Source organism: Serinus canaria, chromosome 1, assembly GCF_022539315.1.
Source record: "Serinus canaria isolate serCan28SL12 chromosome 1, serCan2020, whole genome shotgun sequence".
Taxonomy (NCBI): Eukaryota; Metazoa; Chordata; class Aves; order Passeriformes; family Fringillidae; genus Serinus; species Serinus canaria.
In genome coordinates this window covers 23,702,608-23,988,496 of record NC_066313.1, presented here as the reverse complement: position 1 = coordinate 23,988,496, position 285,889 = coordinate 23,702,608, and the positions used below count along the sequence as shown (strand labels likewise).

The 285,889-nt window shown below is 45.6% G+C and overlaps 4 protein-coding genes across 8 annotated transcripts; 2 read left to right on the top strand and 2 right to left on the bottom strand.

Annotated features, from left to right (window-relative positions):
* Nucleotides 1–39,490: 39,490 nt before the first annotated feature.
* ARHGAP31 (Rho GTPase activating protein 31) lies at nucleotides 39,491–100,127 on the top strand. The gene is made up of 12 exons (XM_009102566.4): nucleotides 39,491–40,497; nucleotides 75,929–76,031; nucleotides 76,519–76,663; nucleotides 81,177–81,259; nucleotides 81,876–81,983; nucleotides 83,638–83,783; nucleotides 85,078–85,276; nucleotides 87,035–87,159; nucleotides 89,563–89,622; nucleotides 90,464–91,084; nucleotides 91,410–91,720; nucleotides 92,608–100,127. The coding sequence occupies exons 1-12, from the start codon at nucleotides 40,398–40,400 to the stop codon at nucleotides 95,065–95,067; spliced, it is 4,461 nt and encodes a 1,486-aa protein (XP_009100814.1). The 5' UTR covers nucleotides 39,491–40,397; the 3' UTR covers nucleotides 95,068–100,127.
* Nucleotides 100,128–105,838: 5,711 nt separating this feature from the next.
* Nucleotides 105,839–117,569, bottom strand: UPK1B (uroplakin 1B). 2 transcript variants are annotated; one of them, XM_018908133.3, is made up of 8 exons: nucleotides 117,508–117,569; nucleotides 112,258–112,345; nucleotides 111,526–111,726; nucleotides 109,898–109,972; nucleotides 109,080–109,190; nucleotides 108,615–108,794; nucleotides 107,792–107,875; nucleotides 105,839–107,165 (listed from the first exon to the last, which is right to left on the bottom strand). In XM_018908133.3, exons 2-8 carry the CDS (start codon nucleotides 112,324–112,326, stop codon nucleotides 107,115–107,117), a joined length of 771 nt encoding a protein of 256 aa, XP_018763678.1. In that variant the 5' UTR covers nucleotides 112,327–112,345; nucleotides 117,508–117,569; the 3' UTR covers nucleotides 105,839–107,114. The 2 variants fall into 2 exon arrangements, with proteins under 2 accessions (XP_018763678.1, XP_009100812.1); XM_009102564.4 differs by lacking the exon at nucleotides 117,508–117,569 and adding an exon at nucleotides 115,461–115,547.
* A 12,338-nt stretch (nucleotides 117,570–129,907) lies between these two features.
* Nucleotides 129,908–132,582, bottom strand: TEX55 (testis expressed 55). Of its 3 annotated transcripts, none has more exons than XM_030234648.2 (4): nucleotides 132,457–132,582; nucleotides 131,101–131,550; nucleotides 130,762–130,824; nucleotides 129,908–130,106 (listed from the first exon to the last, which is right to left on the bottom strand). In XM_030234648.2, exons 2-4 carry the CDS (start codon nucleotides 131,266–131,268, stop codon nucleotides 130,053–130,055), a joined length of 285 nt encoding a protein of 94 aa, XP_030090508.1. In that variant the 5' UTR covers nucleotides 131,269–131,550; nucleotides 132,457–132,582; the 3' UTR covers nucleotides 129,908–130,052. The 3 variants fall into 3 exon arrangements, with proteins under 3 accessions (XP_030090508.1, XP_030090509.1, XP_030090507.1); XM_030234649.2 differs by lacking the exon at nucleotides 132,457–132,582 and adding an exon at nucleotides 132,362–132,451; XM_030234647.2 differs by lacking the exon at nucleotides 132,457–132,582 and adding an exon at nucleotides 132,221–132,367.
* A 1,206-nt stretch (nucleotides 132,583–133,788) lies between these two features.
* Nucleotides 133,789–271,200, top strand: IGSF11 (immunoglobulin superfamily member 11). 2 transcript variants are annotated; one of them, XM_050973829.1, is made up of 8 exons: nucleotides 133,789–134,006; nucleotides 138,610–138,733; nucleotides 265,389–265,552; nucleotides 266,735–266,942; nucleotides 267,744–267,899; nucleotides 268,928–269,050; nucleotides 269,282–269,432; nucleotides 270,040–271,200. In XM_050973829.1, the coding sequence occupies exons 2-8, from the start codon at nucleotides 138,625–138,627 to the stop codon at nucleotides 270,488–270,490; spliced, it is 1,362 nt and encodes a 453-aa protein (XP_050829786.1). In that variant the 5' UTR covers nucleotides 133,789–134,006; nucleotides 138,610–138,624; the 3' UTR covers nucleotides 270,491–271,200. The 2 variants fall into 2 exon arrangements, with proteins under 2 accessions (XP_050829786.1, XP_030090614.2); XM_030234754.2 differs by lacking the exons at nucleotides 133,789–134,006; nucleotides 138,610–138,733 and adding an exon at nucleotides 169,971–170,040.
* Nucleotides 271,201–285,889: the final 14,689 nt, after the last annotated feature.

The window sequence follows — 285,889 nt, the reverse complement described above, 5'->3', positions numbered from 1 at the left end:
AAGGTCTCAATAATTTTGTTTAAAGAATCCGTCAGCCCCCCTCGGTATCTTGGCCCCTCCCAGCAGTTTCTTTTTCATACGATTCTGTCTGGAAAGTCTCTAAAAAATCAAAATTTGCACTGGGAAAAATTCAGAGTATTAACTGCTGTTTACCTTTCCAAACATTCTCTAGATCTTAAACTCAGAGATTTATGGTCACTGTGGTCCAAACTACTTTCTGTGACATCATTCACCACCATTACCACTGTCTGTGAGCAGGAACAACATTGCTTTATCTCTGCAGTATTTTGTTGTTCCTAGGACATACCTGGGTTCCCCATTGCCCTCCCAGCAGATGTCTGGATGGTTGATATTCCCTGTGAGGATCAGGGCCTGCACTGAGGAGATTTCTGTTAACTGTTTTTAAAAAGCCTCAGTTACTTCCTCCTCTTGATCAAGGGTTTATGATGGAACCCCAATGCAACCTCCTCATGTTTCTTTCTTTGCTCCTGCCTGTCCTTCCTAAAGAACATCCATGACCTCCAGTTAAGAGTAACATCCTACCATGTCTCTGTGATCCCACATGATCCTTCCTTGCTCACTGCAATCTGGAAGATGGAGAGGAAGCTGGGTGAAAGAACACTCAGTCCCTTCATGTGACTTCCCTTTGGGTAAGAAACCTCTTGCACCATGTTGGTTCCCAGCTGTGTTCCCTTACCTTGTGGTCATCAGTACTATGGCACTCTGGTTCCTCCTCTGCTGCAGCCTGGAAAACTCTGTTGCCTGGTGTTACTGAGCAGAAGGAAGTGTTTTCTGAGGCATGACAGCAAAACAAAGCTAAAACAAACATAGAAAGATAGATACTGGGACGTTCAGATTCAGAAGGAGTATAGAAATAATAAATAGGCCTTAAGAATAAAACGTTTTACAGCCATAACCTGTTTTTCACTGCTGCCCTCTAAGGAGATGGGTATTTTACATCATGTGCTGTGACAGGGTGGTCTTGCTAAAAGCAAAATGATATGTGATGTGAGTGAGAGATTCATAGCACATTGGAGACTGGCTTGTCTTGCTTGTCTGGCTGAGCTTTGTGTGAAACTGATACGCTCTGATTATCTCTGATAATATGACCTGATGGCCAGAGGGAGCTCCACTACACAGCACTACAGCAGAAAGAGCTGTGCAAGGCTTGGTTAAACATTTCTGAGTAGGCTGAGAAATTCTGATGGAGTAGAGGGCTGCTTCCAGTCTTTCCTCCCCACAAGAAAAGCCATTTGAAGGTCTTTTGATCATCACTGGATGGAAAAATTAGTCAAGAGGATGAATCAGGCCCTAAGAAGAAATGTAAGCAGGTAAATGGAGCTCAGGTGATTTTTGTCCTACATTTTGTGTGCCCAGTGGGAGGTTGCACATGATTCAGCAGGACCTTCTCTGTTTGATGTATTGAATGGCAGACAGCCTAAAGCCTTCTGGACTTCAGTCCACAGCTAAACCCCAAACACTTCCATCACAGTTTGGAGATAAGAGAGAGAAGCGTAAGGAACAATCCCAGACAAAAAAAAAGCAAGGCAGGCTGTCTGACAAAACTAATCAGGCTGGCAATGAGGAAAAGCTTTATTGTCACTACCTGCGGCTGAAGATAAACTACAGGCAAAACGGCAAGAACTGTTTGAGCTGAGCAGGGAAGGAGGTGGTGAAGATTATGGGATGGAGCACTCCGAGGAGAATCTTTGAAGTTGATTTTCTATGTCTCTGGTCTGAATGAAATCTCATGAAGCTCTGAACTGCACTTCAGATGTGGGGGAAAAAAAACCACCCTTCTTTTTTTTTTTTAGGTAGAAACACACAGTTGGGGAGGGAACAGGGGGGATAGCTAGCCAGAAGAGGTAAGATCTTTAGCAAGTTTGTAAACACATTTGTACACAGGAAAGACAGCAATGCAGGGCAATGCATGATATCAAAAAGACATGCTTCTTCCCACAGAACAGTTCTCCAAGCGTGGGGCGAAGGAAGGAAGCAGCACAGCTCTTGGTGTCTGCAGCAAACAGAATCACTGCCTTTGCTGTCTCTTCGCAACACTCGGTGCTCCCCCGGTGCTTCCCTTTGAGGCACCACTACCCTCTGCTTCACTGAGGTGGCCTGCTACAGGTGCCAAGCAGAAGCAGGTACATGGCCATATGAGACCTTGCTAGCATGCATGGCTGATTGCCCTGGGGCTGGGATGCAAATGGAAATCTGCTTTGCCACCTTTGCAAGATTACACTGATGTCTGCACTCTCAGGGCCACAGGTGGCCTTCCAGCATCTCATGGATTTATTTCTGCAGCTCCAAGGGGAAGATATGACAGCCTAAAGGACGTGATCTCTTACAGAACTGACTACAGCAATGTTCAACCTCAGTGAACTTAGTCTGAAAACTAAATAGTCAAAGTGGGGATAACTATCAGCAGCTTTCTTTTCTACCTTCCCTGCTAAACACACACTGACTGGTTCAGGGAGTCAATGCTTAGAGTATCTTAAGGACACTGGGAAAATCAAAACCAAGTAGTTTCTAAAGCTGGAGTTGTAGGGGAAGTGCTGAATTACTAGCTTCAAAAAGCAAGACAATTTTAGGGGTAGAAGATCATTATCAGATGTCTATTTTTGAATTTTTGCTTATTACCATGTTCCCTGACCAATTTGCTGGGGAAAAAAAAGAAGCCAAAAATAAGAGAAGTAAATTAGATGGACGAATGTCAATGCACCTTTGAAAAGAAGCCCTGAGACCAGAGCCAATGTTGATAAGCTCTGACTTCAGGATACCATTTATAGCACAAATGTATATGACCAAAATAGGACTGGTCACAGTAGCAAAAAGAAGGACATGAAGAACTGTGTATTTTATATAAGGAAGAAAATTTGCCCTTGGGAGCCATGGTACAGTTCTGTAGAGAGGCTGCCTGGCACCAACACAGTTCTGCAGAGCTTTCAGCTCTGTGCTTGTTGCAGTGAGAGGCCAGCATCCTCCAGCTTGCTTAAATACACAGAGAGACAGGCGTACACACAGAGCAAGGTGCCACTCGGTTTCACAGTCCTGAGGTGAAAAGAGCCTCAAAAAGCCATAATAAAATGGTTAATCCTGGGGAGGATATAAACCATGCACATAGGGAGCACCTGTGGGTGTGCCCTGAGCAGAGCAAGGTGGGCAGGACCGTCACTCCATTGTGGCAATGGGCTTTTTCTTCCTCAAAAGTGTAATGGTTCTGCTGAGGGGCTGGTGGGTTAATTGTGCTGGCAGCCAGCCTGATAAAAGAAATTTAATTGCTCACAGGCTCCTGTGTAGCCAGCAGCAAGTGAGAGAGAGGAGGAAGTGCTAGCTTTGGGGTGGGAAAATGTTTGTGTTGCTTTAATGAGGAAATTAAAAATACTGGGATGCTATTCTGATTTATTATTGAGATAAAGCTGACCACCATTCCTCAGGAAAAAAATAATCCTCTGATTGCATGAAGCCAGATCTAACGCCAGAATCTGCCAAACACTACACACAAATGCACACCTAATTGTTCAATGATTTTTTGCTCGCAGTAGGAAGTTTAGATCCCTCCCATTTCCCCCTGGGCTACGTCCCTACTGTCAGCCCTAACTCGCACAGGAAAACAAGCTCAGCAAAGGGAATGGTTTGCCTGGGGGTCAGGCCGTGAGTCAGCCTCAGAGTTTAACCAGAGAAAGTGTGACTTTCCATATGCTTGCCCAGACCTCTGGCTGTACTTCCTCCCCAAACCTGTCCCCAGGCCCTGGGTGGGATTTCTCTGTCCAGTGCAGTGTGCAAAAGCAGAGAGGAGCTGGAGAGGGCCAGACATTTTGCTGACAGGACACTGCTTCACCTGAAGGATGCCAGAATTTCCCTTTTCCTGCATTGATCTTCTCCTGAATGACTTGGGAAAGATACTGCCATGGAGGAAATGTTGACTACCAGGCTGGCAGCCTCGATGCAAATGTCCAAAGCAGCCAGGTCTTGGTGGCATTAATCCTTTAAATGAAAGATTGTGGCAATAAATCTGTGTAAGGGGCGGTGAGGTCTGATGCATGAAGACAGTTTAAAACAACTAGAGATGTGTACTGTAGCTTGTCTGAACGATTCACACCTGCCAAGAGACACCCACACATTTTATTGTGCCTGTCAGTCTGCCCAAGCCCAGAAGGGAGGAAAAAAGCTGGTTTTCTTTTTCTCCTCAATACTCCTGTTACTGCCCTTCTGGGCATTGGTGGGGCAGGTAACCTGCCTGCTCCCACTGACCCATTTGCTGAGGTCTCTCTCGTGCTGAGATACTGTGTCCTGAAAAAAGGAAGCCAGGCTTTGAAAAGGGCCTCTGTGTTGGGTAGCAGACACTCAGTGAAGAGCCATTGTAGCAGGACTTCCCCGGGGCACAGTAGATGGAAATGTTGTCTTCAAGCGGCACACAAAGATCACAGCTTTTTATAGCTCTGACCTCTTCAGACCAAAACTCCAGGCCGGAGGAATGTTTTTTTCCCCAAGCTTCATGATTTGTGTCTGACTGCAGGTCCTGCAGCATTGATGCCTGTCTGAACACAAGCCATGTCTGTGGCATGAAGGACTGGTCTTCCCCAGTCTCACCTGTCTCCTGGAGCAGAAAAGGGAGTGAGGGCTTAAAAAGGGCATGTTCTTCCTCTGTCTCTCTTTTCTTATTTCCTTGCATCCCATCACCTTCTCTCAGGAAGAAGATGAGAGACAATTAGAGAATGCATCTACCTTTCCTCCCACCCCCCACTTCAAGCACAGAAAAATGCAATGAGAGCAAATTGTGCCCTGAGTTACCTTTACCAAGCCCTTTTAGGCTTGGGAAGGGAAATAGGCTGCTGCCACTGCCACCTTGAGATGCAGAGTTTCAGAAAGGAGGGAGAAGAGCTCAGCCAGGAGCTGTAGGAGTAGATCTGGAAGAATGAAGTTGCTCTGGAGATAAGGGTCCCCAGAACATCTGCAGAAAAGTCAAGGCTGCATACACACATTTTGGGGGTAACGTGAGAGAAAGTGCAAGCATCAACTGAATGAAGCTTAAAGGGGAAAGCTGGGAAATCTTCATCTTCAACAGGGTCCAAATCACTTTGGCTTTATGCATCTTGAAGCAATGAGTGTAAGGCCTTTTTTAATTCCCCCAGCCACATATGTGGCTGCAGACAGTGGGAGAATGTCTCTTTGCATATGCGTGTGTCTGTGAGAACGAGGGAGTCAAAAAATGCACAGTCATCTTCTTTGCTTGGTCTAAGGTATGTGGGAAGGCATCTGACTCAGCATTTGGGGTTAGGCACTCCACCAGAGAGAGAAGCAACACAAGGCAAAAGCTGGAAGACAACACAGCTGCAGGGAATCTTAATGTAAGTTTCATAAATACTGCTCCTCTGGTTCTCTGACTGACAGCAGGTTGTGCTCCATCTAAAATCAGGGCAGCTCAGAGAGGTCTGGCAGGAAGACAAGAAGGGGTGGTCCATCAGCCTGGCTTAGCACTGTATCATTTAAACAGAGCTCTGCCTTCATATCTTCCAGGGAGATTTCATGCAGCTGATTTAACATCCTAAATATGATATCAAATATTAATACAAAATATTGCCTCTACCTCAGGGACTCAGAAGCTGTTCTTGCCATAAACTCAAGGCTTTCATTAAACAGGCTGAGGCTGCAGCTGTATTGTTCTTATGGAAACAGATCACTTTTCCTGTGTCAGGGCACTGCTGTGATAGAGCTTTGAGAGAGGGAATATGAGAGGAAACAGTATGGAGCAAAAGAGATGATGGAAGAAGTGATACAGGGAACAGAAAATGGAAAGTATCAGCTGGGGAAAGAAGGATCAAAGACAGGAATGAAGGTGTAATGATGATGGGAAGGAGAAAAGAGGCAAAAGAATGGAAAAAATATGTGGCAATTATGTGGCAAAAGAAAGAGAAAAGCTTGTTTCTGATTCACAAGGCTAACACATGGTCCTGAGGGGATCACGGAACTACTCTGGAAATTCTGGGAAGCCACATATGATTAATAATTAGCTGCAAGAGGGAGTTGAATTATTTTCCTTTTGGCTTTTTCCATGCTTTTGCCTTTACTCAAGGAGACTGCAAGGAGAAGTTCACCAGATTGACCTTCAGGAGCCAGCCTCTGGGCTGGCAGCAGAAAAACAATACCTGGGCATTCATCCCTCAAACAGGAGGTGAGGTGCTGTGGTGGCCTCTGGCAAGTGGGCACTAGCACATGGTGTATCACTGCTGGGGATGCCTCATAAATGGGGCAATTCCTACCTCCTGTGGGCTGTGTGGCCAGCCTGGCTCGATGACTAAACCAGCCCCCAGCTGCTTTGGAAGTACTATCAGTGCTGTTTTGTCCTGTGTATTAAAGACCTTTCCTGGCTCTGTGGCTGCCTTTATTTGGTCCTGCTTTGTACAAATTCTTTCCCTGCTACACTACAGCACAATGCAATACCAGCAAATATTTTAGCAGAAGACAATCAAATGAGAGAAGTGAGTTCAACACTCTCCACAATGCTATGTCACAGGTGATCTTTTACTTGTGTTTTGCTGACTTTTAGGGATTGCTAATCAAACCTCTAAAGGCAACAATAAAGAAGACAGATGAAGAAGCAGCACAGTGTTAGGTTTCCCCCTTTAAGGTCCCCATCTGCTTCCCCAGTGGATGGTCAGTAGAGGGGAATAACACATTTGCAGGTAGCAGAAAAAGACCCTCTTTTCATTTTCCTGGAGATTAGATTTTTACAGTGTGGCTCATTCGACCAATTGAACGCAAATGCAGTTCCTGGGCCTGCCACGTTTCAGGCTAAAAGGAATCACAGTTTGATCAAAGAGTCTGACCTTTTGTGCACTGTGGGTCTTTCATATTCTTATTCCATTGCCACTATAATGGCAGGAAGAACTCGTGTTTCATGAAAGCATCTTTTTTTCAGATGAGTGTTTAGTCTTCATTTAAGAAGAGCAGGGGATGTGACGTCCACATCTTATGTCAGTGCTGTTTCCTGGCTGACCATCTTTGTTGAAATTCATGCTTTTCCTCCAGCCCAAATTTGTCCAGCTTTCAGTCAGTGGCTCCTGCACTATTTCTTTTCTGCTAGATTAGAGAGACCCCTTTAGTAGCTGGCATTTTCTCCCCATGAAGGTACTTGTAAATTGCAACCAAATCACTTCTTTGTCCTGGTTTTGATAAATGAAACAAACTCAATCCTGAGATCTCATAGAAAAGCACTTTCTCCAGATCTCTAAAGATTTTAGTTGCTGTTTGTTTTTCTCTTTGATTTTTCAGCATCCTTTAAAGGTGGACACCAGAGCTGAACACAGTATTCTCCACTTTGATGAATGAGGGGAGACCCCATTGCAATATACGGCTTCTGTGTGAGGGCAAGTGGAGGGACAGGCACTGATCTCTTATAGCTGGCAACCAGGACCTGAGGCAGCGGCCTGAATTTGTGTCAGGGGAGGTTTAGTTTGGATACTTGAAAAAGGTTCTTCCCCCAGGAGGTGGTTTGGCACTGAACAGGCTCCCCAGGGAAGCAGTCACAGCACCAAGCCTGGCAGAGCTCAAGAAGTGCTTGCACAGTGCTCTCAGGGACATGGTGTGACTCTTGGGGTGTCCTGTGTAGGGCAGGAGCCAGACTCCATAATCCTTGGGAGTCCCTTCCAACTCAGCATATCCTGTGATTCTGTAATACTCTCATGTAAACATAAAATAACCCCTCTACAACAGAGAAGTAAGAAACACTTATTTCTTCTGCATTGAAAACTCTTATTATCTCTCTTTGTTAAACAGTGGTACAAGATGATCATTGCTTGTCTGGCTTTGCCACTAGATCCTCTTCAGAGCTGACGTGTCACAAGACACTTGTGGTAGGAATAGCTTGTGCTCTTTCTTCTTAGGTTTTCATTGAACCATGTCAAAATGCATTTTGTCTGTAAGCATCCACTTACTATTGAATACAGTTCAGGGTCCATTATGGTTTTTTTCTCATATTTACTACTCTGCCAGACTTTATCTCTCTATAAACTTTACTGGCCGTGATTTTTTATTTACTTCCAGATCATTAGGCATCAGGCCCATTTCTGATTGTGGAGCTGTGTGAGACACCATCCCCATTTGAAGAGTTGTTCTTCCCAATAACTCTCTTTAAAGGCCTTACAGCTGTTTACTCTTAACCCATTTATGATGTGCTTTATGGATGTTGTAAAATCATCACAGGTCTGTTTTTAAATCAGAATATCATGCACTACTAAGTGAAGAGAAGTTTGTGTGGTTAACTTCTTCAGCTAAACTTTTAAGTCCAAGAAAATCACAACAGGTTTGACATGTTGATTGTCATTAATTATATTTGTGCTCATTACTTTGTCAGCAGTGGACATCTGGCCATCTGACCTACCACTGGAACTAGCTGCTTGCCTTTTTTGGCTACATTAACACAGCACTAGAATTCTCTCGGTCTTCTGAGATTTTGCCTCCATGCCAAGATTTGTTTACTGTAGATGACTGACTCTAATCAATAGGTGACACAGTGAACTCCTTTGGACTCTTGGGTAAAAGTCATTCGGATCTGGAAGCATTAAAATACCTAACCTTAGTGGGTGATGTTTAATAGCTTAAGACACTAATGGACTGGCAAGCACTTCTTCATCCTCTTAAAATGTTGCTGGGTTTTTTTTTTTTAAATACAGACCAGAAGCACTTAAGTCAGTCTCCTTTTTTCCAATGTATGAAAAAATATTACCTCCACTATTCCTGAACCCTGATAGAATTTATTATGTTCCTTAGACACTTAAAGTTCTTATTGTCCTTAACCTTACCATTTACTTGTTTTTAACTTATGATTAGTTTCCCTAATCAATTTTCTATATTCATGACTTCTAATTTGTATTGACTGTCATCTGTTTTCTGATACAGTATAACTCATTTGTCGTACATGTCTTCCCAGTTTCTGATTGCTGCTTTGACTTTGCAGTTGAATAAGGATGATGAGCTCTCAAGGCAAAGCATCCCTTTTGTTGATTGAAAAGATGTACTTTTTTTCTAGCAAACTTTTCTGTAAGACCTGCCAATTTTCATTTATCTTGCATGCCTAATTTTTCCCCATCGATTTCACTCGTATTTTTCTTCTGCTGTTGAGAAATTAGCTCTTTGCAACTGCCCTCTGTTTGCCCACATTTAATGTAATCATCTCACAGTCATTATCATCTGTAATTTTAGAAACCTTTAAACTCTGTCAGCCCCAGCATATATCCTTATAATCAAAGCTCGTTAAACCAGTGCTTTCATTTTTTCCCTTCTGCATTAGGTATGAAGAAGAGACAGGTGCTTAAAGAATAACTCACCTTATTTTCTGCTTTGATTTAGCACTCTGGAACATCCCTGTACCTGCATGCCTCCTGAGTTTTATTAGGGAACATATGCATTCAACATCCTTTGGTTCTGGATTATCAATAACTCTAAATCAAGTAATGACATCTTTAATGCAGACTGCTACCTCCACTTCTTTTTTCGGCTTACTCATTCCTAAACCGATTAAACCCATGGATTTCAACATTCCAGACATGTGAATTGTCCCACTAGGTTTCAGCAATGCCAATTATATCAATGAGAATTTCTAATCCTTTTTCTTGTTACAGAGTCTCTTTGCTCTGCAACATGAGCAGCTGAAACATTTCGTTCTCTCTGTGCTGCCATCTCAGTGCAGTTTGTCTGTGATGAGCGGAGTTCAATGTCACTTTTTCACTCCTGCACTCGTGGCTTGTCTCACAGGGTGTGGAGTATGTGATGTGGTGTCAGGATTGTATCAACATCCATGTTTTATAACAGTGCTAGAGGCTAACTTTTAAGATGGCTTGCTCTTTTGCCTATAAGGACCATAAAAATTACTGCATTGGAACTTGGCACCTGTCAAGTCTGTCTGTCTTCAGTAAGCTCACAATAACATATTTAATGCCAAGACATACTACATAAAGGAAGGAAAAGATGTCTTTGTTTGTCATATTTACAATAGCAGAGTTTTGTGGGAGTTAGTGGGAAAGGCACTTCTTGTGCTTTGGTCCAAAGATGATGAGATAGAGTCCAGGACACAGCTGGATCTGTGCAACTGTTCTGGAGGGAGGAAGTCCCTTAGATAGTAGCCATAAGGCAAGACAGAATATTTCTCTACCTGCTTTTCACCTAAATGTCTTTCTTGTCTCATTGCTCTCCCTCTAGCTAATTATCACAGGCCTTGTTGAAATGGGGCCAGTGGTGCTGGCCATGTCACATGCTCTGTTGTTTGTCAATAGCCTGGGAATCAGTGGCATCTCTCCATCTTCCCAAGGGTTTTCAGAGGGCAGGGTTTTGAGTTGTGCAGGCAGGAGCTTCCAAGGCAGATGAGCAACTGTCCATCATAACAGGATTCCTCATCTGCAGCCTCCCTGGGCCTGGGTTACAGGGACTGTTTGCTGAGCAGGGGACAGAAAGAGGGGAGAAAATCTTTGCAGCAGAGGACATCAAACATTTGCAATAAATGTGAGACTGGAGGTTTGGAAGTACTGATACTCATTCACATATAGACGGAGTGATAATATAGATGAAAATTTCTTTATAATCCCATGAAAAAAATCTTGTTTTCTATAAATGGCCTATCCCACAGGTATTGTGATCTCACTCATCAGTTTCAAATCCTTGGGATCACCAGGAAAGAGAAGTTGAACCAATTGACGAGTGGTTTCCCAGTCCATAGCAGGCTTGTTGGAGTCTCCAGGAGCAGGCCAAAGGGAGACAGACAACACTGGTTCTTCCTGAAGCAAGAAAAGCATCTACTCAACCAGCATCCTCTTCTGAAAGGGAAAGACTCTTGGGTTACACTCCAACAATGGCTGATGGGGAACCAACCCAAGCAAGGAAAAACATCTCTCCCTAGCAAAACACATACCTTTATCAGAAATTTGCTAGTGGTCCATACTTATCATTAGACTCTCAGCCACAATGTTTTATCACTAAGTGATAGAGATGCTATTTGCTCATACGCCTCAGCTTGAGCACAAACAAACAAACAGTAAACACCCACTAGGGCAATGAGAGGTTTATCTGGGAAATGCAGTGTGTAAAATGGCAATTACTCTGAAAACTGCTTCTGGTGTGTGTTCACAACACAACTTCTGTGCAAAAGCACCTGGGATATTATTGTCCAGCTTTCTGCAAACCAGAGTTTCCATTGCCATTGGACATGGGTCAGGATCTTATTCCTTTTCCCCAGCTAGAAAACATTTTCTCTGCCTGCCTTCATCTCTTCCCCTGCCACATTCAATACATTATGAGTGTCAAGTCACCAAGTGCCAGCACTGTGTCACTCCAGGCTAAGGAAAAGCCCAGGTGCCTGCTGCAATGCAAATCATTCAGGAGATGCTTGGTCACCTCTCTGCTGAATCAAGTGTTTAAAAGAGAATACATCACAGGAAGGGGAAAATCAGCTGTTCCCTCAGCCTTTCATCTGTGTCTGAATGATAAAATGGGAGAGGAGCTCAGTTCCATCTGGGCAGTTTTAATCGTGGCTGGATTGTCACCGGTGCTACAGGCGAAAGGGTTTAGCAGTAGTGTGGGTGAAGAGAAGCATATTTGTCACAACAGCTTAGGGCTCCTCTGTGCTTTCAGGGGGGTCTGGATTGAAACTCTGGGGTGATGAGGGGTGTTAGGTTGCTGTTAACCTTTCCTGGAACCCTAACATCCCAGTGAAGACTACAGACGAAAAAAATCACAGTACTGCATTGCAACGTGCCTTGATGGTGTTAAAAGAGCGCTCTTGGAAGGAGACGGCTCTAGACATGGGCACCAGAATTCCTAGTGCCTGAGCTCTGAGCAAAGCATGATTTACACCCCAAGCCTTCCTGTGCAAGTGTGCTCCATGCCTTCAGGTCTGAAGTGTCAGGATTTAGTCTACCAGTCTCTGAGATAATATGACAAATTTGCATCTTCAACCAGATCTCACAAATTTCACCAATTCCCCCAGCATGTAGCTCTGCTTCTTTCCATCACTAGCGGCTCTCTTTCTTCCAGCAGGAATAAGAAATTCATGGTAAATAAAAGAAATATCAGATAACACTAGTGTGTGTAAACTGTCCAATGGATCATATATTCAGCCTGCAGTGGGAAGAGCCAGGAGTATGACCAGAAGTTTAGCTTGCAATGGACAGAAAATCCTACATGCTTTTATAATGGACACACTACTATCCTGCTGCTACAATGTGCAGTGATTTGGGAACATCTGAATGCAAGAGTTTTCCAAGGTGATACAGTCCAGTCCCTGCTAACAACAGCAATTGTACCACAAGGCTTCCTGTAAACTGATCAAGAGTAGCCCCATGTGGGTTGACCCCTTTCTCCCTTGGACCCCGCATAAGGCCAAGGGCTATGAAAGACTTCAAAGCATTTAAACAAAGAGAAGATACTTGCCATAGTGGCAGAGAATGTTCAGTAGCTGAACATTGATACATTCAAGGGAATCATCTCACAGAGCTTTGAATGTTACAGGACCCAAATTAGCTGTCCCTAACAATCAGGTTATTGAAAACTTGTGCTTCATTCCAATGTTAATCCAAACCAAACAGATGGAGGAAAAGGAAGAGCAGTACAGCACTCCTATATGTGTTGGTAGAAATATTTATTGAAACTTATGTTTGTAAATGTAGAATTTTCATTCTGTGGTGGCTTGTGCTGCCTGAGAGTGGTTACAGCTGTTCCACAGGATGGTGAAGCTGAATGCTAAATGAGTGCTTTTTGTCTTTAAGTCTGTCTATAAAGCTCACAGTTTTAAAAGATGCTGTATTAAACACTAGTTATTATAATAGTGTACAGATGCAAAAATGCTCCAGGTCCAGAATTTTCACAGTGTTTGTGTTATTGGGAAGAGTTTCAAGAAATGCTAACCCTACTTTTGGTCTTCCATTTGCTGTTATATATTTCCCTAACCTTACTCTTCTTATGTGTATCTTCTTTAAACTAAGAGATCACATCCTTCTCAATCTTTCTTTAACAGGAGTGTCCCAAGCAGATAATCATTCATGTCACCCATCCCTGAGCTACTTCCATTTCTACTGCTACCACTTGAAGGCTGGTGACTAGGAATGAACACAATATTCCCCATGAAAGCACACTATTGATTTATTGAATGGCTTTATATTTTCAGTAATCTCTTTCACACACACTTTCTTCCTACTGATGCTGGAGGAGTAAATGGACAAAAAATGTCTCTCAAATGCACTAAAATGGAAAATCTCAAGTATAATCTCTTCTCCCCCCTGGAAAAGTAACATATCTGACACCCTCTGTGTTGCAGAAAGTACATATCCATCTTGGATTTTCAGAGAGATGAACTTTTGACTTTCAGTGTGACTTACAAGGAAGTTGGTATTTATTGTGTTACTGCCCATTTGCAAAGTACCTGAGAACTGGGATTCAGTTAGCTGAAAATGTGAATAGCTTTTGTTGGGCTGGGGTATGTTAAAGAAGGGAATGCTAAAGGACTTTTCTGTGCCAGTAACCATTTCTGAAAGTGGATTTTAGCAGTGGGCATCTGTAACTGTTTTAACAAAGTATTCTTCTTTCAATATAAAATGTATGGGTCATTCATAGCAGTTATAAATATGATAGCATAAAAATGTATAGCTAAACTGAATTCCTGAAATCCAGAATATTTACAGATGCTCTCAGACTAGGTAAGAAATTCCTCTTTTTCTTTATGGCTTTTGTTCTGAAATTTCCCCTATGAATATACCATACCCTGGAATGCAACACATTAGCAAAGTTTATCATACCTAAAAAAATCATTTTAAGAGGAGGCCCTCTTTTACACCATATCCTATGGAAAATAAATATCAAGAACTTTCAGGGAGTCAACAGTCACTCCTTCTGGCCACCCCTAGCCTGCACTTCTCAGCCATATCATGGATCCCTAATAGGCGCAGTTGGACTTTAAGAGTAAAGGAACATTTTCCTTGTGTCCCTAAAGCAGCAGTGTGGACACATTCACAGGCAGCTGTGGACTGAATGCTGGCAGCCTTCCTGCTGACTCCCAGGTTTTTCTGCTCCTGTAAGGACTTAAGGATGAAGGCTGTAGACGTTCAGGCACTTTGACTCCATCTATCTTGGCATATGCCAGTGTAGATAAAAGAGTGTATGGCCACGTGCTGGGGCTGTCTGCTAGAGCCAATTGACAAGAAATAAATTAAAAGCATAGCAGTTGCCATTATCACCAGGTGTCTCCTAGACACCCTCACTGACCAGGAGCCCTGTCTCACAGAATGTGTAATGAAACAGGCAGTAAGATGACTTTGCAGCCACCTTGCTGTCTGTTGTCCTCTCCAGAGTACAATACTGGAGATGCACAGTCACACTGCATGGTCCAAATGGCTCAGGAGTTAGCCCTGATAAAAACAGGCAGCTGTGTGAGTAATGACAAGTAATTTACTCTATTTTTGGCATTGAAAGTCAGCTGAAGTTATCATTATTGGTGTAGAACTAATCCAGTCCTGGAGAGCAACCTCAGTTTCCGTTATAGCCATGACTACAAACATGAACATGAGAAATTTGCAGAACTTTATTATTTAGTCATGACACCACTTTTGTTAGCAGGTCTCCTGTACATGAAGATCTTTCCTGTGTGCTTCTAACAAGCCCTGAGCCATTAGTATGGACTTGCAAGTACCAAGTATGAATCTTTAACTCTGAGTGTATCCAGGGGATTAAGAACAGTTGTGCCTCTGAATTTTAGCCAATGTGTGTTTGACATCAGCCTACCTATCAGCAGGCAGCACAGGTGCTTAACAGACAGGGATGTGAAAAATAACATCCAAGGAAGTTAGGGCTCCATGCAAACACCTCTGGATTAAGAGTTTGCTAGGCATGACACATTTCAAAGCAACGTGGAGAACTTCTCAGTCTGTTATTTGACCTTGCTCGTGTTTATCACCAAAGAATCTGAATGTTTAACAGTGAATGTACCCAAATCCTAGAGTAAGGCAACAGGGCTAGAGACAGCTCCTCTCCAAACAGCTCTCTTTTAGTATCACACTCTGCTGCTGTGACCTGAGATAGTGCTGTGGTGGGAGCATGAAGAGATAAACAGATGCATAAAATAGATTAAATGGCTCAGGATGAAAAGGTTCAGGTCACTAACCATTAGTTTGATGGGTCAAGTGCAGTCCCCATCCTTTTATGTTTCCAAGACCAGAACAGACAAAGCCCTGAGCAACTCAATCTGATCTCATAGCTGACTCTGCTTAGAGTGGGGGATCAGACCACATGATATCCTGAAGTCCTCCCTTTCAATCTGAATTCAACTGCTCTGTGATCCTGTTGCCAGGGTCCCAAATCAGTGTTCTGATGCCAGAGCTTCTTCAATCTGTCATGCTTTCTTAGCTTGACTCCAATCCTGCTATTAGTTTCACTCCTTGCAATGAACACTTTAAAAACCTGTATTCAATGAAGCCAAAGATCTTGAAAAAGAATATCAACAGGGAATCTGTGGCTGTGAAATTCACAGCCAGAGCTCTGACTAAAATTGATGAACAGTAGCTATAAACTACCACCAACTTTCCCCAAACACATTTATGCTTCATTAGAAATAGCAAAATATGGTGCCTGTTTTCCACTCATGACATCACCTTACAAATATGTAGCTTTCAATCTTTTTCAAAGTTTTCCCCCCCACCTTTGCTTTATTTAGGTATGATCACTGAATCAGAAATTCTGTTTCATTTCATGTGGACCATCTCTCATCAGTCATATTAAGCAATTTTATCCTATTTGATTTCTAATACAAAAATGTTTGTTTGTTTTAATACACCTTCCTCAGGCTAAACAAACAAAAAATTATTAGAGAAGAATCAAGTGCTTCTTTTATTCTGAAGAATTAAAATCTCTAAGGGAACAAGCATTTCTCAGGAGCATTTGTTGCTTTGAAAACTCAGTATTTGTTCAGGAAAAAAAAGGAAATAAAATAAAAGAAAGACAAGCCTTTGATGAATGTATTAGCAGTTCATTCTAACCAGGATAATAAATGAAATGCTCTCAAAGCAGAAAGAGCCCAATAGCCTCTTAAAACAGATAACTGCATGTGATAGCTTTTTATGGACTGATGAACTTGGCACGGAATGCTCCTACCCTGCTTCCTCAAGACACTTTCCCACCTCCAGCTGAAGGCTACTGTGCTATAGAAATCCCTACACCGTGGCAGGAATCTCTGTGAATGTCTGCAGTGCATATAGGGGCTATAAATAGTCTGAAATCAGGTTAATTGCCCATAATAGTGCCCTTCACTCTCTTTGTCAAGTTTATCCTTGCTGAAAGATGTAATCCTGACAACTGCTCAGGCTGGAATCCCCCATCTTCCACAGGAGAGTGGAATATTCTCCAAATGTAAGACTCCAGCAACTTTTCATGCCTTCTGACGAGTTTGGGTCTAAGGGGGACAACTGTGGTGACAGCTTTAACCTTGACCATTCCTCAAGAGCAGCAAGATAGGACTGTCCACAAGAGGCAGCCATTGGTAGCCACAGCTAGCCACTTATGGTTATTTTTGAGTATTTTAGGAGATTTGAGGTAATCACATTATTTCAAAGTCAGAAGCTTCACACATTTTTATGCGCATGCATTTTGGTGTATGTGTAACTTTGCAACTCTGTGAGCTCCTGGTAAAGCAACCAGGAGGAATTATTATCACAGAGGTGATCACAGCCCAGGTGGTGCTCTCATTGACCAGGCACAGTCCCACAGCACCAGGCAAGGTACTGATTGAGGCAGATTCCCCTGACAGCCCCAGGCAAGGCAAGGTGGTGAGTAAAGTCCAGGTTCCCATCAGGGAACAGACCAGCCTTTCTACAAGGTGGACCCAGTATACCTCCAGAAACAGAATGAATTAAACCAGGACAGCACTGAGCACAGGTACACAGGCAGCATAACCCAGGAGATTTATTGAAGCTCAGGTCTGGGCTAATGGGCAGAGGTAAGCCAGCCAGGGCACCTCAGGTCTGTTAGAGCCCTCAAGGCATGGCAGATAAAAAGTTGTAAATAAAGGGGAGCACCATTAAACAGAAAACATGAACACTGAACCACAGGGAGCTGGCTCAGAGCGTCTTGTGAAAAATTGCCTTAGGGCTCTGAGGGCTGTGTCTGAACTGATTATTCCAAGTTTTTTTTGGTGGTGGTTTGGTTTTTTTTTTTTTTTGTTTGTTTTGTTGTTGTTTTGTTTTTTGTTTGTTTGGGGTTTTTTTGGTGTAAAGAGTGTAAAGTATTTTCTTTTTGCATTGGGATACAGTCAGTAATACACAGACACAAAGGATACACATCACTCAGCAGAACAGATTCAACACAGTATGGCAAGAGATATTAAGGAGAAATCAGGGGGGGGTGAAAGGAATAGTTTAGCCTGTGCAAAACAACAGAACATGTGAAAACAACCACCACCACTGCCAATTGTTGTGTGTCAAGGTCTAAATGGATCACAGTCAGGAAGTAATTTCTTTCCAAAATATACATGAAAACATGAGGCGTGCCATCAGCATGTCATACATCTTAGAACACATCTCTGAGACCATTTTTTGGGAGAGTGTACTGTGATGAAGAGAGCTCCTCTAGCATGAAAACTTCTGCTATTCCTCTGGCTCCTTTGGATATGCCCCCAGGAGACGGGCCCTAGGAGCCTGAAGCACAAGGTGTGAGGATGAGGCAGCAATGGGGATTATAATAATCAGAAGGATCTTTATTTCTGTCTGGAGACATGATTAGTATTTGCTAACTTCTTTGGGCCAGTCCCTAGAAAAATGCGGCATACCACTGTCTCTGAGCTCTCTCTGCACACACTTCATGTGTTATTTGCACATGAGGAGGAGACTTAGACAGCAGATGCTGCAGAAAGGGAATCAGTGAATATTTATTCAGATTCTGCACAGCTGCTCATCTCCACTCCTCCCCCACTGTCTTTTGTTTCTTATTCATGAGGACGGGTCTGAGTGGGGTTCTGTCTGACATGTACAGCTGTGGCGGGGGGGTTTCTGCATTAGGCAGCAGAAATCTTGTAATTAAAAGCATTCTGACATGTAGTTCAAGAGCTGTAAAGCACAGCACATCAGTGAGGGAGCCACTTACACGGCCTGAATGGGAGAAGGGAGCAAACTGCAGACACCCCCCACTGAATGAAGTCTATTTGCATGAACCACTCATGAAATAATTACCAAGAGCAACAAAAAGTGAAGTCTGTTTGCTAATGATTCATGAGCTGGATAAAGGCTTGAATTAGTTGGATAATTTATTTGTAAAAATAATCTAGCCAGCTGTAATTAGAAGGCTGGATAGAGTGATCTAGAAAGAGGAGGAAATCATTCCCAACAGCACATGACCTTTCCAGAGGATATTACTGTTTTTGAACAGAAGCATTCCTAAGAGCCTGTGAGCTCGCCTGGGTGCAGGGTGGATCTGGTGGAGGCCTAAGAACCAGGATGCTCTTTTTGTAATTTTAAGTGTAGAGATCCTTTCCTTTCTTGGCTTTGGCCTATTTGAGTAGTTGGTACTATTCCCAGTGGCTTTTGGGTGTAGATCAAAGCATTGCTGAAATCACTTTCAAGTCAAGCAGAGAGCATTTGGAATTAGATCAGCAACTAGCTTCATTTTAAAAGAGTCAGAGATTTTCTGTTGAGAGAAAAAAGTCAGCTTGGTTTTTTTTTTTAAACATAGTAGGGCATTAACTTTCCTATAAGTTTCTCCAAATAGTTCAGGTCTTCTCCCCAGCCCCAGCTCTTACAGAGGCTGAGACAGGGATGCCCCTTGTGTGATGCACCATCCTCTGGGGACAGCACCCCTAACCCACGGCGAATATCTGCAGCACTGCCAAAGCCTTGAGCTCAAATGGCTCCTTGTCTGCCAGCTGGCCTGACCCTCACACCGGTGGCAGAGGCTGACAATTGTGCCTTGTCCTCGTCTTTGCTGCAGGGCTGTTCCCTTCTCTGCTGGGAGGGGAACATGGAGGTGAAAGAACTTGGCTGGGCAGCAGGAGGAGAGGAAAGGGGCCACAGGCAGGTAGGAAGCTCTTTCTGGGGTCATGCTACCAGGAGGAGTAACCCACCTACTGCTTTGTGCAGAGCATTGTCCTGTCATCCTCACGGAGAAACAAGCCAGCTTTTGCTATGGACCTTCCTCTCAGCCCTCACCTCCAGCCACACATGCATGCTGACAGCATCAAAATGGTGAGGCAGCCCCTTAGGAAATTATCTGCCTCCCCTGGGCCAGTGAGGAGTTCCTCTCTGACCTCAGTCTCCCTGCTTCAGCCTAGCAAGCTGTGTGACTGGACCCTCCTCTGTTCAAAAGGAAAATCCTCTGGACAGAAAACAAGCACTGGCTGACCTGCATCAGCAGTTCTGTCAAACTCACCTCTGCTGGTCTGTAATTTAATCATTCCTGTCTGCTGGCCTGACCCTGCAGGTTATTGTTGACCTGCTCGGAAGCCTTTGGAACAACACTTAAAGGGGCCTTTCCTTGAAATTTCCCTGCAAGGAAACGTTAAAGGGACTGTTGCAGCTCTCAATTGCACGAGGAAGCAACAAAAGAAAATATGCTAACCATGCCCTTGGTTTTCTAACAAAGGGCTCTTCAAAGTGTCCTCCCTCTAAACTATAAGCGTATTCCCTTACACAGAAGAGGTGACAAAACTCTCTTTCCTACTCATGGGGTGCTGCAGTTCAAGCCAAGCCCTTCCCAGCCTTCCAATTGCCAGAGTGAGCTCCATCCTCCTGCCAGGGAGGGCCAAGGCTCAGCTGGTGTCAACCAAAATCGGCTGAAAGCTTCATATAGGGGTTAAAAGGACCTCACATGGGGAGAAGTCTATTTTTAATTAGCTTTGTAAATTGGTGTAATCATTTTAATGATTTGGAGATTGCTCCTCTAAGGTATATCTGGGAGCTACAGTGGATTTTTTATCTCTCCCAAGGGAAAATCAGCAGCATCCAAAGAGATGCAAGTCCCTTAGATACTGAAAAGCAACTGTTTGTTGCTATCTATGTAACAGTCCTGTGCAGAGGGGTTTGAGAAAAGGGTGGGTGGGAAGGGTTTCCACCAGATCAAAATAAGGCTGTGAATCATCAGTGTCACACTGCTGTGAAAATGTGTAAGACCATACTGAGATGTATGGCTAGACTCCTGCAAAGAGCCCGGGCAGCAATCCTTCAGCACTGGTGATTGCTATGAGCTCATGCAGACAGCTGGCATCACACTTCAAAATGTTTGTGCATCAGCTGGGCAGAGCCTGGGAGGAGGGTGCCAGCAAAGGTCAGCGGTCGAGATAACAAGACATGTGAGAAAAGACAGAGAGTACTGCCTAAGCTAGAGAACATGACATTGCTTGAGGAGGGGAATGTCATGCAGTCTTCAACACATAAAAGGCCACTGCAAAAAGTATGGGATTTTTTTTCTTTCTTCATATTTTTGCTGGGGAAAGGAAATGTAATGAACTGCAGCAAGAGGAATTTAGGGCTACAGATGCGCTGAAGTAGATTGTCTTGGATGGGTGAGTTTCCATCATGGTAACATTAGATAGGTATCTGCTAGGAATGGCCCAGATATAGGTAATTCTCTTTTGGGCAGAAGATTGGTAAAATGAATGTTTGAGGTCCCTTTCAATCCATATTTTTTTACTAGTCTACATTCACTATGATAAAGCCTCCCACTAGTCACACACAGGGGGATAGAATTCTGAAACTGGAATGCAGGGATAAGGAATGGACATTTGTTCCAAAGGTTGCTGAGCCTTGAAAAGAGAATCAGAGAGTTTCCAAGTCAGAATACGGCATCAGAAAGGATTAATTTCATGCATTATAATGCCAAGCAGGATGCTGTCCACACATCATTAGGAGTCAAGGCTTTTAAGAGCTGCTCTACGCTGGCACAGAAAGCAAAGTTTGCCCCAGTGGCCTGTGTAAAAGCCATAAAAATGAAATTCTCCCTCATGCCCCCTTGCAATGCACTGGCTACCGAAGAAGATTTGTTTGTCACCCTCCAGCCCAGGTGATGGTCGCCTTCCAGCAGTGCTGCCAGAATGGCAGAAAGGTGCACAGAACACTTTGGGATGGAAGTTTCTCCCCACAGAGCCATATGGCCACAAGCAGATAACGCTGTGAGCAGCATTCATTAACAATTTCCAAATCTGCAGCAGCTGGAGCGTGGGATCATTTAAAACATGACTGATTTACTTCCTGCAGCCTTGAAAAGGAGGGATCGGTGGGAACCCAGACGCACAACGCATTTCTCTGAACTTATCAAACGAAGCCACATGCATCTCATTAGCATCACACACACACACACACACAAAGTTACCTCTTGGGGAGGGGACTGGAGAGGCTCACAGGACAGCTGCTCGATGGAGCATTGGCAGGAGACCAGGTATCCCAGTTGCTGGAGTGGCTCCAGAAATCGAGCAGAATGGAGAAAGTGGGAAGAATATTTATAATAATCCTGATGAAAACAAAGCGTTGAGCTACTATTTTATTTGAGCTGCAGCAAGAACAACCATAAAAGCTCTGAAGTAAGGACCATTCTTTAGGCAAAACTGTTCTGTGGAGGTTTGTAATGAGCTTCACTTACCTAAAAATAGCGTTTAAGTTAACACAGTGTACCCTTATTTGTGGGACAGTGATCCATCTTTGTGCCCACCAGATGTTACTTCATTAATTATTGAGAACAACATGGCATTTCTATAGCACTTCATAGCGTTAAGAGAGTTTTATAAATAGACAGATAAAAAATTAATCAATCAATTTTGTTAGACAATCAACTAGCATCCACCATTTTAGTCTGAGGTGACGCCAAGATTTTCCTTTTTTTCAAAACGTGCAAAAAGAGAAAGACTGAGCTTGCCAGAAAAAAGAGAGAAATGCTTCCAGCCTAAAAAATGCAAAATAATTTCTGAATGTTAAGCAATGGGGTTAAATGTTTAGAGCTTCCAAAAATTTTGGGCACTGGGATGGAATTCATCTCCCTCCCTTGATTGAATGCAGATGTTTGCTTCTAGGCTGATCATAGTGGACCTCCTTTATAGTCAGCAAAAAGAAATGAACCATGCCCTTCAAGAGCCTGTTAGTTGTGCCTGATTATAAAAAGAGATATTGTAGATGTCAAGGTCTGATGTAGGCATTGCACAGCTGGGGAAGACGAATCCTCCCCTGACATCTCCTTTGAAAATCTGTCAGAGAAAATATTTTGAGCTCCAGCCCTGGAGCTGTTGCAGTTTAGAGGATGCAGGATGGTGCCTCAGGGGAAGGATGGCCAGGCACATGGCGGGCACAGGTCCCAGCTAGCACAAGAATGGCACTTGCTCTGCAAAGGCATTGCATAAGGAGGGCACCGGCCAGAGGGCAGGGAAAGAAAGCCCTGCTCCTCCAGTGCCTCTGCGTGGGCTCTGCCTCTGAGCTGCACTGCTGCAAAGAACAAGTCTCTGAGAGCTGGGTTGTGAAGGAAGCTGCTGCCCAGGAATACATGGGCAGCTCTATGCTGGCTGCTTGCTTTGTGTTGAAGTTGTGGCGATGCTGGGGCTCCTGCTGGTTGCTGTAAGCACAGTGGGTCGTGGTCACTGGCTGCTGTGTACCCTGCCAGCCTGGCTCTGTGCCTTGCTTGGCCTCTGTGGGCTCAGAGGGACTGAGGCAGTAACAGGAATAGTCATTGCTGATAAATAGGAACAGTACTCAGAAAGAGATTGCAGAAATCCTTGCTCTGTTGTGTCTGCAAAAGGGCATCAGAGCTGCTGATACACTGCGATCTGTGGCTTCTTTCATCCATTTCTCCCCAGCAAATGAACTGGTGTTTGTTTAAATGTGCAGGAACGGGAGCAGAGAGAGCAAGGTGCTGAGGAACAAGAGAACAGAAAGCTGATCTTGTGCAGGGAATACAGCATGCCCTTAAGGCTGAGAGATTTGTGGTGTAAAACACCAGGATCAGGATCCCTTCTCTGCACAGCAGAAACCAGCACTCACCTGAGTTTTCAGAATTTCACCTTCCAGCTGACAGGGCTGCAGAACTGTTAGAAGAGACTTAATGGGAGGAGAAAAGGGAAGGAAGAACTCCCATGCAGAGGGACAAAAATACTATTTCTTCCTCCTGTTTTGAAGACCAAGACCACAACAGTTCTTACCTTGGGGACAGCAGCATACATCCCACCAGTATTTCATAAATTTCACAAAAGACTTTCCTTGTCATTTTGTTTTAACATAATGTACAGTCACAGCAAAATACAACAATGGGAAATGCAAATGGGAACAATACCATACAAAGCAAGAGCAGCACTGGTTATCATTATCAAGATCATACTAACAAGATAAGAAGATTCAACCTGTTGTGTGTTGGGAGACCAAAGACATGGCCATTGTCTTTTCAACTTTCTTCTATATAGGGCTTTTTTCTGTTCATCTGAGTTGCCACTCTCCAAAATATTCATGTGTTATTTAAAAGAAGTATATTAATGGAAACTTGTTAAGAGTACTTCTAATGGGTTAACATAGATTTATACACTCTCTAAAGAGTGCTTAAAAGTTTTGGAGTTTGTACTCCTGTGCAGCAGTCCTTAGTGGGATTTCACTGGCTGTTCCCAGGCTTGGAGATGGACATGCAGCTCCACAGGCTGATGGCAAAGATGGGATATGTAAGAAAAGGCTGCAAGCTCTTTTATGAAGTAATGGCCATATTTCTTTTGTTTTTCACTCTCTCCTTTCAAAAGAACTCCATATACTTTCACATTGATAGTAGTATCTTGATGATGAATGATCTTTCACCGTTCTTTTGATAGTCTTCCTTTAAACCTCTGTCACATTACACATGTGTAAGTTTATCAGCCACGAAATTTTCTTTCACAATCACCACCAACTAGAAAACACTAGAGATGCCACTGGCCAAACTCCTGTTTCTGCTGGATTTTCTCCTCTTTCTGTGGTTTCACCTGGTTTCTAGAAGAAACTGTACCCTGTTTGTCTTGTGCCACAAATGTTTGTGGCACCCTCCCAGCAGACAGGGACAATTCTTGTCCTGAGGAGCTCTTGACTGCAGTTAGGAGAAAAAAAATGCTTCTGTACCCTTATATATTTATATCTATATTTAAATGTATACAATGTATACACACGTTTTCTAATTAACATTTATTCTTTTTGTTTCAGCAGCTATACATAGGGGGTCAAATTGGTAAAATGTTACTAATTGTAGTAAATTATTACTAATCCCTGTATACATGTTAATCTAATGTTTCCAGGCAGACAGAGAAACTGCCTGGCCACTGTCTGCACAGGTGGCTTTTAGTGGGAAGGAGCAAATTTTGCAAGATCAAAGGAGCTGCTCCTTGCAATTCAAGCTGAGAAACTGGCCAAACTTTTGACAGCATGCAATTTCCCCACTAGATTTTGAGTATAGGTTAGGCTAAAAATCATGTTTCTGAAGAGATTATGATACTTCCCCATTCTGATTGTAGGAAATGTGGAGAAGAAAAAAAAAAAGTACATTTCAATTTTTTGTAACCCTCCAGGAGTGTTACTTAGGGCTGCTGCTTAAATCACCTGAATAACTTTGCTCTTCCCTATGTTTTCTTTTAATAAAGATGCTTCTATCGGTGCATCATTATTCAGTTCCCAGCAGCAGAACAGCTAAGAAGACTCTCCTGGTTGCAATCATTAATGGCACCAATCAAACCTGAAGCTGAAATACCCTAAATTTATTTAAATTCAGCCTCCTGCCAGACTTGAGAATTAACTATTTCCACATCTTCTGCTGTTTTACTTGCATTAAGACCTTCCTGCCATTGCATCACTGACTAAGGGATCATAAGCAAAGAGATCAAAACACAAATCTTAAAAGATGTTTCTTTTCTGGATGAAATGTGGCCTGGGTCTACTCTTAGCTGTTTTTCTGCCTTGGTCAAAAGTGAGTGCAGGATAAGAAGACGCAGCACACAAGCATATACCTCACCTTTGCTGATGCAGGACTGGGACCCTTGCACAGCCCTGGGATTATACCACGCGTTACCACTAGATGTCAAACTGGGTCCCAAATCCCTCAAATGCCTCCAGCGTCAAGGATGGAGGGCCCTGCGTGCTGCTTGCTCCTGCTGCACCAACCGTGTCAGAGCAGATTTTAATTTTATTTCAGACGAAAATGGTAGACAAGTGATTGAATTAAGGGGCTTTAGTTACTGCAGACGCAGGGATTTCTAAACGGGTACTTTGTCCAAAGAGGCAGGATCAGATGTTACTAACAGCTACGAACTATGATTTTGTTCAAAAATTAAATCTACCTGCTTGCACCGTTTATGAAAGAAAAAACTAATACAGATCCATAGGGGGAAAAGTTATTTTACCAGAAAGTGAGGCTATATTATTCCTTTGTGCCCTCTTGGCAAGTTTTAGTTGCTTTAAAACCTGAAAAGAAAAGCTGAGTCCTTACCTTAGGACTGTAGCTCTGGCAGCATTGGTACACAAAGGACAAAAATCATGATCAGCATTTGGATCAAGGATTCCCCTGCATGCAACAAAACCCACAAGAGCAGCTTATTCCTTCAAGCAGCCTAATCTGGAAGTGATGGAGGTGCTGCCTTGCAGATGAGCTGCACACTGAAGCCCCTCATGAAGAGTGTTAGCTACAAGCCCTGAGTTCCCTTCCTCAGCAGAGCCCTGTGGCGCTGTTACCCCTCACAGCTTTGGACTCCTACCTACCATAAGTTTGATTTCTCAGATGTGTGCTTCTTTTGTTACCTTCAGGATTAAATGACAGCTCTTTTACCATCCAGATAGGGTTGTTTCTCAACAGGAGGTGAAGAAATCCCCATCCAACTGAATGCTTTCTCCATGAAAGCTGTTACATAAAGGATGAGCTCTTGCCTTTACCATGTGTTGGAAAATACATTTGGTTAGGTGTAGGCTTCTGGAAGGACATGGCTTGGGCTCTTTTTAGCCTCACCAGCATCCTTCCTGTTTCTACCAAAAATAAACACAGCAAAGCTTTTCATCTTTAGCCCTTTTAAACTTTCTTGGCTTTGTCACAAGTTGTGTCACAGGATGTCCCACATCACCACAACACACCACATCACCATGGCATGACACGGGCTGAGATCAGCCGTGTGTGGGGAAGTTTCTGGGCCTCTCCTGCCTTCAGCTCCTTGTCATCATCTCCCACTGGATCAAGAATGATCAAGTTGACCGTGTGCAGAGCCTTCCTCCACAGCCTAGTCAGGAGGATTTAATCATTCGGCTCTGACCTTCTCATTTAGCAGTGGCACTTCTGAAAGCCATGAGGCACCCAAGCTGTCCCCTGGGTACAGCCTCAGCTCTTTCCCTGTCCATTTTCCACACACACTGGCATGCAAAGTTTAGTCATGGCCCATGTCCCTAACTGGTTCCTCCTCAATTCCCTCCTCCTGAGCTCCTCTTTTGTGGCTGGCAAGCTGGTGAGAGGCGCCGAGGCGCAGCTCTGTGAGTGAGGACAGAGGTCTGGTCCAGCCCGGCATGGTGGCTGTGTGCCTCCCGCCCAGGGAATGGAGGCTGTGGGACAGCCACAGGGCTGTGTGGGAAGGAAAGGCTGTCTGGCCCCAAGTCCTCATCCCAGGACACGGTGTCAAGGCCCAGAGCAGGTCTTGTCTGGCAGTCCTGCTTTCTACAAGGAGCAGCAGGTCTGGGAGAGGAGGGTCTCCTGGACACAACAGGCTGCAGAACAAGCATGGTTAAGGAAGCTGCTGGCTCTGGTTACCCGTTCCCAAAGCTGTCTCTCCAGCCAGAAAATTTCCTCTTGACACATGAGGAGGGCCTCCTCAGCAAGTGTGCTCTATCCAAACCAGCAAAGAAAGGGCCTTATGCCAACAAAACCAGGCCAAAACTATGCAATCAGACCTCCAGCATGTTTAAAAATATCTCTGGGTCCCTGTACATCCCACTTCTCCTGGCTCCCTTTCTGTTTCTCAGCGTGAGGAAGGAATCTCTAGCTAGCTGAGGTTTGGGATGTGGTTGAGATGTTTCAGTGGAAAAAGGGTGGAGCTCCTTTGTTTTCCTCTTTTTCCACAAAGTGCTCCGGCTCTTGGACAGTGCCTGTCCAAAGAAACCATGTTTCCCCTCCACCCCCTGCCTCTCCTTCCCTCACTCAGAAGGCAAACAAAGGAGCGGAGGGATGACAGGAGGAGCAGCAAGCCGGAGCTTTGCCCCTGAGCTCTCATCAGAGCAAGGTGTGGCCAGCACACCACAGCAGAGCCAGCCAGGAGAAGCACTTCCCTTCAAAGAGCCCTCCTTCCTACTACACCAACACCAGGACACCCTTTCGTGGGCTTTCCTTACTGTGGCACCCCACACTCACACAGTGTTAAAAGAAGGATCATTCTGGGGTTATCCCTGTGTCACTACCTGTCCACTTGCCTCCGGCAACCACACAACAGATTATTGGGGCAGGGATGGGGACATGGAGAACAGGAGGGTGCCCCAGGACAGCAAGGAAATGAAGTGGCTTTTAGCAGCTGGACAACATAATTTCTCTGTCATCATTGCTCTCTCTGAATTTCAGATCTGAGGCTGTCTCCTGTTCTGAATACAATAAAAAAGGTATTCCCCTTCACTGGCACGCAGTCTTACCCTTAAATCTTTCTCCCTTCAGCATCCTCCTTAAGTGAAGGATACAGGTCTAAAGCTTAGCAGCACCTGAATTAATAATGATGATCTTTTTACAATCAAGCATTAACATGAGCCTGTGCTCTTGATTTTTCTCAGGCCACGTGGTCTCACTCGTCTCAGCTGGCCCAAATGCCTGAAACCACAACTAGTCAAAGTTCACAGTCAGTCCATGGGCAAGAGGAAGAAACTGCAGAAAACTTGCCAGATAGCCTAAGATAATAAAGAATCCGAGGAAATTTCAATCTTCTCTGGGATACTCCAAAAGTAGAAAAAGAAGTGAGATTTGCTGAAAAAACAATTCAAGGCAAAATCATTCACTGAGGTTAGAAGCCAAATAAAAGGAGGGAGAAGGATCCAGAATGCTTTATGGTAATAGAAGGTATGATGGTATTGGCACAGGAGGAATGTACTTCCTAGGAGAGATGACAAAGAGGATCTGTCTCCTTATTGGCATTTTTCAGAAGCACAACAAGAGGTAAGACTCTAGAAGAAAAGTAGAAGCCATTTTTATCCACAACCTATAGATCTGGGGCCCCAGAGCTGAGCTGTCACATCTTATTTTTATATCCTACTCCCAGTGTGTGAGTGTTTTACCAAGATTTTTTTTTCCTCTCATTTCATATTTTCAGCAATTGCTATTGTTCTGCAGTCTCCAAACGGGCTCTGGGAAGCCAAGGATGGCACGAAAAGCTGAACTCTGGGAATCACTGTACCCGGAAAGGGCAGAGCAGGAGGACTCAGAGGGGTGACAGAGACTCCAAGGTCTCCTGGAAATGTGGTGCCTAACTGATATCAGCAAGAGCTGGGCTCAGGTGCTGTGGCATTTCACAGTGAGTTCAGAGAGTGTTCCCAACCCTCAGGTACCGAGTGGCTCTGCTTTCACATGCCTGTAATCAGCAGGAGCTAGTGTTAGCCTAGAGTCAACAGAAAAAATGATGTTTGTAATTTTTTTTTCCCTTTGTTTGGAGGCTGCTAAGCACATACTGAGTGTTGGGGGTGTCCACTGCTATCTACTTCTTCTCTGGCCATAAAGAAGGAGCAAAGCCAGCAAACATGTGAGAAATCATGTTACTTATTGCAAAGCTTAACCTGAAAAGAGATGATCTAGCTCATACTAATTTGTGGGTAGCCTAGATAGTTTAAAAGGGAGACGACTGTGAGTTGGCACAAATTGGGGTATCTTAGAAAAGCATTTGCAGTTTCCACATGACTGATATACGATTGTCTGAGATGGTGTGTTTTAAAAATATCAGATAGCAAAAAAAAGTATGATTGGTGTAATCTATTTTAATTACACTTCATATTTGTAATTATTTCTAAAACTCCATAAAAATTACCAGAAAACAAAACTAAACTGAACTAAAAAGGTTGCTTCCTGTTGGCTGGTAATTAAAACATCCTGATTTGAAACTAAAGATAGCCCTTCCTCTAAATTTGGTAATTTTTTGCTAGACTGGGCTCTCTGCACATGTAAATAGAACAATCTAATCACTCACTTTTATTCAAATCCACAATTTGCATTAACTTATGTTAGAAAATAGCAAATGGCTTTGCTTATTTATGTGATATTGGTTTTTTTTACTTTGACTTGTGTCAAGCTATTTTTAGATAAAAATTGGAATTCAATTAAGATGCAGAAAGACAGCATTTAAATTCTACTTTTTATTTGATAATGGAGCTACCCAATAGTTGTGCAGGACATAGAAGCTGATCACAATGATTTAGTAAGGCAAGGAAATAGTACCTGTAGGTGTGAATTTGTTCTTTTTGCTTCATATGTCTTAGAAGGTTTTAGAGCTAATAGATCTCAGCCTTTTCAGCCTCACTTATGGTGAGATGAAAGAAGAAAATCTAGTCTTGGTTTTCCAGCATGCTATGAACTTTGTAGTTCTGATGAAAGCAGTAGTTCTTGAATAAAAATAATAATAAATAATAAATAAACTTAAAAAAACCTCCCAGAACTTCCAGAAAAAGTCTGCAAATTGTAGGGAAAGGAGCTCTTGGACTTCAGCAGATTTTTCTATTTTTTTCACTGGTGACTTACCTCACATTGCTGGTGCCAGATTAAACCTTTAATACACAAAATTTCCCATTGATTTCTTAAACAGCTTCATTTTCTAAAAGGAAGGCCCATTTAATTTAAAAGCTAAAAACACAATTAAAAAACCCCAAACCCCCTATGACTGCACTCCTAGCAGTCCTCCCATTGCTCCTACTCATTTCACATCTGAACAGAATTTTCTGCAAGGGGCTCCTCCCAGAACAGGACCCATTCTGCAATCACTAAATGCAGGTATTTGTTGCATGTTCCTCAAACAATTTGCGCCACCTCAGCAGCCATTTCATTGCTACCCCTGAGCTTCTCAGGATGTTATTAATCCATGTTCTTCTGATTCTCCCTGCTGGCAACCTTTTCCATTTCATGTTCAGCTGGAGCTCAGGACTTCCTCCACCAGGCTGTGCTGCCACAGCAGGTCACAAAAGGACCCCAAGCACAAAATCTCCCTGGTAATTCAAGCGGTTGCCCAGCAGCTTTCTTATAGGTAAGGGGCTGCAGTGCTGTCTTGGAGAGTCAGAAAAGGATGTGGCTGCAGCCAATCCCTGTCACATCTCCTAAGCAACCACTGAAATAGATGAACAGTCTTTTCAAAATGGCATAATGATAAAGTGATTTGGCAAAATGCGAATATAATTTCCTGTTGACTGCTAAGGCTCCATAAATGATCTTTAGTCACTGAGCACAGAGGATCTGTGTTCTGCAATAAACAGCAGTATGAAATAACCTCCTTCTCTATTGCAACACAAACCAAGGTCACAGATTTCTTGTCCAGCCTGTGTGTACTACATCAGAGCTGCTACAGAGACAGGCTTTTTTTCTCAACTTGATATTCAAAATTTTCCAAGTTTTTTTGGCTCATATCTTTAAAATTTCTCTATGTACTAATAATTGCTGTAGCTTTTTTGGTAGCGATTTATCCTGAAATCTGAGAGTCTTACAAGAAACCCCCTGACACCAGGAGCTGGGAATTTATAGCAGTTGCTGTGTGACACTAATATTACAATCCAGAAAACCCAACCCATACTGGGTTTTCTAATAACTCCCTTACCTCCTATGACAAAGGCAATTCCCAATTGACTCAGTTTTATTGGAGGCCTTTGAGTTAACTCAAATTATCTTCTGTGGTATGTTGAAGTGCAACACTGTGGGGTCTTGCATGCTGTATCCTATAGACCCTGTCTGCTAGGGGTCAGTCTGAAATGCAGATGCATTTCTCTCCTTGGTGCATGAATTTCTCCCTTTTGCTGATTTACCTGTAAAACATGGATTGTAGCACTTGGGTAGTTCCCTGTACCCTCCACTCATACACAGTTTCTCCATGACACAGCTCTCCTACAAAGCCCATGAATCAGCATTGTGTGCCCATGGTCTCAAAATATTATTATCTACTTATTTTTGCCCCAGCTGCATTTTTCCTGACAGCATGAGTTCTCCTAAGCTGTTCTTAAAAGTTGGTTCCATTTTCAAGTTGGAAATACTTGGTATTGTTACAAAAAGATGCTATATAACTCAAACCATTGGATTTGTCCCAGCATCTCTTAAATTGGCCAGACAACTGTGTGTATGGGGTGATCAGTGGACTGGGAGTATGACACTGGCACTGGGGTCACATGCACTCCTGTCTTCCTCCTCACAAGAGATTTATACCCCTCTTCTTGGGCAGGACTAGCAGATGTCTGTGTGGTTTAGGCAGATACTTTTCTAGCTAGTCGTTCTCTCTCTAAATTTTACTATCATTCTGGTACTCAGCACCTTTTTACACTCTTGAAAATGTTGACAGCTTTTTTTTTCTTTTTTCTTTTTCTTTTTATTTTATTTTTTTTTTCCCAGGAAAACCTCTCTAGTGCTTATGGGTTTAAAGGAAGACCCAAACCTGATTCAGCTGAAGGATGTTCCTGGAATCTCCCTCAGGGATACACATGTCCTTTTCTGGCTAGAGATATTTTGGCTCAGAGGGCCAGAAGAAGCAGCAAAGGTAATGGAACAAATCCATTTTGGAAACAAATCTTTGATTTCCAGGTTCTCATCATTTGGGCTGCTGTTGATTAGGCAGACTTCTCAATCTTAAAAAATACATTAATTCTCTCTTCTCACTTTATGGCTTGTTTGTTTCTTTGTTCTCCCCCTCTTTCTTATTTTGGCTTCATTTATTTAAAACAAGCAGAAATAATCTTTTTCTTGCTCTGCACACCAGTAGGGCTGGGGCTGCTTTTTCTCTCCCCTTCCAGTGCTGCTGTAGCAGAGAACGGTGGCCAAACACCACAAGAGCCCAGAAAAGAACAATGGGGTGAGGGAGGAGGGCATCTGACCACACCTGTAACCCTACATGTACATGAGCAGCTCCTCCGACAATCAGGGCAGAGATAGCAAAAGCTTTCCAGGAACAACCTGCTGCTAAAATGCGCTCTGGCAGGAATACAGGATTAGGGGTGAGGGAGAACACAGAGCAGATCTGACACTGCTCCTTGCCATCCTGATCTGCTGTCTCTTGGCATTCCCCCGTGTCCTCTGACACCTCCTCAAAGACAGTCCCTGGGGCAGGGCCACAGCACAGAGCTCTCAGCAAGGGGAAAAAGCCCGTGGTGGAGGTTGGAGTGAAGAGGCACAATTGCTTCCCATTTCTCAGTACAGTGTGTTACAAGGGGCCTGTTGCAAGGCTTGGCCGCCTGACAGTTGGGTTTGCAAGAGCCTTGGCCCCTTTCCAAACAATTCTTTCAGGTCTCATTGTTTGGTAGGAAACAAACAAGGGGAACAGCACTGGGTGGGCACACCAGAAGAGGGTCTAAATATAGCAGGGCAGCACGAGGGAGCCAGGCTTCCTAGCCAAAGCTTACTCCAAAGATGACAAACCCGCTCTGCCAGTCTACAGAAAGGACACCAGTTCTGCTGTAGGCACCCCAGTTACACAGGAGAGGGCTCTCTAGATGTCCCTTGGCTAGCTACAACAATTCTACACTAGCCATAAAAGTTGAAAGCAGCCTGTTAAGCTGAGTAAGTAACTGCAAAGCACAAAGAGAATATAACCAGTTTTAGCCTGAAGACTTCTGAGTAGTTTCTGCTATAATTTACACCCAGTCTAACTTCAGCAGGAGTCAGGAAATAATCTGAGCTACAGATTTAGGCAATGAAGTGTCAGAATGAAGGCAAGGCAAGCCCTTTTGACCTGTGATGGAAAGAAGAGAAATTTGTGCCACCTTTGATTGGAGGTGTTGAGACTCAGTAGGATTCAAACTAAATAATTTTGCTGACAGCACTGCAGAGCTGGTGACATTTCTGAAAGCAAAGGAAAAGAGAAAACAAGTGTGCTAAAGAAGTTTAAAAACATCCTCCTTAGCTTGGCATATCCCCACAGAAAACACATCCCACTAGACCAGCCAGGGCACAGGTAAGGAAATGTCAAAGGAGAAATGTGGCTTTTCCTGAGGTAGTACATGGGGGGATTTAATTTTACACATCCTGAGCGAGGGGACACTCAGGCAGAAGGAATCTCCCCACAGAGATGATTTTCCTGCTCAGTACCTTCAGCATTTGAGAGCACAGTAGAAAGGCAAGTTGTTTTTCCACTTAACCCAGGGGCATGCCTGACCATGAAGAGAGATGTGGTGTGAGACAGGAAGAAAAAACATGAAGGAAGAGGGAATACGATCAGCCTTGCAGAGAAGACAATAGGAGATCATTTGTGCAGACCCACCAGAGCATTTCCTACAGGGATGTAGTTCAGCAAGCAGAAATAAGAAACAACAAATGTGCCAGAGCCTGCCACATGCAGGAACACCTGGCCTTGCCTGACGCAGCTGCCAGCACTCTCTACCCCTCACAGCTGCCAGCCCTCGTTAGAGGTGCCTGCAAAGAGAACTTTGTGTGGCTTTTGCAAACTTGTATTTCCTCTCTTCCCCCTTCCTGCCACCAGATCATGCTTTGCCCTGTTAGAGACAGAGAGAAGGGGTGAAGCAGCAGACTATCCCAGCTGAAGACCACCATCATAGCTGGTAATTCTTCATAGGAACTCATCCTTGTGCTGGATGTTCAGGCACAATAGAAGGAACCTTAGTTGAAAGCTTGTGCTAAAACAAGGTATAAGTCTCTCATACAAAAGATGATTCATGCAAGTGATCAAGAGAAGACCTCAGAATAAAAGAAGTCAGGTTTTAAGTGACCTTTAAAAATAGCACAGAACAGGCCAGCTTTTATCCCTAAAATTGTAAGTGTCCCCTGAGCTATTTGTTGGGGTCTTTATTTCCAACAACAACAACAAGATTATTATGAGACAGCCCTTATCTTCTACAGAAAGTGACCAAAATGGGTGATTGCTGGAGTGAACCCCTAAACCTACTTCTTTTCCCCCTTCCAGCTTAGTCCTTACAATATAGATTAATTCTCAGCCCTTAGCCTTGAATCACCATTAATATAATGCAAAGCTGCTGGTTTTATGCAGTCATGTTAACCCACAACTTCCTCCTCCTGTGGGAACGTGATTAGCAGAAAGGATGATAAGAGGGGTACATCTGAAAGTGGAAATACAGGCAGTGAAGTGGGGGCTGGTTCCAGTGTCCTCTGCGTGGTGGTGAGCTGGGCTAATCAGAAATTATGCATGTGGGGTTTTTTACAGAGTCCTACCAATGCTGTTGTTTAGAACTGAGGACAGGAGAGACGGAATAGTTTGTTTTCTTTCTTTTTTTATTATAGGCCTCTGGCTCAACAGATTTTTCATGACAGAACAGTGTTTGTAGGCTAAGGGCTGGGGAAACTGCCACTAAACCAGTGAGTTGCAAATGGAGGAAGAGATTGATACTTGAAACTCTCCTTCTATCTCTTAGGCTGGGGTAGTAAAGCTGCCAAAAAGTGACAAAGCAAGGGATGTCTGAAGGAACAGCTAGATAGATCTCCTCAGGATTTTCTTCCCCAATTGAGTTTTCTCAGCTCCTAGAGACTCCATCTGTGCTCGAAAATTCTGATTGTCACTTGTATTCACAGACTGGTAAGACATGAGAAGAAATGGCCTTATGGTTAAGACATTGCCCATGTTCACAGGTGTAGCTGATTGGGCTTTTTGCTGTGCTATGGAGTCACAATGTCTTTTTAAGCAAGTTTTTCCATTTTTTTTTGACCTCTTTGGTTAGCTGATCGGGTGGAAAAAAGCAGGCAAAAACATTTCCTGGTTTGGTGGGAATCCTTATGGTTGATATTTGCAGTGAGGCAATGTGTTAAAGGAATCACCCTCTGTGACACACTACCTTGCTTGTAGTCAGCATAAAGCTGCCAGCTGTCTCCTCAAAGTTTTTCAAAAATTTGCTGGAAGGATGCTCTCAGAAAGGCCTGTGTGACTTTGGAATGTCACCATGGTGGAAGTTTTGTGGTCTTCTGCCTCACCAAATGGGTCACCCTGCTGGGAAGATGCTGGGAGGAGGCTCAGACCATGCCTCTGAGTTGAAGGAGGCTTTTGCTAGCTGTGTGGCTTAGATAGATTTCTTCTCCCTGAATGTTTGTTTTACAATACTGTCATATATTACTGAGCTATCAATAGAGTATTACACAGGGAGACATAAAGCCTTTCTATAATGGTCTTCATGTTGTTTAAATAATGAACAGTTGGAGTCCCCAGTCAGGATTTAGAGATGCTCTGCGCTAGGTGCTGGACAAACACAGAATTAGGCAAATGTCATGGTTCAAACAAGTTTGTGCTCTGAGTTAGGGAATGGAGATGTGTTCCTCATCCTATTTCCTGTATCCAAGACATCTCTGAAAGGACTGTGAACAGTGAGAGAAGGCAATCTGGCTAAAAACATGGTTGCGTGTCTTGTAGCTGTGTTCTGTATGGTCAGTACAGAATTATCATTTATATCGGGATACTTAGAACCATGTAGGTTGGAAAAGACCTTTAAGATGGTTGAGTCCAAGAGTTAACTCAGCACTGCCAGGTCCAGCATCCAACCTCCTGCCCCTGGTTACACTGTCCTGTCATGGGCAGGCAGCCAGCAGCAAGGAGATTCAGTAGCATGTGTGGGGTGCCTCCTTCATTTGTTCCTGAGGTGTTGGGGTCTGAAAGTAGCTGACCAAACAGTTGCATTGGGCAGAGAGACACACAGAACTAGGTATGTCAGGGTGTGAGTCAAGAGGGTGGAAAGCAAAAAGGGAGCTGGGAGCTGAGGAGACAGGGGGGCTTGTGTGGCTGGGAATGGGTGGAAATAGGAACCAAGAATGGTAGGTGCCCTGTGACAAGGATCAACCCACAGTCTGTGGTCCAAAATGTACTCAGAGAAACAAAAGACTCCACACCAGCCTTCAGCTTCACAATACACTCCAGCTTTGGCCACAGAGATGGGAGTAGACAGGAAACTGCTCTGGAGAGGGGCAGGAGAGGAAAGAGAGTATGCTGAGGGGTGGGGAGGGAGGGTGAACTGGCGTGTCAGAGTCTAACAATGAACTGTCTGTGTCAGGAAAACAGACGTACTCGGCAGGGCTATTTTTAGGGGTTCAGATCTCCCCCTCTCTGAGTCTGCCTCCCCGCCCCGTGCTGAGTGGCGCCTGGCAGATCGGTGGAGATTTAAAGGCCACAGATAGGAAAGAGCTCAAACACAATGAAGGAAATGCAGCAGGGAGGGGAGAGATGGGTGCCCAGAAATAGCCTGTGCAACCCCTCAGCCACGGCCCCCAGCTCTTAGTGGAGGGGGAAGAAACACTTAGACAGACCTAATGGCCAGAGCTTCTTCCCCGGGCCCTCGGAGTGCTCCTGGTGTCACCAATAGCTTGTCTGTGAGAACAGAGAGAACTGTAAAGAACTGTAAAGTCATCATCCATGCTGTGCTCATTCACACACGAGGCTGGCTCACCGCATCCGTTCTCAGGCTGAAGGGCGGGTGAGGCACGGCAGATCAGCAGTGAAGCGGGCTGGGAAGGTGCCCCACCTTCCTGCGTGAGCCTGTGGCCCTCACTGACAGGGGAGCCTTTGTAACTGACTTAAAATCCTGACCCATGTTTATAAATCCTGACCCATGTTTATCTTGACTCAGTTCAAAAGGAAGGAATTAAAGTCATTGTCACAGCTTTCAGACTTGGGCTGTGGCACTGTGGGTCCCCTGGCCATCACACTTTGCATATGTTGGCAGAGATGAGGAAGGAATCTCTACAGAGAGATAGCTGCTATGAGAACCCTGATTTGGCTTGGTGTGGCTCCTATTCTACATTCACTTTTTTCTTTTTCTATTTTTTTTTAGGAGAGAGAGAATTTCCCCCTTCTTTTCTAGTTGTTTCAACCTCGAATTCTGTTTTGCTTTCCATACTTCTTGACTGAGAACTTTTCCTCTCCAGGTTTGCCCAATCTTCCCTGTGAAAGCTTTCACAGGAGGGACCCTGGCTCACTCCTTAGCCCTGCTCACTCAAGCTAGCTCAGAGCCCTGCCTCCTGCGTTGCGTAAGTCCAGATTTCATATTTTTTCCTCTCTGGAGAACATCGGCCCTTTCCCTCAGAAAAATCCCTTGGCTCAGCACTGATTTCAGGCTCCGATATGAAGTGCTTTATTTGTAAAGCCTCCCTTGTTTGGCTCCCACTCACCTTGCCTGACCTTCTCCTCCTCCTTCTCCTCCTCCTTCTCCTCCTCCTTCTTCCTCTCCTCCCCTTGGCCACAGGCTCTCTGGGCACTCCTGTAGCGACCTCCCCTCTGTCCCCTTGCTGAACCTTATCCTGGCATGGGAAGAGCCACCCCTGTAGCCCAGCCTGCCTGGCAAGAGCTGTCCTGGAGCTCCTCATGGTTTCTTTCTCTCATTGCAGCACACACCTCTTTCACCCAGCTTGCCATGCCATTTCCTTCCTCCAGCTCTCTTCCCTCCATGGGAATGAGGAGCTGGGCAGCAAATCTACAGCATCTGAAAGAGCTTCTGTGAATAAAGTGGGAATATTCCCTGTTTTCTTTCTAGCTTCTCTTCCCTCTACTTGTGCTTCAAATACTGTTTTTTCTTGTCATGGGGGTGGCAGTCTCTCTGCTTTCGCCCCCAGGGTATCATAGTGGCGATGGCTGCTGGTGTGTCCTGCAACCTGGTGCTGGACACTCAGGGTCCAGGGTCCTGGCTGGGATCAGGGCAGCAGACCACAGACACCAAATAACCAAGATGAGATGACAGCACCTAATTTCTGCAGTGTTCATCAGCCAGCAGGACCCACCACCATGGCTTCCAAAGATGGCACCAAGAAATGGTGCATCCGTCCTGTGTGGGGACTCGGCCGTGTGGGAAAGGGCTGGTGAGTGCAGCAGGACATGCCTCCTCCTTGAGGGGACTAGGACAGGGCTTCATCTTGCAGCCACCCAGACAGTGGGAGGATGGGCTGGCAAGGCATGCAGGTCTGAGCGTCCTGCTGTCTGCGCGAGCTGTGTGAAGCGAGCCCTTGGCAGGCAGGCAGGATGCGCCGTGGCACGCGAGGGCTTTGGCAGCGCGCCGGTGCGGGGAGGGATCCCATGCTCTGACTCAACATCAAGGTGCTGTGAGAAGCTCAGAATAAATTCAAGGAAGCTCTATGTGTTTCACGAGGACTGAGGGTTCCTGAGAACAACCACTGGTCTGGTGGTGAGAGCTGAGTTTTCCTCCTTAGCCTGCGAGGGGGAGCAGAAGGCAGGGAGGTGACAGGCCAGACATCTCTATGACACATTCTGCAAATCACTTTCCCCTCAACCCCACAGGCATCAAGCTGTAAAATGGGGATAATGATGTTAATTGCAGTGATAAACTGCACAATCAGAACTATAATTGGGCAAGGTCCCTCACCAAGTCCCTTGGTGTTTTGTCTTATGTGTGAAGTAGTAACATCCAACACTTCTAAAGGAAAAAAACTGTCACCGTACCAACAGAACCTGAACAGATTTTGGCAGAGGTCAGATCTCAGACAGAGGCTTGATTTTCCTGAAAAATTACTCTCAAGTGAGTGAGGTGGTGAGTTTGCAGAGGGGTTCCTCTGCCCTGAAAGAATGTAGAACAGAGGCTTGTGAAGGGAGGTGGGTTAAGGGCGTCCTTTGCCCAATTTCCTGGCCAGTTTTCCTCCAAACCAAAACTACCTTCCTTGTCTTAGGCCTGATTTTTAGTGAAAAGCTGTAATATTCTGTTTTTCATTTGTTTTTTTTTAACCCAGACCCATACAGCTACATTTGGCACAGAGTAAGTGGGGTCAGTGAAGCCTTAGGAGAGGTAATTTTGCCTCCCTGGGTATGCTGGTGGGCATACCTAGTCCTGTAAATAAATCTGAATTTCTGGGATAAAATGTGAAGTAAGCACAAGGAACTGCTCTAATGAGCTGACATCTGTGTGTACTGAAAACTGGACCAGAAAAGCGTTTGTGGGGTGATGGGACGATGACACAGACAAGGCTCAGGGCCTGAGGCAGACCTGTTCCATTTCCCTCCTTGCTGTACTGAGTCATTTCAGCTCCTTATCTAAATCCCTTTGTTGGTCAGGGGGACCCTTTTTTGGGAGCTGACTCGAAAGTATGTGAACTCAGATGCCCGGACAGCATCTGTTTCTGCTTGCCGGGGGGGAGGGAGCAGCAGGTTTCCCTCCTTCCCCCTCTCTTTAATTCCCCAACTCTCGGTCCCCTTCTTGCATTTCAGCTGCTCCAGCCTGCACCTCTGGAGAGGAAGGCAGATCCTGCAGTGACAGAGTCATGTTGGAGGGCAGGAAGGCGCCTCGCAGCGAAGGACTCGGCCAGCAGAGGCAGAGATTTATTGCAGAGGCTCCCGGTCTCCCCGCGGCTCGCCGGAGCCTGCCCGGCCCTTGCCGGGCTGCGGGCTGGTAGAGCAGGGAGCGCCCGGCCCGCCGGGGCTGCGGAGCCCCGCAGGGATTTCCTCCCGGGCAGTCCGCTATCTGCCGAGCGCTGGGGCAAATCTTCCTTCTTCCTGCCCCATCCTCACCCCTGTTCCCCCAACTCCTCTCCCCGCCTTCCCTCAGCCTCTCGCTCACACGCTCACACACACACACACACACGCACTTTACTGCCAAAAAGCGTCCTCCGCCCCCCTCCTCGGCTAACTTCCTTTCAGCATTTTTTTGAGCTGGATTATCCTAGGATTTGTAAAACGGGGGAAAGGAGAGAGGGACTGAGCGGGAGTCAGGACAGGAAGCTGGTTTCTCATTCCTCCAACTGTCCAAAGCAGGAGGAGGGGAAGGGGGGGGAGCCAAAGAGGAGCCTTGTGCAGACTCTTCCCCAGTCCCTTTTCATTAGTCCGTTTGAACTTCCAGTCTCCTCCGAAAGCCAAGAGGAGGACGACCTGGCTGGGACGCCTTCTGCTGGAAGTGGCGACAGCGCGACTGACGAAACCCAGAAGGTGGCTGTGGAGGGTCCCGGGATTGCGCTGAGGGAAAAGACGTGCCCCCACCATCTCCTGCCCCCAACTTGCCAGCCCTGATGCGGGCACCCATCCACCACCCACTTGCCTCTGATGAGAACCCTTCTGGGCTCAGGCTATGATCGCTGCTGCTGCGGGCTGCGGAGCCTCCTCTCGCCCTGACCTTCTTCTGCCACAGGAGCAGCCCAACATCTGGTGGGGATTAATGTTTACTTCTCTGGCTGGACGCTGTACGGGACCCCCGATGTTGCTCCCTGGGAGCGGGACACGGGCGGTGGTCTGAGGAGAAGAGCAAGGATTTTGTCGCCCAGCGTGAGGCCGGGGGGAGGGGGGCAAGTCAGGAGGGGGGTGAACCTCTTTTGGGACTAACCTCATGAAGAACAAGGGAGCCAAACAGAAACTCAAGAGGAAGGGAGCCGCGAGCGCGTTCGGCTGCGACCTGACGGAGTATCTCGAGAGCTCTGGGCAGGATGGTAAATGCTTCTTTATTCTCACTCTGGTTGCAGGAAAGCCAAGCGTGTGTCCCCCTGTTCTTACTGGCAGGACTGCAAACCAGACCTTTCCAAAAGCTAAGGGTTAGACAACCTGGAGCTGATTTATCCCCGGGAAGTGGAGTCATTGTCCCGTTACTCACAATGAATGAACGATCGGAAGATTGCTTTGGTGATGCATCTGCATGACCCTTGTATGAGTAGTGCTGTGTGTGTGGAAAGGACTGGGCTGGGGCTCTCGGGCTGCCTGAGTGTGTACAGAGACAGCCCGAAATCAGTCGAGGTGCCCTCTCCCATCTGCCTGGCAGTGGAGGGGAGTAAGAGGCTTTTAGCGAGTCAGGTTTGGAAATCTGAACTGTGCTCAGTGTTGCCTCCTCCAGGATTTCAAAATCCACCTTAAGTCCATGAGACTAGAATTTTGGAGGACTCTGGGGAGGAACTGGAGTCCAGTACAGTTCCCATGTTGTCCTTGGACTGCTGGATGGAGACAAGACAGAGACTGGGTTATGGGGTGGAGTACTGGGTTATGGATGTGTGGTGTAGGAGACATCTGAGCTGACACTTTCACCACCCTGCCTGTTGGCTTTCACTCCTTCTCCCCTTGACCTTCATGCGCCCAGGAATTGAATGAGAACACAGTAACTCAGACAAGAGGAAACTCCAATAAAATAAGGGGGTCCTGAGTTTGAAATGGTCAGTCCTGGATGAGAGAAGGAGCGGAATGTTTTTTCCTAAAGTGGGTTGAATGACAAGAGGAGTGGTTGTGAGTTTGGCCCACAGAAGGACCTGCAGTTTAGCAAGAGGAAAAAATGAATACGCCTGTTACCATCTGTGATGTTAGCATTATAATCCCGATTTAGCATTATGTTCCAATTTGAATTGACCAATTTTACCAATGTCAGGTTATTTCAAGGGAAAAAAAAAAAAGACTTCCAGCAGCAATGTCAGCTTTGTACAGGGAGAGCTGTACAATCAGGTCTTTCATTTGCTGATGAGCATGGCTGATGAAGTGCAGTGTGGAACCGCACTGGCAGAGGGATGGGCTACATAACAGGAGTACTTTCCATTGCACAGTGAAGAGGGCAGTAAATGCATCACTAAGATGAACTGTTATATATGTGAATTTATTTAGGTATGGGGGAAACCAGCCATTCAATTGCATTGTGGGCTGTCTGCAACAGGTACCAGATCTTTTAACTTATATAGTTCGTAACAGCAATTGAATTAAGTGTCAAAAAAAAGTAACAGACTCATTGAGCTGATGTCCCTTTGCCAGTGTAAGGTGCAGACAGATAAATTCCATTCAGTGCTACCATGGATCTCTGTGGTGGAGGAACTATTTACAGCTGTTTACAGGAGCACTGGAAAACAACACAGGGAAGGCGGGCACAGGCAGTATATTAGCTTGAAGCAGTAAGGGGAATTTTAAAGGCAAAAACATACTTATTGCAGTTGAAATTAGGCCAGACAAGCTAAATCTATTACCTAAAATCCCATCATTTTTTTGGTTGTGGTTTTTTTTTTTTAGTCTTTTTTTTTTAATAGTCTTTTGAGAGCAAGAAGGAAGGGCATTTCTCAAACCTCATTTGTGGCATGGTTCACACTTCCAATGTACTTATGTCTCCATGCTGAGGAGCAGTGGGGAGAATAGAAAGCTTTTTTCCTTTATGCAGTACTGCTGTTCGTTCAGTAGCACATCCCATTGCCCAGTGCTGTGGGATCCAAAAATGAAAGACTCAGTTGTTGTAGTAAGGGTGTAAGTTGGATTGAAAGTTCCAATTCACCAGGGCAAGGGGAGAAGAAATTGAAGTATTAGAGATATTAATTGTCTTGGTAGTAGGACTCTCAGGATAAATAGGAATGACCAAGAATGCTGAAGTGATGTCCTGGGGAAAAAAGGAAGGTTGAGATGTCACCAGGACATCACAAACTTGCACCTAAATTAAAAGAGCATTCAGGGTATGAAAGAGGGTTGATTTGGGGAGAGTTGAATTGTCCTGCTAAGAATTATTTCCAGTGAAAAGTCAGTGCTCCTGTAAGCAGCAGGTTTTATAGGGACATGAAGCTGTAGCTTTCTCTCTGCTTTGTTGTCTTCCCAGTGCTGTGTGTCTAACTGGTGGGATGCAGGCTCAGGTTGTTGCCTACTAAGAAGCAATGAAGTTCTAAGACTGTTCCTGGTACCTGAGAGTGGTGAGGAGCAGGAGAGCTCTTTGGCTGCTGTCCAGCAAACATTTTGTTGTGGGCCTTTCTGAAAGCAAGTTTTAAAGTGTATCCAGAAGGGTTAACTGGAAAAGGAGATGCTGTGGGCCCGGCAGGACGTGAGTCATATTGGCTGTGCTTTCCGTGCTCAGGTTTGCTTTAGGCCATCCTGCAGCGCTGTTGTGTGTGACTGGAGCTGCACAGGCAAGGAGAGGCTGAGACCTGCTCTGCTGGTGCTGGCCAGGGGAGCGCAGGGGATGGCCTGTGGCTAGTGAAGACGGTTCAATTTGGAATTTTCCCCTCGGGGTTAGTACATGACCTTTACAGTTAGGGGGTGCTGCACTACTTGTGCGATGCTTTGTGGAGGAGAGGCACAACTTAAGTCCCTACATGCTTGTGGTTGTTGATGAGCAGCTTGTGCTTTCTGTAAGGACCTTAGTTCCTGTGTTGTTGCAAAATTCCAGTGGAGAGAATTATATTCTGCTAAAGGTATCAGCATTTCCTCTCTTCCCATGTAACTCTTTAATGACTTGCTATGGTTCTCTTCAGAGACAGCCAAAGATCCTGCTGTCTCCCTTACCAGATCCATGTACCAAGCCTCTCTTAGAAAGAACTTTATGATAATACAATAAAAGCTGCAGCAGAACTACAAAGTATTTAAAAAAGATCAAATAGGAAGACTTTAGCAGGTACAGTGAAGCAGCTCAGGAGCCAAAAACATGATACAAAGCCTTTAGCCGTAAATTGATTCTTTCAGATCTGACACAGGTCAGTGGCGATGGGCAGATGTGGATGTCTGGTGGCTGGTTGGACACTCAGATGTGTTAAATTTACTGTGTTTCAAGTCAGTTCCTGTCAGTACCACATTTGACCCTACTTGGCCTTTTCCTGCTGGCAGTCTCTGCACAGACACTGGTCACACTTCTTATGGGGGCAGACTGCTATCAGTGCCCACAAGCCTTTAAAATCATGACTCAGGCCACAAAAACCACGACATAAAATTTGTGCTGGGCTCTTTGTCCACTTTTTGTTTTCCAAAACTTCAGTGTGCATCTGGGTTATGTTTTCAAGTCTTTCTTTGGTAAGAGGGCTAGAAACTTGGGGAAAAATAAACTTCTCTTCCTCCTCACCCTAATTATCAAACAATGGCTTAAGTAGCAGTGTGTGTGAGGACAAGCTCACATCCGACATAAAGGAATGATGGCTGGCAATACCAATGAGGAAAAGTTGTCTAATTCTACGTAGTCCCTCCTGTGTCACTTCCAGCACTGAGTCCACACTTGAAGGCAAGTGATCTTTTGGAACATAAAAGCTTCACTAGAAAGCAGTGTCCATGCCCAGACTTTGGGCATGGATAGGAGTCCATGCAGAAGGAAGTGAATACTAATGGCCCTCTACTAAAACTTTTTACTGTGCCAAACTTTATTGAGATGTATCAGTGTAATGGGGCTAACAGAAAATAGTCTTGAAGGATTAACATTAGAGTCATGTTCTGGCCTCTTGATAACCAGCTTGGTTTCCAGAGGAGAAAAATGCATTGTGCCTCTGCTGAAGTCAGTGGGAGTTGCACACCAGGCTCTCAGTTACTGTAATAACAACAGTGTAATTTTCTGGTGACGAATGGGCCAGAAGAGAAGACAAGACACAAGTTTGTGCACCATCTTTAGCTGGGGCAGGACACTCTGAACTGCTTAAGAAAACAGTCACAAAGAACAGTCTTGCTTCTGGTTATATCACAAAAGTATTGTTAAGAGGAGGCTATTGTAAGAGTCAAAGCTGTTAAAGTGAGAGGAGCTAAATCAAAAGGAATTTTAATATTCCTAGTGCTTATAACTGTGGGAAATTCAAGCTGGGATTTCAGGTACACAGCCTGGTACAACTTCCACTCTTTAAAATGGAAATGCACATGGCATCTACAAGAATTGGAGTGTGATGGTAAAAGATAATCCAGTCTTTTGTACAGGAACTGCTAGCAATCCAGACCTACCTTTGCTTCATATGCTTAGAGCCAGGTAGAACTTGGAAAAAGGCTGAATGTTTCCTGTGTTTTTTTGGTATGCTGGTGTCTAGATGTTGGGCTGAGAGGTGCTACCAGGTGTGCATAAAGCCAGATCTCAGACTTGATGCCTTGTTCTTATGGTGCAGGTCAGTTCTGTGTGTCTGAGATTCCCCTATTTGCTGGAGAGTTAATTCTGCTGCTGCTCTACCCCTCTGTGGTTTCTTCCACATCTGTTTCCTGCCTGATGTTGTCTGGTTGGGATGCAATGAGCTCAGCTTTTCCCCTCAGCCCCCTCCCACACTCCCCACAGCTCCCTCAATGGCTCTCACCCTGAGCCTGTAGCGCCCAAACCCCTTCCTATCTATTCATCCAATGCAGCTTATTGGCTTTGTCTGTTACTTGCTTTAGAAAAAGGGCTGCTTAGTTTGAGAAGTTTGGGAGCCACCAACTCCCTTGTTCTCCCCACTTGAGGGGAGAGAGAGCGAGGCCAGCCAGCAGCACTCCCTGAGGCTGGGGAGGGAAGAGGAGCTGTTGTCTTCAAATGTAGGCAGGGAGACATGTGAGGAAACCATTCCAAGTCCCTTGATTGTAGTATGGGAAAGCAGACAACAACGTGTCAGTGGCTGCTTCTGCCTGGTCACAACTGCATTTGAATAAAGAATATGGAAGCTTTTCATTTTGCATTAGTGGTCTCAAAAAGCCGGTGGCTCTGGCCAGCCCTGGCTCCACAAGCAGGTTCTTCAATGCACCTGAGAGGTGCAGTAGCAAAGACTTTGCTGTAGCACAGATGGGTAGTTCAGAGGGAAAGCAGTAACAATAATTCAGGAATAATGTGGTGGGTAGAAAGGAAAGGTGGGCTTGGATGCTGCTTGCTTGTTTTGGTGCAGCCCCTCAAGCACACTGTCCTCTGCACAGTGATTTTGCCATCATGGTTTTCACTGTGAAGCTGCCTTGCCCATACATGACTGGATAAAGAGACCTGTCACTCAGGAAAAAATTTTCTTGCTTCAAGAACAGACTCCCTTTTGAGTCAATCATTAAACCTGCTACACAGATGTGAAACAGCTTTTCTGGGTCCTGTGGCTTTCTTTCCACACCCTTGCATGTCTTTTGGGATAGGAGCATGCTGGGATGGGCATGAGGGTGCATGCAAGTCCATAGCACAAATAAGTGTGTGCCACACAAGGCTGCATTTGTGCTCACTTAGGACAATTTTTTAAGCTGTCTTTCCTGTAGTGATGTTTCAAAGTGAAGGCATGCCCATACTTTTGGGTAGGTGCTTTTGGTTAGTGATGTATGCAACAAGTCCTGGGAAAACTGCTGAAGAATCATTAAAGGCAAACTGGAGGAAAAAGATGAAGCTTTTATTTATTTTTTTTAAAGTCCCCATAGAAAAATGAAAATGCCACATGCTCATTTAATCTGCTGCAAAAGAATGAAGAGCTGCATTCATGCCTCTCTCAAAATTAGATGCTGTGGCACTGGGGATTTCTGTCTCAAGAACTGATCAAGCTGAAAAGAAACCTTTTTGTGGAGCCAAATTGCCTTCAATCTAGATCTCTTTCCTGACCTACCTTACTCTGTGACTGTGCAAACACTTGTCGCCATTCAAGGAAGGAAGTGGCAGGGGCTGGGAGGAGAACAGAACAAGAACAGCCTCTTGGGCTGGCTCAGAAATGCTTTAGTCCTCTTTTTTAGTGTGTGTGGTGTGCTGCTGGGGTCTGATCCACATTTTCTCAGGGCTGGTATGCTGGGAGGCCACATGGGCTGCACTCCATGGGGTCTATTCCTGGCACCAGTCATGCAGGCTGTGCGGATATTTAAGGCTGCATCCCCTCATCCTTGTGACAGGAGCAAGAGGGACAGTTGAACTCTGGAGTTTTGGGGGGAAAGAAGTGGGATTGTTATTGTACAGTGAAGGGGAGCTGTGGCAGCGGGGCCGGAGAGCTGAGTGCAGGTATTGGCAGGTGGAGGAGCTAGGCTGGGCTTTGAGGGGAAGGCAGCTCCTTGGCCTTCCAGTGTCTGCCAGAGCATGTCTAGTGGACAAGAGATGAGCAGCTTTGCTGCCAAAATGGATACTGTGGGGGAAATTATTAATAATGTAAATTCTTGCATTTTCTCCACGCTCTGTCACAAGTGGTGCATCACATTTTGAGTCCCAGATACCAGCCTCTATGGCAACAAGAGAGAGCAAAAAGACACTGGGAACAACAGGAACAGAAGCCATCTGCTTGCTTCTGTTACTTTGCTGTTCCTTCTTGTTTTGGATTATGTTTGTGTTACTTCCTCAATCTGTTTCTTGTTCCTGGGACCTTGATTTTTGTGTCTCTGTGGCACAGTGTTACTGTCGTTTAACATTCATGTTGCAAGCTCAGCTCCTTGTTCTGTGTTGACTTTCCATTGCTAGCACTGTGTGATTAGCAGAGAACTCTCGCCTGTTGCCTCCTGCTTTACATTTCCCTTACTGAGCACTGCAGGAGGCAGATGTGTGATTTGCATGCGCTGAGCCCCACTTTGATCCTGCCTTCTCCCCCACCCCCTGCAAAGAGCATGAATCAAATCCTGCCTGCAGATCTTAGGTTAGGACACCTATTTTGATTTAGCAAATGTTTTCTCCTTGTTGGTAGCAGCTGATTTCATCTGAACTTGGAAACCAAGGAGTAAGCACTCCACTGCTTGTGGTGTCCCAGCTCTCAAAGGTTCAGGGAAACAGCTGTACTGGATGAAACACTGGCAGTGCATGGGGTGGATGTACAACACAGACTGATCTAGCAAGTGATGAGCAAGTCTGGGAGGTCCCCATTGGTCAGGGGTGCTTGGGTCCCAAGCTTTGTAGGTCTGGTTCTAGTTTGGAGAGCTCAGAAAGCATCTGTAACTTGGGCTTTGTATGTATGACGCAGTTCTACAGCAGCAACATTGGCTGGCAGTCAGGGTTGTGCCAAAAATATATGTTCCAGTGTTTCTCCTTTAACAGTAATAAGGGAATGAGAACAGCCTGTCAGTAATGGTATAACCAGCCCTGCTCTGAACGGCCAGGGTGGGGTGGCTGTCAGATTGACTGCCCACATCATGGCTTGGACTGGATCTCTGTCTGGAGGGTGATTAAAGGATGGAGAGTTACCAGCATCTGCCTCCAGTCCAGCACCACCAACAGGGTGCCAGATACACTTAGAGCTCTGACATGGAAACCTACAGATATCTCATTGAAATGCAAAGGCTGCTAAATGGCTGCACTGCTGGTTATTTCAAGGGCAACTAGTGTTCCCAGCCGCCTACCAGTGGCTCCTTTCCATACATTCCCAGAGCCTCAAGCCTCAGCTGTCTTTTGCTCACATGCCAGAGCCTTCAGCTTCTCTGCTGATAACTTCAGTTATTGTGTTTTGCTTTGTCAACAACAACAAAAAACCCAAATCAAACCAACCAAACAAAAAAACCACAAAAAAAAACCACACCCAAAAACCCCAAAACAAAAAAATCTGCAGTATGTTTACAATGCACACAGACAAAGAACAGTGTAACATAAATTGAATTTATTGTTAAATGAAATTACATTGTGCAACAGTGCTGACTGTATTATTTTAACTTTCATACTTAATTCAATAAGTTTGACTCTGTTTTCCACATTTATCTGAAACCACAAGCAGACTTTCTGATCTTCTGCACCGGTGTGATTGCATATATCAGAGTATTTAACCATGGACTTAAGACCTACCCTTTTGTCAGATGTTGGGGCCTTTGCATACAAAGAAGTTAGAGACACCAATATTAACCTTCACCCTCACTCAAGTGCCAGATCCCTGCTACCCCTGTGTGTGAGAGCAAGGAGTTCAGTCCCTAATGCTACAAGTCTTGTGGCACATAAGTGCACAGGGAAGTGCCAGTCCTCTTCTGTTTCACTCCCCCTGTCTTGAACAGGACCCTGCAGCTGGATTAGATTCCCCATTTTCACCCAGGTGGGGGCCCTTTTGATTTTAACAGTGCCCCAAAAGGGGAAGAGCAAAACTCATGCTTTTTGCAGTTGCCTTCAGTTCCTCCAGCTACTTGCTGTATTCCCATTTGGGAGCAGCCGCCTGGCCTAGGCTCAAAGCAGCCTTCTTCCCTCCTGGTGTCACCAGCTGATGATGTGTGCCTCAGTTCCAGGCAATGTCAGGTTGGCTGCATGGCTGCCTCGAGTTAGGTGAGTTAATGTCCATGTAGGAAGAGCTACCTTAACAGCAGTAGAAAATGCACAGAATCACAGAATTACTGAGCAGGGACTTAATGAGATTAACCAGACCAAATCCTCTGCTCAAGCAGGGTCAGCTTGAGCCAGTTGCCCAAGACTGTGTCCAGTTGAATTTTGAATATCTCCACAGAATTTTGGATATAACCTCTGTGAGCAAACTGATCTAGCCTCAGACTACCATCAGAGTAAAGAAATATTGTGTTCAGATGGAGTTTCATGGTTTTTAATTTATGTAACTTGTATTGTCAATAGGCACAACTGAGAATAGGCTTGCTCCCTTTTCTTCATTCCCTTCCAGCAGGTCTTCATTCACAATTATAGATCCTTCCTGATCCTTCTGTTATACAGGATAAGATGATCCCTGCCTCTCCTCACATGAGAGATGCTCGAGTCCTTTAATCATCTCTGTGGCCCTGAGCTGAGCTTGCTCCAGTAAGTCCTTCTTGTGCTGTGGAGCCCAGAGCTGGACACAGGACTCCAGCTGTGGCCTCAGCAGTGCTGAGCAGAGGGGAAGGATCACTTCCCTCAACCTGCTAGCAACTCACCTCCTAACTCTTCTGATGTTCTTAGTAATCTATGCAGTTACTAGCAGAGATTTTCCTTGGTAAAGCAGTTTTGCTGGCAATTCAATCAATAAGTAATGTGCAATCAGGACATTGTAAAGGATCCTTTCTACCTTGCCTATGCCCTTTCTGCCCTGGTTAATACCCAAAAGGAATTGTCTTTTCATAAAGTGCCCCAATTCTTTAATGATTTCTGAAGTTTTGCTGCTGATCAGCCCAAATACATTAATTTATATAATACACTGCTGTGCTGCATCTTTTGAAAGCCATGCAGAGCTTTGGCTTAATAGCAAGTCTACAAAAAACGCTTTGAAGCAGCACACCTTTCTCAGGTGGTGTTTGTAAGAGCTCCCCCTCTCCCCCCCAAAAGCCACGGTGCACAGAACCAGGGCAGTGCCATTGACAAAGGCCAAGCTCCTTTCTGCCAAAGCATGTCCAGCAGACTGGAGAGTGAGAAACTTTGCTGCCAAAAAGGATACCATGGGGGAAAGTATTAATAATGCAAACCTTGCTTTTTCTCCACCCACTCTCACAAGTGAAGCATCACATTTCCAGTCCCAGATACCAGCCTCTATGGCAACGAGGGAGAGCAGAAAGGCACTGGGAACAAGGGGAGCAGAAGCTGTGTTACATCTACAGCACGGGGATCCAGCAAGGGGAGGGGAAACTCACATCCCTTTGCAGGATTCTCAGCTGTGTCTGCTGCTCTTAGAAATATGCCCTGAGCAGCTGACTTGGGTTCATAGCAATTCATCTCCAGCTCCTCACTGCCCTCTTCTACACTCAGGGCTCAGCTAACTAAATGCCTTTGGAAATGCTATTATCTCCTGTGCTCTCTGGGGCCAGGAGCAGCATGAAGATTGATCATCTGGAACAGGAGGCTTTGTTTAGTTCTATAAAGTACAGAAGAGTAAAAGAAAGAACAAAAAATAAGCACCAAACCCAAATGCAAAACTCACTTTAAATCTCATGCCCTTTATTTGCTCTCACCAATCTGGGAACATGAATGTATTTTGTCTTGTCATGTCATTAGATGCTATCACATGAGGAAATGGTTAGAAGAGATTTACCTCCACCTCTAGAACAGGGATTGAACATCCAAATGGCCAGGAGACATTCCTGATATGACTAAGCTCTGTAATTTATTTCCTGAAGAGCATCAGACAGGAGACCAGGCAGCTTCTCCAATACAAACTTCATTTAAAGGATGCCCTGGCTGGTTTTCACTAAGCACAGCAGAATTGATACTGCCTTTTTACCTGAAAGATGCTGAACATGCTCACAAATTTTCTATACACATGGGATGCAAGGCTGAGAATCCAGGCTGAATCTGTGCATGAACTCACCATCTATATTCACTGGCTCATCAAAAAATGCTGATTTGGCAGACAGAACACTGTGAGGAAGGGTGTGTGTGTGTGTGTGTGTGTGTGTGTATGTGTGTTTATCTGCAGCTGAATATTTCAGTTGGGATATTTTTGATACATTGGCATTCTGCATTTACCATCTCAGCAGTGAATGTGACTGTCAGTCCGGTCGCAGACAGGCAGCTTGGCAGCACAACAGAGCCATCCGGCATGTGGAAAACCCTTTGCTGCACATGCAACTAGTGCTGGTTTTTCCATTCCTCTCCCATTGTGGAGCTGCTGCTGGTGGTAGCAGTCGCACCTCAGGAGGTTCAGAGGTGTGATCAGGCAGGGTGAGCCTCCTTCTTGAGCCCTTGCATCTGTGCCTCAATTTGTGTGAAATAAATAAGCTGCCAGTGGGACTAAATTGTTTACTTTCTTTGTGCAAAATCAGAGAGGGAAACAGCTTCACCATTTTGCTCTTTCTGTTTTTATCTTCTCAGTGTGCTCCAATTGGTAGTGCATTTTCCTTACCCTTGTTCTGGCCAGGTAATTTCAGATACATGAGAGGCTAAATGAGAACAAACTCTCTTGTGAGATTTATTGCATCTTCTGCTTCTAATCCAGCCTGAAAAATAAAGCAACAGACTTCCTTCTGTAATCCTGTTCTCTCCATTCTAGTCCTGACTGGAAACCAGAAGTAGAACAAGGAGGAATGCAGAAAAAAAAAAAAAAGTCAAAACAAATGTCCTGGAATCTCTAAGAAGAGCATGGGGTTTGGCCTGAGGTAATGGCTCAGGGGTGCAGAGGGGGCGTGAAGGATTCTCCCTTCTCTCAAGTGTTTTCAATTCCCTCTACTAATCTGGTTTTCTTTACCTCCCCCTGTGCAACTCTCCCCATCTCTCTCCATTTTGATAACTTTATTGCCAGGATGGCAGTATGCACATGTTGCCAAAGTCAATACATCAAGCTCTGTGCCCAAGGCAGGCTTGGGAGCAGTAAATGAGAAGAGCTGGTTGGTCTTGATCCATTGAGTCCATCATTCTTCCCTCCTGGCTCGATAGTGACTTACATACCGCTGCCTAAGGTTCGCTGCGTGAAGCCACAAACCGGGGCTGAGACAGGAAATTCCGTTCCATATCCCAGTAACTTCAGTTTGGGGTCACCCTCCAGACTTGACAGAACCTAGATAAGGAATGGAATCCCCTGCAGCCCAATCTGTAGATCAGGTGGGTGTAGGTGACCCAGTGCCTGCTGCCCTCCTCGGGGTGGCAGGCAGAACACGGTGCTAGAGGCAGCCCTCATCGCTGCTCACAAACCTGCTTGAGGCGGGGAGGAGCCGATGTGACAGACACAAAGGAGGGCTGGGAGTCCTAATTAGTCCTAATTTCTGTCCTGCTAAAACACCCATCTGTCACTCTGCTGCAATAATGAGATTTGAGAAGATTAACTGGATACTTCTGAGGCCCCTCAGCACGGCAGCTCAGTAAGTGTGCCGCTGCTCAGCTTTAAGCCACGCTTGCAGCAATTACACTTCAAGCAGGTTTTTATGTCTGGTTAGTGCTTGCATGGGAGTGGCCCAAAAATATCTGCTACAGGAATGGGGTGGGTGATTCAGAAGATGGCAAGCGTAGAATCAGCTCTGTCAAGTTGCTGTCTAGGCATCATTTGGGGAAATGTTGCCATTTGGGCACATGGTAAAACAAGGACCCCGATATTTAAAAAAAATCCCCGGTTTGTCTTTTTCTTTCCTAGGGCATAGGGTCTCTTTTACAAATGCACATGCTGTGCTGTGTCTTTTCCTTTGCAGAAGCAACTTCTGCTTGAGCTAGGATTTGTTTTTTTATCCAGTGTCCTAAACTGTCACGTAGTGCTGTTCTGCCTGGCTCAACAGCTGCCACCTCCCAGCCTGGAGGTGGGTGGAGTGAGTCTTGTTTTTGCAGTTTGTGAAATATTCAGGATGTAAGGCACTCATTAAATTATTGATGTTAGCTCTTGGGCATTAAACAGATGTGAGTTGCAGCTCTGGATCCTAAGGGCTTTAGAGGCTTATCCCTGCCCTAATGATGGTTCCCTGTTTGGGATTTTCATGGATCTCTTACCACAGATTTGAGCTCACTGAAGGATGGTGCAAGGATTTAGCAGATGGACAAAGGGTGACTGCAAGCCTTTTCTTTGCAACACTATATACCTGTGAAGCAAATCTAATTGAGCTTTGGTAGAAAAAGGGGAAAGACACGTGCATGTTTTCTTTAGGAGAATGGGAAAAATTAGAAAAATGTGTTCCTGCCTCTTGACAGAACATGTTTGCAGGGTATGAAAAGATTTTGAATAGTTGTGATTCAAGGAACAGTGTAGGTGCACCTGACATCAATTCTTGTGCTTTAGGAAAGTTACTGTAGCTTGCAACATGCCTTATTCCGATCCCTTTCCCCAGTCCTGCCTCCTTGAAAAGTGACTGGCAGCAGAAATGCTGCTGACTTTACCTCGTGGTGACAGCAGGGTGGGGTTGGGACTTTGAGTGCAGCCCTGTCTCTGCAGTACCTTCAGCTCTTTGGCTGGGCTGTGGTGGTGGAAAACAGCACCATGGCTGATGTGGGACAAGGAATGGAAGGTTACAAACGTGGCACCATGAGCTGTTGGGATCTCTGGGCAACTCGGACGGCTGCTTGCTGGTTCCCAGGGAACCGACTGCAAACAAAACTCTGTGTATGGCAGGAAAATCTGCTCCCAGGTTTGACAGGGGTCCCGAGTTTGTGTTGGAATGTGAAGCGTTCAAGAGGCTTCTCCCTTCACCTCGGCTTTCCCACCCATTCTCCCCTCTGCTTTGGGGCGCTGTGGGGGCACAAAATCCTCCTGTTTGTTGTGGGGGAGAAGAAGGGTGAGGGCCATCCCTGACCCTCTGCTCCCCTCAGCAGTTTGCATGGCAATTAGCTCGTCCCTACCAGACAAGCCCACAGCCCAACAGAGCGACAATTCAGATGCTGAACAATGTCCAATTATCCCAGCCCTGGGAGCAAGAGGCCACTCCCTGACACGTGGGCTCCGTGTCCCTGGCCAGATGGCTCCTCAAACTCCCTTGGTTGGCCCAGTAACGCTGCCTGGGGAATTTGACACGTGTCAGCAGCTTGGGCTGAGTGCTTTTGCCAGCTACCAGCAGTGCAGTTGCCTGAAATATTGGGAAGAGCTCTGTGTGCACCCCGGCAGTGCCACCCACTCGGTGCCCTGTGCTAAGGCAGGGCTGGTGGCTACAAGGGAACATGGGTGTTCGTGTGTGGAGGGAGATTTTGCAGCCTCAGCTTGGCTACCTGTGTCCCTCATCCAGTCTGGTGACCTGCTGGAGACGTAAGCAGCTTAAAAGCACACCTTTTGCTTTTCTCTTTGCCTTCCAGCATTTGTGCACCAGTGAAGGCTGAATTGCTCAGATTGGAGTTTGAACTGCATGAAGGAGGTGGCAGCAGTCACATCCATGGCAAGCTCTGCTCCTGCCACCACCTGGCTCAATGAGAGACCTTAGTGAACCCCTTTTTCCACACTCTACCTCCCTCAGTGATTAAATTATGCTGGCATCACCTTCTTTTTGGTGCAAAGTTCCCAGTATTGTTGTTTTTAAATGGGAAGAGTCCTATCTGTTTTCATCACCCAGTACTGAAAAGTGGGCTCTTGCAGCTCTGGGGAGTTACACATTGGGTGACAGTGAGGGTAGGAAAGTATTGGACTCACCCAGCTTGCCTTTCTCAGCAGGTTCCATAGCAAGAGCCTCTGAGGGAGGTGTGAGGAGCACCAGGGTGGCATCACTTGCCCAGAGTGCTTCGTTCAGACTTGGTGAGGCTTCTGCCCCAGCACGTGACAATTTAGCTTTGAAGAGAACATGACAGCCACTTGCCATCTAATCTCTGGGGTTAGGAAATGGAAAAAACAATGCAGCATGGATCTGAAATAGCAGAAGAGATTACCCTAGCATGGAACTTGGCCAGGCTGGTTCTGCTAATCTTGCAAAAAAAAAAAAAAAAAAGGAAACCAAGCAGAAAAATAAAAAACGCTACAAAGAATTTCTGCAAGACTTTATTTTATAGTCTCTGATTTAGAAGGGAGAATATGCAATAACACAGCTTTCCCTTTGCACACCATGGGATGGGCTCATTACTGACTCATGGATAGGACTGGCCCTTACAAGTTGCCTGCAGCAACTTCAATTGATTCTGGTTTTGGGACAGGGCCCAACCTTAATTTATGGATAGAAGTTAATGATAATGCATCCAAAGAAACAGCTGGGAGGAAAGAAGTGTGGCAGAGAAATGGAAAAGGACACTGGAGGAAATGAATGGGAAAAGGGAATAAGGGCAAAAGTAGTATGGAGAAAAGCATATGAGGAAATTCCAACATTCTTGAAAGGGAGGAGGCAAAGGCTGGAAAAACTAGTCTGAGGGCAAAACTGACTGTCTTGGAACGAATGGAGACTGCTAATGAATGGTGGAAGAGAGAGGGCTGTAAGTGGGAAAAAAATTCAACATCATGGCAGCTTTGTTAGGAGGGGTGTTACAGAGGAAGAGACACTGTTCTGGGTACAGACAGCTGAAGGATAGAGAGGCACATGCTCAGGGTGTCTTGTTATCCATAACTCCTCTTCCGGATATTTACCCAAAAGCGAGACAGAGCAATTGGTAAAAGAATAATTTGTGACTTGTTTCAGCCCTTGGAACAAGCTTGGTTTTATGAAGTGCAAAGGAGATGCCATTGAGTTACTACATTGCAAGTGATGTTTTTTTTAATCAGCTAACTACATTTTTTCATTCCCCTTTTGGCGCCTAACTGAAGTTAAAATGAGCTTCAGTCTCTGACTAGTTCCAAAGACTATGGATGCGAACAAGAGCAGTCTTGCCTCGCTTGGATAAGCTCTCAATACTTAATGTTTAAATGTGCTCATCTTCATCACCTGCTGAAGGATGCAGCGCTTCAGCTTCCTCTGCTTTGGAAGCCTGTGCTACGAATCAAAACTTCTCTGATTTTACAGTGTCCAGCAAGGTCTTACTTTTAGATCATTCAGTTCATCCCCCTTTGTGACACACCTGTGCAAGAATATGAACTTAGCCTGGAGTTTTCTTCTCTCTGAAACAGGTCAGCCATATACTAAAATCAGGATACAGGTCATGGCCTGAAGTGTGTGGCTCAGCTGTGTTGGCTGTGGAGAGCTGTGAAGGCAAAGAGATGAAGGACTTGTACAGCAGTACTGTAGCTATCAAAATGTAAGGAAGTTTGATTAAGTATGATCTCAACGCCCTTTTCCTGCAACACCCCTTCTTGTGTTTGCAAAGTGTTTGTTAGTGTCTCAAAGCCCTTAGTACAGCAAGATCCAGGAGTCAGAAAGACAAAAGAAACACAGTCCAGAAACCCAATTCCTGGACATATGCCTTTGAGAAATGTAGTGAATTGAAGGATTTTTTTCTTTGGTTGCTTCCTCTTTCCTTGCTTCCTCCAGTCTTTGTTATTCCCAGCAACGACTTTATTTACTTATTTGCTTCTTCCCAAACCGCTGTACAGACGGGGGCTTCATCAGGGAGCACTTTAGCTGGAATGGGCAAAACAATGGGGCTTTAATCAGGGTGCCTCCAGCAGCCACTGCTGGCCAGAGGTTTCTCTGAATTCCCCACATGGAACAGTTGCCTCTTTCATGAAGTGCCTGTGGGATGAGCACAGGATTGCTACACCCAAAGCATTTTCATGCAGCCACAGCTCTCTGAAAGGAAACACTGCTGAGGACACCGCCTGCAACGCCCCAAGCTACTGGGGTGACCAGCATGAGAGAGTCTTTCTTACAGGCCTGGGCTGTGTTTGCCTTCCACATGCAATCTGTGAATAGCTCAAGTCTGGAAAGTGTTTAGGAAAGCATCTAACTTTTCTCTTAAAGGAGAAAAAAAAATAAAGGAGGGAAAAAGAAAAAGAGAACGTCAGGGATGAAGAAATAGTTTCCAGTGACTTGATGCAGTGTGGCCAAACTATTTGTAATAATTTCCTTTAAATTCCTTTTATATAGAAAGAATTAAATATGAAATAGTGAATCAGGAAGCAGTCATCCTGCCAGCCAGTGACATGTACAGAGAGATCAGAGCAAAGTGAGAAAGACACAGAACAGCAGGAGACTAACAAAAACCTTTTTTAGCTCTCTCTTTTTTCTTCCTCTTTTTGTTTAGTGTACACATTCATGTAGAACTAACATTTCTGACCCAAAAGAAGCTGCGGGAATCTCCTGCTGTTCCTTGTCTCTCCAATGGCAGCCCTAAACCTTCCTGTCTTGATGTGTCTCATCTGTCTGTGTTTCCTGATGGATGTTGCAATCCCCAGATGTTTGGATACCTGATTCATCTCAAAGAAGACTGTGAAACATTAGGTATTTTTAAATACCCAGCTTTATAATTGCTTTGTTTAACTTTGCAACATTCTGAACTCATATAAGGCAATAATAAAAATCACTGCTGTTTTCCTTCAAAGTTTTTTGCCCTTGCTGCTTCTAAATTTGTGTGCACACAATGGCTTTTGCCTTTGCACTAGCAAGGCTATAACATTCCTGTTTCTGGAATTCATGTTTTTCCAATGGCTTTTTCTCAAACCCTCTGTGAAGGTTCCTATCAGGAGTGCCCAGGCTTTTGTGTAAAGGAGGATGGACGTTACCCAAGTGCTACCAAACTGAAGTTAAGAAATTTCCCCAACAAAGCCTGAAGTCAGAAGAAACAGACCTTGTGCCTGTTGTCTGCAAAGGTCTACAGGCCCACAAAGCTGACTTGAGTTGCATCTGAGTTTTGCATATCTTAGAAGCCTGCTGGATTACACTCTGGAGCTCTCTGGAGCCTTTGCTGTGTCTCAGCCAAAGTGAGAGATGAAGATGCCTCTCTGAAGCCCTGTTCATTTATTGAACTTACTCTTCTCAGATTGCTCTGATCAGGGCTGAATTTGAAGTACAGGCGCCTGACTTCAATTTCCCTGAAATACAGGGTGTTCATCTCGGGATTTTTATCTGAGTCTGTCTCTCGCTTGGCTCCAAGGGAAAAGAGAATAAATACTACAGGCCAGGAGACTGCAGATGCAAAAAATTATAGGCTTTAAAATGTCACTAGCTGAGCGCATAATAGATATTCTTCGCATTTTATGATTAGCTGTTGTGTTCTGTTGGCCAGTGCTGCCTTCCTGATGTAATTTATAAAGGAGTCTCAGGTCAGGGTGAGGCAAGCCAGATTCAAAACTGGATTTCCTGAGAACGCCACTATCTTTTGCAACTTTTCCTTAGTTTTCTCTGAGCAGGACAAGCTCGCCTGTGTACACCTGACTGTGACTCCCACCCACTTTGCCATCTCCCCTTCCATTCCTAGTCCAATAGGACATCATCCACCCAAATAGCTCCTTGCATACTCCAAAGAAAACTGGTTTATGAACGAGGTTATGCAGCTGAACCAGGCCATCATACCCAGCATTTCAGATCAAGAGAAGTGCATTATGTGTAGGATTCATACAACCATCTCCCATCTCTGCCCAGAGCCGTCTTAGAAACTGGGATGATCCAAATGCTGTGTGTGAACACAGTCTCTACACGGGGCCATCTGTGCCTAGGGGACGATGGCACTGGTCTTTAGGACTCAGCAGCTGTATCTGCACTTCATGGATCTGTATTGATGTGTTTCCTTTCAACTCCTTTCATGAGCTGCTCTGGTGGGCCACAGGCACACCTGGCCTCACTGAATGTCCCCTGCCCGGCATCCTCTGGTGTATGAAGCTGTGGAGTAGAAGGGGCTGTGCAGAGCAGTGTGGCAAAGTTGGATGGAGCAGGGCTGTAGACGTCAAGGCATCCAGTTAGGAGCATAGCCCTTGTCTGTATGTTGTGCCATGAGCCTTCCCTAGCACGGGGCTCTCATCACTCCGTGTGTCCTTTCAAGCGCTCGGTACACCGGGTCTCTCGCAGTGAGACACTGGCAGTTTAAGGGATTTTCATGCTGTCAGAAAAAGAGTGCCTTCATTTTGTTACTGTGGCTCTGAAAGGTTTCTCCTGCACCTTGTAGCCCTGTGACTCCTTACCTCCATTTCAGCATGCTGTCTTTTACCACTGAGCTCCTCCAGAGGCACAGCCTGCATGGCATGGGGCCAGCCTCTGACTCCAGTGATACTAGCATAAATCTGGGATATTGCAGCCAACTGGTATGGAAGTACTCAGCTCTGAATATACAGAAAGTATTCCCAGCCATAAAGGGGTTTATGATTTAGGTTAGTGAAACAGCAGTTCAAAGGCAACTTCTGTGTGATGGGGGTACTTGCAAATCTCTCTCGTGGCAAAGTGTTTCTGCAACATTCACACTTTCCCTGTTACTACCAAAGTGAGCCATGAATTAATTCCAGGGAAGTCCAAGGAATGTACCAGAACTCAACTCATGCCAAGAATGAAAAAAAGAACCAAATTTTAGGTGGATTTGTCAACAGAAGGTAAACTGTTGTAATTTGCTGCATCTGACATTGAAGACAGTGGTGCCGTCAGCTCCAAGAGAAGTAGATTGTGTTGGCCTAGAACTCTTCTCACATTGCTGAGAAACTCTTGGTGACGCTGGATAAGGATCAGAGGAGTGCTCAAGTTGAAAGCTTTGATGACAGTGTCTGGATAGGAGGTTTTGGAGACCTGGAGACAAGGCATTGTCTGTTTTGAGTGCACTTGACACAGAATGACCTTCCTTGAATGAAACCAATCTTTTGTGAGACTTGCAGCAAAATTCCTCTTTGGCCAGGGTCCCTTTTTGCTGTAATTGAAGAAAATTGATGGATAATAAAGAATGGGGGAAAAGCATTGTGATAGGAAAAGATCAACTGAACCTGAGAGATGCAGAGCAGAGAGCAGGAAGAGCCTCAGCTCATTCCTAAATTGGATCACATCCTTACCGTAATGCTTCCCAGGAAAGTGCAGTCGAGCAGTGCTGCTTAGGCTTCTCAGGCTGAAGCCAAACATACTATCTTAGAACAACAAAATTTTGCAGCATATTGGTGGGCAAAGCGGAGAGAGAGCAGGACAAAAGCCCTGGAAGTCCTGAAGGTCCCCCTTGGTACAAACAGTTCAGGTGGGCTGAGGAGCAGTGCTAGGGCAGCCCTTATTGGGGAGTGCAGGCTAAAAGTGTTTCCAGTCATGGGGCAGAAAGAAATGGCCTGTGGTTGGTAGTTGCCTCAGTTTATTTTCCCCTTTCCTCCCAAGAACTCTGCCCTGGGATGCTGTGACAGCAGGCAGACTCATTTTACAGGCAGTTCCCTGAGGTCAGGCAGAGCCTGCTGGACTCAGCACAGACACTCCTGCAATCTTAGAGGGAGCAACATGGGTCAGGAAGGTCCCAGGTCATCTCAGAGCAGTCCTGGGGACATCTGGGGAAGTCTCTGGGGCAGGATATGCCTGGCCACCCTGTCCGTACCCTGACACATGTAACCTTGGATTTGAGAACAGTCATGAAATCTGAGTTCTGACAGCCCTGCAGTCAGTTGGCTCAGGAGGCACCAGTAATGCATATATTCGGACTCTTCCTCCAGACAGAGCAGGGAATATGTCTGAAGGGGTGGATATCCATCCCAATATCCAAGGAGAGCCCTGAGCCCCCAGCATGGTTTTCCTGTGTGCCTGGTAGCATCAGCAGCTGCTGGTTTGGAACAGTCTGCACATCCTTGTGCCAGGGCAGCTGGAGGTGGATTTGTTTTCTGTTGATTTCATGGCAGTGTTGCTGCTTCAGGCCACTGCTCTGGTGTGAGGAACAACAACATCCTAGAGGAGACATCCAGTGAACTGCTGACTGCTCCATGGCTGGCCAATCCGCATGGCCAGCGTGGGAAGCGGGCAGACCACCCTGACGGCACCAACAAAGCCATCATGTTTGCTGACATTTCAAGGGAACAGAGAAGAGAACAAGGGCTGGGAACAAAAGCTAGGAACAAAAGTCTTTGATGCAGTTTAGAGCTGCAGTTGGAAGATATGGGCCTGAATTGTAAACGCCAGATCCAAGTGCATTTTTGCTGGGGAGGGATTTTAAACCTCCATCCAGGTCCCAAAGGTGGGGCTTGAGTCTGAATTCCAGGGAAAGAAAATCATGCTGAAAACTGAGTGTGCTGTGAGATCAAAACGAAAGGTGAAAAAAGGAAAACGATGGGTAGCTGAGGAGATGGAGGAAGTCAGTAGACAAGGAATGCAAGAAGCGTGGGATAACTGATATGCAAACAGAAAGAGCATCTCTTGCAAGGAATTCAGGCCTCTCCTCACCCACCCCCCACCCCCAACCTCCCTTCCCCGAAATATTGCAGTTTCTCCCTAGATGACCCCTTGATACAATCCTGTGACTATTGTGGTATTCAGTTATGAGACAACCATTCAAGAGGGAAAAAAAAAAAAAGAAAAGAATTATAGAAGTGACACCAAGCCACAAAGCACAGGACCAATTCCAAACATTCCCAGGAACAGGGCTACTGAAGTCTGGTCTTTTGGCACCGGCTGACTTCTAGGACAAAAAACCTAAAAGGTTTCTCTGACCATCTGATCAGTGATCTCTGATTCAAATCTCCTGAGGTTTCAGCCTGTGTGTTCAGGTTTAGGATAGGACTTTGGTTAGGGAAATTCTTTCTGGTTTGGTGGAAGCTTGGGGGAAAATTGATCCTCTTCCAGAAAAACACATTTGTGTGAAATTTTCAACGAAGCTTTCTGGGTCAGTGATTCTGACAAACCAGTTGCAATTTCTGCAGGCTTTACCAACTTCTGAATTTTTGAAGGTAAGTTTCTGTTTGCCAGGAGTTGAGATACAAGAAAACTGTCTCTTAACCTTAGATCTTCCACTATCACAGTGCATGATTCAGGCTGCCAAATAATTTCTGTTTCTCCTGTTTGCACCTATGGGATGAGAATGATCCTTATCCTCTGTTAATTCATGACTCCTTGCTGAGGGCTTAGATTTTTGCTGACATAAGCAAAGCACATTTTGTGAGACTGTGCTGAGGTTTTATCCTCACAATGGGGGACGTGACATACAAGCAAGATTTCAAATGAGAGGGTTCTGTGTCCTGAGGGTTGAAAAGCAAACCAAAGGACACTCACCTCCTTTTTTCTCATTCATTGACAAGAAACACATGCAATATTCTGGGCTTCAGCTTGCAAGGAACAGTGCTGCCATCCTCAGAAGTGTACAGGGAGGAGCAAACACTAGGCAGGTGTTGATGATATCACTCAATGTCCATTAGAACTGGTTCCTGTTTTGCACTGTACTGTACTCTACTCCATCTTCCCCTACGAGAAGACTTCCTTTCATCCAGAACTGGAATAAAAAAGGAGAAACTACCCCTAAATAAAAATTCTCCAAAAGGTTTAATTAAGTTAAAAATAACAATTAAGGAGTAAATATATTTCACCTTCTAGAAACAGTGTATCTGAGTGTTTGGTTGAAAAATTGAACAGAATCCATGCACTCTGGTGAAACATTTTGATTTTGTGAAACGCACAATTTCCTACTGGAAAATCTTTCAGCTGGATGATTTTCAAGTGGCCTTTCTTCCCACATGCTTTAGTATCCAATTTAAACTCCAGCTGCTGGTTGTGGTCGTCCCTTGCTGTAGTGAGTGCTGGCACTTTTGCTTTCCTTTAACACAGCAAACTCTTCCAGGGAATCTTTCTGTGGCTCAAAAGGCATCACCTGATAATGACATGGGAAGGCTGGTGAGATGGTTTTGTCTTTGTCTCAGTGGCCAGTGCAGAACCATTCCGTTCAGAGTCATCTCCTGACGGACTTTGAATATCCAGGAAGCCTGCCTCCCACCCTGTCCCTGAGAAGGCAATCCTACAAAATGCTGAGTCTCAGGGCTAGGAGGTTTTCCCTACTCAGTAATATCCTCACACAATTGCAAGCCCTTGATGACCCTGAAGCAGCTCTTTCCCTGGATGTTGTGCCTCCCCTGTGCAGACCACTGCTGCTTCATTTCTCTCCGGGTCACTGGGCCAGCTGTGCCTCTCTACCACCAGCACTTTGTTCTCCCTCGCCAGTTGATCCCTGCAGGTCATTCTCCTTTTCTCTTCCTCCTCCCCATATTCCGCACGTATCCTGTTTTCCTTGTAACTGTAGCCACACTGCAGGGCTGAAAGACTCAAGGATTTTTCCATTAATAATCCCCACGCCCTTTTCCTGGTCGGTACACTGTTTAAGAGGGATTGAGGTAATTCATTCAGGAACAGCAGGCGGTACTCAGAGCGGGGAGAGGGCGACAGGAAGATGTGGGCTCGGTGGGGTCTGTGTGTCCTGTGCCACCCTCCAGCCAAGGGCGGTTTTGCTCCCGCAGCAGCTCCTGGTGCCCCATCCCACTGTGGTGTGTGAGCACTGGCACAGCTCCAGCCATGCAGGGCACACCCTCCGTGCCTGGGAATGCTTGCTCCAGTGTCAGCACTGCGAATTTCAGCAGCCCTGGCCAGCTCCTGCTGGGAGAATGTAGGTGGGCTTTTTTTCCTTTGCATCTTACACCCTCACCAGCCTTTAAGATTTTGCAACTGCACCTTGAGTAAGAATTTCTTCTGGTGAGGAAAACTAAGCCCCAGTTCACTCTCTTGCAGCTCTGCTGGCTCTGCCAGACTTGGGGCTGCATCTGCTGTTGACTATAGTTGTGTGCAGCTGGAATAATTTTGTTGGGCTGTGTGGTAAATTATGGACAGAAATTGCAGGTATAGTCCTTTGCTTAGTTACTGCAGTGTCACCAGACTAGACCACAGATAGGAAACAAAGGAGAAAATCATATTATAAGAATGTATTTTATTGACATACACCTGTGACTCATCCCAGAGGACCATTAGGAGCACTAGTTCTAGACAGTCTGCTAAGGAACAGGTCCTATTCTGGTTAATGCTGTGTGCTCCTTAGTGAACACCATCCCCACCCCGCCTGTTTGGCTATATCACATCCATAAAGGGGTGGGGATGTGATATAGAAAATGCTGGGGGGCTCCATTTCCCCAGTCAAGGGAAATCCTTTCCTGCTGGGGTGCGTGTCCTAAGGGGACCCAACTCCTTGCTCTGTGAGGGAAGCCTTGGGACCCTTGTGGCTGAAATCCTGTGAAGGGCAGGCAGCACTGTTACCCTCTGGCTGTGCTCCTCACCTTCTGCCCTGCTGTGTGTCCCTGTAGCCTCTGGCTCCATGACTGTTTCTTACACTGTGGAGCAAATTGCAGACTTCCAGGTGGGAGATGGGACAAGCCCATTGGCTTCTCTAGTGGGACGATGCAAACCTTGAATACCATGGGCTGGGGGAGGCCTGAAATGACGTCTGGCTAGGTTTCCTCTTCTCTGCTGTGGCAGTGACACACACAATGGCAGTCTGTGGAGCTGAAGTGATTCAGCTTGCTGTGAGCTGTGTTCTGCACATTCGTCACCCATTTTCTCCACTGCTGATGAAACAGCACTGGCAGTGTTAGTGATTCCTCCATTTGGGAGAATAAAAAGGAAGGCAGTAGTCTGGTGTAAAGGTCTTGGCATTTCCCACAGCTTATGACAGCGCTGCTGGAACACAGGGGCTGTGGCTGTAGCTATTCTATTGTGAGCCTACATTCCTTAGCAGTGGGAAATCGGCAGCTGTAATTAGTCTCTGATGGTCTCTGCTAATAAGTGATTTTCTGCTACTTGCAAAATACCAGCATCCCTAAGACATAACCGTATTGTTTTGACCTCTTATCTCTTCTCCCTCCTCCTCATTGAGAGGGACCCCAGATGTTCTCCAAGACTGGAAAAAAAGCCATCCACCACTGCTCCTCCCTATTACATCTCTTTCTCCAGTACTATTTTTTTTTTCCTGGCCACTGGGTAGGAAAATGGTTCCTGCTAGTCTTCATGGAAAAGGACACAGATGCCGTCAGGAAGCCCATTTGCTTTAGGAGGAAGAGGAGCCTGACATCAACAGGAAGAGCTGTGCAGCAGAGCTGCTCCTGCCTCTGAGAGAGGGGGGCCTTGAAAACAATGTCAGCTCGCAGTTTAGGACTGGCCAGCAGGAAACGCATGCACCCTGGTGTTTGCTGTGCAGAGGAAATGATAAGCACTACCTGCCCTCACTTGGAGCACAGATAGCATGGGGGGAAAAACGTGGGGGAGGGGAAACTTGTTTTTCTTCATACTGCTTCAGAGCCTGCTCTGTGCAAAATGGAAAACAAAATAAAGTGTGAAATATGGAATATATCAGGAATCTGTTGGAGGGCTTGGAAACCAAGGAACACAATTGCCAAGTGATTAGATTTACTGCTTTAGTAACTGCTTCATATTGGGTTTTTTTCCTATTGTTAGCACTGAGAATGACCCTTAGTTTGATAACCCATGGCATGCATATTTATGGAGAGGTGAAGGGAGCAAGAGGCTTGTATCCCCTGTGGAACTGGGAGGATTTTTTTTGTGCAGAAAGACATGGGGACAGTTCTACCACTGGGAGCAGAAAGGCCTTGGGAGTACAAAGAAGAGTGTTGTGTAGATGGAGATCTTTCCTGACTCGTCCTTACTAGGTGAGGGGTTGGAAGTCTTCTTGAGAAGTACGGAGACACCATCATGTTGAATATTTTATTCAGCTTTATTTCTTTTCCTCTTTTACTAGTGTCTTTAAAAGCAACATTGTGCCTCCTTTCATCACAGACCATCTGACAGAATTATTTTCTATTTCTGATGCCCTTCCATCTCTGGCAGGCAGTTGCAGAGGTCCAGTCCCTGCAGCTTAGCCTTGGAGAAACCATTCCTTGTCCTCTGAGTGCATCTCTATAGTTGTGTGCTGACCTCCTGAGGTGTAGGTGGACAGACACAAAGAGCATGGCAGGAAACATTCTAAACAATCCTAGCCCAGCTCAGCCTCTAGAAGGCTGGGAGGCATTGTGACACCATCTGCAAATGTTGTTCTGCCTCCTTTGCTGTCCTTGCTGATTCTCTCAGGCTCTGGAGAGTGAGCAAACTGCCCTCTTGCAACATATGTGAGCACTGATGTGCCACAAGGCTGGCAGATGGAGCAGCGCTGTGCTCCCTGCTGTTTCTGCAAGAAGCCCTGAAGGAGCAGCACCACATGCAGATGTTTGAGCCAGGCTGCTCAGCAGCTTTTTCTTGAGTTCTTTACCCTCCCTGGTGTCTGGAAAGGAAAACAAAATCCTTGTGAAGATGGCTGTAAGAATACACTTTGGAGTATTCTGCAGCCTCCGAAGATGAAAAGGTGTGGCCAGTATGACCCCTATCCCACGGGCTGCCCTTCTTAATTAAACTGCTGAGTGAAACCAGTCCACTGAGACTGGTTCTGGACTTGCTGATGCAGATGTCCATGCATGCCTGAGGAACAGTCCTCCAGACCAACAGCTTTCCTTGGCTGTGAGTGAGTGCTTCACCCAGCAAAGCCTTCAGCAGCAGCAAGCAGGGCAACGCTACAACAAGCAAGAGGACCAGCATGTCTTGATGTGTCCCCCATGACACTGGCCTAGCATGACTCTCACATCTTTTCACTTTGTTAGGCTTTGATTGACAACTCAATGAAACCCATCTGTTTCTCTAAGAAGAATTTCCTGGTGATGCACATGAAACCTCACACAGGCACACAAGTGCATACATACACTGAAATAGTTTATGTGTAAAAATACATTCATTTGTGTGTGTGTATGTATGTATATGCACTTATGTGCTGATATATGCACTGATTTTTGTGTAGAGTTATGTGTGTCTGATCAAATGCTGCTTCTGGCAGAATTTTCCCCATGTTTTTCAGACACAGAAGCTGAGCCCACAGACTGCTGTGATTGTATACCCAGGGCACTACTTAGGTTGGGTAGAACAGCACCTTGTTTCACCAGAAAAGCATCAGCAATCCGAGTTACCCACAGCTTAATCCTCTTCAAAGAAATACTGACCTGTTTTCAGCCTCCTCTGAGCAGGGTTGGGGGGAGCATTTCTAGGTGACCTTCCATTGCCAGCAGAAGTCTTAATTCTCCACTCTGTGCTGAAACTCACACCATCATTTTGTGCTCCTGTAAAGCTGGTGAAAATGCTTCTATCATTTGTATACCTCCTTTGCTAGTATTTGCATGTCACAGTAAAAGGTGAGAGGGTTTAGAACAAATTGATCCTATTTTCTTTTGTGGAAGATACTGAGGAGTCCAATGGGATTTTTTTGTATGAGTGTGTTTCTTTGGGTCAGGCCCAGGTAACCTGACAATGAAAACACTCAGTCTAAATATGTGCTCAGCAACTAAGCAAAGATGGAATGGATTTGATGCTGCTTGGCTACAAATTATAATGCTTGATTATTGCTAGTGCCTTTGCATGTTTGTTTTCAATCAGACTGACATCAAAAAGCTGTATTTACTTTTTTGCAAAAGTCTGTTTTCGTTTGCCTTTCACTTCTCATTTGCAGATGTTATGGGTTTGCATTCAGGCTCCTCATCTGTCTGCCTGAGATATGTAATGATCCTCAGTGATTTTTCCTGCTCTTTGCCCTAAGTTGTTGACTGTCTGTAAAACAGCCCATTTGGAATAACCTCTGGAAATTGCTGTACCGCTCTTGACTAGGAGAGCCCTAGAGGCAAGATCAGGGGGAGGCCTGAGTGAAAGAACATTGCTGCATAACCTAGTGTCAGTCTGCATCAGTCCATCAGTGTGGCAGAGGGCAAAAGAAAAAGAAGGGAGAAGATATAAGTAAGTTCTGTGAGACTCAACTGTGCCATTTTTCTTCCACACGAGAGCTTGGTCCAGGACCAGCTTCTCTGTTAGTTTGTACCTTGCTACTGAACGATACCCTGGGCTCTCAGTGGGGTGATGCTCTCCCTTTTACACCCCTGAGCTCATTGGACTGCCATCCTGAGTTAGCTGGCACAGCTGGATGTGTGCTTTAAAGCTTGGAAGTGGCTGTCATGTCTGCTTGTGAATGTGTGGCAAGCATGGAAGGAAAACCATGAGTGGTGGTGGACCTCCATCCTCTCCTTGCACATTTGAAGGAAAATTGCACATTCCAGAAATTTCCTGGAAAAGAACAGCAGAGAGAACTGCAGAGCAGCCCACTTTGCTGCAGCATGGGTGTTCATGAGATAACAGCCCAGTTCCTTGCTTCATCCTGTCTCTTCTGCAGCCTTCCAAGAGCATTTATTTGGGAATTAGTTGCTTTGTCACCTTTGTTGCTTTGTCACCATGCCATCACTACAAAAGTGAAGTAGGGATCTGTTGGGCAGTGAGAGATCATTACAGAGCAGCACAGAAACTGCAGGCAGATTCCATGTCCTCTAGAGATTGCTACAGATTTCAGTGTGTATGGAGATAGTGTTTGTGAAGGACATAGTACAAAGGACTTCAAAACTGTTTAACTAGTTACTGGTATTTTTCAGGTGCAGATCAAGACCTAAGCACTCAGAATTTCCTTCTATCAGCCTCAAAAGTCTGTATTATAAAGAGAAACCTGGAATCCCTATTGCCTAGCACACTAGAGTCCAAGTAGAAAAGGACTAAGGGACAAACTAACACTGACACTCAGGTAGGGAGCATTGATCCCCTTGAATTGCTGCTCTCCTGATTCTGGAATCCTATGAATCCCATGTAGGAATCTCAAAGTGTCAAGGGAAATTTTGGGTTTTACATCCTTACAGTCAAAAAGCATGTATTAAACCTTACAAGTTGCCTCCAGAGTAATTTTGGGATTGTAAGAAAATGAGCTGGTCTACATCAGGTGGCAGGCCCAGGTAAAAGATGCGCTTGATTTTAAACTTTCTTCTGAAGCTCTTTTAAATGAAAACATGTAGATCAAAATCTGGTTAGAGGAGGAAGAAACTTATGGAGTCCATATAATTTTGTTGCTTTGTTGCCAGCAGTTAAGTGGGTTAGCATTGATTACTTGGATTTCCATGCTTAAGAGGAGAGCAGAAGAAGAAAAGAAAGCATGATGCAGAAAACATACCATGAGCTTGTTTATCAATCTGGATGAAAGACAGCAGGCTCTCAAGAGATTTCAGATGAAGCCTACATTACTGGCTTTCCATCCCATCACCCAACACTTACCTGGGCTCTTCCCTGGCAGGTTGCTTCTCCCAGCTCCCTTGAGCTGCAGCATCGGCATTGCCCTTCTCCTGCACTCCATCAGCTGGTGCAGCATTTGGATTTGTTAGTGGTTTTAGTACTTGTCACTGGAATCGAGGTCCATGGCAGAATTCCTGTCTTACATCTTGCTTATCATCACAGTATCTAGGCATTTACCAAGACAGAGGTCAATTCATTACATGCAGCTCCAAAACTATTCTGATGCTTTCTATACTTACACCCGAGTCCATTCCCAGACACAGCATAAATTGTCCAGTTACTCCCATCTCCAGAATTATTTATCCTGATTGCTTGTGATGTGGTAAACGAAATGCTGTACAATATCCACCCTAATCTGTTGTGGATCAGGGTTGTTAGGATTTGAATGGTTAGCTGAGGACGTGCACAGCTCATTGACCTGCTATGCTGAACCTGAGCCACTGTTTTCCAAGGTGATTGTACCACAGAGTCATAAAAGTTAGGAGTGGAGATATCCTGTTCTGTTATCTGGTCCTTTTTTTGCAGGAAATTCTCAGCAGGATGTTTTCCTAACAAAACTATCCTAGTGTTTAGTACAACCTCTTTTAAAAGTGCCTGCGTGACAGAATTTGCCAGCTCTGTCAAGGTAAAGTCACACTTCAGAGGGGCACAGTGACCGCCAGGGCTGAGAGTCAGCATTCTGTGGCTGCTTTGGCAGGGCTTTCTCTTAGGTTTTCTTTGATGTGTGTGCTGTCTTGAGCTGGCTGGGTCTGCCAAGGGCTTTTTCATTCCTGCTTCTAACATCACAGTTGTCAGATCTGCTCTGGAAAATCAGGTGTTCCTACATGTCTTATTCAGATATGTTAGATGTAAGCTGGGCATAATATCAATGTGTGAAAAAAAAATCCTTGATGGTGATGCCATTGGCTTCACTCAAACTCACAGCTGAGCCGGCAGGTTGTGTTGAAATGCGTGTGCTTGAAATCAGAAGGCCACATCCCAAAGAGCACTCAGTGCTTCCACTTCCCACGCAGGCCATGGAGGGTGATGGCTCACAGCATCTGACAGATTTGAGATCTGTTTTTCCTACATTTTTGCCCACCAAATCACAACTGTGATGGGACAGTGCTTTCATGGCAGGGAATAGCACTCTTGTGATAACCTTTGTGACTCTGCAGGGCCATTTCTCACAGAAGCAGAGGGGAAAAAACACATGAAGTGTGTGACTTACAGTGAATAAATTGTGCTGTCCATGTGGACAGGATCACCTTGGTGCCAACCATTCATCCTTTTAAACTGTTTTTATGGCAGCTAAAGGAGAAAAGCCAAGGTGAATTGTAACAAGTTGGTTTGTTTTTAAGCCTGTTTGGTGCTGTTTACTGTCTCATGCTGTTCAAATACAGGTGTGGGTGTGTGTATGGAGGGGTTGTGTCACCTTAGCCACAGCTAACAGACAAATTCAACACTGGAATTTGAGAGTGAAACAGGTTTTGGATTTTTTTTTTTTTTGATTCTGTAAAATGAATTTATTGCAGGTGAAAAGTATGCACAGACATCCTGGAAACCTCTGTCCTTGTAGCATTGATGTCCTGACAGGGCAAACCATCCCCTTTCCCAGCTCTGCCAATTTCATCTCTGAGCAGGAGAGACCCTCTGTGTGGATTTTGGATGCTGTGGTCCCTTCCATTCCTGGCTGCTGCTGGCAAGGAAACAGTGGAAGGCAAAGGAAATGCTACGTGGTGGGAAGGCAGGATTTATCCTTAGCTGCCACTGGTTAGGGCAGTGCACTGGGAGAAAATCTGGTGTTGTGACTGATGTGCTGCACCAGGGCTCAGGTGAGCTGCAGAGAGGAGAGCACAGCTTGATCCGCTCTCAAGTCTGTTTCTCAACCAACCTTATGCCTAGTGAAAAATGTCAGAAAAAAAAAAAATACAGTGAATCAGCTTTAAAACTCGTGATTTACAGTAGAAAGTCAGGAAATGCAGAAAAATATCATATCGGACATACTGATGGTCAAGTATGTTGCCATTTGTACAGTGTTGTTCCTTTCCTGTGATTAGGAGGCCAACTGAATATATTAGTTTGTTCTGTTTCATTATTATTTTGTGCAAAATAACAACTCTCGCTTAGTACAGACTGAAACATTTTTTAAAAGGAAGTATTTCCTATTTTAGTCATTTAAATTGAAACAGGAGACTTTTGACCTTTATTGTCGTGGTATTGACATAGCATGATAGGATGCATGCACTACTATTGATGGTAATTGAAGAAAATTAAAAAAAATACAAAACCAAAATGATGAAATAAAAATGTCTACAACATTTTTTTTTTATGGTGCAGGATTCTTACTGGGGAGAAACGAAAAAAAATCCAAACTATTTCCTGCAAGTCAAAAATCAAAAAGTTGGTGTTCCAGGTGAAATGAAAGGTCTGCATTTATCCTCCCAATAGCTGAACTAAAATTAAAATAAAATTAGAGAGGACATAAAACCTCCACCCTGTGGCAGAAACCAGCTACCAAGGAGGCCCTGAGCATGTCTGTCACCAGTGCTTATCCTTACTAGGAGTAAGAAAGAGAAAATAACAGAAAGATAAGGTGGAAAATTTTTCTGATAAATATTTTCTGAGAAAATAATAGAAGGGTAAAGTAGAAAATTCAGTGTGCTGCTATTCAGTCCAGTTCAGTGCAGTGTACCCTGAGCACATGGCCCAGTCCAGGTTAGCTGACTTACTGTCTAACTGAGCACTATTCACACTGACTGGGTAGGGTGTCTGACTCAGCAACCTTCTCCCTGGGTCCCTCTGTACCCCATAGACACTCAGAGTTTCTTCTGGAAGGTGGCACTGAAAGCCACAGGATATTGCCTGCATCTCCTGCTGGACCAGCATCTCCTTTGCTCTTTGCTGGCTTTGGTGGGAGGCCAGGAGGGCATCCTCCCACTGGACACTCCCTCTTTTCTTAGTGGCCTCTCCAGCTTGGGCTGCTTGGGGATCCAAAATGCTCAGTCCAGTGCCAGATGGAGCCTTTGTCAGGCTGGCAAAGAATGGGCACCTTGCTTGCTGGTGGGGAGGTTTGGTGGGTGGCAGCACCATGGCTGGGAAGGGACGGGAGAAGGGAGAGCCAGCAGTGCTGGAGGTGGGAATTTCAGTGCCCACTGCTGCCACTGGAAGCTGGGAGCATCAGAAGGAGGAGAAGTGGTGCCTGACCCAGCCAGAGTGGCAGACAAGTGTAAAGGAGGTGGCATGAGCTGTTGTCTTGGCAAAGACCCTGGTGAAGGTGCACGTCTGTGTCCGCTGAACTTGGAGGTGATACCCAGTGAGAGTGGAACGAGTTACTGCGACTGTCCTTCTGGTTTATTTTTGTCTAGGGGAAGAGAAGTATTGTCTTTTGTGTGCAGTGTGTTTATAACTCAATTTCCCCTCTGACTGATGCCTTGCTCCACGCTCTCTTGTCCTCTTCCATCTGGTTTCTATTGTAGTTTTAAACGAGGACAGTTTGGCTGTTTGGCAGAACAAGCAGGGTCTGTGTGACACCAGCTGCCCCTTCCAGCTCCTAAGCCTCCTAAGCCTCCAGCACTGTGTTAATTATAGGAGTGTCAAGATTGGATTCCCTGCCCCCCATGTCCTTTCTGTGCCTGCATGTACAGCCCCTACTAAATCCCCATCCATGTCTGATCTTCCTTTGGGAAGCCCTGTGATTTACATGCCCTGTGACTCTGATAGAGACCTGTTGTAAAGCACATGCCAGAGCCTGTACCTTCCTGCAGTCAGGGTTGATCCCAGCCTCAGTTCATCAGGAGCCATGAAAGAAATAATCCTGCCAGCCCAGAAACTCCTGGAAGTGGAAGAGAGGTGCTCACTGCTGCTCTAACCTCACCACCCCCAAAAGCCCAAAAGGCTAAGCTTTGTAGGAGATCAGAGCTGCTCAGGAATGTCAGAGATACAGGTCCTGCTCAAAGAAAACATTTATTATGCTCCAGTTCCATACAAGTGCTGCATTTAGGGGCTTGGTTTGCAGGAAGTCAATGTAGTCCCTTCACCTCCAGGGATCTGAGGTCAAAGTCTGTAATTTTCAGTTGCACGTGAAAAGTGTCCTCCTTGGGATTTTTTTTGACATCAAAAAACTGCCACAAATTTTGGTGTAACCGACTGTTTCTCTTCCTATGATCCAAAGACCTGGTATGGCCCGAAATCCTCTACATGATGAGTGAAGGGCACTGGCAGAGATATGTGGGAAGCCCAGGGTTGGAAAAGCAAGGAAAAATGCAGGGCTGCAGTTAGAGATACTGGCAGAGCTCAGTGTATGTTGCCTATTTGCAATCTAAAGGTTGTCTCTGCTGTGCAGTTTCCACCCACTTTTAAAAATGGGTTGAATTTTATACATTTGCTACAGATTGTTCCCCTCAGGCCCGTGTTTTTTGCTTACCAGTCCTCAACAGACGGATCTAGCCTTCTCTTCTTCTATACAGGGGATTTGCTTACCTGCCTGAGGCCTCTTGACCTAATTTACTCCAAGGAAACTTAGAACTCAGCCAAAAAATGGTGTGATTTAATAGGTCTTACTTTCAAGAGGTCAAATTAGTCACAACAAACATCACTATCTGCATTTTTAGTTGGTTTTCTTATTCTTAATGCTGAGGTTTTAAAAAGTATCTAATAAAGCATGCTTTGTGTATGTACCCCATTTTTTGGCAGCCAGGCACCATCATATGAGGCTTGTCTCCATGAAAGACTGTTAACCTTCAGACAAACCTTGTCATGTGCCTGTTGTGATCAAATATGTTTTCTGTTCAATTAATTCTTTTTTTGGGCTGCACGGAGTTCAATGGTTTCTATTCCCTCACCCAGGCAGATCTGAGGTGGACATGGATCTGCCTAACTTTTATTTTTGCTGGTTACGTGTCATTTATTCCAAGACCCCTACCAAGAAGGAAATTTTAATATGCCATGTATGCATAGCTTTTACCATAAAGATGTTAAAGCCTGATTTTCCAGAAATGGAAATGAGGCCTGAAGTAATTTGTCTTTCTCTTGTTTTTAGCATTCTCATCATCATATGATCTGAGTTCCCTACTGCAGTTGCAGATAATCAGGACTTAGAGATAGGAAGGTCCTCTTTTTTCGATGTGTCACTTGGACTTTTCTTGGAAAAGTTATTAAAGAAATTTAGTGCTTCTTTTTTTTTGCTCTGTCTCCTTCCACACCATTCAGCCCTCATAGCAAGTAGGTGTTGCATGCACTGAAAGGAATGCTTCCCAGGTTCTTTCCTTTCTGGAAGGCTCTGATGCACCTTTCCCTGCAAAGGCCATGAGGAGAGAATACCATAGCTCTGTGACTGTTGTGGACAAAGCTTTCACTCTGTAGACTTCAGCTGTTCTCTTTGCAATTCCATGGTTTAATGAACACTGTTGTAGGCTTAGGGCCTCTGCCCTGAGCTCCACCCAGCAGCTTGAGGGTCTTGAAAGTCAGCACAAAGGGCTTTGAGTGTGACACACCATGACCAACGTACCCATGTTATGAGTGCCTGACCAAAAAACTATGAAGTCAGTTTTTCCCTGTTGTTTTGGAGAAGTTCCTTTGGCTGAGAAGAATTAGTCTGTTTGGACCATTCAGGCTTCCAAGGAATCACTGGGACTTGGTGCACGCCTGTGTTTGGGCTGGCCAAAAGACAAGAGAAGGGACACACGAAAGGACTTCTTCTTTACTTCCCTCAGCAAGTCAGGAGGCGGAAGGGCAGCACTTCCCTGACTGACTGGCTCAGTAGCAGTGTGTCCCTGAGGTGGGTGCAAGCTTGGAGCCCTTCTCACCAGAGCCTGTGCCCTGCAGTGCTTGGCAGGGACAGGTCCACCCATACTGGCTCTGGCCTCAGTGGCTCCCATGAGAAAGAATAAAGTAACAAAACACACTGTTTTTTTCAGGCTGTTGTTGGAGGGCTGTCTTTGGATGCCATCTGATGAATCACATGTTAATATGCCATTATAGTCCTGACCTTTGAGCAGAAGGACTCAGGGAAAGTCCAGCCAGAGGCATTGTCTCCGGGGTGTCACAAAGATGCAGTAATTGCTATGCCTGGCTTTCCAGTCAAATCTATGGCTTAGCTGGTTTCTCTCCCTACAGCTTTTGAAATGTGCAGTGCAGCAGAGTCAGCATTACAGCAGGGAACTTTTGACTTGTGCCTTTACCGACTTGTGCCTATGGCTGTGTGAAGCATTGCATTAAATACACAGTAGTTTCTAGCACCTAATAAGGAAGGGCTTTCTTACTGTTATTGTTATAGCTTGGGTTGTTATAGTACTGGGGACAGGGAGCCTTGATCTGACCAAGAGAATGGGGGCTTCTTATACCTATGTAATGGGGAGAAAAATAAACATATACTTTGGGTCCAAGTCTGGATGTAAATGTTGTGCCTCAGGCTCCTCTCAGCTTTAAGACTGGTTAAGTCTTTGTCTAGTTATGCTGATGGAGTTCTTCTGAAGCCAATGTCAGGTTTTGTCAGTGTGCAGATCTAGTCAATATTTGAACTTTATCCCCCCTCAGTGGGATTTATGAGCACTAAACTGTCGGTATGTAGGCTTATATGGAAGTGTGAATGCTTCTCTGATTTTTATCCAAGCCAATGAGACCTTTTGGCACAATTCAGCAAGGCTGGAGCTCTATACTGAGGAGGGTGGAGGTTCCCAGGACCTCAAGATTTACCACATGCTTTCAATTAGAATGAAAGAGCTTATTTTATTTTATTTTGGAATAAAAAGGAAGAGAGGGAAACCCTACCTTTCTTTCTGCTATGTTACTGTGACTTCAGGGTCAGTCATTGTCACACGTCAATGAGCATTGCATGGCACAACCACAGCATATCCTCACGGCCACTTTGCAGGGGCTATTTTTGATTTGCCCTCTATTTCTTTCATTGCTGTACCCTTCCCTGCATCCACAGAGATGGATGTTCCCTGAATGTGGATGTTCCCTGTTGTTTTTTCATGGAGCTGTCTCCTCTGTGGTGACTTGTGGGAGCTGTCAGTGTGTATTCACTGGGCATCTTGCTTTGCTTTCCTCTCGTAGTCCCTTATGTGCTGAAGAGCTGTGCGGAGTTCATTGAGACTCATGGCATCGTGGATGGGATCTACCGGCTCTCAGGAGTGACATCCAACATACAGAAACTGAGGTAAGGGCAATGTCTGGGAGTGTCAGAGGGATTCAGGGACATTGCTCAGCACCTTTTTGGTGCTAGTCCCTCAGGTACAGACCGTGGCCAACAGAGCTCCACACTGATGCAGAAGATAAACTGTCTTTGAAGTTGCTAACAGGGGAAGACAACGTTTTAGGGATTAGCCCAAAAACCTCTGTCTCCATCTGCATCTATTAGTGGAAAAGGCAAGGAGGGTCTCAGTGCAAGTACTGAGTTACTCTCTCTCACTTTGGGACAAAGTAATCTCTTTTATCTGTTTGAGATCCACTCCCTGAGTAAGGGATAAGGGAGACTGATAGAAACCTCAGGGACTTGAACTTGGGACACAAATAGGGCCAACCTGAAGAGACATCTCTGCTTTCCCATTTGTTTTTTCTCTAGCTGTAAATGAGTAGTTAGGGTGGAGTACTGGCCTGCTACACCTCTCATTCACCCATATTGTTGTGCTTCCATTTTGTTTCAGACAAGAGTTTGTTTCTGACCAATGCCCAGATTTGACAAGGGAAGTTTACCTCCAGGACATCCACTGTGTGGGGTCACTCTGCAAGCTGTACTTCAGGGAACTGCCCAACCCTCTCCTCACTTATGAGCTCTACAAGAAATTCACGGTAAGACCCTTGGCTGTTCTTGTTCTTCTCCAGCAGCGTGGATGTGCTGCAGATTCCTCCTTGACAGCTGTTTGGGATTCACTCCAATGTCCTGGCTTCTGGTGCATCTATCCATATAAACACTTCTCAGTGCTCTTCCCTTCGCATCTCATGTTGGCTCTCTTCCCCTGTCCTTGTTTCTTTTCACCATTTCATGTTTATTTCTCTCAGTTTGTCTGCTGTTTCCTCCCCTTCATCTTGCTCATTTTTTTACTGCGTTGCTTCCCTGCTGCCTCTTTTTTCCCCATTGTGCACCTCCTTCCAGCACTAATTCTCTTTCTTTTCCTCATTACTGTCCATCACTGAGTCTTCTGGCTCATCTGGGCTTGTGATCATAATCACAGGGGTGAGGTTTCCTCATCCCTGTCCCTCCAACTGTCCCTGACACCTGCACAAACTGATTGCCCAGCCCATGTGTAAAGCATCAACTTTTCTGCATCTGTCACATTTTTCATACTGTTTGTAGGGCTGCAGACGAGGATACTGGTTATGCCAGATACGGCATATCAGGTCCATCATGATCACATTATAAATACAAATGGCAGAGGAAGGTGGCAACTGGCCAAGCAGAAATCTTTAACTATGTTTAAAGAGATTACAATTCAAAGAGTAGTTACTTGATTCTGGAAAACAGCCATAGATTATACGTGGATACAGTTGGAGCTTAGGAGCAGACTGCGGGGGAGCAGAAATATAAGACCACAAAGCCTGAATTTTTAAGAGACTTGGCTAATTTTTGTGACAGATAATATTTTATTAAAAGGTGGCACAGCAAGCTACGCTTGTTATTAAAGCTGTGTGTTTCTTAGCACTCTAAATCTACTTTCAGTTTTTTATGACACCAGCAAATTTACATTCCATCATTGAGGCTGAAATCTTGCGTGCTGAAGGTATGCACTTTCAGCTAAAAGAATTTACCAACTTCTTAAGATAACTGGTGTGGGGGATGGGAAAGATTGTTTTCTCAGTGTTAGAAACATCCGTCCTTTGTTAAGAATTTCTGTCATCCTGCTCTTTCCCATTTGCTGGGAGGAGGAGGCGACAGCAATTGCCAAAAATGTCAGATGTTGCAGAGAAGAGGTTCTGCAAAATCAGGTGCTGCTGTCCGAGTTGCCTCTGTCCCAAATCAAGCACTTCCAAGTGACACTGCTGTGGCACAGGAGGCACTGGGAGAGATCCATGGGGTCCTCACGAGGAGATGCTCTCCAAAGTCTCCCTGTTGCCTGTTTTGGAAAGAGGTGTCAGTGCAAGGGCTGCTTGCTGTGGGGCAAAGTCAGATGGGCCAGCCAAGCAGGAATTTGCTGTAAGAAGTCAGGTAGCCGTTAGGGACATGACTCTGCTGGGATTTTGGGGTGGGAGAGGCTCGCTGTGCTGCCTGACAGCCATGCAGTAATGTTAGGTGTCTTGCTGTTCCAAATTTTAAGTAAGATTAGTCTTTGTTTCAAGGTGATGTATAGTCAAATCTTTAGGAAAATCCTGAGCAGATTTGAAAAATTGACCTGTATCCTCAGGATATAAGGATTTTGAGGATATGGGATAGGATTGCTAGAGACAGTCAGGATGAATAGGATCTTGAAAATGCAGGGTATCATTCAGCCATTCACTGTAACTGATGAGTCTCATTCTTGTTGGAGCCATTTGGCCGGAGTCTTCCTGGCTATCACTACTGATTTATGGAAGAAAAAATGCTCTAAAGGAAACATTAAGATTTAGATGGAAACTTCTTTTAGGAAAGAATGTTTGCTGAAAAGTGAAGTTTTGGGATGATGACTTGCAGATTTTCAGTAGATACATTCGGTAAATAGCTTTATTCAAAAACAAAAGGGCAAACATTTCTGTAACTGTCTGAGTGTTTCTTTTACAAGTACTTTCTAAAGGAAATGTTTCAATGTTACATCAACACATCTAACTTACATAACATGTCTTTCAGAAAAGGGTTAAATAGCTCCAAATTTTAATTATAATTTCTGTAACTAATGTTTGAGTGTGATGCTTTTGGTCAACCTCGAACAGTTGTTTTCTAAGATCTTACGCCAGCTTCCCAAAATGTTATCACTTTGGGTTGACCTAAAAGGGTGTTTTTTTGAAAATCTCTGGCTTTTCAGTTTTTCCACTTAGCCACAAAATCCATTATTCATGTAAGCCTGCTCAGTAGGGATTTATAATTGGTAACCCAGCTGACAGGAAGCACAGTCAGATACTAGGAGGAAAGAAAGAAAAAAAGACCAATTCCCTAAGGAGCAGAAAACCCACTAGGAGCGTGTGTGTGCATGGGGTGTCTGAACAGGGAACAGTGGCAGCTGTACCTCAGCAGAGGAGTGCTGGTAGGAATGAAGAACACATGCTAATCCCAGCCTGACTGAGCCAGAGATGGCTCTGAGCTGGGATAGACTGCACTTTGAGTCACCACAGTGATTCAGAGATTTCTGTCTAAGGAAAGTCAAATTCTTAATGACTAGGGAAGGGTTGTCCTCTTGGCCATCACTATGTCAAGTTCACAGGTGTAACATCCTGGTCATGACCTCACTGGCTATAAATTTTTGCTAAATGATTGCCATCTTGTGTCCTAGTGATGGATGGTTGTTTCTCAGGACAGGTTGACTCTGCTTGGCTTGTTCTAGCCTGGGCATAGAGGCACCAGCTCTAGGAGGCGAAGCTTACCTTCCCTCTCTGGATTTTATTCCACTCGTTAACAAGGGCTCATGAATTGTGGACTCCCAGAATCACTAGCGGAGTTTAAAAAAAATCTTAAATGGCATAAATTCATACAGTGATGAACAGATGAGCAAGAAATTGAATTATTGGTTCTTCCTTGAATTCTGTATTCTGCTGCTGTAATCTGCAGTTTTGGAGGGCTCCTCAGGTCTGAAAGCACAGCTCGTGTGGGTCAGACATGTGGCTTGGAGGACTGAACAGGTCATGACCTCAGAGAAGCTGGTATTCACTTGCTGTCCAATCATTAGGTCTTTGAGACCTGGAAGGTTGGCTATGAGAACGAAAATATGCACCAGGTTAGAAAATATTGTGTACAATCTAGTTGAAATCTAATGATTTAGGTGCACCAGTTAAAGTTTTTATTTCTCTCAGTCTCCATTTTTGGACAAGGCTATTCAACTGGAAACATTGTGTTAAGATTACAAGAGCTCTTATGCTTCAGATTTCTGGGTAGTTTTTTTTGTTGGTTTTTTTAAGGCACCATAGACACTTGTAAAATCACTAGAAGGAGTTAAATGCCTTTAATTTGGGCAAGCCAAATCTCATATATACCTAACTAGTGAGCTCACTTGTTTTGATCTGCCATCACTTCTCTGGCCTGGAAAGTGGCAGTGTTTGGTTAGCTGATGGTTGCAGATGAGAAGTGATCTGCAGGGAAGAGGGCAGTGACAAAACCAGCATCGTCACGGGGGGTGCTGTCGTGGCTGCTGCAGGAAGATGCTTCTCTAGCGGTGGCTGGTAATTTCAGGTTCATGATGTTTAAGCGATGGGTGGCTTGGGAAGGGCTGCTTCCTTCCTTTCCTCCCCTGGCAGAGCTGACATCTGTCTGGAGGCAAAGCTTGTGATGGCTGTGTGGGTCACAACATCTTGCTTTGAACTTGCTCCAACCTCCAGCAGCAGTCGGGTGGGTAGGAGGAGGTTCCCAGACAGCCATGCACTGTTTGGACTGGCTGGTGGCTTGTCCTCCCCCAGCAGAAATATTGAAAGGGAATAGCTGAACAGATGAATGCCAATGCAGTGAACTCCTAGGAATGCTGAAAAAAGCTTCTCATGGCTCTCTGAGCTCTTGGTCTGTAGAGATTTGCTCAAGACTGAGATGTATAACTTTGATTCTGTCCAACCCTGAGTATAAGAATTTATTAATCTGCTGGGCAGGGATTCTGCTACAGGTTCTTCCATCAGGAAAGATGCAAGCCCACAAAAATAATCCCCTCAGCTATGTCATTATGACAGTCAAAATATTGTTTATTCTGAAGAATACAGAACATGTATATCCAAGGTATTCTCATAACACAGCTTGAAAAACATGTTTTAACAGGTTATATTTGGGGGGGTGTCATTGCTTTTTGCTTTTTTCCATTATTTTCACTTCTCTCTTTCTCCTCTCTTTTTATTTTATCCATCATTACCCAAGTTAAAAAAAGTGAAAAGAACCAAAAAAATACCCCATGAAAAGCAAAACAAAACAAACCAACACAAGCCAAAAACCCCCCTGTAGTTTGTAAATGAAGGTCTAAGTCCTTGATTGCCCCTCTCCCATAAATACTGACCACCATGTCTGAATGTATGGACATGGAATAACAGTGCAGGAAATCTCTGCTGTGCTGGGGACACAAAGAAACTTCTTCTTCCAATAGCTCTGTAGGGTAACCAGAGAGCATTTCCTCTGAGACAGGGTGTCTCTTGTGACCCTTCTTATCCCTCTTCCTTTTCCCCTGAGGCCATTGCCAGGGTGTACTGTATCCTTGTGTCCCTGCAGGAAGCAGTGTCACGCTTCCCCGAGGATGAGCAGCTGGCACGAATTCAAAATGTCATCCAGGAGCTCCCACCATCACATTACAGGTAAGATTGTGTCCACAGAGGTGCTGATGATCAGCATGGTGACCTCACCCTCATCAGGGAATAGTGCCTGAAATAGCTCTAGGATTCATTTCCAGAAATCAATTTCCAAAAGCTGACTCACCATTTCCAAATCTAGCAACACTTTATCTGGCATTTAAATATTATTGAATAAACCTTTGTTAGAGACAGAACAAGGTGTCCCTGCTGCAGTCTTACCATCCTCCTTCCCCAAGTATGACCACTGTGGCACCCCTGGCAGTGTCCTGGGTATGGTAAGAAGATGATCTGCTGGAGGTGCTTGAGCAAGAGCTAAGAGTTCGGCCTTTGCATCATCCCATTCCCACTTCCACCCATCTCCTGTGTTCTTTGCTCCCATCATGCTAAGGATACTTTGGTTCATGTCCCACCCTTGGCCACCCCAGCTGGAGCTCAGCTGTCCAGGTATTCACTGCCATCCCATGCAGATGCTGGTGCTGTGTCTCCTCTGCCCCATGGGCTCTGCTGTGGCATTGCAGACACCTGGGGAGGGGACAGGGCTGGCTCTGAGCCCCCTGTGCCAGCAGGCAGGCACTGGAAACGTGACACATTTTTCTTTCTTTGTGTGAAACCACTGCAGAACGTTGGAATACCTGATCAAGCACCTGACTCACCTGGCCTCCTTCAGCAACATGACCAACATGCACACCAGAAACCTGGCCTTGGTGTGGGCTCCAAACCTCCTCAGGTACACTAGATGTTCCTCTAATCCAGAGCAGCATGCTGAGTTCCAAGGGCAGTGGCAGCATCTGAGCTTAATGACCTGAGGGAAATGCAAAGACAGGGAAAAGCTGAGCAACTAGAGAGTGTAGCAGAGTAAACAGCTTTTCTTCCAGGTTGAATAATCTAAGGTTTTACTGTCAGTGTCCAAGGAAGCTTGTGGGTTTGTGTGTTTCTTATTAAAAAAAGTTGTTATTTGCAATGTTGAGCAGAGATTTAGAAACGGGGACTTAACTCATCACTTGGGAATGTTAATTTTTGATGGTGCCAGTGCTTCTGCAGCAGGGCAGTGAGAGACAGCAAAGATCAGAAGGGAGAAAAACAGGGCAATGATACTAGAGACCTGTTCCCAGATCTGCTTGTGCAAAATTGAGATGAGCTTGCTGGGCTTGAAATGGCAGCCAGTGTCAGATCTCAAGACCACCAGCTAGTTTTTCGTGTTTGTTGTGCCTGGCACTCTGCTGTGAAGAAGCCTGGATTAGATGCAGGCAGGGGTTTGGCTGCTATGTTGTAGAGCTAAGCAGAACAAGGAAAAAGAGCATATGGAAAAAAAAAAAACCTTTTGTATCTTGTCAAAATTCCCTTTCCATCCATCCAATACCCCTGCATTTAGATGAATGAACTATGCAAGGAGAGTCCAGGACTGCATTTGGGCAGGAGAGGGGTGATGGCAGAGCCATCAGGGTAGCCCTGGGCTGGCAGGAAATGTTGGCTAGAGAGGTACAGGCCTCGAAAGCATGCTCTAAAAAGTTATCTCACCCTTCTGAATCCCAAAAATGGCAGAGCAGGTTCTGAAAATGAATCAAATGTTGACTCTATTGAATATCATAAATTGGGACTTTACGACTGAGACAACTGAGACATTTTCATTCTAACATCTGTCCTTGTTAAAAAAAAAAAAAAAAAAAAAAAGAGGTCTGGTTTTCCTTTGCAGTCTTTCATAAGTACAAGTTCCAAGGAGGAAAAGAAAGGAGCAAGCAATGCAACTGCAGTCTCCTCAGAGGGTTATCCTCTTGGCAATGCCCCAAGCTGTTATCTAACACACCAGTCATTAACTTTTCAAAGGATCCATTGCCCAAAGATAATTTCTTCAGCAACACTTTAGCATGTCAAGATAAAGAATATTCCTTTGCTGAGAGCAAGATTGAGAATGTAGGAGCATAGCGGGGGGCAGAGAAGAAACTATTGGGGCACACAGCGAAGTATTGCAGAAATTGGCATGCGGGAGACCTGAGCAGGGTCTAAGGGACTTCATTGAGTAGGGATCTATAAGCAGCCTTTGAAGGCTCCCAGCCTTGAAATAGCTAAAATGGGAAAAAGGGAGAAGAATGGAACTTGAGAGTCACGGTTGTACCTGCTGAAAAATGTAAAAGCCATGTAGGGAAAATAGCACATTCAGGAAAGGAAGCAGCAGAGATGGCAAAGAAATCAAAGAAAATAATTTTTAAAAGAGTGAAAAGACAAAGAAGGGATGAGGGCCTGTGAGGGAAGGTGAGGAAAGGGTAGAGCCAGAGTGGGGAAATCATCCCAGTTGCCTTGCTTGCAGGAAGAAATCTGGTCTGTCCTTGCCAGGGGCTGTGTGTGGCAATGCTCACTACTGGTACCCCTCTTTCCTCGTGCAGGTCAAAGGAGATTGAGGCAGTTGGCTGCAATGGGGATGCAGCTTTCCTGGAGGTGCGAGTGCAGCAGTTGGTGATCGAGTTCATCCTGAACCACGTGGATCAGATCTTCAACAACAACAGGAAAGCCAGCTCTGCAGAGAACATTGGTAGCAACCTCCCTGAGCCACTTCCCGTGTCACTTGCTATGTCATTCAGCTCTCCTTCAACTAACATTACAGGCACAGCAACCCTTGCTATCACCACAGACTTCCCCAAAGACACCTTGAGCCCAATATCTCATTACTCTTGTCTTCTTCATCCCTATCTTCAACATTTTCATTTTCAATACAAGCCTCCTTTAGTGTTTTCTCAGGTTGCCTTATGTCTCATCTTCTGCATGATCTCCTGTGGCTTAACCCTTTCCCCAAAAGGAAGACCACCTGATTGATTCTCAGTATTGGTCTAAGCTTTCTCTCTGAGCCATCAGCCGCAGTCTCAGCTCTTCTGTCAGATTCCCCCAGTTACAATTCCTCATACCAACAATACCTGCCCTGCAGCCACTATTTCCACCCAAGTCAGAGGTCACACTCCCAGGCACTCCTGGGAAAAAAATTAATCTTGCGCTCCAAAGACTTACAGCTTGTTCCTGAGGCCATTTTACAAATGAGATGTATTTTTTTTTCTGGGACATCAATAGTATTCAGAGGTGCTGATTTTGCTGTTTAGTGATGGTTTTGTTGGCAAAGACTGGGAAGTGAGAAGGCATGGATCCACAGTGACCTCACAGAATTGTAGATATATGCACTTTCCCATTTTACAATCTCAAAAGACTTCTGATACTTTCAGTACTCAGGCAGTATCCACCCTTCTGCTTTGCAGCCCTTTGTCAGCTCATTCTTAACCTTAACAGGGCTTTGCCCCTGCCCCCATAAACAGACACTTTGGACTATCAGTGAGACTGCTTTCTGTGGCCCTGAAATAGATTAAAAAGTTCAACTAATGCTGGGTTTTAGAACAATTCCCTGTCCTGCAACAAGACAAGGAGAAAGGCGTGGAAGTGAGAGAAAGAACTAGGCACCAAATTGGGATCAGGGACTGAACCACTCCAAAATCGGGGGAGGGTGGGGGTGAGATGGAGGAAGGGAGTGAGGGAGGAGTAAGGGGAATGTGTGAATCCTGGTGGTTTTCAGAGACACCTCCTTCATACAGAAGTGTCTGCAGCAGAGGAAGCAAATCCACACAACACAGCCTTTGGCTGGCAAGCGTAGCCCCTGCTGGGAATGTACTCAGATGGATAAGGTTGCTGGGGAGCTGAAAGGCTTATCTGACAAAAAGCCTTTCTCCCTGCACGTGCCACTTCTTTCCCCCCTCCACAGGAGGTGTTCCAGTCAAATAAAGTCATGAAGCTCTTGCTCTCCTCTCTCCTCACCCCAAGCTGGAATGTATTTTCTTGTTTTTCAGAGAGTGCATCAGTTGTGAAAAGTCTGACCCTCCCCTCAGCCTCCCTGCCAATGAAACTGGTGAGCCTGGAAGAGGCCCAGGCACGGAGTCTGTCTACATCCCATCCTGCTCGGAAGGAGAGGAGAGAGAACAGCTTGCCTGAAATCATGCCTGTAATTGGGTCCCTCTTCCACACAGTTGTTGACCTTCCTGACAGCAAGTAAGTGCCAAGAGGAGTGTAAAGCACAAACAAAAAAGTGCAGGTTCCCCAGCGGGATTGGGAATGATCCTTCTGTTAATGGGATACCCCCACACCTGCACTCGTCTGAATCTACTGCCACTACAAAAGTAAATTCAGTGTCCTCAAAAGAGGCTGAGCTGCTCCTGAGAAGCGTTTCAGATGCTGGGTTCATAGCTCCACTAGGTTTCTTCTCTCCATCGGGGCAGAACCTCACAGACTTCCTGCAGGAGGAATGAATTGCCTTTGCATCCTTGTGTCAGCTCAGAAGTTGGCTAAACACGGGATGAGCGTGGAGCAGGTTGGGGCATAGCTCGTCTACGAGTTCCACCTGCTGGTGGCCAGTCCAGGGCATGCCTGGTGCCACTGACCTGCACCAGATTCTTCATTCTCCTGGTTCCTCTGAATTAGAGCCAAGCAGGAAGGCTCATTTTCACTCCCAGCATGGAGAGATATTTACATAGTGGCACCTATGCCATCTATGTCTATGCCAGGAGAAGAGTCTGAATTCAGCTGAGGTTGCTGCAGTTGTTGGCACAGCTGCCCAGAATAAGTATTTATCTATTGGTCTATCTAACTGTTAATATATGGCCACTCTACTGCCTGATTCAGATAGATTATAGCCTCTGCAGCAGGAGGCTCATTAATCTACTGACCCAGAAAGCACCAGAACAAAGATATTTATTGGCACTTGATACATTAAAGCAAAAAAGAGTCATCTAGCAGAATATTGGCAAGAAGATAACCAGCTTAAGACAAAAATATGTTTGTCCCTCAAGAGTGTCTTCTCCTTTCTCATTTGAAAAGTCCTATCCCCAAATATTAATCCCCTTTGTAGAACTGATTTGTACTTCTCTGTGTATTGATCAGAAAGAAAAGCAGAAATATGGGGATAGAAAGCCCAATGTGGAGAGCAGGACAGGGAGCTAAGAGAATTCTTGCTCTGAAAGATGGGGAGATTGAAGGAGGAGTCAGAATGAGAATGAAGGAAGTGAAAAAGATCTTCACAAAGAAATATGTATACAAGGAAAAAATTGCAAGAAGCCTCTTTCTGCAAAAGCTGGGATTTCCAAAGAGACTCAGGGAACTGGTGTCCCACTTCCTCTGAGGGTTATGAGAAATTGATTTAATTCCCTTAAACCTCCTCCTGTTTGGTTAGTACATTGTACTTGCACATGCATATATAACACCTGTGATTAAATTAAGGTTGGCCTGAGAAGCATTAATAGCTAGTTTTCATCAAGGAATCCCTTTTTTTTTTTTGCCTCAAGACATGGTCTTTAAAGCATAGCTTTGTGCACTGAGAAATGGTACCAGTTCCATCAGTTCCCTGGAATTTATCATACATTGTGTCATTAAAACCTGTTAAAAAGGCAATTTTTCTTTGCTTTATTGCAGCCTTGAAAACCACTCTTTTCTGGAGCCAAGCATGGTTGATTGTTCAATCACTGTTGCTGTAGCATGATGCCAGAACCAACTATCTGAAGGCTTAGGTGTCTTTCCATCCATGAAATAGTTAAATCAGCAGTACAGATAAATCATTTACAGAGTGATTGATGCCTATGCAGCCAACAAGGGCTGGTTGTATAGCTAACCTTTGCATGCTTTAGGGTTAAAAGAGGTGTGAGAAGAAAAAAAGGGAAAGTGTTGAAGGGAGACAGCTCAGAGGCCTTTGGAGGGTATTAAAAAGGCAAAAGTCTCTAAAGTTTGGTGACCATCTGAGCCTTTTTTTCTTTCCAGGAGGAAATTATCCACCAAGTCCAAGAAATGGAAGTCAATATTTAATCTGGGCCGTTCTGGCTCAGAATCTAAGTCTAAACTGAGTCGAAATGGGAGTGTCTTTGTAAGGGCACAGAAGCTCTCTGGTAAGAACACACTTTACAGCTCAATGTTTCTCTCTGAGGCTTTCTCCTGTGCTGTTGGTAGCATGGCACAGCCTGTATCCACTTGCCACTAATGTCATAGACTTGAGATAGTTTAATGGGGTCGTGCTTGTTGCCTGTTTCTTGCACATCTCATCCTCCTGTGATGGCAAGAAACACCTTCCAGGAGGATTGGACAGACAGTTACAGTAAATATTGCATTTTGGTACCTGATAAATGGGCTCCTGTTGTCCAGCTGTCAAGTCTGGGGACTAGGAAATGTTATGTAGGTTTGGATTAGTCCACTGTTCCAGCCCAGCCAGTCTCTGTCTCCCGAGGCTCATTACATAGCACTGGGTGAATGGCTGTCTTTCTAGGCTGTCCTTCCAGGCTGTCCTTCCACTAAAGGACTTTAAAGAACCAACTGCATTCAGTGTCTTTGTGAAAAATGAGACACCAGGAGAGCCTTCAGCTCTGGCTCTCAGCACTTTGAGGGAAGCCATTGCTTTTGCAGAATTTACAAGAGAGAAGCTGTGTTTTCTTCTGGCTGTAATCCCAAGTTCTAACCTCTCCTGGGCTGCAATCTCTTAAACACTCTGCTTCCTAGAAAATCACATGGCAGTGCCAGTTCCCAGTGTTAAGAAATGATGACTCAAGCTCTAAAAATCATGAACTTGACTCAAAAGTAATCATAATCTTAAAAAGAAAGCATTCCCTTTAAAATTTGAATAAAGAAATGTTTTGGGTTTATATGTTCCAGATTTTTTTTAGTATCTCCAAGCCAAGGAATTGTTTTCTATAGGGAGATGAAAGTGGATTTTTTCTTTATATAATCTCATGACTTCAGGAGCTGGTGTTTGGAGGACCACTGCCTAAGATTGTAAGACTTGAAATAAAACTTAATATTGGCAACATTAGCTACACCACATAGAAGAGAGGCTGTGTTCAGATCAGAAATGAGTGTGAAGCCAAATGCTGGACCCAGCTCTTTTTGGACCCCTGCCTTCCCCACATTTTGCATGTACAGATGGCCTCACACAGTGTGGCCATGACAGACTTCAAAATAGCTCTCTATCCTATTTTGATCATGGGATCACCTTGTCACTTTGATAAGGAATACTCTGTGCCAAAATAGCGCTAACCCAAGGAGGCCCAGGAATGATGGCAGCCCCAGTGATTGTGGAGGCTGAACCTTGTTCCAAGGACTGTACTGAGTGACAGGGGGCTGGAGATTTTCACCAGCAGGACACACAAATGCACAGCCTTGTGCAGAGTTTTCAGCACTGAAGCAGTGCCTTCCTGTGCTGCTGTGTTACATTTTTCAGTGCTCTCTGCTTACAGCTTAATGTGAGGGAACAGATGAAGTTGCTGCTGAAACTCAGCACATGCTTTAGCACAGCTTGAGTCTGTGCACACAAATCTGTAAGTCACATAAAATATGGCTTACACAGCTCCCCAGCTTGAATTCTGTTCCTCCTGGAAAACAGAAACAGTGCTCAAGACATCACGTCTTATGAAGGTAAAAAGTGGCCAGGACTCCATATACATGTAAAAAGTAGCTGGAGTTTCTCCTATGCTCATGTGAGAGTCAGAGCCAAAAGCCTCAATTATATAAACAAATGAAGTCCAACAAGCCTGCTGACTTTCTGCTTTACCTACTTTGTGCAACTCTGTAAACAGCAAACTTTACTCTCTGACATTTTCCAGATCTCCTTGGACCCTTTTTGAGCTGCCAGAGACTAACTTGTCTTCCTTGCCAGCTACATTTCCCCACCTCCCTTCCTTTTTCAGAGCAGTAACAGCCACAAGCTTCCAAACCCTCTCAGGAACAGACCTGTAGAGTGTATAGTAACAAATAACAGCTTGTTTCTGGACAAGCAAGTCCAGTGAGGATGGCCAGCAAAATAGGTTGTCCACTGCCCTCAGAAATTTCCCAGAGTTCTTGCTGGAGGCAGGGTATGCTCACATCAGCAAAAGAGTCGGGAGTGCAACATAAAAATAACCCAACATTTGCTATCAGGAATGAGAGGTGATAAGGCATTTATGTCAATTTAGTTAAAAAGTCCCCCACAACCAATAGCCTGACTAAGTCGGGGAGGGGAGTGGCACATGACAGCTTTAGGGATGCTTGACTGCTTCAGAGCGGAGGTGGTGTCTGGCTGGGTTAAGTATAGCTCTCCACATGTCCAGCAGGTGCAAAGCTGTTGTTAGCACTAGCAGATCCCCAGCTGTGTGGACAAGTGTTGTGGGTAATAAGCCATGTGGTACATACATGAGGGAATGCTTGGAAATGGAAAATGTCTGCGTGGCATGCCTGTCTATATGTATGCAGCCTTTGATCTTTATGGGCTGAAGCCTGCAAAGCCACAGGATCTGATACCTGCTCCTAAAACTCTTTTTCCACAGAAAAAGCAACTATCCGGCCTGCAAAGAGCATGGACTCGTTGTGCTCCCTGCCAGTGGAAGGTGAGACATCCATAGCCTGCCTGTACTGGAAGGGGGAAGGATTGCAGCTCTGCATTTTCAGCAGCATGGATCACAGAATCACAGAACAGTTTGGGCTGAAAGGGACTTTAGAAATCTCCTAGTTCCAAAACCCCTGCCACAGGCAGAGACACCTTCCACTATGCCAGGTGGTACCAGCACTTGAGCAAGCCTTGAACACTTCCAGGGATGGGGTATCCACAGCCTCTGTGGACAGCCTGTTCCAGTGTCTCACCACCCTCAATGGATGAGCAGTCTGTGTCTCTCTCACCAGTTGTGTACCTTCGTGTACTTATGCCACGGCTGCTGATGGGCATCCCCACCTCTGTGTGTGTGCATTTTTGACTCTTTTCTGTGTTGTTTATCTCAGTGCATCCACCTGAGAGTTATCTCTGTGTTTAGCTGCACCTTTATTGGCAGTTGGACTGCTTTGATTTCTTTCTTGGTTATTCTGGGCACAAAGATCCCATTTGTAGGTGAAAAAAGCTTACAAAAAGGTGACAAAGCCAGGTGTGTGCATTGTGGGCACTATGTGACAGCCTTAGACTTGGCTGCATCTGATGAGAAAGGGTGTCTAATAAAAGTCTGAGCTGATCTCCACTGGAGAGCATTCAGCCCTGTGCTGCCTGCCTGTTTTGAAGGAAGCCCTAGGCTAGAGCATAGAAAGCCTTCAGTGCCACTTGGCTTCAAATGTCTGGCGAAATCTGAGTGTTCACCAGGGTAGGACTCATCCCTGGAGGGATTGAGGAGGGCTCCTCACAGAGGAAGTTTGTTTGCTAGTTCTTTGCTTCCCACTGACTCGCTCCTCTGTTCCCGTCTCTAGGGGAGGATGACAAAAGCAGGTTCAAACGGTCAGTGACCACTGGAGGCTTCTTTGTTCCCACCAAGATACGGACGGGAGGCACGGGCAGCTCATACGACCTCAGCAAGGAGAATGAGTGGGAGCGGGAAGGATCTGCCATGGGGGCCAAAGGAAGTTCAGAGCTGGGTGGGGAGAGAGGTCTTCCCCGGACACCGCAGGTGAAGTCACCCCCCGAGCAGCTGAAGGTTTTCCGGGTAGCAGAGGATGCTGAAAATGAGCAGACTTCAACCAAAGGAGTTCTCATGTTCTACACCTCTGAAACAGCCACCAAGTCAGGCTTCCCAAGCAGCCTCTTTCCCTTGGAGGCCTCTCCTTATCACCAGAGGAAAGCCCTGAACATCTCGGAGCCATTTGCTGTCTCTGTCCCGCTGAGGGTATCGGCAGTCATCAGCACCAACAGCACACCTTGTCGCCTGCCTGCCAAGGAGAAGCATTCCCTTTCCAGTCTAGAGGAGCTGTCCTCTCTGGTGGAGAGCACGAGCCCCTCTGCTCTGGAGCCAGGGACCCACACAAGGACAGAGCAGGCAGCGGAGCGCAAGGAGAAACAGCCGGGGCCAACTCTGCCATTGGCAGCATCCAGAGGTAAGTTGTGTTAAGGAGTGGAGTATGGATCCTCAGCTGGGCTGCTGGAAGTGCCCTGCACCTTGGTGGTGTGGAGGTTTCTCCAGCTTGAGCTTGTGGCAGGAAAGAAACTAACCTATAGCAGGGTGGGTGTTGACTTGATAGCAGGTCAGGGTGGTGCTTGTTGCAGCCTGGGGAGGTGGGTGACCTCCCAGAAACATCTGGTTGTGCCTGGAGGGAGCTCTCTAGCTTTGTTAGCTGGTGTTGGCTCTTGGCAGCACTGCTTTGTCCCAGGGCACAAGTTTTCAGTCTCAAGTAGTTACATGCATTTGTGTTTCTGATCTAGGCTCTCATCCTGAGGAGCTGGTGGCAGCTGGGAAACCTGAGTCCCTAGAAACACCACAGCCAGCAGCAGAAAATCGGGAGACATGTGGGCAAAGCAGCTGCACAAGCAGCACCAGCGGCCCCCAGCAGTCCTCAGAGCAGAGTCCCACCTTGGAACAAACACCAGCTCTGGAGTTCCATAAGGGACCACTCCCAGCAGACAAAGCAGAGCAAGGACAGCTCAAGATGAAGGATGTCTCCTCAGAAGGCAGCTGTGACCAGCAGGAGGTTGAGATGGCTAAGACAGAGGAAGGATCACGTCTAAGAGATGTGGTAAGGAAGAAGGGATGAGAAAGGTGGGGGACCGTGTTGTGGTGGTGACTGGGAGGTTGTTTTAAGTTTCATTGTGTGTCTGTAGTTGTGAAAACTCAATCTGTAACTTTGGCCAAGCAGCACCAATAATTGACCATGTACTGATTCATTTCACTTCTGTGAAATCTCCATGTGGTGATTTACCTTTACGTAACTACCTACTGTCCCCTTTTGGTCATCTTTTCCTGTAACTGTAGAATTTCAGTCTGTATCATCTGTCTGCTCTGAGACTCTCCAGATGTGAGACTGTCTGGATGTCTGAACATTTTGACCCGTGGTCTCTGAATTCCCCTTCTATTTTTGCTGTCCCATTTGTCGTGGACAGCCTGAACAGTCCTTTTTACTCCCATTCTCTACACACAATTTTATTTTTTAAATTCTTACTATTTTTTGCCTCCTCTGTATCTCTAGCAAAGTCTTTTCACCAAGTTTCTTACAGCGATACTCATCTCTGGACAGCTATTTAAAGATCTGTTGGCATATCTCCTTGAATAGATTATTCATTTGAGTTTGTGTGCAGTTTAGGAATGCATTTTCTCTGGTAAGGCCAAGCGAGCCTGAATGGGAATTGCTGAGAAATGGGCTGGAACATTCCAGCTTCTCATTCAGCTCACTATTTCAGTGTCTGTCCAGGCCTCCTTTTGGCTGCACCTCAGACCTTCTCCTCCATAAACCCACTTGTTTATAGAAGTGTTTTCTTCCTTGAACTGGTAGCAGTCTGTGTGTCTGTGTTTCTGTACCCCTGAGCCTGCTCATCCAGAAGCCTGGCTATTCTAGGAAGGCTGTTTGGGGAAAATGGAGGGGTATTTACTGGGAAGTTGTGAGCTCCCATTTTTTCTGTTTTTCAGACTGAGGAGGACCCGGCGAATGCCCTTCTAGAACCGCTGTGGCCAGAGATACAGCAGGAACTGAAAATCATTGAACCTGAAGAGGAGCTCCTGCTGTTGCCAGCAGCTGTTCCCAAGACAAGTCCAATATCTGAATCCTCCTTTTCAGAACAAACAGATAGTCTTTGCTCTGGCCCAGGGCAGAGCCCAACACTCGCTGAGCAGAAAGCTGAGAGCAGAGCACCACAGATAAATCAGGTGCCTCTATCTGGTGCCAGTGGCATGGAGCAACAAGACAGCCTCCCCAGCTGCCAGTCTGATGCAGTTGCACAGCAGAGTGGTGCCTCAGCCCTACCTAAACTGGGCACTCTTCCCACAGGCTCAGCCACTCCAAAGAACCACCAGTCAATGGGGGAGAGCAGGAGTGAATGTCTCTCTCCTACCCCGGACTGGAAGCTTCATGGTCAATCAGAACTTAGTGAGATTGCCACTACTGATGGATTATCTTGTTCCAAAGGAGCATGTCCAGAATCAGGGAAAGAAAAAGATGGCACTTACCAGCTCCAGAGGGAAAAGGATAGTCTTACCAGAGTCCAGACTGAGAGGGAGAAACATGAGATAATGACTGCTGACGAAAGGGACACATTCTCCTCCAAGGCACTGAGTGGAGCTGGAATCCAGGAGATGAAGGAAGGCAATGCTGTTAGCAGAACCCAGGATGCTGCTGACCAGGATGAGGAGGATGCCTGGACAGATAATGTGCAGAGCTTGGAACTTGTGGAGCCTTGGGAGGATCACCAGTGGGTTACAAGCCCTCTCCATTCCCCCACCTTTAAGGACATTCAGGAGAAGACGACCCAGGAGTTTCACCCACAGAGGCAGAGAGCAGAGACAAGCCTCTCTCTGAGGCCACGCTTCAGCCGCAGCCTCTCCCTGGACAGCAAAGACACAGTGCTGAGTCTGTGGACCACCCCCTTCTCTTTCATAGATGCCACTGACCAGCAGCAGCCCTGCAGTGACATTCTGCATTCAGTGACTTGTGAGCTGTCCAAAACACAACCCATGTCCCCCTCTACTTTGGGCAAAGCAATGCAAGATGAGTACGGCCCCAGTCCTCCAGAAGAGCCTTCAAAACCTGAGTATCCCCCTATCAGGGAGAAAGCACCAGCTGAGAAAGCAGGACCCTCCAGAGTCCCTCTTTTGGAGACAGAGGGAAAGAAGGTGCATGTGAGCAAAGAAAACCCTTGGAGCCCAAAGCTTGAGTCGTCTTTGCCGTACCAAAATAGCCCAGGCAGTTCTTCACAGACTAAGAACACAAAGGAGGAATTATCCATCTCTCAGGACACTGCCCTGGGAGGAGAGACTGTCACCAAAGCATTGTGTTCTGCTGCTGAGTCACAGCTGAGTAATAAAGGTGAAGAAACACCTCGCAAAGTGAAGACCAGGCCTTCATCCCTCAACTTGGATTCACTCCTCCCAGCCCCAGATTTCTTCACATTTGAGAGCCTGTCCATGCCATCTGCCCCTGGGAGCCTCCTGTATGGGCAGAAGGAGGTAAAAAGCAGTGATTCTGTCCCATCTCTGCCGACACACTGCCCTGCTGCCACTAGGGCTGTTCCCTGGGGGTCTCGTTTCAATGCCCCCGTGGATCTAGACTTGGATTACCTGGCAGTGGCCCACGCCACCACCGGCCGTCGTAACTCTGCCCCCGTCAGCGTGTCAGCAGTCAGGACCTCCTTCATGATAAAGATGTGCCAGGCTAGAGCAGTGCCCGTGATACCGCCCAAGATTCAGTACACCCAGATCCCCCAGCCCCTGCAGGCTCAGAATGCTGCTCCAGCTGCTGAGAAAAAGGAATCAGAAGCCAAGCAGGCCATCAGGCCAGCTCCACGGGTGGCATGGAGCCACCTGGAGACCCCCAAGAGCCCGCTGACGGAGAAGAAAGCCAAAGCAGAGAAAGAAAACAGTGACCCTGCTCAAAAGGATTCAGCCTGCCTTTGGCATGGCAGCCTGGGCTCTCCACTGGAGCCATCTCAGTCCAGTCACCACCCTGCTCTGGATGCCCCTGTTCTGCGCCGGAAGCGCACCTCTGGCGGGGAGGCAGCTGGAGATAACCCACAGTCTTCAAAGATAGAGAGGCCATCAGGGTTCTCCAAACCCTCCTACAGATCCAGGCCTGGGAGGCCCCAGAGTCTGATTCTCTTCAGTCCCCCTTTCCCCATCATGGACCACCCCACGTCCTCAGCAGACTCCAGGGTATTGCTGTCACCCATCAGGAGCCCCACGCAGAGCACCTCTCTGAGCCCCATCTGCGGCGATCTGTCCGACCCCGCGCGGACAGCACCTGAGGGGGTGACGCTGCGCAACAAAATGACCATCCCCAAGAATGGCCAGAGACTGGAGACCTCCACCAGCTGCTTCTACCAGCCCCAGAGGCGCTCTGTGATTCTGGATGGACGAAGTGGGAGGCAGATTGAGTAGCAGCTGCTCCTCCTATTCCTTCTCTGTGATGGTTGGAATGGGAGTGTCCAAGACCAACTCTGTTGCCATTTTGCTGTTGTTAAAACTATTCTGTGCAAGATGAACTTGAATCCTTTATGGCTTCCTGCAAAGCTTTTGCTATGGAAGGTCATGGTATCTTTGTCTTGCTTTTCATTCTGCTTGTTGCTCCTGCCTAGTCCCTCACTGTCTGTGCTTTTTTATGGTAAGCCAGTCCCAGGGAATTGCATTTCTCACACCTGTTCTCTAACAAGCCCTGTGAAAGTCTCATCCTCCCTATGGAAAAAAGGAAAGGTAAATCTCTGTATAATTACAATATAGAGCTGAGAAGAAACATTGTTACTGCAGCTCAGGGTGCAGGGGCACAACATCTGCTGAGAAGGTTAAATCCAGATGTTTGGGAACTCCTACCATTGTTTCCCAGACACCGATGAAGGACTTTTTGATTTACACAGTGTAAATAGTGCAGGAGACTGGGGTAAGAGGAGCTGAAGAGGAAGGTTAAGCTGGCATGACCAAATCATACAGGGCGTGAGGCAGCCAAGGATGTTCCAGTGATAAACATACAACCTCAAGATGCTGCCTCCAGCTCTCTCCTTCCATCAGAGATGTGCTCTTTCCAGCCTGTGCAAGGGCTGGAATGAAAGCAGCTGGACAGGAAATGCCTAGCTGTTCTTTCAGTCTTCCAGGTCTTGCTCACGAGTTTTGTGGGCTCTGTCTGTCCTTCCCTGGCACACAAGATGGGTGTGGCTGAGGAATGAGTGAGCAGCTGGCTGCCCAGCAGTACAGACCCCTCAGGCTGAAAGCAGTGAAAGCCAAGGCAAGGTCACACCAAAGGCCAGTATCAACCATTTCATCACGGCTTAAAGCCAGATGACACCTCTGCAGCTGTCTCCAGCTGAGCTCCACACTGCCAACAGCAGACAAAAGCAAGAGGATCTTCTTATCTCCACGTCCTTGGGCTATTGCCCTCTTGCACCCTGTCTGACATATCTTTGACCCTTGGCCTTTCATTGCCACTGTGTGGCCTGTCCCCAGGTCCCCAGGTGCTTCTTCTCCATTTAAATTTCCTCTCCTATGATTTTACACTGTTTCTTTGAGGGTGTGGCTGGTTGCCACCTCCCTGGACCTCAGTGCTTTCAGATTGATTAAGAGTATGGTAAAGAGGATGATTTGTGGGACTGCAGAACAGATCATGAACAAGTCCTGAGAGAGGAATTTGAAGTGAATTAAACTCTCTCCTGAAGGAAACATTAACGTTACAGGCAAATATGTGTTCAGATATGCAACAGCTGCCAAGGGAATAGAATTAAAGCTTCCTTTATAAAGCCTCTAACTCTGCATTCACCACAGGTTCATCTATTGCCTGATCTATGACTGTGGGCGATGGCAAAGTCAGGTACAGCCTGTACTGTCTCTGCAATTTAAGTGTCACTGGTGCCTAGAGAGGAGATGGGAACACAGGTGTTGCTGCCAGCACTGAGATTGTCCCTGTAATGTGCTTGCAGGGGCCATCATTCCTGGAGATGTCTGAGTCTGCAGGCCCTCAGGTGGCTGTGATGGGCTGTAGTTTAGGCAGTAAACTCTTAGGAAGTGCAATAGCCACCACAATGAGTGTCGGCCAGAATTTCCCAAAAGACATGTGTTTAGGGCTTTCTTTTGTGAAGTACTGGCAATTTCCAGTGGTTAGTAGACTCAGCCCATGAGCTGCTAGTCTGTACAGACTGCGTCACTTTATTAGTGCCATTGTGGTTGGAGGGCCTGGAGCCCCCCATGCAGTGCTTTGTCTGAACCCTTTGATTGCAAAAGGAGAGATATGCCAGAGTATTTTTGAGAAGTTATGGGCCCACAAACACAAGGAATATATTTTCAGCAGAATTTTCTCCTTCCATTTCCAAAGGGAATGTGAAAAACAAGAGGGCTTTTCCTTGTCACGAGCCGCAGTCTTTGATCCTCCCCACTGCACTCTTTATTTGTGTACAGCACCACATGGGAACAGAGCAGAGAACTAAGTCTGTGCTGTCAGTTTTGTTGAGGGAAATTATTAAACCAGATGAGAGCCTGGAGTTCTTGTTTGGGTCCATGTTCTTTCACAGGCAGCAGCCTATGCTTTATCTGGGCAAGCTGTGGACAGCAAGCCCAGAATATGCAGTTTCATGACAATTGTATTATTCTACTCCCAGACCATAATATGCCTGTGCAGCCTCTTATTAAAACTAGGGAGTTTCCAGTCCTTCATGCTCCTCATGATTAGCACAGCTCCACACTGCATGTACAGGTCACTGCCTCTTGAGAAAGCTTTTAATCACCATGGCGGGGTTACTGACAAAGGGAAGGTGTGATACGAGGTATTTGGTAAGGCTTTAGAGGAAGTAAAAGTTGTGGAAACGATGCCCAGGTTTTTTGGCATCAACAAAGGAGTTTACTTTGGACAAGGACTTACAGTCTCTCAGGTCCTAGAAGTTTTGACTGCCAAGGCAGCTGGAAGGGAGCTAGAGAAGCTCACAAAGTAATGCATCAGAAGGAAAAGAAAATGTGATGAAACTTTGGCATGTTACAACCATTTTTTCACCTCCTTATTCTCATATAAGCTGATCTATGAACAAGAAATGAGGTCTGGCAATTTGTATATAATACACTGTCTCAACTCTTAACAGCATTCCAGTCAGTAATAGCGCTTTTGGCATAAGTGGTGAAACTCCTGCAAGGGAAAATTATTAGAAATCTTTACTTGATATTAAAGATCAGCCTCAAGCAAGATCTGTATCCAGACTATACTTTTAAGGATATTTCAGAATTTGAACTTAGGTCTGGGTGCTGGATTTTAATTAAGCAAAGATGCTGCAATGATATCTCTATTTTGAAGCTTGATCCCACTGCTTATCTACAATTTCATCTCCAGCTGATGTATCCGCAGCACTTTAAATATAGCCCCATGTCCTGCAAAGGTGAAAGCATGTTCTTAGTTGCAAGGTGCCCTGTTGTCCTCAGCTGCAGATTCAGCCTTCTGCAGAGTCTGTAAAGCTTGATGATGGACCCAAGCTGATATGGTACCTGCAGTCAGCTTGAAGGACCAGAGTCTGGGAGTTGGACAGAGCCAGAAGACAGATGCCACCTCCCATTGAATGGTCCTGGCTGGGTGGCAGGAGCTTCCTGAGATCCAGCTTTACCAAGCTATCCCCAGTGTCAATTTCAGGGTCAGACCTGGTCTCTTTAAGAAAGGATTTTCTTATTTCTTGCATTTTTTCTCCTTGGTTTTGGGTTTGTTTTTTAATTGTTTTTGTTTGTTTGTTTGGGGGCTTTGTTTCTGTTTTCCCTTTGTTTATCTGTGAAGCATTATGAAGAAGGATAGATTGGATTTATGGGAGATGAGTCTGGCCCAGGTGAGCAAAGCTGGTTTTTCTTGGTATTATTGAAAGGACCTTCCTAAACAGACTGGCTCATCATCTGCAGCTCCACAAGGACCACTTCAGAGACACTGCAGTAAATTTCAATTCTCCTGAGACAATGAAAAGCAAAGTCTGTTGCCCAGTTTGCAGATGGTCCCAGTATCAGACATGACAAAATATCACCAGCATGTGTTGCTTGTGGGCTTTTACAAGTGGAAGAAGAATGGGTAAATTTCACCTATTCTGCCCATGTAGTCAGAGGGTTGGTGCAGATTCTCTTAAACTAGCTCAGAGTGAAATGGCTGAGCTGGCAAAGGTGAGAATCCCTGATGGAAAGAAGGGACATGGAAAATGTTAGCTTGTGTAGGAGCTGCCTCACTGGCAGGAGAGCAAACAGAAATGAAGGTTATATTTTACCTTACAAACCCCACTCCTCTGGGCTGTCCATCTCATGCTATCATTGTAGAAAGACTGAAGTACTTATTTTTTCACCTTTAGAGCTTCAGAGGAACTTAAGTCTTTATTAGAGAGCATCTGTGAAGTCTGCAATATTTTCCCTCATCCAGCACCCAAATGGTGCAATCAAAATATATTTTTTCTTTCTTTATGGATTCTGAAAAACCTGTACTGTACTGGTGAATATTTTAAAATTTTATATATATATATATATATATATATATACCTATATATATATATATATATATATATAAAAGATCATTCTATGTAAATGTATTTTAAAAAGGAAGTGTAATTAACATGAAGGAATTGCCTAAATAGTATTTTACACATCTGTGAAACTTGGGCTGATGCGTGGAACTGCTTTCTGCTGCACATTTGCAGCACTGAGAGTGTGAGACCTAGTGGCTTTTTGCCCACAGAGTAGCTAATTATTTCTGGTTAATCTGTGGTGGGCAGAAGGCCTGAATGTGCCTTCCTGAGAAGGATCTTGTCCTGGAAAAGGAGGGACAAGACCAGGGGAGACCAGAGTTCAAGGGCTGATTTAGCTTTCCACCAGGCCTTGAAAATGCAGACAATCTACTGAAGCATATTCAACCCTTCAGGCATGCCCAGGTTTTGCAGTTGTTCTTTTTGCTTCTCTCCATCTCTGGAAATAAAAGAATAAAAATTTCTAGGGATGTGGAAGAAGCTGCAGCTGGTCGCTCTTTTGTTTAACCTTTGCTTGCTCCTAACTGATGTAAAGGCTTGGTGATAACTAATTCTGCTCCAAGCAAGGAATGGAAAACTTCCCACTGAGTTCAACTGGAGATGGAGTAGGACTTTACCAGCCCCAGAAAGGAAGGATGGCAGAAGGCAAGAACTTTCTGAGGGTTCCATACAGCAGTCCAGACCTTGGATCTTGCGCTTGCAGGCAGTAGTCCCCTTTGAATATTATTTGCTGCCAGGTCAAGAGAAGGGCTGGAAGCTGGACACTATGAAGAGGACTGTCTCCATCCCACTGGCCCTGGTTTTGTGATTATTTTTTCTGCTAGCTCTGATGAACTGCAGTTTTGTTAAGCTTTTTTCTCTGTGTGGACTTGCCTGCCTCTGTGCGTGATTGTTAAAAAAAAAAAAAGAAAGAAAACAACAGCCACAAAAGAAAGATGTTTTGCCAGGTCTCAGCCATGAGATTAAACTGGAGTTTTTATAAAAACACATCTGTGCCCTAGTGATGTTGTGGAACATTTGTTTTTTTTTTCTGAATTTGGTTTATGAATACAGTGCAAATACTTTTTTCATCCTCTGACACGGAGTTTGAGCCCCTCTTTAGTTTTGTGAGTGGCCAGGGCACTGATCTGTGTTTGTGTGGGCTTTGATGGTGGGGACTGAAGGTTAGGCCCTGGCCACACACTTTTCTGATTGGAGGTTGTGGGAGCTGCAGTTGCTCTGCAGGTCTGAAAATTAAGTGAGGGCTTGGAGATTTCTGTGAAATTACTGTTATCTGAAATGCTTTACAATTTTCAAGGGTAAAAGAATCTTTTCTCTTACCATTGCTAGTTCTACCAGGCTGAAGTTTCAGTGATGTGCAACCATGTCCTCATATTTAGCACATCTCCTGCACAATTCTGCCTTGCCTGTGATAATGCAGAGCAACACAGAGTAGAGTATGAAAAAACTTTGTGATCCCAGTTCTTGTACAGCAGAAGTCAGGCTGGAACAGAAGTTACTATGAAGGCTGCTGATGCATCATGTATGCACTTCTGTTGAAGTGTCTTTGTAAAGGACAAGCAAGAACTTTAACAAATTATTAATTTAGTTCCCTGGCTCTCATCTGAGCTGTAGCATGGAAGTTAATTTTGTTATTATTCCCTTATTACATTCTGGGATCAAAGAGGGGGAAAAAAAAAGGGGTGTTTTGTGCTTGTAGCCTCAGTGGATGTATCTGCAGTGCAGCTTGATCACTGTTCTCCCTAAAAGGCAGATGAATCATCAGGTTAAATGAAATATTTTTTTTCCTACTCAGCAGCTGAACTCAGGGCTTGACTCCCTTTCCTACCTCCTTCATGACTTCAGTTTCCCTTTAGGAAAATGCCTGGGTTGTGCTTCCTGCTTACCATGGCAACTGGCATACAAATGGAGAGAGAAAACCATGTTTGTTGAACTCTGGAATTGTTGTTAGCCAGAGCCAATTATTAGTGCTGTATGAGAACCAGTATTTTCCCATTCTTTGTGCCACAGAGTCTCGCAATGACTTGGCCATAAGGCAAGGGGAGAACCTCAGACTGCCCCACAGCATTCCCATGGTTACAAAAATTAGGCCAAAGGGACACTGCAGACCTGCTCCTGCTGCATTGGCACTGTGCCCTAAATCAGGGTGCTCAAACACACAGCAGTGCTTGAACACTCTTTCAGCCAGTTTGTTTTGCCTGCCTGACTCAGGGCAGTACCCTGTGTAGGTTGTATTGGAAGCCTCAGCTATGACATTTTGGATACTTTCAGCTAAGCCAAAACCAGGATTAAGCAAGTTTCCAACCTGGCTGTTAACCAGGAATCAACCTTAGCCAGCACCAAGGAGTATTTGACACTGGTGTCTCGTACAACACCATTGCAACACAGGAGTTCAGCAGCTTTGGCAGCAGGACATCCCACTGGTATCCCACTGGTATCCCACTGGATGGGGCTAAAGGTCAGCTGGCAGCAAAGGCGAGGCAGGCAGTGCAGGGAAGGGAGGCTGGCACAAGGCACCACCACCAACAAAAAGAACAGAATTATAACAGCCAAGACAGAGAAATGAACTCAGATTTCTGAGTTCATTTTCCATCTGGACAGGATAAATTATTCAAAGAACGTGCCTCACCACAAGGGTAAAGGATGAACAGTTTCAGTGCTGAGGATTAGAAATGAACGGGATCTGCAAAGCTCAGATCTGCCCGTGTCCTGATGCCCCCAGAAGTTAGACACAGCGTGAGTGTTAAAACTTGAATGTTTGCCCCACTCCATAATTAAACATATTTTTGTATGCCTTTTTAGCAGACTGCAGTGTGAGATGAGCTACATTTTGCAAACCTAGACAACTCCTAGAAATTATGTTTGCAATTTGGGACCAGATCCATCTTAAAATATGACCTGTTTTCTTCCATAGTACATCTGCTGCAGAAGGTACATTTCTCTGTCATTTAAATTCCTTATCTGAAAAGACCAGGAATTATTTGAATTCAGTGAGAGGAAATGACTTCAAAAAAAACTTTGTAGCTGCTTAAGAAAGAACCACAAGGCACACAAACATGGGAACAACCAGAACTGGAGAAAGGAGAATAACACACATGATGATTATTCAACAGAGGAAGTTTCTAGATAAGTAAAACCCAAAAAGGAAAAAAAAACCCCAACACCCAACAGCCATGAGATTAAGTTGAACCAGTCTGAAAATATCAGGTAACATTTTCTTTTCCTCTTTCTTCACAGGGATCAGGAAGAAGAAATCAGAAAAAATAGTGGCAACAAACTGCTTTACTTTTTTTTTTTTTTTTTTTTTTTTTTTTTTTTTTTTTTCCGCTGTGAGATAATTTATTTTAAGTATCAAGGATCAGACAGTATGAAAGGACTAGGCTGGTTATTTACAGGGTGACTTGGATTTACAGTCTCCAGCCTCTGTGCCAGCCACAGTACCCTGATAAAGGTGAGCATTGCTTTGGGAAAAATGGAGAAGCCCAGCATTGGCTCACAGTGAGCAACAGCCCTGGGTAGCCAGAGCAGCTCACTGCTCATCACTTGTCTCTCTTGCAGGGCTTATCTCTGCTGGTGATCGTGCAAGAACTGCACATGACCTTGCCTGTGATGTAATTTCACCTCAGAAGCAAGTCAGAAACACCCTCACCTTTTTTCCTGTTGAGGATCAAGCCTCAGTAGTCATAATCCACTCCTCCCAAAGCAGGATCTCCTAAAGATGCCTGAGATTGCAGGGAGAGCTCTCGCAGGAGGTTCCCAGCATACCACACGTTGCAGGGGATTTCCCCAGTTGCCAAGGAGGGCAGGGCTGCCAAGGGTTGGGAGGAGGAGGATTCATTTAGGAGCTAGTTTTAGGTCATTGGTTCCAATGAACATTTGCTTGGCATGAGTCCCTGTTGTGAGGAATGTGAAAAACTAAGATGCCAGGGCAGTGAGCAGGAAAGGGAATAAATCACCCTCGTCAGAAGGTACAGAACACCCCTGTCAGCCTGGTTCCTAGTTTTCCCAGTGAGGTGGGTAGCCAGAGGTAAGTATGGCACAAAATGGCCACTGTAAGTCATATATTAACCAGCAAGGTAAAGCCTGAAAGGGTCTGTGCAAAGAGGTCTCATGCAGAAGAAGGGAGGGGAAAGGAGGAAGGGGCAGGAAAACTCGTTGGAAAAATGAGGATTCAGGCACAAAATACACAAAGGCAGCCCCACAATGCCCCGTTGCCTGAAGGAACAGACACTTTCAGTACTGCCAGAAACAAACATTCAGCAGTTTGAAAAACACCAGGTTACCTTTCTGTGTGTGTGGGAGGGCAGCAGCCGAGGATGTGGGATTCTTTTGGGATTGGAGGACACGGCAGTCCCTCAGCTATGTACAGAGGGTGCTTCTCAGTGAGACTCTTGATTTCTCAGAGCTGGGAGTATTGCAGTAATCTAATAATCTAAAAATACATTTGGTAGCTCCATGAGAGAATTGAAGTGTGCTTTTGTTGCCACGAGAGAACTGTGAATATTCACACCTGTAGAGAATAATTACACAGAGCAAATCTGCAAACAAACCAAATGATTTTCACCTGCAGCAATTTTTTTTCTTCATCCTGTCTTAGCAGGATGTCTTAGTCCAGCAGTTCTCATGCACACATACATACTGTCTGCCCTGGAGACCACATACATCCATGCCTTCAGGAAGCAATCTAAACATCTGAGAATGACCAGGATTTCTTTACAAGTCTCAGCTGACACCTAAGCCTGGTCACCACCATTTCTGTCACAGACTCCATCCCTTCCTCACCCTTTCCCTGGCACCTCAGGTAATTTCAGAGGCTGGAATTAACCTTCAGCAGCACAGCTTTCTCTGATTTTTCAGCAGGATTTTTCATGGCCCTGATCAACATCATCCCGTCATCAGTCCAATCCTCTCCTTCCCCCATAGTTCAGGCAGATAAAACTGGGTTTTTCTGGATGCACTGTGGCATGTTTGGCACTTCTGCACAGATCCACCATTGCCTGGTTTACTCGGTCACAGCTTTTATTTTTTAGTACACAAATCATAAAGTGCAATGGGAGGGAAAGGCTTAGGAAGCAGAAAGCAAATTTGAAGAACCCAAACTGAATTGACTTGAGCTGCCATTTTTGTAATAGGTCAATGGTATCATTTGCAACTGGCTGGAGCAGTTAATACTGCAATAGTCTATTTAAAGTATTTCCAGTTTTTCTTCTCCTTCAAAATCCTACAGCATTTTCCTCTATATTAAATGCAGTGCTGTAATCATACCAGACTTGGATGGAGCAGAAAGGTCTGAAGCAAAACACCAGAGGAGGAAAATAATATTTGATCTTACCTGCTTCTGTGGTCCTACAGTTTTCTCCAGGCAGAATATCCAGTGACATCCATATTCAGAAGGCCTTACTGGCCTCTAGAAAGTCCCACAGCCAGTTGTTTCACCCATTTGCAGAGCTGCTTGAGTTTCAGAAAAAAAACTCAAGCAAGAGGCCCTTATGCAGGAGGGCAGCTATCCATGACCAAGAGTTATTGGAGGCGTTTGGCAGAGCAAGGACAGAGTCTCTGTGTCTGCTGTGTCCTTCCTGCTCCATTTTTCTCCTCTCTGCTGTTGCACTTGGCAGGAATTTGCAGTTTCTGGCCAGTAGCAGGGAACCTAGTCTTTGCCACTGCTCCCTAACTTTGGCAAATGCTGACTCTCTTTAGATTTCTTTACATTTAGGTTTTACTGTTGTTCTCAGCAGCATAAACATAAAAATACCCAGCCCTACTGATGCCTTGTGAAGGCTGACCTAGAACAGAGGCTAGATGGAGTTAAAAAATAAAGTAGGTATTTATTAAAAGACCTCAATGGATGCACCTTGAGTAGTACAGGATTTAGCCAGGGCTACACCCAAGACGAACCCAAAATGGTCACAAAAATGTACGACCGGTCACGGGGTCTCTCACTTTTATAAGTTCTGGTCCATCTGCATATTGGAGTTAATTGTCCAACTATAGCTATAGGTTATGAAGTACCATCCTTCTTTTTTCCTCTCTTCAGTCCACTGTTGTTTATGCTCTTGGGCCTGAAATTTGGGTTGGTTGTCCTCGGTCCCAAGCTAGGAAAGGAATTGTTTTGTCTAGCTATTCTGTGAAGAGAGCTTACCAGCCCTTAATATGAAGCTCAGAACCACACACTAAAGCAGTACAGAATCAGAAAAATATGAAAGCTAAAACCAAAGGCATCACTACCACCAAACCTCCTCCTCACCCCCTCGAAAACCAAACCTTAACCACTGACATACGTGGTCAATCCATGACTGAAGTCTCACAACAGAAGTGCTGAAGACTTATTTCCTTGTGGAATTTCTCAGAGTCCAGAGTCTCCAAGACAGCCACCACACCACTGAAGCAGGGGAATGGCTGATCTGTGAGGACTGTCAGTTCTGAAGGCACAGTCATACAGAAAACTCCTTCTGTGTTGCAGGGACATAACCTTTCTTCCTCATCTCTTCACCCTTCTATCTGCCTCCTCCTCTCCCTCAGCACTCTGGCAAGGAACTCTTTGGCTGCTGAGTTTCTGTGGCACACTGCAATCTTGATGCTTTAGCAAGATCTCTGTTACAGGATGTTAAAGCCTCTCATTGTCCTGCCCCACATGTCCCAGACACAGACCTTTATTATTTTCCCTTCCCAAAGACACAATCTTGAACAAGAGAAAAAAATTCACTTCCATTTCTTTTTAATTAGTATTTTGGTGAATGTACAAAACCAAAGAATCAAGGAGGATGGCAAGCATCAGGACATGAAGCAGTACATCTTTGGAAGAGGCTTCACCTTAAAACACTTCACAGAGGAGCACAATTCTCACAATACTTTTAACTACTGAAGTGTTCACTAGGAAAGGCACCAGCTCAGTCTGGGCCAAAGTAAGCAGCCTTTATTGAACTGAGTGAAAGCTGCAAGTGCTGATGCAAGGACTGGGTTTGGTTCAATTAGGTCCTTGCTTGCATTTTTTCACAAGAGTTACTCACTGCCTTTATTTGCCATTTGTCCTACCTGATCCAGGGATGTGGGAGGGGAATGACATAGGGGGTGTAAAAATTTATACACAGGGAGCCAAAGCAAGAAGCACAATAAACCAGGAGCATGGGACAGCCACATTTGCAAATGCAACTACAGCAGAGAACCTCTGTATTCTGCACAGATTCTAGCTCCTAGGTGTATGAAATCTTGTGCAAAGTAGGTAACAGCTTTTTTGAAGGAGTTGCTTGTTAGCAGCTGGAGCTTTTCCTGGACTGGCCCATCTGAAGGTAGGAGCACATACAGTAGTTTCATCAGTGACAGGAGGTAGGCTTGCATATAGGCAGCATATTGCTGAGGAGTGAGCTAGCCTTTTATTGGGCTTGACTAGCAACAGACTTTCTATCTGTGTCATGTTTTTATTGCTGACACACTTAAATGCTCAGAGAATTTGCCTTTTATAAAGGCAAGGGTGACAGAGACCAGCAAGAGAAGTTGATCAGTAGAATATAACAGAGAGGTCTGCAGTCTTTTCCCTTGCAGCATCTGTCCTTATTGGTCACAGGAGGGTAGTTTTGTTCACATAGCCCTTGCTGGAGCATTATAATTTAAATTCAAATTAATTTTAGAGAGACATTTTTCTGGACCAAGTTTAAATGAACATTTTCTTTTCTGATGTCATCAGAGAACAAAGCAGATCACTTTTTTCCCCTCATCTTATGCTCCAGGATTTCTTGCACAGTGAAAGAAGGATTGTGCTTCATGCAGGAGGCACTAAGGCTGCAGAACAAGGGGCAAAGCAGGGACAAGAAGATTCTTTCCTGCAGTCATCAGTTCTTTGTGTCAAGTTTTTGGAGGGGCAAAAGTATATATGAGAGAGGTAGTGGGAAAACTTCAAATCCTCCATGGCCAGTGGAGAATGGAGTGGGAGACAAACAAATGCACTTTCACATGGCTCTTCAGGACAGCACCAGGCCTTCAGTATTCAATTCCACTCCAGTAGAACATGGTGCCAAGGAGGACGCAGAACTGAAATGACAACACTATTAAGTTTCTATGCCCCCCATTTCCTGCTCTCCACTCCTCCCCCAGCCCCATTCAGTCCTACTGGCAACAGAGAGTGACAGAAATTCTCAAAAAGCAATGCCTGTTCAGGCAGAGGATCTTAAAGTTTTTTATCTGCACAGAAACTATATAGTAAAGAAAGAAGATATGTGCAGTATAACTATTTGACTATATCATTCTTCTCACTGGGGATAATCTGTCATGAATCTGCCGAACCCTGAGAACTGAATACACTCATATAAAATCTTCAAACTACAAGCTCAATTATCTATCATGATGATCCAACACCCTTCACAAAGAAGCAACTGCAAGCTGTGTTTGCTGTGTTGTATTGCTGCGATGGCAGCAGGTAGCAGCAGGCCATGGCAGGCTGGCAGGCCATCTAATTCCTCACCTCTGGAAGCCAGAATGGAGGGGAACTTGTAAATGTAGCCCTTAGTGGAGCAGGCTACAGGCAGATTTGTGATGAATGAATGACGATAATCTATGGACATTTTAAATGCCTCAGTTCTGTCATTCGCCTCCACCCAACTGGGTGTGGAATAGCAAGAGAAGAGAAGAGGAAATAAAGGCAAATATTAAGTACTTACAGTCCAGCAGAGGATGGCAAAGCCAAACCAGGCAACACCCCAGGTATGTGCATTCACTGGCCCAGAAATAGCATCGTAACAGCCCTGAAAGACAACCCGCAATGACTCAACACCAGCAATGAGCCTGCACTGCAAGGTGACAAACTTATCCACCCCCGAGAGAGACTGAGGTGGCATGGTGGCATGCTCCTCTCCTACTGCAATTTGGGTAGCTCAGAGTGTCTCAAAAAACCAAGCCAGAGCTACACTGCTTATTGACAACTTGCAGATAACCCACCTGTTTCTGGCTCCAAATACAAAGTAGACCCATCTCAAACACTTCAAGGACAACTTGTTGTGCCATCCACTTGCCAAGTACACTTAGATAACCAAACACAGTTGACACAGAATTGACCTCCATAATCAAGAAGCATCAAGAAAACTTGGAAGCTTGAATGCCTTCTAGAAATGCAAGCTAGTGCAGAAGCTGATGCTCATGACCCGGCAACCTAGTGAATAGGACATAATGGTCTACTGAAAAGTTATTCCTTGTGGAGGAGTACTGCTGATTTGCCTACTCATATTGTATACTCTCATCTTTGGGCTAAGTTTGATTCTTACCAGTGGCTTGGGAGTTTTCTCTCCCCAACAGGAAAGATTTTATCCTAAAAAAAATTCCTGTCCTGTTCAGCAACATGGCCAGGGCTCTACAGGCATTTCTTCTCTTCCAGAAAGCTTCTGAACACCTGTAGCTTACAGTGAAGGAGAAAGGCTATTCATGGTCTCTTTCCCTTCCAGCCAGGCACTGATGTATGCTAACTGGAAAAAGCAGAGATGGTCTTACATTACTGTTATAGTAGCCAGACACTCCAAGTTTGCAGCCATCAAGGTTGACAGGGCTCCCTTGTGCATCCAACACGCAGCACATCCGTGGCCAGGGGTAGTCGGCGTCGCTGTGCGTGAGGCGGAAGGCAGACGTGTAGTCCTGCCAGTCGGAGGGGCCATTGACCCCACAGCAGTGGTTCTGCAGGGACACAGAAGGGAAGGGTCTCTGTGGGCCCAGGTCACAGCCCTGCACATGTCAGGACTCTGGGTAGGCATTAATCACAGACTTATGGAGCAGATTTTTGAAGTGCCTGCCTTTGACAGTCTGCTGTCTGATAAACGAGCTTAAGAGGGAGTGTGCCAGAACTTTCTTTTAAGGTTCAAGGCAGATGCCACCCTCTTTATTATCCAGCAGCCCCAAGGAGGACTTGGAATTCCAGGCTTGCAGAGCATTTAGTAATTAGTGACTTTTCAGTGTTATTACCTGACGCATGAGTTCATCCCATGTCTTTGTGACCTCATTGTCACTGTTTTTGTTTGGGTCTGACTTCTGATATCTCTCCAGCATTTGCTTCAGGAAGAGGTTTGGAGTCAGCTACAGAAAAAAAAAAAACCCAGAGAAAAATGCAGAAACTATGTAAATAAGTGGCCATGTAAAGGAAATGCAGAGTTATGTGGGGAGGGTTTGTTTTCTTGTTTCAGAGTCCTGCTGGAGAACAGGAATGTTGCTTCTCCTCTGGTTTTACACATGAGAATAAAGAGCAGCATTTGAGGAGCAGGAGCAACAAAGATCTCAAGCAGACACTACTAGATGTATATCACAAGAGCTGTGCAAGAGCTATGGATTGCATTTGGTATGTTGGAACTAAAGCACCACAAATAATTTCCCTCCCCGCAGTATCTCCAATAATCCATGTAATCTGTCCCTCACTGGTAACACTGCCTGGGGCAACGCTGAAGATTTTCTTCTCTGTGTATGATGCATTAATCAGTCAGTAGCTGAAAGACTAAACACTCTATTGATGATTCAACTAACCCACGCTATTATTTCCTTAACTACAAGGTATTAAATGTTTTAAACTGTTAAAAATAACAGAACTGTGTTCGAAACAACAAAGCCATTTCTTTGATTAGAATAATGATGTTGGAGTTTTTCCTTGTGGAGTTGTCTTCCACTCAGCAGTGGTCCTGTGAGTTTACACTGTATCATCATATTTACTATGCTGAACAGGGTGACTGTGTGCCCTAGAACTTGTGTTTCCCAGCAAAGTTAAAAGAATACATGAGAAAAGAAATACTCACTGAGTCTTGGTGGGTCGCTGCTGTGATGCAAGAAGCCATTTCAAATGCAAAAGTGATCAGCATCAGAATGATGTACTGTGGGAGAAAGAGAGCAGAATTAGTTCTTGGAGAAACAGTTCAGCAGTTTTTTCAGGATTAAGCCGGAAACCCTGCTTGATGCAAAGGTGGCCAGGCTATCACATTCCCTCTCACCCAGCCTGAATGTTCTCGAAGCCCTTCCCAGTGCTTATTCCGATTTGCAATCTGCTTTCTTGAAGGTGAATGACTGGAATTGTTCTCCATCTCACAGACAAGATTTCATCAGAACTTTATGGCACTAAGACTACCCTGCTTCCATGGAAAATACTTTGTCCTTTTCTTTGTTGCATCTCATTGGTAACCTATGTTTGTGTCATGTGTCCTCCTTTCACTTCCACTTACCAGCTCTAAGCTTTCCAGCAGGAAGCTGTTCACTCCTAGCAGGAGAGATTGTACTTTGGAGAAAGGGAAGGTGCAGCTTAGGGCATCATTCAGATCCCCCTGATTTTTCATCATAGATTTCCTCAACACTCCTACATTGTGAGCAAAGATCTTTCATGAAAACAGATTACAAGTGTCACCTCTCATAGTCTCTTTCACTCTTTCGTTTCCCTTTCCAGCATAATCCCTTTGACAGTTTCCATATTTTCTTTGGAGTTCTCATGTATCTGTTCCTCCTCCTGCATTTATAATGTTCTTCTCTGATTAAAAGCATTTTTTTTCTACTTACCTCAGCTTCTGTCCCTTGTACCCTCTCATATATCCTAAACCAGGGCCTTGGGTTTCAGCCAAGTCACCAAAATTCAGAGTTAAGGGAATTCTGTCTCCTTAGCTGTTTTCTGGCATATTCTCTGGCTCAAGAGTTCAGATCTCTGAGTGCCTTTTGTCTAAAACAGATACCCTGCAACCCCACAGTAATCCACAAGAGAGCTCATTTCAGGGTTTTCATCTCTACCCTTCGTTAATGCAAACACCAATTAAGTTTTGCCGCTGCCATACTAAATGACTAAGTAAGACATTGTGCAGAGATTTGTCCACATCTTAACATTGTCTTTGGCTTATCCAAAGCTCTGTTCCCACCCCTGTAATTTCTGCCTGCCTGCTGATATCTTATGTTCTTCATTGCACCCGTATTTGGTATCCTGACACTTAGTAATACCTTGAACAGAAGTCATTACTTACCAGCTCCTAAACTGAATAGTGCATGACAGCTGAAAAGCAGTAAGGGGTGGGGAAAAACAAGGATCTAAAAGCTATATTTGATATAGCTTTTAGCTATATCACATATAGCTTTTGTGATATCACAAGCTATATGTGATTGCACAAGTGCTCCTGCATTGCTTCAGGGCAAGGTCAGGGTCAAGCCAGTCCAACCTTCACTGTGGCTATCTCCATGTATTCCCTCAGCCTGAATCTGAAGCTTCTTGGGCATGAGTCTTCACAGGAGTCACCTCCTGGGACACCAAAACCATGATCAAAAAGAACCTTTGGCTCCTCATCAGTATAAAAGCTGTCTTTGCTCATTGGTTGTTTCCCAAGGTGACCAGGGACACCAAGGCAGCATTTGTTCAGTTTGGCACCAATAAGAAGGTAAATTTTGCTACACTTACCACCAACAGCAAGGTCCTGCTGGCCCTAACGACTCCAATGATGCCAAGGATAGACAGGGCAAAGAGTGCAAGGCCGACAAAGATGCCAATCCAGGCAGCAGCGTGGATGTCTCTGTTTTCTGTGGCTTTCAGCAGAGGGTAGGGACCATCAGAATTAGACACAACGTAGATACACTCTGCTGTCAGGGCAATGCCGCACAGCTGGGAAGCACAAGAAACCCATCAGTTCAAGGTTCCCCAAAGAAACAGCAGACAGAAACAGGTGTAGATTTCCTTTAATTCAGCTTCCTGCCAAGTGGGAGCTACCCAAATCCCTCTGCCCAGCTCTACAATCTCTTGTATTGGAACTTCACAGAAGAATTGCAGGCAAATCTCACCCAGCCTTGATCTGAGAGGTCAGGCCTAGGACTTGAGAATATTAAGAAAGAATGAACAGAATCATTCCATTACTATATAGAGGGAGGCGGCTGGAAAAATGTTGGTCTGCTCCTGCTGATCAGGACCAGCCAGTTCTAAGGCTTTTTCCCCAGCACCCATCTTGGTACTGTGGATCTGCCCCTGCTGTCCCTTTCCCACCCAACCGATCATTAGGACAGCTCTCCTTATCCTCTTCTCTCATGCTTTACTGGACCATGTATGTGTGGACTTCACAAGTGAAGAGGGAGAACTGCTGTTTTAAGAAGTGTCATACCAGAAGGAAGCCTCCACCCATACTTGTTCTACTTCACTTACCCCAATGACCACATTCCCAAAGACTAACAGACCCTGCAAGATGTGTACGCAATCATCACTTTTCGCCATCTTTAATTCTTCATGCAACCTAGAAAACAACAAATACAGTCTTCAATTAAATCACCGGTACAAAACACTTCAATCAGAAACACAAATTATCCTGAGGAGAAGGACAGACAGAACTTGCCAGCCTGTCTGTACACCTCCCATCGCTTGCTTTATAGTAGTTTCAGAGGAGACCTCCCTTGGTGTTAATCTGCTAACTCAAACTCTCCCTGATATTTGAGCTACAGAAGACTGGGACCACTTTGGGGACAGCTGGTGTCTTCAGCTCCCTTTTGATGAGGATATTCATCCTAACAACAGCACTCACAACAACCTCCGCTCATAGTGTGTCATTTCTACCTGGCCAGAAACTCCAGCTGCATCTGGATGCAGAGGGGACAAGTTCAGCACCCTCACTTCACCCCTATTCCTAGCCTGGGCCATTTTGACCAGCACCACCATGGGACTGAACTGGTAACCACAGTGGTCTGGCTGTATCCCACACACACCTACAGCACAGGGCTTTGCTACAAGCTACCCCACCTCCCACCCATGCTGGGAATGGGAGCTGAGTCCCCCAAGTCAGGTGTGAGGGAGGAAGAGGAAGGGAGGGGCAGCTCAGGTTGCAGCTGGCTCCTGGGAGCCAGGCCAAGAAGCATTCCCACTGAATTCTTGAGAGTGCTTATATCCTGCAGTCTAGAGTCAGGTGCCCTGCATCAAATTCATCCCCTTCCAGAGAGAGCTGCACAAAGGTAACATGGTGTGAGACCTCTTGGAGAAAGAAGCTCAGACACCAGAGCCCACCAAGTTTTTCTTTCAAAGGGATGTGTGTATGGAGAGGGTAAGGGGAAAAACCCCAACCCTCAGACAACTGCATTACCAAGTGGTTAAGAAAATATAAACCAGAAAAGAAAGGCTGCAGTGAGCCCAGCTTGAGCAGACAACAGCAAAAACTGCTTTAATGTCCTTCTTCTACCTGAGTACTTGCACTTGTGCCTCTCTTTCGCTGGGGCCACTGACTTCCTGATTCTACAAGGAAGATGTTGGGAAATATGAACAGACAAAGCTGTCAATGAAGGGGAGCTTTCTGAGGAACAGAACATTGTGAGATGTCTCTAAAAATGCCACCTCCTGCCTCCTCAGCAGCTGCCCTTTTTGGGCCATGCAGGACCTCCAACAGTGACAGGTGAAAACCAAGCACTTTGTACCACTCTCTCTGCAGTGGTTTGAGGGTTAGGCATGCAGACATCTCCAGAGCTCTCACCATTATATCGGCAGTGCTAAGTATTTTTGTATGATAGCATGTGTAGGAATTTTTTAATAATATGTGGCCATTATTTTTAAGTTGAGAAGATTTTTTAATCCCAGCCTGGTCTGGAGGCCAGACCCAGTATACATGAAACTGTGTAGCTCTGTATTTGAAAATGGCAGGCTTGTGAGGTCAACCTGGATCTCGGTCCCTGCCAAACTTCCTGACAAGCCAGGGTGTCCGGGGGCTGTCTTGCAGGTAAAATCTGAGTCTGAGCAATGTTCAGCCATGTGTTCTGTACTACAACACTGCAAAGTCTGCCAAACCTAAGATGAATCCTGGTATCCTGCTCATCTGAGAGCTGGAGAGACCACTGCCTGGCTCATGGACCTGTGTGCTGCAAACTCCAGAGATGTTAAAAAACCCTGTAGTTATTGCCATCTAAGGGACATGGCAAGCCAGGCAGCAATCCAAAAAGCAAGGAACTCTTTCCTGCTTGAACACAGGCACTTGAACTCTGACTGCTACATGGAAAAGTGCTCCAGTTGCATTTTATAAAGCAAGGTTGAATGTGTTACCCTGTTCAGTGTAACAACAGCACTGACACCTTGTACATGGGCTGTCCATCCAGCCCAAGCTCTTGCCTCTCCCCAAGCTGTCTTTCTTCTCCTCCGTGGCAGGCAGAACCTGGCTCACTCCTGTCTCCCCTTGGGCAGATATTATTGCAGATACATTAGCTGGAGAAAGCAAGCCCTTTCTCTAGGGCTGAGCCCACCTCCAGTGGGCTACTATGGTTGTGAGGAAAGCTGGACAGTCACCACCATAGGTATCAGCTGGAAAATGGCAAGTTTCCAGACAACCTAAGGTTCTCCCATACCTTAATGAAGTTCAATGGGATTGCAGAGCAGGGGGAAGCAGGGAGACCAGGAAGAGGAAAAGGGAATGAAAAAAGGATGTACTCTAGACATAAAAAACCCCACTGTTGCCGTGTTTCTATGAATTATCCCTCTGCCTCCAAGTGATAGGTGCCAAAAGAGCTCATTTCTTTGTGTCCACTTTATTAGCCTGTGCCACATGGGTCAACCCCTTGTCTGACCCCTTCTCTCTTGCAGGTGGTCCAGTATCACCATCAGCAATGAGAGACCAGGCAGGTGCTCCAAGGCCATGACATCAGCTGGGCAGCCAGAGAGCCAATCTTCCATCATGTCCCAGAGGAGAAGCCATGGGAGATAGGGAGCTTTCCACTGCTCCTCATGCCTCAGAGGTGAGCTGCATTTAGCAAGAGCGAATTGCACAGCACTAGGCACAGGTGCATGACTGCAGAGGCATGAGGCAAACTTGGCTGGTATGCCTGAGGGAGGCTGTGCACAGAGGCACCTCACAGGCACCCCAGCATGTGACAGTGGTGGGCAGCCCTCCACCAAGCCCCAGAGACACAGCTGCCAGCAGCCTCTGCCCGCAGACACAAATGCATTTGGAGGTAGAGAAGCCTTCTTCCTGGACTTGTTAAAATTAGTTTTATGACCCAAATGCAGTTTCCTGGGGCTTCAAGGAAACCCCTGAGGAAACTGGAGCTTCAGCTGCAACCTTTATCCAGAACTTCGACTAAGAAGGCAGCCAGGTCCTGGAATTTCAACCTTGACCTGGTGTTCCTCAGCACATCCTAGAAACCTTGCAATTTAGGTGTGACCTATCTAGGTCTGAGGTACTCAATTATCACTGCCACACACTTTGCTCCATGCTCTAAGCAGCTTTGGAAAGGTGTCTGTTGCTCTCATTGTACCAAAAACCCTGTGTCCCTTCTGAGGCACATACTTCTTACTCTTCCTGGCACTCTGGTCACAAACAGTACAACTGGTTGTAACTTCTCCCCTCTCCTCTCTCCTCACACCCCCAAAACACTCCTTACCCTCATGGAGGTCCTGTCGAGCCTGCCAGAGCCCAGGAGAAGTGGTAGCCTTGCCTCCCCCTGGTACCCCACAAGCTGCAGAAAATCTATTATTGCCACGCCCTTGAAGCTTTCTTGAACCCACCCTCACTTCCTTTTCTCTCTGAGACCATCAGCCCATCTGTAGGAAACAAAAGGGAAGTTCCTTTCTGCAGAGGCTGGCTTCTGCCCTTATGTTTTAGGTGATAACCTCATGTAGGCTTTGAAAGGAGACTCTTCTGGCAGCAATTCCTGGATTCAAATGGGATTTAGGGTCTGTTGTTCCCTCATACACATTGCTCTGGTCAATCTTTTGAAGCCTCCACACCCTGTTTCTATAGGCTGAGACGGGATTTCAGTGGCCTTACAGATAAATTCCCCCTTCTTAGCCTAGCTCTACTCCATCTCTAGCCAGAAAACCAATGGATAAGAATTCATGTGGCACTGCCCAACACAGAACCAGGTGGCATTTTGATTGCCTTGCATTTTGTGCTAGTTGTCAAGCACTGTGACAAAGGGACATCCCAAAACATCCCTGTGAGCATCGTTGGTTTCGCACCCCACTCCTGGAGATTTCTCAGCATGGTGGTGGGGCTTGCATGGTGGGGCTTCACATCACCCCTTGCTACCTCCCTTTCCCTCAGCGTCCCTGCTCAGGGCGTTGCCTTCTCATGCCCTGGTGCAAGGAGGCAGAGACAAAGGATGGGTTTGTTCTGTGACTCACAGGCTCTTGCCACCTTGGCTGAAGGGCTCTGCGCCACTCGAGCGCAGCTGAGCAAACCCGGCTGCTCAGCAGCAGAGTCCTGGTCCCTGCCCGCACAGCCCTGCGGGGCAGAAGCCTGGGCACCACCCCTCCTGTCCAAGCCCAGCTGGAGAGCATGTCTCCACAGGCAGGAGCAAGATGCCCGGGCTAGCCCTGGGGTGCTGATGGAGGGAAGTCATCCAGGTGGAACCGATGAGGTGCTGTGCCAAGGCCAGTGCCAGTGCCATGGGAATCCTCCGTGAGCCACAGACCTGCCCACACCCAGACAGCCTGTGGAACCCGATGCATCAGCAATAAACTTACGTTTGGGGTTTTTTTAAAATAGGTTATGATGGAAAATTTATCCCCTAAGGGGCTTAAAAAGAAGGAATTTTCCAAGTGCTTGGGACACCTTGAGAATTACACAGTTTTTAAGAGGAAGTAATTTAATATGTTAATGATGAATCGCTTGAACTCCACTGTAAGAAGCTGAATGTTTTACAAATGTCAGTTCATCCTTTGTTTACTTATTTTAAAGCAAACATCTCCAGTGGACACAAGCTCATGCACTCCTCCTGCCCTGCTGGACTTTCCCCAGTGCTTCACCTCTGACAGAAAACTGCTTGTGTGCTAGGAATCAACCATGCTCAGAAATGGAAGAGGCAGACAACTATTTTGTGCTACCAGAGGAGAAAAATAAAACAAAAACATAGCTCAGCATCAAGCAGGGGTCACAGACTAATTAAGTTTCCTTTCAAAGAGATTGCTATGAAATGAAGCCTGTGTGAACAGTGGTGTGGCTGGTAAATCATCATCAAGCATAATTACCTTGTAAGTAGAGCTGGAAGGTAGGTTTTTCCTCTCTTCTTTATTAATTCAGCACAGCCAAAACAAGCAGGTTTTTTTTTACTTTCCTATTTTCACAAGTGAGGGGGAACTACAAGATTCGTCTTCCTCTACAAGAATTTTCCCTTTTTTTTTTTCTTTTAACACTCAAATTTTCAACAGATTTAATTTCTCCATTCCCTTCTCCCCAGTCTTTAGGAGAAAAAAATATGAAACAAATTAAAAGAGCCATAGGGAAGACAGCCTGAGGTAACAAAAATAAAATATTTAATAATTTCATGCAGTTAACCTTATCCAGGTACCAGACTCCCACATACCAAACACAGTCCAGGGACTAAAATAAAAACACATTAAACATAAGAGCTGTCTTTTCTCCTAATAGACACTTCTGGCTCACATGCCTCTTTAAGAGGAAGACCATGACCAAAGCAAGGCACTCACCGCTCTCTTCTCGTGATGCTTCCACAGAAATCCCAACCCACCTGCAAAGCTGAAAAGGCCTTTTTCTCCCACCTCCGCTGCCCTTTAAAGAGCCCAGTATGCTGAGGAGCGTGCTGTGTGATTGGTGGGGTGCCCATCACATGAGGAAAACTTTTTTTTCTAGCCAAACCTGTTCCCCAGTCCTCCTGGGACCGAAGGGTGTCTCTGTGATTCTTAGATCATATCGGAATGTTGTTGTGCTGAAAACACAAAGCTTTAAAGAATTTCTATTCTTATACTCTCAAAAGGGTGGATGAGTGAGTCACTCATACGAGGCACTTGAACTTTAAAGAGGATGGGCAAGTTGGAAGGACGTAAATATACAAGGATTGCTGGGTCACTGTTTGAACGTAGATATACAAAAAATGCACTGAATAGAAAAATTAAGTAAATTAATTTAAATGTTTTCATTTAATTATGTAGTACAGGAAAGATCCAGTTGTTTGGGTTGGATCCATTTTTGTTTCATTCAGCTTGGGATTTTTTTGGAAACAGAAGTGTAAGTGTTGGCTACTCTGCAGGACACTGTGGATGACCGGAAAAGTGGGGAGAATATTTTATTTCCTTGGGCACTCTGGATTTTTCATGTAGTCAGTCCTATTAAGACAGAGCAAAATAAAAAAAAAGATATATGTATTAATTGGCCTGTGATGAACTGAGAACAGCTAAGGCTGAGGAACACAACAGAAAAGGAATGTCTCTCACCTTCCCATCTCACCCTCATTCCAGCACAAGTTTGCCAAAAGTCAAGATTCACATTACTGGTGCCTTGAACATGTCTCTGGCAAAAGCACAGGTGGTTGTACTTGCTGTTCTTCATCTGCTGATGCGAAAACCAGCCAAATAAATAACAGGCTTGGGAAGGGTAATGGGAGTTCCATGATGTTAGAGCTCCTCACAAGTCAAAAAACAAGCAGGGAAATAACATGTTTATGTCCTATCGGTGGCCATCCTGGCAAATATTTTGTGTGAAATTAGTGAGCAATGGTTCTGAAGTCTTATGGATGCCTTGGTACTTGTAGACAACTGAAGAGAGATCCTGTTCTCCCATGAGGTGTGTGTGAGATTTAATCCTGAAGAAAGGACAGTACTTTGGCATATCCAGTTCCATGAGGTACCACAGCCATAAGCAAAAGGCAACACAGCCATTGCAGCCAGCCTGATCTAGTAGAAAGGTGCAAGAAAATTGTCCCTCTGGTCCTCAAGAATACAGAAACAGATTTGTCTAGACTTAAATGACTCAGACCTCCTTGCCCAGTAATTTTGCTCCCTACAACCCATGCAGTCTATTTTGGTGCAGTTGCCACCCCATATTTTGGCAATGCTGGTGGGACCAGGTGTTTCACACCAGCTGGTGTCCTGAGCTCTAGGAAGGCATACTCCCATCATTGTTGTTAGACACTGAGAGCAGCTGACAAGGGAGAAAGCAGTGCATCCATCTCCTGAGCATCACAGTTGGCCTGATCTTGAGGCAGTGATTAGACAAAAGCCTGCCATGGTAAAACACTCCATCACATCTCAGCTGGGAGGAGAAGAGGTTGCAACTGTGGAAATAGTGTCTTGGGAAAACAAGATGAGGAAAGAGAGGAGAGGGAAGGGGAAGCTGGCAGTGAAGTTCATAGTCTTGCCAATCACCAGCACTGAAAATAGCTGCTGGAAAAGAACCCAGGTGCAGCTGAGCTCTCCTGCAGCTCTGTAGCCCTGTCCAGGACACTGCAAAAAGCTGTTAGAGTGAATCCTTGTTTGGGCTGGAAGAGTGGGTTAGGCTGGACTGGGTGGTGGCCACCCTTCAGCTGCCATCAGCATTTGGCTCTCATAGTTTGTTAATCTGGTATAGAATCTGGGTAAGAATATTTTTTATGATCTCTGGAGAGAAATTTGATATAGGAAAGGAGAGGCTTGGGATGGGTGTTTTGTTTGTTTCTTTGAACTTCTTCTGGTGTATGCCAACAAGGTCAGACTATGAGTTTACATGAATGCCTGTACAGAGCAGAGGGTCAGATGGAGACCTTGTCTGGGGAAGGACCACAGTGGGGCTGACAAGCCAGGGCTGGGAAGCCCCCGTTCCCACAGGGGAACCTCCAGTGGGGTGCCTGCAGCTGTTTTAGCCTCCCCTGTAGGACTGTCTCTGTGCTGGCCTACTTCAGATGGACCAACACTTCTATACAGCCAGACCCACGCACTTGTGCAAGCTCTTGCACTTGGGAAAGCTCCAGACTGCTGAGTGGCACACCCTGCACAGAACCATTCGTATGTATGTGCACAGGTACAAAGCCAAACATGTGTGTGCCTTGTGTATCCAGCCACACGTGTGCATGTGTGTGCACACCTCTGCTGCCAGTAAGTTAAAGGCAAAGTGGGACTTGGGAGTGAAGACATGCTGCCATTTGGGGTTTCACCTGCAGGGATGGTCAGATGCTAAGACCACTGCCTGGTCTATTTTCAGATGGAGGTGGAAAATGGATTTCTCAGGAGATCTATCACTTGGTTATTGTAACATGCTCAGTGGGTGACAGGGCAAAGTTAGAACATGCCTGTCACAAAGTATGCTGTGTTTATTCAAAATTGGTATGGAAGGCATGCTAGAGGATGCCCAAAGCTGCTGAGACGGTGTTGTGGTTAGTTCCAGTGTGTTAGTTCCACTCTTCACCTCCAAGAATACTATCCCGCCTTCCCGAATCCTTTGAATTTCTTCTCTTCATAGCATGGAAATAATGATTTAAGGCTGAGATAATATGAGAGGGAGGAATTAGAGAGGGAGCAAGCACACAGAGAGGAAAAGGAGCTTGTGGTCAAAGTAGCAGACTCCCAGGAGTCATCTCTGTGACCCCCTCATGCCAATGTCATGCCAGAGCCACTGCCATCCGTGAGCAGGAGGCTCCTGACTGCATTTGCAGTGTTGCACAGCAAGATCAAAGCTCATGGCTGAGGGACCGGGCTTGGGAAATCCCTTGTCCCTACCAATGTGGTTTCAGTGTTGGCCAAGCCCGTGCTCCCATGCACAGGCTCAGCTCGACACACACTGTCTGTTTGTCCCAGGGAGGGGACTTCTTTAATGATTGTCCCTCCCGTATACGGTGACAAGTTCATGGCAGCACTGCTGGGAGTAAAGCCAAGCATCCCTGTTAAAGCATGCTGCAGTGGGGCTGCCCATGAGTGGAGGAGCTCTTTCCTGGTAGAGTCCCAACCTCATCAGCTGGGTCAGCAACCTCCTCCTTGAGGGCACTGCTCCCAGTAGCCCCAGCCCCAATTCCTGCCACCCAGCTTTGCTTCTGCATTCCCAGGAGGGCTGTGAACAGCTGCTTCCCAGTCCGCAGTTTGACCTTCCTTCCCTGGGCCAGATTTGAATTTGAGGCTCGTGTCTGCCACCCAAGCCCTCCACGTGCCATGGCTGGGAGCCAGCTCCTTCTCGGAGTAGAAGGGAATTCCTAATGGCTGCCTCCTCTCCCAGCTCAGTGCATCCGCACAGGAGGTGAGGATGCAGGCGGTGGGGGACAGATGTCCATGGTGCCTCTTGGGTTTGCAGCTGGCCTGGCCTCCTGCCAGCCTTGCATCCCGCCTCCCCAGCTGAGTTGTGTCTTTTGCTACAGCTGCCTCCCCCTTTTGGCAACATTTTTGGCCTTTTTTGCCACTTCTATACCTCACAACCTCAAGAGAGAGGAATAACTGTGGGGTGCAGAGAATAAATAAGGGAACACCACCTAGTGAGATCAGGGGAGAGCAACTCTGTCTCTGAAATTGTTTACCAAACAGTGCTGAGTGTGGGGAGACAAATGGCATACCATGAGCAACAGCCATGGGCTAATTATAGTGGGTTAGGATAAACCACCAGGCCACTGGGCTGGCCACCCCAGCTAAACCTGCAAACATATAGGCTGAAAAGCAGAACTGTAGAACTGTATATATATATATATATATATATATATATGTATGTATATTTGGTATGATGTGGAATGCAGTCAGTAACTTCTGTCTGAAACCCAGCTACCTTGGGGAACAGTGTTACAGAGAAGACTGATACAAGCACCTTTGTGATGCTGGCAATCCTGGGGTTTTGCACTTAGCAATGAATATGGCATTGCACTCTTCTTAGGAATGAAGAGTGCTTATAGGGCACACTCTCAAGGACTGAAGTTTTTTAATATTTTGGGTTAGGAGAGGGATGCACCTTATCTTTCCAATTTTGTAGGGTAGCTTTATTCATGAGCTTGTAACCACATCTGTATTTTGGTATCATTAAAACTTGCAATTTTGGGTAGTTGCGTAAAGCCCAAGCTATTGCAATCATGAGATTGCACAAAAATTTGTACTTTCAGCCTTTTAGAAGAGAATGTTTCTCCTGAATGTGAGCAAGCAGAAAGGACAAACAACTTGGAGAAAGCTGCTCTGTCTGATAAAGTACTGAGGTCAGGCAGGGAACTGCTTCCCCAAGGAGGTTTGGGCTAGTATTCATAATGATATTTACATGTGTGGGTAAAGGCAATAACAAATTAAATCTCAGTACTCCACTGCTAACAATCAGACCAGCTGCTCTTGCTCCCCTCCTCAGTGGTCTCAACCCAAAAGCATAGAGAAGTAGTGGATTCTTGTAAAGATTAATCTTTATTGGCTGCTACTACTGTTAATGAAAGAGACCCTCAGGGTGCCTTCTTGCACTCACTGAGAGAGACTTGGGCTCTAAATCTCACCCTAAGTATGTCTCTTACTGTGCTGACTATGAAGGGAATTTGTAGCAGAGTCTCAACACATGCCCAAGGCCAATTTCTGCAGAGGAAAATCCAGACCAAAGGATCTGCATCTTAGAGCTGCTGATCTCACCCAGGTCTTTCAGCAACCCACAGGTCACATTTTTGTACACACAAGAACCAGAAGATAAAATAAGCATGGAGGAGCATGGGAGAGTGCAGAGGTCAAGCTCTGCCTTGACTTCCCACCACCAGCAGGAGTTTCTCCTGGCAGGGAAGGGGAGCCAAGCCCAAGAGTGACGCTCCACAGCCAACACCCTTGAGGGCATAAAGGGGCTGGTAAAAGGGACATCATGTTCTCTTGCATCTCATCTTCAGATGAGGGCAGGCCAGCCCACTCTGAAGAGGAGCCTGGCCACAGGCAACCATAGAATCACAGAATCATAGAGTGGTTTGAGTTGGAAGGGACCTTAAAGATCATCTAGTTCTGACCCTCCTGTCCTGGGCATGGATGCCACTCACTAGATTAAGTTGCTCAGAGCTCCATCCACCCTGGCCTTGAATACTTCCAGGATGGAGCATCCACAATTTCTTTGGGCGACTTGTTCCAGTGCCTCACCACCCTCTGAGTAAAGAATTTTTTTCCTAACATGTAATCTAAACCTGCCCTCTTTCAGTTTCATGCTATTGCTTCTTGTCCTATCACTACCTGCTCGTATAAAAAGTCCATCTCCCTCCTTTTTACAAGTCCCTCGTACTGGAAGGCTACAATGAGGTTTCCCCTAAGCCCTCTCTTCTCCAAGCAGAACAACCTCACCTCTGGCAGCCTGTCTTCATAGTGGAGGAGCTCACAGGGAAGGCTCATAGGAGGATAGAAATCTCATTGTGCCTTGGCAAATGATTGCCTGGGATTTGCAGAGATCTTTGGCAGGAGAAAAGACTTTTGAGAAGGCAGAAATTTTCTGCTTGTCTTTCAGATAGCTTCTTAAAAGGCTGTCCAGGGAAGATCTGCTAGGCAGTGTGTCTGCATTGCTCCTGGTTATGAAACCTGGCCTCTGAAAGGCTGCATATGTCAGTGTCAATACAGCCATTAGGATGCAATCCCGCTCCCAAACAACATTGGCACTATGATGGTCCTTTATTACTGTTGGTTCAGTTGAGTTTCCCCTAACAGACTGGGAACAAGCTGTTCTGTCTGGATCTAGGGACTGCCTTGTTCTTGCTGATGGTTAAAATCCTCTCCTTCAAAATCCCCTCTGTCAGTCATGAGCCACAACATGCTTCAAAGAAGTGATCTTGTTTGGGAACATTTACTGCTTGTTTGCAAGGGGCCGAAGAAACTTGTTCACATTGATTCCAGCTTATTATTGAAGAGTGTTTGGGGATACCTCATTCCTCCCTAACCCACTGCTTGCCTCCTCTGCATTAGCTGCATCTGATGCAGGAGGCCACAAAGGGCCAGCAGTGGAGCACTGCCATCTACATATGGTTGCCTGTCAGTACCCAGTTTCCAACACACTTGCTGCAAGCATATGTCTCATTTATCTCAGCATTTCCACCATCCACCTTGCCAGAGGGCTGGAGCACCCAGCAGAAAGAAGGACGACAGTCAATTAAAGCTGCATCACAACAGTCTTGGCAGCGGGAGGAATGGGAGTAGCAGAGGGGTGTTGGCTGGTGCAACACCGTGATGGAAATCACTGGCACCCGCCTCGGGCGAGTTTATGCCGCTCCCGGGGTGACAGCGTCTGCCTTGGAAAGGGTGTGGTTGATGTCTCACACCAACTCATTGCTTTAACAGAACTGTAGGCACTGTCCACAATTCTTCCACTGAAACTCTTTCAAGGTTCCAGTACCTAACGGGAAACTTCCCTGAGAAATCTGTGAGATTCAGACCCTGCCATGCATCTGGGAGTCTGACTCAGCCAAGCCTGTACCGAGCTGCACCTGGGTTTCAGTTTCAGGTGGACGACGGATGAGCTTGTGCTTTAGGCCATCTGGCTCTTCTATACAAATTTTTTTTTGCCTCTTCTTGTAGCTACTCCATGGGATGTAAACTCATGCCTCTGAATAGCCTTTAGCAAAGGCTCAGCCGGTCTGTGCTGCCCTCTCATGGGCACACATAGGCAAGGTTACGTTTTAGTCTGGTTTTTATTTTTTTTTAGTTCAAGATGCTTTTAACCTGCTACCCCAACACCGTTTTTCCACACGTGATTTCTGTAAAGCCAGGAAAGCTTAGAACAACTACTAAGAGGTCTGTGGAAGCTAACTAGGATAAGTTAGCTCAGCTTCTACCTTTGTTCATTTGGGCTTTGTTCTTCATTTACAAAGATTTAATCATCTAACAGGGCAAAACATAAGGAGCTGCTGCTAAACTTCCATATGTGCTCCTATCTGCCAAGGCAAACATATATTTTCATCATGACATCACACCATGGTCAAGGAGTCCCTCAAGATGGCTCTCTTACACTACCAAGGATTCAGACTACAGGGCCAAAAGCTGGGTTCTGCAATGGGCAGTGCTTGCTTTCAATACTGTGAGGTTTCAGCAAACTGGCAGTGCTGTCCTTCGCTGAATCTCCTTGCAAGGAGGCAGGATACTGTGCTAGACCCAAGGGTATACTTATATATATATTGTATAAACAATAGTGGGATTGAGCTGGCATTGATCTGCTCTTCAGAGGGACTGTCATGTTCATGATGTTTATGTAAATTTGAGACACTGTTAAAAACCTTTGAGTCTCTGACCATTTGCCTGCATGCAATACAGCCTTCCCCCTAATGTCTACTCACCTGTCTAAACTCCAAAAGTTCCTCAAGGTGGAAAGTGATTTTGTTCAAAGGCTGGTATGACCTGTTTTTTTCCATTAACAAACAACTGCAGTATTACACATCCTTTATTTACCCATTTCCTGTTTTATGCTAGAAGTTAAGCTGAGGAACAGGAAGGAGGAAGGAAAGAGGTCACCTCTTTTCCTTACCAACTCCCTAACCTTAACATGGATCCTGCCTCCCAGTTAATAATTTTTAAAGTTGGACCACATGATTCTAAATAAGGCATTTGCCTTAAAGACTTTTAAGTTTATAGTGAAGTTTCCACGGCAAGTGTAAACTGAGAGTTGCACTCCCTTAGCTACAATGCTTCCCTTTTAAATTTGAGAACTGCACTAGATAGCTGTGCACCTTCATAACTCTGGCTCTGTGCAGCTGTATGTTCCTCCACCTCTTGCCTCTTTAATGACAATGAAAAAGATGCTCATTTTGGTCTCAAAGTAACAATGTCACAAAGAAAATGAGTCCATGTCATTGTTTATTTCTTTCCTGGTATTATTTCAGTGCAGTTTAGGACATGACACCAGCAGTTTCTCCTCTTTTCTTCCCTGGAAGATAGTTTACGCCAGACTCCTGGATGAATAAGCCACAGAGATGTCCTTCCTAGTGCTTGAGAACAATAGGGTCTGTGACAAAGGAGGGTGAGCTATTCCCATCTGTGAGAGGAGTTGCATGGGGAATAGAGATAATAGCCTTGAGGAAGAAGAGCCACTCCATTCAGTCATACCAGGAATTTCTAAAACAGATGAACTACTGGTGTGTCCACAGTCAGTTTCCACAGTTGAATTATATATACAGAAATTTCTTGCATCTGCTTTGCCTAAATTCATCTGTTCTGCAGTGACATTCCAGCCCACCGCCTTTCTCCAGGAGATGATGAATGACTACTAATCCAACCCATGTCTCTTCAACAACTCAAAGTTCTTCTTTTCATTATTGTAAGTCAAACTGTGGCCATGAGCTTTTGGTGATGCTGCTACATCAGTATTTCCCATAAGGACAGTCCCCAAAAAAGGAATGCAGCCATGGATAATAATTCCTGACCTTAAGAAATGTTTCTTCATTTTCTCCTGCACTTCAACTGGATGAAAGAATGGTCAAGAGAAGCTTTCTCTGGAATACAACCTGGAGACATGTCAGACAGGGTTTGATCAATTTGCCTCAGTATATTTCCTTTCCAAGCACTTCCACATTCTCCAGTCTTCAGCTGGAGCTCTCTTTAGCTAAGCTCTTTGTTGGATTTTACCCAGAGGTTATTTTCTTCCATTTCAGACATGAAAGCAGTTGCTACTGCCTACCATGAGTTCCACAAGATTGTGAAACTTTGAAATCAATGGCATTTAAGTAGCTTAAAGTTGGTGTAATATAGCAGTGATTCATATCCAGTGAGTCACAATGAAATGTCTCATGCTGTAAGCAGCTGCCCATTGAAGGGAGATCTTGCCTATGCCCTCCGCCTAAGAACCAGAGTAGAGACTGTGTGAACTTTTCAAAGGATTTTTAATCAGCTGTTACAACTTTTTTTTCCCCATTGGTTAGAAGCAGTACACAGGAACTTCAGTATTGCTTGGGGCAGCTGAGTCTTTTCAAGTTCCACATAGAGATGGCAGAAAAAAGAAACTGATGTTTTGGTCCAAGAAACCAATTTTACAGGGACTACACTTTCCTCCTGATTGGCTGCTCTGTGTCCTGCCTCCAGAGGAGCACAAGGTTCACAACAGTCTGGGCACCATAAGACCATGCCATTTGGCAGATTAACTGGGTGTTGCACCTCTGTGCCTGTCCATGAATGTACAAAAAAAAATCTCTTCCTTGAAAATAATGTGTTTTCCCAGTACTCAGCTCATACTGCAGAGGAATCATCCTTGGGAACTACAAACTACCTCCAACTTCCATACCTTCCCACTTCATGATTTATCCATTGGAAGTACACAGAGATACACAGGTGTGGTAAAAACCCCAAACCACCCTTTCTTAAAGAATGCACTTCAGTGCACAGCCATTTCCCTTGTGGAGAGGAGAAAGAGCAAACAGCAGATGTTAGTCACGTTGCTTAGCACTCTGGAGGGCATTCAAATGTGCTGTGACTAGTGTGCTGTAAGGACTTATATGGAAGAGTTTCGGTTACACACGAGGAACTGCTAATTCCTTCTGAGCACTCAAGGCAAGAAATTTAATGACAGTTTAATGTCATGTTGATAAATGTCCACTTACAAAGAAGAAATTAGGATCCAATGCTTTTGGAAAGAAATTGTAGAAAAGGGACAGTCACTCTGGAATTAAGACTACAGTAGAAGTTTCCATTTTAAATCTAATTTTTCTTCTTTTCTTCACCACAGAAAAGCCTTCTTATACACAAACAGCAGTGCCTTAATGTGAAGTAGATTTTTTTCTAGACCTACAGTGTATTTCTCAGAATAATTTTGAAGCAGCTCAAAAAATACAGCTGTGTGACACTACCTTAAACACTGTAATCTGCAAACATTCCGGAGGATGCTTTTTTGTTTTCATAAAACTAAGTTTGATCATCTGAGAAGCTTGAGGTGAAGGAAGTGACATTTCTCGTTAGCTCATGGTAAGCACCCCAAGATTTCTGATCTAAGTCCTTGCTCAGAGATGATATACCTATCCCTGCCCCGCCCTCCCCCCCAATTCTGTATGCTGAAGGATTTTCCTTGGCTCACTACCTTCCCCAGCGTCATGCCACCTATACATGCCAACTCCAGGCCCACAGAGCTTGTCCTGGGTACAGCCTCATTCATCTCTAGACAACTGCTTCTCAAAGGAGAAGTACCTCTCCTTAATAGAAAGAACAGAAAACACTCTTTCTCTTTTCTGAGAAATAGACAAGACAGATGCTCACTCTTACGTGTACCGGGGGGAATTCCTGCTGCCACACAGCAACTTTGTTAGCATGAGATGAGGTGGCCAGGGCACCAAAGGAAAATTGGTGGCCCTGAGATTACTGAGGAACACTGGGTACAGCCTCTCTTGCAAAACTTCTGTCACCTGTAAGAAGACTGCTTTCCAGCTCAGTTCAACCTACCTGAGGGAGGAATTAGGGATCTTCCCTTGCATAACTCCCTTAATGCTGAAATCAAGTTGAAGGCATATGCTTATAGTCTGAGAACATATTACAGGTCAAAAGCTTTTTGTAAGCAAAAGACAATAACAAACTGCAATACCCAAATGACAGGCAGGAAATACACAGTGAAGGCTGTACCCCAAGGCAGCCTAATCCTGCTCTATAACAAAATTCAAAGACATGTCAGCTTCTCCATCTCCTGGGACAATGTGCTGACAAATGACCATAGAGATGAGAAAGCTTCAAACACTATCTTCATCTTCCATGCATTTTCTGTTCCACAGAGATACATTAGGACAGGGCATATATGCATTGTTTTTCAGCCTGATACATTTTTGGTCAAGGATTTGTAAGTAGATCAATCTCAGATTCTCAGTGTCAGATTTTTCCAGTTGCAGGAGATAAGTAGGGATTTCAAAAGCATCTCACTGCTGCAGTGGGACCTAGATGTCTAAGACTACATTAAAACTCTCATAAAACCAATGAAGATTTAATCTGAATCTTGAGCCATCTTTAGGCCCACAATAACCTTGAAACCCTTCCCTATGAATGACAGGGGTGCTTACCTGTTTTCAGTCTTGAAACACATGAGTTAACTGATCCTTTCTGAGAAACTCAGAAAGGAAACTCATCTCACACATGGAATTTGTATGCCAAATATTTCCCCTCTGTTTTTCCCAGATTTTTGGTGTCCAAGCTGTGTTGTGTAGAATCACACAACCCAATCATCATACATTATTTTTTTAAAAATAGATAGATGGAAGTTTTTATGGTGCTCTCTTCATAGCCATAGAAACAGTCATTTGGGAATACACCACCATTCATCAGGAAATTAGAGCACTTGCCTAAAAAAGAGAAAAGCCTGTAGTGACATAAAAGCTCTTTCTGGCATCTATTGCATATAAGACAATCTATTAAGCCAAAATAACAGTATGCTCTGTTGCACATTTCCAATAATTGTCAGACAAGAGACAAGAAAGAAAAATGTTTTTTTTTTTACAGTGTAGAAGTAGACACTTGGATAGTATGAAAATTAGGATTGTGTTTCAGAAATCAAACACAGTTCAAATGATGTGCTTGCGAAATGTACCTTGACTCTTAATTCTCTGGGCTACCAGTGCTTGGTTTTTGTTTGTTTGCTTTTATTCACCTCCGACATTCCTGAGTGACAGTGTCTCCTGGAAGCATAAAGGGTGTGTGCAACTGTTGCTTTACTGTTCTGGTTATATACCCTACTTACAATGATACAGGCAGGGCCACCCCAAAAAGCAGAGTGATCAGTGTTCAGCAGGGGTGATTAAAGGTGAGACAGCTGTATCCAGTGTGTGGAAGAGGCAGAGAGACAACTTCTTGCATTAGAGGAGCTCTGGGGGCAGTGGGAAAGCCCAGACACAAACTATCAAAGTACAAGATTGGTGCTGCTGCACAACTGGACACAGTAAGCCATCGATACAGCATGAGAAAAGAAGGCTGTGGGTTGTCCAAGGCTGCTTTTTAACTCTGCTTGCTTTTGTCCTTGCCTTGTCTGAGCTGTGAGGTTTCTCTGCACAGAGAGGCAGAGTGTGGATTGGCCTCAATATGAGATTTATGCATTTATATGCCTAGAAGTTCAGCAGACCGGCCTCCTCCAGACGTGCCATATGTGCATGCAGATCCATGCACACTTAGATCTCAGTCTGTGATTCCAAACCAAAACTTAGCTGCAGGATTTAAACCCAAGGGGAAGCACAAGCATACAAAACAGAGAAACCAGGCAAGAGACAGACAGCAGATCTTTTCCAAGTTATTGCTAAGGACTACATGGTGCTGTGAAGGCATGGTGTGGCAATACCACAACAGCAAGGTCAATGGGGGCCAAAAGGAGTGCACAAGCCCTCTTCTAGAAACATCTATGCATCTTCGTTCTATTCCGATAGTTTCTCTGGTTCTGCTTGCCTGGCATTTATCATAGACTGCACCTGGGCAAAAGAAAAAGAGTCATTTGGGAGCTTATTTGCTTTCACACTGATGCCCAGAACTGACCCTGCCGTTCCTCTGGAGGTTTTGTGCTTAGTGCACCATGAACCCAGCAGCAAACCTCAAAGATGGTGCCTCTCTTGACTGACTAGGGGGTAATGAAGGCACTCTTTTCCTCCATCTGCATTCTTTCTTCTAACCTCCTCCTCCTCCCAAGAAGCAATCCATACTTCTAACTCACTCCCAAACTATTGTCTCACTTCACTGACTTTGAGTTACCTGTCTTTCAATACCCTTCAGGATCAGCAGAGACAGCTCTCTTGAATAGGGAGGTGTGGGCAGAAAAAGTGCTCCCTCCCAGTTTGGGATAGAGGCAGCTAGAGAAGGGTAACAGAGATCTCTGTCATTAAGCTTCCCTAACCTCTCAGGTAACTCCAGGGCACATTGACCCCATTCTTCCCCCACCCTCCCATACCATTCCTTCCTCTCAGAGCACACATGATCCCTTGCACCCCAGGCACTCTGCTGCTGCCTGTGCTTTTCTTCCTCCCAAGACAGCAGACACACAGTCAGGGAAGCAGTCCTGGGCTGACCATGACTCTGGTGCGCTTAGCAAAGCTGACCCTGTCCCCACAGAGGCCCAGCAAGGCACCCTACCTCCAGCAATATGAACTCCAAGGGGTCATCAGGCTTATGGATCAGCAGTTTTTCTGTGATATCCTGAGACAGAGAAAAACAGGAGGAAAGAATTATTGATCCTTGGATAGATGGGTGCCTGCACTTCCTGTTCCAATGCCATCTGCATTTTAAAAAGCAAGAATCTCTTCAGACACCAAAGATGATCTAGGGTCCTTTTCTACTGCTTTTTCTTAAGTCTATACTTAAGACAGCACAGGACAAGGAGGGGTCTGGGGAAGGGATAATTTGGTTCAAGATAACTTTAAGCCAAGCTCCTCATGTAAGCCTCTGGAAGGAGATGAGAAATATGTATTTCACCTGAAATATCTGTAGAATTTTATGTTCCTCCACATAATTCATGGCAACTTGATAGGGGTCTCCAAAATCCTCTGGATTCTCCAATGATTCAAATGTAATCTCTGCTGCTGACAACACAGCCTCAACGGTGTTACTGGATCCGTCCTGTGTGGATTCAGAGGTGTGCATCTTGACTTTGAAACCTGGAAGTTCACCCACAGGTGATCTGATCTCAGGTGAGTTTTCCCTGGATGCAGACTATACAATGAGCAGGAAATGGTGCTCAGAACGTGGTGGCTTCTTGGCAGCCAGCTGGGCTGCAGATACTGGCAATTCCACTACAGATGGCTGGGCTGCAGACGCTGGTGCTTCCACGCCAAGTAAGTCATCCAGTGATGGTGGGGATTCAACTACAGGTGTGTGGTCCTCAGATTCCTCCACTTCAGATTCTGAATGGTGATTGAACCCTTGCTACAATATTTAGCAGATAAAGAACAAGAGCATTTTAAACATCTAGGTCCACTGACTAGACACAGCATATTACTCCATCTTCTGCAAATATGCTGTAGCCACACTTAAAGCATGCACTAACATGTTTTATTTCTGTGACTGGCCCCACCTGCATCATTCTGCATGATCATAGGAACTCTACTTAATCTCCGGCCCAAGCCTTCAGAACTGAACTATGCAGCAGTTGTATCTGTGCCTGATCCTCACTGACTAGTTTTCCTAGGGTGACTCTGAGTGCATATTCTAGGTAGCTTTGTGTCTATGGAAGTCCCTTGGATGGATCCCAGACCCGACCCATGACCTTTCTTTGCCTGTGACTGTTGGTGACCCCTCTTAAGTGCACACTGCCTGCACTGTGGCTGCCCTCAGCTCCTGCCTCATTCCCTGCTTGGTGCAGCTCCAGGTTTGCTACATGACAGCAGCAGCTGAAATTTGTGCAGGCTTTGCCCATCTACCCCTGGAGCAGCTGGCCGTGGACTGTGCTGTGTCCATGCCCCACACTCCCATCCCTAGACCTGTCTGCTGGCAGTCTTGCCCTGTTTCTTTCTCCCATCCCGAGCCCCGGTTTCTGCAATGTCGCCTGAAGCGGGGTGCTGGGTGAGGACGGAGGGGGAGCAGGAGCTGCGCTCACCCTCCTGGAAGTAGGAGGGAGGGTGCTGTTCCTGTCGACAACGGGGTTCGCTTCGTGCAGAAGGGAGGCGGTGGGAGGCCGGGCCGGGCAGTTCAGCCCGGGAAGCGGAGAGAGCGGTTCGCGGCCGGGACTCGCCCTCACCTGCCCCCGGCTCTGCAGGGAAGGGCAGAGGGCGAGGCGGGGCGGTGCAGCCAGGGAAGCGGGGGGAGCAGTTCCCGGCCGCGGCTCGCCCTCACCTGCCCCCGGCTCTGCAGGGAAGGGCAGGGGGCGCTTCGCCCCCCCGCCTGCGCCGGCTCTTTCTGCCGCTCGCCGCTCGCCGTAGCCGGGGGAGAGGTGGGTGGGCGCGGGAAGCCGCGGCGGTTGCCGGGGTAACCGCCGTCACGTGCCTCGGCGCGCGGGGCGGCTGGCGTCACGCGGGCGGTGAGTGCCGCGCGGCCATCTTGGGTGAGGGCGGAATAGCAGGGCCGGGGGGCGGCAATCCCGGATTCAGGAGTCCAGCCGGTGACCGAGAGACACCATGGCAGCTGGACCATGGCAGGAAGTGCTATGTCCAGTCTTTGCTTAATCATTTCCAGGGACGGTGGCTTCCCTAACTCCCTGGGCAGCCCATTCCAGTGTCTAATCATGTTTTCTGTGAAGAAATTCTTCCTGATGTCCAGCCTAAACCTCCCCTGGCACAGCTTAAGACTGTGTCCTCTTGTCCTACCGCTGGTTGCCTGGCAGAAGAGACCAACCCCCACCTGGCTACGATCTGTTTACAGGTGGTTGTAGAGAGTGATAAGTTCCCCCTGAGCCTCCTTTCCTCCAGGCTGAGCATCCCCCAGCTGCTCTTTGTAGGATTTGTGCTCCAAACCCTTCACCAGCTCCACTGGCTTCTCTGGACCCCAGCACCTCATGTCTTGTAGTGAAGGGGCTCAGAAATGGGCTCGATTCAGAAGAGACAGGATTTGAGGAGTGGTCTCCTGAGTGCTGAGTACAAGGGGACAATCACTGCCCTGGTCCTGCTGCTCCCACAATTCCTGATACAGGCCAGGATGTCAATGGTGGTGGTGCCTGGCCCGGGCCCTCATCCTTGCTCTGGTTCTGGTTTTGGTTCTAGTTCTGGTCTCAGTCCTGGAAAAGGACATGTCAAATAGCTTGTACAGGAAAGCAGGGAAGCAAGAGGTAGGGTAGTAGAGTGCTGAGAGAAATATTTCCATGTACAGTGATGAGAGAAGTACTTTCTCATGTCCTCAGTTTTACACAAATGCAGACAGTTTGTGTTCTGTGTGATGAACTTCGTCAGAAAAAGCAAATAAACAGACTGCCAGTTTTCCCCAAAGAGGAGATGAAAGGAGAAAGATAAAAGCTCTGCTCTGTTACCACAGTAACCAGCTTCTGACATATTCTGGTTCATGCTCCAGTCTGACAAGAGCTGGGTTTGAAAAAACTGGCTGTAAATGCCATGGGGGCTTATGGGGATGAGAGGAGGGGAGATACAGGACTTCAAAAGGTGTTCTAAACTTACAGATGTCACTTCCATTCAGAGCAGTTCACTTTGTGTGTGTTTTTCAGGTTATGCCATTGGCCTTTTCAGAGAAACAGCTGCCTCACTGCTCCAGTGCCTGGTTCATGACAGTACTGTCCATATCCTCCGCCACGCTGACCGCTCAAATCATCTTGCACTGGAGCAATGCTGTTTGCACTCATGGGATACCAGGTCATTCCCTCTCTGATCCTTTCTTGCATCTCCCATTTCTCCATGTGACAGTGATGCTTCCAGACAGCATGGGACTGCCGGCTTTTTGTAAGTGCTGATACAAATTTATCTGAAGGAGGCATCTTGATATTAATTGTGTATTAGGGTGGTTGTGTGCTGAGCCATCCCAGAGTTGTGTTCTCCACGGCATGACTCCCTGCAGGACTTCTCCCATGAGTTTCTCCTCTCTGTCCTCTACTGGACAGTTCTCAGCTGCCTGCTGGCTTCAAATAGTGTCGTGCTGTGGGTAAATCTCGAGCCCCATGTGTTCCTTTCATCTGTGCCTCATTGGTAAACAGCAGATCTCTCCATTTCCGACCCCACTGCCTACTGCAGGGATCTGGCTGCTGGGTCTGGAAAGCTAGGATTTTGAACAGGGAAGTAAGATGAATGACTCTATTAAATAAACATCACTGCTCTGTTTATTCTTTCAAAAGAACAGATTAAAAAAAACAGAAGATGCATTTTAAATGCATTAAAAATTCTGAGCAAAATAATGCCTTAAATACAATGCTCATGTAAGATAAATCACATGGGTTTTTTTTCTACACAGGCACATGGAAAGCAAAAGCATATTATTATATCATTATTTATATGGCACCATATGCTAAGTCTGGAACTTAAAGACTTTGAAATAAATAAGAAAACACCAGCTGCAGATTAGCAATACACTCCTTTATTGGGAGTCACTGTGTAACTGTGGCTATCATTCCTGCTGTTAAGTTAAAACTTAAATAAATTGTCAGAGAAATAAGATAGCCATTAGAGATTCAGTGTCTGTCTCCTGGGGACGCTTTTTCTAACAGCTGTAACAAAGACGTGCTGCTGGTTTTGTCCTATCTCTGTAGTAACTCACTGCATTTGTCCCTGCAGTATCACACAGTTGTTCAGCAGAGATGGTTGAGCTGCTCACTATAAATAATGTTGGTTAACAATGCAGCCCCTTTTGGGTTAATAAATTACGCTCAAACCACTCTTGAGCCTCTTTGATTGGTTTCTTGCAAGTCTGCAGTGGAGAGTTGGAAGAAATCACTTTCCACAGTCTGTTTGCTTTGAATATTTCTTCTTATTTTATTGAGCTGTAAATATACGTGTATAATAGCCAAATCCTGAAAGTGCCTATCTCAAATTCTGGTCGCCTCATCTACTACTTGAAAATCGTAATGAGATGCATGGGATGAAACAGATCAGCAAATTTAAATGTCATTGCTTAAAGGGGCAGAGGGCCTCAGTCAGCACCATGCTGGGAGATTTGATCCTCTCCTTTGTGCGGGATTTGCTGTCCGAAGCTGGGGGTTCCCCCAGGCTGAGGTTGCTGGCCTGAGCAGGGAGCTCACCTGCCACATGATCCATGAGCTGTGGCAGCCCAGTTGTTACCCACAGCCAGGGCCTCATTGTTCTCTGTACACTGCAGCCCCAAAACTCTCTGACCTGTGCTTTTGCACAGGTGTGGCCAGACATAGTTAAAGCCTTCCTGACCACTGGTGAACAAAGAGCAGCTTTATGTCATGGAACAATGATCAAAAAAACCCCCCAGGCTGTGAGGCAGGGGCTTGGGGTCCTTGGAGAGACATCTCTGCTCATCTGTGTCCTGACCGGTGACTCTGTGGGCATCATGAGGCTGCCCTGCAGGTTGGTTCCTTACCTCAATGGTGGGTTAATTGTTCTACTCTCGATCCAGAGGGTTTTGAGAAAAAAAAACAGGCTGGGAGGAGAGCAGGTGTTAGTGCAAGAGAGTGGAGAAAGCCAGCTCCTGCATGAGGTAGAGGGCTGGGGTGCAAGGGGAAGAGAGGTGTCTGGGGCTGCGGATTTGCATCCAGAATGCTCCTGTACCAGCAAACCTTGATGTGGGTGTACTTCTGGCAGCTATGTTGAAGAGGATACACCTGTACCCAGGTGTCTGCGCTTGTACAGGTGGCTCTGTTTGTGTGCTGGCAAATGCATCTCTTCCCCCAGCACTTCCTGCAGCTCGGACTCTGCCCGGATTTCCCAGCAGAGAGCAGCAGAGCTTCGTAGCTGCTCACAGGGCCTCGGAGTGCGGCAGCCTCCGGGACCTTCTGGCAGCGCTTGCCTCCGCAAAGCACAGCAGTAAACCTTCGCTGAGCTCGCAGGCATGTCAGGCACTGCTTTGCCCACACCAAGAGCATTGGTTTGGGCAAACAGAAGACACATGCTCTCAATAGCGAAGATTCGGGGCTTTCCTGAAAACCAAGATATTTGCAGAAATCAGTGAGACCTTTCTTGAAGGGCTGTTTTCCAAATTGTCTTTCTGCTCAAAGTTTCCTGAAAGGGAGTGCCTCAAGTATGGCTTCAGAAAGTGGGGGCAACAGGATAAGCAAATCTCTTTTATAGATGACCAGCACGGACTAGGTAACCCCTCAAGGTCTCCTTCAGGCCAGTCTTCAGCAGTGGAGGAAAGAGATGTGTTATTAGCTTCTGTGTTTGGAAATATTTGCTTTGGGAACCTATTTAGCCTACCTTAGATTTAACCCTTTCTGTTAAAAATCAAGTTTCAGCTGACTATTTTTCCCTCATTTGTAATGTTACCAGGATCATTACTGGAGATAAAGATGAATGAAAAAAGTGAGATAGCTTCTTTGCCAAGGTGTCAAAACGAATTAATCTGTGTCTAATTTAGATAACATTCTCAAGGAAATCAGGACTTATTTCCCTGTTTGGAAGTTTTCCTGCTGTTCCTATGGCAGTTAAATAAGTCAAATTTGGGATTGTATTAGAAGCTCCTCAGCAGTATTAACTGGGACTGGTTTTGTCATTCCTTAATTATCCCATTCTAGTTCCTGAAACTATTATGGTTTTATACGTTCTCTTAAAAAATAATCACAGACCTTCTGCGAGGCCCAGTCCTTGTAAGGCAGAGGGCTTAAGTTTGGTCTCACCATCACATGGCATGAGAGAGAGGGTATGCTGTGTTCTGGCTGAAGTCCACAGTGAGCCTACATCCAATCCTGTCTCCATCAGTAAAGCCCCAGAAGGAAGGAAGGGTCCAGACATGAAGTTCAGCTGGGGGAGTGGTGCCTGTGGAGGGTGCTGGGTGTAAGGACAGCAGCTGGGTACTGGGAAGACTCCAGTTTTCCTTTTTGCTCCATCCTGCCAACTCTGCCTCATTGCTGTGCTCCTCTCTGCTGTGAACCGATTCCTGGCATTGGAACAGGGAGGCAGGCATGATACGGAACGGGATTTTGGAAGGCAAATATATCACGCAGTCACAGCAAGACCCTGGATAACCCTGTCAGTAGGTCCCTCTTGAAAAAGCTGTAATCCACAGATGGTTGTGAAGGGCTTTCTGCATTCCTCAAAGCCTTGTGGCCACAGTGCCCTCTTCACTCTCCCTTCTGCACACCCCTTTATTAGGCTTGTGTGCCAAGCTAATTTAAAATGTGATGCAGACCGTCTCAGCCCTGGGGTCACTCAGGTGGCCTCTACAGCCTCCCACCACTCACCCTAGGTAGGAACTGTCCTTCTTTATTTGTGCAAATGATACTTTGTCTCTGAATCGTAGCTGTACATGGGAAAGGTGCAATTAGCTGCTGCAAGGAGCCAGGCCTGTCTGCCTTCCCTTGTTTAACAGAGGCTTTAATTAAAGACCCCCTGATGCTGGAAAGGCACATTAATTATTCATCTGAAAACATTTACATAGAGTCCCCCGTTTCCCTTCTTCAATAAATTATCAGCTTCACATCTCCATAATTCATCGAAATGACTAAAAATACATTGTCTCAGCCTCCATCACCTCCCTTTTCACTTTGTCTATTCCAACTGTGATGGGTTCAGTATCTTAATGTGAAGGTCTCCTACTGCTCTTAAGTAAAAAGGGAGGATGGAATACAAGGGGGAGAGGGAGAGGGAAAGATTTGTCCCCTGATGGGAGTCATGCAGATGGCAGTAATTTTTGGTTTTTTTCTTTCCCACAAAACTGGCATGATCCTGAGGTTTGAAGAAGCTCATTGACTATTTCTAATAAGGAAAAATTCACTGAGAGGAGAAGAAAATATGTTTCCAGTGGCAGAAGAAGTCTGGGTTTAGATGTTTTCTATGCTCAGATGTAGACAGCTTGTGTGATCCGTAGCCTAGCAGTTAATCTCCCTAGATCATCTCTGTACCTCACCTGTAGACCAGGCTAGCAGTTCCCTCTCTCCCTGGTAGAGGGATGGTGTTTTACTAATTATAAACTGTTCTAATATAGCTGTGTGAAAGAGAAAAAAAACAGATAAGGTTAGGCAGAGGGAGAAGTATTGCAGCAACTCACAACAAAGATGTCACTCCAGGCACAACTGAGGGTAAATTCACTGCAAATGGTTTTCTTCAATGCATTTCACTTTGTGATGAAGGGAACCATCACATGAGAGAGGAAGAAACCAGTCCTCTGAGGGCTTGTTTACATGGGAGTTAAGACAAATTAGTTTGAGGTGTGAGGTAATGTGCAGAAGTTGAATTGCATTTAACTTCTGAGTGGGGGCTCTGATACAGAAAGAAAATGGCCATGGTTCACTGTGGTGACAATTAAACAAAAGGAAAGCAAAGGTCGCTTTATTTCCATATATCCATGCAGGGCTTAACATGTGAAATGAGTGCACAGGAAAGCACATCTTTGGTAATTTATTTTAACTTTCATGAATGTTCTAATCTGCAGGGATTGGAGAAGTGCATGCTCCATGTGGCTCTGAATAACTGCTTTTCCTGGAAAACCTGGAGCCTACAGAAATCAGACCAGATGTGCTCTCCTGGGAGCAGGGGGAGCCAGATGCTGCAAACAGGTGATCTTCTAGGATGACGGGTGGAAGGGGCAAGATGAATACTGGCAAGTTTCTTGGGATGTGGTCAAAGAGGGCAGTAGATAATGAACCAGAAAAGAAATGTTGTCTTTGGAGGACTTGACTCACTTACCTTTAAAAGTTCAATGTTTTCAGAGGGAAATAAAAAGGTTTATTTTTGGCCCTGAGCACATACAGGGGCTAAATCTGAGACTAAAAATGGGGTGGAGCTGATTACTAAGAGAGTGATATGGTTATATGGTTATACTTTATTGACTTCTGTGGGGTTTTTTTCTTTCTCTTGCCCTTGTGGCTGTTTTAGATGGGCTGTCTTGGCTCAGCAGTGAATAACATGGTGACAAAAACCTTGTCTGATCATGAGGCTGTGTCTAAATCTTGGGCACTGCAAACTTAGAGCTGAGAGACTAAAAGCCCTTCCTGCATTCAATACATTGATTAAGTTTACTAAGATAGAAATATCATCTATTGCTTACCAATTGCATTATAGTTCAGATTATTTTATTTAGGGACCTGAATTAGCATTCTTCTGGACGTAAGACAATCATGTTTTTGCAGGCAATAGTTAAAAGCTCCCATCCTTTTCTTCCATCTAAACAAATTGGATTAAAGTTTTCTGTAGTGAAGTTTTCTAGCACTTATATTATCTATGGAGACCCCTTAAAAATTGTCCAGGCAATGGCTTTCATCCAAATGTATCTAAGTTTCAGTCTTGAGATACCTCACTCGCGATCCAGCCTTTTCTGTTAAATTTGTATTGGCCTTAACATGCTTTGAAGTAATAATCAGTGCTGTGTCTCCAGGGGGATAGGGCAATATGTAATTGGCTTAAACAGAAGGAAGATCTCGTTAGACATTAAGAAGCCTTTACTAATGGTACAGTAATTAAGCACAGGAATAAATGGCTTGAGGACTTCTGCCTGTAGAGAAGTTTGGATGAACACATTGAATCTTGTCTTCTCCCACAAGGAAAGCAGAGATCATTCTTTGCAGTTTCTTTCAACTGTGTTGTCTATGATTCTGCAAATGTCCACAAAGTTTTCTTGCCAAAAGTGGCAATAGCAGCATTTTCATTGCCACCGCATTGCCATTGAAAATGCTGCCCCATCAGTGCCCCAGCGGAAGAACAAACTGAAATAACAGAATGCCAATGAGAGCATCCTTTCTTTCCAAGCTGGCAGGAGCAAGCCATTCTGGAAGGTGATGTACATCTCCCATAACCCATGCTCCAGCTTCCTTGGTTGAGCCAAATTGTCTTCCCTGCTTGTCAAATGGGAGAAGTGTTAACACTGTAATTAGAAACATTAAAGCAATCAAAATGAGCATACAGGCATAATTAAGGCACGATTGGTTTATGTCCCCTGCAGGCATTCTTTTAGAATAAATGACTTTTTGGCTTAATTTAAGCCTCTTCCAATACATCACTAAAACAAAGGGGCAAAGGAGTTTCTATCCATATATTCACCAGTAAAACTACTTAGTTTTCAACCTCATAACCTAGTTTATACTGGTAAAATTTCTCTGCACTGCTAAATAGAGGGTATTGCTGAATAAAGAGCTTAGCTTGAGAAGAATGATTTGGGTCTGGACAACAAGAATCAAAGAGGAGCAAGAGAGACTGCACTGGCTCTGGATCAAGTCCTCCATAAAAGAGAAGTTAGCTGTGCTGTGCCAGTTGGGCATGATGTTATGAAAGTGCCATTTTTCCTGAGAAGGAAAGGTACACAGAATAATTAAGAAGGCCGGTAGAGTTTTTTCCAACCTGGGTGGGTGAATAAAGGAGAGCTGAAGATCAGGAACATTGGATGAGTATGGAGAAGTCACAACTCTTCTCTGTAAGTCTCGAGTGGTCTTGCGCTATGAAAGAAGTTGAGCCCCACTTACAGCGCTCACTGGGTTAAGCCTTGGAGAAGTAGATGTTCAGCTCTGACTTGCTGAGGCTGAGCTGACTGCAGAAGAAAGTAGCCACAACTTTAATTGAGAAAGATGTGCCCAGCACTGTGTGCATGTATATGTGGTGTGATTTGGGTGCTGACAAAGGAACGCAATTGGCACTCATTAGAAAAGTTCTGCCCCTTGGTTCCTTATTCTGCCACAGGAATGCTTTTTCTTGTGATCCTGGTAATTGTAATGGCAATTCAGCCTGAGAAAAGGGACTCAGGTTACCCAGGGGTCAAGGCAGAGTTGCTTGCACAGAGTGGCTTAGTATAGAATGGTAATATACACATCCAAATGTGTGAATATTTTCTGTCCTGGCTGCCTTCACTTCACAGAAAGGTTGAGTGATTGGAGAACTGGCATGTGGACTTTATTTGAGGCTGATGTTAACTTTCCCACTGGTGGGAGGTTACAGGGCCTACTGAATATTCCTAAAGGTCTGGGAAGAATATTCAAATTTGACCATCTCTGCAGGGATTTGATCTTACAAAATGTTCTCAGAAATGTCTTCCTTCTATCTCTCTTCCCTGTTTTAATGAATTTTGGGTCTTTGATTTGTCCTCTAATAAGATCCCATGCAAACCCTCAGTCTGTCTGGTATAGGTGAGAAACATAACAGAGCCAGCTAATGGTGGTGCAGATGGAAGGACATTTTCTTTGAGGACTTGCCTTCCTGACAGGGTTAACGTGTTAGCATTGTGGGTCACTGTCCCACTCATGGCTATTCCAGACTCAGCTGTTTGCCCATGAGCCAGAAGGGTGACAGCTCCACAGTTGGCATCTCCCACCACTGGTTCCTGGACTTGGCTGCTGTGAGCTGCAGGCTAAATTCATCACGTGTTCCTTCATGCAGGTAACATGACAAGCAACAGGTACTGCAGGATACTGCTGCAGCTTCCTGGTCCTAGTACTACCCTCACAGATAGCGAGTGGCATCCATCAGGTTCTAATTGTTCTTGTGCTGGGCAGCTGACAAGAGATGGCAGCGTTAGCCCCAGAGGTAAATAACAGACTCTGAATCTGAGTTTCATTGTAGTTCTTTGTGCTAAAATCGAGCCATGGTAAGAGTCAATGGGTGTACCCTTCCTCCCCAAAACTGACTAAGCAAGAGGTTCAGAGATGTAAGGGGAATTTTTTGGCTCATATTTCAGCACCCACATGAAGAACTGTGGAAATGATGTTTGTCTTTTCTCACTCTAGCTCTGGCTAAGACCTCTGCAGTCACAGAATGACTGGAGCAAGTAGCTCCCTTATCCCAAAGCCTTGCCCTGTTACTGCTTCCCTTGCTTTCTTGGCTTAGGCTGCCAGGGTTAGGATTGCTGAAGTTCCTGGATAGGGAAAGAAGCACAAGAGAACATTTATGCTGGAGATTCTTCTGCAGCACCTCTGCAGAGGGGCACAATTGCCAGTCTTCTACCTTACTTTTTTTGTCCCTGTCCCCAGTGAGTGTTGCCACAGCTGACATGCCATCTGTACAGAGCAGACTGATGGCCCTTTCCCTTGCCCTCTGCCCTCTGCAGAGGCAAGGGGCTGGCAACTGGCTGCAACAGACGGGCAGAAGGACAAGGTAAACGTCACAGGCAGCACCAAGAAAATCCATCTGAAACCTTGCTCCATATGGGGAAGTACAGTTCCAGCTGTTCAGCCTTCGGAGTAAGCTGGCTCTGAAGCTGCTGCTACCCTGGCTGTAATGCTAGGCAAGCACAGCCCCATCAGAACTGGTGAATAGGGGGAAAGCAGCAGGGGTAGCAACATCACGCTGGTACAAGGAATCTCGTGATGCTATTGCTCCCCATGATTATGCTGTTAACAGCCAAGCAGGGTGGAGTTTAATGAGCAAAGGTAGATGAGAAAAGGAAAACAACTGAGACAAACGATGTTTAAATGTGATAGCTCATTAAACAAAAGCTCTCTGCTATGTTTCTTTCCTTGGTAGCAACAAAAGGGACAATGGCCATAAGTAAAAGGCAACCCACTGACAACAGGAAGGATTTATAGAAAGCAACACACTTAATTTAGCTGCTCCAGCACGAATGAGCAGAGATATTTGGCATCAAGTAACTCAAGTGAAGGATTTTGCAATGTCTTTGTATGAGACAGAGTGCTCTTTTCTGCCCAAACCATAGGAGCTTCTTGCTATTTGAATATCAAGGACAAGTCCTGCTTTTCTTCATATCTGAATTCTTGTTGTCTTCAGCAGAGTTTTGCAGTGCAGAATTCGGTGCAGTGTGAGCTGGGGGGGACCTCATATTAATGTGTTAACCATCTTGTCCGGCCTGGCTTAACGATGCCTGCCTGTGTGGCCTTGGTCCTGACCAGATACTGTAGCTTTTACTGAGCTGTAGGCCTTCACAGATTTTGGGAAGTTAGGCTTATCAATTCTCCTTCAGAAGATAGCAACAGCTTCTCTAGTGTACTTCTTGACAGGTGTAAAACCACTTCCCAAAGCCTCTGTGGGGTAGAGGCTCCACACCCTCACAACTGAGCAACTATTCCAGTGTTTCATTGTCATAATCCACCTTGTCAGTATATTGCCCTCTCCAGCCAGGATATGGAGGACAGACTATTTCCTCCTTCTTTGGCAAAGCCTGACTATCGATTGTTGTCTCGTTCACAGGGGTTCCAGGATGAGGGAAGAGACGAGAAAGTTGACTCCATGTTTCAGAAGGCTTGGTTTATTATTATATGATAGATAATATATTAAAACTATACTAAAAGAATAGAAGAAAGGATCTCACTACAAGGCTAAGCTAAGAATAGAAAAGGAATTGAAAACAAAGGTCTTCTCCCAGACCGAGACCGGCCGGACAGGTGAACTGTGATTGGCTCTTAATTGAAAACAGCATGAGGAGGCCAATCAGAGATTTCCCCTGTTGCATTCCACAGCAGTAGATAAGAATTGTTTACAGTTTGTTCCTGAGGCCTCTCAGTTTCTCAGGAGGGGAGAAATCCTAAGGAAAGGATTTTTCATAAAACATGTCGGTGACAATCGATTGTGTGGTAGATTGCCTTTCAGCTTTCCAACAGCATGTGAGAAAAGATCTCCATAATGTTCATCTGTCTTACAAGGCAAATGGCCTCTCTACATTTGTATAAATCATAGAACTGTGTGTAATTTTCTGCCTGAAGAAAAAGATACAGTCTATCTTACTTAAGCTCCTGTTGTGTTATTTATGAGACTGGTGAAGGCAATAGTCTTCAGGCATGAAATACCTGAACCCCCAAGAGTTCCCACCATTAAGCTCTTGACCTGAGAAGCTGGCCCTGCAATCCATCCAAGAGGGGAAATGGGTCCCTGGACTTCTTTGCCAAAAGAAGTCCAGGGACCCATGGACTTGTGTGTCAGGAATGAGAAAGACCAAGTACATGATCCCTTCTGATATTAGAATATCTTGGATAGCAAGAGAATGATATCTATACTGTTCTTTACTTGTTTTCTGCATGGGCAACTCAGCCTTATCAGAGATAACATTGTCCAGTACTGGAAATATAGTCATTTGGATGCTGTAGAAAGTGTGCTGCTAGGTCTCTCCATAACAAAAAACAACAACTTCAGAGCAGATACAGAGAGATGAGATTTAAACCTCCACTATTCACTAGCCTTTTTGAAGGTCATGTGCCAAGGAACTAACACAGATTCTAGTATTCCTGGTGAAATGGTGGTGCACAACAGCAATGGTTTTGTTGGTTATGTTCTGCACATGGCTGCACTGACATCGTAAACCTCAATAAAACAGATAACTTCGTTCTGTCTGATAGAACAGAAGGTCTTATGTCTCCAAATGTCATTTGATCCCAGAGGGGTTGAACTGATTTGAAAGCAGCTTTCATCAACACCCTCTCTTGTTGTAGTTTGTTTTTATATTTGTAATACTTTGAAGTAGTTTTGTTTTTTGTATCCCTGTAGTTTTCCCAAATAGTTTATCCCAGCTAGTACTCCCTTCCCTCTAGCTATGGAATTCCTCTCCCTTGATGAGGTCATTCCCAAATCCCCACCCTGGCTCTCTGTCAATCACCCAGCATCCCATCCCCTTCATCTAGAAGCTTTGGTTCAAGACGTCAAGCGATAAGCCAGAGGCCAGGGGTTAGCCCCCCGAGACTTGTTTTATACGCTGTCCCAAGTGTCTATCCCTTAGTGCCCATCCCTTTGGGTCATTTATTGGTTGGTAAAATGTTGTCTACTTTTGGTTTCCTCCTCCCTTTGTATGTAACCTTGGCACAACTCCCCGGGGTTCTCAGCAGGAGGACCCCTGAGGTGCAGGAGCTCCCCAGAGTTCTGAATAAAACCTTGGATTAACCCCTGCTGAGAGTTGGCCCCTTTTTTCTACTGACATCTCTAGTGTCTCCTCTGCTGCAAAGGCATCTGGCCTAGCTGCCCTCAGCACCCTTGGGGCACGAGAAAGTGTCTCCCCACAGTCGGACGTGTTGTGCCGACTCGGGTCTGGCCGGGGGTTCCTGAGAAGGCTCTCAGGGAGACAGAGACTCTCTCTGTTCCAGGTGAGGAGCTTGCACCAATGGAACTACCTATTCACAAATCTCGTGGGAAGGCAGCCAGCAAAATGCAGTGTCCGTACAGAAAGTGCTTATTGGTTCCGAGATGGCAGCTCTGTGGACAGGAGAAATGCTGCTGAGAGAATTTATCTACAGTGAAGAGTTGAAGCATTCGGTTCTCACTTCCGTACCACTGCATCTCCTACTTAGTGAAAGTCAAAATGTTGCAGTTGAGCAGCATCTCATTTTGTGCATAGAAATCAATGATCTGATTGATTGCCCTCAGACTGGTTTTTGTTCAAAATTGCTGAAGCCCCGTTTCATGGATGATATGAGTCAGAGAAATTAAAGTCTCACTGATAATGATGTTATAAGGCAATCTGAGTCTGCAAAAGAATAAACTACATATTTGATATCAGGGCATGTTTTGTTTGCAATTGACACTTCGAAGGCAGATACCTAAGGCTAGAGCAAGCTACAGGAAAAGCAGACTACAACAATAAGGCAAGGCCAACTGAATATGCAGTGACTGAAGCATGTTTCACCTTTGAATCTGGCAGTGAATGAATTTCCAAAACTTCTTACTGATAGCAAGATTTACCTCCAACTGCATTGCTAAAGTGCAGGTATGTGGAAAGCTCTGACACTGCAGAGATCAGCAGAGCTCCAGTCAGTGCAGGTGGTGAGGTGGTGGATTGGAGAGTTCTGCTGCTCTTGTTAGACACAGTAGACACAGCTGATGGGTTGAATGGCTCTCCAGAATCTGCAGCCTGCATTGACTCCTTTTCTGTTGACTGAAAGCAGACATTTGGCCCCAAGGTCACATGCAGGTACCCTCAGTCCAGACAGCCACATCTCACACTGTCTGTGAGTACACACAGTTTTTCTCACTCCTGAGCTGCAAACCTCACCTTGGTGTGCACTATGTCAGTCAATAACAAAAGCAAGCAGCTGGAAAAGGTGGTTGCCAATGAATAATCTCAATTTCCCTGGGAATAATATCAGCTTAGTGTTTAAGACAAGTCCTTCCACCTTATTTCACACCATAAGAATGTAGAAAGTATTTGGAAACTGAGTCTTGAGTCGGAATGTCTTCTGAAGGGTATTTTCACAAAACATTCAATCCCAGAAGTCAAGAATGTGTAAATGTATATTTAAATGTCTTCTCCCTTGCAAAAGGGAAACCTTTTGCTCACCCTGTCTTTCTTATAAGTGACTTCTTCTCTGACTTTGCTCTGATGGATCTCCTAGAGTTTTCTTATTTCTTTCCAGGTGGTCTCTCTCCAGTTTCACATCGACTGATGACCACATTTTCTTCCTGTGTCTGTTGAAGGCAATGACCACTATATCTGCTCCAAAACAGCTCCCCATGGACAGATCCAGGGAGCTTCTCATGACAAAGAGCAATTTGATGTTCATACACAATATGCTGGCATGTTAACCCACCAAGGATGACCAGAAGAAATGGTACCTGACCTTCTTCATAAATTTCCTCAAGTGCCTGGTGGGTAGCAGAACATGCTCTTGCCAATGACCTCTGAGATTGCAGTATAAAATTAACCTAATGCAGCTAAAAAACAACTGGAGGGGAAGGATGTATTTTATGTCAATTCAGTCAAAAAGTCCTCAGAATTAGTTGCCTGAAGTGTTTGGGAAAGCTGACAAAGTATAATAGCACAGAGACTATTTTCTTCCTTCTTAGCAAAGACAGCATTAATCGTCTGGGCTTAATATAGCCTTCCACATGCCAACTGGGTGCAAAATTATGGCTGGTATTAGAAAACCACTTACCATGTGGACAGGCTTAAAGTGCAATAAGCTGTGGGGTGTGGATGCAGATGGAGTATGCCTAAGGACAAACAGTGACCTTGAGAATTGTATGCCATGTCTCTGGAGATATAGTGCCTCTTCATTATGAGCCCTGACAGACGTGGAGCTCTTCATCAGTGGTGGGGCAGGGAAGGACTTAGATTTGAAGCCAGGCTAGAATTTTGCAGTCCAGGTATATCTAGAGATGTCTGGCTGTGAGAGATTTACTGGAAAGGGTTGTATACACCCTTATAATAACTGTATTCATAATGTATAGGCCATGATACATCAAGAGTGCTTCAGAGAGAGAATCCACTGCTTTGGATGTTTGCAAGAACAGCATATTTAGAATGTACCCAGCCTGACTTGATTGGTGTACCTTCTACCAAATAGTTTTCCTTATTTTGATAGAAAAGGAGCAGAAGTATGGCTGAGTATCTCATCTGAGACTTTGTCTTAGCACTTGAAGAATGCAGAGTATGTAAAATAAGGTCAAACCCTTTAACACCCTGCATTGTAACATCTGTACAACACAGCTTAGAGATTGTTGTTCTGGTATTACTACCTAGTAAAGTGGGCTCAATGGTGCAGTGCTTATATAACACTCTTTTTACTGTGCATGAATTGTGTCTCAATCCTGTTTTTCTCACAGTAGATCTTCTTGATAGTTATTAATAAACAATTTCAACTAATAAGTTTCAGGTCTTGCAATGCATTCTTCATTGTTCTATCTGTAGTTGGCCTCCTTGGTTATGCAGCAGTCTCTCTTGGTGGTCTCTGATGAGGAAATTAATTTTAAGAGCATGATAATAAATATACTGACATTAAAATCTTTTGGACAAATGTAAATCTTTGCTAAAATTAGAAGACATTCAGCACAGTATTTCTGCAGTTATCCAGACACTGACATACAACATCACACACACTGAGTCGAGCAGAAGGCTGATTCATGGATCAGGATTTTTGATAATCAACCAACACTAGTATTTAGGTAATTATGTCTGTAAAGGATGTTATGACATCTGTATCTTACATGTAGTGCCAGTTACCGAGACAGCTTCTTTTTATAACTAAAATATACCTTTCCTGCCTGAAAACATTATGATAATTGTGGGAATGTCTCTTATTACCGAGCCACCTACCACTAGATGAAAATGACAGAGCTCAGCTTGTGTGAATTAATGCTGAAAGCACAGAGGAGACTAGCTATGGCTCCTCATCTGACTACTGGAAGCCTGAAAGGTGTGGCAGCAGGGCTGGAACTGAAAAAAGCAATTAAAAAGAAGGGGAAGTGAGAACATCCCAGCATTTCCAAGTGTCATCTTCTCTTGTTAGTAGGCAAGATGACTGCCACTGAGACCCACTAAGCTGAGGGGCTGATCCATGTCTCACCTTCCAGCTGGAACAGGGGCCCCCAGGAAATGGCTGCATATTGTGCCACTGCTTTGCTATTGCATCTATTCAGAGGTAGGAGTATCCTTTACTGCTGTACACTCCGGTGCAAACCCCTCTCATGGCCACAGCCAGGAAGGGAGAGTTGACTTCACAAAAAGCAGCTGCTGTGCCCTTAATGTCTTGTGGTGCTGTTACCAGATGTGTTGGTTTTTAGTTATACTGGGGATCCATTTTCCTTCCCAGCCTGAAACTGGGAAGCATAGCTGTGCTCCTCACTGCTAGGCCACCATTTGGGCTGTGAATGGAAGGTCAGTCCTGTCTCCAGACCACAGGCACACACTGATCTCTGACTTTCTCACTGGCAATCTTCCAACAAACTCTGCCCCATGTTCAGATTTGGGGAGAAGTAGCCTTAATTGTGTGCCAGACCTCTGATGCACACCTTGCAAAATCTTCTGGGGTCTGTCTGAATGACTGAATAACCAGGCCCAAGGTTCTTGCTCTGAGCTGGAGTCCTGTAGCTGTGCTGGTGTTCATCTGAACCAGCGGTTCAAGGTGCTCACTGTGCTTCTTCCACTGGACGATACCTCACCATTCCTGCTTTCTTCTCCCTTTCCCTTCTATCCCCATGGCAGGAAAGACTCCTTGGCTGTTAGGTGGGGGTAGGTCACAGCAGATGTGTGTTCTCCTTTGAGACTTGCCCCCTGCTTGGCTTAATTAATCCTGACACATTGCAGTTGCTGTTACAGAAGAAACGTCAAGAGAAATTAGACCAGCTGGTAGCATGAAAACTGGGGAAGCGTGGTGCCTCACTTTCCTGGATAAATCTGATTTGCTTGCTGGCAGGGGCTGTGGGGGACTGGATGGCTGTGAGCAGAAAAGTCTGACCTGTGTCACCTGCTCGTGACACAGTTGCCTTGCACCAAGATCCAGCAAATGGACAACAAGGACCTGTTCCCCAAACAAGCCAAGCAGAGGATCTAACCTGCAGCAAGTGGCATGGCTGGGCTTTCATGAGAACTAGGACAGCCCTGGGATTTGGCTTGGCTTAGGGTCCTGGTTACCTGAAGCGTAAGGTTGTGAGGACCTCTGGGGCCTTCTTGAGCTCCTCAGGGAGGAGACAGGCACTACTGAGTTTACTGAGATGCTTCTTTATCTTCTTTTTTTTTTTTTTTTTTTTTGTCTATGAGCACCTTTAGCAGCTGTTTCTCACCATTTCCTTCACCTTTATTTGCTTGAATGTTTTCATATACCACAGTCAATTTTGTGGGATTTATCAGCAGCTTTCATGCTTTTTTTTTTCCTTAAAGCAAGCAACCTTCATATTTTGATGTTTCATTAGACCATCTGAGCTCTTTCCTTTCTGCAGTAATCTGATTTAATAAAGTGACAAGCCGGTCTAATAATACACAGTGCAGCTGCACAATGTGGATGCATTGTGAGTGTGTATTTCCCACATATGAACATCTTCTCCTCTGTGCTCTCCTGTGAAACATCAGTTTGTAGGTGTGCAGATGCCATGAACATGGAATAGAATTGCACTAGCAGAGAGCTGGCTTTAACGCTTAAATATGGCCCAAAGTTCAGGAGCATTTTTGTGCTGTCTTGGGGAGGCATGCAAGTAAAATTTCACCTCTGCTTGATGACTGGCAAAAAATTCTCTTTGTTCTACCAGACAGGCACTTACTTGCAAAGGGCATGTTACTCATATTTAAATATTAAGAACAAGACCTTGCCATAGCACGGTATCTCTAGCTTGAGTAGCTCAAAAGTAAGTTTAGCTTCTGGTAGGATAAAAGGGATCTTTTCTCCTGTTTTGAACACATAGATTGCGCGTCCTGTTGTGGTGTTGAAGATCTCGCTCCTGATTTCTGCACTGGGCTTAGTGCAGGAGTGCTCCTCTGGGACTCCTCTGGCAAGTGGATCATGAGCTGTGCTGCACCAAGAAGCAGAGAAGAGACAAGGAATTCAGAGAGAAGAAAAGAGAGGAGGAAAAAGAAGGATGGTTTTGGGAGGGCCATGCCACTCCTTAAGCGACAAAGGCCTGCCTGCAGCAGATGTTTTGGTAGCTATGATGGCACCATCAGGTTCTTTGCACTGCCCCAGCAGTTCCAAGCTCAGTGGCTGGTCTAGGCACAGGGTTACCCAGGCCAGGAGGTTTTAGGAAGCAGCAAGACAGTCATGGTCTCTTGCCCACTATCCCTGTTTGTGCAAAAGAAAGCTGAGCTATTGTTGGCTAAAGCTTTCTCTTGAGCTAAAAGTGGCTACTGGGGATATTTCTCCTCAGAGACACCTTCGGCTCGCAAGCAGTTACTATTAAGCACTCGAGATAGGCCCATGCAAAGCGGAACTCAGTTTACCTCTAGCAGAAAAGTCCAGGCGATAGTGAAGAGAAAGAGAGTGTGTTCTGCCGGAGGGTTAAATCCAGAGTTTATTCCAAGGTATTACAGTTCCGAATCTCAGTACTGCTCCGAACAGACAGCGACCGCATGGCTCCAACGCCTTTTAAGCTCACAGGAAGGTGGGGGGGGAGGACAGGTGAGCCACCAACCAGGTGGGAGGGGGAGGGTCTCAGGGAACAATGACATCTGGACAGGCCAATGACCGCAGGCCTGAAGGGCATCTTTTGAACTTCTGCCAATCTCATGATGCCCTTCCTGAAATGTAGATTTTGATACAGCAATCCGGAACTGGGCAGGGGACAAGCAAGGAGGAAGTAGTCACAGCTGAGGGGAAGAACCTAGCTTTACACCACAACAGTTGGCCAGTGACAGCCCCTCTGATCTGCAGCAATTGGTGCATCATGGTTGCTGTGTGTCCACCAAAGCTCAGCTGACCCCTGAGAGAACAGTGCTATGGTCTTGTGCATTGTGTCCCTCATCCCCATCCTACTCCATATTCCTCAAAAGGTCACATCTTTGCTTGTTCTTTCTCTCTTGTGGTCAGGGAAAAGAGGGATGTTGTGTTGTGCTGTGCAAGACTTGGCTTTTGGAAACAAGCCCTTCTCTCTCACTTTCTGCTTGATCTGAAGCTTACAGCACATATCCAATGTGTAAGAGGGCAAAGGGAATGGTATTTGGGGGCTATGAGAAGCATGGCTCAGATATCAATCCCCGTCCCCATGTCTATTAATTTTTCCTTTGCTATACCGCCTTCACGAGGTCCTAGTCAAGAGTCCTAGAGATTACTGGATTGAATGTAACCAGGCTGCATAAAATGCTTGCTGTCTGTCTAACAGCAGGTCTTCCTGCCCTCTGGGTGGTGAGTTTCCAGTGAATTTATAGAAGGCCAGAACCCAGTAGGCATCACTGCTCCATGGGTCCTAGCATCCATTTCCTTTTTGGAAGAGCTTAAGGAGCTATGAGCATGGGAAGCAGCCTTCCAGCCCTGTGTGGAGAGGGGTGTGTATTTGCATGGTGCTGATCATGCTGCATGAGGGGGGAATGCACTTCTGCCATGTATAGGCCACTGCCTGACCTGGGGCTGTCTCATGCTGAGAAAGGTGCACACATGAAGGCTGCTCTGGTATTTTTTTCCACAAATCTCATGTATTTCATTGACCAAAACTGCCCACAAATTAGAAAGGGATGGCCAGTTTAAGTCATTTTAATACAAGCACACAAAGTCCCATGGTGCTGAAAGGATGGCTGTCCCAACTTACAGTCATTGCTGCCCTGTTGGAAGTTGCCTGGAAGTTGCCAGCCCTGCACAATCTCCTGGGGAAGCTGTTCAAGTTTCCCTCCCTCATCCAAGTTGTGCAAAAACCTCAAGCTTAGCTCACATCAGCCATTCGAATAGCTTTAAGTAATGTGTTGAACCCGTAGATTTCATTTGGGAGGTTCCTGTGGACTGCTCTTCCAGCAGTGCTGTGCAAGCTCCATCCCTGCAGGGGCTGGGAGAGGACACTGAGGTACATCTGCTCTTCCACTGGCATGGTTGAACCTGAGGGAAGGACTCTTCATTGCCTGAGGCCTTTCTCACTCACAGCCTTACCCTGGTTTAGTTAAAACAACACAATCCTCTCCCTGATCTCTCTCATGTTAGTCTAAAAGTGTTTTACATCTGCTTTTTAATTCATAATTTCCTTACAGACTTAACTTGGATCATCATAAGCTTTTCTCAATCCTGTGGAGTACAAGTGAAGTCAGGAGTGGCTTCAACTAAATGCGTATTGCACCAGCACAATTTTATGTGTAGGCAAGCTCTGCTCAACATGACTGAGGACATGTGAATATTCACAGCCATTAAAGTCAAAATAAATACAGTGTGGGTGACCTAATAGATTCAAACAGTCAATGCAGTAGCAGGAACTGCTGTCAGTCTCCATGAACAGAGGAAGATGAAGTTCCTTAAAAGAAATAAAAAAGTATATTCACTCTGCATTATTCACCCAACCATAGCTTCTCAGGGAAACCAAGCTGTTCATCTCTGTAATGGGAGAAAGCAAAGCAAAAAGTACAAGAGAAATGGAAACAAAGTATTTTTTCATGTTTTAGCTACTGGGACTAAGCTATTAAACACATTTGCTCAGATGGAAGGATGTGAGGTTTGAAGCCCTCAGGCAGGAGCAGTGGTACACAAAGATACCTCTGGGGCTTTTCACTTTGTTCTGAAAGGTGCTCCAAGGATGGTTTTCACTGGACCCACATGAAGGAAGGAGAGATTCCCCTCACACTGTTTCCTGTAGAACTGCAGATAGTCGGAATGGAAGGATTGGTACCTAGCTGTGTTGGGAGGGAAGACTTACTGGTGGTTCTGCTGTCCTCATACTCTGTTCTTGAATAAACCACTAGAAGTTAACTATAATTAGTGTCTCAACAAATTACAAAAAGGTTTGGGGACCTGCTCCTTTGGGCACTTAAGTAAACCTGGACCTTATTAGACATCTTTTAGAAAGTCAGCAAAGTCTTTGCACATTTACTTCAATGTTATTAATTTACAAGGGCTACTCAATTAAGAGAGTCCACCAACTTGTAAAACTTTACTTATTTACGCTGCTTCTTGGTGAAGGATTTTCTCAGAATGTGATGATGATAAGCTTAGGCATTACAAATCCTCTTGCTGCTTTTGTCAACAGGCAGCCTGAGAGCATTAATCAGAGAGATGCACGCTTCCCAGCAGTGGCTTTGCTCCAGCTCCCTGCCGTTTCCCTGCTACAGGGTACGGCCCTGTGGGGCACCAGCTTCCCTCTGAGTCTGGAGGAGCTCTGCACACTGGCATTAGCTTTTACCAGGGCTGGGGACCCCATTTGAAAGGCAGCAGGAAATTGGGATGCTTATCATGCCCCTTTTTAGGCAGCAGGCAAGACGAGGCTGTGTTTGCCTCAAAAGCAAAGCACCCTCCCCAAAGTGTGCATTTTGGCTCAAGGCAATTTTCTCGCACCATGAGTGTCTCCAGTGCATGAAGCTTCATCAGGGCAAGATGTGGGGTACACTTGGGCTTCAAAGCATGCTTCAAACCACTTTTCAAACAAGTGAAAAATTGCAATTCAACCCTCTGCTGCAGAGAAGGGAAATGGGAGTGCAGGGTGAAGAGGACTGGGAATATTGTGACCTCCAAGCCCTCCAGATCACCTTTAGGGATGTCCCAAATGCTCCTTGTTTGTCTAGGAGCCTCCAAGTCATTTCAGGCCAAGTCAGTCACGCAGTTCTGTGGTGCTCACACAGCAAATGTGGTAGGTAAATGCTGCTGCTACTCCTGGGAGGTGCTTGTATACATTAATGGTATGAGGAACTTGGCACGATTTCTGCCCTGCCCCAGCCCAGGGTGTTAATTTTCCCTCTGTCACTGCTGCAAGTGAGATTTAACAAGGATGATTTTCTCATTCCCGATGGTTACTAAGATTTTGCTCTGGGCACTTGGTGAATCCCCATGTCCCTGCGCAGCCACTGTGGGTGCACAAAGTGTGAAGTTTGTCCCAGTCTGCCATTTGTCCCTGGCAGACTGGGACAAATCCTTCCTCCATTATGGATGCATTGAGATGGTGCTGGGGAGGGTGAATCAGTCAACTAGCTGCTATGGGCAAGAAAGCCACTGTCACAGGCAGTGAGAAAAAAGGGTAGCATCCCTGTGCCTGAACAGGCAGATATTAGACACATGGAGAGTTTGACACAGGTTGTGTAGCAGTGAAACACTGTACATTTTGACCCTTTGTCCAGTGTCTTCCTCTCTGGCTATTTGGACTTCTTTCTGTATTATTCAGAGCATTATGCTGTGTATTGACATTTCCCTTCTTTGAAAGCTGCAGGGAGAGGATTACCCACTGCTTTCCTACATGAAAAATGCCAATAATGAAACTGAATGCAGTGTGTTCTTCCTTCACTAGGAGCTGCAAGGCATTACAAGCATGTCATAAGCATGGTGGTACCCTTTGCTGCCCTGAAAGGGTTTGCTTCTTGAAGCAAATTGATTTCCCCTCTGAGTCAGCATGAAAGCAAAGTTTTTCAGCTCTGACTATTCTACAGGTGCTTGTGCAAAATCTAATGAATGTGTTAATGTGCAATGCAAGGATGTTGCTAGGAAACTTGTGAGAGCTAAATGAGGAAATGCTGTTAATAGAGGCAAGTGGCAGGGCCTCAAAGTTTTCCTTTGCAGTCCTGCTGATGGTTATTATTATATAAACAGGGCCAGTTGGGGCACTCTGTTGGGTCATCCTCTGGTGACATCAGGTCTGCTTAAAAACCAGTAAAAGTAAATTAAAAAAAAGGCTTGACTCTTATGGGTTTTGATGTTCTTCCATCCCAGATAAGCTTTACTACACTATCTACTTCTTAAAAGGGTGGATAAGTGCCTGCTGTTGCAATGCACTGATGAGAACTTTGCCCTGCCTTGTTTCACTGTGCCTATTTGACAGTCACTGGTGACCGATCTGAACCAGCCTGTGCAGATCTACCTAAGCCCCAAATTGGGGCAGTGCTTTCCCAGTCAGCCTGAAAAGTTTTGTGAGCTCTAGAGCACTGAGGGAAGTGATTTTTGTCTCTAGCTTTGTCTGTCTCCAGTGGGCCTCTTGGAGTTTAATTCAGCTCGAAGATCATATTGAATGAGATATTTTCTTCCCTTCTTTGTGGTCTTAAAATGCCTATAGAGCCCAATGGATGCAAAGTTAGCAGTGACTGCTAATATCTTATGTTTGTGAGAGACCAAGAAACTTTTGGCTCGAGTTGTCTTTGGGCATACTTTAATGACCTTCCCAAGTTAAGCCCTCTTGCCTTTCCCTCCTAATGGCACATTGTTTCTGTAACAAGTGTTGATGTTCATGTCATTACTAACCCTAAGAAACAGCCCATTTTGCTTCTTCTGAAGGTTAGGGAGTGCTGAGCTTGTTTTCTTTTGGAGAAACATTAAACTGTGTATGTTATGTTCTTTCCAACTGAGGAAGTTTGGGCTGGCAATCCTGGCTTCCTTCCAGCTGAAGCTGTGACATTCTGCTGCTTTAGCTTTTCTTCCAGCCTCTTCAGTTCATAATACTTCTATTCATGTCATCACTTGTTGAATTAATTTTTATCCTTTTTTTTTTTCCAGAAACAGATAGGGGAAAAAACCAAACCAGCTAAAGAAAGTTACAAAATTCCAGCAGCAAAGGTTTTCTTTGGATGTAACTACTTGTTCTCTCATCTAAGAGTGAACTGCAGGTGCCAGCTGTCAGCTGGAAAGACTTTTCTGTGGTGTGATGTGGGGATGGGAGCAAGTTGCATGCCAGGTAAGCTTTGTTTTGGAATGAATTGACAAGGGAGTTTTTCCTAATGTGTCCTGAAGTACAAGTTGTTTATGTGGCTCATCTTGAAGAAGCCCCGATAGCCTTTTAGCCCACTACATGCCAACTGCTGGGAAAAAAAAAACCCAATCCTGGAATAATGTTGTGAATTAAAAATGTTGTTTGGAAAAATTCTTCCTCCTTGCCTCCCTAGTGTTCAGATCCAAAGATTTTTTTTTTTTTTAATCTGGAAGGCTTTGCAAAAGATTATCTGATATATTTTTTTCATCTCTTAGTGATCTAATAAAAATTAATTCCTTTCCTTAGAAACGTTGTCTCAGCTACAGCCTAAAGAATTCACAACTACAACAATACTACTACTGTGAACAAAGTTGCCTCCATTTCAATGAATCCAACTATGTAGAATTCAAAGGGAATTATCTGTGCAACCATTTAAAAATTACTCAAATGCATTTCTATGCAGAGAAGTCATAGCATTAAAATCTCGAGTCTTTTCAGGACATGTGTCCCCTTTGTGCAGCTGGGAACTGCCCTTCCCTAATAGCATGAGGCTCCTATTTCTATCCCTTCAAAACCACCAGGCATTAAAGATGAGAGGGTTTTTGTTGTACAGGGTTTTTATGCCTAGAAAAGCATCACTTGCCCAAGGCTGAATCTGAATCTTGTCTGTCCTGAGTGGGGATAGTTTGGGGAGAAATGCCTTTGAAACTGATGAGTTATTTGTAACACTAGAATTCATTTGGTGAAGACGAATTAATGGGTAGAGTACAGCTGAGCTGGTGAAAGGTACATGATTAATTCAGTTTTGACAAGACTGTATAATTTATAGCCTGGATCACACCTTCAGTTAGGCATATCACATTCTTTATTTCTACAACTGTAGAGCCTAGGAATACCAAACCTGAATGTCAGCCATAGTGTGCTCGGTGCTACACACAAACAGAAGTACAGAAATAAAGGTACAATGTGAAAGAGAAAGAGCACACCTGAATAATATTGAGACTATTTTGGGAGGCAGTCCTGCTCACCAGTGAAATATTGAACTATTGAAGCTTTCATGCCTAATGACTATTTCCATAAATGTCCCAGTTTCTGTCTTTGCACCCATTCCTTCGTGGAGGCCAAGATTGATTCCAAGGAGAAATAAGCTGAGAGGGCAGGACAAGCATTGCAAAGGCAGATGTCTAGTGGTGCTGTAGATGATGTGGGGTTTGGATGCCAGGGTTACCAGAGTTTTGCTTATGAGGGATGTGTGGGCTCCTGCCTTCTGGTGAGCTAAAACTGTAAGACAGAACGATAGAAGAGAAAGGGAATTTGCCTGTAAAGGAAGGGGTCTCTCCCAGGCAGGAACAGGTTAATATGCCTTGTTGTAGACATGACCCAAGTAATAAGGAAAGCTAGGTAGGCTGGAGCTTTTGGCTCCTGCAAAGACAGTAGCTGCCCTTGCTGTGGGCTCATCTCTCAACATCAAACAGGGGAAGGTAAAAAGCATGCTCAAAATGGACTCCAGCCCCTTCACACAGTGGGCCAGGACCCCCTGCCAATGTCTCTGAAGTGGATGTCAGTCAAAACCCCATGTTGCTATTGTGGCACTGAAGATCTTACTATCCTACCTGTAGGGCTTGCAAGGCTGTTGTAGGAGCTCTGCTCTGCACCTCTGGCACACCTTGGGGCTGCTGCTCACTGCTCACAAGCTCCCCTTGTTAGTGATTTCAGAAGTATCACTGCATAAATCAATATGCAGGAAACTAACTTAGCATCTCTGCCAGGTGTCTGTTTTCCTGTAGCCTTCCCCAGTATTTCAGACTGGATTGGTAATGAGCAGAGAGCTATATTTGTGTGGAAGTGAGATGCCAGCTCCTTAAGGATTCATTTATTGGGCTGCAGGCCAAGGACTATTTTGGCCCTTGATTGCGTGTTGCTTGCTGCATTTACTTAATCAAACGGGGAAGCTTTTAAACTTTCAATCCAAAAACATGAATACATTATTGTACAGTCCTCTGATTTCCTTACTAGCAGCGTGTCAGTAATGAAAATGGGACTAAGAAGGAAAGAATCAACAGTGTAATTTGTCTGGGCCGCTCTGGGATCCAGGTATGGATAAAGACTGTGTTCTTGTCTTTTTTACAACATCAAAATCCATTTTATGAGATGCCTTAGAAAAATCTGGTTTGTAGCTGTTTGATATCCTAGAGAAATCTAGCTGCTTTTTTTGTCTTTTGGAAGAGGGATTCATCCTTGGAGATGACACCTCCTGGAAATCATTATAGAAAATAGTATCCGTGGTAACTGGAGCTGATATTTCTATACGCAGAAGAAATCTATGCCATCTTAAACTGGGAGTTGATTGGGTGGGGGAGGATAACTTCAGAAAAAAAGCTGCTTTAAAGCACCAGAGAGAGGATCAGGAGGCCATGTGGGGTGCTCAAATGTAACTTTACAAACCAGTAAATGCAACTTTACACACAAGTGTAAGCCCAGCCACCAAATTCAGTAGTACCTGCATCATCTTTCAAATGCAGGTATGTCGAAAGAACCTCTTTTGGACCTTTCCTGTCCTACAGGCACTTTAAGTTGTTAAACTATGTTTATGCAGATGCTACTGTGAGAACATTTGCTTTGGTTAGCATGCCCTGTTAGCAGAATGAGCTTGCTGTCATCCTCTGCTGATTAAATCAGATTAAGCTGAAGTACTGGTGCTGGGATGTAGAGGCCTTGATCCATTACCACAAGAAAACAAGGAGAAGCTCAGGAAGCTGGGCTTCTTCATCCTGGAGGAGATATGGGAACAGACACCTGTCTTCCAATATATATGTGAAAGTAATAAAGAATATGGAGGTAGACTGAGGACAGATAGTGGAGAAGTGCTGAGAAGTTTTGGAGTTTGTGTCCATGTAGATTTTAAAGAATTGACTGGTCAGAGCTCCAATCAACCCAGTCTGAATTAAATTTTGACCCTACTGAAATTGTTAATTTGCTAATTATTTTTTGAAGTGAGGGGTATTTGTTTTGGTGGGGGTTTTTTTGGCTTTTTTTTGATTACTTTGCTAAACTTAGTTGACTCATAGACAACACTATTCCTTCAAAGCTCTAAGGAAAAAAATCTCTCAAAATTTTTCAGTATTTGAGAAGCTCAAATGTAGAAGCTGAACGGAATATCTTGACAAAAAGATGCAATGTGGGGAGAAAACAGTTTTGGTAGAATTTTGAAAAACTTGGTTGAGGTCTATGCTTACTTTCAGATGTGTCTAGGCAAAGCGAAGAACCCTGGGAATATCAACTAGGAGTCTTCAGAATTATTTCATATTCATATTCTAGTCGCTCCCAAGGGCCTACTGGTAATGGAGCCCCCCATAGGTTGGTCCACATGCCTTTGAAGAAAAAAGTGAATTTTTTATTAAGGGCTTAATTTAGCTAAATTGAGTTGAATCTGTGCTACCACACTAAAAATTCCAATTGGTTTCCTAAAAGTCTGATCCTCTGTAGCCCTCTAGCTGGGTTGGAAGTGCTACGTGTTTCCCCAGCAGGACAGGCTCTCTCTGGCTGACCAACCCTGTGTGGAGAGGGGTGTGCTACTACTTTGTATCTTTTTGGGAGCCCCTGTTTTCAAAAAGACAAACTCAGATGAGGTAATGTGCTCCCTGTTCCTTGTATTGATACAGTAGAGGGAAATGCAGGAATGCTGTGATAATAAAAAATAAAAAGATAACAGAGGCCTTGAAAGAAGGGACAGCGGATGTAGCACAGAGAAGAGGAATTGGAGTGATGACAAAAGAGGTGCAGGATACCAATGTGGACATCAGCTCTACAAAGAGCTCACTAATGATCAGATATAGAAATGGGGACATGAGAGCTGAACAAAACAAGTATTAAAAAAGAAGGAAAAAAGTTCAATATATGTAAGAATTCTCCATGTGTAAAAAATCTAGATGCAGTGTGGACTTGCAGGCCAAAGAAAGAGGAGTGAAATAAATATAAAATGTTGCTAAAAAATGTATAAACTCTGTTCCATACAAATCTTAGGTGGAAGAGGAAGAATATATCAGCATTATGTTCTTCCCTGCAAAGAGAAAAATTGGATGTTTGCCAGGAAGCGTGGAACCTGATTTCAACTGTATTATTACTCTGATTTTTTCCAGATAATAGTTTTTATTTTTTTTCATCTAATAATTAGGTTTAGGTAAATAATATTTCTTAATTAGACTGTTATGATTTCAATTGTACTAACAGTAAATTCCTAGGTTTGTATATAATTCGTTTCTTTATTGTCTGTAAGAAAGGATTTGAGTGTAACTGTGCCACTCAGCAGAATCACAGAATCCTTTAGGTTGGACTTCCAAGATCATTGAGTCCAACCTTATCAACTAAACCACGGTGCAAAGTGCCATATCCAATTTTTTCTAAAACACCTCTGGAGTGGTGAGTCCACCACTTCCCTGGGCAGCCCATTCTGATGCTTGACAATCCTTTCTCCATTGCTTCTCCCTGTGAAAGGGACATCTTCCTGATGTCCAACCTGAACCTCCTCTGCGACAGCTTAAGGCTGTGTCCTCTCCTGGCACTGGTTGCCTGAGAGAAGAGGCTGCCCTACCTGGCTACAGCCTTCTTTCTGGGAGTTCACCCCCTGAGCCTCCTTTTCTCCAGGCTAAACAGCCTCTCCTCCCTCAGCCACTCCTCAAAGCACTCACTCTCCAGACCCTTCCCCAGCTCTGTTGCCCTTCTCTGGGCACTCTCCAGCACCTCAGTGTCCTTCTTGCAGTGAGGGGCTCAGAACTGGGCACAGCACTCAAGGTGCAGCATCACCAGTGCCAAGCACAGGGGTACAATCACAGCTGTGGTCCTGCTGGCCACACTGTTTGCTGACACAGGCCAGGATGCCTTTGGCCTTCTGGATCACTTGGGCAGATGTTGGTTCATGTGCAGCCACTGTTGACCAGCACCCCCAGGTCCTTTTCCACCAGGCAGCTTTCCAGCCTCTCTTCCTCTTGCCTGTAGTGCTGCCTGGGGTTGCTATGACCAATGTGCATGACCTGGCACTTGACCTTGTGAGCAGGTGAGTGATAGCCATGAAAAAATAAAAAAGAAACAATGAATGAAAGAAGGAATAACTTCCTTAGGCCTCCACCATGAGACATTCTCCTGCTCTTCCAACTTGCAGCATTCCATAAGACCAAGCTCCTCTCGTGATGTTTTCTGGAGAAGCCAGCAAGTGAGAGATACCACAGACTGCTGCCAACCATGAGTCAATTTGCACTAGGGAAAATTTTCCTCTAAAGAAGGCATCAAGCAGACTTCTAAGTTACTGCCTCTTCCAGTCCAGTCCTGAACTCAGTGATGCATCTTTACTTCCCTTCTCTTAATGTGAGAGGGACGCTGTTATGATTCCTGGAGACTTAATTTCTCCATGTAGGAGCTATGCTCAGTCTTGGCTGTACTGCAGCAACAGCTACAAAACCCAGAAATATTTTTGTCAGTGTGACCTCTTCTGTCCCAGACCATTTTGCTAAAATAAGCAAAAAGAAAGGCAACTGGTGTAATGTGTTTTGTACTGCTGAGCAAGGCACCTTGCTGAGACTGCTGCTCTCATTTCTCATACTGTAACCGTCTACGTTGAAAGCAGTCATTGCCATTCACCTTTAGGAGTTTAATTTGCATAATCATTTTTTCTTGCAGGGCTTCAGAATTGGCTGATCTGGACTCTCCACTTCAAAATATCTTAACTGTGCTTTTCAATATGCACACAATGGTGTGAGCTAGAACAAAACGATCTTGTTTTGTTACCATAGAGACACCCAGGGTCTAGGAAGGGTTCCTGCTTGAAATCGTACTGTTAAAGGGACAAGGGCTGTTAAAATTTGATGAAGGGCTTAATCCTTGACCAGGCACTGGTATAAATCAGTGCCACCAGGGTGAAATGAACTGGCAGTCCCAATGCAGTTCTTTACAGACAAAACCCTCCAGTCCAACTGGCCCAAAAGGGGCTGTTGTCTTGGTAGACTCAGAGAAAAAAAAAAAAATTAAAAATAAAAGAGATGGAGAGAGCAGGGGAAAGGTCTGGGAAATTAACTTGGAAATGTTGAATCACTTTATGCTTTTCCTTCATTTTCCCTCCTTTTGTTTTGATTTGAGTTTTAATTAAAAGGCTTTCCTTTGCACTTAGACAACTCAACTTTGCTTTTTAAGCATACATTTTTTAAGCACCACTAAATGAAGGCAGGCATGAGGGAAGGTGCTGGGCTGACAACTCTGCTCTGGAGACTGAAGTCCTGCATTCACAATTAAAGGCAAGTGGTTGGACTATAGCTGCATTCCTGTGTCGTCCTGGAGAAAACAAGATGTGGACTGAGAGGACACTACCTTCCATGACCCTGTTGAGTTTTTAGTGCTGGTGCTGTAGTTGCCAGTTATAATGACCATTTTGTGCAGTGTAGGGAGAAGAAAATGCCTTGCTATGTACATAAAGGAAAGCAGAAGTTGGTTGTGAGTAGACTCAGCAAAAAACCTTCCGGCATTTTTGTTTACTTGGGACCACAGTGTCTGGGCTGCTTATGTCAGTATCAAAATGGTGCTTAAGAGCCCTATTTGCCAACTTACTTAAAAACTTCAGTGCAAAATGGAGAGAGACTCTTTACTCTGACCCATGTTAGTTAATTGGTGTTGACCCTGGAGTTAAAATCCCCAAATGAGCATTAGAAAGAACATTGGTGAACACGTCTTGAAAATTCCACTTTTGTCATTGTCTGGCAGTGGTGGGAGGTGCAGATCTGCCTTATGTTATACATGGAGCTATTTTCTAACTCTCCTACAGTGCCTGTTGATTCAGTTCCATAAGACATCCTGGCTCTTAAGTCTGGTGAGGGCAGAGTTTAATCCTTCCTCCTGTCCTTAAGTCAGCTCTGATGACTTCTTCCTCTGGCTTAAATTCTGGCTCTGATGGACTCAGCTGAGGACTGTTTCATTATGTAGAGAATGGTAGGGTCTCTAGGAGAAGAGAAGTTCTGCTCTCTGTCTTTTTGCTGTGAAACAAATCCTTGCTGGCCCAGGCAAACGTGAATTATATACACTCTGCCTTACATAGGCATCCATGTCATATTGTGCCAATGCAGGATGCTCAGCAGAGCTAAATTTGTGCACATCTAGGACGCTATTAACCCTTCAGGTGCTCTATACTCTCAATAAATACTGCGTGATCCATGGCTAGCACTAGGCTACAGCAAGAAATGCTATCAATTAAAGCTTGGGAACTTGCATTCCTGTCAGCCATGATTTAGAGAATGTTCTAGAGTTCTTGCAGGACAGGTGAAAGGAAGATCAGCTGGCATGGGCTCTGAGAAGCTTCCCAGCAGCCTAGCAAATGCTGCAACAAGGAGAGATTTGAGTCTGAAGTGGAGCAGGGGAAATCAGAAATGTTAGCCAGCAGATCATGTCAAAGCGCAAGCTTAGTTTTGTTCTGATACTACTTCATTCTTATGTTGCTTCTAAACAGAAGACTACATTTGCTGCCACGTGGCTGACGAGATTTTGTAGGAGTCACCCTTGGGATGCCGTTGGCTCTCTGCGTTGAAGGATTAAGTCAGACTCAGAAGGTGCTGAACATTTGTCCCACGAAAACACCCAGGAGGGGGTTGGGGTGTATTTAACAGCCATTTCAGTGTGGTGGTAATAAGTACCATCATGCTTTATAGGGGAGAATCCCTGCCCAAACTGACTTTTGGGCCAGTGTCATGTATCCCCCTCTTCATTACATAGGTCACCTGTCTCATCCATGGGTACATTGCACTGTGGATACCAAAGATCTGAACTCTCTCCTCCATCAGTCCAAGAGAGATGCTTTGCTCAGCTGCAGAGTAACATAGACACTGCTGTGGTCCCTGAGCCAAGCAACCATCTGGAACTGGAAACAGCCCTGAAGGTGTTAGAGAGATACTTACACTGCTCTATGAGCTTGGTGTTTGCTGCATGTGGATCTTCCTGTCCTGTTCTCTCCAAACTGTTCCTGTATATCCCAAGGGCTTTCACTACTACGTGAAATATCTCTGGCCTTTGTGGGTAACTTTGTGGATTAAAAGTTATTTTTGCAAGTTATGGATATAGGCGCCATTAGTGATATCAAAATTAAGAGAAGTGGCCATATGTCCACTGGCACAAGGATCTGAACCTCTTGTGTTTCTGAATTCCTTATCCATTTCCAGTCCTCATTGGAAAAGCAAGTAAGTGGCTGAAAAAACATTATGTGTGGTTACTAGTTGCTAATAAACAGAGAGTTAAGAAATGCAGAAAACTGCAAATCTTTTATTATACCAGCAGATGTAATAAGGAAAAAAAAACAGACTAGTTTTCAACCATGGAAGCTCTTCTTCAGGTCAATGTACCCAAAAGCATGTTGGTATTTTCAGCTACATCAGCTGGTCTAGTAAAAGTTATTGCTTCTCATTGAAGTTATTGCCCCTCACATATCTTTAGACCATCACAGCCACAGCAACACTGCTACTAAACAAGATTCTCAAAGACCCATTTTGTATCTCTACTGCAGGAATACATCCACGTGAGTCCTAACTTTAGTGTATTTCTTCTCAATTTTGTCATCTATTTATTTTCTGTCACAGCTGTGTGTAATAAATTGCAGCAGTTCTGAGGAAAAAAAAGGAAGAGTGATTGATTTCCATTTTCTGGGCTTTATGGGGTATGCTACTTAGAAGACTTGTCATTACCACCATTTGCTGGTGTTTAGTGGAAGATTTAATTCACCTACTGTAATGATTTGGGGAAATGTGTCGATGTACAATTTAGAAAGTTGTTATGTAAATGGCAGCATTATGAAATGCTTTTATGTGGATGCAGCATCCCCTGTTTCCTATGAGGGGTGACAGTGTGTGTCTGAGAGGGTACAATGGACAGTTGTTAACCACAGCAAGAACAGCGTGTCCAAAGAAAGATTTAGTCAGAGCCTTGGGGACCAATTTGTTTCAAACATGTCAGCATGGGCAGGATTTGGGGGAGTGAGTGAGAGATGAAGGATTTCAAGATGTTAAATTAAAAGTTTTAGTTTTGTAGACACCAGAACACTGAGGGACTTTGGGCAGGAGAAGAGGGGAGAGAAGACAATTTTGTAGCTGAGGAGGTTTGCTTTTACTGTGGGATCAGCCAAGGAAAACTCAGGAGATGTAAAAATATGCAGAGAATTGGTTAGATTATTGATTATCTCAAAGTGCATTGGGATATTCCAGGATAGTTAGAAATTGCTTGAATGGGGTGCATAGAAATTTATTTATTCCCCATACTAGTGTGGAAGGGAGCACCTTGCAGTGCACTAAGCAAAATCAGCATGTCACAGTTACTACAGGCCTGGGATGAAGAAACCAGCCAGACCAGCATGGCCATGAGGGTACAAAGATCTGGGGGAAGCAGTGCCTCAGCCCAGCTCCAGGCAATTGTGCTATGTGGCTCCCTGCCCATGAAATGGGGACAGCAGAGAGAGATGGCTCTTGACCTGTGGGTCAAAGTAGTCTTGGTCAAAGAAGCAATGCAATGGCCTACTTCAGTGCTGAGAAGTTTGAAAGCACACCTAATCCACCCAGGTTTCCATGGACACATCCGCTCCTGCCATCTGGCATCGAAGGAGTGTGGAAATTTGCTTGTTGTTTCAGGGCTGGTTTCCCTCAGATATTCCTGAGGTCTCACTACGTGGCTGACATGCAAGCATAGGCCGTTGCTGTGCCAGGGATCAGGTTATCCTGACCAACACATGGACAGGGCTCGCCCAAAAGCCTATGCTAGCTATGCATTGGATTCATAGCACCCGCACTGGAGTGCACCTGGTGCTGGATGGTGAGGGCACATCTCCCTCCTGATGCTCCTGCTTGTTCCACTATGCAGGCTTTCAAAAGCACAAACCTTTACACTTGGGACAATAACCAGTTCTGTGGCCAGTAGAAAAAAAACCAAACTGTGATAGATGAGTGGACAGGGTTATCACTGTTTTTCTTCTATTTAGTGACCTCTGTTTCGTATACACAGGTGTTCAGCAAAATAAATCCAGGGTTTTGTTTGAATTAGTTTTATTGAAAAGGTACAGACATAGTTAATTTGGTATATATTTGAAGGGCTGTCATATTTCTTCTCAGATAGGATTAAAACAGTTCAATCTGCAAACTCTATTTCATCTGTCAAAGGGAGATAACCAGCTCCACAGACTGAAGTTATTAATGATCAACTGAGTGAATTTTATCCATCTTTTTGTATCTTGGAAGGACACCTCACTGCAGCTGATTTTGATCAATTTGTAAGCAATGTCACCTTCAATAAATTCCCATCTGACAATAGATAACCCAGTAACAAGCTGGGAGATGGCAATGGTGATGTAAGACCTGGCATCTATTGCATCCCTTGAACCCAACTGCATCCCCACTGGATTTTTAGAACCATGTTAAGGCAAAAGGGGAAAAAAAAAGTAGCATCATCCTGGAAAAAAGCTTTCTTTTCAAATTTGACTCACAAAGATGTTTTTCATTGAGACATGAGAATTACATTAGTTATCATAATTCTTTCAAAAGAAAAAGGTGGGAGTGGTTTCTTTCTTTCTTTTATTCTTTTTCTTTTTTTTTTTTTTTTTTTTCTATCCTTGCCCAGCCTAGCACACACAAGCTTGGAAGTATCTTAGCCCTTCAGTTAAAGGATCCTGTGTGTGTTCTTCTGAGCAATGTACCACAACTGAGTCCTGCAGTGGTTATCTGCCAGAATCTGATTCCTGGGATATGTCAAAGCACATCTCCTCTGTCCATGATGTACTATTCCATGGATGCCGAGGAATAGGTATAGACACTCACTGGTGGGAAAATAGACTGCTAGAGCAGCAAATATCTCTGCTCATAGCTCTAGTGTCCAACCGGCTGGAGTGTGCTGCACTCACTGGATAAATGGTTGGCATAAGCCTAATATTTTGGGGAAGGCTCAAGGACAGCTAAAGAGTTCCAGGAACAGTATCTCCTCAGCCACGTCCTTTCTGTACAATCTGCAACCTATTTTTGGAAGTGGTGATAAGGTGAAGAGGGAGCCAGAGTGAGAGGACTGACTGGTGCATCTGAAGATTATTATTCCCTGTGGCTGCTCCATCCTTCTGGAGTGTGGCCACAAATTGTTCTTGCAGTTGCTGCAAGAAGCAGCAAAAGTCACTTGCTGTGTCACTGGGGTTTGTAGGTATGGTACAGTATCTGCTGTGGTGACCAGATCGGAAAGCTGATTAAAATGCTCCCTGATCCTAGCAGCTTGCATCAGGAGGGAATCATTTGGGTCCATTTTGGGCAGAAATGCTTTCTCTCTCCACCAGGCTCTCAATTCACATTATGCTCACTGCACTTTTTAGGAAGCACATTAATTCATTTACTGTAGAGGGTGAACTGATCTTTGCTGTTTACCTGCCAGCTGATGAACAGCAGGATGCAAGGAACAGTCCAAAGTGAGCTGGGATGGCATTTGCTAAATGCAATGTGTCCTTATACTAAAAAACACACTTATTTCCATTAGGTCAAGATAGCTTCCAAGTCTTGGCAGATCAGGAAGGCAGTGCGGCAGTCCTAGGGAGAATATGCAATTTTTCTTGTTTTCACTTCATTTGTCTTTTCATCTTTTCATTCTTGGAAGTGATCTGCAGGAGTAAGGGCAGTGGCAGGCCACTGTGCCAAATGTGCCCTTGACTTTGCTGAAGGAGGTTATGTTTGGCAAGAAATGTTCATGGGCCTTCATTGTAAGTGAACGTGTGGGCATACTCATTGTATTCCTCAAGGTGGCCACTGTGTGTATGCACAAGGATGGAGGTTTCCTGGAACTGCTTCTGATCATAAAATCATCATTTTCCTTTGTCCTTTTGCTTGGTGAACAATGCAGCAAGTCAACTGGAGAAAAGAGAAGCAGTCTGAGAGAGTCTGAGAAAACTTCAATTCCCATATTGCCACAGAATGAGGGGAACAGCTGGGCTATGACTCTCCCTTCGATGCTTTTCTGAAGTGTTATGCTTCAGCTGCTTGAGCCTTTGCCAAGAGCTGGCTCTTTAATGGAGCAAAACCCTCTTTAATCTGTCTGCCCATGGCAGGGCTGGGGTGGAGGGTGCTTTGCAGGAGTGCTAGAGCTGTCAGAACACCTGTATCGTCAGGTTTGATGTTGGAGAACATGCAGCAGGCACCAGACCAACCTGAAAAGAGACCAGAGGGTACATTCCCTGAGTCACCATGTGATGCCTTCTTACCTCTCTGAGCCACCACTTGCTGAATGAAATCCCAGCCCATGTGGCAGAGAGCAGTTTTGCTGCCTGATAAGGATAGGTCAACCATTGGTCCTTGTAAACAGAGTTAGTAGTTTTATTTCAGAACCAAGATAACTGGTAAACCTGGACTGCTGGGGTGACATTTTTACCTAGTCCTCTGACAGACGTTTGCCAAAGCTTGATGCTGTCCAAGGCAGAGCATAACCTAGGCTAAACAAGGCTGGTGAGATGGTAGTTAGCTTTCCACATACTGTTGTTATGGGGCACCAGCTTGCTTTTTTTTTCATGGTTCTTAAAGTAATTTCTGTTTTTCTACCCCTTGCCATCTTCACTCCTGGGTGCAGCCCTCCCCCACCCCTCTTCACAGGGGTTGTGCACCCATGTAAAGGGTCAGAGCACCTTTTGAGGCAACTGAGGAGGCAGAAACCTGAACAGTGCTGAGCAATAGGGTAGTCTGGGCAGGGGGATGCTCCCAGGGACTGTGACTAGGAAGGAGGTGGGGCAGAAGCATGAGAAGATGGATTCGCTGCCTGCAGGATGCAAAGGCTGCATAGCTGTGCTTTGGTGGGGAGGAAACGTTGAGTGGGGGAATTAAGCAATTAGACATTTGACAGGATTGTTAGAGAGTTTTCCTTGTCAAACTGCTTATTTTCACAAAGCAAAGCTACCGTGATCAGACTTGGACAGGGAGCTGGCTGTGCACAAAGAGTCATTCTGTGCAAGCTTTCTGCTTGATCCTTTCCCCAGAAGATCATCCTAGATTCATAAAGGGCTCCTTTTCTCATTTTCTACCCTCTACATACACACTTGATGTGTGCTGATTTTCAACTGATTAATTTTTCTGCGCAGCTTTAAGAACTGTGCTGACTTAAGCTTGTGACACAACTTGTTGGCGATTCCTGCGTTACCCGGTATTGCAGTTCCCCAACTCCAAGAACCGCCTCACACCCTTTGGAGATACCTTGGTCGGTTTTACAGGAGTGCGGAATGCTCGTGTTTCCCAGGCTCCTGCATGGCGGAGTTAGGGTGGTTCATACCTTTGCAGCGTTTATACCGTGCGCTGCAGCGATGACCGGTCCCACGCGGACCATCCCAAATATTTTGTTGCGTGCTGCCGCTGTCGTCTTCAATACAGCTGTAGGCAGGCTCCGGAAAGAAGAAGCCCCCACGCTGCCGCGATGATACGGAGAAGCGGTGGGGGTGCAGTCTCCAGCCCTGCGCTGGACCGCACCTCCTCACCCTGGCCCGTGTAGCATCCCTACGGATGCAGCGGCGCCGGGTTGGCGGGGAAGGGGAGGAGGGGGAACCCCCAATTTGCGCGGAGAGAGGAGGAGGGTGGTGGGACGTGCCGCTGCGCGCCGGGACGGTGCCGCGCGGGGGGTGACAGCCGCAGCCCGGCGGGTTGCGGGGGCGGCTCGGGGCCGCCAGGCTGCGCTCTCGGTCCGGCCGCCGCGCCTGCCGCCCTCCCCGGGCGACCGGGGCTTGGGGCACGGCGGAGCCTCGCCGCGAGCGGGCGGTCCCGGGACGGCGGCGGCACCACCGGCGGCGGCACCTGCGGCGGCGGGGAAAGGCAGGGCTCGGCGGCCCGCTCCGCGCCCCTCGCCCGGCCCGGCATGACGCGGCGGCGCCCCGGCGGCGGCGGGAGGTGGGTGCCGGCAGCCCTGGCCGCGCTCCTGGCCCTGAGAGGTGAGTGCTGCACGGGCGGAGCGGGGCGCGGCACCCGCGCACGGGGCATCGCCCTGCGGCCGCGGGGTCGCCGCCGCCGATGCCACGGCGGTGCCCCGCGCGTGGGGAAGTTTTGATTGCGGTCCCGCCGGGGATGCTCGGGAATGCGGCGGCGGGCGAGTGCTTTTGCGGGCAGACGTGTGGAAGGAGCGCTGCTCTGCTCGGCTCCTTCTGCTGCCTCCGCCGCACCATCCTTCCTACTATTCTTATATATACATATTTTATTTAATCTATTTTTTACGGCGCCGTAAAACTTGCTTAAAACTGGGCTTCACGTTAGGCTCAGTTGTCTGGGCCTAGCCCCTTGGTAAGCTCACCTGTGTGGAAAACTCTGGTCTGTCCCTCAGGCCCCGAGGCAGCAGGGAACTTTCCGCAGAGATGGTGACAGGCTGCTCGGAGCCCCCTGTGTCCCCCCCATCCTCTCCTCTGCCTCCTCCTTCCAGGCACACCGCGCACCGCTTCAGCTCTAAGATACGTGCCTGCCCCCGGGGACGTGGGGACTCCAGCACTTCCCGCCCCCTGTAGCCCTTCCGAAATAAGGTGTGTTCCCTGGTCTCTGTGCGGACAGGAAACAAATTGCATATGACAGATGCTACTCACATCACTTAGTGCATTGCCGGGGAGCACCAGGAGGTGCTGCATTAAGGGCAGCAGAAGAAACTACCAAGTGCAAGATGTTCAGGCTCATCTGTTGATCAGGTGGCAATGCCTCCTTTCAAGTAATGCTAAACTTTAGGGCAGCCTGCTCGGTTATGGTTTACAGAGGTCCACATGGCAATTTTCTTAAGGTCTGGCCTTTAATGCAGACACTCGGTAAGCAGTTTTGCAGAGCTCATCTCAGCAGTAAGCAGCCCACAGCTTTGAGAGAGCTGGGCCACCTTCACTGCTGGAAACTGGGAAACTTGCTGCAAGAGGTCCCTGAGACAGCAGGAGGACATAATGACATGATGGGATCTCCCATGAGAAGACCAGAGATGTTTCAGCAAGGTCTAGATGAAACCTCCTCTCAGTCGGGATCTGGGGGGAGTCTGCTGCTTGGGTGGCTATGCTGGGCTGTCACTGTCCTGTGAATCCCCTCTACCCAGGACTTGGTTAGAAACAAGTCTTGTGATGGATAAATGAACTTTTCACAAATGCCTCAGCCTCAAATGTACCCTGCATTCCTGTCCTCAGAAAATGTTTGGGAGTCTGAGTCTCATGCATTAACTGGAAATTGCACCTGCTGACTTCAAAGAGATGAATTACAGAAAAAAAAAAAAAAAAAGTTTACTAGCATTAAGTTGAAAGAAATAATCTCAGCTTTCATACTTCACACTATTGATTTGCTTTTTGTCCTTTTCCCAATTTGGAAAGCAAGTTCAATTATTTTCAGGTCCTCGATGCTACAGGTTTTTTGGCCTGCAGATATTGCAGAGGTATAAATGTCTATGGAGTTACTGGACTTGCTCCAGTTAAAGGCATATAAGTGGTGAAGTCCTTCTGCTGATGTGATATCACTGCAAAAACATACAGCAGTAATCAGATATAAGGTTAAAATTGAAGGGATATCTAATCATCCTTTTAAGCATTGACTCAATAGTCACTTTTTTTTTTTTTTTTTTTTTGTTGAGGGCACACGGGGACAGTGACATTGGGCAGAATTAGGTGTGAAAACACACTTTTCCATGAAATAGTTATCTGCAATAGTGTAATGGTTTTTCTTGCAATTTCTTTTAAGACTTCATGGTTACCTGAATGAAACACCTATGTCTCAAGCTTGGCTTTTTTTCATTTTGTCTTAGGAAAATCTTTAGAAGATGGTAGTAGATGAAAATAGCTGTGGTACACAGTTATTTTTGTGGTACACAGCATGGCCATATTTTTCAGTGGTTCTTGAGTTTGAAAAGAAAACACTCTAAGGGATAAGGAACAGACATACTCCCAGGAAAGCTGAAATTAAATTAGGAGAGTTTTTTCTAAACAACATTTGCAGAAGATTAGTAAGTGTGTTTCTGCTCTGGGCTTCCAAGTATGGTTAGGAAGACTGATTTTTAATTATTTTTTCCCCTTTTTGAGATTTTGACTGGTTTAGAAGATAGAAGAAAAATGAGGGGTCATGTGCAAAGTGAGTCCTAAATTTAAAGTAAGATTTAAAAGAAGAAGGATCTGAAACTGTGAGAGTGTTTAATCAGGCAAAATACTTAATGCCAAGAAAATGAAAGTTGTTGGGGAGAAAAAAGACCTTGGAGGTCACTTCATCATGCTCACACTTTATACCTACAATAAAATAAAATTAGACTTCATAGTGATATTTAGGTCAATTATTATAGAGCCATTTTCTTATGTTGTTTTGCAATTTGTAGAATAACAATTATTCTTTGTAACTGGTGCTAGTTGCCCATTTTCTGGGCCTATTATATCCATGTTTAATGTCTTGGGCCAAGGACAGCATCTATGTTTTCCCTCTAAAACATTATTAAGCGTAATAATTTTTTGTGGAAATAATATTTTCCCAGGAGAAATCTAGGGAAAGATAGGAGGGAATTCTCTTTAGAGCTTTGAAACCAAACCTGGGATTGCTAATCAATCCTCCATGTCTCCAGAAATAGCATCCTGCAAATTGTCAAATGTGGTAGAAATCACACATTGGGTACAGTCAGAGTGCAGAACTGACGTGTTTTTTTGACTGCATGGTGTTTGGATCCTGTGACACAGAACTGCAACAGGTGAGATTTCAGTGTGTTACAGTCCGCTGCAGATGTACCTTGCAAGACAGGGGGGTGAGGGTGCCTGGCTGTGGTGGATTAATGCAACAGCAGGTCTACAACTCCTCACATGACTTTCTGGAGTCGCCCTCCTGTCGGTCTGAGGTTTTCACAGCTGAAGCTCTTTTGGCCTTGCAGCACCCTTGTCCTACCCACCCATGTTTCCCAGGCCTGCACCAGGTCCTCAGCCCTAGAAAGGGAGTACTGTGTCAGTCCCTTGCCCTTCCATGCTTTTGCAGTTTTTTTTTTGGAACAGATTGCCATTTGTGTCAAGCTGTGTGGTTTTGTGACGTGTAGATAAATCATTTTGCTCGCGACCTGACCTTGGTCCCCAGCGGTAGGCACAGATGCATTAACCACTTCTTTTTGAAGTGGGCATCATTCCCTTATTTTGGAAACCAATTCTTTATCTCTGTTTCTTCAGTATTGCCTAAACTGCAATTTTCTTTTTATAAGATGCTGTTCTCAAGGGATCTCAGAGTGCCTCAGGAGCAGCTATATTTAGTTGCGCAGTAGTAATATGGATATACAAAGTATGGTATAAACAACTCTTTAACTTAGGAAACTTAGGAATTATTTTTCCTGCCTTCTTGGCAGAGTAGTGTTTTTATTCTTGTACCAATAGTACAGATGGAGAAAGCAAGACTCAGAGACCTCGTGACCCACTGAAGGTCAGTGGATGCTGGTAGTAGTCTTGAGTGTCTTGGAACAAACTGTAACCACAGGAGGATGCTTAAATTTATGCAGCAGGTTAAGCAATAATGTAATGGTCCTCTTTAGGGATGTTCACTACTAAATTGTGGTGAATCATCTATATTTAGCAGGATGTTACTATCATCGTGCTTTTTAAGTAAAGTGCTTTTAACACAGTTTATTTCAAGGAGAAGTGCATGCACTGAAAAATCTGTTCTTTGTAGTTTCCTCCTTGTGGAGCATTAATGCTGCCTTCCCTTTTGTAAGTGTTCAGAGAAAAATTTAGCTCCTGGTTGTTTAACAGACAGCAGTGTAGCAAAGACAGTTCTCTGGTTATTACTACCTTGTGTTTGCACAGTTATTTATGAACATTACCTAATTGAGAGTCTCCAAACTTACTTTGTGAGGGCAGTCAGTTTGATTTACAGCATGGAAAACTGATGTGTGCAGAGATGAAATTATTTTCTTGCTGTCAGGTAGGACATTTGCCCAGCCTCTCCTTTATAGAAGTCACAATTACAGGGCTTCTGGTCATATGCCTCCCTGATTTATTCTTGCAACTGTTTCATACCTTGTGCACCAGGGAGAAAGCACAACATTTTTAACTGTACTGAGTGAACTTTTGAGGGTTTTTTTGGGTTTTTTTGTGTTTTTTTTTTTCTTAGAAGTTTTCATCTCTTTGGCTTTGGAGGTCACTTGTGTCCTGGCTTCTGCCTTTTTTTTCACTGCTTGAGCTGCACTGCTCTATTTTATCAGGATGAGGAATCTGGCTTCATTCTAAATGGAAGTGGAAGTCAAATGCTTTGATGGTTTTGAAAGGAAATTTTTGAGAGAAATTCCAGTGCCTTAGGACACTGATATTTTGTCTCCTTGTGAAGTTGTATTGTTATAATACAAGGAAGTACCCTAAGCTAAAAGATATTTTGATGTGAAAAGTCAAAATTTTTCATACCAAAGATGCTTAAATTGGAGGTTTCTGTATTTTTGATTTTTTTTCCTCCCTGTTTTTCTTTTGAAACACAGTTATGATTTTACAAAAAATCCCATGTTTGATAAGTTTTGGTTTAGTGGAAGTAACTTCAGTAAAGCTTTAGTAGTTGCTGCTTTTTTATTTTTACAGGGCATTTAAAAAGAACAGAGATAAAAAAACAACTTGCAGCAATTGGTAGTACCTGTGCACAGTCTTTGCCCATTATTTTTGCCATCTTGACACATGTATGCAAACACCATGTACACGTGCACTGCTTTTGTCCTTTCCTTATTCATTGTGCTGTAGAGCATTGTACTGAAAAAGTCAAGTTTCTATTTGAGAAATACAGCAAATATTTGTTAATATTTGTTTCTCCTTCTGGAACAGTCACTGGAGAAATCAGAACAGGACTAGCAGGTTGAGCTCAGTCTCTTATTATTTGTGCATGTGCAGAGCCACAGCTCTCCTCCTGGCAGCATAGCAGTATATTTGCATCTCTGCATGAAGCTAATTTCAAGTGTAATTTTGGTATTATGCTGATCAGATTGCTTATTTAGGGACAAAAACTTGTGCAGTTATTTTCCCATACTCTCATGAGTCAACCTAGCTATGAGAACATGAGCTTCTGCTTCACAAGCATCAGCAGGACAAAGCCAATATCTGAACTCCACTTACTCCAGTTACCTCTGGGTTTTGATTTTACCAGGAATGCTGAAGCCAGGAGTGTTGCTTGTGGGGAGGCAATGACGTGCTGTTTACAATCTGTGGTGCATTTCTGCAGCAGCCTGTCTAAGCAGTCCTGGGCCAGGTCAGCCCGCTGATCTCTGCTGCCATGGCCAAATCGGGATGCTCCAATGGGAGCCAAAACCTCCTCAGTGAGCAACTGGTGCCAAACATTTAGCGTAGAGGAGCCTGGTGTCATGTCTGTGCTACAGGTTGCCCTAGGAGTAGGCTGGTGTGTGCATTGCTCTGGACTTCAATGCCGACAAAATACAATTTTCTCTTAATTTTAGGGCTTGAGCACACTCCACTTCCATAAAATGAATTAAGTCATGTGTATTCCTTCTACCATTGCAGAGTGAGTAAAGCATCCATCTCTTCCCCTTCCTCAGGCAAACCCAAGCACTTGCAAAGCAGCAGATGTAAAACTTCCCCCTTGCCAGGGGCCAGGGTGAGCTGGGCTGAGCGAGTCCCCTGGTGCTGTGTCCTCAGCTGGTGTCCAGCAGGGTGGGTGTGCAATGGCCCAGGACACACCAACCCCTCAGCCCCCTGAGCAGAGGGGCTGCGGTGGGCAGCAGGCTCAGCTCTCCCTCTGCCTGGCACATTAACAGCTCTGCCAGGAGCAAGTGGGTTGGCACACCCTCTCTGCAGGCCCACTGGGGGGATTACTTCCTAATCCCCACTAATTAGACGTTGGCTAGTGCCTGGGAGCATGAGGGTATAGTGATGTTATGCTTTTTTCATTCTACTTTTTGGGGGTTTTTTCATTCTACCTGATGTATCTCTGGATGTTCCCAGTATCCTTATAAATGCATGGACCTCTGTGATTTCTGCTGAGCTCTTGACTTGACTATAACATGGGCTAATCATTCCTAGTAGTTAATTATTGTCTGTGCTTAGAAGAAGTAGAAAAAGTAAAAACAGAAAAGGAAAATGGCAATATTTACCTTCTGTCTGGTCATGTTTCCTACTCTTCAGTTATGCTGAACAACCTTTCTTTTTTTCTCTTGAAAAAACAAACAAACGCAGAAAGCCCACAAGCAAGCAAAACTCACAGAGATGTACCTGTTTCACTTCTTCATTCCCATTTGATAATTTCTTTCTATTTAACTCATCTCCAAGTTAAATTGTCCCAATTTTAACAGTGTTTGACCATTAAGTGTTTTGACTGGTGAATGACGAAACCTTTCTCTGCCTTCTGCATTTTCAAATGTGCCATGCAGAAGTAACCACAGCAATTCCAGCTGAGGGTGCACTTTCAGTGTTCATGGTGGCATTAGAATACTTCCAGCATCCTTCTTTTTGGCCTCTGCCTTTAGACACCCTGACAGCTTGCTTGCTTCTTTGACCACCATTGTATGTTGAACAGATGTTTTCATTGAGCCGTTCACAGTGATACCAAGATATTTTTCTCAAGCGATTACATTTGAATTAGAGCCCCATGGTATATGAGTAGTTCAGATTATTCTCTCAAGTTCTTATTACTGTCTGTTTGGTAATGTTGAATTTCATCCTGCATTATGCTGCCCACTTGCTCAGCTTTGTCAGATCCCTTGGAAGTCTCTCTCAATCTTCTTTTGTCTCAGCCAGCCCAAATCACTTTGCCAGCTTCCTGTATCTTTTCCAGATATTAAGGAATAGATTAAACCACCCCAGAACTGGTTAGAAACCTGGGGGTAATCCCTTGTAATCAGGGCCAGAGCGAGGGCAGGGGGAGAGGGGCTCCCATGCCTCTGAGCCTGGGCACTGAGGAGTGGGGCAGCAGCTCCGGACTCTGCCTGACCTCAGCTGGCCTGACCCCCCCTGGGGGCAAGGCAAGGGGAGGAATTCCCATGCCAGGCAAGCAGGGGACAGGTCTGGCACTGGTCTGGCATCCTGCCCAGAACAGTTTAGCAGGTGCACTTTGAAGTGACAGAAAATTAATTACTTAGGACTGTCCTTTTCCTTCCAAAATTAGAGTGGATTGCAGGGCCACAAGTTCCCCTGAGCAGAGATCCAGCTGGTTTGTCCCTTACTGTGTACTTTTATGGGCTTAGGGTACTGGGCTGGTTTAACCAACCCGGCTGACACTTCCAGGTTAGCCTGTAGCCTCCCTTATGTTTAAAAGCACACCAACTTCAAGAACCACCTCACCTAGCAAGAGTTTGCTGGTCTTTGCTAGTTACAGCCACTTGAGAAATTTCTTTCTTTGAGTGATCTGCGCTTCTGGACTTGTCTCTTAAATGTACTGAAGTGACTGGGTTTTATCTTTTGCAGTTGGCCTTCAGTTTTGTTTTCAGTCCTGCCTACCATTTTATGAGGCAACTGTTTAGACTGAATCACTTCTTGTTTCTGTTGTTTGGCCGTACAATGTGTTCTCTTGCTTCTCAGCAGTTTTTTGTTTAGAGCACCGAGTACCTTCTCAGTGACGATGCTGAGATTGCTTCAACACACCACCATACAGTGTAGCAATTTTGGGTCCACTTCTTTTTGAGTTAGGCTGTTTTGACCCTTTCTGCTTCTAAATGTTTTTTCTAACATGTAGGAGGCACAATGCAAAATTCAGCTACTCTTTTTCTCACAGGGATGTTAAATTTGATTGTGTAGCAGTCACTGTTACTTTGTATCTTTAGATCAGTTGCAGGATTTTCGCTTCTAAGTGTGCTGGGACAGGCTGTTCCAAGTCCTACCTACACTCTTTTAGACGCTGCAGAATTGTAGCCTGCTGTGACTCTTAGCTAATTCCTGCACATGTTGCTGAAGTCACTATTTTTTCTGTTTTCTTTGAATCTGTTCCTTTGCTCTCACTCCACACCGTGCAGCAGATATTCTTACCTGATCAGGAGGCCATTGGAAAATACAGGTTGCTTTAGCGAGTTGTTTTTCAGTTACCTTTTCTCTCTCTTCAGCCTTGGCTATGTAGATGAGATTTGTGTATCACCCATCCTGCAGTTTGATGTCTCTGCCTCTTTACCCACACTGGATTTCTAGGCAGGGCAAGAGTATGTGATGAATTCTGCAGCTGTGGGCACACAGACTGCAAGGCATGTTGGACACTGTGTTGGTTGGTATGGCTGTAAAAAGAGGTTGTTGCATCATGTTGTAGGGACTGGTTCACTGCATCAAACCCAAAGTGCTTCTTGGAATTTTTGCTCCAGCTCCATGCCACCTGCTCCCATGTGGTCTATCAGCATTAGCTGCACTCTGGAATGTTTGGTTTGGAGGTGATATCTCAGCAAATGCAGCCCTGCATCTTGGTTAAAGGGTCTCTGGGAGCTCCTGCAAGGAGTGCATCACTCACTCTGCTGCCTCTCACCACCTGTGCCAGTGAAGGGGGCCTAGAGCTCCCCATGACCCTTGGGGAAGGAGACAGGGATGGGTGGAAGATGGGTTGCTTTAGTGAAGCAGAGGGTGATGGAGGGCTTCTGCAGGGCACTGCTGATCTTATGTGATTTTTGGGCTGCTTTTCCATAACTAACTGTGGGGTTGATCTTCACTGTTTGATGGGGTTTGTTGTCTGAACATCTCCACGGGTTGTGGAGCTGCTCATGTGCAGACCTGCCTGGCTTTCTGCTGGGTGAGCTAGTGACTCGGAGAGGCTGGGAGGACCTTGGCTACTTGGCAGAGGGACAGAATGGCCTCAGTCTGTCTGCAGAATCGTCATGTCCTTGGCTTGTCAAGGGCAGCCCTTCCTTTTTGCCCCTGAAACAGCTGCTGCGCCCTGGGCCCTTATTATGGGACTCATCCGCAATCAGCGCCTCCCTCTGCTGTGCTGGAAATGCCTTGGACAGGGAGAGCAGCCTTGTGCATCTCAGCTGCACGGAGTTGCAGCAAGGCTGTGCTTCACTTGTTCTTTGGGGAATGCTCTGTGCTAGCTCTACTGTAGCTTTTCTGCATAGTTTCATCCTTCTTGCTGCTCTCGCCCTTATTCCCAGTGGCTGTTTTGCCTTTTTTATGCTTTTTTCTTTTCTTTTTTTTTTTTTTTTTTTTGCAAGACTTCATTTTAGCTGCCACATTGACAGCAGATCTGTTTATGCACAGAATAGGTACAGCACAGGCAGGCTTCCCCCACCCCTTTCGTCCCCATCCTCCAGCCCCCCTGCACTACGTGCCCCGTCCCCCACAGCTTCACCCTCGCTGGGAGCTCCAGCCCTGAGCCAGAGGGCTCACAGCGAGGGCACCGCTGCAGGTGAAGGGGGGGAGCTGAGGCATCCCACCGCCACCGGCTTGTGTTGCATCCTAATTGCAAATAGCCCTTCCGGCGTCAGCAGTTTGTGGGAATAATTGACAGGAGGTGCCGGCGAGGTGCTGAGTCAGAGCGAGGTGTGCTTGCCAAGTCACTGCAGCAGAAGGAGTCCGATCGCCTCGTGTGGAGGGAAGCCAATGGACGGTGGGTTTCCTAGCTGCCTTTTGGGCCTCTTTCTTTCCTTTCTCTGAGGCTGCAATCCAGCAGCAGTGATGCTATGCATGTAGGGGAAAAACCAGGGGATCGGGGGAGCTCTTTATTTTTTGCTTTTTCCCTTTTTTTTTTTGGCTGAGAGCACTGGGATTAGGGGATGTGGGCTCCATTCCCACCTGCTGCCACTGGGTTTCTGTGCTGTCATTTCTGTGCTCCGAGCAAGCAGAAGGGGTAGAGAACACATGTTGGGGGATAGTGTCGAGAGAGTGGCCCTAGTACAGATTGATGTCTCCTGGGAGAGGAAAAGCAGCATGTGACATCCTCAGCTGGGCAAGGGGGATAGCTATGCAAGCCGAAAAAGCTGCAAAATAAAATTACTAAAAAGGTGTTCTGTCCTGTCCTTCCTGAGGGTTGTTTCTGCTGCAGTGTCCTACCATTTATTTAGGGATTTGAAATTACTCGTTTGACATGAAGGAAAATGAGTGCTTGTCCTGTACACATCTAGCACCTGATGGACATCCAGGTCAGGCTCGTGAGGGCTTTGTCATTTATTCCTGACCTTCTTGAATATGGCTAACATCAATGTTTATACCACAGCTGAATCTGTCCCAGTGGTTTGGATTCTTTCTTTTTTCTTGCTTCAGGGTGACTTCAGTTGTCTTTGTCTTTCTCCCTCTCTGTAGCACAGGGTACCTTTTTCCTACCTTGGACAAAAGTCAGTATTTCTTTCACAGTGATCTAAATATATGTCTGCTGTGTGCTGCCTTTGTAGGGAGAGCATACTATTTTTGCTTTTAGTAACCACTTTGTGGAAAGAGATGCATGAAGACAGAGGCCCATGTATTTTTCAGAACCCTTCCTATCTATGCTGCTCTCTGCCCACCCACTTTTTTAATGCTAATCCTTGTATAATCTTTCTCTTCACTGACTCAGGTAACAGCCATGTTATCTAGATCACCATGCAGCTGATGGGGAAAACTGAGGCCCTGAGAAGGGAAGTGCCTTTGCCATGGTCATGCAGGACTCTCATGGCCAACCTGGGGTTGGAGCCTGCATGTCCGGACTGCCAGCCAATGCCTTCTCCACTGGGCAATACTGCATGGCCACTGATTTATTCAGTGGCCTGCTGGATACTTTTCATCCTGAGTTTTTGTCCTGAGTTTCATCCTGAGCCAAAATACAGTGGCTCATGGATGGTTATTGATTTTGAGTCTTTAGAGAAAATATGCAGTGACTAAATCAAATACAGTTCTTCCCTCATCCTTGTCTTGACCACCTTCATGGTGAATATTTTGCATGGGAGCCCCAGAGGGGTGGCCCTGGGGTCACAGGTGAGGGGACTGTGTGTGCAGGGTATCTGTCCTCCTCGCCTCCAGCTTGCTGCCTGTTCACATGCTGGGTGCACTGGTGGCAATCTTAAACAATCTGTGCCTTGAGGACACTTGGGAGGAAATCTTTCCCAACTGGGTTCTGCTGCAGGATCAGCCAGGGCTAATCAGGATCAGATCAGGGCTGGTTTGGGAGGCCCAGGATGGTCTGAGCCATGACTGTCCTGCCTTCAAGTTGGGTTTCTGTGTGGGTTTTTGCCCTGCACAGTGGAGATGTGCTAGCCAGAGCACACTCCTATAGAGAAGAGTGAGTCTGGTCCTCAGGCATTGTGAAATACTTTCGTCATTGCTTAAGGGAACCTTGGTCTCCATCGGGTCTAATGCAGCCCTTCTTCCTTATCCACTCTCTATCCATGGTGTGGCTTCACCCTGAAAATAGAAGAAAATAGAACATTGTCTGTTACAATTGGGATTTTATAAGATACCTATGAGAATTAAGCACACAATTCCCTCAGGTTCTTTTTAAACAGCCTAGCTGATGTGAATTTATGTTGGCAATAAGCAAGGGTGGAAGCAGTCCTGTCAGCAGAGCCGCAGCTATTCTCCCTGTGTTTGATGTAGAAACTGCTGTGGTAAAGCTTATTTAGCTTTGAGGTCTGTGTGTCAGGACCTGCCACTGGAGCCTTTGAGAGGTCTCTGGTGTGAGAGGACCCCATGCTCTTGCCTCCTCTGGGGGTCTTTTCAAGCACTCAGAAGGTCTGTGGAAGTACCAGTGTGTAATTAACACTGTGTGTAGGGCTGCTGGGCTGGGCTGGGCTGGACAAACGCACCTGACATCCACTGGGCCAAGGACTGAGCCTGATATGAGCCAGGCAGGACGATGAAACTCTGCCCAACCAACTCTTCTTTCCTTTCCAAGGGATAAAAACGTGCATGGATGGTAAGGAGCAGCATTTAATTGCAACTCACTGCAATAGAATTTGTTTAGGAGATAATTGAGAGATTCTTCTGACAACTGCAAGAATCTTTTTTGATTCTCTTTCTCCATAGCCAAAGAATGACAATTTGTATCAGTTTTCCACAAATGGAGAAATTCAGAGACAATCATTGTAGTTTTAATTAAAAATAAACAGTTATGATATAAAATAATAAAACAACTGCTGAAGATCAAACAAGTTGTGGAATATAGCTGTCACTTGAACAAATCAGGATACAAACAAGAAGAAAAAGCTGCCTTCATCCTTGGTTACAAGTGAGAATCCTTTCTGGGATTTTGTTTTCGTGGCTAAAATTAATTTCATAGTGTAATTTAGGTTTCTTTTTGGAATTTGTTCCTCCGGCCATATAGCCAGGGCAAAGCTGGCAGCTTCTCTTGCAGCTGCAGGAGGGGAAAAGTGATTCAGGTGGGGCTGCTGCTGACCCTGTGATCCAGTGCTGGCCAGAGGGTCCCAGAAGGCCACTGTTGTCTCCTGCCAGTGATCTGCTTCCAGCTTCTCGTCACCCCTTTCACCTTTATGAAAATGTTCACTGTGTGACTTGTTGGACACAAAGGACTGTCCACCTCTCATTGTGAATTTATGTGAAATGGGCCCCAGTTGTGGAAATCTCATTAAATTAGCAAACTGTGTAAGGCTTCCATTCATTTTGGCTTCGTTCAGAGTACAGCTTGGATTATTCTCTCAGATTTGAAGAGTTATTCAGCCTTGGAGCTCAAAATCAACTTAGAGGCTAAAATCAGACTAGGTCTCCTTAGCTTAGCTTTGAAAACAGAAACGTATTACACTCGCAGTCCATTAAAGCCAAAAGGCTGTCTTAATGCATGTGTGTATATATATAATATATAATAATGCACATATAACTGTACAGTCAAAATAAAGCAGCCCTGGGAAATGCATAAGTTCATGATGCCTTGTTATGTATCCTGTATCATTTATGGCACGAATCCTGTATCTTTTATGGCATGAATTTTATAGTCTAAGTGGTAGTAAGATTAGGGGTAGGTGAATAATTTATAGCAAATAATTTATTTAATGAATTCCTCTTCCATTTCTATTTGAAAATTGTTTGTGAACATCCTGCGGTTTCTTTGCATTTTACTTATTTGAAATTACTTACTGAATAGCTTCTACAAATAATATTTGGCATGCCACATGCTCATAAGAAGGTTTTTGTTTTTTTTTAACAGTTTCCTAAGAGGGAGAGCAGCATTTCAGCTCCAGGTTTGGTTGCTCAGCAATGATACAAAGTGAAAGTTCATGCCATAGTATTTCACTATCCTGACAGCTCAAACTAATTGCTAGAATTAAGCAGTTTCTGAAATGTATCAAGAATTAGCTATTAATTTTTAATAATTTTTCAGACTGTTTGTGGGAATAGGCAAGCTCAAAATTCACTTTTGCCAGTGAGTGCTAAAATTGCTCAAAATGTGTTACTTCCTTGTACATTTACGTCACTAAATTAGAATAGTTGCAGAAATGAACAGAATGCTCTAAGGTCCACAGTCAGCAGTGTGCTGTGCATATGCCTGACTTCAGGCATATTCCTGAGTAGATTCGTAAGTGGTAGGATGGCAAATTATGAACTTCAGCATATGTTTAAGTGGTTTTCTGAATTAGGGACCAAAATAGAGAACAAAGCAAATTTATCTTTAATGAAAGTGAACATACAAGAGAATTCTGTTTCCTCATCTGCAATTACAGGGCACTGCATCTTTCAGATGGAGAGTGTGGGGGAGTGATGATATAAATGTTGAATTAAGTTGCAGTATTTCTAATTTCATCCAATACAAGGCAGTTTATCTGAAGTTTCTCATACATGTCACTGTGCTTTTTTCCCCCTTAAAAATTGCAAGAAATAGCATAAAGAATTGAAAAACAAACAAACAAACAAAACCTCAGCCATTAGTTTCAGTTATTATATGTATCTTCATCTTTTAAGATTTCTCAGATTTCAGAATATTTTCCATGTATTTTTATTGGCTTATCATCCCTCTAAGAAAAAAATTAATTTGGAAATATTGAATAATTCTTGACAAAAGTAATGCAAATACTGCATTACAGAAAGAAGAACTTTTTCTGGTTCTGCATGAAATAGATGTGAGTTACTTTAGCATCTTAATTAAAGAACAGTTGCATCCATGTCAGCTGCTGAAGGTCTACATTTTTGTGTGCAACTTTTGTGCACATTATGGAAAGCAGCTTCTGAGGCTGCATGAGACACCCTTCAGCTCTGTAACACAGGTGATGCTTCGTTGGCCAATCTGAAGGCACAGTTAAACAGTTTTTTTTGGGTCTGTGAACCAGTGAGACCTCGTACTCTTCCTGTTTGTGTCTTTGGCTGTGGGGTCTCTTATGTGTAGTAGAGGGTGGAGCGTGGCAGTGAGTATCTAATGTTCTGAACCTTATGAAAAGAAAATTAACATGTTTAAGGCCTTTGTTCTTCTGTCAGAGGAGGGCTGGGTGCAGGGGCTTTGTGTCCCAAGGGAACTAATGCTTCTGGGCCACAGGGCCCATGGTCTGACTGAGTTGAAGTTGCTAGCAGAAGAGCACAGACAGTTCAGAAGAGGGTGGTCTGGGAAGCTGAGAAGAGAAACAGCCATCTCTGGGTGGTCGATGATGTGTGGGATGCAACTGCAGAAACAGGCAGTCAGTTTTGGGTGAGGAAGAGCTATTGTCCCTGCTGACTTGCAAGAGCTAAAATGACCCCCTTGGACCAGAGAGTCAGAGGAGTAAAGTGTTGTTCCTCATGCCAGTGATCAGAAATGCACCCGAGCCATGCTGTGCACCAAACCCCCAGATAGGACCTACCATGAAGACAAGCCTGCCAAATGTGGTCATCGATGTCCATCGGTGCTTGTATGCAAGGAACTTGCACCCATGAGAGGAGGGCTGCTTCCAAAGAGAGGGTTTCTGGACCTCTGTACACACTGATTGCCATTTAGGTGATGGTCTAGATCCCAGTCTTGTACACATGGAAATCAGTGGGAGAGTTTCAGCTTCATGTGGTTGGGAAGGTGAGGGAATGTTTGTCAGGCATCAGAAAGGAGATAGATCTGGACTAGGACTGTGCTGCAGGGAGGACTGGGGAGTGCCTGGGCTGTACATTCCCTGATCTATATTCCTATTTATTGATCCATGCTCCTCACCCACCTGTCCTCCTCTATGTACTGTACTGTGATTCCAGCCCCAGGGCTGGAGAAGATCCTGTTGGAAGAGCTGGCAATGAAATTCTGAATATTGCACCAAGTCTTCTCTTACTAAGGCTTTCAGAACACTAATCACATGAAATATATCCAAACTTATTGCTCATCCCTGGCACTTTTTATGACCTCAGTGATGAATGTTAAAACATTGAAACATTGAAATTAAAAAGCAGTCACCTGTACCAAACAAGGCAAACAACAAAAGGTCCCAACAATCTGCCACATGCCCCAACACACTGCAGGGATGCCTTTAGCAACAAAAGAAGTAGCACTGCATTAGTTTTACAAGGGCAATGATGCTATACCCCACAAGGGCAGTAGCACTCGTGTCTATGACAGGAACAGCATCAAGAGACTTCTTGAAGTAATTGCATCCTCAGTATTTTGGGACCAGAGCTTGGCCAGCTCAGGAAGGTGGGAGATCAAAGGCCACTTCTGAATTTAGCTCACTTTCATAGAGCCTTGGGACAAAAATGGCAGAAGAGGTTGGTTTGAGAAGAAGTGTGGCTATGTCTCCATCCAGTGGCTAGTGCTAATGATGATGAGGTGTCATCCCATAGAAGTTTAGTTTTATATGGGCGATCTCCCAAAAGAAACATGCGGCAGATGCGATGCTGCCTTCTTAAAGCTGACTTTTACAGAGGTCTAAGAAGTGTCTCGTCTTGTGCCTTTCTGTGTTGTTCTGTCTTCAGTGTTATAAACATAGACTTATTATTAGTATCAATAAAAATATAATATAATAATAAGAACAACAATAATTATTATTATTTACTATTTTACATTCCTGTGGGAAAGCCCCTGGTTATGCCAAGTGGTTCTGCTGTGACTCCAGTGGGATGGTGCACAATTGCAGACCTAAATGGCTGTGGCCATACATCATGCTCTCCGTGTCTCTCTCACAGTCAGCCAGGACAAGTCAAAACAGGCAAAAGCAAAGAAAACAGACAAATTTCCGCATCCATAGCAGCTGGAGTGAACGCCAAACAGATGGGCTCTTCCACCCCGATTATCCTAACCTCCTAAATATAGAAATACAGGCTTTTTTTTCCTCCCTTCTTTTCTATTTTTTTATAAATTTAAATTACCCGAGGGGGTGGTGTTAGCTCACGCTAGGGCAGTGCTAACGAGTGCAAATAGAAGTCATCTGCTGACAGAGTCAGATCGTGGCTTCTGCTCATGACTATCCCCCCACCCTGCCCACACACATTTTTTTTCCATTGGAAGTGTGGGGAATGATAGGGGCTGAAGCAGTCCTGTCTATGGGGTGGGGGAATATGAACGTGTGCATGAAGAGGCTTTTATTTCAAATTCTGTCAGTACTTATGCAAATACACAGAGTAAATAAGCACCAAAGAATATGGTTAAGAACTATACATCCTTGCCTCTTCCTGCAGATGGTTTGGTGAGTAGATGGGGTAGCAGTACTTCAAGTCACTGGAGGAGTTCACAGCTATTTTGGTTATCATTGTGCAAGCACACTGATAGATATGGGGTAGAAAGGTGCAGGATCTGCTTTTTTATCATGTACCAACTTGTGTTTTTTTGCAGCATGCAGAGAGATTGGAGGGATGTCTTCCGGCAGCAGGCTGGTTGTGCCTGAACAACCTCATCCTTTTTATTCTGCAGTAGTTGACATCAGCAAAGCAGCAACAGGGCAGTGCTTTTTGTGATTTTTTTGGACTTCTTTTGCTGTACCGAGGACTTGGATAGGAAAATTCAGATTTTTTTTTTTTTTTTCCAGTGGGGAAACACACCACCTCACCAATGCTGTGTTTTCCATTCATCTTTCAGATTCCTTTTGCTCTTTCTTGCCCCAGGGGCTGCATTTTGTACCTGTTATCAGGCTTTTGCTCCCTGACCAGTCTTGGAGAGCAGGTGGCAGGAGGAGGTGCTGCCTGTACAACATAGCAGAGGAGTGTGAGGCTGTGTCTGATCCTTGCCCTGTTCTACACTTGCATGGTGAAGAGTGCACACACCTGAATCTCGCTTTCTCCACCTCTAGGAAGGGAATGAATGACAAGGGCTTTTTTCTGGATGTTTCAGGATGCAGTCAGAGAAAAGCATTGTATTGGTGCTGTATTACTGCTATCACTGTAACCATGAGCCAAGATACATAATGAGGATAAAGGTTAGGAGAAAAACTGCCCTGACTCAGGGCCCAGCCAAGCAGAACTGCAATGTTTTTCCCTTGTCATTATGTACAAGGGTGTGTGGTGCTCTGTGGATGTATCTGTGCTACCATCAGTGCAGATATACAAATAGACCGTGTGTAAGACTTCAGAGACTCTGTGGAGAGGTTCTTTATCTTATGGGCTGCTCTCCATGTAAGGCTAGCACATAGTTTATTAAAGCTCCTAGGGCTCATTTTGCTTGTGTGCTCATGCTCTCCTGCAGAACTCAAACAGTTGCAACCTTCACCCCAGGTGCCAGAGTGCCATACGTACCTTTAGGTACTGTAGGATTTGCATCATCTTTGGAGGTTTGCCACATACAGGAGAGGTCAACAGCTTTAAGGGGAGGCTGGCGGGGAAAGCATGGAGTTTGTACCATTGAAGAAGTTCTCTAAGAATAAGTTCATTCAGCAGCTGACAGGGTGACAGAACTGCAGGATATCCTTCCTTGGGGCAGAAGGATGAAGCTGGTGATTTCCTGACGTTGCAGTGCAGGGGGTTGTTACCCCATGTCTCTTCAGGATAGAGTGCTTCTCTTGTTACACTGAGGTCATGCAGAGTGGCTTGTCTGGAGTGTGAAGCATGCAGGTGCTACAGATACTGGGTAGTGAGGCAAAAGCAAATAAATACACCTGGAAGCTTCCCCTGGAAATGGTTTGTTTTAACATGATGGCAATCATTCTACTGATAATAAGCCCAGCTGAGGCTGTGCTCAATATTTGCACTGTGTCCCCTAGAGCCTGGGTCAGAAAAGGGCTTTGCAGCCTAGATGCAGTGGCGGACCTGTGTTAGCTTCCACGCCTTTGCTTAGGGCTCAGGATAAGCTCTTGCAGATACTGCATATAGGGGATCACAGTGAGAGGCACCTAATTGGCTTTGCAGCAGAGGAGCTTTGGCTGGGTTTCTTCACTCTGATTCACGAGTGGCTCTATCAAACCTGGCGGGCACAGCACAGGGTCACTCGAGCGTCTCCGTGCTGTGCACTTGAGTACTCCTGAGCAGCAGCAGCTCAGGGGTGCAGGCACACCCATGCTGGCCCTGCACACTGCTTGGCAGAGCTGCCTCGCTCGGGCTTCCAGCCCTGCACACTGGCTCTGTCCCTCGCAGTGGCTGTGCCCCGTGCATGCTGCTGGAGCCAGGCTGTGCTAACCCTGACAGAGCCACCACCGTATTTCTGCACCCAGGGCATGGGTGACCCACAGCTAGCTTGGATCCTCTCTAGGAACTCAAACAGCATTTTTAGGATTTGAAAATATAATGGTACTGCAATCCGAGGCTTGTTGTGCTGCTTGTGTTTAAGGATGCCTGCTTATTTTTAGTTATGTTTTCCACCTTTTCTTGCCTCAGTTTCACTCTTGATAAATGTTGGTAAAAGTACCCCTGGTTGCAGTTGTTGCCCCCTGAGCAGCTGTAATTTTCAAGATTGTTATCCTGTCTTTGCTTTGAGTTACTTTATTATTTTGCGAGGTTTGAAAGAGATTGCCTGAAACTTTCCTATCCCTGGATTCTAGCTTAGACTGGCTTTGCATGGAAAATTTACCCTCCTTTCTCCTATTTTTGAGAATAAGTTTGGGGGAGGAATGGGTTTCTGCAAGTATGAAAGGGGAAATGTTTCTTTTGAATGCTTTGCCTTTCCACCATGTTGTGTAGCCAGGACTTGAAATGCAGCAGAAGGGTGATCTGTGTGCTTTTTGTCACCTTTGAGACAATCCACATGAATTAGGTTAGATAAAGAGCCTTTGAAAAATCAAATGTGATTGTCCATGTGCTCAGCAGAGGCAACACAGAATTCATTGAGGGAAAAGCCTCAGAGTTTTCACCCCTTGTAGCTTCTTTGTGTGAACTGGGACAAATCCAGAGCCCCCCTGCAGATGCCATCAGCTGTCACTAGGAGCAGGGAATGCACCCACATTTCCCTTACCTGCTTGGGAGACTTCCTTTGTCAGACTTGGAGGTGGTGGAGAAGAAAGCCACCTTCCTCATGTCCAAGGGGAGAGGGAGCTGGTCAGGGAGGTGACCAAGGCAGGGGTGCCTGCAGACTGAGGAGCATGGTGAGAATGGGAATGCACTGAAGGGGTGGGGGGAAAGCAGATCCATATGGGACTGAATGGAGAAGGACTCCCTTGGAGTGAGTCACATTAATGGGCTGCCCCCCCAAGCCTTTTCTGCTTCAGAAAATCACCTCTCCCAGCTTCTCCTGGGGAAGACAACAGTCACCCAGAGGGATTGGAACTGGGAGCCTTTATGAGGGATCCTTTGGCCTGATGAGGCTCAGAGGAGAGCAGGGCAGGATGAGTCTGGGCCTGGCTGTGTGACATTCCAGAGGAATTGAAAAACTAGAAGAAATGAGCACCCTGAAAACTTCCCTAGGGACTCAGCAATTCTATCTTCAGTCTGGGATTTGAGGGTATACCACAAATATAACCAACAGTCACACATTTATTGTAAAGCCAGTAAACCATATGATTAAGTATAGTCTCAGTTTCTTTCTATCCTGGAGGTTGAAAGAATCAGGGAGAAGCAAAAGTAAGTGATTTATTTATTTGTTTGTTTGTTTTAGTACATAATCAGCTATATTTTAGCAGTGCCAGTGGATTGGCGGCTGTTGCTGTTGCTTTTCTGGCAGCATCTGGGCTGAATACCTGAGCTGTGTTGATACTTGAGTGATTAGACAGTTTGTTTATAAACTGCCTTGATGGAGGCTGGTACTTACACCGCAGAGGTTAAACAGGAGGTGAATTAACATAATATGAAGGTAATAATGATTAATAATTGCTACATTAGTTACAAGAAGCAGCAATGGATTTTTAAAATCGGGATAGTTTAAATTGCTGTGAAGTAGATTGCCACTTTCATCCTTTCCCTTCAGGAATATTACATTTTTGAAATGGCTCCTGTCCCTTCTGTGCTGAGACACTGCTTACCTTGGCTGGGGTCAAAAGATGCTTTTGGGGCAATAGTGCTCTTCCCTGCTTCTGTTATTGTTCAAAAGAGTGGAAGCTGAGGACAATAAACAATCTCTTGCCTGGATGCCGTGTGTATTTTGTAGCAGCTGTTTAACCCAGCCTTTTGCATGGAAATGACTCAAAGAACCTGAACTTGGGCCCCCAACCTACAGTAACTTAGCAGGCTTTTGCTCAGAATCCATAATTCAGAGACAAGATAGACGGTGTATTTCAGGGTTTGGGCAGAGTGCCACCAGTACAGCATGAGGGAGAGAGAAGTTCCCAGAGCACCTTCCTCCTGCCTCTCACAGTACCTGGGGCTGCAGCAGGGGTATTGGAGGAGAGGGGTGAAGCCGATCAAACAGGGCTCCAGTAGCAGTTGATGCCATGGCACTATCCCTTCCTTCCCACTTGTACTTCTCCATTGTAGAGAAAAGACACCAAGGCCTTTCAAACATATGCTGAGATCACCACGCTTTGTCAGCTCCAGTGAGCTGGATCCTGCTGCTCAGTGGGGTCTGTAAATAGTCTTTACTGTGCAGGAAAGCTGTGGGGGCTGCTTGCTCCTAAATCTTCTTACAGGCAGGTCAGTTGCATCGGTATTTGGGAGATGTCTATTTACTGCATGGCATTCCTTGGAGAAAGGAGGAAAATTTTCTGTTTAGCTTTCCTGGTTTCTTGGTGTCAGATTTTGACAAGACATGGCACCCTGTGGTCAAGGTTACTGACCACATCGAGAGCAGGTGCTGGCAGACTGTCTCTCAAATGGAAAGGGATTTTTTTCATTAAATCATTCACCAAGTGACTGTGAATTAAGAGTGAATTATTTTCAAATGGATCATGAATTGAGAGTAAATAATTTTTTAAATGGTGTGCTGTGAAGCAATCACAGATAGTAAAAGGGCTAGTATGGATACCAGGCATTGCCTGGAGATAATTGAAATTATCATTGCTTTCTCCTACAAGAATCAATGGCAGCAAGAGATCCTCCTCTCCTTTCCTGTCCTCTGATCTCCATGTGCTTTACTTGCGTGTAAGTAGCTATTGAATATATGGCTGGTGTGGCTCTTAATTCCTTGTGGAATACACAGCTGGAGAGAGTGTTCTCTGCAAAATACATTAGTCTCTCCCAGTATGGAAGCTTATCTTTTTAACCAAAGCAACCTCCCTACCACATCAGTGAGCCTTGAAAAGATGTACTTCTGTTCTGTCTGTCCATGACATTTTATACATTTTTTTAAAATGATTTAGATAAAGACTTTCTTACCTACTAGTGGAGTTGGAGACTGATAGACTTCTGGGAAAATGAAGCTTCCCTGTGTTTGTCCAAAGTTCTACTTCCAAGAATGTTCCTGTTGTCCATTAGATAACTAAGAAACAGAATGAATGAGAAACATAGTGGGCGATTACTTACTAAAGTGGAACTAAAGTGGAGGGAGAAGGTGGGCAGGACAAACATGTTTTATTTGTTTCTTTAATCCTTGCTTTTTACACTTCCATTTTAAATATCTGCCCTGTGGATGACCTAGGCAGTTCCTAGTGAGCCCAATTAAAAACCAGAGCTCAGTGTATAATTTCTTTTTTCTTGTGGCCTGTGATCTTGTCCTGTGATAATTGAGCTTTGGAGTAAGTCCCAGTGAATAACACTGAAACTCCAACCACAAAGACAAAAAACAACACCAAACCCCAACTTTTTTTGTTTGCTCATGACCAAATAGGAATATGCCAGCTAAAGGTCACTTTTAGGTTCTGTCTTTTTCCAGTGCCCTGTCTGGACAAGTCATGCATTGGAAAGGGATGTCATCAAGACTGGGGAGAAGAAATTTCCCTTCCTGGTCAACCCTGACCCAGGATGGAGACTGGGATGAAGACAGAGAAGTTGACCTGAGATGTTGGGCTCTGTAGGACAGCTGCTGTCTCCCAGGCTCTTGTTGGAGTTGTTCACCCTGGAGAAGAAAGGGCTCCAGGGGGACCTTAGAGCACTTTCTAGTACCTGAAGTGGGCTACAAGAGATCTGGGAAAGGATTTTTTACAAGGGTGTGTAGTGATAGGATAAAAGGTAATGGCTTCAAACTGAAAGAGAGTAGGTTGAGATTAGATACTAGGAAGCAATTCTGTACTGTGATCATGGAGAGGCACTGGCCCAGGTTGACCAGAGTTGTTGTGGATGCCCCATCCCTGGAAGTGTTCAAGGCCAGGTTGGATGGGACTAGACCAGGAGCAACCTGGTCTAGTGGAAAGTGTCCCTGCCCGTGGCAGGGGAGCTGAAATTAGATGATCTTTAATATCCCTTCCAAACCAAACCATTCTATGATTCTACCTAGAATTAATTTTGACTGATAGCAGCATAGAGTAATACAAGCACAGCTGTGAAAATAAAGCCACAGGTTGGCTTGTAGAATTTCCTGTGATTGAAGTCATAATGTCTCCTCTTAATTAATTTAATTCTGGTTTAATTAATTGAGGGTTTGCCTTGATTTATTCGGTTGCTGAATTGCTCACTCAGATGGCTTGTGTGAAGAGCTGCTGCATTTCCTTGCAGACCGGAAAGTTGTGTTATAATGTAAAAATCAAACAAACACAAATTCCTGATGATATTATCTCCCTCATCTCACCTTGTTCCACTCCTCCACCCAGGGAAAAATAATTGAAGAGGAAGGAATGGATCCACAAGTTCTAATGCTTAAAGAAGAGCAAGACATTTCTTGGAACTTGATAACCATTTTTGCATTCAGTTATCAGCGTGTCTCTGTGCCAGTCTGCTACAAGACCATGGGCACAAGGCCTTATTCCTTGCAGCAGCGATTCTTCCATGTGTACTGTGGCTCATTAGAGTTTGGGATGTGGTTTTGGGATCATTAGCATGTTAGATGCCCAGCCTTATTGCATGTGCTTCTCACGGGGCACTCACCAGCAAAGGGTTTTGTTCTCACTTGTTCTCCCCCTTCCAGCATCCACTTGTGCTGTGTATGTGCCAGAGAGCGTCTCCCCCCTCCTCCATCATTTTCCCAATCCAAAGTCTCCCAGGGATCTTCTTGTTGTTTGTGAGGAGCCAGCAACCCTCCTCCTCCTCCTCCTCCTCCTCCTCCCGGCTGGGAGCAAGGCCCTGATTTCCATTTGAATAGCAGCCTTTCTGCCGAGGCTTCCCCACCGCCCCGGCGAACGAACAAGGAGCCCACTGTTCCCGGACGGCATGTTCAGCCAGCCCTGACGGCCCCGCTGTCCTCAATGCGGCTTTTCAGCCCCTCCGCTGAAGCCCGGGCGGGTGGGGAACAGGCTCCCGGCCCTGGGCAACATGCCACTCATTTTAAGCAGTCCCAGCCTGTTCCCACTTCTGCCTTTATGGTCTAGCAGAGGCTTGTTTGAGTTGCAGCTGGTTTTCGTGTGGCACCGAGGTAATAAAAAAAGGGAGGGATAAATCAGACTGGAGTGGTAGCCAGGGATAGGATGAGATGGGATCCTTTGCCAAAGGCTTGAAGGATGAGCGGGTTTGTGTATGGGGGTGAGCCCGTATCCTGGCCAGGGCTTCTCTCTCCTTAGTTCACGCTGATGCCTCAGGTCAAAGCTGACCTGTGCCTTGCTCCTGAAGTTCCCTTCTAAAAACCACATCCCACCATGCAGCAAACTCTCTGGATTGGCTTTTGTTTCCAGACATGAGGGTGCACCTCCCCAACTCCAAGGTTCAGGGTAAAGGCAGGACAGAGGAGCAACATCTGACCTGCCCTGGGACTGCCAAGAGTGGGCAAAGCCCCTGCCCCATCCCATCACTCGGAGCCCTTGTCAGGGCTGTCTCCACAGTGAAGTGGTTGCGGGTTTTTTTTTTTTTTTTTTAGTTTTTGGCTAATTTTTGTTGAGTTTTCCTTCTAGATGATGCTGGTGCAGGTGTCATGATGGATTCCGCCCTCCACCATGGGGAAGCTCCACTTCCCAGCAAGGTGTGGAATAACTTGCCCACTTCTCCTGCTGCTTTTAGCATCCGGGAGCCCTTGTTGGCATGAGAAACCCCAACTGGCAATCCATGAAGGAGCTCCAAACACTGAGAGGTCCCAGGCTGACTGTGGGTGCTGCTTTTGTGAATCAGTTTTTGGTTTTTGGTTGTTTTTTCCTCTGTGGGCAGAGGTAAGGGATTCCAGGTTTGTTTGTGTTCTTCCCCAGATAGTGTCACACTGATGACATTTAAATTCAGTGGAGCAGGCACAGAAGGGGCAGCAGCAGAGCAGGCTTCCCTCTCTGCTGCTGTAGGAAGAGCCAGCTGGAGCGTGGGGACAGTGATGAGGCCAGGCAGACCTCTGCCAAGGCTGGCAGCAAACAAAGCCCACTAAAACTGGTTACAATGTGTTAAATTACTAGTTCACAGCAGACATGAAGGAGAAACCTTTCTCTTCTGTGTGTATGGGTAAATTGCTCAGAAGCAAAGGTAATCATTGCTTCTGGTAACATAAATTTTAATGTAGCTGCACCCTCTTTAGCTTTTTTGGTTCTTCCACTGAGTACTGTTCATTTGTTGCTTGAGTGCTGAGTTCCTGCAGTTCTGGTTTCCCTTTTTTGAAGAAGACCTTGGTTCTAGTGAGCTACACCCCTCTGCAGCACACAAATGATGGAGCATATGCAGGGTTCTGGAGGTCTGGGGGCCTTCACCCCCTCAGCTTCCATCCCATCCCGGCAGCCCGATAGGACTGATGGTGCAAGAGTGGCACTGAATCCTCCAAGCAGTGTGGGGCTCATTCAGGTTAGTGGTGGAGGCTTGGAGCAGGTCAGAGACTGTTTCTCTGCTGCCAGCAGAAGCACTGGAAATCCAGCATTCCCTGCTCCCTGAGCTCTGGGGTTTGGTGTGAAGTATGGTGCCTTTATTTTCAACTTTTGGGAAGATTTATTTGTAATATAAAAGGATGGAAATTACTCTGGAAAGTCAGTCACAGCTTCTTTTTTAGAAGAGCACTTCTTACTCTTTGCCATGAAGAAGAAAAAGGGATAGAAAAAACAAACTGATTAAAAAAAAATGTTTCCAGGTTTCTGTTAGTGGCAGCATGTGCTGAGGCAGCTCAGCACTTGGTGCTCCTTGAGGCTATAGGGGCTGGAGTGCTCTTATGCTCAGCACTTCAGCTGGCAGCCTCCACAAACTTCCCTAGGGGGTACCACGGATGCTCAGAGCTCAGCAGGATAAGACCTTATATTAATATTACCAAATGATGAAGCACATGGCGCCCAGAAAAAAATAAGTTTGAGTCCCACTGGAATTCTTGGACTCCTGTGACAGTTTTGAGTGTGGAAAATTCAGGCAAGTTTTAACACAGCCAACAAATTGTTGAAGTCTTTCTGGGGTGTATGGATCCTGCATGAGGGGGCCTTCTTACCAGATAGCTTTTGAATGCTGCACTCCCTGTTACAGAGTTTGCTCTGCTGCAGCTTCTAGAACTTGTTCAGAGTGAGCAGCTCCAGTTATGTGTAGGAGATAATATGTAACTGAGCTGATATTTTTTCTTTCTTTTATTTTTTATTTTTTTACTCAGTGGAATTTCTTGGGAACTCAAGAAGAGAAAAATACAGATGCCTGTGTTACTGTAATATAAATGTCACAGATGAATAGGTTTCTAAATTGTGACATTTAGGAAATAATATCTTGTCTTTTTTGCACTTGGAGAAGACTATAATTTCAGTGTGAATATTTCTTTGTGTTTTTGTTTTTTTAAATTATTTTTAGAAGACTGTTTTGCTGGGTATTGAGAATATAAAACCCTTAGATGATGTTGCTATGAGAACCTTCAGCATTTCATTTCCAGATTAGGAGTCTTTAGCTATGAGACTGTCATGATAGTTCAGCTCAGCTTGTTGCATTTAGTTTTATGAATGCATCTCCACAAGGTTATCACCTGGGTGACTTGGGTGACTCTCAATTAAGTAAAAGGAAATGCAGAAGTTACCCCCCAAGACAACACAAACCCAACGGTTTCTCTAAATAGAAACCCCTCTAAATTCAGCTATAAATATGGTTCTGGAAACAGCTCAGTGTTTTCTCTTGACAGCTGCATTCTGAATTTACACTTCCTCTGCTGGGAAGGGAGTATCTCTTCATACTCATCTCTGTGCAGTTCAGCAGGGCACATTCTCTAAGAAAAGAAACCCTTCCCAAGATGAGCAGACTCTTTAGCTGCATGGTGATACTTGGGTACTTTGACTCAAGGTTATTTACTTTTCCTTCCTTTAAATTTTTTTAAAAATTACTATTTTTGTGACATTGGCATCCAGTTTGCTCCATTCCCTGGGGCTTAGGGTTTTTTTTTTTTGTCTTTTACATCCATAAGGGAGCAGAGCTCTGGGAGCTGTTTGTTGTGCCTCTTTTACTTTACCGCACGACCTGCAGTGACTACCATTGAGAGTAGGCGGTGAGGGAGAACAGTTTATGCCTGCTAGAGTTTGGTAGCCGTGTGCTGCTTCTTTCAGATCCAGGTATGTTTGAACAGCCAGGGAAGGAGAGGTGGGTTCCACTGGCACAGCAGGTGTATTTGTCCATCACATCCAGGACTCTGGCAACAGATGCTGCAGGCTAGCTTCCAGCTCATTCTGCCTGCCATGCTGGATGGGGGTGCTGGGAAGCTCCAGTGGACTGGCACTTCTAAGTCTGCATCAGTGAAGTAAATTTTTCCATCAGAAGCCATTTCTTTCCCCACAGCACCTTCCTGCCTCTCTTGCAGGGAAGATGCTGTGGCAGCAGCCACTGCTGCATCTCAGTAAGTCTGTGCAGACAACTGGCAGCAAGTCACAGAGAAATTGCCTCCTTTCTGCGGGGGTTTAATTAGGCAGTGAAATACATTAGCAGAGAGGGCATATTACCATGCCACAGGGTGGGCATCAGTCCAGCTGGGCACAAAAGGGCAGGAGCCACAGGGTGTGCAGAGAGACTGAGACTTGCAAAGGCTGAATGAAGCACAACATTTGAAGTGGTGCACCTCCAGTGAGTGAGGTCACAGGCTGCACCACCAGAACTGTGCTGGACCTCTAGAGATGTGTGTGAGTGCTCTGGAATCCTCTTAGAGCTAGATGTGGTGCAGGCAGTGTGTGTGCTGCTGCGTGAACTTGTGTGGTGGTCCTGCTGTCCTATGAGGTCAAGCTGTGTTTTAACAGTGTGTGAGGAAATGTGGTATTTGAAAGGTTGCTTTGATGCTCTGAGTGGGCTTCGTGTTGCCTTCTGAGCCTGTGCTGGAAGACTGCTAAACATTGTGTCATCTGTCCTTGAAATTGCCTCATGAACAAAGCAGTGGGGATACTGCTAGGCAGGAAGGGCGGACATTGGTTGAGCTATTGCCTTCTGTTTCAGGAGGAATTTTCCTGCTCTTTCCTTTGCCATTCCTCACAAGGGTCAAAACTGGATGACAAAATAGGAAATGGATCCTCTCCAAAAAGTGCCATCCTCAAAACCACTAGCGATTGGAAGGGAGTGTGCATAAACTTAGAGTGTGCAGCAAAGTGCCTGGTCTGGTTTGTTCTGTGCCTGAAGGCCAAGAAAGCAGCTCTGAATGAAATTGTATACAAGAGCACAGACGTGTGTGCACACACACAAACACAGACCTCTGCATTTGCCAGTAAAAGTGCAGTAACTGCACTCTGCATATGAAAGATCATGTCTGTGCTAAAGGTCCATCATCCAGGGGGAGTTGTGCTGTCACGAGCTACAAAGGAGAGAATCATTGATATATACATTGCTGGAAAACCTGAAAGGTTGCAGAAGCAGAACTAACTGTGCTGTTTAGGCTTCTTTTTTGCATTTTTATTTATTAAAATGCTCTAGATGCAGAGTAGCCCTTCTCATTATTTATAACTGTCGCTGCTGCCTTGAAATGAAACTGCTGGCACTTTGATAAATGTGGTGAAAGCTTGTCTGTTGTCCCTGCCACTTCTCTAAAGTGCCTCCTGCATCCTCTGCTGAATTGCTGTTTCATCAGTTTGGACAGCAGTGTTCCTCAGCAAATTGCAGTAAAAGTCTAGTTGCATCATCCCATGCTAATGGAAATGGAGCAGGAGGGAGTGAGCCTGTGCCATGAGCATCCTGTAAGTGCTAGGCAGAGCAGGAACAGGAAGAAGAAGACAGCCCTGCTGAGCCCCACTTGCTTCTCCATCCTGGTGAGTTTGGTGGGATAAAGGCTCTCGTTCAGGGTTGTTGTGAGCATGTTTTTCTTTTGCCTTGTGCTGACAGCTGGGTTGTCATTCCTGGTTGAATTGCCTGTGCCCAAGGGCAAAAATGAAGTTGTTCCGGCCTCAGCCCCTCCTTCCCATCATCTCAATGGCCATGGTGTCAGGACAGTCAACTGGTGGGCTGTACTGGGGCTGTCCTGATCGCTGAGTGCAGGGAGCTTTTAAAAAGCTTGAAGAATGCAAATCCCCTGAGATCAGAGAAGGCTGAAATGTTGACATTGAAAAATCTGGTGACCAAAACAAAGAGAGAAAGTTTGTTTTAAACAACCAACCAACAAAGAAACTAATGAACATCAACAAAGGAGGAGCCTCTCAAAACCTTGACTTGTCCTTTGAGCACAAGGACTTGCTCTTAGATCATCTTGCTAAGCAGAAGCTGCACTGGTGCTGAAGCAAGCCTGTCAGGATGATCAGGCAATGGAAAGCTTGTCCTGCAAGGGGAGATTAGAAGAGCTTGGACTGCTTAGCCTGAGGAAAATGGTAGGGGGAGTATGAGAGTGCTCTGTGAATATGTTAGCAGGTAAACAGTGTGAAAAGAAAAGAGTTTTAAAGGCTAAGGGAAGGTGTTTGCAACAGTACAGGCTCCAATAAATCAATTGTGGTAATCTAGTCCAGGAATTAAACCACAGTTTAATTCTGTTAGGTGGGGGAAGTTTGGAGCACAGCTTCCAAATCAAACAACAGGAACAAAACTCCCAGACAAGCTTTAAGAGGAGACTTGATCTGTCTGTGAAGGGGATTGTATTAAGAGGGACAGGCTCTGTGTGCCAGTAAATTCTGTTCTATGCTGCTTCCTGTATTTCTAGTCCCAGATTAACTCTTTGGGCTTTTGTATGAGAAGTGCATAAATAGAAATCATAGATTAAACTGAGTGGTTTGCAACTTCAAACTAATTTGTTTGGGGTGTGTGTTTTTTTGTTTTGGTGTTGTTTTTTTGTGGGGTTTTTTTTTTTTTTTTTGTTTTTTTTTCCCCCATCCTTAAGGGTGTCCTTTTGACCCGAACATGCCACAGCAGCATTTCACCCAGTGCCCAGGTTTCCCCTTCCTTGTCCTCAAGCCGTCTCACTTTTGTGCAAGCTGTTTCCACCAATGCATAGCACAGCTCAGCACTTTTGGGGCCTGAAAGCTATTTACCAGCTAAGAGGGCAAGAGTACAAAACTATTTTCAGCTCTGTGACCCACCTCGGCCAATTGGATTGTGTCTGGTAATCCTATTGGGTGGAGATGGGTTCACGTAACCTGAAATAGTTTCTGCTCTTTGCCTTCACCTCCGGCTCCAGTGCCTACACAGCAACAGGGCTGGGGTGCCTGTGCTGTAAGACCTGACCTCCAGAAGGGAGAAGGGTAGTGAAAGAGCTTGGGCTGAAGCTGCTTTCAAGGAGGTTGTCCCTTTTTCCCCATTGGTGTCCTGTGGGGTGCTGCTCCTGTGCCATGGTGTGAGGCTGCTCTCCACCCCTTTGGAATCTGGCATGGATGTGTCTGACTTCTTATTACAGCCCAGGCATGAGTCTTGGCTTGTCCCTTTGGTGAGGAACAGTGTTTTGGATTTCCACTGCAGCACTTTCATTTTTGCCTGCACTCCAACCTCCTAATAGGCATGTGTAGCCTGGAATGGGCAGGAAGGAATTAGGTCAGATGAAGAAAAGGACATCAGTATTCTTACACATTTCACTTCAAATGTGTGAAGTATTTCAAAGTAATGAAAAATCTATTGCCCAAATTAGGCCAAGAATAGATATTGCTATTTAGCCCAAACTTTCCAGGCAGGATTTGAGGCTCTAGGGCTTTTATTGGTGCTGCAACTAAACAGTGAACTTTCAGGATCCTTTTTTACCCCAGTTTTACTTTGAGGAAAGAATTGTGAATTACACTGTCTACTTTACCCCTTTAGCTTTGTACCTTGTTGCCACTTTTAGCCCTGTTTGACAGGAGTCTCCAAAATACTGCATTTGCTAGAAGTCATCAAATCATACAGCCAGATTAAGAAAGGAAACCCTACTGAGGGAGAGGAGGTCTATAATGTGGATTTAGGCAGAGTATTAGGCATAAGAATATCCAAGCCAACAGGCTGCAGGAATCTAGGCTTCAGTGCTGCTACTCAGGGATTCTTTGAGTATTTGGGATGGGGGTGGGCGTGTAAAGCTGAATATCTCTGAGCTTGTACAGGACTACAGAGCAGGAATGTTGCCGAGTTTTGTGGCTACCAGTTATAGCTCAGCTCAGCTGAGGCACTTTCTGGCCTTGGTTACTGCAACTTTCATCCCTTTGATTGATGGAGAGTACCAGGCACACTTAGCTGGGCTCACGTGCCTGCCTCCTCCCTCATCAAAAAGGAACAACTGTGGGCTAATCCCCTGGGCAGCCCCAATGGCAGTGAGAGGTTCTGTGCCCTCTCTTGAGGGGTAAGATGAGATGCTCCCTCTGGCACAGCTCCCACAGGTGCTGCTCAGCCATACCATGGAGCAGTGCTGCTTCTGGCTTGTGCCTGTGCTCATCAAAGCTATCCCCCTTATTTCAAGGAATAAAACTTGGAATAGCAGAGGCATGTTCTCTGGAGGAGTGGGAGGAATAGGAAGGCTGTCTGAGGATAAGGTGCAGTCTGGTATGAGAATCACAGAATATTCTGAGTTGGAAGGGACCCACAAGGATCATCAAGTCCAGCTCTTAAGTGAATGACCCATACAGGGATTGAATCCACAGCCTTGGCATTCTGGGGTTGTTTTAGCATCAGGCTCTAACCAACAGAGCTGAACTCAAGTAATTTTCCTAGCAAAAGCATAAACTGGAGGTTGTGGTGTGTTACTAAACCCAGTGTCAGCTCAGGCATGGGGCTTTTGTTGCCATGGGTGCTGGACCAGGCTGAGCCTGACTCCCAATGCTGTGTGTGGTGAGCCTTTGTCTGTCCTGTGATGCAGCAAAACAGTTGGCAAGTGTTGTCAGAGACCAGTGTATGCAGTGCTTTGCACTGCTTTTGACAGTGTTTTTCATCATGGGCCATTGCAGATGCTGAGTTAAGCCTGGCAGCAAACCCAGGAGGTGGGCCAAGTGTGCTACAAGCTAGGGCAGGCTGGGGGAGCATGTGGAGTCACCCTTGTGAAGTCACAGGATGGGCAGAGCAGGGGCAGACTCCTGGCAGTTTCCCTTTCTTTGCAGCATTCAGACTCAGCATTTATGGCACGATGTTTTGATCACTCCAACCTGCAGCTTCTCCCTCACCTGCCCTCCTAGCCTGTGCAGCAGCAGCTGCTGCATGGGAATGAATTGCTTTTCCTGCTACACAAATATCCAGCACTGCAAAACTAGTCTGGAGTTTCTCCCTTTCCCCCCCATCCTTGTATCCTGTTCCTCTGTCTTTTCAGGGATCATGTGAGTTCTCCCAGAGATATTCAGCAGTGACATGTGGTTTATTGTTGCTTCTTTCTTCTGCCTTCTCACAAAGTAAAACCTTTTTCTTTTTTCAGTGTTGGCTCAGCAAGGGCATTGGATTTGGATCCAGCATGAAGATGAGCAGCCAGCATAAAACCTGGGCGAGTTTTTGGAGTAAATAATACACCCAATTCATCTCACTGTGTCATTTGCACTAGATGTCTTGGAAACCAGAGCCTCAGTTGGACAGGCAAGCCTGCTCCAACTGGAATTGAAAGGATCCTTCCAGTCTGAGTGCTGGCATCCCTAGAGGGATTTCCTTCTAGGCTTTCTCAGTTTACCTGGACAATAGTCATAAGCTTAGCCTTTCTTGCACATGCTTTAATCTCATGTTTCAGACTGTCTGTTAGTCATCCGTAGGGTCAGGAGGGCATTTCTCTCTCTGATCAGTATGACAGATCTGCTGCAATCTGGTGGGGTTTTTCTTCCTTCTCAGTACTTTAGGGCACGTTTTACTTTTTCAAATTTCTGGGCACTTTTGTCTAAAAAGCTCCTGCTGATGGTGAAGGCAGAACATTGCAGGGTGTCAGTGGAGTGCTTTGTGTGCATTCCTGTCCATGGGCACTCTGCAGTTAAAGCTCAGCAGCACCGGACACCAAGAGGAGGGTAAAGTTTCTCTTTGTTGGACCTTTTCATATCAAAATGCCCATTGCCAGACCGCCAGAAATTACATGGTGTTTCCACTCCTTCCTTCCTAGAGACTGGGATGCAATTCATCCAAGGACTGGCAGGGTTCTCACAGTCTGTGGTGGGAATCCAGCTTCCTTGGGGATTGCCACCAAGTTTTCCTGCAACCTACTCCAAATGTAGCCTGTGTCCTCAAGCAGCTCAGATCTAAGGGCTGCTGTCCTCCCCCTCCCTCCCTCCCTCTCTCTTCCCCCCGTGAATTTTGTCATTCACCTTATTTAGTTCAGAATTGCAGCAGTCAGGGTATTAAAAAAAAAACAAAACAAAAATCTATCAATAATATGTGTTTAGAAACAAGCCTCCAGGGTGTTTAATTAAACCAAATGTGATGGGAGGCAGCCAAAAGGCATGTGTGGTGTGTGTGTGTGCATAGACAGCTGGCCATGGGGGAGCAGCACGTGTGTACGTGTGGGTGAGAGAGGGAATAAAAGATCTGGTTAAATGGATCCTTTCTAGCTGAGCTCCAAATATAATGTTCTTAAGTGAGGCACCCATGAGAAAACAACAATCCTCTCATGAAATACTGGAGAAGCTCGTGCCAGGAAAAGGTCAGCAGCCCAGCTCTTCAGGGCTAGCACAGCTGTAGGCTGGGGTGGCTGAGAGTTTTGGTGGGGAAGAGCCATCCCAGCTAGCCCTCTCCTGGGCACAGGGGCTGGATTTTCCTGCTAGAATCAAGCTGAAAGGCTGATGGCTCTCACCTAGTTTGAAAGAGACAAAAGGCAGGCTAGGAGAGTGATCTGTGGGCTTTTCTTTTACCTAGGCTTTGGTTGCTGACAGGAAGTGGAAAGAGGAATAAAAACAAAGCTATGAGTATCAAATCCTATTTTGTCCCTGGCATCCCTAAAATCTATACCTCTTTCCTTCATGAGCTATTTACCACCTGGATATCATAAGGACCTGATTTTATTTTCTTCTTCAGTTACTTTGGAAGACACAGAGAAACCTAGGTGTACTGGGGGAAGTAATTCTGACCTACTAGACCTGCCTTTTCTTTTTAAATCAGTTTCATAGAATCATCTACACATTGTGTATAATTTTTTTCAGCTTGTGTTCTCTATTTGCCAAAAATATTTAGCTTCTTCCCTTTCACAGCCCTGCAGAGTCCCTCCTCATTTGCCTGCCTCTGCTGTCCCAGAAAAGGGAGGCAGAGGACCCTGGTGCCTGGTAGCTTTCCCTGGTGAGGAGGTGGGAGCCCTGAGGGAGAGCTGCCCTTTTCTGGGGAGCTGAGGGTGTAAATGGGCCGTGTGCCTGCAGAGCTCAGTGCTGGCTGCAGTGGGACCCGCAGCGAGCAGCTCTCCTTGCCAGTGGTACAGGGTGTGGGTGCCACAGCTGTGTGCAAAGCCAGCATCATTCTCCTGTGCCTGATGCCCACTTAAAAACAAGGGGGAGCAGAAAAAGGGGTTTTGTTTTCCAGCTGAAATAGCTTCAACAAGTCATGGGCCCAGTCCCTGTCAATGCAGCTGTTGTGTGCGGCCCTGGGATGAGTGAGTGGGTCTGTTGTGCTTGTGCCCAGTCGGCCGTCAGGCCCACAGGGGCTCCTCTGAGCTGGGGGCTGGTGAAAGCCAGAGGATGTGATGGTGGGAAAGGATTGCCACAAGAATGGTGATTTGCCATCCATTGCAAATAACCTTGCAGCTGAGAGATTTGCTGAGTGTGAGGTGTAGCTGTGGCTGCTGCTGAGCTTTCAGCCATAGGAGAGCAGTGAGCCCTCATGCTAGCTGAAATAAGGGGAATATTGCATCAAGGTGTTACCTAATGATGGTGGCTTGGTCGTCTATAGAGCCTGCAGGCCTGTGCCTTCTCTGAAATAAAGGCTGGTGAAAAGAATTAGGGTGGAAAGGCCCATTAGTCCACCTGCAGGCAAGAGCAGTGCAGCCTGTAACTTTACATTAATGACTTCCAGCTGCACTTTTGCTGTCAGGTTGGCAACTGCACCGCCCTTCTCTGGCTTCCCAGTGAGCTCTAGACTGCCTTGATGTGTGTGGAGCCATTGAATGTGTTGAGTTGTAAGGGAGGGTGGCTGATCTGTCGAGCTCCTGGTTCAAGCTGCTCCTCCACAATGCCATTTCTGTGCCACAGCAGGTAATGCAGGCTCTTATCGGCTCTAATTAATGCTCCTGGCAGTGGTGACAAGTGGCCCACAGAAGTGTGAATCTAGTTTAAGGAGACTAAGAAGCCAAAGGAAAAAAAAAAAAGAAAGAAAGCCTTCTAATCTGATCCACTCTGCTCAGGCCAAGAGATAAGCAAAATGATCAAGCAAGGAAGAGAAACAACTTCTGGCTACTAGATTTTGCATGCCTATCCAGGCCAAGTGCTGAGGGTAACTATTAAATGATTGTAGCACACTGAACATCAATCTTGTAACAAGCTTGGATAATACCCTCTGGTGAATTAACAAGGACTGCTGATATCTAAGTGCTTTTCAGCTGTGTGTTGCCAGGAGTAAGTCTCAATTCTGGGGGGCCTGAGTCTCTCCTCAATCTGAGTTTAATTCCCTCCCATCTGCTGTCTGCATTTCCCGACGATCCTCGCCCAAGTAGGGCACAGCGTGTGTTTTGAGGGGAGTGGGGACATGCTGGGCTCTCCGTGGGCTGACATTTCCCAGTCAGAGAATTTCTGCTGTGTGGGGGTATCCAGGGTCTGCTGTGGTCTTTGTGTCCCTGCATGAACAACTGGGTGCTGCCTCAGCTGAAGTGTCCTGGGCGCCTCCACTGAGGTGGCTCTGCTGGTAGAGCAAAACCGTTCAAGCTTGTGCAGTCTGGAGCAGGGGACAAAGGCGTCTCATTCCCACCATTGCTGGGAAAAATGGGGATAATTATCTCATTATTCCTGCAGCCTCCACAGCTCCCAAAGAACGAGTAACTGGTGTGCAACAATGCCTGTGCTGTAAATAACGCCCTCAGCGCATTCCACTGAAGCAGAAGACGAAGGTATAAAGCGCTGTCTGCCCTCAGACCACGCTCACATTCAGCAGTGGGACCTCGGTCCACTGAGCTTTAAGTTTTGGGTTGTTGTTTGGTTGTTGGTTTTTTGTTTTGTTTTGATTTTTTTGGAACTGGGGCAGGGAGCTCTGTGTGGGCTTTCTAATGTTTTATTTATTAAATCAAGGGCGTGGGTGCATGTTCAGTTTGTGATGGTTGGAGTTGTGCAAGAAGCCTGTGTCACCCTTGTCCCGGATGTGACTGGCATCTTCACTCAGTGGGCAGGAAAGAGGACTTGTGCCCTGGCTATGCCAGTGCAAATCTGGGAGTGCCACTTATTCCTCCTGGATCTGTCAAAATGAATTTTCCTCTTTTGGCATCCAAAGTGTCCCTGAGATCCTTGTTTGGAAGGAGGCAAGACTAGGAGTTAGGAATAAGAGAGGTTTTGCCAAGGTTCATGCAGCCTGCAGAGATCCAAGAGCAGAACTGGATGCCATGACTCAGGTTTATTTGCTTTGCCTTGTTTAAAAGGTGTCCCATAAAAAGAAATAGATGCTGCCATCAGGAGCAGAGGAGTTTCTTTTGTCAGACTTCTGCATGTTTCATTGATCCATTGCTGGTTTGTGGAGGTTACTGCAGTGCTGCTGATGCCTGTGCCACTATCTGTGGGTGCCTGAAATCTCCTGGAGTATATTTGTTTTTTTTCTCTACTTGTTACTCACATGAGAAATATCAGGAAGCTGTCTCCTAGGTTTTCCTGGAGTGTTCCTGGAAAACGGAAAAAGCGTATCATTAAGTTTCTTCATCCTTGTCTGAAAATTGCACTGGCTTTCAGGAAAGGAGCTATTTTGCATAGCATTTGTCAGGCAACTGGTTTAATTAAGTATTCACATAAAGCATAAGGTGAGTTTTCAATGTTTCTTTCAGTTTCCTTGCTCAAGCTTCTATTCTGGTGATTGTGATGTGACACTGGAGATGTCTTTGGCAAAAATTAAGAAGCTGACATCTAATGTTCCTAATGTGTCTTAAAAATAACTAAAAGAGCAGGTGTAAAAAAACCCCCATCCATACATTAATTTTCACTTAGGCCTCAGACTATTGCCAACCCACAAAAACAAAAATCCAAAGACCTAAGAATCCTTCTCCTGCAGCCCTGCTGGGAACAAGACTGGTGTTGGTTGGCACATGAGCTTTCTCTGTGCCACCACTGTGCCTCAGCAGGGCAGAGCGAGGCGGGTGTGGGTGCTCTTTGCAGAGGGGAGAGCAGAGCCAGCTGCAGGGAGCCAAGGCAGCCCTCATCACTTTGTCCCAGGCACTGATGTTGACTTGCTACAAAATTTGAGCACCTCCTTTTTGAGCAGATGAAACTGGGAAGGGTGACTGTTGCTAGTAGTGAAAGGAGGCAGTGTGTGAATTGGTGGGGGTTGTGCTTGTGCCTCTGTGAAGTGCTGGATGGACGTAAAATGTCTTTATTCCCTGTCTGGTCCCAAACCAAAAACCCTGTGAGGCTGTGCAGAGGAGGGATCCCTCTTCCTTGCAGGCCATCTGCAATCCTTCCTGCCAGCAGCCTCTGCTGCTCCCACACTGAGCCAGCAACTCAGTGGTATGTTGGGGCTGGCTGGCTCTAGGCAAGTGGTGGCTTACACAGTGGCTGGAGCTTTCTGAAATCCTGCACCTAGCCTCGGCAAGGACAGGCTGTAGCCAAGCAATCAGGACTTCTCCATCTTTGCCACACCATCTGTCTTCTTCAACTTTCTGTAATCTTTCAGCTGCTGGATTAGAAATTATCACTATGCAGTGCTGGGCTGAATCCAAAGCAGGGTTCCTCCTTCAAGTGATTGAGGAGAGGAAAGCCTTGCTGAAACGTGGTGTATCTTCCCTCCCCCTCAGGGCCTTCAGGATCACACCTGCCCATCTTGAAGCATCCTGGAATGGTAGAGCTAGATTTATGCTTTGTGTCTTGATATTTTCCCATGCCATGTGCAGGGGTAGAGGGGATAGCACTCATGATTTAGCAGGACAAGTGCTGGGAGAGGAACACAACTGCTAATTTCTCCTCTCATCTGGCCTTTGCTAAATAACATGCTTGACAGTGGTGCACATGTGGAAGAAGTTCTGAGTCCTGCAGTTGCTCATTATCAGTCTTTCTGGAATCACAGGAGAAATTGATCTTTCCTCTGTGTTTTTACAAGCCCACATATTTTGAGGAGTGAGACAAAACCCTTCCTTTCCATGTACTGTTTCTAACATCCATGTTATCAGTGTTGCATTGTCAGATGCCTCCTTGAATCTTAAAATATTTTGCCTCTTCTTTCAGCACCAAAGGCATTCTTTCAACAGGGGACACAAAATGGGGTGGTAAGGCTCAGTATGGAGTGATGCTGCTGGTGTCACCCAGACACTGGAGCAGGCTTAGTGCCTGTGTGCCACAAATGCATCCAGGACTCTGGAACACAATAAGGCAGCTTTCCTGCTCCTACCCCACTGTTGATACTGCCAGTTTTAGCAGAGTGAGTGCTGCTAGCTTTTTCTTGAGGTTTCCCAGTTGTATCTTGTATCTGGAAGAGTATTTAGGAACCTGTGGTTTAAGCACCTGTCAGTGTCACTGAGGGTATCTCAGACATCTGCCTACCTACAGAAGTGCTGACATGCCAAGGGGCACAGCACATGCCCAGGGTCCCTCAGCGTGGAGAAGTCAGTGTGCTGGCTGGGATGGTGGGGAAGGAGGCAGTGAGCTGTCCCAGTTGGAGCACCCAGGGAGATGCCTGGTTCCTCATGCCAGTCATAAGCCAACAGTATTGTATAAAAGGCTGGTGCAGCTGGTTATAGGCATTATTTTAGAATGTGTTTTATTAACGTTGAAATTTGAACCAGAAGAGGAACAGCTTAGTTGGTTATGCAGTACCAGAAGGAATAGGGAGCCATTAAAATGCATCTGGGTGAACAAAGCAGGGTGCACACAGAGGCAGCACATCTCAGCAGTGAGAAAGGGGTCCTTTGGTAGCAATTATTTTTCTGACAGAAGCTGCACTTTTGTTGCTGCTCTGTGAGGTGCAGTGCAGAGAGGATGACTGCCTGGAGGGTGCTGCTGGAAAGTGAAGCTGTGTGCAGTTTCCTCAGGGAAGCAGCAGTTCCTTTTGTGAACCACTGCTCTGTGTGTGCCTGTGTAAATGGTGCTGAGTTGCCACTTAGTGTCATATGTCCCTGCCTCCCAAAAGAACCTGCACTATGGAAAGGGAACAGAGAGGGGAAAGGAAAGATGAGAAGCAGGGGATTTACAGGCTCACAGGGAGGTGATGGGGACAATGCCTACATGAGATACTGCAGGCAGAAGTAAGTTCACTTGACCTTCTTCTATCTGAGCCTGTGGATGAAAGCCAGTGCTGGTCTGAAAGCCATGAGATTGCTTCAGTGCAGGACTGGGTATAGGCTCATGCTCATTGCATCTCAGCATGCCAACCACAGCTGTGCAGCTTCATCCTGGCTGAATCCAAAGCACTGCTCCTTCTTCAAGTGATTCTGCCTGCAATACTCTGGGTAAATATACCTGTGGTGTTGCAGGTGCCAACTTCTGCTTATAACCCTCCCCTTTTCCTGAAGTGCAGCTCACCTGGAGCCCACCAAGTGTGTGTTTAAGGGAAGGCTACTCAGGCTGTCCCCTAAATGAATAAAATGGCTCTAATGTGCACCAGCTGGTCCCATCACCTTCGGATGTAATTGTTTAATGTACATGTTGTACATCAGCTTAGCAACTTGACAGTTGTGCTGTGGCTCAACCAGGAATCCCAAATATCACAGTGCATCATTGCAGCATGACTGTTTGTCTTGAACTGCACCTTTAAAAAGAGCAGTTAGGCTGCAGATCCCAGTTTCTGTTTCTCTGCAAGGTTGAATGTTCTCATGCTGTGGACACCTTTGCTGTCCCAGCAGATGGCCGGCAGAGTGTCAGTGTTTGGGAAATCACTTGCTACACTGGTTGGAGGATTAAGTTCAGAAGGGGTGGGTTTGCCCTGAGGAATGATCCCCAGAATTGCTGATTTGGAGAGTCCCTTCTATACACTGCAGTTGTTTGCACACAAACCTATCATCTATTCTCCTCCTGGGATTTGCTGTTTATATGGAGGAGAACAAATAATTGTTCTCCTCCATATAAACAGCAAATCTTCTGCTGTTTCAATGGAAGGTTGATTCTTCTGCAATTTCAATGGAAGGCAGGGAGCTTTTAAGCAGGCAGAACAGCTACTGGCGCTCCTGTCTCTCTGCTGAAGAAATGGGCTGACTGCTAAGAGAGATGTGAGATGTCACAGTTCCTTTTCATCCAAGGGATGAAAAACACTGTACAGGCATTTAAGCTTTACAAAATCTCCCTGCAAGGTGTAGGAGGAATTTTTTTATAGATGGAGAAACTGAGACAAAATGCCTCGCTGCTGCTAGATCCATTCATTACTGAAAGAATTGAGGACAGAAGTTGGGACACCTATTCATAGCACTGACCACAAGGTCCTCCCTCCCTGTCACCTTGGGAGGGACACAGCCCATGCAGCAGTGCTCCTGGGAGGGCTTTCAGTGTCTACTTTGGTCAGGAGACTCCTTTGCAGATGTGTCTCCTCCATTCTTGCAATGACATTGTCTCTGACCTGTATTTTTTACAGATATTTTGTTTCACCACCCCATTTCTAGTATGTCAGCTTGCAAGACCCATCTTTAAGTGCTTCCCATTCCCTATCCCTCCCTGCTTTCAACCTATGCCAGTGCACTGCTCACTGGAATCACAAAAACTCTCACCTTGTGTGGGCTTTTTGTTTTCCTGCTTGTGGTTCTGTGCTCCCCTTTCCGCATGGCCCTGCCAGCTATGGCACAAACAAAACCTCTCTGTGGGGGAAGGGAGCCGGCTGGGAATGCCCATCCTCTCGGGGACACGTCTGATCCTGCATGTTGTGAATGAGAGATGCTACTCTGTCCTCCCTTCCTCTTCCCTGCAGTGAGCTGACCATCTGCTTACCTTAATGGACTAGAGATTAGCCTGGGGGTTAAGTTATCAACATAATTAACCTAGATTTCTCCTCTACGGCTGAGGCAATTTTTGCTTATCTGCTGCTCAGGTGATGTTGTGAAATTCAGACGGCTCTCGAGGAACAACAGAAACTGGAGCAAGTGGAGGGGAAGACTTTCAAAGTTTGAAATTACTCTGAAGCCCCCAAGGCACAGAGATGAGAGATGATGAAGCTTGTGCAGGATCACGTATGGTCTCAGCTATGAGAACGGTATTGAAGAGAAGTCTAATATATTATTAATACTGCCTGTTCCTTGCATGGAGGGCTTTTCAGGTCTGTGTCTCAAACCAGGCAAGACTTACTACCTCTGTTTATGGAAATTTGTTCCTGGAACACATGCAGAAAGCTAACAAATTGAAAATATTACATCCCTGTGTTTCTGTCCAGGTGACTTTTGTGGGACACTTCCCAGCCTGTGGGACACTTCCCAGCCTGTGCTCAGTGGTTCAGGCTGACAGGCTATTGTTCCATACTGTAATCATGTATCACCAGAAACTCTTTTCATTCTGGCTCAGGATGCTAGAGCTAATGTGACTTTACAGCCACGTGTGGGTGGCTTTTATGCTACATTTCCTTGACAGTAAAAGATTGCAGTTGCCACTTCAGAGCATCGCTAGCTGCCTCTCCTGCCCTAGATTCAGGCTGTGTTTGTGGATAGTGCTATCGGACTTATGCTCAGGCAGCCTCCCTTTGCGGGGCCCCAAGTTTCAAAGGGCACCAAGTCCCTCCACACTCCCCCGGGGTTCTTCTGCCTGTGGCCACGGCATTCAGGCCATGTGCCCTGGCACTTGGATTCAGCTGGCCGTGGGTGGGGATCCCCTTGCAGAGGCTGGGTGTATGGGAGCGCTGGCTGACCCATCCCCGCGGGCACTTCCCGTGCCGAAGGACATGCCACTCGAACGATCATTGTAATTACCGCCCTGGAAGCTTTTAATCCCTTGGTTAAATAAAACCAACAAATGATAGTGGGAGTAGGAAACCGCAGCCGGCTGGAGGACAGCCCCGCCAGGAGCAATGAGATGTGTGAATGGAGGAACACCCGCGTCCTGCCAGAGACACCTAATCTTCCTAATGGTGAAATTAGCATGCAGCTTTGGTCAGATCCCACCCGCACCTCGGCGCTCAGCTGCACACATCTCATTGGCACAGAGGCAGGCAAGCTAGAAGGAGTTCAAAGAATAACAGCGACGATTAGGGTGCTGGAGGGGAGCCCAGGTATGAAGAAAGATTAAAGCAACTGATTGTGTTTATAATGGAAAATTGGTGATTAAGGGGGAAACCTAACTGTCTTCCTGTAATTTGAAGGGTGTGAACTTGAGGTAGAGGAGCTGATCAGAAGGGTAGCAGGAGGTATACAAGTAGGAGGGATGTAATACAGCTCAGGGAAAGAAATGTAGGTAGAATATCAAGAGAACTCCTAATTACATTTTTTGGTAATGAGTGACAATGGTAAGGATACAATTTTTTGGAATGCATTTATACAGACAGAAAAATGCTGGAAGAGAGACCCTCTAGTAGTAAACTATCCTGTAACAGCAAGGGCTGGACTGCCTGAGTCCATGCATGCTTTGTTCCTTTCTCCACATCTTTTTTGTTCTTTACAAATATATATAACTAGGAGGAAACAAACAGCACTTGCACTTGTGATTTTCAGTGGAGACATGTTGCAAATGTTACATTTTCCAGTAACACTTTACCCCACACTGTCAGTGTAAAATCTGTCTGCTGTCAAAATGCAGTGGGGTGTCAGTCCTCATGTCTCTGTGATAAGGTCTGGGAAGGATTTGGAGGACATTAGCAGCACCCAACGCCCCCAGACTCTGCTTAGAGCAGCTGTCCTCAGTGAAATGGGGGGAGCCCTAGTGGTGCTGAATTGTTTGGAGATAGAAAAGCCTCAGACCATGCCTGTATTGATTTTGTATGCAGTGCTTGGTACAGCGAATCAGTGTGCCCATCATGCTGTTGGGCTTGTGCTCTGCCTTTCAGGTAAGGCCTAAAATTGGCAGACCTGTCTGTTTGGGTGGCAGAGACCAGTCACATTGTAGGGACTGGTCTCTGCCACCCAACCCTTATCTTGGCTGTGAAAGATTTGAGTTTCCTTATGAGGGGTTTGCAAACCCTGTCTGGGCTCTTGGAAGCATTAGAGCACCTGTAGTTGGAAATGTTGCTGAGAATGGGTTCCCATTGCAAGCATCTCACCTCAATGATCTCCACAATAATGTGTTTACCAAGTTTGCAGCTACCCATGCTATCTGTAATGCCCAGAAATTCCTCACCTTGTACCTGATCTGTTCTCCTGCTCCTCCCTGCCTTTCTCTCCAAACCTGCAGGATGATCCCCTAACTGTGTTCCTGTTTTTCACACCAGCTGCCCAAAGGCTGTGACACCAGGTACTAGCATGGCAAAAGCTGACAGAGTGCCCGTGCTCTACCATGGTTCTTACCTGGGGCAGCTGCTCCCCATCTTCATCATCCTAACACAGAGTGACTCGGCTCCACTGCCCCTGCAGTAACCTGCCTTGCCATAAATTGGAGACCTTTACACTGAAGGTTTGCCTCCAACATCTTTTTTTTAGCTTGCCTTGTATAATTCTCTGCTCTGTGACTGCTTGCAGACAACGCTGCAGGTTTTATTTCCAAAGCAGGCAGCATTATAATTAAGAGGTCCCAAAATGAACTCAGCCTTTCAATAACTGAGCATAATAAAATGAGCTCCTAACAAGACTGACAGGAGAGCAGTCAAGCTGTTTCAGCATCCATGTAGACATTTTACCTGACAGAATAATAGCCAGTTTCTTTCAGCTGTTAAATTCACCTTCTCTGTTAGGGTCTGTCAGCTGCTGTCACCTCAGGAACCACCAACAAAGGGGTGCATCCTTGTCTTTCTGGGGAGGTAACAGCACCAACTAAGACGTAGAAGCTTTCAGCCTGGAAAATTTCCAAACAGCTCTAGAGAGGAGAATCCTGCCACTGGCAGGCACTGACTGAATAATCAGATAATGGCAACCAATGGCAACTGCAGGACTGATCCTTTACCTCCTCCTCCCCACAGGCAGGCAACTCTGAACAGCTATGGTCTATGACAGCATGTAGAAAATCAGAGTCTGTAGCATTATGTTGACATTGACAACCAAATTTTGAGACCTGGTGTCTTGAGAAACAGATCTTTCTCTCAGGCAGACTTGTATCAGCTGTTTCACAGCCAATACACACTTGCTACACACCAAAACGTTTGCTGACTTGCAGCTAGGCTGGTGTGCTGGGAGACTCCATCTCTGTGTTATGGCCCACTTCTGGTACTGCCTGGTCCTAATTTGCTTCAGGAGATGCAATTGAGCTGCTGGTCCTGGCTCCAGCAATGCTCAATGAACCTCTCAATCTACTGGCATGGAGCTGGGTCCTGTTACTGGGTCTTGTCTTCCTTGTCTGACATAGTCTAGTAAAAAGCTGCTTGATTGTCATCATGTCATTGTCATCCTGTGTCTGTGAGAGAAGGCAGGTGATTGCCTAAAGAGCAAAGGATCCTGGAACCCTGAAAAAGCCTGGACTTCTTGCCCAGGCAAAGGTAAAGATGTTTCCTTGAAGGCATTTCCAAACCCACAAGACCTTGTGGGACAGTGTGGGTACAGAATGAGAGTAGCCTTTCCCCTCTGTGTGCAATCCCTTTTTAACTCAGGGAGCCTGCTTTGGTGAGGCTGCTCAGGGTGGCCACACAGTGCTGAGGATGTGTCTGCCAGCAGGGAGCAACCCTGGACTGAGTCTGCACACCAGGGAACAGAGCTGTGCACAGAGACAGTTCTTCTTTTCACCTGCTCTCTGCCAGGAGATGAGGCAGCTCCTTGCCTGGGTCCTTCTTGCAGGGAGCAGGTTGGTGGCTGGTGTCGTGCTGGAGGAGGTGGCAGCCCTGGCAGGGACTGTGGGGCCAGGGTGGAGAGCTGTGTTGTAGGACAGTGCACTTGTGCAAGCGGCTGTCAGTCTCCTGGCATCTCCAGAGAGCTTGACAGCTGGGAACACAATGCAGACAAGGCTTATGTGAAAGGAAGTGACAGCAAGGAAATGGAAACCTCTGGAAGCATACCAGAGAGTGAAACCTCGTCATAATATATCCCCAGGCCAGATCAGAATTACTTCAATGCAATGATTCATTATTTTTTTCCTCTGCTTTTCTCTCAGCAAGGAGATGCTACAGATTTTGACTGGTATTGCTGAGTATGTAAAATATCATGTTGTACAATTCAAGGAGATGCTGGCCAAATAAAATATGAGTCCTGCACAGAAAAGCTAGTTTAAATGTGAGTTTTCAGGAGCCTTGGCTTTCTGGAATCATAGTAGTTTAGAGTTTGCTTTATTTTGCAAAAGGAACCCAAATACTTTGAAGTTTCTGCTGGTCTACCACAAAGTCCAGGAAGAAGTTTTCCCTAGCATCTCCTCCCATTTAAGTTTATATTTGTTGTTGGAGGGGTCTGTCTCTTGTATTTTCACCAGATTTCAGACTGTCTTTGGTGTAACAAGGTAGGATGAAGTCCTCTTTTATTATAGCCTGGATGCCATGGGGATGTGATACACCATGTGGTGACCATCTCTCTTTTCCTTTTTACTATACTGACAGAAAAACAGCATCTGGTATTGGTTTTCACTTTCTCCTGAGAGGGAAGAGATAGGAGTAATATCACAGTGGATATGTATGCTGGTGCCACAGCTGTCATTAGGAACCTTTTGGGGCCAGTGGGCATCCCTGACTGGTGGTCATGTCATGACTGGGGATCAACATTTGCCCACAGTGGAGCTATGATGGCCAAACAGCTTATTTCTCCTCTGCATCATGGTCTATATAAATCTTGTAAAGCAGAAGGTGGTTGTGATCATTTATCATTTGATGAGCTTCAGCTTGGTGTCTGGCAGATACTAATGGAGAAAATGTTGTCATCCAAACCCAAGCAGCCTTCAGCTGGAGTTAAATTGCAGCACTGCTGAAGAGCTACAGATTTGAGATAGAAAATAATACCAGGTGGGCAGATTATTAAAATACAATGCAGACAATACCTGGAGGGTAAATATATTCAGCTTTGAGATGACAGTGAAATCTGAGGAGTGTTTTGACAGTGGAGAAGGCTGGTATACATGTGCCTTCACAGTAAGGACCCCTGGTTACACAGCTGGAGAGCTGATATCTTTATTTCAGCAACTTGTTTTCCATCATAGAGGAGGGCTACTTGTGCCTGATAACTCACAGGCAACCTGGATGCTTTTGCTGTGTTTCACAGTAGGCTTCCTGCAGCATCCCAGGAACCAGAAAAATCTTGCTGCAAAAATGTGTGCTTTGAGAGGTATTGCAGAGGCTGGCTTAAACCAGCCCTGGGCTGCATGGCTTGCCCTGGGTTCCTGTGAACCACCACGTGGCTGTGACCACAAGCAACAGCAGTCCTGCCCACCCCTAATTCCAGAGGAGCAGTGTCACAGCCTCTCTGGATACAGGTGACTTCTCTTTCTGCTCAGGTGTGCTTTCTTCCCCACCTTGTGCACGGGCTCAGCTCACCCTGGCACCCTCTTGCCCCATGAATCATGCAAGCTTTTCACTGTCTGTCCTGCACACACTTCAGTTGTTTGTTCTGCCATACCTTTACTTACTGGCTGGCCAGGGAAGACACATTCATGCCAATAAAACTGATAAATTGCCAAAGAAGGTGAGATACAGTTTTAGTAACTGGCGTAACAGTGAATTTGCTGACCTGGCACAAGGAGGGGAAAGGGAAAGGCTTGTGAATTAATTACAGTGCTGAAGCAGTGCTGAGGAGAGCCTGGCTATCTGCTGGAAGTGGTTCAGTTACTTGGCTGAAGGCAGAGTCCAACTGCTGCACACCTGAGGAGGCTGCAAATGCACAAGGTTGAGAGTCAGGGCTGCTCAAGCAGTGGGCCTGGGTGCTGTAAGCTGCATTGAGACCATCTGCAACACTCTGCCCCCCATCCATGACTTGCCACTGCTTCCTCTGTACTGGCATTTTAAATCACCCTCCAGCTTAGAGAGCTGCACAATTTCTGGGGCTGATGTGAAGGCAGCATAACAAGGTGTGGGCAAAGTCGGGACATCAGCAAAGCATGCTCCAGTCTGCTTTGAGTCCTCTTCCATACCAAATCCTGATTCTAGCTCTGCCACTGACGTGGGCAAAGACGGATCACCTCTCCATGCTGTGGGCAGAGAGAGAAAAAATGCTGTTGTGGTCAGTATTGCTCACTGTATCCCCAGATGATTTCCAGTAGTCTGGAAAAGTCTGGTGCTTGCCTTGTTCTGCAAAGCTAAAGCTGTCTCTGGAGTGCCCCAGATGTGCTGTGGTCCCTTGTCCCACTTGCAGGGCTGGAGGAAGATGAAGATCAAGCATTCATCTCCCAGCACTGCTGCTTTCTCTTCTGCCCTTCATCCCAGGCACCAGCTTGAGGAAAACTAATAGGTAAGTGACTGTGATGGAGCATTGAACAAAGTGGCTCCAGCTCTTCCCAGTTCTCTGAAAAATTCCATAGAAAGATGCAGAGGGTGGCCAAACTTGCTACCCATAGACAGCTTGGAGGCTCAGAGGCTCAGCAGTGAGTGTTAGTTCCAAGAGAAAGGCAATGTGTTGAACAAAATCTCCAGAGATTTCAAGTTTTATGAGTCTAGAAGGAAGAGCATCTCTTTTGAAAGGTGTATTATCTCTGAAAGTAGAAAATAATTATTACTGTACCAGTGTGATAGTTACCTATCATGTTTACAAATCTTTGTTGCCAAAGGAAAAATATTTCAATGCATTTTGAATACAAGTTGCCTCCTTAGGGGCCACCTTATCTCTGATATATGACTGATTACTTGGCCAGAGAAAGGTTATTGCAAGAAATAGACTTGACCTTTTAAGCATACAGCTGAGATTTCCAGCAGGAGTGAGCACCACACTTTCTAAATGAATGTTTTAGTAGGCAATGAAAGCAGAGGAGTGCGGCTAATTAAAGATGTATGTCAAAGAAAATAGATGGAATAATAAAAGGTAAACAAATATTAGAGAAGACAAACATATTGTCAAAATAGAAGTCAAAGCCAGCAGAGAGAGGGAAGAGTCCTATGTGGAACAAAAGCAGCCATTTTGAGAACTGTGCTTAGCATTAAATTGCAAAGAAATACAAAAATAAAATGCAATTATGACTATGCAGCTGGAGGACAAAGCTTTTATGATGATGATGCAGAGCCATTGGTATCTGTATTATGAAAAAATGTAAAAAAAACTTTCAGCCATCTGGTCAAGCCTAGTACTTACACAGTTCTCCTTGCTAATGGTCCTCACATCAAGTATGTGTTGTAAGGCTGCATCCTGGATCTATAGTAATAGGACATATGACCAGACATGCAACCAAATGCACACAAACCTCTACATTTCTCATCAGCTTTTGAAGAGAGAATCCTGCCTGGTAGAGACTTCAAATACATTTTTTCCTTATTGGCATTTGTCAAAATCTCTTTGGCTTCCAATACATCTGCACAGAATCTTCCCTGAACTTGGTTTCTGCTTTTGCTGTGCCTCCCCTGTAAAATGAATCTAAGTTACTGAGCAGGTATTGGCTTACTATTCCTACATCCAGTCAGACCTGTGGAAGGGCAGTGGGGGGATTAACATAGGGAGCATGTAGGCACCTGAGCTGGAATTAAGCCTTGACTCTGGCTCATCACTCTTCATATTATTGAAAAACAGGACCACAGGACCTCAAATAACTAGAAGTGATCTGGTTCTCAGCTTAAACTCTGGTCTGAAAGCCCGGGTATCCAAAAGCATTGCTCTTCTGTGGGAAGCCTGGGCTTGCAGAGAAAACAATCTGCTGACAACTCATTTTGGACAGCATTCTATTTTTTCCCATGAAGGTCTCTTTACTTTGCTATGGGCTTTTGTCTGGTTGGGCTCAATGAATGTGGGAGGAGTGGGAGCCTGGCTCTGTGGAAGCTGTTAAGAAAGGGTGGTTACAGGTTTCTTGTGTTTACAGGGATGATTGGTTTTGACGTGTCTGTTGGTGCATCTCTGTTTGGGAGGACTGAAGGGAGACCTGATGTCAGAAAAGAGGGAATTGAGTGTGGGTTGGAGCAATGCAGTTCTCTGAACTTGAAGGTGGTGTCACCATTGTTGCTGTTGTTGAGAGCTCTGGGGCAGAGCAGGGGATGATTTCAGTCACAGAATCTTTGTGTATCTTGGTGAGATGCCCATTCACAGAGACATGATTACCTAGTGTGGTCTGACCTCTGTGGGCCCTGCTGAAGGAGGTGAGGCAATGCAGTGGAGGGCCGCTCTAGACTGTGTAAGCACTTTTGATTCCAAGTGATGGCTGCTCAAAGGTAGCTGGTACAAAGGGCTGCCTGGCAGCAGACTCCCCATGACAAATGCTCACTGGCCAAAACCAACTCAGGTATTCCCAGGGCTGTTGTGGAAGGAGGTTGACTGAAGTCACGTGTTCACTGCATGGGGACCTGCCCTCAGCCTCAGCAGGTGCCCCAGGCCCCCAGGTAAGGCAGGGACACAGCTGCTCTGAAAGGGTCATTGCCTTCTAACCCTGTCGCTGCTCTGCTGGCTGCCCGCTGGGGACAGAGAGGAAGAGGAGCTACCAGTTTTTGTTGACAAAGCTGTCCTGATACCTGTGTAGATCTATAGGCAGAGTTGCCTGAGGAAAGATGAAAAATTAATGGGGACATTTTCACCCTGGCTGGCTCACATGCCATTTTAATCCTGCTGCCAACATGACGGGCATTTCTGCCTGGGAAGAAGCACTGACGGAAATCCAAATTGTTTGACAAGGAGCAAAACCAGTTACTGATGGGGCCTGGGGCAACAAATCAGTTTGTAAACACTCTGCTTTGAGGAAGGTCTGTACACAGATTTTGTTTGTATGTTGGCTTGGACCATGGTCTAAACATCTCTGAAGTGTGCACTGTCTTCAACAGAAGGCAGTCTCTGGTGCAAATGGGGACAAATGGGCTGGTAGTGAGGAATAGGTGAAGAAACCTGTTTTATTCCAGACTTGGTCTATGTCCAAAATAGCATCTGGGTAATGGAAGGGATGATTTGTTTAACTGTACAAATCTTCTGTCTGTTCCTCTGGTTGAAGGAACCTCAGCTGGTACGTAGCAGGCACAGTGACAGCTAATGCCAGGGGAAGTGTCATAAAAGCAATGGCTGTTGGATTTCATAGACATGAACAATGTGCTGAGCTCAAAATGTAGGATGAAATAGAGAATTAATTGCTTCTGGGGATCAGGGGAAGTGTGATCTATGAGTTCAAGAAAGCTAGAGCAAGAATTAGTAAATGAATTGAGGTTTGCCCAGGCCCATATAGTTCAGGTTCCAGCACCATTTCCCACAGATCTCTACCTGGGAGCTGTGGGGTGAGCAAGCAGTGAATGCACCCCAGGGGTCAGGATGAGAAGGGACACACTGCTCTTCATGTAGTCCTCCTGTAGTCACTGTGTTACCACGGCCCATTCTTTGTCAGCCGGGCAAAAGGACTTGTCCTCTTTCCAGAGAGATAAAGCCTGAAATGTAAAAATAGTCCGATTTGGACTGGAGCTTAAACCTAAAGTGATTACATGACTTCTATTAAAGCAAAAAGCAAACAAGCAAACCCTATTTTCCTCTGGTGATTACATAACTCACAAATCAGATGAATGGGCAGTCTTCAAACCATGGCCAGAGGAAAACACCTATACAACTTGAGCCCAGTGGCAGTGTGCTGCAGGAACTCGTGCTCTGATGGAGGCTGACCCTTGTAAACACTGTTCTTGCCCTGCACTTACCTTGCAGCCTTCTGCTCCTTCTCTTCAAGGGCATGTGTGCCTTTTCCCAGCTATATTTGGTGGCTTCATAACCTCTTCTTCAGTATGGCATTTCTTACTGCGCTGCTCTCTCTCTGCTACAGGGTATAGAGCTGCTCTGTCAGGCACTTGGGACTTGCAGGACTGCAAGCCAACTGGTTTTGCCATTGTCTGTCAGCAGCACGGGCAACAGGGCAGCTGTGTGTTGCACTGAGAGAAGTAGGAACAGCAGAAGAGGTTGCATTTACAGACCCTGCCTACACACTGTGCATGCTGTACACACAGTGCAGTGCACATGCTCCTGAAGAGCCTCGCAGACATGTGATTTGAATGGCAGACCACGATTTCTCTGCAAAGAACTTCAGCAAAAACTTGTGTAAATCAGTACCTGCTGGGGTCCTGCTGTGGAGATTTCCTATAGTACAAGTAAGTTTACTTAAGTGAGGGTTACATACCCCAAATGATAGTGTTCTTTAATCATCAGTCGCTGAGAGATAGTTGTGTGTTGTGGCTTGTGCTCTGTGTGATTTCTCAGGTGCCTTTGTCCTCACTGCAGGTCATCAGTCAGTCTCTCAGCTGGAAGTTGCTGCTGAGCGTGCTACATGTTTTTGTAAATGCTAAGGATGAAGGATATGGTCTTTCATTTTTTTTGATACATAGCTTGAGGGCTTTAAATTTTTCCTGGCTTGAAATCCTTCCGGAAACCTGACTTGTGTAAAGCCATCACAGAGTGGCAGATTTGAGTTGCATATCTCTGAACTCAAGGCCCTCCTGGCTGGCTGTCCAGCAGGTCTCTGACCACTTCACCTGAGGTAGAGTGGTGGCAGAGGGAGTGAATGATTTCCCATCAGCTTGCCTGCTGCTCTGGAAGTAAAGTGTTAATGTGAGGAACAGCACTGTAAAATGTGTTCATTAAAGATGGATGTGGGAAAGAAAGGTTTTTAGGGGATAATGGGTATGCTGGGAGTGTGTAGGTAAGGCAGGGAGTTGTCATGTCAGTAGAGTTATGGGCAGGACCTGGAGGACGCCTTGCCCTCACTGCTGAATGTGTAGGGTTATCTGCAGGAGTGGAACTAGCACTTGGGCTTTAACACAGGCTGGTAGCAAGGACTAGGCTCACGTGCCAGGTCCAAAATATGTGTGGGGCTGGGAAAACAGCCACAGAAGAGCTAAGGAGTACTCTGCAGTGAAGGTACTTGTCTGGGAGGGAGGTAAGGGGCTCTGGGCTCCCCTAAGCAGCTGGGTTACTGAGTCAGAGACACTGAGAAATAGAAAGCTGAGCAGTCCAACATGCTGCATGTTGGTGATGGGATGAGCCCTTTGCCCTGTGCTGCTGTCCTTTTATAGGGTTTCTTGCATTTCTGCCTCTTGAATTCATATCTTCAGGCTGTTTGCTTTCCTCAAAGGTTTTCAGTAATCTCCTAAGAAAGGGATTGGATTGTTTCCTGTCCAGGGACAGTTCACAGTCAGAACTAAGTAGATAAAGAGGCTCTTTCATGTGAGAGCTTTGGGATCCTGCTCCAAGCAACATGACCACTGCTACATACCATGTAGGAAGGCCCCACTGCCAGCACTTGCCTGCATTTCACAGGGTAGAAACAGGAGAGAAAAGCAAACATCAGAGACAGAGCTTGAGGGTGTGGTGGGGACTCCAAGTGTGCAGCAGGTTTTCTGCAATGAGTTGCAAAAGGCATTTGCAACGTTCACTGTCAGAGGGGCAAGAAGACCTATTTGTACAAAGAGGGGTGACCTAACCTGAAGATGTAACTGCTGGTAAAGTTAACTCCTTGATCACTATCAATAAATATCCAGCAAATATGTGAATGCCCCAAGTCTTAACTGTCTCTAATGTATTGCTGAAGTGTGAAGAGCCTTGTTGTCTCATGCTCTGCTGCTACAGCATCCTGACAGCTCCTTTGCTTCAGAGACTTCTTGTAAAGACACTGATAGTTACAATGGAAGGAGGGGAGTGGAGTACAGGAAGGAGCCAAACTAAAGCACATTTTATGTAAAAGCATAGGTTAACATAGATACCTCGACCCTGAGTGTGTGATTCTCATTGCATTCCATTTGCTCAAGTCTTGCATTTAGGTGTCACAGCTGCTGCCATGTCAGCCTGCTCTCATGGCCCTCAGCAGCTGCAGAGTACACCGGCTCTGCCCCATCCAGTTTGGCACCTCTGAGCTGTAACACTGGTGATGCTTTGAAGGTGTCTGAGGAGGGAAGCTGCATGTGGAGAGTGTTTGGTGAAATTTAGATGTAATCCTGCTTCCTGTAACCCTATCCATGGAAAGGACTGTGTTTCTCCAATGCAAGGCAGTGCCAGCAAACCATGGTGCTCAATCTCGGCACTCAACTTTCTTGTTCTTGAGGTATTTAAAGAATCCTGCATTATTGATCATGATATCCACTGGTACTGGATCATCTACACAACTTGATTGCTTCAGCAATCAGCACCGATTGCACTTATTGCCACATTACAAAAGTTGGTTGTTTTTTCCTGAAGAGCTCTGCCTAAAAGTGTACCCTCTCCTACCAAATGATGCATCTCATTCCCTGTTCCTGAAATGCATTGCACAAGTGACACCTTGATTGTGCTCTTCCAGGTTATTGGCAGGCTTTCTCCTTCTCCTCTTCCCTTGTATTTCTTGACTGCTCTGTTATATATGTGAAAGTGCCTTCTGTTATGCTAGACCTGCACTGGGCACTGGGTAGTGGAGCTGATCCATTGCTCTGCTGGGTCTGGTACATCACACACAATTTATACCTAGAGTTACCTCCCAACAGTTTTATAGCTTTTTTCTTTTTTTTTTTTTTTTTTTTTTTCCTTTTTCCTGTTCATGGTCTCATTGGGTTCTTCTGCATCCATAGTCTGTCCAAAGGTAAAGCAGAGCAGAGCAGCTTCATCAATAGGGCTGCAATCACAGCTGAGCTCTGTCTCTCACAGAGAAGATGTAATGTGGGATTCTTGTCTGAACCATAACGGGGTGTTATGCCATAGTCAGGGCTCCCCAAGAAAGGTGAGGAACTGAAACCCAGATCAGACTGAACACCCCCAGGGCTCCTGGATGGAGGGCTCCATACCACCAAACTGGCCCTTTCACCAGGTCTTCCCAGTGTGTTAGATGTGATCAGTCTTATCATTGCTGTAGTCCTGCTGTCTTGAACACTGTTCTGCCATCCTGCCTGTGCAGGATGGCAGACCAGTGTTCATCATGGTGCTGCGCCACACTGCAAGAGCTGCTCAGGTAAGGTACCCCTCTGGCCTGTTCCTTGTGCTCTGCTCTAGAAATGCCTCATCTGCTCAGGCAGAGGGAAGCACATCATTGCTCTCATAAAAGACTTAAGTGACTCTGTTCAGTGGTGCAGAAAAATGGACTCTGTTTTCTGTCTGGTGGCTCTTGCTTCTTTTTAGTTTTCTCTGAGTCTCATTCTTTCCCTGTGTTCCTCTGGTCTCCCAGTTTCACCCCCTCCAAGCCATGCACAATCTAGGGGTCTTACTCTTTCTTCTGCCTTTCTCCCACCGCTTCCCTCCGTGTGTCTCCTTGTGCTTACACAGACACACTGTCCTCTTGGTCACCTGCCTTCACCCAGTATCTGGGGCAGGGTGCTCAAGGACAGTGGCTCCTTTTTCAACCACACGTCCAAGGAGCTTGGCCATCTCCCAGGCTTCAGCATGTTCATCTGCTAGCCCAGGGCTGCCCTCACCTCCCTTGCCCTCCAGGAGCCTTGAACAACTCTTCCCTCCCAGCAGTGCCTCCTGTGGCACTGTGCACATACCCAGACACTGAGTCCATGCAGACCTGGCAGTGCTTGTATTTTCATTTTACCTGTGATGTGGCACCAGTCTTGCCCTTTGTGAGCTGTGTTCCAGCAGTAATGCTGGCTTTGCTGGCCTGCAGCCCCTGTGGCTGGCCCAGGTTGCCCACCACACAAACACACCGTAGGCACCATGTGTGAGCAGTGCCTGCCAGTGCTGCTAAAGGGCTCCTGGCATGCTTGGCCTGACTTGTGTGTAGCAGTTTAGTTTGCTGTGTATTTTGAAATCTTTCAGGAAGGGCAGAATGAAGTTGGTTGGGTTTGGCATTGAGACTTCTCAGCCCTTCCTTCTACTCAGAACAGGGGTGATGTCCATGTATTTTTATCTCCACTTTGATGTTGAATTCCATGTCTTTATTTGGCTCGCTGTCTTCTTCCCTCTGCCAGGATGCCTCTGGCTGTACCTGGTTATATCCAGCTCTTTGGCATCCATGCAGGGATTCTTGTGAGGGTGGTGGCCACCCCCTCGTTCTCCACCTGTTTCGAAGATTTGGGGATAGGGTGGGGGTGAGGACTTGGGTAACAGTTGCATCTGGTGGATAGAGTTAATCCCTGGAGTCTTGAGCATCTCCTGTTTTACTGGCCCGTCTGGTTTCCTGCCTCCAGCCCCTGCCCTGTTGGGGTAAGGTTACTGAAGATGGAGGGGGGTGGGAGCCAGGGGGGGAGTGTGTCTATTCTGAGGAGCCGGGTTTGGTTACCACTCTGAGCACGTGGCATGCCAGAGACGCTTGGGTATCGCTGCAGGGAGACGTGTGGTACTGGGGCAGGGGGGCAGGAGCTGCACCATGGGAGCAGGAGAGCATGACCAAGGAGCTGCCAGGCTGCAGGACTCATTTTTACCCAGATGATTGCAGAGATTAAATGTGTTGAAGACCAGGAAGGAGTGGCACTGAAAGAACATACAGCAGTTCATCTATTAACCTTAAATTATTCCTTCTCCTGAGCTCCCCACTACCGTGCTTCCTTGGCAGTGAGGGAGAGGATACAGATCTGTTTTTTGCATGGATAGCCATGGTGAAATGACTCATCTGAGGATGTGGGGGGTTTGTGGCACAGGGATGTCCAAAGCCTGGGTCACAGATGGCCTGGTAGATCTGTAAGTTATCTGCTAGAGGTAATGTGTGTTGCAGAGACTGCTTGTAGATAACAGTATTTTGCATATCTATAGATAATGATAAGGCATCATTCACATGTAAAGTGCTGTTCAACACACTTTATAAGTCCCTCAGGTGCAGAAGCTCAGTTTGGAAAAAGAGACTTCATGGCCTTAGGAGCAAGGCACAAGGCAGGGATATGATGAGTTAATGTACTCAGCTTGGGCTTGCTCTGATTTCTCTGAGCTTGCTGGTGACATATGGGTGAATGAGGACAGTGCTGCACCTAGATGTGTGTCTAATGTCACTGTGCAGTGTGTGGGCATGCCTAGAAGGAGCTTTCTTATATCAATTTGCATCTCTCTCTTCCTACCTTGTACTTACCCCTCTTTTATAAACCTTTAAAGAAAATGGTATTTTCACCTGCTGACACACAAAAAAAAGCTCATTTGGGAAACTTGTCTGCCTGCAGGTTTTTGTCCTACATCCCACACTCCTGCAATGCTATCTTCTTCTGCTGACATCCCCAGGATCAAGCACCACAACTCTTGCAGAGTGCACACATCTTCAGGCATCTCATGCCCTGCCAAAGGATTCCATATAACCACCACTGCCCCTGTCCAAACTGTTAACACGGAGCTTCTTCCTACATCTCTTTTGACCCTTAGAAATATCCTTTTCTTTCTCCTTTCCTTCCTCTTCACTTGACCAGGTACAGGTCTGGCAAGTGTGTGGCTTTGGGATCTGTGTGTGGTGATTGACTCCCTGGCAGGAGAAACCAGGCAGCTATCTGTTGAGTTGTTGCAACAGTTTGTCACAAATTTACCCATCTCCTCAATGTCACAAATCTTACAGGAAAGAAACTGTAGAGGTGTCTACTGCTTTGTTAAATTTTCTGACCAGCAGGTTTGAAAACGATGTGGGTGACAAAATACTGATGTACACCCACACAAACTCTGGGTGTGATCTCAAGAAATGACATAAGTGTTGTATATATAGACAGTAATCATAGCTCTTTGTCTTAAAAGCAAGACCACATCTCTAATTTGATTACCAGTCAAGTTTTGACATTTTTCTTTCTGAATTACTTGTGCAAACTCTCTTGGTCTTTTCTGAGCTTCTCTGTGGTGGATATTTAGTAGGCAGTTGTGCTTGGACCAGTGCTCTGGTCTCACTGCTGCGTTGGTCCTCTGGCCTGGTGACCCCACACATCACATCTTTACCCACCTAGGGGCCCAGTGGGCCAGCCCCCATTCCCCAGGCACATACCCTGTGTGTGGAGGCTCCAAAGCCCATGGCAAAATATCTGTGCCTGTTTGTCCTTGTTCCCTGCCTGGCACAGCATGTGCAATTCCCATTTCAGAGGGATGTAGGAGAGCTGTATGGGAACGCATTGCACTGTTTCATGAATAAAAAGACATTTACAAAACAACAGGGTTTGTTGTGGCTACATGCAGACTTTACACCAGACAGAGATGCCAGCGTTCCTAAGAATCACAAGCAGAAAGACTATTCACAAGCACAGTCAGCTGATTAATTTATTCACTAACAATAATTTTTATGGGCAAGTAGTCTTGAAAATAGAGTATTTAGAAAATAAAATCAATAGTCCTTTTTAAGAATTCCAGAGCTATTGGTGAAAGGGAAGTAAAGTTGTTTTCATTGTGTGATGCTTGATAAAGCGCAGAGGAGTCATACTTTCTCAGTCTGAGCATTTTTTTATATATTGCCTCTGTAACCCCAACTAGAGCTGCTGTCTTGCAGCTATTACTTATTGTGCTGTTTCAAGAGATAGGTTCAGCTCTTGCTGCTTCTTTGTCTGCAGTCTATCAAGGTTTCATATTTTTTCCTCCAGATTTTTAACCTATGACATTATGTGGTTCCCCCTACAAGATGCTAGTCTGGTGTCTCCTGCTTTCTCAAACTTCTGTTGTTGGTTTTTAAGCTTTCCTACTTTAGCCCCTCATTCATGTTTTTACCTTTTTGTGTTCTTTTACCCAAATACTCCACCAGTTCTCCATCCAAACACATTTTATTACAGCCTCAGTCACCATTTCTGCCTCTAGATATCTCCCTTTAAAGTTCTTTCTGTTTGCAATGCGTTTCCTTTTCAGTCCCGATAGAGCTGCCTCCTTACCCTCATTTTTTTTCCAGGTCTGTGCTCTAGCATTTTACACTAACTTCTTGTACCCTGTTTCAGCTTAAGACCTCTTGGAATCATATTTTACTATTAATGTTACCAAAGACAGTGGTTTCACAGGGTCTCTAAGTGCTACAGTAGTATAAATACATATTTAAAATTCATCATCCTGCTAGGGCACATTCCTGATGTCCTAACCTAGCAATTCCCTTGCTCTTAGTGCATGGGCTTTTCAAATGCTGTGATAGAGAAGTATATTGTAGTCACTTAGCAACCAGAACTGGCTTTTTGAAAGCAAAAATATTGGTTTTGTTAGTAATTTTGATTTCTGAAACTTTAACAATTGCGTGCTCAGGAAATCAATGCAGTGTTTGCAGGGTTGCAGAATGAAGATGCTGTGTTGGTTTATGGGCTTTCTTGCACACTTGTGTGAGCTAACCTGCTCTCTCTCCTCGGTTATAGATAGGACAGAGTATTTTCTTGCCCTCTTCTTTTGTACCTGATTTGCGAGAGTGTTGCTGAACTCCACTTACAGGCGGTCAGTGAGAACATTGGTGCTCAAAAATCTGGAAAAATCTGTTCCTCTGCTGCAGAGGCAGGCTGCCTCCAATGCATCTCCAGCTGTGAAAAGTTCCAACTGCCCTTTATTCAACAGCCAACGCTTCCAGCTTTGTCCCTGGCAAACTCTGCAATGCAGCTCCAAGTGATCAATGCAAAAGATTTTGGCATAAGAAAACTAAAAGTGTGGGTACAGCACAAACCAAATTGAATTGCAAAATAAAAGAGCTCAGGCAATTCTCCTGATTGTATTATTCAGCTTCACATTTATTTAATTAAACCCAGGCATTTTCTAATTAAAACGCAGCCCCTGCAGGATTTCCTGCTTGCCGCCCGCGAGGCGGTATGCGGCGGGCCGGGCTCGGGGGAGCCTGTCCCTGGGGATGGCGGTGACCTCGTCCTGCGGCGACGATGCTGCGGGACAGCCGGGAGACACCGTGCCCGAGGGGGTGCCCGCGGCCCGGCCCCGGGCTGGGACACAGGCACACATCCCGCTTCCAAGGCAGCGCACTGCCCTCTAATGCTGCTCCCCGGTAGTGGAGGAGGGAAGCCTCCGGAGGGTGCCCGCTGAAGGAAGGGAGCCCTGCCGAGACTTCGGGACAAAAGCGGGTTTTTTCGGTCCCGCTGGGAGCGGGGAGAAGCAGGGCATAGTTTGGAAGGACGCCCCGATGCCAGCGGAGATGTCAGACTCTCAATCGCTAGGCCAGCCTGGCGGCCCAGCCTTGCAGAGGAGCTGCTGTGGTGCCTGCTGTATTTACTCGACATGGGCTTTTCTTTCTGGAAGTAAACTTCTCCCGAAATTCGCTGTTAAAGAGCTCCAGGTCAGAAATGTTGCCCCAGGGCTTTATTTATAGCTGTGACCTGTCTTAGGTGAGGCCACGGCTTGAGCTGCTGCAGAGGCAAGGGTGCCCTTTGTCAGTGCTGCCCTTTTTGCTTCAGAGAGGCATGTCCAAGCTGCACACTGCAGTTATGTCAGAGATGTCCAAAAATTACCGTATCTTGCAGATCTTGTGGGGGGGATTTCCATCCCTTTGAGCCTACTTCTTAACAGAGGAGCAGGATTTGCTTCTTCTGTTTCCTAGAAGTGAGTGCCTGGAGGTGGGTTTGCCTTTGCTTTCTTTGCCAGGGTGCCATTGGACAGGGGCTCTGGTGGTCCTGGCAGCATTCTCACCTTTTGGAACCATAGTTTGCCACAGAGAAATCAAGGCACCAGGAAGTGCTGGCGTTTTAGAAGCTGGCCTGTGGGATCCAGGCTGCAGCACAGCAGAGGCTGCATGGAGCCATGGTGCCGGAAAGGAAGGGCTGGAGGAAGGCTGCAGAGGTGGGTGGCGTGGGGTGACCTCCCTGTAGCACAGGAAGGAGAGTGGTGTGGGGCAAAAAGCTTCTGCCAATAATGGAGTTCACTGTTTTCCTGACCTGAGGGCAACTGGGTACGAAGCTTGGCTGGGAATGGCTCATCATAAGACTGTCATCAGTTGGTTTTAGTCAATACCAATTACAAGGTTATTAATTAAAAAAATGTGACTGCTGTGAATAATGATTGTAACCCTTTATTTTCCAGATAGTCACATTGCAAATATTTTGTATGAATTAGAGCTCTCAACATGCACTGACTGATAAAGGCTCTACTCCATTAAACATGTGTTTTAAATGTCATAATAGCATCTTTTTAAGTGTTAGGATTGATGGTTTTTTCTTCAGGATTGTGATTTTCCAGCCTTGATGAATCTTCTTTGACTCAAGACTCCCTATTCAAGCATCTTCTGCTGTCTGAGAAAACATAAAAGTTCCTTCAAACACAGCTCATCCTGAAAGGGTGAATGTTCAATCAGGCATGGAAACCAGCCTGATGTCATCTCTTGTTTCCAAAGAAGTTCTAAGTGTTCCCATGCTTTGATCTGTGGGAAAGAGATACTATGGTAGTCACCATCCTTTACTGGCACCAAGATAAGAGCTTGCTGCTCATATTATTGCATATGGGTTGTGTTCTGGGATCAACCTCCAGACTGTCTGGCTGCCACATTCTGGAGGATGGAGCTTGGGGCTGACTGCTCCACATGAGGACTGGTGTGTTTGCTCAAGTAAACCTGCACCTCTGAGAGTTTCCAGAGTGGCATGCTGGGCCTTTTTTTGTGTTCACAGAGGGGCACAGCCTCCAGGGGAAGAGAGGAGTAGAGGGAGGCAGTGAGAGAGATACCTGTACACTGTCTCACCTTGTGAAGCAGCTGGCACTGCCTTATTTCTGTTCTGCACCTGAGGCTCAAGAACAAAGAGCTGCCTGGCTTTGGTTTGTGGTTCATCAGCCAATCTTAGGGACAGCTCCAAAGTGAGCTGTCCCCTACCTCCAAACCTCCCCTCTCCCTACACCTCTAAGGCAAGCTCTAAGCCTTACAGTGGCACTCAGCTCTGCCTGGAAAATGCTGTCCCCACCCTTGCTGACACACAACTTGATGGATTTGGGGGCATGAATCCTTCTCAGGGACGCACGTAGCCCTGGCTCCATCACCGCTGGGCAGGACAGATGTGAATCCACGTGCATTGGTGACGCAGGCAAACTGGATTTGGCCAGCTGCCAGGGCTTTGAATGTTCATTTTGGGGGAGGGAGGGAGGGAGGGAGAGAGGGAGGGAGGACAGGAAAGGGGAAAACCTGCCCTCTGCCTGCTTCTGGTACTGAGGTGCCTGGGGAGGGAGCAGGGGCTGTGAGCAGAGGAGGAGTCAGGGCAGGGCTGCTGCTATGCCAGGAGATCCTTTCTTCGTTTGATGGCAGAGACATAACATCGTAGGGCCAAAGCACAGGAGCCGGCTGGAGCTGTCTGTCCTTTTTCTGCATCCGATGGATTTGCGTGCATCTGTGGGTGTTGCTTTGTTTTTCCACCCTGTGTTTTTTAGTAATAATCCCCTCCAAGGTTACAGAGATATCATTTGTCAGGCAAGCCGACAGAGCTCTTTCTTACTATGGGATTACATAAGAGAACACAGGCTTTATTACCATTTTAGGACGTATTAGCATTGTGGATTATTTCCATAGAGACTGAGCACAGTGGCAGCTTTCACTCAGGGTTCCCTCGTCCTTCCTCCCCCTCATCATCTTACTTTTAAAAAATCATATCCATTAGTGAGAAAACAAGCAGGAAGCATCCTATGAAGTCAGGCCTGTGATCAATGTTGTATGTGGAGGGCTGACACAAGTGCCAAGAGTGCATTGCAAGACTGCACTCAGAAAGAGGGATTTCAAGGAGATGATGCAGAGCAGCAAGAAAGAAGGCATGTCTTCTCCATTCCTGATTGTCTGTGTGCCTCTATGTGAGGCTAGGGAGGGCTGCTACCCCTGCCTTGGTCATTCTTTGCCTGTGGAATCATGGCAGGTTAAATAAATGCTTCATGTCTCAATTGAACAGTCTGTAAAATGGGAAGGTTAATTATGCTGGGGTATCCTGTTGCCCATGGTAATATACAAGACTACGATTTGTCCGCAGCATCTTTTCTGTGACAAAGGCCAGTCCTGGAACAGCTGTCTCATAGTGGCTGTGAGTCTTTTGAGCTGCCAGTAGAGTAGGAAAAGAGTGTGGAGCATCACTGTAAATAAATGCAACTGCACATTCCTCGGTTGGAAAAGCATCTGGCCATACTTTTAAGTCCTGCATTTCTGATGCATGCTGTAACCAGGCTGTGGGGGGATCTCCTCCACAGATGGACTAGCAGGGGATATTTTAGGTATTTTCTCTTTTCCTCAAAACTTTTGGGGAACAGAGATGTTCTTCTTGAGCAAGTCTAAGGGATCACTGAGCTGTAAAATTTGGAAACTGATTTCCCCCTCTTCAATGTGCCTCTGCTACAGCAAAATTGTTGGCATATCTCATGGCTGTGCAGACATGGTAGTGGGTAATTTCTGGCCTTCATATGTGCTGGAGGTGTCTGTTACATGACGGGGTTTGACATGAACCTTAAACTGCATTGTGCAAAGCTGATAGACACAAGTGCCAAGGCAGATGCCAGCTCACTTGTCAGTGACCAGCCTCTATGTCTGGAAAGCAGTCTTTTGTTCCACTTCTTACTGGTCTTTACAGCGATCATAAGTCATCTAATTAGTGTTTCTTCTCCTGATGCTGCTCTTACATAACCAGTAACATGAAAGTTGTACTAGACCTGAGCAACCCCCAACTTAGGGAACACCTGCAGTGTTTGCACTGCAATCATATGTCACAACTATCCCCCAGGGCCAGCCTTACAAGATAGCAATCAGAGAGCTAACTTGTGTCCAAGAAAGAGGCTGCTGCTCTGTTTCTTGGATGCTTCTGTTCAGACCCATGCTCTAGTGTCTGTGTGCATGCCTCTTCCCTGCCAGTGAAACCAGTGGGATCTGGGTTGCAAATGAACTCCAGTGATAGAACAGGCCTCTGCAGAAGAGGTACTTTCTACAGGAGAAAGAAGAACTAAATAAAAATTCACTGAGGATCAGTGACTTTTGAGTGACTTGCTGAAGAAAGGCATGGAATTTGTGGTTGTTGGAGATGTGTGGGAACGTATTGTTCATTTCTGTGATGGCTGCTGTAGAAACTCACATGAATTCCTGGACAGCCACACACTAGACAGTTAAAGGAAACCAGGCTTCAGATACTCTGCTTAAGAAGCTTTTCGTTCTTCTGTGGAAGAATAAGTTTAACCAGAGCATTGAGAAAGAAGCTGTCCTGTTGTGACCCTGGCAATTTTGTTGTTTCAGTGCTTTATCAGCACAGTGCATCCTTACCTGGGATATAACTCTGAAAACCTTGATATTTACCTGTAGGCTAATTGCACCAGAATTTTGGCTTCTTTTCTGTCATTTCAAAGAATTAGTTATATTTCTTCCCATTAATAAATATGCCTCTGTAGAGAAATGTGTCCAAAAGAGGAAAAAGCAATAAAGTGAAGTTCTCATTTTTGTGACCTGCTTAGACTTACCAACTTTGTGTTCTCTTATGGGCCAGTCTTTTGTTTTCTTCACAACAAAAGGACCTAAAGGCCCTTTAATGCCCTCAAGAGACACAAGTTTCTATCTAATGATTGTGGCTGTGAAAGTAACAGGATGCTTTGCTCGCACAAAGTGGAAGAGGTTTGGATCTTTAAAGATTTTTAGTAGGACTCCTCATCCAATCATAGAACACTTGTTGGCCAACTGAAAGTGCCCTATGATCTTTACTTTCTATGGAAGAGGCCAGGTGTGATGTTTAAAAGACTGAGTCTCTCAGTCCTTAGGGAAGTGCATTTACAGAAATGCTTTGTAATCTAAGATGTCTTATCCTTGCCAAAATGGGCTACTACAGCAGACCCCAGCAAGGCAAACTTGTTTGTGGTAAACAGCCTAAGCAAAAGCTGTTTTGGCTGGAATAAAAATCCCTGTGTGTTCTCCTCTGAACTGGTATGGCCTCACCTTGAATATTGTGTGCAGTTTTGGGCACCTCAATATAAGAAGAATATTAAGCTGTTAGAAAGTGTCCAAAGGAGGGCGATGAGGATGGAGAAGGGCCTTGAGGGGAAGCTGTGTGAGGAGGGGCTGAGATTACTTGGTCTGTTCAACCTGGAGAAGAGGAGACTGAGGACAGACCTCACTGCAGTTCCAGATTCCTTGTGAGAGTGAGAGAAGGGACAGACACTGATCTCTTCTCTGTGGTGTCCAGTGACAGGACCCAAGGGAATGGCCTGAAGTTGTGTCAGGGAAGGTTTAATCTGGGTATTAGAAGAAGGTTCTTCCCCCAGAAGGTGTTTGGGCACTGGAACAGGCTCCCCAGGGAAGTGGTTACAGCACCATGCCTGGCGGGGCTCAAGAAGTGTTGGTGACTGAAGACTTTACCAAGAGACCTGACTTTCCCTCAACTGAAAACAAGAAAAAGAGCTTTCTTAGGTGAACTTTGCTACAGTTCAGAAAAGAATTGTTCTAGGATGTTCCTATTAGCCTGTGGAAATCGCTAGGGAATCCCTTAACTATCAGATCCTAGACATGCTGCTCTGCAGGGCTTAGGGCAAGCTCTTTTCGTCATGGCAGCAACACCAGCACCTTGGTGTGATTCTTGAAGGTTTTTGGTATTTGTGGGTGGACTGCAGGGGTTTGTGCCTTGGACTGATGACTGACAGAGCAAACCTGCCTGTCTATGCAGACCATGGGGCTGGCTGTGTTTCTCGTGCAAACAACATGCGCTCTTCCAGGAGCCTCAGGGAAGGGCACACATCTGAACTGGGCTGTCTGTGGGAATGATTAGTATCTGTTTATCACAGCTACCATCAAAACAGAGTAGCAGATAAATAAAATGAAGAAGAACCTTATTTCTACCACAGTTCCGGGAGTTCCTTTGCGTCATACTTGCTCATTCATGTGGCACAAATCAATTTTCCTTGATGGTTAGCTGGACTGCATCTGCAAAACAGCAGGGAGATGAGCAGGCATCGCTTCTGTCTCTTGTGGTCCTCAAATGTTCTTGGAGCAAAGTTCTGACTGCAGATTCTCCAGTGTCTGCAGCTGCTGAAGATGCAGGAGACATCCACCTCAAACCTTACTACCCTGTGTCTTGCCTAAGGCACCTAACTTTGGTGCAGTGGGAAACCTGTGAAAATGTCTATCAGTGATGGAGGGTGATCCTTGGGGTTGTCCCATTAACCTCCATCAGAGCCTGTCCTGCCCAGAAGCCCCATGCACACAAACTACTGCCTTAGGAGCCACAGGTGTAACTTAATTCTGCCTTCTCCTTGGTTTTGTTTGATAAGTCCCTCACCAAAGTAAGTGTGCATGAGGACTTGGGGTATGTTAGATGGGCTGCATGGAAAACTGTTTCTTGTGTGGAAATAGCACAGTAAAGCTCATGTGTCCTAGCTGCAAGCAGCCTTGCATAGCATGTGGACAGAAATGTTCTTTTTTATAAGTCATCAGACTATGCCTGCACAGGGCTCTAAAAATACTATGATAACAGCCTAATTTCTCTTTTTCTGCTCTCATGGTTTTAGGAGATTTAAAAAGAAAGAATTAGTTGAGGGGCACCTGGTCATGCAATAGTCCTGTGGGTGTGTTCGTATGACCCCTTTATGACTCATGATATACTTTGAAAATTTAAAGAAGCTTACCTAAAATGAAATTCCTTATCTACTTACTTTGTGCCTTCAGTTCCAGAATGGGAGACCTCTCAGGGACCATAGCAACCACTGTGGAGCAGTTTTGCTTATCTGCTCCAAAGAATGGTGGGTGTGATATTAAACTCCTTGTGCCTGCATTGTATTGAACCCCCAGTGTTCTTAAAAGTTGCCTTTGTTAGACACCTGTCCTTATTTAGTGTTTTATTTGAGCACTGTATGTATGGTCCATTTGTACTCACCACACCCCTGAGAGTTGCTTCATTGCTTCATGCTTTGCTCTGTGAAATAAAGATAATTATTCATCTTTAGGCATATTATAGGGTATTTGGTAGTCTGAATTTCACTCTGCATGGGCTTTCCTCTATGTTGAGATCTTCTGAACTGGGCCTGATTTGGTGCCTTGGGAAAGCAGTGTGATTGCTCTTCCAAGTGACTTCCAGAGTCATGTATATTGCTTGTAGGACAGAAAGGAGGAACCTTCAGATGAACCTTCAGTCTGAGAAAAACACCCTAATTTCAGAGTTATCCTCTGTTTCCAGGTACACTGGCACCAACATTTCAATTTGTCGAACCCGGTTAGTCTTGCAGCAAGAAGAAAAACACTCTTTGACTTATAAATTGAGCACACTTAATGGGGAGCAGCACAGGAGCAGTCATAATTAATAATTATTTGCATAACAATAGCCTTTCTTCCATAGATCTCACAAAGCTGGGCAAACATGAATTAATTCAACCTTGAACTACCCACATGGGAGGATGAAAAGTATTATTATCCACATGAACAGTTTCTCTGCATGATTTTACTAATTATAGTATAGCACTTAGGTGTTGTTATATGTGCTGTGTAAGAAGGTAAATAACATTTTACAGAGAACCAAAGGCGTTTCTCTCCCAATCAGACTCTTTCCAGCACTCACACTATATTGTCTCCAGCAATGGGCAGAATTATTCTGGCAGAAGGTGAAGGAAATGGGCAGCATAGGCAGGGTTACAAATAGATGAAATGGCTTGCTTATGCCCTGCAGGAGTGGGCCTTTCAAAGAACTGGATCAAGATAGTAATTCAAGTTGCACACCCTGCACCATACCAGAACAGCTTCCACCTTCCTCTGTCACTTGGAGGGGTCTCATTGCTGATCCTAGCAAGGAAGTGTAATGCAACCCTCCCAAAAAGGCTGTGCTGCTCCATTAGCACTGCCTTAAGATTTACCCAGGTTGGTCCAATGAGGTGTGGGAGCACCTTCTGCTTTATGATGCTTTGAGTGTTAGGGAAGCAGCTACTGCCTCAAAACCCTGGGGAAGTGCCACTGAAATACTTCCAGCTACCTGGAAGCCTGCGGGTATTCCTCCTTCCTGGCATCCGAGACTTCCAGCAAGGCCTTTGCCGTGCTTTTTTCCTGCTAAGCTCATGGAAAATAGCTGGCTCTAGGTTTTCCTGAGGACAGCCCAGCAATTGGGCATGGCGGCGTCTGAAATAAATATAGTTTTGGAGGAGAGTTCATTTCCCCTGAATTAATGCAGCCTGACACAGAGCGCAGGAGCATGTGCCATCTGGTCAGATCTGCCTTGATTTTCTGAACAAGGGGGAGGGTAACCGATACTTTTATGAACTGTGCTTGCTGCACGGGCGAAAACAGTAATCCCCTAGGTACTGAAAATGAGAGATGCTAATCTGAAATTAAAATGGGTAAACGCACACAGGCCCGGTAAGGTCGTGAAGATCAAAACCTTGTTCTCTAAGGAAATGAACATTTTTATCTTGAGAAGCCCCAGGCACAGCCATGTAGCCCACCAATTTAATAGGAGGTGGTGGGGTAGCGCGCTGCTCTTGCGGGGTCAAGTTTGTTCCCTGCACGCACAGGGTGCAATGTAATTTCCTTCCTCATCCCATGATGTTTGTATGTTCTCTGCAGAGATTTCACTCCTTTATTACCTGTCCATGCTGCCTGCTCCACCCTGGGCCTCTTTTGCCATTGCCTTCTGATGCTGCTGTATAAATTGGGCTGGAATATGTCCCTCTCATTCCTCCTCAGCTAGAGAGCAGACATTTAATTCTACTCTAGCCTGCAGTCCTGCCGAGTGTGTAATGAAATGGCCAGGTTCCGTGGATTCTCCCTGGGAGGGAGTCAGAAACAGTCCAGTGGTGTGTTGTAATGCAAGCTGGGATGCTGGAGGAGATCCTCATCTCCTTCCTTTTGCTGCCATAGGAGCAGGGCTTGTGTGTTCAGGAGCCGTGGGTGAGGATTCTGCACAAGCTGCTGGAAAGTTCAAGGCAGCCACGTGTGCCCTGCAGCGATGGCTACGAAGTCATGGCTGGCCGTGACTTTGGTACAGGACGGGCTCTCAAGGCCAGCCGTGCTGGCCTTAATTTGGCAGATAATGGCTGAGTAACCCAGAGGCATCTGTAAGGCAGGAACACAAAGTGTTTGTCTTGTTTTCCTAACAAAATTGTGCCCTGGCTGTGTGCCTTTCAGACTTTCAGCCATCACCCTGCAGTACAAAATAATGATGAGGGCTCTGAAGCTGTTCTGCAGATCAGGTGAGGCTGGCCTGCAGAGCTACCAAGAGCAAAGAGGACAGCAGGGAGGTGGCAAAAAAGCTGATTTCACATGCAGCAAAGCACTGAGGGAATCTGTCAAGGTGCAGAGAGAGATGCAGGTAATAACTTCCTTTACCTGCCTGAGGTTTGTAGTGCCTGCACTGCTCAAGGATAAAACCTGTCATCCTTTCACATACAAAGATGAAACAGAGTTGTGGGCTAACAGAGACCAAAACAGGCAAAATTGAGGTGCAGAAACAGCAGAGGTGCTCATTGCATTTTTTTCTGGGGGTGTTTGCACACATTCATGGCCAAAGCCTCTGTCATCCTGGAATTCACATCACCGTAACACAGCTTGTGCCTCCCACCTAAGGGGTTATTTTGTCTGCTGCAATTAGGTCTTCCCTTGGAGCTGTGGGTTCAGCCCCTCAGTGAGCAGTGGGCACAGAGCACAAAAAGCCAGCGTGCACTGCTTGGTGTTGGGCCAGCACCAGTTCATGTGGATGTGAGGGCTGCAGGAAGGGGAAAAATTGGAGGTGTGTTTTCTGTGTGATTAGTTCAAGAATATTGTAGCTCTTTTGGCCAGGAAAGATGTGTGTGGAGAGGACATTTTCCTGTGGTAGCTCGGTTGTCCTTTTTCCCTGATGAAAAGCAGAAGCAGTACCTTGATGTATTCCTTCCGTTCTAAGAAGTAGTAAAACTTGCCTGCCTTTTCAGGGGAAGCTGCATTGCAATGTTTGGGTAAAATATGCTATCAAAGAGGGTGAAGGTTTGTCTGGCCTGCAAAATCCAGTTAAAGGGTCAAGACTGAGGTTTAATTCATGACAGAGAGATCCTGGCTAAGAAATTTCCATCGGTTTCAGGAGTGCTGGGCTCTGATCATCTGTGCAAGGGGCATGTTTCTATTAAGATACTGTATTTGTTTCTCTCCTGTCCCCCTCCGTCTTTTCTTCTGGAAAAAATATACCTCCAAAATCAGGGAACTTAACTCTTCTCTTTCACTTTTTTTTCTTTAACTCCCAACCTTGGCTTTTTTTCTGGACTGGAATGCCCCATACAATCATGCAAAGGTCTTTTATTTATGTTTGGTTGGGAGCTGACCAGATGCCCCAGCCTGTGAAATAATCACCATCTGTTGATTGTAATTGCAAGGCAAAAGCCAAAAGCCTGGAAGGTTTTTTCAATGATGTATTCAAAGAACTGCAGCTTGACTTTTCAGAATAAAAACAAAAGCTTCTGCTTTGGGTCAGACTGGTTTTTTTTTTTTTTTAATACTTCCCCACATGGTGAATGCCTATGAATAGCTCTGCTACTCATTCCCTCCTTATCAGAAGCAATTTGGCTTTCAGCTTTCAGGGTTTTTTCACTGCTGTCTGAGAAGGTGGCATCATTGCTGTGCCCTGGTGCATTGTGCCCCTCATCTGCAGCTCAGCACTTTGATGGGGAACACGGTTGTCTGAGGTCCCCCACACACCGAGTTTCTTCTCTCCCTTTTTTTATCTTTCTGACATCCTGCCATTCTCACATCAGTCAAAGCTGTCTCTGGGGAAGAGGGACAATGCTGAATACTGCAGGTGCAGTGAGAATCAATAATTCATTTAATCATAAATTAATAAATGATGATGCTGCTTGGGGAGAAGGGGAGGAAAAGAAAGAACATTAATAAAGTGGTTTCCAGATCAATTCCGCAACTCTGAGAGACTGAAGGAAGGCTCCAGAGGGCCTGAACTTGGTAATTGTCAAGATCTGTAGGAGTCCCTTAATACCATCGTTGCTGTTTCTTGGGTTTAATTCAGTGATACGCCTGCTGTCTGCCCCCTCTCCTGCAGAATTTGGAGGCTGCAGAACTTCGGTATTTGCAGGATGCAGAGCAAAATGCCTCTGGGTGGGGCAAGTGAGCCGTATAGAAGTTTTTCTGCCTGCTGGATGAAAGCGTTGCAGTTCCTCAAGTGCTTCTGCTAGGCATTGATATGAAGGCAGGTCTTCACTCCTAGCCCCCCAAAAGCTGAGCTTGCTTCTCTGGGACCACGGGGTGCAAGTGAGTGTTGTTTTCACTGGGTGACCTGGGAACACTCAATGCTGTGCTGCATCTGGCCCTGCCCAAAATACATGGTGGTGAATACATATGTGCATCCCATCTGCTTGACACTGTGGCATATGAAGGCAGGGCAAGCCAGGATTTAGCCGTCAGAAAATGAGGAGTAAATTTAATAAGGATGTTTAGTGTATTAACCTCTAACCTCCAGAAGCCACCTCTCAGACAGGCAATTCCTATTTGTTCCAGTGAGGAAAGACTTCCCAAAGCACTCCATTCTGTAGTAGTGGGCATAACGGGCGGCCAAATTTGTCACAAGCTGCCACCAAGCTGCATGTTTCTCTCCGTTGTGCTCTGTCCTTTCCTGTGCCTGCAGTCGTGCAGACCTTTCGCAGCAGCTCAGCTGAAGGCCCTCAGGGCTGCTGAGCACTATTACTCTTGTTTTCTCCTTCATTGGCTCTTAAGTAACATCTGACACGGGGGTTGGATTTGGCTTTTTGAAAATGCATACGACCCCAAGGATGTTTCTCATGCATTAAGTCCTCTGTGGGTCTTCCTGCAGTTTGAGCTGACTTAAATTTCTATGAGAGATGAAAATGTTTATTTTTGTCATTGTCCAGAAGAGGTCAGGTCTGTTTATGCAGTGCTTAGAGAAATTCAGGATCTGTGCCCCTCTCCCAGCCCTTCCTATGGTCAGGCTTCTGGAAACATGAACTTCCTAGGGGCAGGAGGTCTATACTATGTATTTGTATGTCACTGTACTAGTAATGGTAATGAATAGTGGAATTAGAGCCTTAGTATCTCTTTTATGTAACCATGCATGTCACTAATGGGCATTAGATTAGCCAGAGCTGCTCGAACCCCAACAAGGCTCGGCAGTGGTTTGAATTTTGCCCAGAGCTTGTGTGCTGGGTAGAGCGTCTGCTTTTCCTAGAAGGAGGGAACAAATCGATGCAACCAAGGGTGCTGCTGTAGCTTGGGAGCTGGGATCTCAGACAGTGCAAAGACTGGGAGACAGAGAAAGGATCTCCAAAATGCTCTCTCTGGATGCAGAAGTATCTATTTTCTGTGCTCCTTCTTTCCTTTTTGTTGAGTTATTTCTGATTTAAACTGATTTAGAAGCAGAACAAAGCCAACCTATTTCCTGGTGTAAGGTCTACTTTTTTTCTTCCTGGTTTAACCTCATAACTCCTGTTATTACCTCCTCTCACTCTGCAGTGTTCACATGCATCAAGTGTATCTTACACTAGGGTTGTTCCTCAATAAACTGTATGCATTTAGCCCTGCTTAGTCTTCTGTGCATATTCTTGCATGTCTTTTCATCATTCATCTCTGATTTTTTTATAGTTTGCTGTTCATCTATTAATAATGAGGAAAAATGATGGAATTAACCAAATTAAATCCTTGGACTAGTTGTGTTGAAATGGTGTGGACACTCTCCCCTCCCTTCTTTCCTTTGCTGTGTTGGGATGCACTTTGCTTCCCACTCAAATTGCCAGAGCCTGATTTGCTAATGAAGCAGGATTTTTTTTTTATTTGCTTCTTTTCTGTAACCTCAAGTTTCAGGGAGTGAAACAGTTTCTGTGCTTTCTCCCTTCTGCTGCATGTCCATCTTTTAGATAACTGCTTTCCAGAGACATTAAATGTTTCCTTTTTTCTGTGTTGATGGGTTCAGTTTGTGGCTTTGGTAAGTCCAGATGCAATCATCCTCTGTCCCACTCATGTTATTCTCTGCTTTAACTTTCAGACCATTGCCCTCACATGCTCAATTTTAAGGAGCTATGTGTTCATTGAGACCCTCTTTCTTTGTCTTCCATTATATTTGTAATTTCTCTGTAGGGTGGCAGCTGCAAATTTCATGGACAGTTAGTGTTGTTTTCCTGTGACACTGTTTTAATAAGGCCACCATGGATGAAAACCCCTTGGCATGTCATTTGTCATTTCCCAGTACAATAAAGCATATTTTCTTTTGGTACCACTGGCCAGTATTTGATCCATGGGCTTTTGGTTCCAGTGGGGAAGTGACAAATCCTTCAAATTCGTAAAGCTTCAAATTCTCTTCACTATCTTTCCTCTTTGTGCTAATGTATATGTGCATTAAAAAGCAAAAGATTTTGACTTGTGTATTTCATGTAATTTTATTCTTTGGATTCTTAATGACCCTACATATTTGTTTCATTATTTCACTGAGGCTAGACATTGATTTAGAATTAAATATTGCTGGCTCTATTCCTTATTGAAAATCTTTATTATGTTTGCTTTTTGGCTGGTTTTGTGGAACCTCCCTAGCTCAATGTAAATTGTCAGATTATTTGTCACTGAGATAATACGTTTGTCAATGCCTCACCATAACAAATTAGGCCCCTGATCCTGCAAACATTTATACAGGTGCTTATATGTATAGATTGCCTAACATTCAGCTCTATATGAGTTCTGTTGATGTGAAAAATGCTTTTAAAAAATGTCTCTGTCTTTTCTGGATTAAGTTTTGGAATGTTGCTTGTTTTATTTCATTTGTGGACATATAATTCTCCAAGTTCTTTTTGCTTCTGCTTTTTTAAAACTTGCTTTTTCCCCCCTCTTTTCTAGTTCAACATTCTTCTCTTTATTCTTATAGCTAGAGACAGATTTACAAAAGCTGTTCAGCCATTTCTGAACAATTCATTTCATCCTCATCCTCACTTATTAATGAACCCACCTTCTTTCTGGTGCTGCTTCTCCTCCTGATGAATTTGTAAATCCCTTCTTATTCTCCTCAATGCCTTAGGCAACATAAATTAATTTGCTTTTTTTTTCCCCCTTGCCCTTATCTTTTCCTTGCATCCTTAACTGGCACTGTATATTCTTGTTTAGTCACAACCCCCACTTCCGTTTGCAGCTAAGGAATTTCTGGTGATTTTCTTAATGGAAAAGCATCAATAGGAAAACACCATGCTGTACATTACTATATGATCTGAAATGTTTCATTTAAAAGTTGTGTGTTGTGGAGCTTTCTCAGAGTCAATTTATGTTGCAGTCACTGCATAGCAAAGCCAGCATTTTGGCTTAAGCATTTCTTCGCTAAAATTTAAAAGTGCTCACCATGGCTTGAGCAGGGCAAGACAGGCAGCTGAGCAAATGGGAATTCCTCTGCTGTCTGAGTGGTTTCATGCACTGTGCTGTGTTGACTGCTCACTGCAAGAGCTGCTCTTCTTCCCTGGCAGGAGATATAGGAAAAGCTCCCTTTGTAAGGGGAGTCATTCTAACCCAAAGTGTGTGGTGGAGGTCTGTGGGTGTTTCAGCCACTTGCTGCTCAGGAGAAGGCAAAGAGCTAAGAGGAAACCTTGGCTGAAACACTGAGTGGCTGTAAAAGGGGAGAAGAGGCAGGAGGTCTTTCCATCCTTGGAAGCTCCACTTGAAGACAGATTGGCAACAGTGCTGTGTTTGAAAACAAGCATGGTGGTATCTGAGCTCCATCAGCAGGTTGGGCGGGCAGAAATGTCCCATGACCTCTGTGACTGCTGCCATTGGAGATGGCAAACATGCCTTGGGCAGCAAGACTGGAGAAAGTCTGGTGAAGGAGTTTTTACAGGAGATCTGGGAACAAATAAACCTGGAGGCTAAATTTAGAGGCTCATTTGAAAAGACCACTATTCAGCCAAGGCTGATATTGTGACCTGTAGAAATGCCTCTAACTCAGCTCATGAGAATGGAGCTGTACCACTGACCTGCCTTATGACCTCAGAAAAGTCTCTGCCCACATTCAGTTTCCCAGTCTCTTAAAACAGAGACAGTGATGCAGGATTACAGGGCTTTGGCCAACTCCTAACTGTGAAATGCTCCAAAAAATGGGTATAAATGGAAGTGTTTCTTTCTTTAAGGGAGTCAGAATGAAGCTTTTTGTGGGGCAGGGCAGGAAGAAGTGGATTGTATTTAGTGGTTCCCACCACATCCTTTTGGGGTGTTCTGACCCGCCTTTCTCTCTCATTTCCCTCCTTTGTGGATGCCATGGAGAGCAGCTATGCACAAGCAGAATATAATGAGATCATGAGTTCTCATGTGACTCTGAGACCAGAAGCCATTCTGTCTTCAGCTTCCCAAATCATGACATCTTCCACACCCTTCCTGGACATGGACAAGTCAGGAGTCATACAGAGACCTGAGGAAGTGAAAAAAGAAGGAAAAGCACAAAATATGCTTAAAAGCAGAATTAACTCCCATAGACCCATACTTTCCCCCTTCTTATGTGCCCCACAGTGTTGGGCTACATGAGGGTGGCCAGCCTGCCAGAGTTCTGGTCAGTATGTTGGTTATTTTCTCAGAGGAGATGTCTTTTTGTTTACATGGGGGAGAGAGAAGCTTACAGAGGAGACCTGGCACAGAGCAGTTGGGATTTGGTTAATCTGCTTAGAAATACATTAATCGGAGGATCAGATGCTGTCAACAATACTCTTTCCCCTCACTCTCTTCCCCCTTTCAGTACCTTCCTCATCATTGCTCCCACTGGATCCTATTCCTCACCCTCCTCTCTGCAACTCTCATCTCCCCTACTGTGAATGCCAGGGAGTAATGAAGGACAAGGAGATTAAAGCAAAATTAACAAATAAAATATAAATCCTAGACCTAAATGAAAATTAAAAATGGGTATTCAGCTGTTTATTTATTTGCCTAAAAATAGCCTTGTACCCCAGCCAAAATAAATGTAGCTAGCCAGGATTTCCCTGTGAAGTTCTGGGGAAAACAGTCAGGTTTCAAAAGATGAACAGCTAGTGGAAATTGTGTCTGTCTGCTTTTCCCTTTGATTCCATCCACATGACATTATCATGGCATTATGACAGTGCCTGGAGAAAAGGCTACTCCATCCCTCACTGCCTTCAGCAGAAACTGCAGGTACTCAGCCTCTGGCTGCCATCTCTTGTCCAAAGATGGGCATTCATAATTGTCAGCAGTCACAATTTAGGGGGTGTTGTGATTAAAACTAGAGCCAGGCAGTTCTGTTTCTCTTTGGACAGTTGGGACAATAATATACACAAGGACGTTCCCTGTAGAGGGAGAGGAGCTCTGAAAGGAGTTGTCACTGTTAGTGGCACATTGCTCAACATCCTCTTGCTTTTGCCTGGCCTCTGGTGAATTGGAAAGGAGGCTCAAAGGTGGCATTCCATGACTACATGAAGCCAAGGCTGAGGCCAAATTTGTTGCTCTCTGAGCTCTTTTGTAGTAGAATTACTGTTGTCAGAAGAGTTTTTGTTCTACATGCACAGTTTTCTTCTAACATTTTTGTTTTATGAATTTTTCAAGAAAAGCACTAGAACAAAAGGCATTGCAGTGAACAAACTATCAGTACCAACTGGGAGATAAAGAAAGAAAGTAGCTAGCAGTTGCTATCTACTCTTAGTATTTGTTTTGCACACACAGACTTTTCTATTCCTGGGTTTTGTTCTCAGATGTGCAGTACTCTATTTCATTCTCTGTATGAAGGTATAATCATAGGCAATGCAGGATATGTGGTGTAGCTTGCTTTATTTCAAGGAAAACATTTCAATTCAGGGATCTCCTGACCTCCGAGCCATTATTTTAACAGCATTACAGTTGCATTAATTTTGGAGATTTTGCAATCCCATGTTAATCCACATTCCATTGAAGCCAGTACACAGACACCCATTGTCTTAAGCTGGGGTTGGTTCAGGTCATTACTCTTCAAATTGTGCTAAGGGAAAGGATGAGAATAAAGGGAAGGGTGCAGTGGCTATCAGAGCTCAGTTTCTTGTTGTGTTTTCATGGGTGAAGTAAAGGCTGTCTTAGAAAGAAATTGAGGTGGTAAATGTTTTTACAGGAGAAGTGGGGTATTTTTGAGAGAGAAGGAGGCATGAGGAGAACGCGAGGCTGCTGCCTAAGGGTGCAGCAGTACATGCCCCACATAGGAACAGAATGTTTTGGCCACAGAGATCTCAGTGCTTTATCTGTTCAACAGGAAGATGTGTCCTTGTGCCAGTTCCCCTTCTCAGTTCCCTCCTGCTAGAACACTGCACTGAAGAGAAGGTGAAAACTCACCCTGGTTCTCTTCTGTGTGCTTTAGAGGAAGATTCAAAGGAAACAGTGCTGTTTATATAAACACATGAAGAGGTGCACTCAGCTACTTGAGGACATGTGAACCCCATTGATGCAACCCAGCTCTGCTTAGCTTGCCTCCTGTATTTCCCCACCAATGTGACCCACCTGCCTGCTAAGTGTGGCTGCCAGGCTGGGGGGTGGTGTCTGCTGGCTGTGTCCTGCAGGTCCTTTGCAGGCCTCTTTTTCCCAATACATTTGTAGTGCTGATCTCATGACCTGTGCTGTAGTGTGAACCGTTGGTGCTCTGGGACAGCACCTTCAAAAGATCCGGGCTTGAGCATTGGACTTACAACCAAAAAGTAGTCATAAGATTTTCCTGATGGCTGTGTGCAGACCTTGTGCCAGTAAAGGAGAAACACTGAATTAGCATGGTCACAAATTCTTGTGCCTTGACTTCCTGCCAGCAGGTGGGAGATAAGGATCCAATAAGCCTGTCAGAGATGTGTACCTTGGACAGCAGCCCCACACACATGAGGTGCTCTGTTACTTCTAGTTGGGAGCTGGGGCTTTGATACCTGCTGGTTGACATTATAGCCCTGAACCAGTGCGTGTAGGGGATTCTGTCTGTCTGGGCAAAGGAGGGTGTGATAATATTGCTGCTTCTATTTTGTTCAACGTGAGTAAGAGTCAGAGACTGTGGTAGCACAGATCTTGCTGTGAGCTGCCATCAGGAAAGCACACAATGTCCTTTCCAGTGTGGTATTCTTGCTGGTTTTAACATGCTGCTTGGATTAAACCTAGTACAGACACATGCTGTGTCTACTGAGGACAGATACTTGTGGGTTTGGAGCTAGCCCATATGTCAAAAATGTGGGGAGGTGATACATATTTTTTCTTGGCAGGTGCTTTCTTCGCCATGCTTTTTTTTCTGTCTGACAAAGCAGTGTCATCCACTGCTTTTTCCATCCTCTTAACAGCAGAGGCTTTGCTTGGTCTTGCCTCAGGCCCCATGATTGGGCTACTGGTTAGAATTTGGGTTGCAGAAGATATTCCAAGAAAGAAGTCCTCCAATGAGGAATCTTTTCCCATGTACCTTGTCCCTGGAGTGTTGTTAAGGAAGTGTGAAAGAAGAGCTGCCTCCTACCAGTCTCTTCCCCTGCCCAGGGTGTTGCCATCGACTTCCTTGCTCATAGCCAAGACCTGACTTGACAGTGTTCACAGCCTGATGTACTCCTTCTCAGGCTCAGTGTTGTATGTTGGTGTGGATGTGTGTTACTGGGCTGAGAAGGGAGTTTGGAAGTGCTGGCGTGGTTGTCCCTTCCAGCATGGCTGCATACAACACGTGCACTATTGCTGAACAAGCTGCAGGTCCCTCAGAAAGTGGAGTTCCTACACATCTCTTTTTTTTTTTTTTTTTTTTTTTTTTTTTTTTTTTTTTGTGATCTCCTTCACACCTCCTGGAGACTGTCTCTACAGTTTAAGCATGCAAAAGCTTGAGATCTTGGGGCACCTTTTTAGGCCAGTGATATGTGGACTGTGGTCTGGGACGCAGGTGAACACTATGTAGGTAAACTCTAATAAATAGAAACTCAGTTATTTCATTCAGCCACTCTCCAAAAATAAGAGTGGATTGTGGGCCAGAAGGTCAGGCACCACGATTCTGGTATGTGTGCTTCTTAGCAAACTAGCAGGCTAAGTCTCAGTCAGCCCTATACCCTGCATTTAAAACTGCTTGAGATGGAGTTTTCAGTCTCCATGGAGCAGTTTGTTACAGAGCTTTGCTGTTGTCACAGCTAGATAGCTAGTCAGAGGTCTCACTGCAAATTTTGTTGCTAATAAAGATGATTGGTGGGGAAAAGAGAACTAATTTTATCATGCAAATTAAAAGCATACTACATTTATCTTTTAGCATTTTTCTATCTATTTTTCTTCTGTTTCTTTTCTGTCCCTTTGATGTATCTCCCTATCTCTGTCTCATTTTCTACCTTCCTTCTTCCACGATTATCATTTTGTCCTTTCACAGGGAGCAGAAAGAAGCATCTGCTGTGCTTTTTGAATTTCCACTTTATCCTGCCTGATCTCTCATTATGAGAAGGCTCCTTTCCCTCTGGTACCTTTGTGCTTGGTACAGATAAGTTTGGCAGAGCCCTGCAGAGGGTCCTGTGCTTTTGGGATGCTTCCCAGGTAGTGCCTCCAACCCCATCTCCTCCCTCGCTCAATGTAAACAGCTCATGCTCAGATGCTAATGTTATCACTCATTTCTTCCAGCCTGATGGGTGGAAGATGGATGGAAGTGGCGCCTGCAGCTTTCAAATATGTTCATTAATTAGGCCTCCTGGGGTGTATTCCCGGCTGACCACTCTGTGCGCGTACGCGGAGCTGGCGGGCGGGAGGAGAGGGCATGCCTGGCTCTGGAGCATACGCTGTGCATCCTGCTGGTTTGCAGGCTTGCTTTAACAGTTGGTCATTCCTTAAAGCCTCATCCCCCTGCAGAACTGGAGAGAGCCTGAGATGCCTTGGAGGGGCAAAGAGACGCAATCGAGTTTGACAGGATTTGCACCACAAATTAAGTGCTGAATGTTCACGTTTGACACTCCAGTTCCATGGAGCTTTTGGGTAGCCCTTCACAGAGAAATCTGTCAGAAACCCAAGCATCCAGAAAGCAGGGGGAAAGCCACTCTGCCACCTCCTGTTTTTCACTTCTCAGAGGATGCAAAACACCAAACTGGTGCTGCATGGCCTTGTCAGCTCTGGTGCGCTGGGGAGGAAGGTACTGTCATGGCAGGGACCTTGCACCGTGCCCTCCCTCCACTGCCATCCCACACCTCCATGCTTGGTGTTTCATTTTAGATGTAATGGGGATGTGGTGGCAGCACCACCATTCTGCCTGACTGATTAAAAGTAGAAGTATGAACCAAAGTCATTTAATTATGTTGAGCCAGGAATGTTCTTGTCAAAAGACTAACAGAAGCTTGGTTTCATATTGCAGATTTCCAATTTCCAAAGGTAGATATATTTTCTCCATCTGTCCTCTGTGGTTATGGATTATTGCTGTATGTGCTGTCTGGAGCAATGCTGTCTTCCAGCCTAGAAGAAGTGCTTTACTCCATTGTTGTATTGCTTCCTAGAGCCTCGAAAAGACTTCATTTTATTGTGACTTGGGTACAGAAATACCTATCAGTAGGTTGTCTTATACCGTGAGCTGGGCAAGGAGTTCTAAAAAGCTGTTCCTTTGATGGATGTCATCCCTGTATGGGCAACAGCCTTGTGCCAGTCTCAGTACAGCACAACCTCCCACAATAGCATCCTGTCATTAGAGCTGAATTCCTTCCCCGTTCTGTATGTTTACTGTCAACATACAGAACATTCCTGTGGCAGAATCAAAAGACAACTCCTTCTGAGCTTCTGTAGTTCTAGATTTACCCAGCGTCTTTCTCAAACTCTTGGTTCCTCCTGCTCAGAGACTACTCTTGTCCTGCTGTATTGTTCTTTAGCCATTCAACATCCTGCTTAGAGGTAAGCTAATTATCTGTGGAGATACGGGGCTCTTGCAGAAGCCTCTGGTGGGTTTCCAGCCTTTCCATGTATCTCTGTGCGCTGTGTGTTTTAAGCCACGCTGATTTACCTCCAGAAGTAGCCATCAAGTGTACACTGTTGCATTTATTCCTCTCTGCCCTTCAACAAATATTTTCCCCAGGGTCATGTTCTAGCTTGCAACCTATCTCTTGGAGCATTTATTGTGTTCAGCCTGCATCTAGGCCTCGGGGTAGGCCTCTGCTCCTTGCATTGGTCTCTCTGCTCCTTCTCCTGCTTTCCCTCAACACCGCACGCCCAAGCAGCAGAAAGCACACTCTTGGGCTGAGGGGACACTGTCCCAGTTCACAGCCAGGCAAAAGCAGTCAGGCAGTCAGATGTACTGCTGGGACAGCTGCTGAGGTGGATGGAGAGGCCAGAGGCTGTCCCTACCCCCCTTCCCTTGCCAGAGGTTACCCTCTGTTCAGCGTGTCAGCGGGGCCGCCTGCACTCCTGTTCTTTAGCCTGACTCTCTCAGTGTGGCCTGTGGTAGAAAACAAACTGCTCTTACCCATTAACCAGGATCTTTTTTCCAGAACTGTGTGGGAGGGAGAGTTATTACACCAGCAGTTCCTGGCAGGTCTGAGTGGGAAGCAGAGGGATGAGGAGTGAGAGGGATCCTTCTCTGCACCTCTGGGAGCAACCAGCCACAGGAGCAGCTATGGCCTCAGCAGGAGTGACTGCCCCTCTTCTCCCAGCTGGTACAGACTGCAGAGCCCAGCATTCAAACCCACATACACATTTCTCAGTGGCAGGCTGGACTTTGACAAAGTAAGTTTTAGCCTTCTGACTTGAGGCTGATTTATCTTAGCTGGTTTTTATGGAGTCTGAGAAGCAGCCTCTGCAACCCTTGAAAGGCCTGTGCACCTGAGGTTGGAAAACCCTCCTCCACCAGGCAAAATCATCTTCATGTTTATGTGAGTGTGTGCAGCAGCTTCTCCCTCACGTTGTCTTTTTTGAACCGGGGAGAGCTGGTGTGAGCACTCGCAGAAGGCAAGGAAAGCAGTTGGATGAATACTGTCGAAGCAAATTCAGGCTTATTATTCAAACAGATGTTCATGAATATATTTTGCCATACTTGCAGAGTTTTAATTGTAATCTGACTTGATGGGCACATGAGTTTAAAAGCAGAAGACTGAATTTATGGAAGGAGAGACGATTTGGAAGATGAACTACCAAGCCAGAAAGTGAGAGTTCATGTCTGGCTCTGCACAAGCATAGGCACATCACCTGGGCTTATTGCTCCTTGTCTCCCCTGGGTCCCAGGGGTGCTCAGATCCTGCTAGGAGAACACACCAGCATCCTGAGCAGGACTATTTGTGTGCTGAATTGTCTGTTCATTCATAATTATTGTTTTCTTTGCTTTACACTGTTGGCAAATATAGTGGAGATTTGTCGCTTTTTTATCCTCCTGCCTATCACTCCCCTGCACCCAAGTCAAGGGCTCTCCTCCTTTACTCTTCTGCTTTCTCAGCTTCCATGGGAATCTGTCAAAACCTTTCATGGTGACACTTCTGTGAAAACAGGTGTCTGTGAACTTTTGGTGATACAATGACTTCACTGCCTGGTGAACAAGAGGAGAATCTGGGAAAGAAGCCAAAGCCTGATTCTACTACAGTGATTATTATTATTTCCATTAGCAACTATGGCAGGAAAAGTTATGATAAACAAGGGAGAGATAAGTGCGATTTGTAGGTGTTTAAACCCTTCTGTGCATTTTTTTTTAAATTTGTTTCTTTTCCTCCCTAAACACAAATACTGATTTAAAGCTAGGAAAGAATTGCTTCATTTTCACCCAGAGCCTGGTGACATTACAGGTGCCCACATGTGGGGCAGCGCAGCCTATTCATTCTCACACAGTACCTATCACACAGCAGGTAGCAGCCCTGACTGCAGATGAGATGACCTCTCCTCTGACAACATCTGGAGGGTCAGAGAGGCATCAGCACGTCTCTGAGGGGGACAGTCCCCTCCAAGAGTTGTGCTGGCTGCCCGTGCAGCTTCCTCACCCGGGAGGCGCGTGGGCAGCGCTCACCTTGGCTGGCACCGTGGTTCATCTGGCGTGGACCCAGCTGGCTGCAGGTGAAGGCAGCCTCCTGAGGATGGTCTCAGGTGGAGGATTTGGACAGAAATGAGCCAGAGAGTGCAGAAAAGTGCGTAGGAGAGAGGTTGTTTTGTGATGGTAACTGCTAGCATAACTGTGCTGAGGCAGCTGTTAAAAACAGTGATGCTTAAAGAGAAAGTTGTACCCCTTATGGTAAATGACGTGGTAGCACACACTCTAGAGATGGAAACCTCCTGCTCAGCCTCCTGCAAAGCTGTAAGGCAGCAGCTGGTAAGAGAGCCATGGCTCCAAAAATACTTGTGGAAAATGCAACACCTCTGCACATGCTGCCCGGTCCCTTGGTTAGCCCTATGGGAAAACAAAAAGGAGAACAAAAAATTAAGTAAAATTGAGGGCTCAGCCTTTTCCATCTCTTGGGAACCACAACTAGTTTTAAGGATACCTGGGGAGAGCAGTGAGTACCTGCTCTTGGCTTAAAGAGAAAAGAAAGAGTTTGGGGAGACTTCATTATGCAGAGAAGCATTGATCTGAGATTTTAATAATGCAGTGGACTTGTAAGTGTTCCAAACTGTGAGATTTTTGAATTAATTTTTAATCCATGGTTTAACATTAAAGTTTAACGTGTGTTTCAAATTTCAGAAAGGGATTTCACTCCTGAAAGGCTAAGATTTTATTCAGTGGCTTCTTAGGGTTTTGTTCTGTTTTACCTTTTTTTTTTTTTTCCTTTTTCTCCTTGCTGGGTGCATAAAATATAAAAAAATAGATTAAAAAAACCCCAAACCAACAAAAAAAAAACCAAAAACCCAACCAACAGCAAACAAACAAACAAACAAAAAAACCCCCAAAACCAAAAACAAAGGCAAGGGAAAACCCAACACACCAACACACAGGCTGTGGTTGGGGAATTTTTGAACTTGTTGTTAAACCAGTGTCCAATTGGGCTCTTTCATATTAATGCTGCTCTGTGTGCTTTTAGACTTGGCAGGAGAAACAACATCTGTGTGAAAAACTGAGCCAGCTGTGCAGAAAAAAAAAAAGTTAGTTCAGAGCAGTTGTGTACTTTGCTGCTTGAGCATAAGCAACTTCTTGCATCTGTTAAAGAGGGAAAATTTGCAAAATGTTTTCCTGAGACTTTTACTCTAAAAGACAAGGGAACCTCATGGCAGTTTTACGTCTGCAAAAGTTAGCAGCTGTTGTAAAAGGGAATTCGGGACATCATGGGAAGGGAAGAAGAGAGGGCAAGCATAAAATCAGATGGCACTGTGGAGCTTGGTCATCTGGGGTTAAATTGAGATCTTGGCATCAGAAAATAAGGTGGTAAAGAGGGAGCTGCATTGTCAGGTACAGTAACAGCAACATCTGCATTCCCAAAGTCTCCTTTCTGCATTGCAAGCATGTTATGGTTGTACTCAGGGTTTTTTGCAAAGCTGCTCAAAGGGTTTTGAGCCTTTTATAAGAATTTGATAGTTCCTTGAGGGTGCCTGCTTTGTACCTCCCAGCCTGGAATGCTTTGGGCCAGGGCTGCTTGCAGAAAATGTTTGCTTATAGAATCATGTTGGCCTCCAATGGAGCTGAACATAGTGAACCTTCTTGGTTATTCTTTTTTCTCCTTGATAAGATGTGTGGGTGTGTTAATTTGAAATCAATACTAATACTTAGTACAGTGGTGGAGAGAGTGATTAATAGGCAGAACAAGGCCCATGAATCAGGTTCTAAAGTCCTGTTCCTGTCTTGCCATTGACCTGCAGCATGGTGTTTGGGTGAGTTATATCCTTGCTTCATCTTGGTTTTCCTCACTGCAAAATGGAAACTCTGTATTTCTTCCTGGCATATTTTAGAGCTACCAGTGCAACTTTCTGCATTTGAGTTTTTCAGCATAATGCTGTGTACACAACTAGAGTGCCGGAGGGCTGGCACTGGCTGGAGGGGAAAGTGCACAGCATCTGGGAAAAATCAGGCTCAGTGATCTTGGCTTGGATATTTAGAGCTGCAGATGCTTCAGCTCTAGGTACACGATGAGCAGGGAGAGCCTCTCAGCTCAGGGAGGTGTTTCTCTTTGCACCCTGTGCTGGCACATGCCAAAAGGACACATAGCAGATGGACAGCAGATTCGTATTAATCTGGCTGTGTACATTTCATCTGTTGGTCCTGCTTCCAACATACAACGTGGGAATGATCAGCCCAAATGACTGGAGTGTCAGGAACTGATTTATAGTCAGCAACACTTACACCAGAGCTTTGGGTTTTGGTGCAAGCAGGTTGAAAAGATTGCACTTCCAGAGGGCAGAGAGCATGGAGTGGCTCTCCTTCTGGGAAAGGACTGCAAAGTGCTTAAATTGATGTGTTGCCATGGCTTTTGTGTGGAAGTCTCTGTGCCTGACACTCTCCCCTTGAGCCACATGGGGACCAAACTACACATGGAAACATCTACAGCTCCAGCACTCTGGGTGTTCCCATGAGAAGATTGTGATGGAGTTGTTTGTAGCTAAAGTAGGTAACAAACTGGACATTTATTGCAGGGAAGTCCTAATGTACCCTCTCTATTTCATTTCATTTTCTCATAGTGAGAGATCAGGTCGTGTAATGGAAGGACCAAAAATCAGGGTAAATTTCCACTGGGAAAAGACTCTATTCACATGATGTTGAAAGGCCATAGCATATTAAGTATGCATGTGTGTATTCACTGCACTGGTACTGCATAAAATTATGCAAAGTCAGAATTTATGTAATATCTAAATATATGGCAAAAGTTTAAATGGATTGAAATAAAGTGTTCTTACCTTATTGAACTGAAGTGTGCCAATATTACCATAATTAAATGGGGAAGTCAAAGCAATTCATTTTGTCTTCACTCACTGAAAATGTCGTCAAAGTTGATAGTCTTACAACCTATTTTGATTTTATTGAAAACTCTTCTTTTCCCAGTGGAAAATTGTCCTTTTACAACCTCTTTTAGACAGCTCAACTCATAATCTGAAACATTCAATTACTGACCTGACATTTGCCAGAGCAAAAGACAAATTTGGGTTTTCCATTCTTTCAATTTAAATTAAAAAGATACTGCATTTTTTTTCTATGTTTCCTTTCTTTTTGCTTGTTTTTAATGATTTTAATAATTTTAAATCCAATGTAGTTTGGGATTAATGAAGTTTAAGATATGGAGGTCTAATGTCTTTGAATATGCCCATGTAAACTAGTTTCAATCTGACTGCTTTGAGAGACTTTGCTTTAATCAGTCTTTTTGGAGACAGGGAAGTTTCACAGTGATTTTCCACATTCTTAAGCCTTACGGGCTCTCTCCCTGTAACAAGCTACAGGAGTCTTTTTTTTTAAACCCCAGTTTGGCAAGATACTTAAACATGTGGCTAATTTTTAAACATATATTTCCACTGACTTAGCTGATTTTAGTGGAATTTCTGGGACATATCAAATTCACCCAGACATCAGTGCCTGGCTGAGCAGCCCTGGCTCCAGGTGGGCTCCTGCTGGCCATGCAGGTGGCAACTCAGTCAGGTCACAGAGCAGGAAAACTTTTAAGGGAGCTCAAAGGTGTGGTGAACAGCAAACTTTGGCCAAGTATCCTTCCACTTGCAAAGCTTCAGCACTCCACAGGATGAGAGCATTTCATACATAAGACACAAAATGGGTGTGGAAAGCAGACAGCCAATTATTTGGCATTGCATCAGCCAAAACTTATGATTTGCTGGACCAGATCCTTTAAGAATTTGGTACTCTCCCTGGGGACAGTCCCTCCTGACCTCAATGGTCTGGAAAATGGGATCAGTCTATTAATGAGAACTTTTCCTCTCAGAAAGGGCTTGTGAGGTTGATTTCTTGGGGGTTGCTTTTATTTTCATATATTTAAATCTTTTTAATTATATTATTCAAATATTTAAACATGTTTAATTTTATTTTGTTGTGTCTTAGGCATCCCTTTGTTAAGGGGTGAGCCCACCATAGTCCCCCACAGGCCAATATAAGCAACCATGGGCTGATGATGATGCTGGAATATTCCAGTAACAGGGGAAGACAGGTGAGGTGGTCCCAAGAAGCATTTGGAGGAGCTCCCCTGCATTTGGCTTGGAGAAGTGAAGTCATTTCTTGGAAGTTATTTCCAATCCCCACACCCCACTGCCTACAGTTCCCTGAACTTCCTAAACCCCAATCCCATCTCTCATTCTACCACTGCAGCCCCACAGTGCTCTCCCTAAAGCTCTCTTTCCCAAGCTGTCCTCATCCCCTCTCTCCAACCTGAGCTATGTCTGGCCCAGCTTAACCCCACCCTTGCAGGGAACTTCCTTGAGGACTCCCAGATAATGCCAGTGGTGCCTGCAGGAAGGGAGACAAGATGCATCATCCATCAAGTCCCTGGAGCTTCACCCAGCCTGTGTTTAATAGCACAAGCCTTGTGCCTTTTTTGTTCATCACCCTCTGCTCTTCCTCCTTTTGGAGGAGGGTGGACATGGCTCTTGATACTTTGGGTGAAAGTAGTTGGATGAACCATAGGTTGGGATGTTTGCACTGGAGTTTGACCTAAGGATGGTGGTCTGGCAGATGCACTCCACGCTGCTGCCTTTCCCCACCACTCGAGTTGTATATTCAGCCTGCCCACCCATTCGTCCTGCCTTCCCTGGGGCCAACTCCCTTCACTGGACCTTAATCTTATTCCTTATGGGCTCTGTCCTTCCCACTCAATATACCATTGAATATATTTAAGCCTTGAGTTGTTTTTCCTTATTAAGCAGTTTATCATTGTTGCAATCTTTTTTTGGGGTTTTTTTTGGGTTTTTTTTAGCCAGAAGAGAAGGAAGAAATTTATTCTTTAGACCATAAATCATTTACAAAGCTGCTGGGCTGTTAATGTATTTTTTATGTCTTGGCAAACAGAAAATAGAAGTGAGTGTCTTAGTAAAGCTTTGCCGACCTGTTTTAATTTCAGCTTCCTAACCCTGACTCTCTGTTCCCCAGTCTTGGGAGCAGGTACATTTCTCTTGTAGAGGCACCAGTGGATACCTTCTCCCCAAGGAGACAACGTTGCTGTGTCAGCAGTGTCACGTGCTGTTGCCTGCGCTTGGCACTGATCCGCAGCGTGACACATCTCTGCTGACTGGGCTGTGCTGGGAGAATACTAGCTAAGAAACGGGATCAGGGAGGGTGGGAACTCAAGCCTATTTCTGCTTTTAGAGCCTGGCAAGAGCTCTAATTAGATGCCCACTCTGGGGTAAGCATGTTACATGCAGCTCTCAATTCATCCCATGCAGTCTCAACCTATACTTTTCATATGTGGGCTCAGGTGTGGTTACAGATACCCACAGGGATGCTTGAGGATGCTTTCAGAGACAAGGGCTGGCCATGGTGGAGCTTCCCAAATGTTAAGAGCTGACTTCGGTGAGGTTTTGCAACCTGCTTCAGGAAAATTAAGCCAATGTGTACCTTCACTGCTCTTAGTAAGCTCTGTGCATTTTCCCTCTTTCAGGAAACATAGATACCAATCTTCGTGTAAAAGGTGAATTTTCATTTCTGGTGCGCTGTGACAAGCAGTAAGATAATTAAGAGAAGGGATGTGGAGGTTTATGTTGGCATCCCACCTAGATGAATGGGTAAGTCTGCAGCTCAGAGCTGTTGCTGCAGGCTTTTTGCAAACTCAAGCTGAGCTTCTTACCTTAAATGTACTTAAAGAAACATTTCATAAGCTTTCATCCCCAAGTCACTTCAGCTAAAGTAACGGGCTGTGGTCATTTAAAATGTTCTCATTCCTAGACATCCTTTACTGTAGGACGATGCCTTTGCTGTAGCAGTGAGCAGGACAGGACAGTGTGTCTGCAATGCAGCTTTTCTCTCTCACAGCAAAGGAAGTTAGAATGTCCCCACACCTTCCTCATCAGGTTATGCTGCTTAATGCCTAGCTATGAGGTAGAGGAACTGTTTCTTTTCAGCTTTTGCTGGCTTTGGGGCAATAATATTGTGTTGAGCAACAAGGCAAACAGCAGAGGATGACAACATCTTAAGTTACTGCAGCAGGATTCCACAGAGCTGATCTATCACAGGAGTAAGGGGATGAAGGGACTGGGAACTGTGTTTTCCAGTCTTAGTTTTGTAAAAGACAAAGAATAGGGAAATAAATTTCTGTGCCCAGTTAAACTTTTGCTCTCCTCCTTGTCTGTGCCTGCTATTTGGAAAATAGTGTTTCAGGCATCCCTGAAGTACCTGAGGAGAGGGAAATGACTGGCATCCTGTTGCAAGGATGCACCACTCTGTTTGTACCTTGGGTATCCTGCTTTGTGTGGCCTTAAGTTATCTTCTGTAGACAGATCGCCTGCTCCTGATTTGCCCACTTGAGTCCCAGGGTATGAGTCATTGATGAATCTCATTCTAAGCACAGCCAGGATGGACAAAATTGACACCAAATGGTCCCACACAGGAGGCTGAAATAGCCTTACCCACTCCCCCCCTCTCAATTTAGGGGAGAAATGAGTGAGGTCTTGAGTTCCTGTTCCCCCCTGAGTCCCCTCTGGCCTTGCTCATCTGCTACAGCAAAAAAAAAAAAAACAACCCAACCTCCGAAGTGCAGCTGCTCCTTGAGTCCTCTGCAAATGCTGTGAATTCAAGGACTGCCAGCTCAGATCACAGCAGTTTCTGTTTCCAGCCAGTGCCGCATGCATCGGAGGGAAGTGTTGAACTTCCCATAATGTACTTAATAGTGCAACACTACACCATGGAAAGGGGATTAAGGCCTGCCCTGTGCACAGACATTGATTAGCTTCATCCTAGCTAATGTCATTGTAGATGCTATTTTTGTTCTTCTCAGTGTTTCCTTTGTATTTTTATAATCTTGCTATAATACATTGCAGTTGTTTTTCTGCCTCTAACTTGCACACATATTGCATGCAAGGCAGCAGAGATAGATGCAAGGTATCCATCCCAGCTTGCTTGAGCTGCAAAGGTGGCAGCTCTCCTGGCAGCTTCAGCAAGGCTTGATAGGAACACATAAGAGAAGCCTGTACTGGGATCACAGCAGGAGTCCAGAACTGGGAAGGAGCATTTGAGTCATTGGCCCCATGGAGGCTGCATCACTAAACCAGATTTGGGTTCTTGCTCCCACTTAGCACATGCCAACAAGCTGCTCTAACACTATATTCTTCTCACTGTTCACAAACTTCTCCATTTCAAATCTGTGACTAATTAAACAGAAGCATTAAGATCTATTGAGAAAGCACAGTTCAGGTGCTCAGGGAGCTTAACATCACATGAACTCTGCTACCTGGAGAGCACAGCCCCTCTTGATTTCCCTGGTAGGTTTGAGTACTCAGCAGTTCAGCAAATCACACTCTTGAGGTCTAAACCTGTGCACATGAGGATCTCACACTAATGGGGACCCTCTGAAGATACCTGAAGCTGTCTGCCTTGCTCGGCAGGATCCAGGGAGTCTCTGCCAGAAACAGGGAAAGAATCAAATTCCTCAGTATGTCATGAGAGCCCCCTTTCCTACCCCTGCAAGAGCTAATCCAGCTCCTCTGACAAGGACATGGAAGGGAACTGACGCAATTCTGGAACTATGTGAAGCTGAAAGCTCTTCTGCCGTTTTTATTTTGGTCATAGAGTCCATTCTTCATCCTGTCTATGGCTGCAGACTGGGGAGGTCAGCACAGGGAGATATGCTCTGTGTCATCCCAATCAGTCAGTTGCTTGAAATCTTCCTCCCAGTTGGCCTACAGAGAAAGACTTATTTCCAAAAGAGAAGATGGCAGGGGTGGTAGTGACTGCTGCTCACTGGTCAGCAGCTGAAGCCAGAGTGGAGTGGCTCAGCTGGAACTTTCCCCTGTTAGTTTTCTGTCTAGTTCAGATGAGGTTGTAAATGGTAAGGAAGAAGAGTCAGTGTGATCAGCACAATTTCAGAGGTACTGAACAGCTAGTCCAGTTCTTGGCAAGAAACACTGCAGGGCTCAACTTCAAGACCCTGACACTGTGTTTTCTCCCTGGATTAGTGTCTGCTAGCCTGCATATCCTACAGGTTAGGCAGCAATCCTGAGATTACTCTTACTAGAGTAAAATGGATCTTTTCACTTGGGAGGCTCTATGCTGAGGGGATGACTTGATACCACCAGCTGTGTCTGATGGTTTCTCCAGGGATAAAGGTGCCTATTGATCTGCATTTAACAGGAATGTTAACACAACAAACACCCCAGAGGAAAAGTTAGCATCAGAATAGTTTTAATACCTGTTTTACAGAGACCTCGCTCTAAACATGTTAGATGGGATGGTTTTCCTGCTGTTTGTTCCGGTCTGTCTGCAGAGCCAGCAAAGATAGGAAGGAGTGTTGGAAATTATTTTGCCTTATGCACTGTTCCATTGTCTCTCACAGGTTACTATCCCATTGCTAGACCTGTCAGCCACTTGTGTAACGTGCCCTCAAACTGGGGCACAGAAGCAACCCCCCTATGAATGTCTGGAGCAAACTTTGCCCTCTTGGTGTGAGCTGGCAGAGGGGCTACTCTTTGCTGGAGCCCTTCCTTCCTCACTCCATTACTCCCACTATTATTGTTTCAAGGGGGTTTCTACCAAGCATCCTTCCCAGGAAAATTTGTGCTAGAGCACCTTGGACCCAGGATGCAATCTACTATGACAGTGTGAATCTGTCCCAAATACCTGCCCTGCAGAATGACTTTGGAGCCTGGAAGATTTTCCATGGTAGAATTTCCTTAATGAACTGGAAATAGTCTAGCTGGGCATAAATTCAGATCTGTGCTCCATTGCAGTGCTTGGTGATGTTGGTTCCCCAAGCAGGGTGGAGTCTAATGCAAGCTGCCTCCAGACACTAGGCTGAGTAAATACTGTGTTTGGTTAGATAGACTCTGAACTAGCAAGTGTGCCATGTCCAGAATGAAGCAGGATACACAGTTCCTGGTGAGAATGGGCATTCAAGCATCTTGTTGAGCAGCCAGTTTGGATGCTGTCATTTTATGCTGGATGACTTTGGTGTTTTCTGTGTTTGCAACTGCAAGCTAGGCTCCTTCAGGGGCTTTTGAGTGCTTTCTGCAGAGGCAGGTCCTATGGCAGGGGTACTGCCTGCTTCTGTTCCTGTCTCCTCCTGCTGTGAGTCCCTCCTTCCTGGGCTGTAGGTTTGCTGCTCCTCAGTGTGTTCGTTTGGCAGTGTACCTCAGCTCATTCAGGGTGGAAGACATTTCTCTTCTTTAGCACAGGGAGTAGCTTTGGTCCCAGACTCAGAGATGTGAGGCAGGCAAAAGGCACAGCAACTTATCTTTTCCTTTCATCTCAGGAAAAATTCTGCTCTGCAGTTTCTCCCTCCTTTGCCTCCGGTTGCCAGATGGAACACTGTGCTTCTACCCTATTCTTAAAACTTCTGTGTGACCTCATCTTTGCCTCTCTAACAAGGGACCCAAAATGTCATACTGCCAGGTATCTTCCCCAGCATGTGGCAGCAGGATTGCTAATTGTGCTGGGACAGGCAGGAGCCATTCCAGCCATTCCCTGGGTTTCGGATGCAAGCTGAATCAGCTTGAAGCTTTATTCTCATTTTTCCCACAGCGACACACATTCCTGCAAAATTTCTCTTGGGGTCTGGAGATGCAGAATGCACACAGTTGAGGGTTTCTTTCATCCCTTTCACACCTTCTTCCCTCCTTCCTCCCCCTGGCCATTTGCTTCCCTGGCTTGCCAGCACTGCAGAGTGAACCTGTACCCTGGGCTCTACCTTTGGGTATCAGGACTTTGCTGCTAGCAAGTGCCAAAAGCTGCTGATTCTGCTGGTGATCTCTGGAAGAAAGGTGTGGCAGTGAGTGGGAGCTGGGAACATTTTTCTACCAGCTTAGAATGAGTCAAAGTGCTTAGAATTGTCCATGTCTTTCAGCTTCACTGTATCTGGTATATTCTGAAGGCTCTGTGAAACTTTCAGCCCCTCTAGGGCAGATAGAAAATGTGGCAGCATCTGACTCCTTACACCCAACAGGGAGGGCAATGCTTACTGTGGGACTGTGTCCTATGTGCTTGTGTCATGGTGTATAAATTACCTACATTGACTCCTTCATGCTTAGCAGGGAGGGAGCTAGAAAAGAGCTACTTGGAAAAGCAGCAGCAGCAGCGAGCCATCAAAAATGGAATCAGTTCTGTTGCCAGAATAATTACTTGATCCTAAAAATGTGAAGAAATTCTGAAAGAGACTCTGCAGCCAAAACATTCTTCTGCTGACTGGTTTGCTGATAGGGGACAGAAAAATGGAGCATCCCTTCTAATTAGTGATGGGAGCTTGCTGCCTCAGGATTAAAGGAGAACGCTGTTTGCTGAATCAAGCCAAGATCAAAGTGTCCTACGTACAGGAAGGGCTCATTCCTCTTTCTGCTGACAGTGGTGTACCCTGCTCATCCTCTGGGCATGCTGCTTACAGGGCTGCTTAATTACTAAGTAAGGAGGAGACTGCAGTCACAAGAGAGGGTGTAATGGCCATTGTAATCCAATTCTGAGAGATGGTTTGGTGGTGATCGATTCTTTGTCTCTCTGAAGTCATTAAACTTCTGAATGCTTAGAAAATACCTGGATTGTGTAACTTTGCAGAAGGAGACTTCTTACAACATCCTTTGCTTGATTTTTCTGACCTCTTATGTGTAATTTGACTTAGTAGGCTGTATGTGTGTGCATATATCTATATTTGCATTTATATCTACTCAAGGGAATTGAAGTCCTCATTCCTTAGGCTGCATTGAAAAATCCTTATCCCAATAGATATGCTAAATTTGAAATCTCTTTTCCCCTCTCTCCTCTGCCTCCCTCCTCTTGCATTAATACAAACCCACATTTTTGCAATGCCCAATTTTGAAATGTTTAAACACGAATCATTTGGTTGAGTTTTCCTAGTAGGTGTCACCCTGGGCATACAAGTTTCTAAGTGTATGTGACTTTGCATGCATCCATCTGTGTTTTGAGCCATGACTGTTAAATGTGTGGTGTCACAAAGATACCTGCATAGATCGACAAGTGCATATGTAAATATTACATTTCTGGTAGTCTTGAGATGGTGCAACTTCTGAAGAGGGTTTGGTCTTTGCTCTTTTGGCTGTCTTACTGGGAAAGTAGTTATGTTACAGTACTGCCTGCCCAGTGCTGTGCTAACACACCACCCTAACTCCCGTTGATGCTGCTGGAAGAGGACTTTGCTTACGTTTCCTCATGCCTTGTTCACTCTTCCTTGTCAGAAGTGGCTGTGTGTGTTTTCCCCAGCTGTAGCCCTGCAGGTGTCACTCAGCTTAACAAAATGAGTCTTTAAGTGCCCCCTGCCTTGTACACCAAAAGAGCCAAAAAAAGGGCCAAGGAGCAGTTGGCATGCCCTGGGCTGCTTGAGGTAAAGGCAAGCCTGAGGAGCTGGCTTGTCTGCTTGTTTAACAAGGCAGAGATAGCACAGTGAGGTGTGTGTGGGGGGGCTGCTCATCTTGCAGGCCAGGTTCAAAGCAGCTCCCCTTGACAAGAGAAATTAACAGAGACCTCAGCTCCTCCTTAGTGCTTCCCTGCTCTGTGGCATTCAAATTAAAAGGGATGCTGTGGTGCCTTGAAAGGAAAGGGAGATAGTGTGGGCTGTAGGGTGTTGCAGCATAAGAGTGGGGTACTGCTACGGAAAATGGAATATGTGTTTTCTTTCATTTTTAAAATTGCTCATGAGTGCATTGCAAAGTTCTCAAATGTAGCAAAAAGTATTTTTACGTTGAATAAATTACACATGTTCTATTTTAGTGTTTTTATTATTCTGCAGGATGTTTACAATCAACTAATAATAAATATTAGGAGTAGGAAGAGGGTGATTAGACATAAAAACCTCATCATCTTGATGACTGAGTGATTGAAGTAACTAATCCTGCAAAGCAAACTGCAAAGTCTGACTTTTCCAGTAAATTGGAACACTTAAGTATTGCTTTTTCTGAATGACGAGAATTTGAATGTGTGGGTTTTTCATGGAATGGAAAGTGGAAGGGATAAGGAATGAGGCTGAAAAACACACAGTGCTGTTCCAAATAGGATGAGTAATTTCTTTTCCTCTCCTGGAGAGGATCTCATTAAATCTACACTGGACATAACAGAGGATCTTCCCGCACAATGTTGGAGAGAGAGGTCAATCCAATAGATGTTCAAATCATTGTGACTCCCTGCACACTGTTTAGCACATTCATGATGCTAGACTGGATGAGTAGTCATGGCAAGACAGCCTTCAAATTTCAGCCTGCAGAAAAGACAATTCCTTGTTGGAGTCACATTCAGCAAGACAGATCTCCAAAGTTGACGTGGATCACTTCTGGGCTTTGGGCTACTGCCACTGCCTGGCCAGCCATTAGAAAATGAGGAGTCCAAATCCATTCCCAGCCTGTTGCCCACAGACACAGCTGGAAGGCAGATGCCTTGTGATAAAGGTGATGCTTTTTACTGGCTCTTCAAGTTATTTACTTCTGCTTGCTACTGACAGACTTGCAGAGGAGATTGATGGATTAAGCTTCCACCAGCTGTTTCTCATCCAGCCACCTAATTCTCTGAGATGTTAGGACTGGAGATTATCTGTTTCCCTAGGAGTTTCCAAAACATTCCATATTTTTAAGTAAGTTTCAAGAAAATGAGGAAAGTCAGACGGGGTTCTTTTCTCCCCCAAAGTAAGACACTTGTGAGCTTCACCTGAAGAGGTTAAAGTGAAATTTTTTCTGACTCTGTTCTGAAGCATTTCTGAGCCTCCCTGAACTACTTGGGGCTTTAAAGGTTGGAGATGTGGATGAAGGAATGGAAGTTTGGAAGAGGCAGCTGAGTATTTGCCAAGTTGTGGAGTACTGAAACTCTGGAGCAGTCAGTTCAAACACCAGAACACATAGAAGGCTGTGCAGGTGCTAGAATCTTTGGGTTCATAGCATCTGAAGCTTAGCACTTCCAGGTTCTGGTGCTGCATTTCTACGGTAGGCAGCCTGGGAAGGATCTCACAGACAAGCATGTGCAGACACTCACCTTTTCCTCAGACATCAGCCTGTTCAATATCTTGGTAGTTCAGATAAAAAACTCTTCTCATGAAGAGTTCAATATCTTGGTAGTTCAGATAGAAAAGTCTTCTCATGAAGCATTTCACCTTCAGCAAACCACTGTCTCTTGGGAGAAAATAGAAACTTTGTAGGCAGCCCTTTCTGGATTCAGCAAGAGAATAGGGTGGTCTGCAGACAACACCTGGATGTTAGCAGTGTTCTGCCTTCTTCTCCAGCACCCTCCCACATGCTTTGAACAAGAAAATGGTGAGCTATCATATAGAGACATAGCTTTTTGTAGTCAATATTTTGATTTTGTGGAGAAAAATGGTTTAAAGCATTTTAGTGCAACTCAAAGTGGTGGTGGAGACCCCTTGGTTAGTTTAATTTGACAAGATTTTGGTGGTAGGAACAGAGGTTTTCCCTATGTGACTTGAGTCTTAAAAATGGCAGCCTTGACCTGTTTTACTGGGAAGCTGGGGCTTCTCAGGCTTTCTTCTTTGTGCAGTCTGTGTGGAATGCAAACAAGTGAGTGGTGGATATTCTGGAAAATAAATGAGATTTTATGAGATCCTCCAGTAGCAATAGTAATTTTTCATCACTTAAATAGAAATGACTGGACTGGAAAATATTTCAACTTTTAACCTTTTAAATTAAAAATATTGTTAAAATACTTCTGGTCTTGCTGTACTTTATGAGGCATAGAAGTTGGAGGAGAACTGTGTTTCTTGGTTAATATTGAAGTTTCTTTTTCTCATTCCCTGGTGTTGGGTATCATTAAGATTGATGGGTTTGAAAACATATCTTTCTCTTAGACACAGCTTGGTTGTTCTTATAGCCCTTTGCCTGTTGCCAAAAAAATCACTGCTGTTCCCAGAGGCTCTGAAACTAGAGTTAAGCCCACACTTAAAAGGACCACATATCTCCATTTGTCTGTAAAAAATGTCTGCATGAGAGCAGAGTGATCTGTGAGGGAGGAATATAAATCCTTTTGGACTGATGTAGTAGGATACAGTTGTGTAGGAACGGAATACTGAGTTGTGACTTGCAAGTGTATGGGACCATCTGCAGTGCTTTGAACTGAAATGCTTGAACTGTGTGTCCTTCTCTTTCCAGGTCTGGTGTGTCCTCTGGAGGTGTCAGTTAGTTCAGGGAGTATCCAGGTTGCCCGAGGCCAGACAGCAGTGTTGCCCTGCACCTTCACCACTAACGCTGCTCTCACTAACCTTAATGTCATCTGGATGGTCATTCCTCTTTCCAACGCCAACCAGCCTCAACAGGTGGGTCTTTTCTTATGGGAGCAGGTTTTTCCTTGGGGCTTTCCTGTTCCCCACTGTGTTCTGGATGTAGGGCCTCTAAAATGCTGAGTCTGTGGTTGTCCCAGAGCTTCATTGTCCCTTCACTGCTGAACATGCCCTCTGGGTATCACATAAATCTGTTTTCTTCAGTGTTTTGTTAACAGATGCACATTGTGTCCTTGTCTGGATATGCAGCCGGGGCAGTTGTGTGTGGAACTGTTTTATTGCCCTGGGCCTCTGGTGGTTTGTGTGTTCAAAAGAGCACAGGAGATGTAATCCAGGTTTTGGTGCACTGGATGCGGAATTTGGAGGGCCTGGGAGTAGCTGCAGCTTTAACTTGGGAAATCTATGTAAAATGTCCTTTAACACATAACTTCTCATAGACTCATCATCCCTTTTACTTCCCTTCTTATTTTTTTACTAGGCACTAGCTTTAGCAAGTCCATTCTTATGAATACTAGCAAATGAGAGTATATAATGGTGAGCACAGGAATCATAACCTGAGATATGCTGGCCTGTTTTTGCCCACGTACTCTGACAATAGAAGAACGCCGTTTCTCTGAAATACATCTTGGGTCACACTGCCCTGATCACATTTTGTATTCAGTGTGAGAACCTGCACTGAAGAATACTTGCTCCTCAGGGACTTGGTCTGAGCACAGTCTGACTGGTGGAGGCTGTGCAGGTTCAAAGGTTGCATTGCCTGTCATCCAGCTCATCCCAAAGATCTTCAGTAAGCAGTGTCAAATCATGGCAGGATCTTACTGACAGAGACTCAAAGTGATACTGTCCACTGGACAGATGCTTTTCATCAAGGTATTCACTGACCTGCAGAGAGCCTCTGCTTCTGTACATTGATTCTTTCTAGGCGGGTAATGACTACCATATGAAGGAGGCTGGTATTGCCAATCCAGCTACGCCAGAAGATTTGGGTACCTTTCTGGTCTGTTACCTTTATGAACATTTTTAGTGATGTAAAATGAGCTACAGAGTGTGTTCCTGTTTTGCAAAAACACCTGTGCTAGGATGTATATTGAGGTTTGCTTATTCAGAGATCTTTTAGTAACTGGTCCTTTTGGCTTTGAAAGCTCATATTTTGCTTGCTGTTCTTCCTCCTTGCTCATCTCCTGCAGAGTGTTGTTTGAGCCTTCCTTTCTTTTCCAGGTTATTCTCTACCAAGGGGGTCAGATATTTGGTGGTGCACCCCAGTTCTATGGGCGAGTGGGGTTTGCTGTGACAATGCCAACCACCAGTGCCTCCATCTTCATCAACAACACTCAGCTGTCGGATACTGGCACCTACCAGTGTTTGGTCAACAATCTTCCCGACCGAGGCGTCAGGAATATTGGAGTCATTGGACTTACTGTCTTGGGTGTGTTTATTGGTATTATGGAGGGGGTGGGGGGTAGGGCAAGGGCGGGGACTAGGGGACCTCTGTTCATGACAGTGCATCATGAACAACACGGTACTGTGTGCGTTTGAGCCCACAGACATCCCGTGGTGAGGAATGGGCGTCCTTGTGGATACTGTGGGAGTTTGTAGGGCACATAGACTTCATATGCAGGCAGTGTGTAATGAAGTTTTCAAATATGGTGGAGAGAAAGTTTTTGTGGTGGTGTTGTGATATGGAGTTGCAAAGTAGCAGGAATAAAGTACGAGGACATCCTGGAGGGCTGAAAGGAGCACAAGGGGTTTGGTGCATGGCAACAGGAGGAGAGAATGACTTTATATCTTTGCTTCCTTTCCATTAAAGCTGTTAGTTCTGGATACTCCCATTGATGTTAAATACTCCAAAGTGCATGCCATTATAGGGATATGAAAGCAAAACTCAATCACAGTAAATTTTGTCTGCAGTTCTGTTAACTTTCACCATCCTTGCTATTTCAAAGACAGAAATTGTTACCTTTTTTTCAAGGGAGGGATCTAAGAGAACTGGGTCCTGTGAAAGTCAGCAGTAGTCTGTAACCCTGATGGGCTGGTGGGTCAGGAATCTTTGTGTGAATTGTCTCCCCCCAAACCATAATGAGTTCTTGTCTGCTGCCTCCTTCTTGTCCCCTTGACAGTTCATGCCACTGTCCTTGCTTTCCCCAGCAGCACATGTCCAGAGTGAGCCTGCATTCCACTGTTGGTCACATTTCCTTATTTGCTATCACCTTCCCCTCTTCTCTCGCAGTTCCTCCTTCTGCCCCGCTTTGCAGAATCCAGGGGTCCCTGGACGTGGGCAGCGATATCACACTGACCTGCAGCTCGGAAGAAGGCATCCCCCGGCCAACATACCTCTGGGAGAAACTGGACAATGTCCCCAAGTTGCCCCCAACTGCCACACAAGGTGCTCATTCTGTTGATTATCCTCTTATTTCCCAGGTGGCAGCCTGGCTGTCCCTTGTCTGAGCTGCCAGAGGGGGCACGGCTCATTGAGCGTCTGCCATCATTTGCATGGTCCCTTTATTGGAACGAAGGTTCCTAAAGCCCATGGTGGATGGGGTGCCCTCCAGAGGCCACTTAAATTTTTGTGGGATTTTTTTGTCCAGAAACATGTTCTCCATTGAAAAACAAGGATTGGGTTGAATGGAAGAGAGAGAGAGTGATTTCTAGATGTTGGCATGTGGCTGGAAATTTCAGCTGCCAGCTCACCTGCATTTTAAACCAAATGAAAGACTTATGGAATGGAAGCAGGGAAAAGAGAGGCAGAATCATCCCAGGAAAATACAGCCAGCTTCTCACAGTTCTCCATCAGGAGCTGATGCCACAATTCTCCAATAAATTACTGCCTCAAATAAATTAGAGCTGCTTTTCAGATGTATGGAGAAGCAGGGCTCTGATCAAACTGGTGTTTCCCAGCCACAAGTCTCACCCTTAGGTTTTCTTAGCCTAGGTGTCCTGATCAAATACTGATAGCTGTACTTTTGCCCTTTATCTTGCTGTATTTTAAGAATATGCCACCTTTCAGTTTCATATAATTCAGGAATGAGGAATATTGGCAGAGCAGGAGATGGGGAGCCCAGGGCTGGGAGAGCAGGGGTTCTGCAGGGCAAGACTGAATTCAACAAGTAGATCTGAGCATAGGTAATTTCGCATCTCTTTCTTCCCTGTTCTCGCACAATGCTGAGAGTCCCAAGTTTTCATCTGCAGAAATTCCTCTATAAGAAGAGAAAGAAACATCTAGTGTAAGCTCCTTAAGGCCTAATCTTGTCTCTGTGTGTGTATGTGCACGCACAATGCTTCCATCTAAAGGTTTTTCCTAATTTAGTTCTCTCTTAATAGTCTGACACCAAGATTCTCTATTTGCTGGCTTTGCTTTTTCTTGTTTTCCTCAAGCGGGGGAGGGATTTAAATCCTTCTTTTCTCTCTGACTAGACCAAGTCCAGGGCACTGTCACTCTCCGAAATATCAGCACTGTGTCCTCAGGTCTTTACCAATGTGTGGCTTCAAATGCCATTGGAACCAGCACTTGCCTTCTGGACCTGCAAGTCATTGCACGTAAGTATTTTGCCAGGGTAGGCTTGGCCACCTGTTTATGTCTTGTGACAGTAAGGTGTGTAACCATGTTTGCTGTGAGCCACCACATGCCTCTCTATCAGAAGACAATCATGCCCTGGAATGGGAATATTGCCTCTCTCCCCTCCCAAGCCACGGCTGTTTCATGTGCTTACAGATGGTCACAGCCCATGCCTGATTTCTTCTCCATGCTCTGTTCAATCATCTCCACAGCTCACCCACGGAGTATCGGCCTGATTGCAGGAGCGGTGGCCACAGGTGCTGTTGTGCTCGTTGTTTGCATTGTGTTGGTGGCTGTAGCACTGTTCTACTGGAAAAATAAACACAAAGAAGAAGAAGAGGAGGAAATTCCCAATGAGATAAGGTAAGGGTCAGGGAAAGCTGGTGATGGGGGACCTCCAAGTTAAGCTGCAGCTGACAGGAGGGAAATTGGAAACCTCATTTTTGTTAATCCTGGGTGCATTCCCCTGGGTCAGGGGAAGATGTCCATATACATTCAGAAAATGGAGGGAGAAAATGAAAAATAGAAACAATACATTTTGTTTTCAGTATTGCCTTTAATGCCTTTAATCCCTCTGCCAGCAGGAGAGATGGGACTTTATGTTGTTAGCTCTGTAGGAGAGTGATGTGGGAATTCCGGCACATAATACCATACAGTAATACCTGAAAAGCTCTGGAGCTGTGATGTTCTCCGGTCACAGAGGTTACAATCACAGCTATCACTGTCTGGAACTGCCTTTCTTTTTAGACCCATGAGCATGGGTCATTTGCCTCAGTGGCAAATTTGGCACATGGAGCACAAAGGCAGGTCCTGCAGAGAGGGATGAGTGAACAGGCCAAGGAGCAATGCTGATTCACATTGGTGCTGCCCTTCTCTTTGAATCTATGACCCCAGCATGGTAGTTAGGGGTGGGGGTGTTGGACAAGTGGGCCAGTGTCCTCCATATGCCCTCACACCTTCTTCTTCCCAGAGAGGATGAACTACCACCCAAATGCTCCTCTGCCGCAAAGACGTTCCACGCTGATGCGTCCTCATCAGAGAACGACACCCTCACCTCCTCCAACACCTACAACAGCCGCTACTGGAACGACCCCAAAGCCAACCACGCCACAGACTCCTTCACCCGCTTCAGCAACAGCAACGATGCTCACCAGCCCCCCTTCTCCCGCTCAGGGAGCACGAGTGCCCGCCCCGTCTACGCCAATGGTGGCCACCCGTCCCCGGCTCCCCCTAAGACACTGGTGGTGACGGCCAGCACGGCGCCGTCGCCTCAGGAGGTGATCCGGAGCAATGGCTCGGTCAGCAGGAAGCCACGGCTGCCGCACACCCGTTCCTATGCAGTCAGCCAGGCCACGCTGGAGCGGATCGGGGCTGTCCCCGTCATGGTGCCCGCCCAGAGCCGGGCTGGCTCCCTGGTGTAGGACCGTGTTGGTGGCTGAGAGCTGAGCAAGGGGCCTCTCATTCCCGGTGGGGCGAAGAGACCCTACTCCTTCCTGAAAGGCAGCGAGGTGGTGGGGGGATCACTCACTTACCTCTCCACCTGCCCTCCCGTCTCGAGGCTGCTGCCAGCTGGTGGGACAGCCCTGGCCAAGCCGCTTTCCCCCCAGCTGCCGGAGCTCCTCGTGCCAATGGACGCCACAGATGTGCCAAGGCCAGAGGAGCAGGGAGGTCGGGGTGTGCTCCCGGGCTGCTGGGCCCCAGCTGGGACATGCACTCGGGCCTGACCCTGGGGGGAGCTTTTGCTTTTATTACCTGTTGGTTTTGTTGGGGACTGATTCCATCCATTTGGGTCTTTCAGGGAGGTTGGGGAGATATATATATATATATATTATTTTTTTCCATTGTTGTTGCTGTTTTGTTTCCAAGAGGATGATGACCTGTGTTGGGGCAGGGAAGGCTGCTCAGCCCCAGCTTCCCATGGCCCTGGCTCCGCTGTTGGATTAGGGAGTACTGTGCACTGGGGCTGGGTGTGGGGAAGCATGGAACAGGCTGGAGGGGCGAGATGAAGGCACAGCCACCAGCCCAGGCAAGGGGATGGTTGGCTGAGGGTGTGGGCCAGGAAGCATTTGTCTTTATTTTTTGAAGTTCTTCCCCCCACCTCAGCACACACAGAAACACACAGGCACACACACACAGACACAAGCAGATCCACAGACTGGGTGTTTCACCTGCACTAGGTTGGAGTGCCACCAGAGCCCTATTTAAAGCTGTGGAAGATGCAGTCGTCTGAGCATCTTTCCCTGATACACTTGGTGCAGGGCAAGGCTGCACCACTGCTGCTGCTGTTGTTGCTGCTGCTGCTGCTCTAGGGCTTGGATCTCTTTTTTTTTCCTTTTCTTGGGGTGTTGCTGGGGTTATTCAGAAGGCAGAGAGGAGCAGGGTGGTGTGGTGGAGCACCAGGCAGGTTCATGTTGCCCCTGGGCTGCCCTGATTTGGGGCAAGTGACTTCAAACCCCGTAACTTTGATGTTTGCATGGTGGATTTTATTCATCAGGCTATGCAGGGCTGGGCAGCATGGCAGGGCTTGGAGCCTTCACAGAGAGGCATCAGAGTTTTCATTCCTGCTCTCCCACGTGCACAGACATGTTAGCAGGATTTGTTTCCTGCTTTAGAATGCAGAGGCTTAATGAAAGCCCACACACTATCTCTCTGCCTCCCCCACTTCCCCCCACGTCCTGGGACTGGGTACTGGTGGCATCTGCCAGTGGCCCTGCCATCTCCTTGCAGCCTGGCAGGTGGTTGTGGCTGGCACCTCTACTTTTTTTCTATTGCAACTAAATAGCCTTAATCAAAGCCAAGAGTTGAAACCTCTGAAGGAATCTGATGCCATTTGGAGGGCTGGACTGAGGGCTGGGATTTCCTCTCCTAGAGAGCACTGGTTCAAAGAGGCCACACCTGGATAGGGGTTTTGGCCCTCCTGAATAACACCAAGCCTTGCACAGGCAAAGGCAGCGATCACCTCAAAAAGCACCAGAGCCCTCCCAGGTCTGCTCTTGGAAAAACAATGTGGGGAGTCACAGGTGACTTTCATAGTTCTCACATTGGAAAAAGGGTCTGTTTAAGCCAACAGACTCTTCCTCATCCCCACTTTCCTTGTCCTGGCACGGCTTTACTTTCCCTAGCAGTGCACAAACATTGGGCAGGGCCTTCTACCTGAGCAGTACAAATGCAAGCACAGACTCTGAGGAAGAGGAGGGAGAGGTGAGGGCTGGGTTCCCACGTGGACACACTGGCTTTTTGGGAGACTGGGAGCTCTCAAGCAGCACTAGGTTTGAAGCTTGGCTGAGATTTTGTGCCTTCTTTTCTTAAAATAAAAAAAAAAAAAAAAGAAAAATGAAAGAAAAAGGAGATAAAAAAATCTCAAATCCCTTCTTTCCTCCTCTACAGCACTGCATTCAGAATGTGTGCAAACCCCCCTGGCGATGCAGGCAGGTGGTTACTCTGTGTGTGTACGCATTTCACTTGTGCAGTCCTGTTTCCTGCCTGTCTGCTCACTTTGCTGCTGGGTGGTAGGATTGATGGGGGAAGAAGAGTGGCTTTAGAAACCCTTATGTGGGAAGAAAAAAACCCAAAACAATCAAAGAAAAGCCCAGACACATTCTCTCTGCTTTTGTAACAACCCCTGTGTGACATTTACAGGAACACTGCCCTCAGCAGGCACCCTCCTCTACTGGGAAAGCTCTTCTGGTTCCTACCCTCCATAAGACTGTTTGCTCCTCTTTCTTTGTTCTTTCTAATTGTATAAAATTCAATAAAATTTTATTCATATAAAAAAAGGATTTCTGCCTGCCTGCTGCTGCTTTTTTCTTCCTCCTATGTAATTCTGTAACTACAATGACTTTGGCCATTAACACTTATCCTTGATGTGACTGGCAGTAGGCAGTGACCACGCAACCGAGAGCTGAATGTTATTAGCCTGTTTGGTAGTGAGCTCTGGTACTAGAGCCTTGTTTTTCTCATTCATAATAGTCTGACACATTGCCCTTGAATGTACAATTTCCCAGGCTTGCAAGGTCGCTACTTCTCTAGACAAAGGTGAGTTTTATTTTCTGTCTTTTGGTAGGGGAGACCCTACGCTGCTTTGAGTGATGTGGGAAAATGCTTTTTATAATTGCCAAATTTTGCTCTTGTATTGGTTTTCCAATCAAAACCATGGCATGTTTATCCCAGATTCGAAATCTAAGGCAGTCACTGACTTTCTTGGGCATTTGAATAAGTTTGATGGGGGAAAAATTTTAGGAAATTAATGGAAGTGCTGATCCCCATGGACAGAGCATGTGAAGTTTCAGTGTCTGAGCATTCACACTCTCAGGGCATTAGGGGACTGCAAAGCATAGACTTCTTAGTCTGTATCAACAGCTGCTACCAGAAGGTTATAATTAGTTAGGGCAACCTGATATTTTGCCAGGGATTTTGCTCTCCATGTTTCATTTTCCCTATTTCTTCTCTAAAATCCCACAGATATTCTGAGAATGATTATTAAAACCAAAAACCTGCAGATCCAACAGCAGTGGTAACTCAGCCCTGCTGCACATGCATCATGTTCTCATTCCACGGTATTTTTCAAAACCTACTTCCAAATGCTCTTGTAAGTGTGTTTTCAGCTATAGACCTTACTGTAAATAAGGCAGCTGCATTGCCATTTTCGGGAAGTTGTCATAAGGATCTTAATGTTTCCATTTATCACCTTTTGATTGTGCAATCTTGATGTGACATTAATAGCATCTTTACATTTTATTCCCATGATAGCCCTGTCAGTATTCTGCTATACTATCCATCCCTTGCCACCGGTTTTCTCCTTACATCATCCTTCTGCATGTCTTGTTGATCCAGAGCAGGATTTCTTAGGATGCAGGATGGTTTACTAGGTTTGTGCAGCACCTGGAATGCTGGAGTTTTAACCTGTGCCTAGTGAGGCATTGCTGCAATACAAATAACTAAAGAAAACATTACCAGTTAGATGACTTGATAGTGCTCCAGAGTTTTAATTTATCACTAAAAATCAAACAGAGGTTCAAGCTATTGCAGCAGTAAGTGAAAGTCACCATTGCAATGGTCGAGTTTGCTGACAGCCTTTGGTTCCAGATGTGCCATAGTGATTGTCCATCACATGCCATGGATGTTACTCTAAATGTTGGTACCTATGGCTATGTCACCTTCTACCAAAGAATATGAGAGAGGAACTTGTTCTGAAACAAGGATTAAATGTACTTTTGAGTGCTGAGACAGAAATAACCATGAGAGGATGCTTCACACTTTAGAAGTGGATATCTTTTTAGAGGCTGGTGTAGATGAGAGCTCAGTTAAAAATATTTGGGAAAACTGGTCTGCAGACTGCCAAAAGTTTTTTTTAACTTACACAGCTTTTGGACTCATATCTGCTGATTCATCTGAACTAAAAAAAAATTAAATTACTCAGATGCATGCACTTCAACACACTCTTGCTGAAACACAGATGAGTTTCCAGCGGAAACCAGTCTAACAGATGGTATCCTGTCCAAAACTGCCTGGTTTCCCTATGAGGATGGGGGATGCTCAGGACATCAGTCTTTCTTATGGTTTAGGCCCTCATTAATAAGACATCAAATCAGGGTAGCCTCAGATGACACCCAGGGGGTAACTGGGTGATTGATGGTACTGGGCAGAGGAAATCAAATATTTTATATTAGAGGAATGTTCATGATTATCGTGGTTTCATCAAGTACATTGGTAAGCTCTTGCAGGTTACTGGATTTGTTTTTTGAAAGCAGCTTTTGGCATCCCAGCCTCATTCACTTCAGGCACGCAAGTGTCTCTCAGTGTCTGCACTCTAACCTGGATCTTCCCAGCCATGGCACCACTGGTTTGTGAGCAGGTGGATGAATCTGTGCATGTGGCTGCCAGCACCAGGTGAACCCAAAATGGTTCAGCACATTCTCTTATGATGGTCTTGAACATTTATAGCTCGCAGAAAACTGAGAAAATACATGCCTTTCACAAGTTCACTTCTGAGCAACTCCAAGCGCTGACGTTAACTCATGGCCTCTGTTTAACAGAGACCTGGAGCAGAGCTGTTGTCAGGTTTCTCCATGACCGAGTTGCCTCTCTTTCTGTGCTTTTTCCAAGGACTGCTGGCTATTCTGCCTGCAGCTTGTTTTCCTGATGGCAGCAAAGCAGTGCTCACCCACTATGCCCTTCTCACAGGTCTGCTCTTGCCATGAGAAAGGCAAGAGGTGCTGGTGAGGATCAGGAATATGGGTGCTGAGAGAGGGAATGCAGTGTCACTGAGCTCACTGAGCCATGTGTCTTCTTGGCTGGGGAGTAGATGGACATCAGGGACAAAGTAAGCCGTGAAAGCAGGGAGAACGAAAAGCTGTGGCTCTTTTTCTTTACATTGCTTTCCTCCATGTCTGCCTCTATGCATTGCACGTGCCTGAAGGATGCTACTGAGAATTACCAGGTCTGTGACCTCCTAAGCAAGGGAGGGCACATGCAAGGCATTTCCTGAGCCTTGGCACTATCTCAGGGATCTTGTTGGCTGGTGGACAGCACAGAGAAAGGTTACCTTCGGTCACCTACGCAGCCATGAAGGGGGGGGGGGGGGTGTGAGATAATACGTGGCAAGAGCTTTGGACATGTGAATGCTGTTTTTTAGGGAGGAGAAACTTGGTAGTCCTGGGACTTCCTGACAGTAGAGCTCTGGCATATTTTCTTTGATGTTTCCATGGACAATGACAGCTAAAAAAGCACTTTTCCTTTCCCTGTAGTAGAGAGCACTGCTGATGTGCAGGAATGGGGCAGTGCACATGGCTAAGGATCAGACTCCTCACTAAGCCTTCTAATGCCATTTTCCGCATGTTGTTTGTTCCTGGTTTTCTTCTTCCTCCCACTTCCTCCGTAACATGTTTGAATGAGAAACTGGGTTGGCAGGAAATTTAATCTATCCATGTAAAAACGAGCAAAAAACCCCCAACCCCAGAAAACAAATAGCAGTAAAGGAGAGAGATTAAGACGCAGCTTGCGTGGTTGGCTGGCAAGTGATGCTTTAGCAGTGGATGTAGCCTGGGTCAGGTCCTGGATTTGGTCTTATTAAATCATACTTGGGAAGGGATGATGACTTGCTTCCAGTCGATATGCTGTAATGGGAAAACTGATGTGGTGCATGCTCAAAGAGAAACATTGGCTCAGGGACTGGATACAGTAAAGCCCAGAGGCTCTGTAGTTTCTTGCTGGAATTTAAACCCACTATGTTTAGTAGAGTCTGCCTTCCTGAATGCTATCAATATCTGCCGAATTTCTCTCAGGTAGCTAATTTTTATTGAATGGTCACAAGACCCTTTGGCAAGCAATCACCCGGCTGTTGTCCATGTGGACATTTCAGACAGGGAAAATGTGTGAGATATGGGTTGAAGCAGCACTCTTTAAGTTGTGGAAGTTTCTAAGGTTGCAGGATAGCCCAGAGACTTTTTTTAGTGCTTGGCATCACTGGTACAGCTTTTCCATCTGGGATCCTCTCCCCTCTTCTTAGGTTGAGGCTTGTGGCACATTTGCCCCTGTGCTCCATATGAACGACCAAAGGCAGCAGGGGCTAGAATTAGCTCCATAGAAAATCCAATGTGACTTTAGACTTTCAAAATTAAGATTCTTAGGGATAGAAACTATTACAGAAATGAGCCACGGACAGAAAGCAGCTCTTTCTTTTGGCTGTGGTTTTCTGCTGGGATAAATATGTATAAAATCAAAGACTAACTTTTGGTGACACAGGACAGTAATAGTGCACAAGCACACAGGTCTCCCACCAGCTCTCTCCAGGGGGCACTTGCTCAATGGCTGCAGTCTCTTCCTGCTATCTGCGAACACAATCTCCACCGTTTTGTTTGCCCATCTTCCTTGTGTGTGCATGCATCCTCCACTCGCTCATCCACGCTCGGGGACACCGCAGGAGGTGGAAGCACGACAGTAAGGGGTGAGAATGCCCCATGGTTTTCTCAGCCCAGCCATCCAGAGCACGGATCCCGTTTGTTTCCCGGCATAACCTGTTGCGTAGCTCCCAAATCGCGGTGGCTTTCGCCGCTCCTGCCGTCATTCCACCAGTTGCACTCTAGCCAGGGAAAGTTGGTTACTTCTGGGAAAGCAGGCGGGGAGCTTCGGGGCTGTGTCCGCAGAGCGGCTACACATTCTAATTCCCTCACGGCAGCCGGATTTGGGTCACTAAGATCGCCTTTTTCGGTGGCTCTACGCTGACATCCTCTGGAGGGATGCAGAACTTCAGCGACTCCCGTCCGCTGCTGAGTTTGCCTGCACATGGCTGCAGCTCCTTCGAGCTCCCGGGTTGGCTTTTCCCCCCGTGATCTTGCAAAGAATAAAGTGCTCTGCCCCTTGAGTATGAGCACCTCTTCCTTTTTTCTCCTGCGATTGTCTCTCAGGATATGCTCTCACTACTGCGGTATCTGCTATGCTGTGATGAAGAGGTTTGAGTACTTGTGTCCCAGGAGCAAATGGTCTTGACCACAGCCTGCCTTTAGCTTCCCAGCTGCTGCTCTTGTTGCGATGGTCTGTGCTTCACAGGCATGGAGAATGGGCTGGTGCTGGGGCAGTGCCAGGGAACAGAGGGGACACAGTCTAAAGAGCTGCTGGCCCCACATTTAACTGTATACACCAGTGCAACTGGCTTCTTAGAGGCTCACAGCTGACTTAAATTTGTCCTGCTGCCCTGCTGAGGCTGAGGAGCTGCCTGGCTGACTTTTCTGGCTCCTCCACACTGGGGCAAGGCTTCAGAGCTTAGGAGAGCGCCCAGTGGAAAAACCACTGCAAACTAACTTTTATGTGCCTGCCAGCCAGCTCTGGGGATTCAAGGATCTACCGTCCTTGTGAAACCAGCAACCATATCCCTGCTCATTAATGGGCCCAGATTAGTTGCAACAGCAAGGACATGCAGAGTTTGGGGTCAGATATGTGAGCAAAGTACTTTCTCATGCAAGTCCAGTGAGGCTTCGGTTCAGAAGGCAAGGTGATTACATGCAAACCTCCCAAGTTTGATTTTCTTTTCAGCTATGTGTTGATGGAAAGAAGGAAACACGACCCTCATAGATTTTGGATTTGACTAAGACTCCAAAGAGTTTCGCTTTACGAAGAGCCACCTCCAGCCCCAGGCAGTGGACTCCTGGGATACTAGAAATCAAAACTTTGTTCCAGATCTGTGTTTACTAAAGATGGTGTATGAAATAGTCCAAACCACATTTATCTACCCAACAAATACTGTTTTTCTTTGAAATGTGGCTCATAATCAGGATTTCCGTGTCATGCCCTCATTTCTATTCTTGTCGGTCAAATCAAGAGCATTCAGCCATGGGGCTTTTCTGGTAGCCCTTCAGCTGAGTTTTAATATAGACATTGTGCCCCCATCTGTCCCCAGCACACGCCAGACCCACAGGATGTCTAACCTTTCCTTCAAATGACATGAAGTTCCTTGTCCACTGGCTGGGAGGGAGCTGCAGCTCCTGAAGTCTCTGTCATATTTCTAAGCACAGAGTTCAAGATCTGCATTAAAATTGATCAAACCAGTCTCTGCCTGTTTTAAATTGCTTCTTTTTGACCACAAAGGATTCTTGGACTGTAGATTTGTGTTTTCTTTCCTTTTCCAAAGGCTTTTGGAAGTTATCAGTGGCTGTCCATCTTGTAGATATAATGGCCATACATCTTTGCATCGTATTTCAACTCTCATAAACAGAAGTTTCAGCATTAGACTTGTGTTATTCAGAGCAAATCCATTGCTTGTTAGACTGAAGCACAGAGGAAAGGGAATAGCCCTCATGAGTGCAACTGCTACATAAGGTATGTGTGGGAGAGAATAGTTGCTAAGTTGTTTGAAACATGGTCACTATGATTCTTCCCAATGTATTAATTTCTTTTATGTCCTTTTCATTGTTCATTTAAAGATTTTGGCGGATTTTCTGCTGCTAAGCCATACTTAATAAGCAGGAAGAGTATTCCTTTTCATACTAACAGATTACCTTTAACACTCACTACTGCTATTGAAGTCTATGCTATTCCATTGGGAATTGCTCCACTCCTACATTTCATCCTGTCTTCATCAACAATAAGATCAGGGACAAAATGAAATTGTGGTGTGACTTAGAGAAGTAGAGAGAAACCTCCACCTGAGAGTGGCACTCAATGAAATGGAGCTGTTAAACTGATTGAGTTAACTTGGGGCAAAGCCCAATGTGTGTGTGAGCGTGCATTTGGGGCAGAGAGCAGGTAGGTCACTTTAGGGGAAATGAGAGAAGGCAGCATTAAGTTAACTTGCAGCAAGGGTATTCATCCACAGTAGCACCCCAGTGTATGGAACTCTGGTTTGCAGGCCCAGTGGTATTGAAGCCATAAAACACCTTCATATAGTTAAGCCAAGTTATATTCACCAGCCAGTCACATCTCAGCCACTAGGGAGTTAAATTCAAACTCCTTTTTCAAGCTTAAGTATAACTGTTCTTTAAATAATTCTTTACTTTGTAGGTATGTGATTTATGTCCTTTAAGGGAAGGAAATTACTCAAGAGGATAGAAAAAACAGAACATTAAATGAAGACAAATACATCGGGTGCTTGTGATCCAGCAAACGTGCTGCTGGGGTTCTAGTCAGATCTGGGTTTCACTCTCAGCTTGCCTTTGACTTGCTGCATTACCTGAGGTAAGTAGGAATGCAGGCACCCATCCTGGGGGGCCACAGCTGGATGCCTGGAGTGCATGTCAGAGGAAGACCTGGTGGTTAATATGAGTGTAGGAGCCTGAGAGTGAAAATATTAGCTCTAGTCTCACTGAGACTTTTGTTCCCCAGCTGGAAAATGAATAAAATCATAAGGAGCAGGATTGAGAATGACTTATAAAAAAAAAAACCCTCATATAATCTACACAAACATGCATGTGTGCATGTGCACACACAACCCCCCAAAGTCTGACCTAAGAGGTTCAACTATATTTGATCCCCTGCTGAAGGGTGGTTAGCTTGCTCTTAAAGATCTCTGCTCAGAGATTCCACAGTCTTACTAGGCACAAGGATAAAAGGGAATGCTTCCAACATTGGTTTTGACTGACTGCCTCATAAGAGTTTTATATTTGAACAATAGTCTACATATTTCTTCATATGCACATTGCCAGCTCCAAGTGTTAGCTTTGCCAGAAGCTGCAGAGAGGATATGCTAGGAATACACAGAACTCTGTATTTTTCATTGATTTGTACTCAGAGACTAGGATTTTCTTTAATCCTTACCTATATTTTCAAGGAACTGCCTAGTTCATTCACCTCCTCTGTTGGCATTGCAGCTCTTCAAAGTAGGTGACCAGCCACATTCAAATTTGCTCTTAGGAGATGGGAGAAAGAGAAAGGATTTAATTCAGTTGTAGTAACCTTTGCATACCTGGTGGCTTCATCCAGTGGACAGGAAAGCTATGAGGTGGGGGGAGGGGGCTGGTTTTATTTAGCACCAAGCAAACTCAGTCCCAGGGTTGTTCCCTGAGCACAGGAGAGCTGTGTATAATCTCCACAGGCAGGGCTGGGGTTAGAGTACATCTGGCCAGCAGTCTTATCACTCTCAGGTATGGCAGGGAGCTCTGGGCTCCCAGCTAACCCCAGAGCCCTCCTCAAGCCTGAATGGAAAGAAAAACTTGCTTTGCTAACTGGAGAAAAAGAGTAAGGTGTGGTTTCTGGTTCTCCCTGTAGAAAATAGAGAGCATTGGCTCTCTGTTGCATGTTTGGCTCTCTCATGTTGCATGACCTTGAAAGAGTGACCATCCAATGGTTTTGGGGAGCAGCAGGTGGGTTTTCAGACTTGCACTGCTTCCAGAAGGAGCACTGCTGCTCTTTGGAGTGGCACAAAACCCAGTATTCTCTGCAAGCTGGTGTCAGGACTTTATCAGTGCTGCACTGGTGGTTCAGCTTTCTTTCAGGATACCAGGTAGAAGCATCAGCTCTGTTGGCTGGGCTGCTCCTGACAGCGGCTGCAGCACTTAGAGATTCCCACCATGTTGGTTATTTGCAGTCATGGAGTGTGCTCAGAGTGAGCTGGTGAGAACAGCTGCTGAGAGCCTTCACAGTGAATGCAGTGACAGCCACAGCACAGACAGGGGCAGCTGCATCTTTCTCAGTGCTGTCCCTCCTCGTATTCCAAAGACAGTTGTCTTTTCAAGCCACTTCCCAAAGGCACAGTGTCCTACTCTCTCAGCCTCCTGCTCTCAGACCTAGGCCTCTCTGGTTTTCTCCATCTCTTCCCCTCTGCCATCCCTTTATCCACTCTTGGTGTTGGCCTCAGAGAGGACTTTTGTTCCCCACCTCAGCTTTGCCTCTCCTACTGCTGAAAAGTGTGTTCCCTCTCTGTGAGTCTATTCCTTCTCTTCCAATCCTTTTCTCTTTCCTCTCTCCTACCACCTTTAGTCCTGTCTCTCTAGTCCATGTGGCTGAAGCCTCTTGTTCAGTTTGCTTTTCCTCACTCTGGCTTTCAACTTTGTGGGTTTTTACTTCACCCATCCTTCCTCTGTTCATCCATCTTCTGCCTCCTACCAATTACCTCCATCTCCCCCAACTTTCCCAGTGGTGTGGTGAGGTCCAGTTAGCCCCTGTGTGAGTCTCTGTAGGAACTCAGGTGATGGCTGGCAACGATGGTGAGTTCAGTGATTTCACCAGCACCCAAAGGCTTTGTTTTACCCTCTCTGCAGAGGGCAGCTTAGTCTTGTCCACACCTCTGTAATTCAATGGTGGTGGCAGCACAGCTGGCAGTGAAGGTGGTGCCTGTCTAATAGGCTTATCCCTTGGGCTTTGCCCTGCCTCCAAGGTGCAGGGCTTCTGTGTGGATCACAGCATCACAGAATGATTTGGGTTGAAAGGGACCTCGAAGATAATCTCATTCCAACTTCTCAGCCTGTGGCAGGGACACCTCCCACTAAACCAGGTTGCTCAAAACCCTATTAAGCCTGGCCTTGAATACTTCCAAGGGCAGCCACAGCTTCTCTGGGCAACCTGTTTTAGTGTCTCACCCTGCTCACAGTGAAAAATTTCATCCTAATATACAATCTAATTCTAACTTCTTTCAGTTTAAAGTCATTCCCCCTTGTCCTAGCATGCCATTGTAAGAAGACCCTCTCCATCTTACTTGTAGACCCCCTTTAGGTACTGGAAGGTTGCTACAAGATCTCACTGGAGCTTTCTCTTCTCCAGGCTGAACAACCCCAATTTTTTCACCCTGGCTTCACAGGAGAGGTGTTCCAGCCCTCTGATCCAGTTTGTGATCCTTCCCTGGACTTGCTCCAACAGGTCCACATCTTTCCTATGCCGGAGGCCTCAGAGTTCGGCACGGTACTTCAGGTGGGACTTGCAACAGCAGAGTAGAGGGGCAGAATCACATCCCTTGACCAAATGCTGATAACAGCCCCTGAAGTCCCAAATGATGAGATCTGCATCCAAATCCACCCCTCCTTAGAGAGATATACATGATCTATAAATAGCCTTCATCTCACCTGTAGTTCACCGAGGATAGCAAATAAAAGAAGTAATGAAAACAGCCAGCCATGTTCCTGACCTCCCCTGAGGCTTAGCAGGGAGGCCAGATAGGATGTGGAGACCAGCTGGCCTCATGAGCTGGTACAGAGCATTTGTGCTAGACAAGGAGTGAGCTGAGTGGGCAGGAGCCAGTGTTTGGAAGAAGCTAGACATGATTCTGTATGGACAGTCATGATACTGTACATGATACATGCTACATGGTTACCTGGTGGACAGGGAACTTGGGTCTCCAAGGCTGCCAAGGTAGCAGCTTCAACTATCAACCCATATCCTTTTTGCAAGGTATCAAAACCAGAGTTTGATGTTCAGCTGCCAGATGGAGGTTTTTTTTGTTTTTTGTTTTTTTTTTTTTGGGGGGGGGGGGAATATCTATATATATGTCTTTGGACAGAAAATAAATCTCAGTGACAGGAAATAAATGGAGGGCACCGAGTTGTCACTTTTAATAGACCGTGAAAATGACGATTTCTTTCTGGGTCACCTCTGCAGCCCCGCAGAGGTTCCCCTGGCCTGGCCGCTCTGACCCTCAGATCTGAGGGGGTCCCGCGGCGAGGAGGAGCCGCGGTCCGGCTGAGCCGCCGTGGTCCCGCAGAGCGCCGGAGCCGCAGCCCGGTCCGGTCCGAGCCCCTGGGGTCCGGGTGAGCGCAGGAGCCGCAGTCCGGTCCGGTGTGAGCCCCTGGGGTCCCGCAGAGCGCAGGAGCCGCAGCCCGGTCCGGTCCGAGCCGCCGGGGCCGCACGGGCGGCGGCCGCTTGCGGGCCGGGACCGTCGGGGGGCAGCAGCACCCAGCGCTTGGCAGAGGCGCCCCCCGGAGCTGCCGGCTCCTCCCGGCTGCCGGCGAGCTGCACCTGATCCCCACGGCCCGGCTGCGTTCCCAATCCCCATCGCATCGGGCTGTGGCGGTGACGCTTTAACATGCAGCATATGCATCTCATTTCCCTATCCGCCGGGCTATTTGTAAACCTAATTTAAGCGAAATCTCTCCCTGCTCTTATCGTTTTGCATCGCTCCGAAGGAAAGGGTGGGAGGGGGAAACGAAATCAAATAAGAGAGGTGCCAGCAATGCACTTTTTTCCCTTCCCCTTCTGGTACAATAGCTTTGTAATCACTCATTTGCTTCGTAAGAAGGACTCGGCACCCTTGGGTGCAACCTCCATGTCTTTTAAGGCCAAAGTCAAAGAGGAAAAATGCTCTAGGTTTCCTGGAAAGGGGTGAAGGAGACTGAGTAGCAGATGTGATTCCAGCTGGGATCCATCATGGTCCTGCTTCTGTAGGGAGAAGGGCCTGCCTGACTGAAGGGCTGTGCTGGGATGCTCCAAGGCTGGGGGGGCAGCAGGCAGTGCACAGAGGGAAGCAGTGGGATTTTGAAGACGTACACAATTCCTTCCACGTTATTAAAAATATCATGTGTTTTGTTTGCAGATTAGTTCAGTTTGTTTGTTTTTGACAATACTCACAGCTATTATCGGGGAGCAGGGGAAGCAGCCTGTGGTGTCCCAGCAAGTAAAACCCATGAAATTTGATTAAGTTTTACAGTCAGAAAGGTAAAATATTTTACCTCCATAAATTCCTACCAAAGTAGTTTTAACCAGCTACAGGTTTTTCCCTGTCATTCTTCCCTGCTGAGATGCAGCTTTGCTGTTTAGTGTTTAACAGCTGCTGCTGCTATACAAAGGAGAGTTTAATTTTCATCCTAGGTGAAGAACTGCTTTTTTTTTATATTTTTTCTTTTCTTTGTTTGTTTGTTTCTTATCGTGATAAAAGTGGTAGGAACTTTTAAAGATAGAAAAAGGCCATGGCAGTTTTTGCAAGGAGTTTAGAGCTTGCTCTTCTGAAGGATGCCAGAAGACTGACAATAAGAAGAATGAGAGGGCACATTTCATGTGTGCCTTTGTAGTTTTCTATTCAGTGATGTCAGTGAGTTTGGAGGAGCAGAGAAATGCTCACAGGTGTCTGAGAGGAGACCTTGGAAAGGCAAACATCTCATCCAAGGAGAGACTTGTGGAATGGCAGAAACAGCTTTGCAGAAGGGATCAGGAAATCGTCTTTGGTCACAGGAGCCTTTTGAAAGAGGCAAGAGACTGCTCAAGAGGCTTCAGCAAAGCTGCTCCTAGAAAGCTGAATGAACACACAGGTGCAGACAAGTGGGTAGAAGATGGGTTGTCAAGGGAAGGGCAAAATGTGTCAAATGGACTGCAGAATGGAAAGAGAACTGGTGAAGAATGGTTTTGGAGCTGTTTTGAGCATAAGGATGAGAGAGAGGATAATGGCAGCAGCACCTTGAAACACACTGAGGCTCAATGTGTTTCATGGTCAAAGCTCAAGGTAGCCCAGGTCCAGAGATGGGTTTGTTATCTTGTATACATTCTGAGGGGTCTGCACCAGGGCTTTTTTCATACAATGAATGCAAATACCTTTCCCGTGGCAGCTTGGAGATGTGTATAACTATTATTCAACCTGTAGCAGACCTCCTTTGAAACTGACTGGCAAAAAAGAAGGATGGTAAAAATTTGGTATGACATTTTCATGCAATATTTTCACAGCAAATGTGTGCTGGGAAGGAGCATAAATATTTTTCATCATAAAAAGAAAAAAATTAAATTTTGGCATTTGTTTATTGGGTTCAGCTATTTTTAAATTTTTCTTCTTTCTCTCTATCAGCTCATTTTATTTCCTCTGGCATTGAGTTTCTCAACATAAAGCCAACATTTTCTCCATCTGGGGACATTTCCTATTCTCTCCTAGCTGTCAACATATCTCAGTTGAGAAGGTCTCTGGATTTTCTTCTCCACTGTGAAGATGGCTACATGGAGCAATTCAAACCTTAGAAATGAGAAAAGAAGCCAACAATTAGCATTGTTCTATCAGGCTGTGAAATCTCAGCACACCAGTGGTACTGAGAGGCACACGAAGCCCCTGTTGTTGTCTGCCTGAGATAACAACAAGGTCTTGCTGCCCTGCTGATGAGGAGGCAGGGCCAGCAGGTGCAGCTGGGTGGCTCTTTGGAGCCCCTGTGTGAGGAGCAGCTGGATTTGATGGCACTGGCAGCACCCTGGGATGCAGTGATTTGATGAGAGGAACATCTGCTGAAGACAGATAACAGGACAAGAGAATCCTGCAGCCTTGCTGAATGGTAACTCAGTCTTCAAGCTAGTGTTTGCAACACAGTGGGTTCTACTTCATCTACTTTCTTCTCCAGAGAAGTGAAGGGTGCTTGTGAGCACCCTGGAAACATTCTATATGGATTAACCTACTGGAAAGTTGTTTGGCAAGAGGAAGCTAGGTCTGGCTG

Excerpts from the sequence above, each read along its gene's own strand:
- ARHGAP31 (XM_009102566.4), top strand. The coding sequence starts at position 40,398 with ATGAAGAACAAGGGAGCCAAACAGAAACTCAAGAGGAAGGGAGCCGCG. Across the intron at positions 40,498-75,928 it reads CGAGAGCTCTGGGCAGGATG|TCCCTTATGTGCTGAAGAGC; the intron begins GTAAATGCTTCT and ends TTCCTCTCGTAG. Across the intron at positions 89,623-90,463 it reads GTGCTCCCTGCCAGTGGAAG|GGGAGGATGACAAAAGCAGG; the intron begins GTGAGACATCCA and ends TCCCGTCTCTAG.
- UPK1B (XM_018908133.3), bottom strand. The coding sequence starts at position 112,326 with ATGGCGAAAAGTGATGATTGCGTACACATCTTGCAGGGTCTGTTAGTC. Across the intron at positions 111,727-112,257 it reads TTGGGAATGTGGTCATTGGG|CTGTGCGGCATTGCCCTGAC; the intron begins GTAAGTGAAGTA and ends TGTGCTTCCCAG. Across the intron at positions 108,795-109,079 it reads GGGATGAACTCATGCGTCAG|AACCACTGCTGTGGGGTCAA; the intron begins GTAATAACACTG and ends GTGTCCCTGCAG.
- TEX55 (XM_030234648.2), bottom strand. The coding sequence starts at position 131,268 with ATGCACACCTCTGAATCCACACAGGACGGATCCAGTAACACCGTTGAG. Across the intron at positions 130,825-131,100 it reads AAATTCTACAGATATTTCAG|GATATCACAGAAAAACTGCT; the intron begins GTGAAATACATA and ends TCTCTGTCTCAG. Across the intron at positions 130,107-130,761 it reads TGGAGTTCATATTGCTGGAG|GTGCAGTCTATGATAAATGC; the intron begins GTAGGGTGCCTT and ends TCTTTTGCCCAG.
- IGSF11 (XM_050973829.1), top strand. The coding sequence starts at position 138,625 with ATGCTCCATGTGGCTCTGAATAACTGCTTTTCCTGGAAAACCTGGAGC. Across the intron at positions 267,900-268,927 it reads GCCCCCAACTGCCACACAAG|ACCAAGTCCAGGGCACTGTC; the intron begins GTGCTCATTCTG and ends CTCTCTGACTAG. Across the intron at positions 269,433-270,039 it reads GAAATTCCCAATGAGATAAG|AGAGGATGAACTACCACCCA; the intron begins GTAAGGGTCAGG and ends TCTTCTTCCCAG.